Source organism: Ctenopharyngodon idella, chromosome 19 (assembly GCF_019924925.1).
Source record: "Ctenopharyngodon idella isolate HZGC_01 chromosome 19, HZGC01, whole genome shotgun sequence".
Classification (NCBI taxonomy): Eukaryota; Metazoa; Chordata; class Actinopteri; order Cypriniformes; family Xenocyprididae; genus Ctenopharyngodon; species Ctenopharyngodon idella.
The window spans coordinates 10,094,552-10,342,939 of NC_067238.1; the positions used below are offsets into that span (position 1 = coordinate 10,094,552).

General features: G+C 37.1%; 6 protein-coding genes across 27 annotated transcripts; 2 read left to right on the forward strand and 4 right to left on the reverse strand.

The window, feature by feature from the left end:
* Nucleotides 1–9,375: 9,375 nt before the first annotated feature.
* pleca (plectin a) lies at nt 9,376–126,844 on the reverse strand. Of its 20 annotated transcripts, XM_051872920.1 has the most exons (37): nt 126,529–126,844; nt 125,653–125,690; nt 122,734–123,021; nt 117,722–117,914; nt 51,818–51,879; nt 48,135–48,149; nt 45,336–45,425; nt 44,704–44,739; nt 41,904–41,981; nt 41,518–41,610; nt 39,108–39,274; nt 37,179–37,294; nt 36,032–36,138; nt 35,821–35,940; nt 35,483–35,578; nt 35,198–35,325; nt 33,736–33,829; nt 33,468–33,622; nt 32,735–33,086; nt 32,251–32,328; nt 31,929–32,090; nt 31,674–31,778; nt 30,853–30,948; nt 30,613–30,738; nt 29,821–29,973; nt 29,319–29,473; nt 28,918–29,044; nt 27,817–28,000; nt 26,928–27,085; nt 25,800–25,978; nt 25,047–25,185; nt 24,576–24,929; nt 24,330–24,413; nt 24,148–24,252; nt 23,892–23,990; nt 19,066–22,410; nt 9,376–17,991 (listed from the first exon to the last, which is right to left on the reverse strand). In XM_051872920.1, exons 1-37 carry the CDS (start codon nt 126,683–126,685, stop codon nt 11,683–11,685), a joined length of 14,343 nt encoding a protein of 4,780 aa, XP_051728880.1. In that variant the 5' UTR covers nt 126,686–126,844; the 3' UTR covers nt 9,376–11,682. The 20 variants fall into 20 exon arrangements, with proteins under 20 accessions (XP_051728880.1, XP_051728881.1, XP_051728882.1 ...); XM_051872921.1 differs by lacking the exon at nt 48,135–48,149 and having other exon boundaries at nt 126,529–126,843; XM_051872922.1 differs by lacking the exon at nt 44,704–44,739 and having other exon boundaries at nt 126,529–126,843.
* A 3,880-nt stretch (nt 126,845–130,724) lies between these two features.
* Nucleotides 130,725–151,761, reverse strand: eif3eb (eukaryotic translation initiation factor 3, subunit E, b). Its single transcript, XM_051873396.1, has 13 exons — nt 151,624–151,761; nt 150,892–151,009; nt 149,119–149,236; nt 148,964–149,006; nt 148,732–148,836; nt 143,632–143,757; nt 143,093–143,217; nt 142,105–142,231; nt 138,899–139,000; nt 137,726–137,835; nt 136,288–136,390; nt 131,570–131,704; nt 130,725–131,114 (listed from the first exon to the last, which is right to left on the reverse strand). The coding sequence occupies exons 1-13, from the start codon at nt 151,711–151,713 to the stop codon at nt 131,076–131,078; spliced, it is 1,341 nt and encodes a 446-aa protein (XP_051729356.1). The 5' UTR covers nt 151,714–151,761; the 3' UTR covers nt 130,725–131,075.
* Nucleotides 151,762–163,422: 11,661 nt separating this feature from the next.
* Nucleotides 163,423–166,427, reverse strand: LOC127501199 (transmembrane protein 74). 2 transcript variants are annotated; one of them, XM_051873092.1, is made up of 2 exons: nt 166,221–166,427; nt 163,423–165,307 (listed from the first exon to the last, which is right to left on the reverse strand). In XM_051873092.1, exon 2 carries the CDS (start codon nt 165,288–165,290, stop codon nt 164,412–164,414), a length of 879 nt encoding a protein of 292 aa, XP_051729052.1. In that variant the 5' UTR covers nt 165,291–165,307; nt 166,221–166,427; the 3' UTR covers nt 163,423–164,411. The 2 variants fall into 2 exon arrangements, with proteins under 2 accessions (XP_051729052.1, XP_051729053.1); XM_051873093.1 differs by lacking the exon at nt 166,221–166,427 and adding an exon at nt 165,905–166,195.
* A 16,106-nt stretch (nt 166,428–182,533) lies between these two features.
* On the forward strand, nt 182,534–186,734 carry trhrb (thyrotropin-releasing hormone receptor b). Its single transcript, XM_051872820.1, has 2 exons — nt 182,534–183,595; nt 184,296–186,734. The coding sequence occupies exons 1-2, from the start codon at nt 182,672–182,674 to the stop codon at nt 184,719–184,721; spliced, it is 1,350 nt and encodes a 449-aa protein (XP_051728780.1). The 5' UTR covers nt 182,534–182,671; the 3' UTR covers nt 184,722–186,734.
* Nucleotides 186,735–201,594: 14,860 nt separating this feature from the next.
* On the reverse strand, nt 201,595–230,100 carry nudcd1 (NudC domain containing 1). 2 transcript variants are annotated; one of them, XM_051873338.1, is made up of 10 exons: nt 229,834–230,100; nt 229,345–229,499; nt 224,381–224,569; nt 222,933–223,116; nt 221,869–222,057; nt 215,504–215,711; nt 213,418–213,562; nt 210,903–211,028; nt 202,336–202,495; nt 201,595–202,168 (listed from the first exon to the last, which is right to left on the reverse strand). In XM_051873338.1, the coding sequence occupies exons 1-10, from the start codon at nt 229,946–229,948 to the stop codon at nt 201,882–201,884; spliced, it is 1,758 nt and encodes a 585-aa protein (XP_051729298.1). In that variant the 5' UTR covers nt 229,949–230,100; the 3' UTR covers nt 201,595–201,881. The 2 variants fall into 2 exon arrangements, with proteins under 2 accessions (XP_051729298.1, XP_051729297.1); XM_051873337.1 differs by having other exon boundaries at nt 222,927–223,116.
* Nucleotides 230,101–230,912: 812 nt separating this feature from the next.
* LOC127501312 (fibrocystin-L-like) lies at nt 230,913–235,665 on the forward strand. Its single transcript, XM_051873261.1, has 4 exons — nt 230,913–230,922; nt 233,908–234,276; nt 234,358–234,512; nt 235,459–235,665. The coding sequence occupies exons 1-4, from the start codon at nt 230,913–230,915 to the stop codon at nt 235,618–235,620; spliced, it is 696 nt and encodes a 231-aa protein (XP_051729221.1). The 3' UTR covers nt 235,621–235,665.
* Nucleotides 235,666–248,388: the final 12,723 nt, after the last annotated feature.

Below are 248,388 nucleotides of genomic sequence, written 5' to 3' on the forward strand. Positions count from 1 at the left end.
TTACCCTTAGCATGTCTATGGGACTATATCTTAGTGGATTTAAATTAATAAATTCTCATGTTTTAATGTATGCTCGATATTTTATTAACATTTTAATGTACCATTTTAATGTTTTTTTTATTTTATTTATAGAAAACATATACGCAATAAGGTGTATGAAGCTACACTGTATTATGAATACAGTGAAAGGGTTAACAACATCCTAACCCATTTAATCCCACTTGTAACAAGATGTCAACATAAGTTCAGGGCAGTTCTAACATGATTGGGTAGTTTGGTCATGTGACCACACACATTTATTTCCTGGTACTGCCATCTTAACACAATGATGACATCAAAGCTCAGAAATGTCAGAAATCTGTCTCTCTGTCCAAAACAAGAGAGTCACTCCTGCTAAAAAAACATAATTATCATACCATGCAACACGTTCTCACTCCCACCTCTTCACATATTGTTGCTTGGTCAGGACCCTTTGGTGTCACTTTTGTAACACGCAAGTTAACATTATAATCGTGCCTGTATTCGTTTCTCTTGTTATATCTGTTACATTCTCAGTCACTTAACCGGTCACCTCTGCGCATCTCCCACAATCCTCCTGGGTAATCACCTGCACTCATTTCTCAATCACCACACCTGTCTACGATTACCCTCAACAGCACCTCTCATCTCAGCCTTCATCAGAGCCCGCTCGTACCTATGAGATACCTCTACATTAACCTCCAATCCTTGAGTATGAAAATTCCCCCCAGACCAAGAGTCCACTCCAGCCCCTAACCAGAGTCCAGTGATGGCTCCAGCCCCTTACCAGAGTCCAGTGATGGCTCCGGTCCCTGACCAGAGTCCAGTGATGGCTCTGGTCCCTGACCAGAGGCCAGTGACGGCTCCGGTCCCTGACCAGAGGCTAGTGATTGCTCCAGCCCCTGACCAGAGTCCAGTGATGGCTCCAGTCCCTGACCAGAGTCCAGTGGCTCCAGTAGCCCAGAGCTCAGCCCAGTGCCTGCTTTCATCCCAGAGCTCAGCTCAGTGCCTGCTTTTGTCCCAGAGCTCAGCCCAGTGCATGCTCTCGTCCCAGAGCTCAGCCCAGCGCATGCTCTCCTCCCAGAGCTCAGCCCAGGCTAGTACATGCTCTCGTCCCAGAGCTCAGCCCAGTGCATGCTCTCGTGCCAGAGCTCAGCCCAGTGCATGCTCTCGTTCCAGAGCTCAGCCCAGTGCATGCTCTCGTGCCAGAGCTCAGCCCAGTGCATGCTCTCGTTCCAGAGCTCAGCCCAGTGCATGCTCTCGTGCCAGAGCTCAGCCCAGTGCATGCTCTCGTGCCAGAGCTCAGCCCAGTGCATGCTCTCCTCCCAGAGCTCAGCCCAGTGCATGCTCTCATCCCAGAGCTCAGCCCAGTGCCCGCTCTCGTCCCATAGCTCAGGGACGGCGGTGACCATGTTTGGGCTGCACACTGCTCTCCCACAATTATTGAAGTGGAGGTATTCATCCCTGAATTTGTTTGCCCAGATGTGACCATGAAGGTCATTTCCCAGTCTTCTGTCTGTCTAGATGCAACCATGGAGGTCATTCCTAAGTTTCCTGTTTGCCCAGAGATGACCAGGGAAGTCGTTCTCGAGTTTTCAGTCTGTCCAGGTGTGACCATGAAGGTTGTTTCCCAGTCTACTGTCTGTCTAGATGCGAGACCACGGAGGTCGTTCCTAAGTTTCCTGTTTGCCCAGAGATGACCAGGGAGATCGTTCCCAAGTCTCCAGTCTGTTCAGATGCGAACATGGAGGTCGTTACCCAGTCTTCTATCTGTTTAGATGCGACCATGCAGGTCGTTCCAGAGTTCCCTTTTTTCACAAATACAACCAAGAGGGTCATCCCCAAATTTTCTGTTTGCCCTTATATGACTGAGCTACCTGCCCCGCCATGGCTCCCTGGATGGATCCAATTAGGCATGAGGTCACGTCTTCTGGGAGGGGGGAGTACTGTTACATCCTCAGTCACCAGTCCAGTCACTTCACCATCACCGGTCACCTCTGTGTGCTATATCTCCCACAATCCTCCTGGGTAATCACCTGCACTCACTTCTCAATCATCACACTTGTCTGCGATTACCATCATCAGAACCTCTCATCTCACCCTTCATAAGCAGTCACCTTCCACACCAGAATTGTCTGGTTTCATCCGACCTGAAACCTGATCTGCATGACATTTAACTGTGTGATCCTCTTTGTCACTCAACCTTCATCAGTCTTCTGTTATCTGCTACCAGCTTCAGTCATCTGGTCCACCATCTCAAGTGTTCATCAACTAAAACAGATAAGAACTGTTATCCACTGACAGCATCACAACAATTACCAGAATTTCAGTTACTCACCTGCTCTCATCACTTGTGTGTTGACTTCTGTGATAATAATCCACTTGGATATTGGATATTCCCTGCCAATTACATTTTTCTGTTCCGTGTACAATATCCTGTGTTTTGTAATATATGACAGGCAATACAAATGGGTAGGAGTAGGGCTGGGTTACATGCTCAAACATGTCTAAATAGTATAAATAAAACAAATGTTTTCTAGCATAAAAGCAATGAAAACCATAGTTTCTTACCAAGTTTCTGTTTGGCACTGCTTAATCTTAGCTGTGATTAAAATAACTCAATAAAGCTATAATCCAGCAAAATGACATATTCCCACAGTGCTTGTTTATTGAGTCTCATGTGGACATGTAATCTCTGTATTATTTCTGTTGAAGATAATTTGGTTAAATTATCAACATTTCTATTTTCCTAATTAGTCTCATTTACTTACTGCCGTTCCCAGCTGGACAATGCATCACATTTTCTGTTCTTTGTTCTCGTCTTGACACCCACAATGTCCTGAATAGCAGGAAGTCAGGAGCATGAGAAAGAGCACCTAATGTGATGTGATTCATATTAGTAGGAGGAAAACATTTCGGGTAAATGATGCCAAATTCAGCCTTAAATTAAATGTTGAGTAACATTACATTGTAAAATTTGCTGGGTTAAAAACAACCCAGTGGTTGGGTTAAATGTTTGCCCAACCTGCTGTGTTTGCACTCTTAAAAATAAAGGTCCCAAAACAGGGTTTTTGCAGCAATGAATAGAAGAACCATTTTTGGTTCCCCAAAATACTTTTCAATGATCAGTTCTTAAAAGAACATTTTAATAATCTAAAGAATCTTGTTCCACTGTAAAGAACCTTTTGTGCAATGGAAACGTTTCATTGATGTTAACGATTCTTCATGGAACCCTCAATTACAATAAAGAACCTATATTTTTAAAAGTGTGGCAATGAAATCTCCATAAAAAAAGACAAACATTTTAACCAGAACAAGACCTTTTCTTTTCCAGCATGGCATAAAGCAAGGTACATATATAAATACTTACTATTAAAATATTAATACTATACTTAATGTTTACAGATGGCTGCAAACCAAACCTCATCTCCCAGCATCAGTGCCTGGCCTCACTGGAAGCAAATCAATGTATTAGCTGTTGAAGCAGCAACGAAAGGGATTAATTCCCATTGTTTTGAAATTAAATGTTCTAGCACACAGGGGTGTGGTGTTCAGGTGGCCACATGCTTTAGTTCATTTAAATGTAATGTTCAAGATACACTGCCCGGCCCCCCAAAAAAGTTGCTGTTTAGATTTTAATAGGCAAATACTTAAGAGTCTATGGATGGATCATTATTACATTTTTCTAGCATGTTATATGTTTGGCAACTGTTCTTTTAACCCTAAAAGATGGAGTGTGTAGCTTTTCATTTCTTAAACAACCATGTATTAAGATGTATCATGGCCATATTCCAGGATGACAATGCCAACGTCAAGGCCGGGCAGTGTAGTTTTGTACTCTGTAACTGATACTATGTATTTCAGTAAAGATAAAGAACAGAATGGGAGCTGAAGTTGTTTGGGTGTGCTAATTGCTAATAATTTTTGTGACTAAGTTGTTATGTGATAACATTGTATTTTAATGCATCCAAACCTGTTAAAATCAAACTTTAATATTTGCTAATGTAAACAAAACTTTGACAGTATACACTTATCTTCACATAATAACCTAGAATACTGTCTAACACTTGATGGCTGCTCTGTTAAGTCTTCGTCATCAGTTAGGAACCTGGGTGTGCTCTTTGATACCAATCTTTCATTTGAAGGCCATGTTACTAGCATCTGTAAAACCGCATTCTTCCATCTTAAAAATATATCTAAACTACGACATATGCTCTCAATGAAAAATGCAGAACAGTTAGTTCATGCGTTCATGACCTCAAGGCTAGATTGCTGTAACGCTTTACTGGGTGGTTGTTCTGCTTGCCAGATAAATAAACTACAGCTTGTACAAAATGCAGCAGCTAGAGTTCTTACTAGAACTAGGAAGTATGACCATATTAGCCCAGTTCTGTCAACACTGCATTGGCTTCCTGTTAAACATCGTATAGATTTTAAAATCTTGCTAATTACTTACAAAGCACTAAATGGTTTAGCTCCCCAGTACCTGAGTGAGCTCTTAAAGCATTATAGTCCTTCGCGTCTATTGCAATCTCAGAATTCAGGCCAGCTGATAATACCTAGAATATCAAAATCAACTGCAGGCGGTAGATTCTTCTCCTATTTGGCACCTAAACTCTGGAACAATCTTCCTAGCATTGTTCAGGAAGCAGACACACTCTGTCAGTTTAAATCTAGACTAAAAACGCATCTCTTTAACCTGGCATACACATAACACACTATCAATTTATATTTTCAAATCTGTTAAAGGATTATTAGGCTGCATAAATTAGGTCAGCCAGAACCAGGAGCACTTCCTATAACACCTGATGTACTTGTTACATCAGAAGAAGAATGGTATCTACACTAATATTAGTCTTTCTGTTTATCCCGAGGTTTACCGTAGTCAATCGGATCCGGGCCATATTCAGGTGAGACCAAGGTCCTGCGCCTTGACACGACCACAACGCAGCCCTGAAGTATCAGCAGAGATTGAGTCAACTAGATCATCCACTGTGAAGGCCTCATCGACACGACAGCCATGACACAGTTCCTCAACAAGCATCCATACCGGCGTGATGAATACGATCCTCAACTGGATGGAACTGAAATAAATACTTTGAATGTTGCGATCCTATCGGACTTATGATAGCAACCTGAATCATAACAAAGCGCTGTTGGCCAGAGGAGAACTGGCACCCCGACTAACCTTGATTTACCTGTTTCTTTTGGCTCGGCCAGGTATGTTTGTTTCTTGATTATGCAAATATTGTGGGGTTTTTGTCTCAGGGCTTTTTATTTACAAGTGAGAGTAAGCATTTTTCGATCATGCTGTCCCAGGTGAAAAAAAAGTACATTTCTATAATGTACTTAAAGTGCTCTATTTTCGCGCACTAATTTTGTACTTAATATACTAAAAATTCTTCTTTAGTACTTCTTAAGATAATCTTAAGAACATCTAAGTGTACTCAACAGTGCTATTTTGAGACACCATGATATATGAACTATCTCTGTATTTAAAAAATATAATTAGTTACCACTTGTAGTACACTATGGGTTCAAATGTACTATAAGTGGTATCTAAATACATTTTTTAAATACAGAGATAGTATATTAAGAGCACATTTTAGTTCAAATTTCATGGTGTCTCAAAATAGCACAGTTGAGTACACTTAGATGTTCTTAAGATTATCTTAAGAAGTACTAAAGAAGAATTTTTAGTATATTAAGCACAAAATTAGTGCACGAAAATAGATCACTTTAAGTACAATATAGAAATGTACTTTTTTTTTTTTTTCACCTGAGGTGAAACACCTCAGTGCTACGTCTGGTACATTTACAGTGATTAAAAATGGTAAATTTGTTTTTTTCTAAATATTCTGTCCCTTGATTCTTAATACTGTGTGTGGTTACCTGGATGATCCACAGCTGTTTTTTTGTTTTGTGATGGTTGTTCATGAGTCCCTTGTTTGTCCTGAGCAGTTAAACTGAGTTCTGTTCTTCAGAAAAATCGTCCATGTCCTGCAAATTCTTTGAATTTCCAGCATCTTCTGCATTTTTGAACCCTTTCCAACAATGACTGTATGATTTTGAGATCCATCTTTTCACACTGAGGACAACTGAGGGACTCAAACACAACTATTAAAAAAGCTGCAAACATTCTCTAGAAGGAAACACGATGGGGTTGATGATAATGCAAGTTTTTCTTGTTTTGATTAAAGATCATATTTTTGACCTTCAGAAGCTACAGAAGCTCTTCAGAAGCTTTTAATGCATCGTGTTTCCTTCTGGAACAGGGTCATTTTTATAAATTCAGCTTTTTTTTTTTTTTTTGTCTTGTGGACTTTATGTAAACATCTTTTAGGTGAAATAGTTTATTCAGGACAGTACTAAATAAAAAATAACATATAAACTTTTGAGCTCAACTGTATGTAATGTAGTTTGTAACCATCTTTGACTGAAAGCCCAGACTTTTGTATTCTTTCTAGCATTTTCTTGTGATTATGGAAATTGAGTGTGTGTGAATAGCTTGAGGGTGTTTCTAACACATAACCAACCCAAAACAAAACCTGTCATAGCATGACAAATCTCTTTCTTACCCTAAGGAGAATGTGCCAAATAAAGTTGATGGATTTAAAACATTAAATTAGGGATGCACCGATACCGATACCAGTATCGGCCCGATACCAAGCTCGTGTACTTGTACTCGTACTTGTAAAAATACCCCCCATACTAAAGACCGATACCTCACGTGACGTAACTGACAGAATTTTCCGTGCACAAAGACACCGGCGGAAGCAGCAGAAACAAGGGAGTGGAAATACAGGTGCTGGTCATATAATTAGAATATCATCAAAAAGTTAATTTATTTCACTAATTCCATTCAAAAAGTGAAACTTGTATATTATATTCATTCATTACACACAGACTGATATATTTCAAATGTTTATTTCTTTTAATTTTGATGATTATAACTGACAACTAAGGAAAATCCCAAATTCAGTATCTCAGAAAATTAGAATATTGTGAAAAGGTTCAATATTGAAGACACCTGGTGCCACACTCTAATCAGCTAATTAACTCAAAACACCTGCAAAGGCCTTTAAATGGTCTCTCAGTCTAGTTCTGTAGGCTACACAATCATGGGGAAGACTGCTGACTTGACAGTTGTCCAAAAGACGACCACTGACATCTTGCACAAGGAGGGCAAGACACAAAAGGTCATTGCAAAAGAGGCTGGCTGTTCACAGAGCTCTGTGTCCAAGCACATTAATAGAGAGGCGAAGGGAAGGTAAAGATGTGGTAGAAAAAAGTGTACAAGCAATAGGGATAACCACACCCTGGAGAGGATTGTGAAAATGTGGAGAGGACATTCAAAAATGTGGGGGAGATTCACAAAGAGTGGACTGCAGCTGGAGTCAGTGCTTCAAGAACCACTACTCACAGACGTATGCAAGACATGGGTTTCAGCTGTCGCATTCCTTGTGTCAAGCCACTCTTGAACAACAGACAGCGTCAGAAGCGTCTGGCCTGGGCTAAAGACAAAAAAGACTGGACTGCTGCTGAGTGGTCCAAAGTTATGTTCTCTGATGAAAGTAAATTTTGCATTTCCTTTGGAAATCAGGGTCCCAGAGTCTGGAGGAAGAGAGGAGAGGCACACAATCCATGTTGCTTGAGGTCCAGTGTAAAGTTTCCACAGTCAGTGATGGTTTGGGGTGCCATGTCATCTGCTGGTGTTGGTCCACTGTGTTTTCTGAGGTCCAAGGTCAACGCAGTCGTATACCAGGAAGTTTTAGAGCACTTCATGCTTCCTGCTGCTGACCAACTTTATGGAGATGCAGATTTCATTTTCCAACAGGACTTGGCACCTGCACACAGTGCCAAAGCTACCAGTACCTGGTTTAAGGACCATGGTATCCCTGTTCTTAATTGGCCAGCAAACTCGCCTGACCTTATTGTGAAGAGGAAGATGCGATATGCCAGACCCAACAATGCAGAAGAGCTGAAGGCCACTATCAGAGCAACCTAGGCTCTTATAACACCTGAGCAGTGCCACAGACTGATCGACTCCATGCCACGCCGCATTGCTTCAGTAATTCAGGCAAAAGGAGCCCCAACTAAGTATTGAGTGCTGTACATGCTCATACTTTTCATGTTCATACTTTTCAGTTGGCCAAGATTTATAAAAATCCTTTCTTTGTATTGGTCTTAAGTAATATTCAAATTTTCTGAGATACTGAATTTGGGATTTTCCTTAGTTGTCAGTTATAATCATCAAAATTAAAAGAAATAAACATTTGAAATATATCAATCTGTGTGTAATGAATGAATATAATATACAAGTTTCACTTTTTGAATGGAATTGGTGAAATAAATCAACTTTTTGATGATATTCTAATTATATGCCCAGCACCTGTACTTCACATTAATGATGACAACACACACATTGCGAACTGCATGCTTTCAATCACAATTCGTTATTGATTAGTGAAGGCGGGATAGGCGGAATCACGCTGAATGACACAGACCAGAAGTGCTCCCTTTCACGCGCTCTCTCTCTTTCTTGCGCGGGATCCCAGTTTGATCAGTTCTCCTCGCGCCTGAATGATCAAATGCACACATAGTTGTCAAAATGTCCATCGTGTGGAGTATCTCATGTATATACAGTCGGTTATGGCTTAAGTGGACGTAAACATTTGGGTGAAAACGGGATGTGTGTCAGAATACATAGATTCGGTCTTAAAGGGACCGTAGCCTATATTTGTCATTAATGTTAATAAAACAACAAAATATGTTAAATAAATGGTAAATAAATGTACTATGTATGAAATCTACTGTATTTGAAAAACAAGTTTATTTAATTTGAGGTCCAGTATTTGTTGTATTGTTTGTAAATTTCTTTTTATATAACAACAATTATATATATTGGTAATTATGCCCTTTGAAGGTTATTGGACACTGTGAATGATTTTTGTTCTTTAAGTTTGTGACAAGAGCACAAAAATTATTACTTTTTTCATTAGAGTAATAATAAAGAGCTGTCCTACATTCATTAGTCTCACTGTGTTGTGCTTGGAAAACTGCAACATCACCAAAAAAAAAAAAAAAGAGAGAGAGAGAGAGAGAGAGAGAGAAATTAATAATTGTACTGGCATCAATATCGGCAAGTACTAGAAAAAAATCGGTACTCGTACTAGGTCCTTAAAAAATGGTATTGGTGCATCCCTACATTACATAAATAAATTATGCATACACTGATTTAAACCATTATATAGGTAAGATATAACCAATTTTAATACCTTGAATCCTTGTTTTTTTTTTTCCATAAGAATGTGACTTACTACCAAGGAGTTGACAAATGGGTAAACTGAGACTGTACAGCAGATATTTAATGTTTATTTACAATAGAATATTAACATTTCATCCTGTAAATACCATACTCAGGTCATGCATTTAATATCAGAACAGTTTCAAATATACCTTTTAGTGCCTCAAAAAGCTTACTTTTAAAAAAAAGGCTTTGCTGATATAACTGCTCATATTGCATCATTTTAATCATGTTAGTAAAACATAAAAAGCAGAATATATAATGTAGGAAAATATAACTAAAATTGAAGTATTATGATTTACAGTACAGTGAAACAAAAGTCTAAAAAAACCCCAAACAAAATACATTGAAGAGACTGAAACAGATTTTCTTTTTGTGCCTTTGAAATTCAGTCTTTCTTAGTTTCCAATTACATGAATTGTAATTCAGTTTTAGATATGTCATTATTTGTTAACCTACAGAGTCCTTGTTTTTGTAAACATCTACATTCAGTTCAGAGATCAATATTAAATTATTTGTAAAGCTTGTCAATAGGCCTACATTATTATACCAACACACAAGATATTATTATGCAGTATTGCGACTGATTTACAGAGAGAATGTCCTGTGATTTACGCACCAATGTTTCTAGTACACTAAACACTTCAGATTTAGGTAAAATTGGCCAATATGGGTGAATATCAGTTGACTAGACCAATTTCTTCTAGACCATTAGTGTTTTTAATTCTATTCAATCAAATAAATTCATAAGCTGTAAATGGAGCATAAATAAAGGTAGTGGAACATGTATGTTGGTTGAAAGATCACAATGTGATTCTTTTGAAAGGAGCAATCCATTTCTTATTCTCTAAACACACAGGTGGAGCTTAAGTGGCAGTGCAAGATACGGAGCCATCTGATGATTCAAATCAAAGCTAGTTTGCATAACAATCGGGGACTTGAATTTAAAGAAGAGGTAGACTGGGCATATTCAAGGTTCCAGGTTTTTTTCTACTAATTGCTTTATTGTATTCTAAAAATCTTAAGTATTTTATGGCATATGACATAAATCATTAACCATGTCTTCAAGTCTACATTAAACATTAATACCTCGGTTTCTGTAAAATCTGTTGACAGGTGTCAGTAAATATGCAATTCTGTAGACACAGTGCCCTCTCAGAAAGGGACATCTACTGACAAAAAAAGAAAAAGAAAAAAAGACATTTATAATATTCATTTCATTTGATAACTACACAGTGCATGAGCTTTTCTGCAAAAAAAGAAACAATAGCAGGTGTTTGAATTGAAATTGGCCAGGTTAGTTAATATTTAAACTGACATTGTAACATAGAAGGGAGTGTCCCAAACAATATAACACTTTTATGCTACAATTAACATTAAAAATTCTACATCTGTATAATAATATAATCTGCAGTGAAACATAATTATTGTCTTTAGGCTTTATATTTTAAGCCTATTGAGGGTGTACATTACATTTACAAGAAAGTTAATGCAGATGTCACAAGGTTAAGGCGCAAGTGAGGTCCCCTTTTAATCAGATTATTCTGGGATTATGGTTGGGATGTAAGTTATGCTTTTAAATATGTCATATTTAGTGTGATTTGTGGTAAATTTAGTAATGATCTTCAGTTTTTAAGATGGCTGTAGGATAGGTAAATCCATTTCACTTTATCTAGTAAGACTGCATAGTACAAAGTTTATTATTTCCTAGTTTTCAATAACGAGAAGAGAATGAATTTCTACAGAAAAATGGCCATGGCAGTGCTGCCAAGATGTGTAATGTTTTGTTTACTGACATGCTCCCAATCATAACGAGTGTCCAAATGGACTTTATTCCGCTCTGCAGATAGTCAACAGCTCCCCCCTTTTTTACCATGCTGGCTTACAATGTTCAGTGTTTAAATATGACCAAAGGTGTATTGATATAATAGGGATCTTTACACAAACATACACAAAAATATATAACAAATAACTTTTACATCTTATCTGAAGCATTACCATATCCTCTCAAAGAAACTTTTCAGTATTATTCATGTGCCAATTTACAAGGTACATGAAAAAAACAAGACAATACAAAAAAAGAGGCTATAAGTAACACTGCTAATAGTTGAAAGGATTGAATATAAAAAAATATATGAATAAGATTCTGCCATGAATGTTGTGCAGAAAAACTGTATATGATTGTTTCATATTGTCATGTGAAAATGAAAAGAGAAAACATCTGTATATTAAACTAAATATATAAAAATGAAATAAAATTAAAGCCAGTCTTATATAGCAATATTATTCCCATCAGTAAAAAAAGCCCATTAGCAATATCATGCAGAGCAGGATAAATGTCCTTTTGTGTACATAAATTAAGCAACTAAAGAGAACTGAGTTTGTGATGATGTGAATATTCTCTTTTCATCATAGCAACAGTTCCTGCCTGATGCTAAAGCTGTAAGGGCTTGCTTTAGCTCATCCATCTGAAGTCCACCATGTACCCCTGAATCATAACGGCGGCCATAACTAGTGGGGCTGTAGGATGAGGAAAAACCCATGGAGAAACCTGAGCCTGTAGCATCAAAACTTCCCCTTCTAGAGCCTGATCTTGAACCAGTTCTGGATCCAGACCTAGACCCCGAAGTTGATCCAGAACCACTGATGCTGTATGGGCTGTAAAGACCTTTACTTGATTGAGAGGACGCCTCTAGCAACCTCAGGCCAGATCCTTCTTCTATCATACTTCTGTCCATGGCATCCTTGTATGAGATCTTGAGTTTTGTTTTGGGGCAGGTGAGGTATTTGGAATATCCACTGACATCTCTTAGTTTCTGTGCAGTGCGTGCATCTAGAGCGCCCTTCTTAACAGCATCATCCAGTGATACTCTTCCTGTAACATCTGGTTCAATTAAACCGCCTGTTAGGTACTGGACTTCAAGGAAACGTTGGCCAGCTTCGTAGTAGAGCCAACCCTTCTTTAAGGCTTGAGCGGCAGACATTTTGGTTTTGGTTCTTGGATCTTCAAATCCCTGAAAAGCTTTCTGTGCTAGGTTGATACGATCAACCATGATCTTGTCCACCAGCCCTTTGCTCATTGCATCAGCAACAGAGAATTTCTCACCAGTGTTTGGGTCAATAATTCCTCCTGTGCATGCTTGTGCTTCAAGTAGTCTTTGACCAGTGATGTTGTCAACTAGATTCCGATGCATAGCCTCTGTAACTGACACCTTTTCCAAAGTATCTGTATCTAAGATTCCAGCCACTGGTCCGGTTTCCTCGGTTGGATCAGTCCAGGTTGTAGCCGGAGTCTTTATGGAGGGAACTGGACTCATGGGATAGGATGAGCTGGACCCAAAAGAAGATGAACGAGATCTGAAACCACTCATATTGCCAGAGAGCATGTCTGCAAATTCAGTGATAGAAAGGGTGCCAGCACGGTACTGGTCCAAAGCAGATTGGTCTATGAGGCCCTTGGAGATTGCATCATCAATGTCATACTGCCGTCCAGACCTTCTGTCAATGATCATAGACTTGACAACTCCATCTGATGATGAGGTGGTAATTTCTTCCCATTCACACTCTTGCTCTGCAAGTTCAATATATGTTTGATGGTCAATGAGTCCCTTGCGGTATGCCTCATACACAGACATTTCTTTTCCTGTTTCTGGATCTACGATAACAACTCTACGTTTGCGGACTGAGGACTTAGAGGATGTCTTTCTTTCACGTTTCTTTTCTTTCAGCAGTAAAAGAGAAAGTCCAGTTTCAGAATCTGTTATACAACGCTCCATCAGCTGGAGGTAAGTTAAATTCTCCTCTGTGTTTGGATCGAAGAATCCCTTAGTGTCATCAGAGGGATCAGTGAGAATATCGTTCATCTCCTCATCAAATAGACCCCGTTTGTAAGCCATTTCAACAGGAAGTCGATGACTCTCTTCAGGATCAATGATTCCACCGGTGGCTATTTGAGCCTCAAGCAAACGGATACCATGGTCTTTCAGAATAAGACCTTTCTTCATAGCCTGGAACAGGGAGATCACCTTGCCAGAGTATGGATCTTTGTAGCCAGTCACAGCTCGTTCAGCAGAGAGAAGCTTGTCTTTAAATTCTGGTCCTACGACTCCCGTTTTTACAGCTTCAATAACATTCATTTTGAGATTTTTGATTGGATCAATCACATACCCAGTAGCTGCTTGAGCCTCCAGAAGTTCAAAGGCAGTACCTGGTCTGATCATGTTCTTCTTCATGGCTTGGTAGACTGAAAGTCGATCTTTTGTAGCCTCTACAAACACGCCTGCAATACAGCTGATGCCTTCAAGATATTTCTTCAGGTCCTTACTGAGGTCCTCAACAGAAATGGTACCCTCCATCAGTGCTGTGTAGGTCTTCTGATCAATAATTTGAGAGCGCAACAACTCATCTGGAGTAATTTGTTTTCTAAGGCCCTTAAATAGAAGTCTCTTGTCTGCCAGAGACAATAATCGTAAGCCACTCTCTTTATCAACTTTGCATCTTTTGAGAAGTAGAGCATAAGACAGCTTTTCATCTGTTGTTGGATCTGTAAACTGTTTGACATCTCCACTTGGATCAGATATCCTCTCACTGGTTTCTTTGTTCATGTAACCACGTTGCATGGCAACATCAATTGGGAGGCGGAAGTAGTACTCTGGATCCATGAGACCACCTGTTGCTACCTGGGCCTCCAAGAGCTTCATGGCATAATCCTCAGGAACAAGGTCCTTTTTCATGGCTTGGAATAGAGAAATGACCTTACCACTGTAGGGATCCTTATAACCTGTGACTGCTCTCTCAGCAGACAAGAGTTTGTCATGGATCTCTGGGCCAACAAGACCCTTCCGGACAGCCTCATCAACTGTCAACAATTCATCTTTCACAGGGTCAGTGATGAATCCTGTGGCTGCTTGTGCCTCCAACAGATCAATGGCAATGTCAGGTTTAATGAGACCTCTCTTCATGGCTTGGTAGATGCTAACCTTAGCATAGTTATCTGAGAGTACTCCAGCAATGCTGCCTGTTCCAAAGAGATACTGCTTCACACTTGGCATCTCCATAACTTCTCGGATTGTTTTCTTGCCTTGTTTGAGCAGATTGTAAGTTTCAAGGTCTATAATACGTGCTCTGTAAAGTTCATCAATAGTAACCCGGCGTCTGATTACATCACATGACATACTCTGCTCAGTCTTGATGATCTCTCTTTGTTCAATTATTTCAATTATAATAATGATCATTCTCTCTTTTGTGATTCTGCCTGAGCGATACTGTTCAAGGAGCCTTTGTTTTTCCTCTTCAGGAAGCAAATCTGATTTCATGACTTCCCATAATGTCACTTGTTTTCCTGCATAACTCTCATGTGGTATGGCTATTTGGGTGTTAGCTAAATCTGTTTCTGCTTGTTCCTCAGTGTAAACATAGGATTTCTCAGCTTGCTCAGGAGTCTGGGCTTTAGAAAGTGGTAACAGGGCAATTCCAAATTCTGGATCGGTCATACATCTCTCTTTCAGCTGTTTGTATGTGACATTTTCATCTTTGTTGGGGTCAGTGAAACATTTGATGTCATCTGTGGGGTCTTTAAAAGATTTGGCTAATTGCTTGCTGAAGTAGCCACGCTGAATGGCTATATCATTAGGAAGTCGATGGCTATTTACTGGATCAATTATCCCTCCAGTGGCCTCCTGGGCATCTAGAAGAGGTATGGCATGTTCTCTTAGAACAAGCTGTTTTTGCATTGCTTGAAGAAGAGAGATCTTATTACCAGTGTATGGATCTTTGTAACCAGTAACAGCTTTCTCTGCTGAAAGCAGTTTTTCATGAAGCTCTGGACCAACAATGCCAGCCTTAACAGCATCATCCACTACAAACTTCTCATTTCTGATGGGATCAACTATGTAGCCAGTAGCTGCCTGAGCTTCCAGCAGGGACAGACCTGTGTTTGGTGTCAGCAGTTTCTGCTTCATTGCTTGGTAAATGCTGAGCTTTTCCTTTGTTTTTTCCAAAAATACCCCAGTAATACAATCAGAACCTTGCAAGTAGCGTTTGATGGAGTCACTAACTTCTGCAGGTTTCTTTTTGCCTTGTTGGATTTTGTCATAGGTGTCTTTGTCAATGATTTTAGATTCAAGCAAGGAACTGGCTGGTACAGGTCCTCTGAAGCCATCAAAGTTGTCCTGTCCCTTCTTTTCTTTGTCATCCACTGTAGTGATCACAATCTTGATCAGTTTTTCAATAGTGATTTTACCTGATCTATATTGCCGAATAAATTCAATCCTTTGTTCCTCTGTGAAATATTCAGAGTTGATAATCTCCCAAATGGTGATTATTCTTCCTTTAAATAGTCCACTGTGCAACTCAACCGTAGCCTGGCTCAAGGTCTCTTTAGTTTGTGCATCAGAAACTGGTTCTATTTCTTTTGACTTGATTGCCTTTTCAGATAATGGAAGCAATGGAAGACCAGTCTGCTTATCAGTGACGCATCTTTTCAGAAGTTCAGCATAAGTGACATTTTCTTGTGTGTTGGGGTCAATGAATACTGTATTGGAGTCTGATGGGCTGCTTAAGTCTTGATTCATTTCCTCATTTAGGTAACCACGTTTATATGCAATATCTGGAGTGATGCGGTAACTTTTCTCAGGATCAATAATTCCTCCAGTTGCAAGTTGAGCTTCCAACAGACGGACACCTTGGTCTTTCTTAATGAGATCTTTTTGCATTGCTTCAAACAGGGATACAGTTTTTCCAGTATATGGATCTTTGTAACCACAAACAGCTCTTTCTGCAGACAACAATTTCTCATGCAGCTCTGGGCCAACAACACCACTTTTGACTGCTTCATCAACTGTGAGCTTTTGGTTTTTCACTGGATCAATTATGAAGCCTGTTCCAGCCTGGGCCTCCAGAAGGTTTAGTGCAGACTCTGTTCCAAGTAAGTCCTTCTTCATGGCTTCGTAGAAAGACATCTTTTCAGAAGTTGACTCAATCTGCACTCCAGCAATACTGTGTGTCCCCTTTAGGGCTTTCTTGACGGGTTCAAGCTCAGAAACCTCTTTAAGAGTAGCTTTTCCATTGTGCAATTTGTTGAACAAGTCTTTATTAATAACCTTTGCTTCCAGAAGTTCAGACGCTGGCACTGATGATCTCAAACCATCAAATGCAGGTTCCTTCTTGTTTTCCTTGTCCTCTACAACAGTTATTACAATTCTAATAACTTTTTCAACTGTAATTTTGCCTGTTTTGTATTGACGGATAAGATCCTTTCTCTGATCTTCAGTGAAGTACTCAGAGTTTATGACCTCCCAAATGGTGACAGCCTTTCCTTTGAATCTTCCAAATGGAACTGTTAGGTTTGCCTTACTAAATACATCTTTAGTCTCCTCATCAGTATAAGTTCTTTCAATTTGGGCTGCATGTTCTGTGATTGGTAGTAATGGAATGCCTGTCTCAGGATCTGGTTTGCATCGCTCCAGTAACTCACGATAAGTGAGGCTATCCTGAGTGTTGGGATCAATGAATGCTTTTTTGTCAGCAGGAGGGCTGGACAGAATTTTGCTTAGATCATCATCAAGTTGACCTTGGGTGCAAGCCATTTGAACTGGTACACGGTGGCTATTGACAGGATCAATTATCCCACCAGTTGCATATTGAGAATCAAGAAGTTTTGTGGCCTGGTCCTCTGCGATCAAACCTTTTTTCATTGCTTCAAACAGTGAGATTGTATTTCCAGTGAATGGATCTTTGAATCCTGTGGCGGCCCTTTCGGCCGATAACAACTTGGTGTGCAACTCAGGTCCAATCAAGGTATCCTTCACAGCTTCGCTTACAGAGAGTCTTCTGTTCTTAATGGGGTCAATTATGTAACCAGATGCAGCTTGGGCTTCAAGAAGCATCATAGCTGTGCTTTGTGTAATCTTCTTGTCCTTCAAAGCTTGATAAATGCTAATTTTCTGGTTGGGTTCAACTATTACACCGCCAATACAATCTTTACCTTTTAGGCACATCTTGACCTTGTCATGCTTAGAAAGCTCTTGCAAAGTTGTTTTGCCTTTCTTAAGCTTGTCAAATTCTTTTTTGCTGAGCACACCAATCGCATGAAGTCTGCTTGCAGGCACCTTCTCTCTGATTCCATCAAACGCCAGGGGTACATCTTTTTTCACACCATCCACTTCTGTAGAGCCATTTAGGACCTTCTTTGTTGTTTCAACCATGGTCATTTGAACTAACTCTTCTTCAGGGACTTTGTCAGTTTGAATTTCAATCTCCTTGGTGTGGGATGGCTTTTGTGAACTCTGAAGCTGCTGGAGTTTTTCTCGCAAGTTCTTGTTTTCCTCTGCCAGAAGTTTCTCTTGTTCAATTCTTTTCTTTTCAAGCTCTTGCATTTCTTTTTGCCTGGCATTCATCTCTTCCTCAGCATCCTTTTGCTTTTTGATAGCAGCATCCATGGCAGACTGCAGTTTCTTTCTCTCCTCCTCCATTTGCTTTTTCTGACGCTCCTGTTCATCTTTAAGTGCTTCAGCCTTCTTCACTTCATCTTCAAATTGCTTCTCCAGCTTCTTTTTCTCTGCCTCAATGGCTTTCTCCTTCTTCAGCAGTGTCTCTTTTTCTGCAAAGAAAGTCTGCTGGAGGATAGTCTTTTCCTGCTGTAACTGTTCTTGTTGTACATTGGCCATCTGTGGTAAAACAGCATAAAACAATAATTAATTCAATGCATGACATGGAAATCACTGTATAAAGAAAAATATAACTGTACAACTCAATACAATATATTTATGGAACAGATAATTTAGCATTTTAAGATGCAGTTATATTCTTTCTTATATAATTCTTTCTTATATAATTACATAACTTGCACCTGTCAGTGTACTTTTTAATTAATCTCTCTTACATGCTTTGGTGTCATATTTATATAGTGTATTGTGTTTATTTGATTCTGTGGTTACAGTGATTTCATTGAAATGACAATTAAGTAAATACATAAGTTAAAGTTATAGTTTACCCACAAATGAAAACTGTCATCATTTGCTCACACTCAGGTTGTCACAAACCTAACCTCACTTTCTTCTGCGGAAAGTTTGTTTCAACTGTTTATGTCCATACAATGAAAGTCAAAGGGGGTGAAAATAAGATTGGAACCCACTGACTTCCATTGCATGGGAAAAACAGATACATTCTTCATATTAACGTTGGCAGTTTTTTTTATTAATTTATTTTTTATTTTAGGTGAACTTTATCTTTAAGATACATTTACTTTCCGTAAATGTCTTTTCAATGGAAATCACTGTAATGACAGAATCAAGTGAATACAATATACTATATAAATGATAATTTCACAACATATTAGAATAGAGATTAATTAAAAGGTACACACACACACACACACACACACACATATATATATATATATATATATATATATATATATATATAACATCTGGAATTAGTTTAGATTGTTGTTGAATAAATTATGGAAATATTAGGAAAATTACAACACATTATAATGCCCAAGTTACAGACATTAGAAAGTAATAAAAAGTAAATAGTGATACTAACAATGTGCAAATATGGACACTGTTAAAGGGGACCAGAACATCTTTGTTCATGATAATTGCAGGCTTTGTTATCACTGTGGCTGGCAACATACAATTTACATGAACAAAGGTTCAGAAGTGGTATAAAAACTGTTAATTGTTAATTAAGGTGTTTAAGGGTAATATTTTAAACACTAGACTGCAGTAACACAATACCTCTTTTGATTGTTTTTGTAAGTCAGCAGCCTCTTTTTTCAGTTTTTCCTTTTCTTTCTCAAGCTCTGCGATTGCTTTATGCAGATCATCAGCCTCTTTTTTGCTCTGCAGTCTCTGTACTTCCAGTTTCTCAACAACAGTGTGTTTTTCTGAAGTCTGTTTTTCAGTCTCTAGCAGACGGTTTTTGATTTCATCTGCTTGTTTCTTGAATTTTTTGGCTTCCTCCTCCGCTTTTGACTGAGCATCACTTAGCTGCGTCACCTTGATCTTTAGTTTCTCAGCCTCTGCAGTAATCTCTAATTGCCGCTTGCGTTCAGCCTCTAAAGATTTCTGGAAGCCTTCGGTCTCCTGCTCCAGACGCTGCTGCATCTCCTTTTTGGCCTCTAACAGCTTTTGAGCTTCTACCTGTGCCTGATCTTTCTGTTTCTGGAGCTTTTCAGCTTCAGCCTTCAGTTTTGTTGCCTCCAGAACGGCCTGTTTTTTCTCTTCCAGCATCTTATCAGCCAGTTCCCTCTGTTTGGCGAGATCAGTCTCTGCAATTTGTCGTAATCTTGCAGCTTCTTGAGCCTCAATATTGAGCCGTGCTGCCTCCTCTGCCAATTTTTTCATGTTCTCAGCCTCCTCCTCAAGGAGTTTCTTTGTGTTGTCTTTATCTTTCTTCATAAGCTCTTGGTTTTCCTTTTCAATTTTAAGTTTCAGTTTTAGTAATTCCTCCATCTGAATCTTGACTTTAGAGAGCTCATCCTCTACTTGAGCCTTCTGCTTCATAGCATCACTGACCTCTTGTTTGAGTCTCTTAAGTTCATCATCAAGGATAGATTTCTGTTTGTCTGTCTCATCAAGCTGCACTTTAACCTTCACTAACTCCTCCTCAACGGAAGACTTCTGCTTCAGGGTCTTTTCTGCAAGCTTTTTGTACTTGGCCATTTCCGCATCAGCCTCTTGCTTTTGTTTTAAAGCAGCAGCCTCTGCCTCAGCCCGTCTGGAAGCTTCCTTTTCAGCTTCCTTCCTCAGTTTTTCAGCATCTTCCTGGGCTTTGGACTGTTTGGCAGCTTCAGCCTCAGCTGCCTGCTTTTGACGTTCAGCTTCCTCTGCTTTCTTCTGCAACAGGGCAGCCTCTTTCTCAGCCTTGTCTTTAGCCTTTTCTGCATCTTGCGCCAGTTTCTTTGCTTTTTCAAACTCTTCCTTGAGTTTATCCTGCGCCATGCTGTCTTTATTTTGCTGGAGAAGAACATCTTGAGCTTTCTGCTCAGCAGCAGAGCACTTCTGTGCAGCCTCTTTGACTAAAATGATCTGTCTCTCAGCTTCTTTCTCTGCAATCTCTTTCTGCTTTTTGGCATCTTCTGCTTTTTTTATAAGACGGTCAACCTCCTCTTGAGCAGCTTTGTGTTGCCTTGCTGCCTCTTCTTCTGCAGCCTGGATTTTTTTCACCTTGGCCTCTGCCTCTTTCCTTTTTTTCTCCTCTTCCAAAGCAAGTTTTCGGAATTTCTCTGCCTCTTCCTCTGCCTTCGCTTTGCTCTTCTGTGTCTCCTCTGCGATGCCCTTCAGTTTGTTAAGCTCAAGTTCAAGGTCCTGTTTGCCAGTTGAAGCTTTTTCGAAATTGAGTTTGAGAATGTGGATCTCCTCCTCCACCACTTTGCTCTGCTTCAAGGTTTCTTCTACAATTTTCTTTTGCCTGTCGAGCTCAGTGTCTGAAGTCTTCTTGAGCTGATCAATCTTTTCTGCAATCGCTTGCTTATGCTGAGCTGCTTGATCTTCTAGAACTTTCCTCTGGTAGGCCTCTTCTTCGGCTTTTCTCTTTAAACGGTCATTTTCAGCCTCCTTCTCTTTCAAAGCGATCTCAGCCTCAGTTTTTAGACGGGTTGCTTCGTTGATAGCTGCTAACTTTTCTTTGAGGATCTTCTCAGCTTCTGCTCTCTGACGGGCAGCTTCTTCTTCTGCGATCTGCCTCTGTTTCTTTGCTTCTTCTACAACTGACCTCAGTTTAGTTGCCTCCTCAGCCAGTTCCCTCATCTTTGCAGCCTCAGATTCAAGTAGTTGTTTGCTCTTTTCAGTGTTTGACATAGACTCTTTCTCAGCTTTGGATTTCATCTGCAGTAGAACCTCCATCTCCTTCCTAACTTTGACCAGTTCATCCTCAAGCTCCTTCTTCTGGTTGACAGCAGCATTGACATCATTTTTGAGACGCTGGAGCTCATCATCCAAGACAGTTCTCTGTTGTTCAGCATGCTCAAAATCTGCTCTTAACCTAATAAGTTCTTGCTCTGCTGCAAGCTTCTGTTTAGCAGTTTCTTCAGCCATCTTCCTTTGGTTCTCCAGTTCCTTTTCGGCAAACTCTTTCTGTTTAAGGGCAGCCTCCTCAGCTTTTCCTCTCTTCTTTGCCTCCCGTTTGGCTTCCTCCTTCTGTTTCTCCGCTTCCTCCTGAGCTGCAGTTTTCTTATTGGCCTCTTCTTCTGCCTGGAGCCGGAGCCGGAGCGCTTCATTAGCCTTCTGTCTCCATGTTTCTAGTTCCTTTTCTGCCTGCTCTCTTGCCTTATCTGCTTCAGCTTGCTGCTTTTTGAGATGTTCTGCCTCTTCCTGCAGTTGAATGACCATCACCTGCTCATGTTTGAGTGATTCTTCCAGTTTTGCTGTCAATGACAATTGTTTACTCTCAAGCTGAGTGGCTGCAGTTTTCTTAGCCACCTCCTCTACCACTTGAATCTGTCTCTGCTTTTCCAGCTCTGCTTGCTTCATGTGCCTCTCAGCTTCTTCAGCTTGAAGCTTGAACTTCTCAAGATCCTCAAGGGCCCTCTTTTTCTCTTTGGCAGCCTCCTTTTCTGCCTCTGATTTCAGTTTAAGCTCCTCTTCTGCCTTGCGTTTCTTCTGAGTCTCTTCTGCAACTTGCTTCCGAAGCTTCTCTGCCTCATCCTGTGCTGCCTTTCGAAGTTTTTCGGCATCTGCAGCTTTTTCCCTCAGCTGTTGAAGCTCTGTTTCAGCAGTGCTTTTTTGTGTCATTGTTGTCTCTAACTGAAGACGGATTATACGGATTTCTTCTTCAATTCTGGTGCGGCTTTGGAGGGCTTCCTCTACCTGTTGAGTCTTAGACTTGATTTCCTGCTCAGAAAGGCTTTTGAGCTCCTGAAGCTCTCGCTGGATATTGTGCTTCTGTTTCTCAGCATCAACAGCGACGTCCTGTCGCTTACTGACTTCGTCTTTCATCTTTGTCTTCAGCTCATTCGCCTCTTGTTCTGCTTTAGCAATAGCCTTTGCGTGAGATTCAGCTAACTGCCTTTGCTTTTCTAGCTCGGCCTGCATCTCGGCCAGCTTTTTTCTATCTTCTTCCTTAAGTTTTTCGGCAGCTTTCTGTATTAGTGGGGGTAAATAGTAGGGGAAATAGAAACAAAGTTAAGCATTTAAGAGTTAGATATTATAAGTGCATGTACGTACATGCAAATGTAAGTACATGGACAAAGTTACAGGGTGTTATGCTAAATAGTTATGCTAAATAGAAAAACAACTTATGTAGTTACAGAATATGTATTAAGGATAATATAAAGTCACAATGTATGGTACACAAAATGAGACACAATCACTTCACAAAACATCACTACAGCTGGAATATCAAATGGCTTCATGCTAATGAGGTGTTATCACTGGATATGGCTATTTTTTTTTTAAATAAATAATTTTTTTTAACTGAATACAAATTTTAAAACTCCACCCTCTAATTTTGAAGAGTGAAAAGGGTTACAGGTATTTTGGATTGCCTTTTGAACAAAATATGGAAATTTATCTTTTTAATAAATTAACCTTTACATAAATTATTATTGTAAAGGATCTATGAAGAAAAAAGTATTTGAAAATTTATATTCATGATATTATCATGCCTACAACAAAACAGCTTAGTGATGCAGCAAAGAAACAATGAGAATTATTAAATAGTGCTAGACTATAAGGGGGGAAAAGAAGAAAAACTGGTCTGATGAATGCCAAAGTGTAGATTTTGACAAATCCAATAATATATATGAATGCATATATTATTTTATATTTCTTAATAATGGCAAAAATGCAAATGTAATTAACAAGGGACTGGAAAAGGATGAACATGCATTTTTGTGGACAATTTACCTCTTTAGCGCCCAAACATGACAAACATTCATCATGATAAAGTACTGGCAAGCAGTTTAGAGAAGCAAACAAGAAAATAAAGGTTAGAAAGGAAAATGGAAACCAAAATTGTGCAGAAAACAACTACAGAAGAAGGGGTGACAGTCAGGCTGAAGCATACTCAGCAAAATCAACAACTACAGCACAAAGGAATGATGGGTAATAATGTAATCTTTTTACAAAAGCAGCAGACCGAATCCAAACGGAAAATTAAACTAGAGAAACAATGTGGCATTACTGGTACACTGCACCATGCACTAACTTTTATTTTTAGGAAAAGAGAATATTTTAAGTTGGCTTCAGGCTGAAGGGTTCCTATACTAACTGAGAGCTCACTATAATGGAAGAGATATTAAAAGACCTCCATAGTAGTAAACACATAATGAAAGACATACATTGTGAAAGAAATGGAATGTGCTGCACCACTAGCATTAATAATACTGAAGATCTAGGTGAGCAGATCAATCTGTTACATTTTTAATTTCCAGAACTTGTCTTCACTATTGTGTCACTCTTTGATAACTTAAGAAAAATATGTAACTGTGTCTCATATGGTTTGTACAGTGAAATACATATTTCATATGTCCATACATACGCAAATTAAACTACAAAAGGTTCAAGTTTGTGAGTTAAAGTTAGTGCTAGAGTAATAATAGACTTTAGATTTTGACACTTACCACCTCATCCTCTAGACGGCGATGTGTCTCAAAGATGAATTTAATATACTGTGTCGAAAGAGTCATCAGCTCACTGTAGCGTGTTCTCAGAGTCACATACTGAAAGATATTTTTAAAGTTACTTGACATGTCTAATATGATATAAGATCAAGAAATAAAAGCCCAAGTGTAACTGTATAAGTTATGCATATAGTATTTTTTTATAGCAGATTAAAAGTCAAAAACAGGTGGATATCAGACATCAAGGGTAATGTACCTCTTGGATGATGTCATCAGATGCAGACTCCATTTTGGTCTTCTTCAGAGGGGAAGCAATGGGCTCCACAAGAGCTTTATAAGTCACCAGCTGTAGCTCATAATCCTGGATGAGAACATTCAGTCAGATTGCTACTCATTTGAATTTGAGTAAAATATGTATGCGGCAGCATTCATACACACCTTTATGGCATCGATGTATGCTTTAGCATATTTCTGGCACTCATCCACCTTGTCCTTGTTCTTCTCAATCTCCTCAAGCAGTTTCTGTACAAAGGATGGACATGACGTAAATAAAAAAAATAAATTGCATGATTTTATAACAAAATATTATATGAAATTCATTATATAAAGCATTGAGAAGAGAAAATTAATGAAAATCCTGCATTTCAGATTGACCAACAGATATATAGACAGACAGATAGATACCTTCTCCTGGGTCAGCTGCTCTTGAAGGGCTTTGCTGTCAATGGGCACAGCATGGAGCTTGTCCTGCCTCTGTTTGGCATCTGCTATCCAGCGGATGAGCCAGTCATAGCTCTGTCTGTAGGCCTGCATCTGCCTGCTCAGAAGGTCAAGTTCTTGTTGCCTCAGTTCAATCTGAGCGAACACAGCCTGCCAGCGGTCCTTCAGGTTGCCCACCAGCTGCCTGTAGTGCTCCAGCTCTATGTCACGTTCACTGTGCAGCTGAGACATACGGTCGTTCACTGCCGTAGCCCTCTGAAGCTCCTCTTCCAGGCGGTCAAACGTGGCTTGCTTGCCCTCCGCTTCTGAGCGCAGTTTCTAGTGGCAAGAAAGAAGGAAAGAACATGAACATGTTTGTGAGGTCATGTATGAGTTCAGCTCATAGTTGTAAACAATTTCATGCATAACTGGGTAATTATGGGAAAGACAATGTACCTGGAGCTGTGTTTGAGTGGCTTCAGTCTCTTTCTCATTAACAGGAACTTTGTTCACATCACGCAACTGGTTCTCATATTTGTTGAGAATGTCTTCTGCTCCCTGTGTGCTGCGGATTACCATGTCAATGGTCTTCAGCCTTTATAAACAAAAAGAATAGAATTAGCAACATTTTATATGGAAAGGACAAAAAGATGATTTAGTGTGAAAAAGTAAAAAGTAATTCTATTGAATACTATCTAAATAAGTTCAAAAATTTTGCGTCAGTATTTTTTTTTTTAATTCAACAAGGATGCATTCAATTGAAAGTAACAGAAAAGACTTACATAGTTACAAAAATATTATTTCTATTTACTTTCTTTTGAACTTTCTACTCATCAAATAATCCTGTAAAAAGTGTCACAGTTTCCACCAAAAAATTAAACAGCACAACTGTTTTCAACATTGACGATTAGCATATTAGAATGATTTCTGAAGGATCATGTGATGCTGAACACTGGAATAATGGCTACTGAAAATTCAGCTTTGCAATCACAGGAATAAATTAGATTTTAAAATATATTAAAATAGAAAACAGTTATTTCAAAATGTAATAATATTCCACATTATTACTGTTTTACTATACTGTTGATCAAATAAAAACAGAGCATAAGAGACTCCTTTCAAAAACATTTTACAGCTTACCTAACCCAAACTTTAGAATGGTAGTGTAAATATGTATAAAAAATGGACAGGGTACAACTTGAAACTCACTTGTCGAGATACACAGAGGAAAGACTGTAGACGTGCTGCATCTTCTTCTGGGTGATGTCTATTTCTGAGCGTAGGACAGGGGCTGAACTGGACTGCTGAGATGTGGCCAGCACTGCTTCACTCTTCTCCACCATCTTATCCAGGTCTTTCTTTATACCCTCCAACTCAGTCTGCACTTTCTGTAGGACGAAGTAAGAATATACAAGTATACAGTCATTAAATAATATATATTAAGATTTCAATCAATTAAAATAATGATTTTAATGATTGCAGTTAGGGTTGGGAAAATAAATCGATGCATCGCGAATCGAGAAATGATTCTGGATCGATTCTGAGATTCGCGATTCTCTCTCGAATAGATTCCGAGCTTAGTTCTGCGAGCTTTAGAAACAGCCGTACTCCGCTTGCTTCCAATTCCTTACACACACCACTTGAACCTTCTATAAAATAATCATTCATAAAGTTCGAAAAGGTTGAAGTGAATTACAAGGGTGTTTGCAGTGGGCTGTTTACATTAATCTCGCGTCATAAAAGCATTCTGAGGTGCAAGTACATTCAGTAGCTGCATCTCATTTTGAAGGCTGCGTCCTCTGGAGGTCACATTTAAAGCCTGCATACGTCATTGAGGCGGTCTCATTTCAGAAAATTAACCGTTAGATTGCAAAGTAAGAAAGAAATTACAGTATTTCACACCTCACGAGGAATAACAGCCAATTTTATTATGGTTACTTTTCTTAATAAGACATCCTTGATGACGTATGCAGCCTACAAATGCGACCTCCGGAGGACGCAGCCTCCGAAATGAGACGCAGCTTCAGCTGAATGCACGAGTGCTCTTCTTTGTGAGCATTTGAGCGTGCGATTAAAAACTTGCCTAGAGCGCCATCTGCTGTTAAAAACTAAGCTCAAAATCGTGATGCATTTGGAAAATCTCAGAATCGATCCATGAATCAAGAAAAATTTATTTATTGTCACAGCCGTAATTGCAGTAGACATGCACAGGTTCTTCATGTGATATATATACATTTGAAAGAATTTCTTCATATATATTTCTTCAGTGGTAAATTCAATGGCACCATGTACAAACAGGTATAATGTATATTAATGCAGTATAATGTTTCTGCAGACCTTCTGTTCAGTGGCTCTCTGTGCACAGGCTTTGAGAGGCTCCTTGTCTACTAGCTGTCTGAGGCGGTTCACTGTGCGGTTCTCACAGCCTTCCAGTCTCAATCTCAGGTCCTTTATCTGGGTGATGTAACTCTTGCAAACTGACTCATCCTGTTCCCCTAAATAATTGACATACTTTGTGTTAAAAAAGCTAAAGAAATCCTCCTAAATATTGGAAAAACACAAAGAAAAAAGCACAGACTTCTAGGAATGTTTCTTCATTACTGAAATAACATTAAATCTATGCAGTATCCATACAATATTTATAGACACATGAAATCGAGCTTGCATAGCTATAGAAGCATTTGCATTCAAGTACTTTTAAAGAGAATGTTTCAGGCCTTAAAGATCAAGTAAGTCAGTTAATTTGAACACTTTTAAGTGAGTACACTGCATGTCAAACTGTCAAATGGTGAGAAAATCTGTGGAGATGACCTCACACAAGAGAAAAAAAATAATTAAAAACATGCTTAAAATCCCTGGAGTCAAAGTGGATTAGAGCAAAATGCACATGAAAGTATTAAACAAACAATGGCATTGACAAATCATTTACAGTTTGTTAAAAAAAAATCCACTCTCTTAACTTTACCCAGTGCGCTGCCCTTTTGGGTGAGAACAGGTTCTGAAAAATAAGTCTTACAGTCATAATGGGAGTTGAATGGAATGCCCTACAAGTCATTGCCTTTGTGTTGCATCAAGCATGCAGAAAAATCTGCAGCTGTGCAGTCTTAAAACAGGGTTGTTGCTGGGGCCAAGATGGCTTTGTCTGTGTGCAATTTCATTGAACAGTGAAAGTGATGAATGATTTCTATACATCTGAACAAACCAGCAGACCTAACCTGACACCCACCTTGTTCAACAGAGCGTAGCAGGTTATCATAGTGTTGAGTGGCTTTGCTGTAACTGTTCTCAGCTTGCAAGCGATCATCAGCTCCGAATAGCTCAGAATCCTGACTGTCGCGCATGAAGTCCTGATAGTGCTGCTCCAGGTTCTTCAGGGTCAGTCGATACTCCTCGACTCTCAGAGTCTTGAACTACACAAAATTAGAGAACAGAATACTATTCATGAGTAAGTTTATAAGATTTATAATGTAACTTGCCTCTGCATGCAATTAAATAATACCTAATAATGAGTTCTTTAAAGTGATGTATGATATATCAGATTCATATCAGTTATCGGCAAATATTAGAGATTACATTTATCGTAGCAATTGATATTAGACATATACTGGCCGATACTGAATATTTAATTGTGCATGTTCAAATGTTTTTACATTTAGACTTTTGTGGAATCTAATGCTCACATAAAGGTAAAGTTTAAAATGTAATGTAAATGTAAGCTTCAGCAAATCTCAAAATTAATTTAAAGATTTTTTTTCATGTTTTTGAAAGAAGTCTCTTATGCTCACCAAGGCTAAATTTATTACATCAAAAATACAACAAAAACAGTAATATTGTTAAATATTATTACAATTCAAAATGACAGTTTTCTATTTTAATTTCAGCAGCCATTATCCTTCAGTGATACTGATCCTTCATAAATTATTCTAATATGCTGATTTGATGCTTAAGAAACTTTTATTATGATTATCAATGCTAAAAACTGCAGTGTAATATCGTTGCTGAAATGTGATACATTTTTCTCTCTTTCTGATTATTAGTAAGTTCAAAATTATAGCATTTATTTGAAAAATAACAAAGTTTTGTAAAAATGTAAAAGTCTCATCATTTTTCAATTTTGAACGGTAGTGTAATAACTTTTCATACTGTATTTTTTAAAAGGATTGATTTTAGTTTTTTTTTGTCATTTATTTAGTGTTGTAACGGCCATTTATTTATTATTAATTATTTGCACCAGCCTTTTAATATAGGTGCATCCTAGGTTCTACTATTCTACTATTTTATGCCAAGTCTTTGAAAGTTTCTAAAAAGGGATGTCTGTGCTAGTTACCATGATAAAATTCCAGGAGTTGATAAGCAGGATATCTCTCATGTAGTACTGCCAAGACAGCAGGCTCTTCATATCAACATGCAGCTTTTGCCAGAGAACCATCAGCCTCTGTAGACTCGCATCCAAACTGAAGTTAAAAAAAAAAAATATCAAAAGGCGGCAAAGCCAAACACAGATGAGAAAGATCTGGCTTATATTGCAACATTTGCTGATATCAATCACAACAAAACCACACATCTCGTCTCCCAGATGTCAGTTTGAAAACACTGATAATAATTTAATAACACTGTTAAATGTAAGTTTCAAAGACAGAGATAAAAGTATGTGGAATTTGAATGTGCTGCCAACTAAAGGAATGGAAGTCAAATGAGGTTATAGTCTTGTGCACTAGTATGTGTTACCCAGAGCTGACATCCACAGCTTCTTTGTTGGTGGGAGGGACAATAAAACAGATGGACGGTACTGTGGCTTCATTTCCACTGGAGTTTCGCACTTTCCAATTGTACGGTTGGGAGTTGTTCAACAGGACACACTCATCTCCTTTGTGTACCGTGATCTGGGCCAAAAAAAAGAGAAGGATGTTAATTACGAAGTTTGAAGAGATTAATATGTATTACATTTTGTATTAGATTACAAGTGCAGTGGCTAAGAGCAAGAACAAGTTAACAGGTGAGGCTGATTGCTGAGCCTGTGTAATGGCATGATATTCATGCTAGATCACAAATTACACCCGTGGTGAGCATTTTATATAATAGCCTTTATTTTTTAAAGGATGGACTGGGATATAGGAAAGCAAATAAACATAGTTCAAATGTTGCTTGTGTGTTTTAAATTGTGCCCCTAGGAATAATTCAGTTTATTTTATTACCCATGTACACAAGAAAACAAGTGATTCTGCTTTACCTCCATTTGTTTGAAGTCACAGACAGCCTGAATGGGTAATTTGCCCTTGACGGGGTGAGCGGTGTTCCTCGGCTTCAGCTGGATAATGGTCTTGGCTCTTCGGTTGAGACCCTCCAGGTGTGTCTTGAATTCATTTAGCTGTTCTTTTTCCTCCTGATGAACAGAGAGACAAATTTACATATGTATGTTTATTGCATACATATTTTAATTTAAGAAAAAAGGAACACGTTTTAGTGATGATTCAAACGAAGCACTGAATTGAGAGTTAATCAATTAATTGAAATAGTATGAATTGATTCATGGAAATGATTCAAAGACAAATGCACTGTGACAAGGAAGGATGACATGTGATGTGTCCAAAATCGCATTCTGTATAGTAAGTACTACATTTGGTTTGAAACTTACTTTGTGTTAAAAAAGTATGTTCTATATAGCTTGAATGTGTGTAGTATGTAAATTTACTTGGCTGTCACTTGGATGTGAACTACAAACCCAGTGTTCATGTCAACTGTGTCACTTTACGCCATTCACAACTCTTCTGTGGCCTCATGGAATAGTAAAGTGTCCCTCAAATACACACTTCGGAATCTGACCAGAAGTAGTAGGTAATCTGGGTAATTTCCACCTACTTTTTTTTCTGAATACTATGTATTTGGACATACTATTCTGTTGGCATAATGTTTTTATAGGGAAGTATTCCTTTTTAGACGCAGATCCAATAAAAATCTCACTAAAATCATGTATATTTTGGTGTATACTGGGTTGTAAAATCCCACTCATAGTAATACCCACCACAGCATCTTGTAGCAGATCCTCTAGCCGTGTAACCGTGATTGAGCGGTCACACACATATTTCTTCTTCATTGTGTCCTCCATCTTCTTCATCCTTTCTTCAGCCTCTTTAACATCTGAAAAGAACTGTAGAACAGAAGGTTTAGAAATCAAAATAATTGTGATAAAGTAAATCTATTTGACTGTCTACTTTGAACTGCAAACCCACAGTTTACAAACATAAATGTTTGTTGTATGTACCTGGAAGTAGGCGGTGTTTTCTTTCAGATGAGTCTCAATGCAACAGCACAGCTGAAGAATCCAGCTCCACTGAGTCTGAAGAGCCGCAGTGAAAGCCTACAGAGGAACAGATTATAAACAGCTGGAGTTGCATACAAAATGTTCCACTAATATATATATATATATATATATATATATATAGTGGTGTTCAAAAGTCTAAGGCCACATTAAAAATCTGGAATTCAAAATGCAATTGGGGACTGGAAAAAAAAAATAAATAATGTAAGCAAAGAAATTTGTACATTTTGTAAAATAGAAAATATTAAAGATTTCTTGGTCAAATCAAATAAATAAAATACTATAATTTGTATTAAATTAGACATTTATTATTTTTTAATTTTATTACTCACATTAAGTTTCTTTTTCCAGCTCTCATTTACTATAGTGTTTTGCATTGCACAAACAATTCATCTTTATTTTTATAGCGCTTTATAGAATAGACATGTTTCAAAGCAGATTCACAATAATAAACAGGAAAGTAACAATTTTTGCTGTAAAGCAGCTATAGCAAGAAAAATAGGCTCATTATTCAGCTGAATTCAGTTCAGTAAATATTTAGTTCCATTCAATAACTGTGTAAAATTCATTTATTATGAAACAAGTTCATTTCAGCTACAAGCAGCTCTACAGAAGACAACATTGACGTTGTTCAGCTCAAGTTTTGTTTTCATCTGATAGTGTCAGTGGAGTTAAATCAGTAATATTGTTGGATATTAAGTGTCCCCAACTAAGCAAGCCAAAGGCAAACACATAAATAAATTACTAAATATAAAATGTTGTACCTCAATAGTCTTTCTGGCAGGATGGCCATCTTTCAACAGTTTGTCACCAGTCACCTGGACATTGTTCACTCTCTTCTCTCTCTGTTCAAGATCTCGCATCAAACCCTATAAGACAGCACAGCAGCATCCACGGTCATTGTCAAATGCAATAAAATGACTTCAGAGAATTCTCTACAATTAAAATGACATCAAGGCATTAAAAAAGCAGAAATTTAGTGCAGGTGGAGTCATGTTTAAAAGTGTTGGTGGCCTTACAGAATAGTTGTCCTTCTTGGCAGTCATGTTGGAGTTTCGATCGCTCCAATCATAGTTCACTTCTTCCTCTTCTTTTTCATTCAACCACATCAGCTCTTTTGTGGCGGCCACAACAAAAGCGTGCAGCTGATCTAGACTCCGCAAGCGTGACTTGGATGAGTTCTAAAGAGGAACGACAACAAAAATGAACCAACTACTAAATTCGCTAATTCTATTTCATCAAGCTTTGTATGTTATTGGGATTGCAACAAAGATATTTTAAGATCCATTATTAGGATTCAACAAAGTGATCAGTGTATTATTTCTAGATTTAAAAGCGTACCAGCAGTTTGGCATATTGAAGGTCCAGTTTGCCCAAGTATTCTCGATAGGCTCCCTTACTGACTGGAGTCAACTGATTCTGAGAGGAGAGAAAATTATGTTGGTTTTTCATATAAAATTCATTGCAGTCTTAGCCATTTTTAACTCATACATAGAGTTTAATAAACAATTTGAATTATTAATACTGCTTAAAATTAAGCATGTAAGATTTATATCTAGTATCCAGTACGTATTACTCAATGTTACTGTTATTCAGTTCACAATCAAATAAGTTAGCCATTCAGAACAGAGGTCATTTATATTTAAAAATCTTAAAGATAGTTTCAAAAACATCACAACCACAATATTACGGTGCAAGACATTTTGACTTCTTGACAAGTTGACCTCAGGGAAAACAATAAATGCTACAAAGTGTACAATAGCTAATGTTAAGACTAACAGCATAAAGTACTACAGAAATATTTGTCAATTACGCTTTAAATTACCTCATCAGCCCGTGCACGGTCAATCTTGGATTTGAATTCCTCAATGGACTGATGAAGGCCACGATGGCTACCGAGTTGAGACTCCACAGAGGGTAGATCTTCGCCCCACTCAGCCCCATCAATGCGCCTCTGGTTCTCCTCCACCCAGGACAGGAGGTCCTGAATGTACTTGAGAGTGACTTCGTCGAGCTCAGGTCTTACGCGCTGGGGAGACTGCTGTAGGGTTTGGACGTGGGAGATCTGGGTCATAGCCACCTGGGTCATGGGCACCTGTGACACCGTCACACCAGACTTCAGACGCAGATTAAACTCACTGCGCAGGTTAACCAGACGCTCATGGAGACGGTACACACTGAAAGAGTCAAAAGAGGACAGTTACAGATGCGGTTACAAATCTGCTATGAGAATAAATGAGAAATTATTTATTATAGATATTATTATAATTAATTGTTAATAATTATTGTTAATAAACCATTATAAATGGTTATTTAATACATATTTTCTGTAAAGCATTATTACAGAAAATAGACTCTTATAAAAGAAAGTAAGACTTTTTTTTTTTTGGTCTGTAAACAATTTAACTTTCTTTAAAAATGTAAACATTTCCCAGTATGTTTATCCTATATAAATAAATAAAGTATAGCATTCATAATTTTGGTGGATGAACACTGAATTCAAGCTTCTAGTTGTCACTGTATTACTTTAGGTTATGACAGTAGAATATCATACTAACCGCCTGTACATCTGTTCTGCCTGTAGGTGGCGCCCATCTTTAAGTAATTGCACATCATTAAAAAGGTATCGAATCATGTTTTCAGCCTTGTTCAGATCTGTCTCTATCTCAGACGCATGCTGGATAGGCTTTCCTGCACCCAGCAGACGTATGTCCTGCAAAAAAAAAAAAGAGAGCAAAGTTAAAGCAATTGGCTGTTGGTTTATCTTCTCAAAAGCTATTGGGTCTTTGGAATCAAGTAAAGGAATAAAATGGCTTTCAATCTCACCGTTTGTAACAGTGTTTCCACCTGGTTGAGCTGTTCCTCGCACAAACCTGACTCCATTTGCACCTTACTGACTATTCTCTGCAGACGCTCCAGCCTGTACATGTAACATACACACAAAAACTCTTTACATAATTCACTACAAACAAAATATTAAGAATAAAAAGACTGGACAAAGGCTACACTAAACAATATTCAGACTTTACAGGCATTCAACATTCAATCAATCAGAAAAACGTCAGCTGAATCACTCACACCCTCCTCTCACGGAGCAGGTACTCCAGTCCATGGCTGTCATTCATAAAGGCCATTGCTAATAATCCTGATAATGCTAAATCCCAGTCCAGAGAGGTTTATTTCAGAGCGAAGGCACACAGAATCGGCTATTGATGTTAAAAGTGCTGCTGTAACTGATGAGACTCATAAACATTCTGCAGAGCAGCAGCGAGTCTGTCTTGTGACAAATATTTTTAAAAGTGACGCCCCATGTTTCTTTTGCTAAATGCTATTTACTAACAAAAGCAATGCATTTATTTTGATGAAAAAAAAAAAAATCTTAAAAGAATTTCTTTCTTCTGCTGAACACAAAAGAAGACATTTTAAAGAATGTCAGTAACCAAACGGTTTATGGGCCCCATTGACTTCCATAATATATTTTTTCCATACTATGGAAATCAATTGGTTACCCATATTCATTAAAATATCTTTTTTGTGTGTGTTCAGCAAAAGAAAGAGGGTGAGTAAATGGTGACAGAATTTTCATTTTTGGGTAAACTATCCCTTTAATGACTGTAATAAAAGGTTAATGCTTTTAGAACTGAAAACAGAGGGTGAAAATAATTCAAATAAAACAAAACAAATTACATTAAAAGTAAAGGCGAGTCTTTCAACATTTGCTAATTCAGTAAAAGATTATTATTGTTCAAGATCTGATAATTATCAATTAGTATAGTTGAAGTTTCTTGTTAGGGCAAGTCAACTGATTCTGGAGATCTTTTTTTTCTTGCAAGGTAGCTTGAATGAGGTAACTAAAACTGTTTATATTATCTACAAAACATCTGAACATGACGGCATCATACATTTTACTTCTTTAGTTCAATACTTTTTGAACCATGGTATTATTGCAAAATACCCCTTTAAATAGTCAGGATTATTCAAATGAATCATTGTATATACTGTACAAACAAAGAATAATGGTTACACTTTACAATAAGGTTCATTAGTTAACTACATTAGTTAGTTATGAATGAAATAATAATGATAAGAGTCGTATTTATTAACATTAGTTAATGCACTGTGAAATAACATGAACTGCTGTATTTTTATTAACTAATGTTAACAAAGCTTAAAAATACAGTAACAAATGTATTGCTCATGGTTAATACATAAACTATTGTTAACAAATTAACCTTACTGTAAAGTGTTACCAAAATAACCAAGAGAAGTTATTATAAAGAATTCTCACCGTTCAAACTCTGAGCGTAACAGTTTCTCTCGTTCCAGAATGGCCACGTGCAGGCGGCCCCATTCCTTCTCTACATCAATTGGGTGGTAGCTGGGGGGAACCTTGACCTGACCTGCCTGCACAGCACCCTGGTGCCAAACAAACCCCATGCATAAAGTCAAATCTTGGTAAAAACACGTTAAGAAAACTCAGAGTGTCATGTAAAAGCCCAACAGGACTTTACAGTTACAGTTTAGTTTCATGCTTTTTTAAAAGGGGATTACTACTGTGGAAAATTTCATTTACCTCGAATGACTTGTAAATGAGCTTGGAGCGATTTTTGTCAGTCTCCTTGGCTGGTAGTTCAGTCTCTTTGAACCTCAGAAACTGACGCCAAAGAACCTACAACAGAAGGGAAAACGGTCTTATCATAATTTACCAGCTACTATCTATTTTTTTATTGTTTAGGATGCTTTTCTATAGTACAAAAGCATGCATTTATGGTCACAAAATAATACTTGATTAAGGTTATGACATAATAGCTATTTTATACATTTTACAACACTTCTAGCTGGTAAAGAATAGTGAATTACTGCACCATTTCATAATTACATATATGCACATACATGGATCATGGGACTAACCTCAATCTCCTCATAGCTGGAAGGGAACTTGCGTTCCTCAAACACGATAATGTGATGCCTGATCCACTGGAGTAACATGGTCACCAGCTCGTAGTACTCCTGCCAGCGCAACTCCAACTCCTGTACATGTCAATAAAAATATTTTACATCAATGATAACAATATCAGTGGCCCATTATATTTATAAATATTTATATTTTCAAAACACCCACATTGGCCTTGACTCCATCACGAACGTCAGGAACTCTTGGCATGACATCATACAAAGAAGACACATACGTGATGATGGACTTCTCGTCTGGATGTGGCACGTCCACATCTGCAGAAAGGGAAAATAAACTACCATCATTATGTACGCTAGTGTTCGGAAGTTTGGGGTCTGTAAACACTTTTTAAAGGGATAGTTCACCCAAAAATGAAAATGTTGTCATTACTAAGTCACCCTAAAGTGGTTCCAAATCTGTATAAGTTTCTTTCTTCTGTTGAACACAAAAGAAGATATTTTAAAAAATGTGGGTAACCAGACAGTTGACGGCACCCATTGACTTCCAGGGTAGGAAAAAAGTACTATGGAAGTCAATGGGTGCCATCAATTGTCTGGTTACCCACATTTTTAAAAATATCTTCTTTTGTGTTCAACATGAGGGTGAGTAAATTATGACAAATTTTTCATTTTTGTGTGAACTACCCCTTTAATGTTTTTGAAAGAAGTTTGTTATGCACACCATGGCTGCATTTATTTGATCATACAGAATTATTGTGAAACAATTTTAAATAACTGATTTTCATTTTAATATAATTTAAATGTAATTTATTCCTGTGTTGCCAAAACTGAATTTTTTAGCATCATTACTCCAGTCTTCAGTGTCACATGATCCTTCAAAAATCATTCTAATATACTGATTTGCTGCTCAAGAAACATTTCTTAATATTATCAATGTTGAAGACAGTTGAGCTGCACAATATATTTGTGGAAACCATTAAACATTTTCTTTTTCATGGTTCTTTGATAATTAGAAAGTTCAAAGGAACAGCATTTATTTAAAATAGAAATCTTTTAGAATATTATAAATGTCTTTAATGCCACTTTTGATCAATTTAAAGCATGATTTCTGAATAAAAATATTAAGTTCTTTCAAAAACAATCCTTTTGAATGGCAGTGTACATTACTCAACATCAGCAAAAATAAAATAAAAATAACTTAACTATTAGAACTGTTAAACAGGCATAAAAATATTTTACAAGCCCATTAAATCCACTAAGATTCCCTAAAGATCTACTATATATATCAGTGAAAGAGAAAAATGAAGGGAAATTCTTTGAATGAGAATCTAGAGGGATCTTCTCCCTTTGTTTACCTTCAGGATCCAGCAGGCGTGTGACACCCATGTCTCTCTCTGCTATGCTGAAGGCCTGCTCCAGATTCTCCAGGTTGGTCTGTCTGTACACCTTATTCATGTCAATCAAATTCGGCCTAGAATGAAAGACAGAAGACACAAAATGCAATACTTTCCATTTTAGCAAACAAAAAATCAACAGGTATGAATTGTGAACCGTTAAAATGGAAATTTCCCCCAGATCTCATTTGGATGCATACTTGCAGATCATATATTTAACTGCACACTACTTGGCCAAACCTGGAGGCTATGTAAATATTTGTGCCAGTGCCTGGGCAGGAGAAGGCAAGATAGATTTTTCTTCACAGGATTTGAAAAAAGCCTCTGTCTTATGTGACTAAGTACTCACTCAACAGCAATCAAGGCGCCAAAAACAATTACAGTAAAATACTACATGCACACACAAGCTCTGCAGCCTCTTAAGGACATGAAAACCTGAAAGTCTAGCAAAACAAAATAATCTTATAGTGTACTCTTGCTAATTTTCTAAAATTACACTCAAAAAATTGACAAGTGTTTGAACTGACAATGTAAAAAGCTACAATGACAAAGGCAGAATTGCTTTGCTCCCTCATTTCAATATAATTTTTTTTAACCAAAAAAACAAAGCATTCATACGACTGATTGACTGTCTGGCTGAGCAGGTAGCACGGCTGGCCCCAGGGAAGCTCGGCATCTGAGAGGAACACCTTTCTGTAAGAAAACCCGTCTCTACTTAGGGTGGAGAGCCTTTGCTCCATGCCATGTTCAAGATCTCCGCTTTGGGATCCACCACTTGAGCAGGCACCAGGGCTGATGGACCACTGGCCCGAATCGAATGAAGCCTCTGACGGCACATCTTCACACAGCATGACCACTCGGTCCTCCAGGTCACTGACGGATCCGTGGCTGGACGACCTGCTGCGAATTTTCATGGAGCGGAACTTCTTCTTGAGACTAGACATTGTGTTTGATTCAACAAATCAATCTTCCATTCTTTGAAACGTGTGCATTCACGCAGGGTGCAGATGGGTATTTTTTCTCCAATGAAAATCACTATCCAGTCAATGGTTAGCAGTGTCGTTCCTTAGAGAAAACACCCTCCATCTTATGTCACGCATCAAGCTTTGAGAGCTTCAACTGCACTCCATTGCAGTCTGTTTACTGTCCCAATGGCGTTCAAATACTAATCTGTATACGTTGTTTAAGTTGCAAGCGAGAGTGAAGACAAACTGCTCCTTATTTGCTCAAATCTCAAGAGTCATCTGTGTGTGGTAGTGTAGGGTGAACCTGAGCTATGCAGGTAGACGCTGAATGATAAAAACACACCCTCTGGGGATCCTTTCAGATTTAACACGCCCTCATTACAGGATTTTGGCTTCAAACTTTTTTTTCACATGAGCCAATTCAAGTATACTTGAACTAAATCCTGCAAAATTTGACACAAACCCAAGTGAATTTGTTGTGATTGAGAGGTTTTTGTATCAAGGCTGTAACAGGTCAGCAATTGTTAAAATGTTGCATGACGGTTTCTTGAGACCCATGTATGACGGCTAAGTGTGCACATGAAGATGCAAACAGGTGAATACCTTTAAGTATGGCATGACAGATCTTGTTTCTTGTCAAACATCACTTGGTATATCAGTGCATAAATTATAGCCCCAACAAGGAGCAGAAAGGGTCTGTGATTGACACGGCAAATACAGCTAACAAGTCTGGAGATGAACTTCATAAACAGCCCAGAGATACAAGCATATTTGTTATTTCTCAGGTGCTAAGATCACTTTAAAAACTATTTTTTGTTTTTCCTCAAAATTCTGCCTCTTTCACATGAGCACCATGGCTTAATGTGTCTGGGGAATGTGTTCTAAATGCTAAGCCACAGTTTCCCTTTTTACAAGGAGTTTCTACCTGTGTTTATGGATGATGGCATTGAAGAGCTTGCCATCTCTCCAGCTGGTGGTGAAGTTATCACACCGCAGGCCATGGTAGCCCTCCACCATCCGCTGAGACCACAAGAGCAGCTTCTCCTTGGCGGTCATATCATCTGACTGACCGTTCACCTGGATATCGGAGATCTGACGGAGCAAAGGAAGACAGTGTAAAACAATGTAAATATGTTGCATGATGTATAATGTGTTATTTATATTTATATATATACAGTACACACACACACACACACACACACACATATGCATATATATTATGTAAACAAACTACAACTGTCATGGTAAACTAAAGTAAAAAAAAAAGTTGAATCAATGTAAATATGGTTTCAATAAAGAAATTATGTATTAATATATAAAATATAGATATATTTACAAAAAAAATGAACCATAACTACTAATAGTAAAATAAAATATGTAAAAAATGAAACCAGAATCAATGTAAATATGGTTTCAATATACAGCATAAAAAATATGTTTACTCTATTTTTTGTAATAATACATCATATCTTTATTGAAACAATATTTATATTGATTCTACTTTATTGCTTTACATTTACTTTAGTTTACCATGACTAGTAAGACTAAATTATAGTTTCTAAATATATTTAGGCTATTTTTTTAAATACATTGTTTTACTGAAACCATATTTAAATTGATTCTACTTTATTGTGTTACATATAGTACTTTAGTTTAATATGACAGTTATAGTTATAGTTTGTAAATATACTTAGCATAACTACAAATATCATATTAAAATAAAAGCAGAATCAGTGTAAATATGGCTTCAATAAAACAAATTATGTATTATTACATAAAAATTATCATATAACATTTGTAACTAAATGCAATTAATGTTACTATATTAAAACAAAGTTTGCACTCTTTTCAGTAAATGTGTTTCATAGTTTTTTGCTTTTCCAATAATAAAAAACTACCCTATAATGCTCAGAGAAAATATGGCATTTCTTAATTTCAGCTAGAGAAAAAAGTATACTTTAATTACCCTCAGTGTTGCCAAGATACTAGGGACAAACATTGTGGTTAGCAGTGATCATAAGATTCGTTTATAATAAGAGGCTTGTTCAGCTTTTAGTCTGTGATTTTGCATGTGTTTGTTCCTCTGGTGACTCATCGTCAGGATTCCCCTTTGGGTAATTACTGCTCAACGGCTAAAATCAAATTTCCTCCAATTATAAGAGTTTTGCAGGGAAGTCTGGTTGGTCTAAAACTCTGGGTCCTTATATTGAGGATGTACACAATGACTCAGACACGGAAACACATCCTCCACCCTCACAGCCTAGCTTTACGAGAGCCAAGAGGGGCATTTAAGGTTCCTTTCAATGCAGGATTCCTTTCAATGCCTCTCGTTATAAAACATTTTTCACAAACGTTAGTGGTGACAATAAGATTTTTAAAAATATGGTATTTAGTACAGAGTGCATAATTTAAGCTAATTGCTGTGACCAGTTCTGGTGTATTTGTATTGTATTAGGACCTTTACTCTAGGAATTCATTACTATTTATTTGATTTAATGTTTATTTAAAATGTCTGACCAGAAAACCGACTCAACTTATAACTTGTTGAAAATAACAAAAATGTGACCTTTTCCAAAAGTTCTGCACAGCAAGCTTTTGTGAAATGACAAATGCACAAGCTTAAAAGCTTTTGTGGCAAGATAAGCACTTTTTTAAAAATTGAAGGAAAAGAAAACAATTAAGATGCATTCCCACAACCAAAAACAGAACGGTTGGTCTCATGAGTCACCAAACCACCAATGCCAGCGTGCCTGCTTCCACTTCCTTAAGGGAACGTGTGAGTCACCAACCGAAATGGACACCGTCCCAGCCCATAATCCCCCACAGGCTTACTGTGACATCAAAGACGGATCCCAGAAAAAAAGCACAACAAATGCGCTCCAGTCTCCTCATAATGAGAGAAAACAATAAGCAGCAATCCAAAGACAATAGTGCATTGGCCTAGAAAACCAACCATCTGTACCTGGCACAAAACTCCTGTTGGTTCTCTTCATTGTTTTGTCTGACATTTTTCTTATGAATGAAAATCAAATTCATGCTCAACTTCACATGAGGTCACTTTGCTGTGTTTTGCGGGTGGCCTGAGTTTTATAATTGGTACATTAATGAAAGGAGATCTCTATATCACTGTTGCCAGATGATTCATTAAACCCTGTCACGAGTCTGCACAGATGTCTGTGTTACAGCAATAGTAACATAAGTCGAGAGTCTAAAACATGTAGAAACAGTGAAAAGGGAAATGAAAATCTGTGAAGCAAAACTAAAGACAGCATATAAAAACTAATAAGAATGTATCTGCTCTGTGTAAGTAGCGCACAACCAGTGCTACACCAGACCTGGAAGTGAAGAATGATGGTCCATATTAGCCCAAGGGTCAGTTTTGGATTTCCATCCGCGATGTCGTCATTTCTTATGTTTACCAGTTTCACCTGTCAAACAATGAGGTCTGTGTTAACCAGTGAAATTGTATAAGGACAGAGTTTTCAATCAGGAGTTCATAGACCCCTGTGGGTCTGTAAAGGTACTGCAGGAGGCCCATGGAGAAGAAATTAAAAAATAAACATTAACTCATGATTTGTAATGAGAATGCTAGATAATGGTTTTAATAAAAAGTTATTATAACATCTAACTAATAAAATCTAGCTTTATATATTTGTATTATATCCCTGATCCCAGATAAATATATAAAATAATGGCTTATGAAGTGTTTGGTTCACTGTACCTGTCTATGTTTGAGGAAGTCCAGTGCGATCTGTACATTCTGTAGTTTGTGAAAGCGCATGCGACCCTTCTCTCTGGGCTGGAAAAAAAAAATAAAAGAAGAGATTAAAAAAGGGAAGATGAGTTCTCAAAGAATTATGCGATTATGAGAAGACAGAGATTATAGATGTACTGAAATGAATGATAAAAATCACATTAACTAAACAAACAAAACAAAACAATAACTAGGGTAGGGATGCACCAGCACCGATATAGGAATATTACAATAACATCTTGCCTGTTTTAAACACAAAAATACACTAAATGAGACCAGATGAAACTAAACATCCAAATATTTTATTGAACAGCAAAAATGGATAACTGCATAGAACTTTTGAACTGCATAAACACTATTTAAACTGGAAAAAATCCAATATTTCTTATATATAACTGATATAACCTATACAGATTTCAAAAATGGTAGTTATGTTTGATTACAGATTAATTGTGCATCCCTAAGATAAAGTAAACCTTAACTAGGCAAATTCACAATTTCTTTCTAATATCTTACACATCTCGTCAAAGAAACAATACATTATATTTAAAAACAAAACAAACAAAAAAAAAACTACACTCTAATATTTCAAAAACAACTGCATTGTACTAGATCATAACCAAATTATTCTGAAAACCAAGGACCAGAAATATTCCAGCTTAATTATCTATGAATCTATGAACCTGAATGTAAATACACCCACTATGCCAAAATGTGGACAAAATGCACCAGCATACAACAAGAACATGCAGTGACACTTGTCAACCAGTCATCACAATAAATAGCCAATCAAAAGCTAAGCTGTCCCATGAGCCAGGCTCTTATTGGCTTGCAGTGCATGATGTCACTAAGGTTTTCAGTGGATCCCATGTCTGCAAACATGAGAAGACATGAATCGATGCATAACTAAAACGAATTTAAATTCGTGAAACCCTGTAGTTAATGGTTCCCTGAAAGTGAATGCAATGCATTCCAAAACATTCCATCACAAAAACAAGAAACGCAAACAACCTGACTTTTTAAGTCTTATAGAGTGCAACAGTTGGGTTCCGGAAGTAAAAACTCCAATCATTTTTTCCATAAGGAAATTGATTTTGAATGATAACTTGAAAAACCTTTAAAGAGCTACTGTGAGCTATGAAATTGTTAATCCATGATATTTGCTTCTGCTGAAGCCATCAGCCTGCATTATTTTAGCTTTTGTTTTTTTAAATAATCATGTTTAAGTAGAATTCCTAGCGAAAAACTACATTACCCATAATGCTGTACTGAAAATTACACAAATCAGAGAGTTGAAAAAAGCAACAAGCTCCAAAATAGATCTTTAGCTCCACCCACACCCATGAAGCACTGCGAATGACGTAATCGATTCGATCTCCCTACACTCTCAAAATATTGAAATGTTTGTGGATATATATATGCATATTTTGCAATAAACTTAATACATATTGTTTTTTATACACATAATCAACATTTGTAAATGAGTAGTTCTAAATTTCTCCATCGGTTTTAATTTGATTATGCTGTTCGCAATGCTTAATGGGATTGTAGTTCTTTCCCCTCACTAAAACCATTAAAGGGGTGGTTGATTATGATTTCACCTTTTTAACTTTAGTTAGTGTGTAATGTTGCTGTTAGAGCATAAACAGCATCTTCAAAGTTATGACGCGCAAAGTTCAATGCAAAGGGAGATATTTTCTTTTAAAGAATTCGCTGTTTAAGGACTAAAACAAACGGCTGGTAGGGACAACAACAAGCTTCTTCCCGGGTTGGTGACATCACTAGCCCTAAAATTTACATAAACCCTGCCCCCGAGAGCACGCAACAAAGGGGCGAGGCCATGTTGGGCTGCTTTAGAGAAAAGGAAGAATTGTTTTAGTAGAGTTTTGTTGCCATGCCGTCATTTTACGCCAGACTGCTTAACACACGAGGGTCAATTCAACGCTGGATTTGCACAAAAGATTAACATGACGGCACATGCTAGTCAATGAGTTGAATCAACTCCACATCAACTACATATATTTATCCACTAACCACTCAGAAACGTCCAGTTGCATTCTAAAAGTTATAACTTCTTCCTGAGTCTCTCCATCAGTGTCCGACTCCGGTTTGAACAATGTAAGGCTGAACACCGTTAGTGACAATCGTCGTTTTGGCTGCGTGAGATTCTCCAGCTTTGTTGTTGTTGAGCAACTGAAGCGCGAGCTGTTAAAGCTCCACCCTCTTTTGGAAAGTGGGCCGGGAGCAGCAGTTCATTTGCATTTAAAGGGGCACACACAAAATCGGCATGTTTTTGCTCACACCCAAATAGGGGCAAATTTGACAAGCTATAATAAATGATCTGTGGGGTATTTTGAGCTGAAACTTCAGACACATTATGGGGACACCACAGACTTATATTACATCTTGTAAAAGGGTCATTATAGGTCCCCTTTAAGTACACAGTCTTGTACCTTTGTCTTTTTGTCCAAATTTCTCTTTAACAAAGACTATTTTAAAAACTCTACGGGAAAAATTAAAAAAAAAAAACTTCCGGAACCAACACCGCTGAAAAAGGGGGTGGTCACTGTTGCACTCTATACAAATAGTAGCGTGATTTATTTTACTTTTTACCTGAATACTTTCTTGAACATGGGGGGAGGACAGCACTGTCAACAAGCGACATGATAAAGGAAGTGACATCATGCACAACACATTTCCCCTGGCAGTGACACATGCCACACCCCTTTCCGGGGAGGCGAGCCGGAAATTTTCAGACCCAACTCACCAACCGTGAATTCCTGACAACGTCTCGCTCCCTCGGCTACCACAGCAAGAGCATCGCAAGAGAGGAGGCAAAGGCAAAGGGGTCAAGGTCAGGGCAGAGGTGAGCAAACAGGAAGTTGAAAAAGGAATGGTCAAGGGGGTCAAACCGGTGCAGAGTTGAAACTGAGGCAGAAAATGTCAGATTGTTAATGTGTTAAAGGAGTGAGACGCAATGCAAAAGAGACACAGTCACAGTAGAAGTGCTTATCAGGACGGGGAGATGTGAGGAGACATTCATTCCTACCGACACATTTCTGTATGCATGGTTACGCCCACCGGTCATACAGATCTGAATGCCACATGTCAACCATTGATGCATGCAAAACAAATTTGAGGAACACAACTTTGAGGGTGTTAAAACTATAGGACTATCCAATCAGATGCAGACTTCAAGGGTAACTTCACTTAAACACAAACTATAAGATCTATAAAGCAAGAGGAAACAGGTAGAGGAGGGGCTTATGTTAAGGGAGCAGATCCAGGTAGTGAGAGTTAGCCTTGCAAAAGCGGAATTTTTAGACTGATGTTTGGAACTGTTTGGTTTTGAATAGGGTTGTGGAAGGGAAATCTGATCCCACATCAGCATTAACTTACCAGAGTCTCTCCAGACAGCACCTCCAGCAGCGAGATGAGGTTGTGTCCATCTCTGAGATCCTCGTACAGGTCCGTGATGTGTCGCTGGGCCTGAAAAAGACAGGAAATCATTACAAATTATGGAAATTGTGAGAAGTGGAACACTACATGTTCAAGACAATACTATTCTATTTAATAACAACAGTTCTCCAGAACACTTGATTATAACTGATTGACTGTTTATTAGTGGTTAAACGGATCGTTGTTGATCCGTGATCCGTATGGACCAAGCCCCACGGTTCGGGACGCATGTGATTCGCGGATCAATTGCAAGTTTAACCGCAATAGAGTGAAAGGTTATCATTTGCACATGTTTTGTCTAGCTAGTTTACACATTAAATAGATATAAAACCATTCCAGCGCTAGAAGAGGCAAAAGAGGATTTAATTCGGTATCGCACGCCACGCTGTTATCGGTGCACACAGACGCACATACTTACAAGGCTCGCGCGTACACAGAGAAAGAGAGGCGCGTTTCAGATAGCTCGCAAACTCCAAAATGATTTCTCTTTCGCGTCCTCAATGCACTTGGATGGACACATACAAGCATAATGTCAGTCAAAATACCCCTCTCGGCAAGTATTCTCGTAAACACATTCGGTTATGTCTTAATTGAACGAGGTGAGAATTCGGATGTGTGAGTGCATGGGGTCTTACTCTTAAAGTGACAGCAACCTATAAATACCTGCTGTTGTCTGTCATGTAAATCAAACAACAAAACATAGCTTTAACAAAGATTAATCTATATTAAATTTATACAGTGAACAGTGTCATTTTACATTTAATTATTACATTTCTGTACACGAAAATAAATACTACAGTTAGACCTTACACTTTATTTGTAACTTTATGTTGTATTTATCTATGCTTGTAATTGGTGTACAGTATTTGTTCTTTTTACAGACTTTTTACACTTGCCTTTAATAAGGAATTAGTTAGGCTAGTAGTTTCTGCTGTGGTATTGGAGTAGTTAAAGTGGGCTAAGTAATAAATGCAAAGTTACCCCCCCCCCCCCCTTTTTTTTTGTTTGTTTGGTTTTTTTTTTTTTTTTTTTGTGCTGATCCGAAAAATGATCCGATCCGTGACTTAATAACCGTGATATGATCTGAACCGTGAGTTTTGTGATCCGTTGAACCACTACTGTTTAGCATCATGAAATCAAATACTTTTTACGAGATATAAAGTCAGAATTGCGAGTTATAAAGCCAGAATTGTGTGATATAAAGCCCGAATTGTGTGATATAAAGTCAGAATTGCGTGTTATAATGTCCAGTTGTGAAGGAAAAAAGACTGACGTTTTTTCTCAGAATTGCATTTATATTTCACAATTCTGACTTTATAAGACGCAATTGCGAGTTTATATCTCACAAATCTGAGAAAAAAGGTCAGAATTGTGAGATAAAAAGTCGCAATTACCTTTTTTAATTTTTTTATTTAGTGGTGGAAACAAGCTTCCATAGCAATCACTAGTCTTTTGTAGTACTTTACATTAAGATGAAAAAAATATACATAATACACTATCATTCAAATATTTTGAGCCAGTAAGATTTTTTTTTTTTTTTTTTTTTACTTTTTGTAAAATGTATTATTTTATTTAACAATTAAACAGATCAAAAGTGACAGTTAATAATGTTACAAAATATTTATATTTTAAATAAAAGCTGTTGTTTTGAACTTTCTATTAATTTAAGAATCCTGAAAAAAAATCTTGTTTTGAACAAAAATATTAAGTAGCACATTGATTTCAACATTGATAATAATAAGAAATGTTTCTTGAGCAGCAAATCAGTATATTAGAATGATTTCTGAAGAATCATATGACACTGAAGACTGGAGTAATGATGCTTTGCCATCACAGAAATAAATTACATTTTAAAATATATTCAAATAGAAAATAATTATTTTAAACTGAAATAATATTTCATAGTATTCTTTACTGTATTTTTGATCAAATAAATGCAATAACTTCTTTCAAAAAACATTAAAAATTCTCACTGACCCAACACTTTTGAATTGTATTGTATTTAAAATAATTTTACAGTATGTCAACTACTAAATTACTTTTATTTTTTGATAATGACCATTTGACTATACATTACTATTTGTTTTATTATCATCCCATATTTCTTGCATTCTTTCACATTCTTTTTTTAAAAGAAAGTTTTAAGTTAAAGATAAATTTACCATAAAAATCCATTTTGTAAGCATTAAGACTACAAACAAAAAATACAAACCACAAATATTATGATGCTTCCATTGTCTGGAGAAAATATGGGCAAAGGTCATTTGAAATAACCTTTCTCACACACACACAAAAAAAAACTTCACATTGTGAGCTCTTCTATGTGACTCATTTTACAACGTGGGAACCAACATCAGACATCCATTAAAAATTACCTTGGGATTTTAATAATTACAAAAACTGGCTCAGTGGCTAAGTGAAGTTAGATGGTTCTGTACTATCTATCCACACATTTGTAGTCCACTGTATCTAATGAAACTGTATTTACTATTGACTATTTACTAGGAAAATATCTAGAGGCTGAAGCAGTTAGCACAGAAAGTACTAAAGGAGACAGAATACACAAGGGGGAGACATCTTAAGTGTTAAAAAGCTTAGAAAATGGCATTTCATGCAAGGAAGGTAGGGAGGATGAGTGTTAGCTGTAGGTACAGATGTAGGAAACTACGGTGCATGTGAAACCCATGCAGGTAATAACAGAAGTCACTCTGCAAAGGTGTGATCACAGACACCACCTACCTCTGCCTTCCAGTGCTGACATAGACAGATGGAGGAAAGGATGGAAAATGGAGAGATAAAAAAGAGAAAGATTGGAACAGATGGGAAATACAATGAGAACTGTAAGATAGACACTGAGAGACAAAAAGATACAACAGTGAAATGAATGACACAGATGACACTCTAATAAAGTGTTGTATGATGGTGTGAATATAACATTTAAATATTTAATTTATTGATTGGAATCTTTTAATGGACATTTAAATGTGTAAACAAATCTGCTGATGACTGAAACTGTCATATATTTGTGTAGTTTTTCAAATGTAGCATCAAATTAAATATGACAGAGCACTGCACATACAGTATGTAACATAACATCCATATTAAATGGTGTTTTGAATCTAATTCAAAGCTACTATTAAGCCTGAAATAGCAATGAAACATCACTAACACATCTGCTGAAACCATCATTTTGGCAACTCATTTATAATAAATCTTTTTTTAATCTTTAAGGCTGGCATTCTTTGTGCCCAGATTGAAATGAGAGACAGAAAGGTTTTGCCGCCGTCCAGGTTTCCATCCCAAACGGCTGCATCCAGATGAGAAGGATTTCCTTACAGCACATGAACAGCCCACAGCAAAGCCTCTGAGTCACTGGATCTGAACTGCAGACCACCACATAAACCCTAAGCCTCCTCTGAGGAAGAAAAATCTGTCTAACACAATCCAAAAACTAACACAGCTTCAGTTAAAATGAAAAGCAGTGCTTAAAAAATTTATTTTAATAATTAAAGGTAATAATTACGTTTTTAATTAAACAGCGCCTAAAGAACATGAAGGCAAAGGTAAAGATCCACTAGATGGTTAAACTGAAAATTATTGTTAAATATATTCAGCTTGTGCAAGAAAAATATACTTTCTACCCATATCCTTGCCAAGTTACATTTTTTTTAAACCATTTTTGTTGTTGTTTCATATTGCTTTAAATCAGAAAACGGAAAACAAAGGCAGGACTTTTCTTTTTAAAGTCCCCCTGAGGTGAAAATCAAGTTTTTAATGTTGTTTATACATCTATGTGGTATTTTTATTATGCTTTAAGACAAACCATGTGCAAATTCATAAGTCAACACCATTGCTGAGTATTTTTTATTTAAAACTGCAGTGAAAAAAAGACCTGCGGTTTGAAATCGCTGGTGTTTCTGACGTCACAAACTACCTTCCTATTAATGTGCCGGTGAGCTTTAGCATATCATTAACCATGACCGCTCTGAAGCAGGAGAGTCTCAAGAGAATTTATCCCGGTATATTTTTCTGTTGATATAAAAAATCGGGTAGATTTCGCAAGTATGATGTATCGGGTAGATCGGGTAGATTTGGGTGTATGATGTATATAACGATGTTATGACGAACTATATGCTTTTCTCTACTGACGTTAAGGTGTTCAAAGCATTTCTAAGGATACTGATTGTTAGAAGACAACTGTCTGATTCACGAACGGGAACATGGTTTGTGTAACATTAGAAACACATAGCTGATTGATAATGTAGTCAAGCAAAATCCTAAACATATTAATTACCGTTATGTGTCCGACGTTGTAAAAAGCAATACCATTGTGCGGCGTTTACCTCAGTAAGTTCACCGAGTGGATCTCTTGAGCTCGTTCAAGTGAGTGGAGGCGGGGCTAATTAGCATATTCATAGATCCGCGTATAATAAATGAGGCAAGGGTGTAGAGTTACATTCAAGCTATTTTAAGGCATGAAGATTTTTTTTTTCCCACAGGATTTTATTTTTTAAATGTGTCATTTTGGTGATCAAAAATGAGTTTTAAGGGATAAAACTACAGATGATTACAGGGGACTTTTTTAAACTTATTCCCACAATGGCAGTAAAAAATTCATAATTCACTAATTCTCCCCACTACTTCTTTTTTTTTATCTTTTACATTTTCTAAAAAAGTGCTTATATACGTTTTTTTATTTTAATTTTTTTTATTTAATTACATAATAGCTTTTCATTAAACTCACAAACCCCTGCAGTTCCTTCACGAACCCGTGTGTGAAACCCTGACTTAATGTAATATTTAATGCAGTATAAAGTAAAGTATAAAGCATAAAGTATGCAATATATTTTCTTTTTCTTTGTATTTGTATATCAATATGGTACAAGATTATCCTATTCAAATCAATGTGATAATTAAGTTTGGTCAAAAAGTAATCTAAAAGTAATCAAAAAGTAGTCAGATTACATTACCATAAATGTGTAATGTAATGGATTATGTTACTAATTACAATTTTTGCATTGTAATTTGGAGTCAGTAACTGATTACAATTTGTAAGTAATCTACCTGTCGTGTCTCAATTAATATGATGTCACAAAAGCTGAGAAAAAGCTTAGAAAATGCTGTTTGAAATATTTTTTAATGGAGTTCAGCATACCTAGTTGTCACAGTACAGTACAATGCAGCATCACTCTTGTTGCTTTTGTTTGTTCTAGGGCCTAAACAGTTGTTTCTCATTTCCAGATTCTTTTGCAAGTTTATCTTGTAGATTTTGGAGTGGAATTTTGAAACACACTTTGAAACACTTTCTTTTTAAATTGGCGCAACTGCTCATGGAAGCAGCCCAGGACAGGGGGCGCCTGTGGGCCAGACTGTTGGATGAAATCCAAGCGGTATCAAGAAAACAATCTGTTTCTTTGGGGATATAAAATGAGACCAGATGTTGATGACTCATCCTCATACACTCGTAAATAAGTAAACAGCACCTTTCAGCAGTGCAGTGTACTGGGTGTGTACTGGATGATTATTCAACCATCATGATCTCCGCAGCAGTAGCACTCGCCATATGTTTTCACATACAGGTTAGAAAAACAAAGACTGTATATCCGTTGAATTGATGGCTTTTCTCCCCATTCTCTCTCTCACATGCTATCATTTTCACTCTTGCACTTCGTCATACACTTTTATTTTTTGCATGTAATGACAGACAAATAACAATGTTCTCTGTGTAGTTTTAGTATGTGCTAAGTGTTTCCAATCAAGCAGCTGTTACTACTTATTTGTAGTTATTAACTTCAAAACAAGTCCTTGAGATATTCCTTTAGTTCTTCAGGGAATTGATAAAGTGGCCGTTGGTCAAGGGCAAAACTAGATATTGAGCTACAGCACTACTAATGTAAGTGTATATTTGAAAAAAATCTCACACTTTCTAACAATATGTTAATATCCTGAAATCCAATAAATAAATTACCAGCAAAATTTGATATTAGTGAATTTCAGGTGCATGGGTTTATTATGAAGGCAAAAACTCTGTTCATACACTCTTAAATATAAAGGTTCTAAAAGAGATTTTTTGCAGTGATGCCATGAAAGAACTATATTTGGTTACCCAAAGAACCTTTCAGTGAACAGTTTTTAAAATAACCATTTTTTGTCTTAGTGTGAAGAACATCTAAAGAACCTTTTGTTCCATGGATGTTCTTCATGAAACTGTCGATGCCAATAAAGAATTTTTATTTTTAAGAGTGTAGAATCGAGCCATTGAGCAAAAGGAACATGCATAATGCATATGATTCACAATGCGATTCAAATGACTCTCTGTGACTGTATGATTCATAAGCACCTAGAGTAATTGTATACAGCTGTATACTTTGATTGCATTGATTTTTATAATTGATTACGATTTCCTATCTGGATGGCAATACCTTCATGAGATGCTTGTTCACCCATTTTGTGAAGGTCTTTTTCTGTACTCGATCCCGTTCATCTGCAAGATACAAAAAGACACAATTTTTTAGTCAAACGGAGTCAAATCAGAGAGGAACACTGGAAACCACTAAATGTTATACAACATACTAATGGAAACTTCTGAATTGATAAGTAGTTCCCTTTTATTCTTGGATTATAGTGCTCTACAGCACTTTATGTGGTTTCAAACTGAAAGGATTTTAGAGAAGCAAAGGCTTAGAGGAATTGTCATAAACTTTTTTTTTTAAATGTTATCATACTTGCATGTGATATGCCATTATAGTTTTTCATACACTTTTTATACTTTAAAAACTGAATGTTCAAAATGCACTGCCATTCAAAAGTTTGTGGTAAGATTTTTTTTTTGATAGAAATTATTAAAGGGATAGTTCACCCAAAAATGAAAATTCTGTCATCATTTACTCACCCTCAAGTTGTTCCAAACCTGTATACATTTCTTTGTTCTGCTGAACACAAAGGAAGATATTTTGAAGAATGTATGAAACTGAACAGTTCTGGGGCACCCTTGACTCCCATAGTATTTTTTTCCTACTATGGAAGTCGTTGGTGCCCCAAAGCAGCCTGGTTACAAACTTTCTTTAAAATATCTTCCTTTGTGTTCAGCAGAACAAAGAAATTTATACAGGTTTGGAACAACCTGAGGGGGAGTATATGATGACAGAATTTTTATTTTTGGGTGAACTATCCCTTTAATTCAGAAAGGACACATTAAAGTTGATCAAAAGTGACAGCAAAGACATATAATGTTATAAAATAATGTTATAAAATATTTTTATTTCTAATATTTGTTGTTATTCTGAACTTTCTATTTATCAAAGAATCCTAAAAAAAAAAAAAAAAAAAGTATCACAGTTTGAACACCTAATCAGCAAATTAGAATGATTTCTGAAGGATCATGTGACACTGAAGACTGGAGTAATGGCTGCTGAAAATTCAGCTTTGCCACCACAGGAATACATTACTTTTTAAAATATATTAAAATAGAAAAAATACAATTATTTTAAATTGTAATCATACCCCAAACTTTTTGAATGGCCATGTATGTTATGAAGCAGAATTAAATGCTAAATCTAAAACAGTGTTTCTCAGTGGTATTTCATCACCCAAAATTGTGAACTCTGATTGGGTGGGTCCACATTATGAACATGCTGAGCATATCTTAGAGACCACAGTGTAAATTAGCGGTCTATTTGCTCGTTTGAGCGCTTCAAAATTTGCACTGGTGAAACTGAACTGAGTGGATGATTTTCGCTCTTTTTATTGTAGCTGACTGACTTTATTTTCTTCACTTGAGATCAAACATTTGCAGGTCTTAGTGACTAGTGATTAGTAGCACAAAAAAAAAAAAAAAAAGTCTTGAACTAAGATGCTTCTGACTGACTTACAAAGTTTTACCATTTTTTTTTTATTTTTTTTATTTGTACTATTTTATTTGCTCGTCAGTTTGTTAAGAAGCTTTCAAATGTTCCACATTTACCTTCATCTTAAATTACCATCACCAATGTCATCAAATATTTATGTGGAAACTTGCTTCAAGGCGTTCTAGAGAAGTGAGATGTTCCCGAAGTACCACCAACCTTAGTGGGTTTCACAATGATCTTGTGAAATGCTTCATGACTATAAGTGAGTGATACAATAAAATCAGTATAAAAACACCACTTTCAGGTTCCTTTCTGACTATCTGATTATGTTACACTTGAGCTAGCATGAAAGCAATAAGAGAATACAGGAGAATGTGAGTGGAGCAGACATACAGGAAGCACATCTCTGTCACAAGATAAAGCACTAGACTGATGATATTTCTGATGACCAGCAAACATGACTGAACTTCAATAAAGAAAAATTCTTGAACTTGTGATACGACCTCCCCAAGTTCAGTTTATCACCATTTTATCAAAACATTACGAGATAACACAATGCAGGACAACTAGCTGTTCCAAAACAACTGCGGGGCATTGGATGCATGTTGTTGTTCTGTCATTCTGTTGCCATGGTCACCATGCCAGGTGGCATCACTATGTCACTTCCTGTTTCTCAAATCTCGTGCGGTCATGAAAACCAATTCCTGTGAAAGCATAATGACTCATTGTATTAAGTCCTTTATGAAACAATACACATCTATCTAGTCAACCACAACTGAGGAATCCTATGTTACATTTTTACATATTACACTGCATAAACACACTTGTTATCATGTTGATAACCCCGAAAAAATTCAGAAGCATGTGGAGACATGACACAAATGGTGCGTTTTACCGCAATCTTGAGCATCTGTAAGTCAAAGTGATAATTTCCATCAGTGAGCTGGTCTGAGAACAGCTCTAAGACACGTGCGACCACCTGAATGGTTGCACAGGTCAAAGGCCAGATCAGGGAGGCACTTAAAATTCCAAGCAAAATGGTCTGACAGGGAGAGACACAAGATCTGAGGGAAGATGCATACTTCTGCAAAGCAGCTTGAATTTGACACTCGTAAAACTGAAAGCGTAGCTTGAGGGAATGGAGTTTTACTGTATGAAGTAATAAGTCAATGTGAAATATAGTTAAAAATAAGTGAAGAACATTTACAACGTTTGAGCTGGGCTGTACCCAAACTGTGACCTCTTTTCCAACATGCCATGCGTGTGCACACAGGACCACAGCCCAGATTTGGGATCCGCCTTTGCAATGGCCCCTCCCTTTGGAGCCCCAAAATATCCATTTGACATCTTACCCATCTTATCATTGGTTGGAAAGATTACAAGTATATTACACCTGTCCAGGGAGGGCCAATTATGATGCAGAATGATTGCATAATGTTAAAATAGCTAAAGAAACCTCAAATATGTGTCAATCAAAATAAAGCAACATGGATAAAAATAAAAAGTGTGTTTAGGCCAAATTACACATTAAGAATGCAAATTCTAACATCATACTGAAGAATGTATCAAGCAAATATTGTAGAAAGATTAAATAGGACATTAAAACAGATTTTTAGTGTCTAATAGCAAGCATGGAAGAATGAAGAATCAAACGAAGAATTTCTGTTGTACCTTTTCTTTCATCCATGGCCCTGAGCATCCCCTGGTAATGATTTTCCTCTGTGAAGACCACATCACTGCCGACACTGTCGGTGGAGTACGTTCTGTACCCTTGATATGCAGCCATTCCTGCACTTCTGTTCTTGCTGTAAAACCACAGTTTCACACTTTCTACCGATGTGTTTAAACCACTTGAGCTGTTTCTTTTCACCCGGTCTGGCGCTTCAAAAAGCAAAAGAGAAGATCCATGCAGGCGAGTGGGTGTGTTCCAAGCCTGCTCGTTTCGCCCTCCCTTTTCTCATTTTCTTCCCCTCCAGTTCTGTTCCTCTCTCTACCTCTTCCTTCCTCTACACTTCTTGCTAAATACCTGTCTATAGGCTACAAATACAAAAGCCACCCTCTTTTTGGTTGGGGGCCTCTAATTGTGTGGTTGACAAAGTGTAAAAACACATACACACACACACACACACAAAAAAAAAAAAAAACATTGTGGCTGACCACGTTGATGGATGACGACATAACGAATAGCAACAGGTAAGTGAAAAAAGAAAACCACAGCAGAAAATCTCATAATTTATTGTTCTTTTTTAAATACTATACGTAAACTTCTGCTCAGAAGCACAAAAGCCACACATTTCTTGCATACTTCGAAAATAGTTAACAGTTACAGCAGCTCACATCTGCAAATACAAGAGAAGCAACTGCTCTGGGAATGTGACCACTGAAAAGTTTGAAGACGGCACATGAACACGTCCTAAGTAAATTATCTGTACACTAAAAGCAAAATCTCACCGCAAAGTGTCAAACCAATCAGAACATATTTGATGTTTAACATACAGCATTTTGGACTAATCAGATTTCACTGTGGGCGGAGCTACTCAGAGCGACAGCACAGAAATAGAATCCAAGCTACTTTTTGACTTTGTCATGGTCGTGGCTGGTTAGGACAAACACTTTAATTGGTATGAGCAAGTTATTTTACTGTACAAGCTACTTTAGTAGCAAGCCATGGAAATAAGTCACCATCTAATGTACCAAGGAAAAATCAAGGCGAGGGTCTGTTTCCATCTGGGTATTCCATCTGTTTGGGGTGGGGAGGAGGGGTTGGTGTTCCACCAACCGGGAAATCCCACTCATGAGGGAAAATGTGACTAATTTCAGGAGTCACACAGAAAGGCTCTTGTAGTCTCAAGTAGGAGGTTCAGATTTTCAGTCAGGAGTCGCTGATGCTCTTTGATTGATATAGATAGACACAACAAAGACATTATTTCATGCAGTCCTGCCAAAGTCATCCTAGACAGGCAAAAATGTGTCTGAACACAAGAGAACCCCTGTGCATGTGTGGTTGCAATAAACGCATCTCCTAAAGGCAGCATTTGAAACGAGCGTGCATGAATACAAACAGATGATGCAAAGATTCAAAGAGTCTCTCTGTCTCTCTTGCCATGAACAAAAGACCCCTTCTATCAGCTGGACAAAAAATGACAAGCAAGATGCGTATAAGATGTCTCTTTGAAGTGTGTGCGTGTGCATATGTTCGAGACCACTGGAATGAGTGAGAGGAGGCATTTTCCTGAGTGCACAGGTGAGACCCCCTAACCTCACAGACAATCCATCTCTCTCTATGTTGGAAAGGATGGCAGGCGGATTGCAGGTAGGAATGGAGGATTCTTTGCATTGCAGCTTGGGGCCTGTTTAGGCTTGAGCTGGAAGACCTGCTGCTATTACCCATCTACCTTGACTGGAGACAGTGTTAACAAGAGCCACTAACAGTGTTTTCTATGTTTAGAGCAAAACAACAAATGTAATGAGATGAGCTAAAATATGAAATGCAACTTAATCGGATTACAAGTGGACGACGCTAAATACATGAGTAAATGGGGTCTAAAACATTTTGAGCTTGTCCACTTTCGACCACTTTCAGAGGTAGTCAAAAACGCATTCAACCAGATTGCTTTAATAGTGTAAACGCTCATGTGGTCAAATGCATTCGAACAGCCACAAAGGACCAAAAAAGAAAACAGTATGGGAAGGGCGTAAGCCAGACAGGTTTAAACTTTGTCGACTGACGAATCAAGTTTGGTTTGAAGACAAAAAAATGTACCAAGCACAATGTTCTCTCACCATTCCTGGTTTCTAACACGCACTCACAACGTTTGGCTTGGTCTTGCGGCTTTCAGAGCAGAAACAAAAACTGATGCTCTCTGTGTGTTTTTCCGTCATCTCCAGTCGCGTCCATATGTAAATTGTGTGAGCTTATTTCACCCATTAGATTGGAAGATCTGAAAAAAACCCATACATTTACCTGCCCATAGACTCTCCCCTCAAAGAAATCAGGACAGAAGTGGTTAAAAGTAGACAAAAGAGATGGATTAAAACACCAGGTGTAAACGGGAATGTGTCTCCCTCATCTACTTGTGATCCGATCAACCAAAAATGCATCGGGGTAAACAGAGCAAATAAATAACACATCTGCACACAGAAATGAATGATGTGATCAGTGTAGTCTAGTCTGACTGAAATCTTGATCGCCAGCTCTTTTTTTTTTTTAAATGAATCATTCACAAGCTTCCAAGTTATCATTCTAAATCAGTCTGATGAATCCGCTAAATGAACTCAGAGTCTGTCAGAGCTTTTTACTGAATTACTGACATCTGACTCATCTAACACATTTTTAACCATTTCCCAATGGAAATTAACCAAAATTATTGATGTATATTTAAGGTTTGTGAGAACTGTATCAGTGTAATGAACATATTATGTAATCAAGTTAAAATAATTAATTCAAATTTTAGTTAATAAAGAAAGAAATTAGATTTCTGCAGTTATAAATCCTTTAGTGTCAGAATCACTAGTAATCATCAAAGAAACTGTTATACATACAGTAAAACAACCTATCTGTGTAATATAACTATCTACTGTGAACTGCTTTAAGAATAATCAAACAATTTTGAAGATGCTCAACAGACTAAATTTTATAAAAAATATTTTAGAGCCATTTGAAAGGAATTTGTCCTCGGGTTAATTCCTTAGTCCTTATGTAAGTCACATAGTACCTCTGAGCAGTAAGAAAGTAAAAACGTGTATGCACAGGTACCAAATGTGTTTGACTTCAGGCGTCGCAAGTTCAGCACTATTTGAGAGCACCATAACAAAACACACAGACCATACACATTTAATCCTTTATAAAAACATACCCATAATACAGATAATACAACTCATTCAGGTTATATGTGTGATGTGATGTGAAGATGTAAACAGGAAAAGGGCAAAGAGTGTGAAAATTTGACAGTTTTACGGACAGTGCCAGATTCTGCAGACATTGGAATCTGATTTTCTCTGAAGTGTCCTTAGGGCAGACAGGACAATGATTGTTGTGCTAATTTAAGTTAATAATAGAAAAACATTTTCTAAAGCAAAATCTCCTAACAGATCAAAGGTCATTTGTTTAGTTGAAAAAAAAGCATGCAGAGATGTGATGTGACAGATGGAGCTCCGTAACCCCAAACTGTCAATCGCTCATTCCTGACCTGCACGCACCTACTACAAACATACACTCAAGCAGTAACTCATCCTACATCAGGTACATAATGCCGCTGCTCCTTACAATGACTTACAATAACTCTTAAGACAGGTTCACACCAATGACCACTCCTCCAACAACCAGTCAGACTTGTGAAAACATGTGCTAGTTAATTCATAAACAAGGCTGGAACGCTAGCAAAAGATGTTCTGGTCTGCCTTCTTTTATATATTCATATTCCCTCAAGCATTCACTTGCATAAAAGGCCCTGATTTATGATGCAAAAATAGAGTCTGGAAAACTTACTGAAACAAGCCTATATTTACGTTTTAGATGAAAACAGAATAGTTGTCAAATTATTCTATAAATCATTTTATTGGACAGACTTTAAAGGGTGAGGAGAAAATGAAAATAAAATTGAGAAAAAGACAGTGCTATGGTTACTGGAAGAGCATGAAAAGAAATGCTTTAAGAAAGAGGTTTGATACGCCTAACAAAATGTCTCCCTCTAGTGGCCACTGTTCCAGTTAGATAGCGCAAAGCATTTAAAACACTTTATCACTTAATTAATAAAGTAAGGACAAGGAACATAATTCTTGTATCATTTTCGCACATTTATCTTTGTACAATTGTGTTCCTCACAGCTGGTATGTCTAAACTTTTTTTCAGGCAGTCACTTAGTTTCTGTGGAAAATGAAAGATGACCGGTTACTGAGGCAACAGACCCAAACATACAGAAGCTGTGAGTTAGGAACAACCCGCCAATATTTTTAGAGTCATTGCGGTTTTGGTCCAGTGAGGCGCACTTTTCCAAAGTGAGGAGATGCTGAGATGGAATTTTTCCTCTAACAATACGCACATATGTTTATAGTTAGTGAAACAACTTATTTACAGAGCCCATAAAGACAAAAAAAAAAAAAAAAAAGGCGCGCGCGCGCGCGCGCACACACACACACACACACACACACACACACACACACGCACAACTACTCAAACGTTTGGAATAACTACGATTTGTAGTTTTTTTTTTTTTTTTTTTTTTTTTTTTTTTAAAGAAGTCTCTTATGCTCACCAAGGCTGTATCGTGTCACACGATCCTTCTGAAATCATTCTAATATGCTGATTTGCTTCGCAGTTATTATCAATTTCTATTTAAAGCATAGTTTAATGCATAGGCCTACTTGCTGAATAAAAGTAGGCCTATTTTTTTTTTTTTTAATCTTCCTCAGCCCAAAGTTTCCCATGGTTTCCACAAAAAAACAGCAAAAACCCATTTCAACATTGATAACAGATGTATCTTGAGAAGCAGTATATTAGATTGATTTCTGAAGGATCATGTGACACTAAAGACTGGACTAATGATGCTGAAAACTCAGTTTTGCCATCACAGGAATAAATAACATTTTAAAATATATTTAAATAGAAGCAGTTCTTTTAAATTGTAACAATATTTCACAATATTACTGTTTTTACTGTATTTTTGATCAATTAAATAGACTACAGCCTAGGTGAGCATAAGAGACTTTTTTCAAAAACATTTAAAAATCTTTATTGTATATACACAGTTGTAATTTGTATATTTTGCAAATTTTGTCTTTTTAATTGTATATACATTGTTATATTCATTCATTTATTAAATTTATCATAATAATTAATATAATATTAATAATTTATCACTTATACACTGTATTATAAATGGACATTTACTTTTTCAGCACTAAGGTTTTTAATTTAAAGTTTTCATCATTTATAATATATATATATATATATATATATATATATATATATATATATATATATATATATATATATAAGCACATATACATTAAACTAGCCTATATATATTTTATCTTTTCTTAATTTGTCTGTTATCATTTTAATCATCTTTTAGCCGTTCAATTAAATAGTTCTGTGGTGTGGGAAATTAATTTCAATCATACAATAGCTTAGTTGGGAATAACATACTAGCGCTGCTGAAGCCCAGTGGTTATAGAACACTCGTATATGCAGCAATATTGCTCGTGTGATATCGCTGTAATATTCCATGTACGCCTATATTATGATTCCATGTATATTATATTAATAATTAGGCCTATACAAGGAAATGCTATTAGAAAATGTTTAAAATTGTAATGCAAATATTTTAGACTGCAGGACACTCATTACCATATCACATAATGACATGTCAACTAGGCTACCTATAATGGAAATGTTTTCACTATAAACATGCTTGAGGGTAATGTCATCGAACCACACACATAGCTACACACACACACACACACACACACACACACACACAAATAAATTAACATACTGAGTTCCCTAACATGCAGGACAGTATATTAAGAATGTTTATAACACTGGCACAAAACAGGTTAACTACACAACACCCCTTTCCCTCCCCCCTTAACTAAACAACACATGCGCGCGCGCACCCACACAGACAGTTACCCCCCTCGATCGAACTCCTCCTATTCGCCTGATGCATTCGGCAAAAAATCGGTGCCTCAGTAGCTACATCACCTACCTGCGCAGCACATGCGGCTGTACAAATGCGGTCCGACTTCACCGCAGCTCATCTCGTGAATATAGTTCCCGCGTCCGTAAATCACATCCAGGCTGAATATAGCGAGACACGGCGCAGCTGCCGCGGACATGTCACCCGCGCCAGCCATGTTCACAGAGGATAAACTGTTGCGCTCCCTCTGTGGTTTAGTTTAGTTCCCCAAACTCTGTATCAGCCGCACACGTTTGGATTCATTTGTTTTGGGACTGAAAAACGAAGGGGCGTCTCACTGGGAAAGCAGTGAAAGCTTCACCTCAATACTAGCCCAACCCATCGCAATGTGTTTGAAGCTGCGCTCATTCTGCTCGAGCTCCGGGACAAACTCTTCTCCCGGACTGCCATTGAAATGTGATTCCTCCCATATGGGCTATTCGCCGCTGTTACTGATTAAGGGAAAGTTTTTTCATTTTCTTTCTTTTTTCTAAAACATACATGCGTCTTTTCCCAGATATTTCTTAACACATCCTGAAACAACGTGTGAAAGGAGAAAAAGATTGTTTATCTAATTAGAAACACATTCAAGAAGTTTAACCTTCGAAAGCAGTTATTGCCTTATGGGCTAAGATAAGAATATCATATAACGTAGGCTATCGATTATATTACTAGGTTACTAATTATAGCTAAGGTAAATTAATTTGACTGCTTTTAACCTATAAGCAATCTCTATGTCTTCAAACAACGTTTTAGTAACCAGTCACATTAAACTTCGCCAGAGCTTAGCCAACTAATAATCGCTCACGAACCAAAGTCACGTTCGTAGAAGAGGTAACTATAGCAACAGTACGCCTCTCGAGCGATTTCCATTCAGTGTCGGACTGAAAGCTATAAATTATCACTTTGTTACACATTTCACTGTTTAAAAAGTCTTTAACATAGTTGACGGTTAGGTATAGTGTGACAGAGGCGCCAAAATAGTCTTTTGGTAGCGCGAAAAGAACCTGAGCGCTCCGGAAATACAGAAAGTCCTCATAAAAGTCTGTGTAATTCCAACACTGCTGATATACGGATGTTAGGCAACAGGTGTCAAGTCATAAATTCATCAGGAAAATGTCCTGATATGTAGAGGCAGGATATGTTGCACAATTTAAGATTGCACGCAAATAGTTGAACCCTATCAATTTTATCATAAATCGCTAAAAACAACAAAGTTGAACCAAAGTGCCTTGAGCAGAGATAAACAGCAATACAATTTAAGAAGCAATACATAATGAAAAAATATGGCAGAAAACTAAAAATGACTTGGAAAATGTACAATAAAAAGGGGTAGTTATTTCGAATAAACTTCAACTAACTAAAAATAAAAACAATGGCAAAGCATCAAGAAAAAAGGGGAGCCTTTAAACTGGATTTAAAAGCAGCAATGGAGATCTTTTTAATGCTGCTATATTTTGTTTTTCGTTCACTGAGGATTTTCAAAATGAAATGTGTTTTACTCTGTGAGGTAGTGTGACTGATGTTCAAAGACTCTGTTGGAGTGCAGGTAATTCAATATTTGAATAGGGATGCAAACAAAGGCGGTGTCAGTACAGGTGGGACACGTTGAGCTGGCGATATAGTTGTGAGATGAGCTCATGCTCAATAGAAACATGAATTCAGATTTCCCCCCAACTACACTTCCAATTCACAGCATTCAAACTGCTCACAAAAGAACAATCTCACCTTAGGGAACTTCTTTCCTCTCTAGCATCCTCACTCTAGATATATACCATTATTTTCTTTAAATCTGCATTGAAATATGTGTTGTGATGTGATGAGCTATGTTTTACAATGAGACTTGACTTATAAAAGCCAGTAAGAATGAATTATAATTCATGCATTTAATGCAAACAGATGAATGGGGTGGGTAACAAAACAGACTATGACTCAAACCAAAAGCTTTCAGAATCATGAAGACGATTTGTGATGTTTGTGAGTCATTCAACATAAGAACTTCATTTGAGGGAATTCTTCATAGTTGACGCATTCAGAAAATCTGACTCACTATACCACAATGCATCTGCAACAGGACTATGAGCATCTCTGGTTTTGTGTCCAAAAAGTCTTTTACCTCAGGAATTCACACAGTACTATCTTACAGTGATGAAGTTACTTTTAAAATACATCATGTTTTGTTTTCACATCCCAGACTTGTTATTCCACCTAAAACATTTGGACTACAAAACTGCATATGGCCTACTAAATGTCCTATAAAGGTAAATCTCCAATCTATCTTGCACTGGGATGAACATGCAACATAAGGTAGGCAGATGATCACCCAGATGTGCCAGATTTTTCCACCAATACAAGACTTTTATCCAAAAAAAACCCTGTTTTATACAGATCTATTGAACGTTAATGTTCCTGCATGTTTTTCTGCCTGCTTCATGGCTGTTTAACTGTAAGCAAAACATGGTGCTTCAGAAGAGTGTGTTATCTAATCATCAGAGTATATGGGTAACTGACAAATATCTGAAAGATATTTGACTATTTTGATATTTCTGAAGCTCAGGGAAACTTTCTTCATACTAACTAACTATATTATCTAGGTGTGGATTCATGAAAACATCAAGTCCCTCCTAAAGGCTTCCTTGGTATGATAAAAAGCACAGAAACACTGTATGTATAATAAAATAAGCTTCTGCAATCTCTTCTTTATGAGGTTTAATTAGGTCTAATCTCTTCCTTATACTGTACATTATGGAGCACCCTTGACAACTTGAAATCTTGAAATCACCTTTCATAAGATGTTTCAGCCACATTAACCCAATTATCTTAACCTGATCTAAAGGGCAAACATAACTATGCTACGAGGTGGTGATTTCATTTGAATTTGTATGATGTGATGTGAACCATACAAATTCGATTGAAATCACATTACTATTACTACTATTACTATTACTCGCAGTTGAAAACACTTTACTATTAGTCTTTATATTGATTAAAGGGGCAGGGGCTCAAATGTTTCCTAATAAAAATATGCAAAGTTTCCTCTCTTTTTTCAAAGGTTTCAAAAATTGTCATGATTTTAGCACTCTGCATTTAAATTAAGTTAAAGGATTACTTCATCGCTGGCAAAATGGTCTTTCAGTAAGACTTGGTTGCCTATGCAGTAGAAAGGTGAAAAAAAAAACTGTTGTCTTCCCTTTTGCTAAATAGAAAGGGAATGTCAACACCTATAATGCACTGGTCATGTTGCAATCCAGGGCCACTCCCAACAGTCTGCTATGGATACACTTGACCAGAGTCAAATGCCTCATTGCTTTAGTAGAAAATACTTCTTAGCAAACTTATAATGGTGTCAACTTGTATTGTTCCCAAGTGCAAGAATTCAAAGAGTAAACATTTAGCAGGACTGAGTTACTTTCGGTTTCCAGTGAAGGATCCAGCACGTTGTGTTAGGCAGTGGCTAAAGGCTGATAAAGAATCATAAATATGGAGAGAACCCCCCCCAACGTAAAATCTGAAAAACCGTGTTTGTAGTCAACATTTCAAACTGGATTACCACGAACACAATGTTTTATGCCAAACGGAGACGGAAAAACTGCATTCTTACCATAATGCTGTTTAAAGAGTAGACAAAGTAAGATACAATTGAGTGATAAACCTTTTCAGTGATAAAAATATAATTTTAAATTAAATCTTAAATCATTCAAGGAGACAGAAAAGTTAGTCTAAATGATGAATCACCCATAACTAGAATAATCTAAAAAATATATATATATATTTTTAATTATTTTACAGAGTACTATATTAACTGGACATGAAGGTTAAAGTATTATTACACCATCATGCTAAGGATATGCGGTGTGATATTTGCTCATGGATCAAATGAGCACACATCTAATGGCTGACGTGTTTTAAAGCCTCAAGTCAAGAACGTCGTGTTGCTCGCGGGTATGATGACGGGTGTTTTGGTTGTATCCAGGATACACACATCACAAGTAAACTGTCGTGGCACTGCGTTCTCTGTAGAGGAAGAGGGTTCTTAATTTAAACTAGCTATGGTGAATTCCTAACATAACCTTCCTTAAACTTGCCACAAGCTGACATTCAAACTCAACCTTACACAACTACCCTTTACTATGGCCAGTGCTCTCTACTCACCTCAGCTGAATGACCTTCAGTGATCAAACAGTCCGCAGCCGGCCCCGTTTCAACTGGCATACGACCGAGTCTCTTAAAACTGACATAACCTTTTGTGTAATCCTTATCACCTGCTTCTGTAGTGAAGAGAAACCGCTAGCACTGTCACCAGAATTCACCTCATGAAACCCCAAATGAGTCAGTATACCCAGAAAAGGGAAGGCATACTGGGGTTTGAACAATAGCTCGAGCACAATTGCATTATACCATTCAAAAGTTTAGGGTCCTTAAGATTTATTATTATTATTTTAAAAGCTGCATTTATTTAATCAAAAAGTAATAATGTGCAATACTTAAATTTAAATTTAAAATAAATGTTCTATTTGTGATGTCATTGCTGAATTTTACTCCATTACTCTCCAGTCTTTAATGTCTCACGATCCTTTCAAAATTATTTTAATACGCTAGTTTGGTGCTTAGGAAACATTTCTAATTATTATTAATGTTGAAAAGAGTTGCAGCTAAATATATTTTAGAGGAAATTGTGATAATTTTTTTTTAGGATTCTATGGGGCTTTTCACTCTTGACATGGTTAAAGGGTTAGTTCACCCAAAAATGAAAATTCTGTCATTTATTACTCACCCTCATGCCGTTCCACACCCGTAAGACCTTTGTTAATCTTCGGAACGCAAATTGAGATATTTTTGTTGAAATCCGATGGCTCCGTGAGGCCTGCATAGAGAGCAATGACATTTCCTCTCTCAAGATCCATAAAGGTACTAAAACATATTTCATTGCTCCCTATGCAGGCCTCACGGAGCCATTGGATTTCAACAAAAATATCTCAATTTGCGTTCCGAAGATTAACGAAGGTCTTACGGGTGTGGAACAGCATGAGGGTGAGTAATAAATGACAGAATTTTTATTTTTGGGTGAACTAATCCTTTAACCCTGGGCCATTCTAAACCCAGGGTAAATGGAATCCTGGGTTATCTTGCTTCACGTTTCACATGGCTCATAATTTACCCGCGGTTAACAATTAATCCTGGGTATTCATAAGCTGACGTTTCACATTGTACATTCCTAAACCCTGGGTTAACATTCTTAATTTGCTTATTTGCGGTGTCAGTGTCATTGATTGGATAAACGCAGCACGCGAACTGTTTACATAAGCTAGCTCCAGCATTGCGCATCCTCATATTGCCGACTGTACTATCGAGTTTATATTGAATGGACATTTCAGACTATAAAGGAAAGAATGAAACAGTTACTTCTTCGCTCAAATTGTTGCGTTTTCTGTCAGCATTTGACATTTTTCCTCTCAAACATTGAATTTACTGTTTATATACAATGTGCAGTGTTTTCATGACTGTCCAAAGCAGGCAAATATGAGTATGCGACTGGTTGTTTGTTGCTAGGCGTCTAGCTGTATCATTCTAAGACCACATCATTTCACACTGTACAAGTTTGGCACCGCAATGTGGGGTCAAACACCACAAAAGCAGTACTAACCCTGCTCCGGTGCAGGGTTTCATAACCCCGGGTAAAAAGCGGTGCAAACCCTGCTTCTAAATTACAAGTGTGAAATGTTTCTTTAACCCGGGGTTAAAAGCGGTGTTTAAAATGACGATAACCCGGGGTTAAGCGCAGTGTGAAAAGCCCTTATGATGAATAGAAAGGGTAAAAGAACAGCATTCATTTGAAATAGAAATGTCTATAAATGTCTACTAAAAAATTTGCTGCACAACACAAACTGGAGTTTCAGGTTTGTCTATAAGACGAGACCACAGGAAAATGCAAAGCTAGTGAACGCTGGCCAGGTGTCTCAATGCAACGTAACCTGTCCTCCAGCGCAACAGCCTTCATTTACCAGTCAAACAAGCCCTGAGTACATATCTAACACCCAAGGGCCACACCCAGTCCCGATGGACAAAGTAACAACAGAACGATAGTGGATTATGCTGAAAATGCATCAACGAACAAGTCATCTGTTTTATGATGTATATATGCTAGAGTCACTAAGTCTGCAAAAAAAATAACATGCATTTGTCATTTACTAGTATCCATACTATTTTTTTTTAAATTCTATTTTAAACACATTGAATTAAATTCATTTCCTTTGCTGAACAAAACAGGGAGGTACTTCACAAACGGAGCCAATGAAAACAACACACCAAAGCAAGGTCATCCGAGAAAAATGTTTTGTTCTTGATAACGTGAGACAAAGACGTTTTATTAGTACTTTTCATTATTATGCAAATAATAGCCATTCAACAGCACAAATAAACACACATTATGTAAATTATGGCTTTCAAGTCAGTATTTACTGTTGGTAGAAAATGATCCAAGCACTACTGTCTGAAGTGACAGTAACCGATGACACGCCTATGGACACTGGTCACCTTTCCACACCTATATCTATTTAAATAGACTGACAGATAAAAGGCAGGTTTGAAGGTTAGGTTTAGGGTGTGGGCTTTAACTTCATACCTACAGAAAAATGTCCCTTCAGCCCTCACAGGATGACTAGCTGATAACAGCTTTTTTCAGAATGTCTTACAGTAAAACACCTTAGGCTTAGGCTAACCCTGTCGGGACAACTGAAACCAGGTGGCTCCTTCTAGACACTAAGAATAACAATTTGCATTCTCGACATACCAGTAAGACACTTCTGAACATACAGGAAAAAAACACTGTACATGTTTTTCAACTTGTAGTAGGACACTGACATTCATAAAAATAAAATGATGATGCATTATGTCAAGTAAAAGGCTCTTAAACCAAAGAACAAAATACAGGTTGTACTACAAACGCCTGCCAGAATTGTGAATCAGACCCAAACAAAGTGCTTCAAATGAATGAGCTTTTCGCCACAGGCAACGGCACGCATCTGCAACACATCAAACACTGCAACGTCATCTTGCACTGTCCAGACCTTAAAGGGTTAACCCCACAGTTTCAACACACCAGAGAAAAAAAAAAAGAGAGAGAGGGAGGTGTAGAGGGAAATTGAGCTGCACATGTGTACAGAGAGAGCAACAGCACGCAGGACAAGCGCTGTCCGATACTATCAAGAACATTGATACGAGACTTTTTCTAGCTTTTAGCGTGTCAAATTGTTTTCATCTTACCTTCGCTGACTCGCTTTCTTCGCTGCATCCATCTCCACACGGCTATCAAGGTGGCCACATGCCCCAAAACCACCAGGGTTGGGAACACAGTTCCAGAAGGGTTTGCCGGCATCGGGCCTGGGATCGAGTTTGTGAGCTCCGTGCACCGGAGCAAGGCTGGAGGTGAAAGGTGAGGGAGGCTAGATAGGAGGGGGGAGGAAGCAGGGGGGCTTTAAATGTACCCAGGAACAAAGTTTCTCCAACTACGAGAGCTCTAAACGACAGCTGCCCCCCCTCCTTCTGTCCTTTTTTATTTTTTCTCCCTGTCTCTCTCTCTCTCAGTCCGTGACTCAGTTCACTGGCAAAAGCATTTGAGCTTCCTCCACCTCCCGCCCTCTTTTCACAACCACTTTCGCCATGACCAATAGCTCAATCCTTGCATGTTTTTTGTTTTTGTGCTCCGTTTAAGCAGGCTCGCTCACTCCAGTTTGTTCTCTGCAGTCTTATGATTCAGAAAAGATCATGTTTCTGCATGGCAACTACAGTTGTTCTCTTATAATCCATTGAAGGAGCTTTTTTCCTCCAGTCAGGCTTGAGTCTCCGGCTCAAGTTAATAATACATGAGTGAGGTTTGTTTTTAGGAGTGCATACGCACACACTCACTTGCCCTCAGCAGCCGATAAGAGTCTGCATCTACCACACTATTACATAACATCTTGTGCCAAGGTTTTTTGGTCTGCAATATGAAAAGAATTTGCACCGGATTAACACAGATCAACTATTTTGTCTTCTTTCGTGTTAGTGGAAATTTATAACTGTATATATCATAATAAAGTGAATTTTTTTCTCAGTTTCTCTCATTCATTATGTAACTGCACCGTACTTCCAGCAGTAAATGACTTCCATATGTTTTCCAGCTTTAGCCATGTGCTGTAACTTTCCAGACGCCCCCGCAATTAAAAGGCCCCTGTGAATAGGTTCTCATTTCTAAACAGCGGGAACTCAACAAAATTTCAAGCAGACTAGACAGATGTCTTAGACTTCCTACAGCAAAGAAAAATCAACATATTATTTTATCCTCTGCAGGAGAGAGCTATTGCTCTTGCTGAAAATACTGAAAACATTAGAACATGCAGAACATGCTGTGGTGAAGGATATTATCGTGAATGTTTGTTTCCAAACAAATATGGCACACCCAAAGTCATAAAACACTAACACACACCCGCATTATGCATTTATTATCACATTAAAGTACTGGAGTAATGTACAAAGCAATGACATTAAAATGAAACTGGCACAAGCACCACTGTTTTAAAACAGTGACAATGACCATCTTTGTGATCTATGGCCATGTGACCAAGCAGCAGGGAGGGGCACAGGCGTTACAGTTCTACACTACCGAATAAAGACGCCGCAAATAGAGCTGGCGACACATTAAACGGGACTCATGCTATGCATAGATGAGACGGGGGAAGAGTTTAAAAGTAGAAGAGAATCCAGGTCGGGTATGTAGGTATGCAACAACCCCAAGATACCCGTCACTCACGGCTGTGGTTGTAAAAACTTACACGCCAACACACGCAACCTACTAGGAATAATCTTCCAGGTTACTGAGAATAAAACACAAAAAGAGAAAGAGAGAGACACAGACAGACAGACATACTGTAGATAGACAGACAGACAGATAGACAGACAGACAGACAGATAGACAGAGACATTAACTATAAATAGAAAAACATTAACCTGATAGCTGCAACTTGCAAAACCACACCCATGTGCAGTCTGCACCTATATCTAGGCTAGTTTACAGGGCTAAACTGGAAACTGCTGATGGATAGAACCAAAATGGCGTCCTCTACAGGCCACACTCTGACCTCACTTCCTTTTAAGTGTGGTACAATTTCACCTGCCATCCATTCATCGAGCATGAGATGGATGGCAGGTGAGATACTCAGTATCAATGGAGCAGGACACAAGCAGAACTGAAAAAGCTCTGAATAATGGATAATAAAATTAAACACTATACACTTAACTTAAACTTTTAAAAATTTGCAGTCACATTAAATTGCTATGAACACACTAAAAAAAATATATTATTAGGAATAGCAGTTATGCAATATAAATTATATATCAGACAAAAACTTCCCCATTTGCTTAAGACAGACCCCCTGAACAAGGGTCCAATTCAATGCCCAGCTTCAAATATTGCCCAAAAAAATAATGAGAAAAGTTCTTCAGTTCCAACCTACCATCGGGTCGAGATCGGCAGCAACAGCAGCAGAGGTTCATGTTGAACAAAATTGGCCCTTCTATCGTTCTCAAGCAAAATACTGACACCAACTGCTAATGTAGCACATCTGACCTCAAGACATTGTATGCTGATCAAATCCAGAGGGGCGTACAAGAGTCAGAAGAGGGGGGGGAAAAAGAGAAAAACAGGGAAGGAAACAGGGAGGGAGAATAAGTGAAAGAGCGAGAGAGAAAAAAAGGGCCATGGGTTTTATTCAATCCAAATGTTTTCCGTTGTGGAAACTGCATCCCTGCAACGGTGGTAAAGTTCATTATACACTTAACTGTATAAAAATATCAAATGGATTTATTTTCCTACTTTTTCAAGAGGTATGGAAAAAAGACTATGGTGCAAACCAGCCTATATAACAAAGATCTCATTGTGTAACGCCTCTGAAGTCATAAAGCAGTGGGACGTCCCTAAATTTGCTAGAATTAGAAATTAAATGGGAACCTCAACTACTGGGTTTGCAAATCTGGACTGCCAGACAACTGCGATTCAAGTCTGCTGGGGTTTGTCAAATAGATTTTTGCAGTAAAACCTCAAGAGTTTCAAATTCTGCAGGGATCTATAAAGTGGACTTACCAAAATATTAAAGCCTTGCAGGAAAGAAATACAGCTGGTGCTAACAACCTAGAATACAACTGGATTTGGGTAGCTTTTAAACATATAACTGATATCAGATAACAACCAATTAGGAAACTCCACATCTACTTTTTAAGAAATGCCCTTCACACATCTAACAAAGAAAAAAATTTTTGCATGCAGATGTGTGCCAATGTAAACTGCAATAAATCGAATAATGTGTGTTTAGCTTATAAGATAAGTAGTCAGAATCAAATGTCAACATAAGAAACGGAAGGACATTAGAGCAAGTTTCAGAATGAGAATCCTGTATTTAATAAAAAAAAAAAAAAAAAAATAGGCTTTTTATATTTTCATTTATTTGAGTGTTCCTTTAAATATGCAAATCAAATGTTGCCTACCTTGGCCCTTCTGGATCAGATCCTCCATGAAGGAACTACTATCATCAATCTCCATTACAGCTTGTTTAAAGCAATTAGTCTGATTTACTAAACTAAAATGACTTGAAGGACGACAGCGTTTCCTTTTCGTCTCTCTGACCCCGTTTGTCTTTATTTCACTCTGCAGTCTGCGCTAAAGCTGGAAATACGTTTTTCGGTAAGATTGAGTTGGCAACATCTTAATATGATCGTCAAGACTACAGAAGCAAGCATGTTTCTTGCCCATTTCAAAAGGAGAGAGAGGGGAAAAAATGAATGGATGTTAATTGGTCTCAGATCTCCTACTTTTTCTGTCATTTATCTGCCTGGGAAAAGGAAACTTCTGGAGCAAAAGATAAATGGTTTGTTTTAAAATAGTGCACTGCCTCTGACTGTAAATGCATCTCAGCCCCATGATAATTTATGAATTAAAGGTCTGTCTTTGCTTTAAATATAAAGTTTCAGTAGATACATAAACAGGAGGTGGCAGTATAGAGTCGAGCAGCTGCCCTTATCCTGTGAGGGGGTGTAGGCTCCATCCTGTGCCATGACCTATGGCCTCTTTGTGCTGTTTAAAACTGAGCCAAGATGCCAAGACCTTTACGGTTCTTAAAAAAAAAAAAAAAACATTCAAAGACATTAAAAGCACATATAAAAGAAACTATAGTTCTATGATGGAATGAAGTCTATAATGGGCCAAATATGAGGAATGGATGGATGGATGGATGGATGAATAGATAGATAGATCTGTCCTCTTAAAGGCAAAAGCTTCTCTAACACACCCTTTAGACTTTATGAAACCCACAGAACACATCATTTTCATATTTCTCTGTGGGCGCCTGTCCTTCTGGGCTCATAAATTGCCTGTCTGTCTGAGAGTGGCATGAGGATTCCAGCACTCATTTTGCCTCAATTAGAGTGTTATCGATTTGCCACGGGCTCTTTTGTGTTTTTCAAAAATGCAACAGAGCAGCTTTTGTCCTTGATTCCTGGAAAACTATTTCCTTTCACAAAAAGTTAAAGCCAAAACAATTTCAAAAAACAAAACTCTTATGCAAAGACTAAGTCACTATAATGTAAGAAAGCAGTCAACCTTTGCTAACTTCAAAGTGCATTAGGAAAGTGAAGCAAGAACAAGCATGCTAAGCACCTCCACGTGGGGGTCTTTGCTCTAAAAAGGGCATCGTAGACCCCTTTTCTATAGAGCTCAGAAGGTCAGAGCTCTGGCATATGAACACTGAATTTCTGAGACACTCTTTCCCCTCTGAGTCACTGCAGGCATTCCAGATGAACAAAGTCCTGACCCTATCCATATTAGGGCCATCTAATTTGTTCCATTGCTTACACTAAATAATGACTAGGATGGGATTTTCATAGTAATACTGTCATCTCAACCTACGCAGTCTGATATATTTGAGTTCCTGCCATGATAAGCCAACACAGAGACGTTTTTTTTTTATGTAACTTTACAAACTGGCTACACAGCATTCAGTTCCTCAGAACAGTAAAGCCTGAGGCACATACAGTATACTAAAAGAATGAATGAAAGGGAGGGATCTTCATTTATAGTAACAGTGCAGCTGAACCTGTTTATCATATCATTTCTTAAATAAGAAACTACAGTCAATGTGTAGTAGTACACATGGCACATGTTCACTTTATCAGAGTAAAAAAGGGATATAGGGATGGTGCATGTCCTTTACACATATTTGATTTTGTAGTCATTTCTGTATACTGTATATATAAATTGAAAAAATATTTAATTTCCTTGTAACAGCCAATGCAACAGAGATTTTACTTGTTAGTAACTTAAAGGGTTAGTTCACCCAAAAATGAAATTTTGCTAATTAATTATTCACCCTCATGCCGTTCCACATCCGTAAGACCTTCGTTAATCTTCGGAACACAAATTAAGATATTTTTGTTAAAATCCGATGGCTCAGTGAGGCCTCCATAGCCAGCAATGACATTTCCTCTCTCAAGATGTACTAAAAACATATTTAAATCATTAAATCATGTGAGTACCGTGGTCCAATATTAATATTATAAAGCGACGAGAATATTTTTGGTGCGCCAAAAAAACAAAATAACGACTTATTACAGTGATGGCCGATTTCAAAACACTGCGTCAGGAAGCTTCGAAGCATTATGAATCAGAGTATTGAATCATGATTCGGATCGCGTGTCAAACCGCCAAGCTGCTGAAATCATATGACTTTGGCGCTCCGAACCGCTGATTCATAATGCTCCGAAGCTTCCTGAAGCAGTGTTTTAAAATCGGCCATCACTATATAAGTCGTTATTTTGTTTTTTTTGGCGCACCAAAAATATTCTCGTCGCTTTATAATATTAATATTGAACCACTGTACTCACATGAACTGATTTAAATATGTTTTTAGTACATTAATGGATCTTGAGAGAAGAAATGTCATTGCTGGTTATGGAGGCCTCACTGAGCCATCGGATTTCAACAAAAATATCTTAATTTGTGTTCCGAAGATTAATGAAGGTCTTACGGGTGTGGAACGACATGAGGGTGAGTAATAAATGACAGAATTTCCATTTTTGGGTGAACTAACCCTTTAAGATATTTTTGATGAAATCCGAGAGGTCTATGACTCATATACAGCAATATAATCAACACTTTCAAGGTCCAGAAAGGTACTAAAGAAATCATTAAAACAGTCGACGTGACTGCAGTGGTTCAACCTTAATTTTATGAAGCAACGAGAATACTTTTTGTTCACAAAAACAAAACGAAAATAACAACTTTATTCAACAATCTCTTCCCTGTCATTATCCATACGCAGGTGACGCAGTAAGCACAGTGAAGGCTTCAGTGTTTACGTCCAAAATGGCGGCTCAGTATTGGCCAATAATGAGACGGCTTTCTGACGTAGAACCTAGAGGCGCTGGACATAAACAACGTATGAGAATGACACAGAAGAAAAGATAATGTTGAATAAAGTTGTTATTTTTGTTTTGTTTTTGTGCACAAAAAGTATTCTCATCGCTTCATAACATTAAGGTTGAACCACTTTTTTAACAATGTCTTTAGTACCTTGCTGGACTTAATGACAGAATTTTCATTTTTGGGTAAACTAACCCTTTAAATAACCAAAACGTAGCACAGCTGAAATGACTAAAGTAACAAAAATACAGTAAAAGTGTATCCATTGGGCTAAATCCAATGATGTTATCATTTCAACTTCCTGATAAAATGTTGATCTAAAGAACTAGAAGCACTTCAGGCCCTATTACATTGTAGACTCAGACACACAATAAAATAAAATATAAAATAAAATAAAAAACACGATGTCATTGTTGTGTTCACTACCTCTTAAAATTAGACACTAATATTTACTGCAAAAGCACAATACCTAAAAGTATAATAAGAAATTCATCTCTCCAGGGCTGTCTACAAAATCAGACTTAAACGGGTGCACACTGTGCGATTTATAATAGTTCTTTACGATTGTTGCTTGTCAGACTGTACGAACATGATCCTCATGTCACACTGTGGGATCTCAGCTGTCATTTATGTCAGACTGTACAACAGTCAAGAACACGCGTTAAAAACAGACGCGTTAAATGTTAAAAAAAAGACGCGCACATGAAAAGAGTTTTACATCATCAACCCATACACGTTTGGTGACTGTGAGCTGCATTACACGAGGGACTGAAATGGTGGCTAACAAAGAAATCTATAGCGTTCATTTAGCATTAATCACAGCTTGTCTTGAAAAACGAAGACAATTTGACATTCGTCGTGGGAGAAGTCACACTGCAGGACTGTGCGGCAAATCTTCTGACACTGCCAGAATTCCGTCAGAGGTTAAATTTGATGGCAACGGTCATTAATTGGCTGTCGGTGAGCATGTCAAACTAGCAATCAAAGACAACAGATTTTAACTTAGGATTATAGGAATCTTTTAGGATTCTCAAAATTTGTCTCAGACTACCAAATCGTGGCCAAAATCGCACAACTTCCTTTAGGAAGTTGAGTTTGGTGGATGGTGACGCACTGTGAGTGGAAACTTCCAACAGGGGTTTTTCCACTGCCAGAACCAAACAATCAGCACTACTGGACAGTATGTTTAGGCCCAAGGGGTTTCAAAGTCAATAAAGAAAAAGACAAGAGGGTTAGTTGGTACGGAATCAAGAACAAATCCTCACAAGACTATGAAATGTATAAGGAGGTGTTTTGTAAGAAGAATGCCACAAAACAATGCTTAAAAAAAAAAAACAAGTGGGTGTTGTAAAATTACCTACAGTAGCTGTTTTACACTGTGTGGAAAATGCTATTTGTTCCATCCATTTCTGTGGTGCCAAATCATGTTTAATAGAAAGGAAAATGTACTTAGGATACAAATGCCACACGTGAAAGAAAAAAAAAAAAAAGAAAAAAAATCATGTTACCAAAAACAGCTTTGCACCAGAAGCATCACCTTGTCTCGCCAAAACATAGCTGGAGGCATAATCATGTTGAAATAAAACAACTAATTGCAACTCTGTGCTTGAAAATTTTCACTTTGTTTATCAGAAAACAGTTATTTAATAAAATAAAATGGATAATATAATAGTTAAATAAAAATAATTTATTACAAATTAAATATAAATGATAAATAATAGCATTTATTTTAGTGAGATAGATGGATATGAATGCTGAAAATTAGAGAAATGGATTTAAAGGAAACTCTATGCACCCTCAATGTAAGAACCACTGATTTAGAATGTGGTGTTTGGAAGGCCAAATTCATAAATGGTTCATTTACAGTAATAGGTCAGTCAAATACAGGCATGCACCAGGAATAGAGGATGCTAATTACGACTCCTTGTATTTCATAATGGATAATTAAACCTAATGAAAGGTAAATGGCATGAGTGCTGAAAAGGACAAGTTTCCGTTTCTCGCTTCATCTCTCTTTTGCCGTCGCTATGATACGTACATACACAATCATATGTGCTAATGGATGCTGATGGAAAATACAGCTACAATACTAGTCTCTCAAAGGGAGATATAGACAATGGTGCCTATGTTTGCAGTGTCTGGCAATATATATGAGGCCTAACTCCAAATGTGTGGAAAGAAACATGGCTTACAGATCACCCATTGAAAAAAATGTTCATGGAAAAACAACTTGGACTTAGATTGGGGTGTCTGTTTCACGTCATAACTTTTACATTTACATTTAATACTAATAATAATACATCTAGAATATGTATCTCAGAAACTGATATATATTATATATATTGGGCATGAGGGATAATTAGAGCTGACTTTTACCAAACCACACACTGCCCTCTGGAGCTTAATGCTGGTTATATTTCCAAAAATTTAACATGCAGAATGAATCCGTGACACATCCATCAACAGAGTATGACAGTAATAAATTCAATAGACATTCTTTTGTGATTTCAAACACAATTTTGAAATTTTCAGAGACATCTCATCTGCAACTCATGAAGAGATTATCTGTACTCTGGTTGCTCAAAAACGTCTCTACTTATTAGTTGCAGCTTCATTGAAAGAGAATGAATTATCACTCAACCCTGAAATCTCACACAAGGTTTAAATATGCAGTCTTTCTCCCATTTAAATCAGTGTTTCAAGACCTCAAGTTTCACAATCTGTTCAGATTTCAGATATTTGGCTAAAAACTAGTACACTCCCTGCTGGAAAATTACCAGCATGTGTCTTTTTGATGATAGTGTGCTGGTATGTCTCTACCAGATAAATGTTCAAACCATCAAAACCACAGTAGTTGGCCGCAAAAGCTTGCTACTACAATAACTAAACTAGCAAGACCTCCTTTGTTAGCTTCAGTAGAAAGACAATGCTTCAAATCTGCAGTATATAGCCTGACACTAACATAAAAAATTCAGAAAACGACGGTAATACCATGTTTTTGGACATTTACCATAACAACTATATAATTTTCTTTAAAGTACACTTTAAATACTATGATATATAAATATTACAATCATGCTATAAATCAAAGAACCATGATATTAGCATCCTATATCATTATTTTACCATGGTATCATTACAGTACAAGAAAAACCAGCATGCAAGTTCATGCTGGATGGAAAACGTGAGATATTTGTTGAGAAAATCTACCATTTCAGTGACTTTTAAAATGTTATTTTTGTTTAAAACTGGTTAAAATAAGATTCAGTAAAATGGTGTATCAATTCCTTTTGAGAAAGAGATACAAAATGAACATTTACCAAGTGAAAACAGTCAAAGCTTTTCTCAGAAGCCAAGCCACAAGTAGTGCACAAGTCCATCTGTAAGTCATTGTCTGACGCTGAAACTGATTTAGGGTGAGACTGGGTAAACAAAAACCTTGTGTAGTCTGAACCCCCTGAAGAAAGACAGCTTAAATCACGCTGATCTGCAAAGCCTCAACCAGGCGTATCTCATCAGTCAATGACAGCATAAAACCATTAGAAGCACTTCATACAAATAAACCAAAACATTTATAGCATTGTGTATGCTGCTGTGCACACTTACAGTATATTCATATTCACTGAGAGCTGCTGCGCTTCATTTTAGACCTCACACTCATTTGAGTATCTTTCAGACAGTAGCTTTATCAAATAGAAAGAGCATTGAAGAGGGTAGTTTATAAAACAAACTGTATGAAAGGAACTCATTGAAAGCCTCTGGCAGATAAAGTGTTCCTAAAACTCCCGTTTCCCTTCACAACTGGCGCTTCTCACGCATTCCAGCGCTTAGTTTATGGGGTGGAATTTATTGCACATGGTTGTTCTCTAAACTATTCAACACGCCCCTGCACTCTGACATTATGGTGCAGTGGGAAAGAGCTCAAAAATAGGACAATGGGCATGTGAACACACAGAAACACACATTCGCATATGCTAAATTTTGATGTAACATACTACAGTGTAAACTGCAAATAAAAACCCACTGGACAGTCAACTATGCACATATATTAGCACACACCGTTAGCTAGCGAACACTGAAGGCCCACAGGTGATTCACAAGGGAATGAAAATGAAGTCTATATTTTCAAACAAGTCACTGAACACATTGAGCAATGTGAAAAACCGATTTATGCTTTTGGGAGTTTTCAGATGCAATCTACCTATTTTGTAACTCACTCTTACTTACGCAACACAAATTTCATAAATTATGTGCTACTTTATACAACCCCAATTATCCAGCAATTATCCAATGATAGATCAGAACAGATGTGCCTGTTTCCAACGTTTCTTGCATCCCAAAGCATTGCAGCCATATTATATAATGAAATAGTAACGGCTATGACACAAAACACCTGTTCATCATATCAATATGCAGCTGCTATTGCAGATTGATACATTTTTTTTTTTTCATAGCAACATTCTAAATTCAGTACTTGCCATGCATTCTGGGAAATTAATCTTGGTTAAAGAACACTTTAGAATATTATCTGTCTGTCTATCAAACAAAAGCTTATTAAATGTTTTTCAAAATATTCAAACAAGGTTTTTTCTTGACAAAATTTCCTTTTCTGTTTAAAAAATGACAGTTATAGCAATATATTTTAATTTCCCATAATTTATTTATTTTAGTTTTCCCTAATTCAAATAAAAGGCATTCTTAAATAATTTCCGAAAGTATCACTACTCTGGTGTCTAACAACGCCATTCAGAACTATTTTCACAATATAGCATAGCTTCTTATACCTTATTGATTAATTAAACCTGCTAAAATTAGTTAAGGCTTCCAGCTAAACAGCAACCCATTAGTTTAAAATTAACTTATCTAGAAGAGTGTGATGTTGGTGATGGGACCCTAATATAAGCTAATCAGGAGCAGGAAGAGATCCATGGCAACAGGAGAGGATGCAGGAAGGTACAGCGAATGACTAATCAGCCCAATACTCTCATGAGATGGGTGCAATTTGGCCTTGAATGTGAGCGAGTGAGTCAGCACTCTGAGCGCCTGCTGGGTGTGGTCCATAACGATCAACTGTTGCCACAGCAACATAAAATGACCCGTGCAGACAATGAGTAATGACTAGAGGTGTCCAAAACAGCAGTCATAGCCAAATGTGGCATAGTCACTAGCAACACTGGAAAACAAAGAAGAAAAAGAAACAAAACGGCACATTAAGCTAGACTTTTTCTTGGAACAGGCATTTCCTGTCTTAAGAAACAGCCTAACACTTTTTTTTATTTTTAGTTCATCTAAATAGAAAACACTAAAAAAGATTTGCTAGATCTACATAATGCCATATGATACAATCATCAGCTTCAAATCTTATTATGAAAAATACTTTTCTATTAGCGACTAATTTATGTTTGGAAAAAAAATCTTTCTTATTGCCTAAGTTATGAATTTTTTAGATTTCCAAGTAATCTAATTTAAATATTATTGAATTTACAGAGTGACATCTGAGTCATACAATTTAATATACTTTTAGCTATTACTGGATATAAGCATGAGCATTTTCAGTGTCTAAAATTGGTACGCATCAATTTTGATTTGATTTTGGCACAACCAAAAATACCAATTTTATGCAAACCCATAATTCGTCCTGCACCATTTATGCTACAGACATGAACAATACCTCAAATCATACAGCTACTGAAAAGTTTTACTCTTCTGAAAATTTTACTCTTCAAAAATCAGACTTATGATTTTTGCCTAGCAAACCATAAAACATGCCAAAAAATAATCCCATAGACTTATAGGGTTAGTTCACCCAAAAATGAAAATAATGTCATTTATTACTCACCCTCATGTCGTTTTACACCCGTAAGATCTTCGTTCATCTTCGGAACACAAATTAAGATATTGTTGATGAAATCCGATGGTTCAGCGAGGCCTCTATTGAGAGCAAAGCCATTGAAACTCTCAAGATCCATAAAGGTACTAAAAACATATTTGAAAAAGTTCATGTGAGTTCAGTGGTTTTATCTTAATATTATAAAGCGACAAGAATACTTTTTGTGTGCCAAAAAAAAACAAAATAACGACTTTTCAACAATATCTATATGGGTGATTTCAAAACACTGCTTCAGAGCTTTACGAATCGAATCAGTGAATCGGAGCGCCAAAGTCACGTGACTTCAGCAGTTTAGCCGTTTGATAGGAGATCCGAATCACTAATTCGAAACAAAAGATTCATAAAGCTCAGAAGCTTCATGAAGCAGTGTCTTGAAATCGGCCCATATAGATATTGTTGAAAAGTTTTTTTTTTGTTTTTTTTTGGCACACAAAAAGTATTCTTATCGCTTTATAATATTAAGATAGAACCACTGAACTCACATGAACTGTTTCAAATGTTTTTAGTACCTTTATGGATCTTGAGAGTTTCAATGGCTTTGCTCTCAATAGAGGCCTCACTGAGCCATCGGATTTCATCAACAATATCTTAATTTGTGTTCCGATGATGAACGAAGGTCTTACAGGTGTAAAACGACATGAGGGTGAGTAATAAATTATATACATTTTTGGGTCAACTAACCCTTTAACATTAGAGGACTTGGGGATGGTCTTGTCTACCCAGTAAGAAACCACCAAGCAACCATTCACAACACCCTACCAACCATCAAACTTTGACCTAGCAACCACCCAAAACATCCTACCAACCACCTAGCAACCACCCACACTGTGAGTTTTTTCACAGGCCTAAATTTTTCTCTTATATTTTCTTCAGAAAATGCAAAAATGTGATTGTGAAAACAATGTTTCCTGAACTAATGATTTCTAACCAGTATTCTAGTCAAGTACTGCAGTTAACTTTTGGTGCTTAAAAAGTACATAGAAACTTCATCCTTGATTTAAATGAGGGGAAAGTTCAGTCAGCAGCTCAACAGCATTACAGGTGCCACGCCAATGTGAATAACTGTATTACGTTACCTCATTACTCAGACTGGAGCCTTAGAGATATCTTTAAGAAAATCCGATACCCCTGACACCAGGAACTTCAAGTAGCTCTAAATGAAATGATGCAAAATCCATAGAAGCCCAATATGTGCCCTCTGGCGGTAACAGGACTCTAGAAACATTAATAATGCACAGACCATTTGGTAACTTGGGTGTGGTTTTAGGGGGAAATGAATCACCAAAAGGTCAATTTTTCCCTAAAATTTGCCATCCTAACACCCTGGCAAACAGGAAACTTGCAGCATGCAATCAGATTTCACAGCAGCATGTAAAATCATGCAATGTGCTGTCCTGCCAATCAGAATTCCAACATATGTGACATTTGTGACTTCACTTTACACTCACAACACACAAAACACTTAGTAATCATCAAGATTATAAGAAAGCATTTAAAGACTGCCCAAATGCATTTTGCATACGTGCACAAGTGCATAAATTAGGCACAGGCATAATAGTTAAAATTATGCTTGTTGGTTCACAAAGAGCTGGCTGAGTCAGATCCTGGACTCCAGCGATGTGGTGAAGTCCTCAGCCACACAGTCTCATGAAGACTTCTATGAACTATTATGTGGTACCACGCTACCTTCCAGACCAGACTTGGCACTGTCACAGAGCCCTCGGCTTAGTAATTTAACTGCCAATTGAGCTGAATGTCAGTTATATAACAGAATGATGAGGAATTAAAAGCATATGTCCAAGAAGATTTTTTTTTATTTCCAGAAGAAGCGTGCTTAGTGTGCAAAGGCGCCGCAGGAGATGTTTCTGAAAGAGATGTTTACTTATTTTCATTTTCTATTATGAAAAGCAGGCTTCAGACAGACATTTAAACTACTTTGTTTGGTTGTCTTGCAAATGTGATATCTTTCATTTATAGTCATATCCTCCTGTCATACGTTTACATGATACACTACTATTCAAAAGTTTGGGGTCAGTAAGATTTATTTTGAGAGAGAGAAATTCTAACTTTTTTTTATTCAGCAAGGCCTTAAACTGATCAAAAATGACCATAAAGACATTTTTAATGTTACAAAAGATTTCTCTTTCAAATAAATGGTGTTCTTAAAAAATCCTAAAAAATGTATCATGGTTTACACAAAAATATTAGGCAGCACAACTGTTTTCATACTATTAGAATGACTCATTAAAATGATTTCTGAAGGATCATGTGACACTGAAGACTGGAGTAATGACTGCTGATAATTCAGCTTTGCCATCACAGGAATAAATTACATTTTAAAATAGGTTATAATAGAAAAGTTACTTTAAGTTTTAATTATATGTTTCAATATTCCAGATTTTACTGTATTCTTTATTTAATAAATGCAGCTTTTGTGAGCATAAACATTTGACCAACTTTTGAACAGTAGTATTTTTTATGTTTTTATTTAAGAATAATCATCCACTCCTGGCCTTCAAAAAAGGTACTCCAAGGTACTTCAAAGAATACCATGGTGCTTTTTAATCAGTACTTAATGTTGTTAAGTCATGTGACCTTAAAAGGTTAAAGTTACCCATGTTTTTCCTCATAACACTCTCTTTTGAACCAACATCATACCAGATGAGCAGATGTTTGACATTTGATGCCAAACGTCTTCTTGTCAAATGTCTTGGCTCCTGTTAAACATTCTCTTCCTTACCAGACACAGACAAGCTTCCCACACCTACAGCTTGAAGAGAAACAGCAACTTACCTGAAAAACAAGAAAAAGGAGAAAACATTAGCAACATTCATGGTTTACACATTTACAGCCTCAAAGGCTAAATGCTCCCCACCATCAAAATAGTTGTTATAGGTGTTAGCTTGAGTGCTGACGTATTAACTGACGTCTGTTTTTATGGGAAAAGTTGTTAAAGACATCAGACAGGACCTGGCTCCTCCAATGTGCTAACTATTAAAAACAGGCAGTGAAGAGAATGTAGCTGAAACAAAAGAAAATAAAGCTCAGGAAACAGCAGACATGGCACGAAAGGTTCCCTTGCAGGATGGTAGTTCACTTTACAACATTAACCCTCGATTACACACAATAAACCCCCTACTGGGCCACAGCTGCACCCTAGTAGTAGACATTAGATGCAGGAGCTCCATGTTATTATCTTTGTGAGTGCACCACCTAATGGACACTGCAGGTATTTGTAATACCAGTTACCTTCATTGAAAACAACTTCTGAAGCGAGCTGACAATATACTGCCAGACTATATGGACCAGGATCAGCAAAATCATACTTTACAGCCTAAAAACACTTTAATACTGAGGAGAATGCTGACAAAGGCCTCCATCACGAAGGCTGACTCTCCAAACACTCCTCTCGTCAGTAACAGTGCTTATAATTTAGTTTTATTGTAACTGGCTGGGGATGAATTAGAGGAAGAGTTAAAGTCACAATTATTTGGTATGAGTGGAGCGTAAAGAAAAGATTCGATTCAACAACGACATCAGTTATTGAGGTGTAAATGAAAGCTTGGTACCGTCTGTGGAAACATACATGCAGTGTTGGATCAGAAGACTTCAAAGGGAACATTCCTCCAAATATAAAAATGAAAATCATTTATTTAACTTTGTGCGTTTTACTCCAAAGTTACAAAATTCACTTTCTTCTGTGGTACATGAAAGATATTTTCAATACATTTACAATGAATGGGAATTTGAAGTATTCTGAAGTTAGTTCTGATAGCTGTGTCTTAAATTTTAAAAAATTTAAGTTGGGATTTACTGAAAAGCTTCTCCTCCATTAGGCTGTTAAACGCTGTGATTGATCACTGATTTAGTGAGTTAAAATCGAGAACCGAATCAATCATCAAGATTAACAAATTATTCAAAATTATTCAAACTAAATCGAATGATTCATCAAACAGATTCTGATTCACAGAAGAAATAATGTAATTTGAGTTTGAAACAAGGTGATGGTCAGACAAAATTTTCATTTTTGAGTTAACTATTCTTTCAATAAAAACCCACAATCTCAAGCATAATTAAAAAACAATTTTCATGCATTAAGCAGGTGAATCGATAGAAATAAGGCCTGAGTATAAAGAGAAGGTAACATGATTTGCTTTTTTTTTTTTTTTGCGTGCAGACAACGTTGTCAAAATGATCCCTATTCACACGGATCCACTAAAAACACTGTATTTTGCATGCCAGGCCAGTAGTTATTGATGTCATAGTTGTTTTTTGATTGTCAAGTACTCGCAGCCCCTTAAAGGGTTAGTTCACCCAAAAATGAAATTTATTTATTTCATTAATTACTCACCCTCATGACGTTCCACACCCGTAAGTTCATCTTCGGAACACAAGAGGTTTTTTATCTCCCATAGAAAGCAACTTAATTAAAGTCATTCAATTTCCAGAAAAGTAGTAAAACATTGTTAAAATAGTCAACGTGACTACAGTGGTTCAACCTGAATGTTATGAAGCGACGAGAATACTTTTTCTGCACAAAAACAAAACAAAAATACAGACTTTATTCAACAATATCTTCTCTCCCCTGCCTTTCTGCTACACTGTTTACGTCCAGCACTTCCAGGTTCTACATCAGAACGTAGGCTCAGTATTGGTCGATGCTGTACACGTGAGCAGCATGATGCATGCGCACGAGCCGGCCAATAAAGAGCCGGTGTTCTGACGTAGAACCTGGAAGCGCTGGACGTAAACAGCGATGGAACGACATGAGGGTGAGTAATTAACGAAAGAAATTTAATTTTTGGTTGAACTAACCCTTTGAACTAACTGGTCTGGCATGCATATTACAGCGTTTTTAGTCATTTTAGTGGATCTGTGTGAACGGGAATCGTTTTGACAACGTTGTCGTCTGTACGTGAAAAAAGCAAAGAACATTTTTTTAGTACATCGTTGTTGTGTAAACGTATACCCTAAGTCATGCCACAACACAAACAATAAGCACAGTTTAAAAAAACGTATCTGATGTTATAATCTCAAAAGGTACTAATCATCAGATGTTTTGAGTTTCACAGTGCCTGAAATGTGGCACAGCAGGGTGGGGTCTCAAAGAATAGAATAGACTGGAATGGCTGATGACATCATTATTAATCAACACAATGATGTGAGTCCTTTACTTCAGCCTCTAGTTTCTCTTATTTCTGTGTAGTATAAAGCTATAAGCTCTCTATGGTGTTTCTCCTTCCTAAAGCAGAATAAGCTGCAGACTAAGGCCAGCTGCAGAATAAATCAATATTTGCATCACCTGATCAGGATCAGATCTTTCCACATTAAATTACACACCCATTAGGCAGGAAATTATCGGTACCAATAGCATTTAACTCCTCGTCTCAGTTTTTTGATCTGAGATTTGTTGGGGGCAATGTTATTTACAATGGTTGTGTACTCATTTTATGTTATTTTTCTATTAATCGATGAAAAAAGGAAATATGCTGATAGTGCATTTGCATATTTCACACTTGCATGTATATGTGTAAGACACAGCGGACTACATTATATCCATTTACGAATAAAACATTTAGTAAGAAATAATATGTAAAAGTGAAACAACAAAATAGCAAAGTAAGAAGAGTGAAAGAGCAACATATAAAACAGCACATTCTGCTTGAGCAGACACTGTGTTCATTGTGTAGTAAAAATAGTGGGAAAAATTGAGAAAATTCCTGAATGCCTAGCAGTTCTGATTGTCCTTGCATGGCCTGTACACACATACACTCAGACAACATGCTGAAACTATTATTTCCACACACATGCGACTACAAAAATGCATCTACTTCCAGAAAAGAAAGCATTATTGTGTCTGACAGATTAAAGCAAAAGTGCTTTGACGAAGACATCATCATCATATGTTTGTATGCATGTAAAAATGTAAAAAAGAAAAAAAAAGGCCAGACAGCCAAAACACAATATATAAAATGCTATCCTCTCTACACAACCTTTCTACGAAGAGGCCTAGAAGAAGCCATCATTTACCATCTAAACTCGTTCCCTGAAGCACATCAATTCAACCTGTTAACTCTTTGCATAACTAACAATAGATCATTTGATCTCCAGGTTCAACAAGATTCCTGCATCAGACATGTTGTCTCTATGGTGCAGTAGTAAAAGAAAACCGCTTAACAGACATAAAAAGCTTTTCTGAAACAAAAGAGAAGGTAGAAAGGCCAAAAGCTCATTAAAAGGGAACTGGGTCTGAATCTAGCACAGTATTAATCTGAGGCAATCAGGGGGAAAACAGCAGCATTTGGCAGGTCACTGGACACAGCGAAAACAGCAATACCTGCTAATGCCTTCAATATAAATATAAATAAAAATCTCATTAGTCCAAACTCCTGCTCCCCATGGATATTAAACATCAAATATCTTACAGCTCACTGTGATTGTGCCACATTGGACCAATAAGCTGCTTTCGACAAAAGCAGTTTCAGATTTATAATTTAAATGTATAATTTTAACTACATGATTTTTTTTATATTAGTTAATATTTATACATACATTACTGTTCAAAAGTTTGTGGTCGACAAGGAAGAAGCTCACCAGGGCTTCATTTATTTGATATGTAAAAATATAGTAAAGAATAAAAACATTAAAAAAAAGGAATGATTACAATTTTAAATAACTTTCCTTTTTAATATATTTCAAAATATAATTTATTCCTGTGATGGCAAAGCTGAATTTTCAGCATCATTATTGCAGTCTTCAGTGTCACATGATCCTTCAGAAATCATTCTAATATGCTGATTTGCTGCTCAAGAAACATTCATTATTAATATCACTGTGAAAAACAGTTGTGCTGCTTATGTTTTGTGGAAACTGTGATACATTTTGAATCATTGATGAATAGAATGTTCAACGGCATTCAGAAATCTTTTGTAACATTATATATGTCTTTATGTCACTTATGTCACTGTCACTTATGATCAATTTAATATATCCATGCTGAATAAAAATATTAATTGCATTCCAAAATATTCCCAAACTTTTTAAACAGTACTGTGTGTGTACTTTAACCATAAATATTATCTTATAAAGCCATTATTTCTATGATCAAAAAAGTACAAGCATTCCCTCCTCCAGCAGGCAGCAGCTTTCACCACTGATATTCCTGAAGTAACACACCCAGCTCTGCTTTAAGTCTGCCAAGAGTGTGTCCAGCAGAAAGTGACCCCTCAATGAAGTGGGTAAGTAGGGGTAGAGGCCTGTCAGGCATATTAACTAAGACTCTCTGGAGTGTTTGATGGGAGAGAAGCCTTTGTCTGCTTTGACAATTGGGAAAAACATTCACTCTGGTCACAACAGCTAAAGGCTTTCTGGATACTTAGCAGCTCCCTTGAAACAGCTACAGTCAGTGATTCAACAGGATAGACACATTTAGATCACAAATTACTCAGCTTTGGATAGAATAACCTTTTCAGACAGAGAAATGTAGGAGGAGACGACAAACTAAATGAAAAGGAATGTGAACTATACAGCCACAAATAATAATAACTGGAAAAAGGGTAGTTTGATGTTTCCATAGTAAATACTTAAACATTCAGATCTCAAAACCTCCTACACAGTCCATTTTTTCACAGTTGATTTTTAAGTAAGCTCCAGAAAAGTTTGTTATGAACTCCCTTAATGGCTAGATGAATATATTAACACATAACAACCCACATTTACATGTCAACAATGCCTATATAATAACCAGAAATGTAGATGGTCACAGTGACGTAATGAAGAGGATGTAGGTGACATACATTTCTAAACACTTCTAAGAACTACTAATATAAATAAAATGTGGTTAAGCCTACAACTTATATGTGTAGAATGCAGAAGAGTAAGTCATGTAGTTGCACTGTAGTTAGAATAAAATAAAATAAAATAATAAAAAATAACCTGAGGGAACAAAATAATACATGCAAAGAAAAGCAGTCAACATACAAATAATTATAAAATAAAATAACCTGGGAGGAAAAAAAATCTCTTAAATCGGCAGTACAAATAATAATGTGGACGTAATAATTGTGTGTAACAATTGGGCTGAGAAAAAAACTAAAAGTAGATAATATTATATTCAAGTTTTTGCCATCTAGTTGAGAGGTTTAGCATGGCTCTGGTATTGAGTTATGACTCAGCACATTTGCATTTTGAGTCAATATCTGCTCTAATCCATCAACTGAAGTTTTGCTAACCAAATGACAAACCACACAAGGTTACGCTAATGTTTTGACTCAAGTAGCATCCAAATTTAACAAGGGACACATATCCTAGTGACAGAGCAACAGAAAACATTCAGTTCCTTTTAGCACCAAGGCACGGAAACAATCACTAAAATCTGTTGCATGCTCAAAAGCACCTTAGCCAAAAACCTAAAGCTACAAGAGGCCCAATCAATATCCAGGCATTGTCTATTTTCGTGCTCCGATGGACAGACTTTTAAATATCTACTCTCAGATATTCATTTTTCAGCCCAAGCCCAACCTGAGGAAGACCCGGGATGCTTTAGCTACAAAACTGTCATCCCAACCACACATAAATCAGTTTATACAGGGTCATGTAAGAAATGTGAATATTTCTATTGAATTATAGACATCTATCCAATGAAAACACTCAGAGCTGTGTGCTATGACATCAAACTTCCTGGTCTGCTTGCCATTACACACGCCGTACACTACAGGCAGCTCTATAACGGGAATGGGGGAACCCAGGCCATTGCTGTTACCGTGGTGATGCGGCAGTCAGCGCACCGAACATGCCGCATGGCTGGCGCAGAATCCTGCTGCTTCCCAGCACAGTTAAAAGAAAACATGCAGCCAAGCTCACAAACACAGCCAGAGTTCAAGCATGAGGGATCCCACACAAAAGACCCGGCCCTTCCCTTCATAAATAACACCGCAAAGTTGAGCCAGAGAGGACACAATGGAATTCAAAACTTTGCATGCCATTCACGCCCTCCTTAAAATCTATTCCCATCCTGTTAAACGGCTCAATTTGCGGCGCATTCCTCTAACGATTGATCCGTATTGATCAGAGAGGTGAGTACCTTTGAGAGAGGTGATCTCGTGTTGGATGGAGCGGGCTGTGTCCATGTCACTGGATTCTGTCACGTTGGTTTCCTGGGAGCGTGTGTGTGTGTGCGCGTGTGCTGCGCAAGGTGAGTCCAGTAAGATTTGACCAGCTGCAAGACTTCAGGAATTAGTTCTGTTCTCCTCTCGGCTAAGTCTGCAGTGCTGCTTGCTGACCGTGTGGTTTCTCTGTTTTGATCCTCTCTCTCTCGCTCACCCACTCACTCCTTCTCTCACACTTGCTCATTCCCTGTTCGCAGGGAAACTGCGATGTATAAAGTACCCCTCCCTCACTTCTTCCTCCTTCTGTCTTTCCTCCAGCCCATCCCATCCCCCGTAAGTCCCACGGGGTGCCTGAGCCAATCAAAATGCGGGATAAGTACAAATTGTGCCCACTTATGGGATGTTTGAAGGTAGGAGACAGATGCAGACAGTATAAACTAAGAGAGAAAGATGTAAAGAAGTGAAATGCAAAAGAACGTGTAAAAGACAAGGGCAGAAATGGCACGAGAAAGCTAAATTGAGAGAAATGCTCTCTGGGACCTTGGTCGCCTCACTCTTTCTCTGTAATTTATCTAACCACTGTATTTTTTTTTAGCTAAGTGTCTTAACATGATGACTCCAAATGCTATCCATAAAAACAATTTACAACCTGTCAGTTTTTAACTAAATGCACCCACAGATTCCCATTTATGACTCCATATTTTCTATCTGAATCTCTAATTCATCATGCTAAAACTGCACAAAATACCACAAACCTGCTCTTGCGGTCTGGACTTGGCTTATATTTTTAGCACTTTCCAGTGAAAATAATAATTATTCATCATATAAAAATATCCCTTAGACATATATAAAAAATTAAAAGTGTTAAAAAAAAAAATAAAAAGAAAAAAAAAAAAATGACAAAACACAAGACAAAAATATTGTAGGTGGTGCTATTGACTTACGAAAACCATATCAGATGTAAATTTCCACAATTTCTGACAAATGTGCAAAGTTTCATGAGTTTCAGCATATTTAGTCCTTCAAAAATATGATTCATTTCAGACAATAATAATAATAATAATAATAAAAAATGGAGCAATTCCTTTGCACCATCAATGCTCGGGCCCTAACAAGACAAAACAAAAAAAAACAAACCAAAGCAAAACAAAAAAGAAATATAAAGTGTGATAATGTAATGTATTGTAATGTAAATAATGTATTGTTATTGGCTCATGAAAGCCTGTGAAAACGAGATTAGGTGAATGATTAAATCATTGGTTAGTCTACCTGATCAGTCACTATCTATTACCCATTTCTATAGATGGGTTTCCGTGCAACGTCAACACAGAGATGCGCGCGCAACTAGGGGGCAGAAAGCAATTGTCGCACCATTATCGAGAGTTAATTTCTTAATATAAACGACGGAGTCTGCACAACCTAGGCTTCTAAAGTAATTGATGCTAGCCATTTCCTCACTGTCACACACCTAGCTAGCTGTCACACGTCTCATGTATTGTTCAGTATGTTTACAGTATCAAATTTCTTTCAAATGTGGAGGGTCGTGACGTAGCCTTGTCATAAACATTTAGGATAGAAAGGCTCAACAACCAACAAAACCAGGTAAGTTCATAAATTCAGAGGTTATGTCAGGTTTTTATGATTAGCAAACTTAGTTGGACAATTTCATTCGAGACCTGATGACTAAGGTTTTACATCATGTTATATTAATATGCAAATGAAACAAATGATCCAACTCTGAAATGGCAGTTTATTATTGAGTCAACAAAAATTTACAAACAATGCGAAATCTACTTTAATTACAATGGTTGATTAACGTTACAATCTTCTACAGGTGTTATTCCGAGTTCTGCATAACGTTACATGCCAAGAATTGCATGCGCCTCCAAGTACTGTTTAAAAACGATATAATATTCTTTGTAGGGTTCCTTAATGGTAATAAATAATTCGGCAGAACAGATGTTGTAGGCTACCTGCAGAGAGTTGTATCCAGCTCTTTTCTCAGCATAAATGACTGTTACCGCCCGTGAGGTGCATGCAGAACTCTGCAAAACGTTTAACGTGGCTTAATTTACTAAGACAGTTATTAACAAACCAAACTTAGTAAACACCATAATAATAAAGCATACTGTGTACAGAAAAGCAAATAAGCCCATAATATGAACGCAACACCTTTAAGCATTTTCCTCATAAAGAAAACGCTTAACATGGCTTAATGTACAAAGACAGTGACATTAAAAAACCAAACTTAGTAAACACTATACTAATAAAGCATACTATACAGAAACATTGGTTTGTGCAGAATTTGATCTTTTAATATCACTATCTTTTAATATTAGTATGCTACATTAAGCGGCGTTAAGCTTTTTCTTTATAACAGTTTTCTATGGGAGGAAAACACAACATGTAATTAAACGAATTGCCTTCATATTCTGGGCTCAATTGCTTTTCTGTACATAGTATGGTTTATTAGTATGATGTTTACTGAGTTTGGTCTGTTAATATCACTGTCTTAGTACATTAAGCCACGTTAAGCGTTTTTCCGGCATAAGACTCCTTAGCGGTTTTGCCCCCTGAATGCGCGTGCATCCTTTATTGTTCGTATACAAGAAACCCATCTATGATGCATGAAAAAGCTATTTAAATGTGAGAATAACAGCTCATTAATATCTGACAGAATTGTGGCAGACATTTTATAGCTTCAAATGTTTATGTAAGTGTGTAAGCTCAAAAATAAGGTGTGATATTAAAAACAATGTTGACATGTAAACAGATGAGCTAAGATCTAAAGCTGAGAGTGCATAAGCTTTTCAAACATTAGATGACATGGTAATGATAATCAACAACAACAAAACATCTCATTACATACCCTATTCTTTCATAATGAATAAAGTAATGGAAAAGCATCACAAACATAATTTAGCACATCTACAGTACAGTGACTCAGCAAAGGATGGCACTGTACTTGCTGCAATTAATGCTTCTGCAAGGAAAAGTCTATGCAGCAAAAAAACTCACACTAAACAATTATTGACATCATCAGTGCACCTAATCTTCTTCTTTTCCAAAGCATTATTTGATTTTGTCATCAGACTCTGTTGTTGTAATAACTGATGTGTGTGCACAATCAAAGCCAGGACACAAGCTCTTCTCGTGGCTAAAACACACAAACAGAGAAAAGCCCCATACAGACTAGATGACACAGCATTTTGAGAGCAGCCAGGCTGGCCTACTGCTGAAGCTCCTGAGATTAGAAGCTCTCCCCCTCCCTCTCAGACACACTCCGTTATTCTATCTCTGCCTCTTTTTTGTTCTACCTCTACAAGCCTGTCATAGCCACAAGGCAGAGCACAAAGTAAAGTTCAAGAGGTTCAAGCTTGAAATATTTAAATATTTCTTATTGGATATGGTGTAATGGAGGCCAGCTAGTAAGAGCTGTGTGAGTAAACCTCACTCCCCGTCCTCAAGAGGCGCACTAGCGATGGACGCTAGAGGCTGAGGTCTTTAGCATCCTTGTTAGCACACCCGCCTCTCATGCCGGATACGTCAGTTCAAATCCCGCTCTGAGTGGGTCGAATAGGACCAGTTACATTTGGTGCCGTGACCCGGATGGGAGTGAGGTTTAAGGGGGTGACTGTAACGGAGGCCAGCTAGTAAGAGCTGTGTGAGTAAACCTCACTCCCCGTCCTCAAGAGGCACACTAGCGATGGACGCTAGAGGCTGAGGTCTTTAGCATCCTTGTTAGCGCACCCACCTCTCATGCCGGATACGTCAGTTCAAATCCCGCTCTGAGTGGGTCGAATAGGACCAGTTACATTTGGTGCCATGACCCAGATGGGAGTGAGGTTTAAGGGAGTGAGTGTAATGGAGGCCAGCTAGTAAGAGCTGTGCGAGTAAACCTCACTCTCCTGTCCTCAAGAGGTGCACTAGCGACAGACGCTAGAGGCTGAAGTCTTTAGCATCCTTGTTAGCATGCCCACCTTTAATGCCGGAGATGCCGGTTCGAATCCCGCTCTGAGCGGATCAAGTAGGACCGTTACAATGGCATTAAAGGAAAAGTTTACCCAAAAATAAAGACTGTTGTTATTTACTTTATTTACCCTCAAATTGTTTCAAACATAATTGACTTTATTTCTTTCTTATTTTAAAAAGATTCTGACTGCTCTGTTCAGTATAATGAAAGTGAATGAGAACTGGAACTGTCAAGCTCCAAAATTACACACAAAAAAGAAAAAAAAAATATAAAAGTGAAGTCTTCTGAAGCCATATGGTTGCTTGTAAAATAAGTTGTTATTTACTGAAAATTTAAAAAATATGAAACCTCCAGTCAACATTCATCATAACTACTTTGTAAAAATACATTACTCATAAGGGCTTTTCACAATGCGCTTAACCCTGGGTTATAGTTGTTCGAAATCCCGTTTTTAACACTGGATAAAGGAACATTTCACATTTTAATTTAAAAGCAGGGTTAGCACTGCTTTTTCTGTGTACAACTTGTACATTTTGAAATGATGCGGTGTTAGGGCCGGTTCACACAGAATGTGTTTTTGTTTTGAAAAACTGATTTTAACTTAAGCGCCACATTTTTAGAATGCACATGCCTTATATTCACTTGCTTTGTACAGTCATGGAAACACAGTCCGTTGTATAAAAATCATTTGGAATTTAGTAATGGAATCATGGTAACGGAAAACAATTGGAGTCAATTGGAGTGAATAAGAAACCTTTCACTTTTTCACTTTCACCTTTATAGTCTGAAAAGTCCATTCACAACAAAATTGATAGCAGTCAGCAATATATAATATGATGATGCGCAATGCTAGAGCCTTTATGCAAACAGGTTGTGTACTGCGTTCGCCCAATCAATAACAATGTCACCGCAAATATGCAAATAAGAACGTTAACCCTGGGTTTAGGAATGTACAGTAGGAAACTTCAGTGTATGAATACCCAGGATTATTTGATAACCCTAGGTAAATTATACTCAGGGTTTAGAATAACCCAGGGTTAAATACAGTAGCCAACATTTGAAGTGGATCAAAAACTTTCATCAAAGTTGTCCTAAAACCTTCTTCTAGGACAACTTAGTTCTTAGGACAACTTTGATATACTTCAAATGTTGACTACTGTATTTCAAGTGTGAAAAGCCCTAGATTTTTCTTTCAAAGATATTTATATGCTAATGATTTATGTTTTGGCCAACTTTTGTAAACTAAGTAGCTCCCCGTTGCTGTTTTTGTTGACATGCTCATGTTTCTGACGTCAACAGCAAAGATCCTTTCTGAATGACCCATTTTTGCAGCTGAATAGTCTGGATGAATTTTATTAAAGCCTATCTAGGAACTATGAATGTTTTCAGGAAATGTATAATGTCAAATAAAGTATAAATGACACTTCAACTCAATTATGCCAAAAAATAATAGTTTCCCTTTGAATTTCTGTCACTATCTAGAGCCATGGCCAGCTGCACTGCATTTGATCTGCTTTGATAGCTTAGTTTACAGGAAGTGGAAAAAAACGTATTTGCCAAATCTGTGTTGAACTGCTGGGAAAGAAGCCATTGCTTTGTTCTGATCAATACTGCATTAGAGCAGGTTGTAAATAACTATTACACGACTCTCTGAAATACGTCTTTTGAGTGGTCAGTCAACACTGAGCAGTCACATATTTTTTTTATGACTGCAATCCATGGCAACATACTGGAGCTTCTTCCAGTGTCATTGATTGCAGGAATGACTACATTTCTTAGTGGAAGTCTAAAAGTAAGATATTAAAATAATTTCAGCTGAAATTTCATGTCCATGTTCAAGTCGAAATTTTGGGGTCTGTAAGATTTTTTTAAAATGTTTTTTTAAAGAAGTCTCTTATGTTCACCAAGGCTGCATTTATAAAACATGATAAAACAGTAAAATTGTGAAATATCAGTAAAATTTAAAATAACTGTTTTCTATTTAAAAACATTTTTTAACATATTTTAGTGATGGCAAAGATGAATTTTCAGCAGCCATTACCGCAGTGTCACATGATCCTTCAGAAATCATTCTAATATGCTGAGAATATACAACCTGAATTCCGGAAATGTTGGGACATTTTTTAAAATTTGAATAAAATGAAAACTAAAAGGCTTTCAGATCACATGAGCCCATATTTTATTCACAATAGAACATAGATAACATAAATGTTTAAAAGGAGAAATTTTACACTTTTATCCACTAAATGAGCTCATTCAAATTTGATGCCTGCTATAGGTCTCAAAAAAGTTGGCACGGGGGCAACAAACGGCTGAAAAAGCAAGAAATTTCGAAAAGATTCAGCTGGGAGAACATCTAGCAACTAATTAAGTTAATTGATATCATGTCTGTAACATGATTAGCTATAAAAGGGATGTCTTAGAGAGGCAGAGTCTCTCAGAAGTAAAGATGGGCAGATGCTCTCCAATCTGTGAAAGAGTGCGTAAAAAGATTGTGGAATACTTTAAAAACAATGTTCCTCAACGTCAAATTGCAAAGGCTTTGCAAATCTCATCTACAGTGCATAACATCATCAAAAGATTTAGAGAAACTGGAGAAATCTCTGTGCATAAGGGACAAGGCCGAAGAACTTTATTGGATGCCCGTGGTCTTCGGGCCCTCAGACGACACTGCATCACTCATCGGCATGATTGTGTCAATGACATTACTAAATGGGACCAGGAATACTTCCAGAAACCGCTGTCAGTAAACACAATCCGCCGTGCCATCTGCAGATGCCAACTAAAGCTCTATCATGCAAAAAGGAAGCCATAAGTGAACATGGTCCAGAACTGCCATCATGTCCTGTGGGCCAAGGCTCATTTAAAATGGACTGTTTGACATTCTTGTTGGAAGTCACGGATGCCCAGACATCTTCAAACTGTTTTGAAAAGAAGAGGACATGCTACACCATGGTAAACATGCCCCCGTCCCAACTATTTTGAGACCTGTAAGCAGGCATCAAATTTGAAATGAGCTCATTTTGTGCATAAAATTGTAACATTTCTCAGTTTAAACATTTGTTATGTTATCTATGTTCTATTGTGAATAAAATATTGGCTCATGTGATTTGAAAGTCTTTTAGTTTTCATTTTATTCGAATTTAAAAAATGTCCCAACATTTCCGGAATTCGGGTTGTATTGTGTAATACTGCATTACCAAATACTGGACAGGTAGATTACATATTTTTTTCCTACCAAGTGTGTTGGCTCTGATCACAAAAACACTCTGACCTGGGTCTTACTTTCTGTCACCTCACAAAAGCTTGTAGAATTCGGCAACTTGCATGGACCTGTTTACTCTTTCACATGTAGATTACTCATCCTGTCTCTCTGTGACCCATCAGCCCACCTCACACAGTGCAATGGCATTGCAGGAGACTGTTTAGATGGTCCCCATAGATACATGTCAGATAGCAAATGGTCAACAAACACAAGTTTTACATCTTTTCAACTCGCTCCACTCTCCTTGTACAGTAGCCAGTATCTATCCTCTTCGAAACCCATTGAAACCCCTGTAGAGAGTAAAACAAAATAAAAGGACACTTGAGAGACCTTGATTTTGAGCTTCTCTTCTGACGCAGAGAATCAAGGTCGACAGTGTTTAATGAGGGACCTTTTTTTGTTATATTATAACAATATAATTTCTGAGGATGTTGACCTTAGTGCATGTGATGATAATGATGTTTCATTGAGTAACATTTATAAGTTATTGAGCAATCAGTCAAGACAGATAAACACATAAGCCAAACACTCAATTAAACCTCATATGTCAACTTTCACTGGTTAATTATGTGCTGACAGATGACAAATACCAGCACAACGCCTTCCAAGACTCCCATCAAACTCCTGTTTAACCTTTCATGAAACTCACCACAAGATTTTGTCTAATTTGTGAGTCAAGTTTTAGTCCAGACAAAACTGTGAGGTCTTTTGCGATTTGTATATCTTGTGTAATAGATATACTGTACAATCTATCATACTAGATACTACTGAGTGGGTCATCAGTGACTGTTTTGTAGCTTTCTTGGTGATGCTTTCCAGACAATCAAAGTAATCTCTGCAAATTATCCTTTAAAAAAAAAAAAAAAAAAATTAAGGACAGATGGATGGATAGATGGGATGGATCAATCAATGTAAAACAAACAGCAAATCTTATGTTTTTCTACTTTTCTAAAAGTTACGTGTCAGTAGCGGATTTGTGTGCAGTCTCCAAAAATCCTGAACAATAACCCTAACCCCAGTACCCTGCCAATGCACATGGCATTCATGGCAAACTGATACAGCACTCCTGGCATCAGACTGGCCTAGCGTGCCACTGATCAAAGCAAAAAACGCTGTTCCACAATACAGTCTGAGTCACAAAAAAAAAAAAAAAAAAAATTGAATAGTTTTTTTTTTTCTCACTATACACATTGTTTCAACAAATTTCATGATGTTAGTGTTTGTAATACCTTAATACCTATTTTTATAGTTTAGAGATGGACGATATGATGTTTTATTGAGAGGGTCAGTAAATACTTTCTGACACACTCACATATTAGCATACAAACAGTCTTTACCATATCTTACATACAGATTATCTTAGTCATCTTCCTTGTCTGGATAACAAACAGGAAAACTACAATCTTTACTAAATTCCAACAATGACTAAACATTCCATGACTCAACATAATGAAGTGACTAAGATGTTTCAAGAGCTCCCATGTTTCCTGGTTCAAATGTACAGTGCTCAGCGTAAAAGTAACATTTTAAACAATATCTCAATGAACACAAAAACAATTTCCAAAATGTTGACAAGACTAAGTTTAATATAACATCTGTTTAATTTATAACATGAAATTAAGGTTAGTAACATAACTTAGAGAACAAAATTTTCAGTTTTACTCAGATTAGGGTGATGCAAAAATGAGTACAACACACTGAAAGTCTCTGGAGCAAAGCTAAATTTTAGACTACAAATGTCTAATTTAACAAGAATTCAACCACAGGTGAGTCAAATTAATCATTACAGAGGTGTCTAGCAGACAGTTGACTATAAAAGGGTGTTAAAACCCCTTCCCCATTTCATGCTGTCTGCAATGGCACCACATGGAAGAGAAATGTCACAAGACCTGAGAAAGAAAATAATTTCTTTACACCAGAAAGGTGAAGGCTACAAGAAGATCAGCAAAGCTTTACTTATCAGTCAGAATACTGTAGCAAAAGTGATACAAAAATTTAAAAAAGATGGAACTGCAACCATCTCACAGAGACGTCTAGGTCGTCCACGGAAGTTAACACCTCGACAGGAGCGTCTTCTGATGAGAAGGGTTGACAAAAATAGGCATGCAAGTTTACTGCAGTTATCTAAAGAAGTAGAACGCCAAACTGGGGTGACTATTTCCCGTGACACAATACGGCGTACACTGCAGAGGAATGGCATGCATGGGTGCCGTCCATGAAAGAAGCCTCTCCTAAAGCCCAGGCACAAAAAAGCCCGCCTAGAGTTTGCCAGGGCCCATGCTGACAAAGATGAAGACTATTGGGACTCTATACTCTGGAGTGATGAGACCAAGATAAATGTTTTTGGAACTGATGGAAACTATATGGCGTCACAAAGGTGAGGAATACAAAGAAAAATGCATGGTGTCTACAGTGAAGCATGGTGGTGGCAGTGTCCTTATGTGGGGCTGCATGAGTGCTGCTGGTGTCGGGGAGCTGCATTTCATTGATGGCATCAGATGAATTCACAGATGTACTGCTCTATATTGAAAGAGAAGATGCTACCATCACTCCATGCCCTTGGTTGTCGTGCACTTTTTCAACATGACAATGATCCTAAACACACATCTAAGGTCACTGTTGGATTTCTGAAGAAGAACAGGGTCAAAGTGATTCATTGGCTCCTGATCTGAACCCAATCGAACACCTATGGGGAAATCTGAAGAGACTAGTTGAGCATCACTCTCCATCCAGCATCCAGTCTATAAAAGATGTCATTCTTGAAGATTGGAAAAAGATGGATGTTGCAAAATGTCGCCAACCTGTTCATTCCATGTCTAGAAGACTTGGTGCTGTCATTAAAAATCATGGAGGCCATACAAAGTACTAGATGTAGTAGTTTTTGTTGTGGGGTGTACTCATTTTTGCATCACCCTAATGTGAGTAAAACTGAAAAATGTGTAATCTAAGTTATATTATTAACCTTACTTTCATGTTATAAGTTAAACAGATGTTATATTAAACTTAGTCTTGTCAACATTTTGGAAATTGTTTTTGTGTTTATTGAGATATTGTTTACAATGTTACTTTTCAAAGGGGGTGTACTCATTTACGCTGAGCACTGTATGTGCAGCATTACCAGATGGATGGGGAGTTTATAGCAGACATCCCTGGTCTCCAAGTGACAGAAATTCCACACCAACTGAGCAAATTTTTAACTTACTGACAACCAAGTCACAGACAGATAGCACATTCATTCAACCTTAAGTGCGAGTAATCAATCATGATCATAAATCATTAGCTGAAATGATCAAAAACTGTGTTCCCCGTTTGGCTGGAAAAGGTGGAGAAAAGAGCTGGTATGCAGAACAAACAATCTCAAGTTTCCAAAACATGCAGATTAGAGCAAGACATGGCCATTAGCACCACAGACATCAAGTATAAAATGCTGTCTGCAGATGTGTGGGAAATCCTAAAGAGGTAAAGAAAAGAGCAGTAAACAATCTCTGGTTACCAATATCGGCTAGAAAGTATCCCATGTGTTAAAGGTATTAAGAACATTTGCACATTTATATTTTTGTTCTTTCCAGGTGTTCCTATTGAACTAGAAAACTAATGAAACATTTACGAAACAAATAATGTGTTGGTAAATTTGTGTTATAAAACAGTTAGTTCCAGTCCTTGATTCTGATTGGTCAATAGCTGTGTTTTATTCACGATAAAACACGGCTATGACTGCTTCACCCAACGGTTTTATGTATCACTGCACAAGACCTTTAGCAACCACCCTTAGCAACGTAAACATTTGCTCTCTTTGATACTGTTCAATGAAGCTTGTATTACATGCACCTATATAGCATTTTCCTTCAGGTCAATCCTATGTTCATAAAAAAAAAAAAAAAAAAAATCAGTATGAATGTCAGCTGCGATATCTTGTCCTTTTAACAGTTAAGGGGTTTTCCTGTGCCCTGACACTGACAGCGCTAGTGTTCACAACAGTATCAGTCCTTTCAAAATAAAAGTCTTCGCTACTGACTGACTCAGTCAGTCAGTCTTTGCCACCATCTGACATTTCCTAGTTGATCTCCATGAGATGACGCATTCTGTTGCTGTTCACGGTCAGGGACTATTTTTTCCAGCATAAGGAAGGCTTTTAGTGATTTTACTTCATGAAAGTTGCATCGATATATACATATATTTGCTTTAATATTTGTATATATGGAATAACCTTTTTATAAAAGCAATAAGCCAGTGAATTTACAGTGAATTTATAACAGCTAAGGGGGTTTTAGGCATTCCGCTCCACATCGTGCCTAACAACGCCCCTTAGCTGTTATAAATTCACAGTAAACCATGGCTTCTTGGGGCTTATTGCTTTAGTAAATAGAAGGGGAGAAATTAACTTAAGAATGAACTATACCTGCTGACATTTTATTTGTACATTCTGTCTGCATTGTTTTAGCACCTCATTCAGTATATAAATTATGCTAATCAAAGAACATGACCAAAAATGCAATTTAAACGTTGCAATCCTCCATCATGCACCTACACTACATGAAACTCACCACATAAAACATCTCTCTCAGCCTCTTTCTTTCCAGCCTTCCTCTCCAAGAAACACGTTTTCACAGTGTATTTATAACATTCCCATTCTATTCCAGTTCGGAAAACCATAACTTCCATTACCCAAACTTTCCCTCTTTAAGACGTGGATGCAGGCCTCGGATAGGAAAACAGCTTTCACTGTACTCCGCTTTTTTTTTTTCCAGTTTTTCCTTTTCATTTTCCACTTTCAGTTGACAGTCAATGTCATGCAAAAGTATGTTAATCATGGCATATAACTGGTTTTATAGGACTTTAGTTTACCCAAAAAAGGAAAATTCTGTTATCATTTACTCATGAGATTATGTTCATGTTGTTCCCAACCTGTATGAATTTCTTTCTTCCACAGAGCACAAAAGAACATGATTTTGAGAATGTTTCAACTGCTTGTCTTCCGGTGTTCATCCCAGATAGCAGAGTCCAAGGTAATGTTGTGTTCAATAAAGTGAGTGTACACAACTCTATCTGCGTTAACCGTCCATTCTGTTAGTACAGGGCAGAATGAAACCCATACAATGAAAGTCAGTGAGGTCCAAACCAAGACTTGACCCCCTTGACATTCATTGCATAGACATAAATCAAACTATCTTTTTTTGGTGTTTTGCAGATAAACTAATGTATTGTAGGTTTGGAATGACATTAGGGTGAGTAAAAATTAACTGAATTTTAATTCCCCTTTCATTCACATTCATCCCTTTAAGTTAAAAAGCTTTGTTGTAAAACTATGGATTCTAGAACAAAACTAGTTAACAATACAATAGGAAATTTCAATAAAGAATGTATGATATGCTGTTATTCTTTGTAAACAGTCAGCAATGTTATCATTCACATTCAAAGAGGGTGACTCTGTATCCCAGTCTGGGTTTTCTAAATATAAGGAGCTGACTTTCCCAAGATGATCCACGTATTTCACATGGGAATGCTTAATGACATGAATCATTATCACATTACAAAAAGTAATCCCTCAATTCCCATTGGCCACACCATCATTAGGAACTTCATTTGAGTCATGAGCTTTACTCATGGGTTTATTTTCTGTGCAAGTGGGTGTGTCTCAAGGAGTTCCAGGAAATCGTGTGTAACATAAATACTGTATGGATACACATCAAATACTTCTAAACGTGTGACCAGCATTAGTTCAAATCCAAATCTGTGTTATGAATAAGTGAACGTACACTTGTGCATACTCACGGATGCCTGTATGTTCATGACTATGTGTAGGCTTTTTAGAGGCACTATTTTAGAATGTAAGATCATGTTGCATAAACCTGATCCTGGCTAAGGGAGGGTTAGAGCTGCTCCATATGTGGACGATCTAAAGGTAGCTCAAGATTAAAGCAAGGAAGTTATTCAGATCAAAAACACATGTTTGGCCAGTTACAAACACAGACAGGCTTTGTCAAAGCCACACTGCATACTGTTTATCTCGTTTCACGATTATCTGACGTGATCGTCTTTAATACACTGAAATCTCACATTATAAACTGAAATTTTTGCTATACTGATCCTCTTCCCATACTAATATAAAGAGTATAGAGTTGATACTAAAGTCGCCCTAAAAAGCATTTGGAATCTCAGTGACTCACTTTATCAGTGATAAAATAAGAAATCAAGTGGCATTTCATTTTTTTGGTCATGATTTTTTGTCAGTCAGTTGGTTACCAATGTGATTTGAAAAGTGTCCATTTAAAAAAAACATCTTAATTTGGAACAGTATACAGTACCGTTCAAAAGGTTGGAGGTCAGTAATGTTTTTTTCTCTTATTTAGCAAGGATGCATGAAATTGATCAAAAGTGACAGTAAAGACTTTCAAATTATTACAAAAAAAATATTTCATATATTTTATATTTTGAACCATCTATTCAAAGAATCCTAAAAAAATGGATCACAGTTTCCACAAAAATATTAAACAGCAATAAATGTTTTCAACATTGACAACAATAAGACATGTTTGGGTCATTGACGAATAAGGTTTTTAAAAATGTAAAAAAAAAAACAACAACAAAAAAACATAATGGAGATATAATTAATTTGGAAGTTTTATTAAGTGTTAACAATGAGATTATGTGGTTTTTATAATCAATTAACACTGCTTTTGTCGTTTTTTACAAGATGGACAAAATTTGTCAACCATAAAGTCATTCGGTTTAACCAAAATTTTGGTTTTACAAATGACACTTTTGGTTATACCAAATGACAATATTTTCAAACAACAGGCTGATATCTACTCAGCTAGCTAGCAAAAGGACAATCAAACATTTTATATTTAGTACAAGTTTTTAAAATATTACAACATTTTCCATCTTTTATAGCGGTTGTACCGAATGACCTGATGTTTTGGGACATGCATAGTAAAAACATAAATTTTTCAAATAGTCAAGAGAGAGTAAGTTACTTTGCTTCACAACCATGTGGTCCTTTGCAGGTATTTGAATGATGTCACAATCTGTCACATGATACTGACCACATGACTTGATCCAAAATGGTCCCTTAATATTGGTTACTCCGAATGACATCAATGAAATACATTTTTCCGGACATTCTTTCTCATTACAAAGCAACAACTTCTACACATAATTTTAATACCATTTTGCATGTTGTTTATATATGATGTTATAAAATCATGCCATAATAAAAAAATGTATACATTTATTACATTTTAAGATATTTTAATCACAAATGAAATGGCTGTATTGGCCTTTGGACGGTTAAACCGAATGACCTTTTGACTTCAAAATCTTTAAAATACCTTTATGTAGCAAAATATAATTAAAACATTTTGGATTCAATAAAAGAAGTCTAGTTGTACTGCCTTACATACTTTGGAGATCATATCTTTTTTTTTTATTATTATTAAAGCCTTTGAAACAAACAAACAAAAAAAATGAACCGTCACATCATTGACCCGTTTCTTACGCACCAAATCAGCATATAAGAATGATTTCTGATGGATCATTAGACACTGAAGACTGGATTAACGAATGCTGAAAATTCATGTTAAATTCAAATAATATTTCAAAATATTACTGTTTTACTGCATTTTTGAACAAATAAATGCAGCCTTGGTGAGCATAAAAGACTTCTTTTAAATAAATTTTTAAAAATCTTACTAACATTACATTAACAAACTCCCTAAATGAAATGTTTTGGTTGAAGAAAAATGCCACTTGGTTCCACTTTATTATTAATACAATGACATTCATATATTGTAGGTGTGGCTTAAGTGTCCAAATACTTTTGGGGCCACTGTATCTAATTGGTTGAATGTACATAAGGCAAATATTTGGGTTTATAAGTCACTACCTTTTTTTTGTACTTCGCTAATGTACTTCAGGAATTCCAAGAGGACAGAGTCATGGCTTTGCCATGGTGATACCAGGAAAATACTCTTTGGGTCAAAGGTTAAATCATTCAGTGTGAGTGTGCATACCATTTCAAGATGTGGCCAACCCAAGGTTTAACAGCACATTGCATCTTTAAAAGCTACTCAGTACTCCTCCCTGAACACAGGGTCATCTCGGGCCAACAGCAGCCATAAGACAGTCATCTATAGGACCTTGTGTTTGGTTAAGGTCAGAGGACGCACTCCGCTGATCAAACACAGGCTCCCTTACCTGGTTACCATTCAACCTCACAATCAGGCAGCTCAATAAGCATTCCCTAGGGTCAAAGGTCAGTTTATAGTTCGGAGACAGATGTGGTTAAAGGGGGAAGAAGGTGTGGACTGAATGTGATGTCATAGCCACAAAATCTAATCCTGCATCTGAAGAGAGCTGTGAATGCTTTATTTAAAATAAATCTAAACATAGCACAGATTTCACTCCATTTAAAATTAGTTCATCCATTCTATTTAAGAGACAATATCATGTTCGGAAGTTAAAAACAGAAATGATACCAAAATATCCACTCCGATGCATTTCAATCCATCAGTACTAAACTGGTGCCACTGTGGGGAGAAACTAAACTTTAAAACACGCACATGAAGAACAAAAATCTTGGTACGAGTCAATCTGCTTTCTGCACATTTATGATCCTAAAATGGACAAATAATTAACGTTACAGATTTAGCTCACTATAATTAGATTGAATTAGACTGGATAATTTATGTATTTCTTAATCTTCTCTAAATCTGCCTCGTATCAGCAGGTGTCGCAAAAATGAAAGGCGACACTAAAGAGGAAACTGGTCAGTCTCAGTGGGTCATGGAACACTCACACTGGTGCCAAAGGAAGAGATTTTGGAATTTGCCACCATGTGACCCACTTCAAAAGCGAATAGGTCCACAGGAAGACACAAAACATTTTACACATTCAGATCATGAAGAGTTGTGTTTAAATAGGCTTGATATTATTAGATAGGCCTTGTGTAATCCAGCAAACATTTGGGATTCATACAAAGGGTGCAACCTGACCTCATGGCAATAAATACAGGCAACCTGTGTAAAGTGTGCTGCCACTTGAATCAATATCAGTTCTAAACCAAATGAGTTATCTGTACTAACACACAACCTGTTAGTGTACATAAACTTTTTGTTTGGGGGAAATAGGTTAATTTTGTGTAAAATAAAATGTATTATGTCCAACATTAAGTTTTGCATAAAACCCCTCTAGAGGATTCGTTCAGACTCATATTCAAACTTATGCTGGCTGTCTGGGTCCAGTTCTCCTCTATAATAATAAACTGGGGCGATATTTATAGATCTCTCCTCAGGACCCAGTCCTGCAGACATGGGGCAGAAGTGGGATTATGGGAGAGGATGGTTGGTTACACACTTAAGAACACAAAACAGCCTGATGAGCCTTATAATTTAAAACAACTGCCAGGACGTGTCATTGTAAATCTAATTATCTGCTGTAAGATATATTTTAGCTGACATAGCACTATAACAACAATGGCATTGCATTTATACAATGGTACTGAATTACCATATTCATATCCCAAGGTATTCTTAGGTATTTAAGAGCATGTGGTGGAGGTGGTTATTCAAGAGGTGCATCAATTTTTGGTCAAGATCTTGTATTGACAATGCAAGAGGTGAGCACTCTGTAATGTCTACTCCAGCACATCCCAAAGACTTCCAATTAATTTAAAGTCTGGACTTAGAGGTACCAATTCATGTGTGAAAATTATTCTTCATGCTCCCTTCCAACCATTTTTTCACAATTTGAGCTTGATGAATCTTGACATTGTCATCCTGGAATATGGCCATGATGTGTCTGTTGCCAAACATATAACAGTCTACAAACATAATTAATAATCACTGCAATAATGATCCAATCATAGACTCTTAAGCATTTGCCTATTTAAATCCAAACATCATGTTTTTTTGACAGTGTATATAACTGTTGTGGTACTTAATGTTTTTTGTGGAAACTGATATTTTTATAATGAAGAACACCATTTATTTAAAATAGAAATCTGTAACATTACAAATTACTGTCTCTTTTCATCAATTTAACGCATCCTTGCTAAATAAAAGTAAGGAAACTTTTGAACAGTAATGTATAACACCACAATGCTTTTCAGAGTCTGTATAAATGGCATTCCTGTTCACAAGTTCAAATTGCAGGCCTTATATGTAAATAAAGGTAAATATATTATAGTAATATAGTAATATATTATTATAAGGAAAATATAAAACTGCCATTAATTAGTCTTTATAGCTGCAAAAGATGCACAGACGCAATCTCCAAGAATAAATAATTAACACTTAGTAAACTTGTCTCATATAGCATGTTGTTTATAGACAGTCCTTTACTGGATGATTGAAGACCATGATACACCAGGTGGGTTGAAGACATCTGAATGACATCTGAATGACATCTGAATGACATCTGAATTACATCTGAATTACATCTGAATTACATCTGAATTAAACAGACTCGTCAGCATGTGTTTTAACAGAAACAGCTGTAGAACTCATGACGATCCAAAGTTTCAGAGCTACTACTGCCTCTAGGTTTAGTCTTTTGCAACTCTGCAGTCGCACACATCTGTGCCAATCAATATGGAACTACTTATAAACCGACGGCAATAGCTGAGCTACAGCCCCCTCTTCTTCAGATGTGAACGCATGCACACAATCACAGTCGCACATATGGTGCATTCACACATGGACAGTGACAGCCGCGGCTCGTGTACCTTTATACTTCTCCCTGACGTTCTCGTAGGCTTGAACAAACTCCTGCTCGTCTACGTGAGCAGTCACGCTGGCTGGATCGTACATGGACATAACCCTGGAGTGAGGTCAGGTCAATCTCTCGTCTGTTTTCCCTTCTTCTCTTACTTTCAGCCCCTCTTCGGACTTGCTTTCCTGACGACTGGTCTGTCAGAACACACTGGTGTGTTTGTACAGTCCCACTCTCTCCAGGCTCTGTGTGTGAGTATGTGTGTGTGTGTGTGTATATGAGTAAGTGTGTGAGTGAGTATTCCCCCACAGTTCTGGCTCTCGTTCCAGACCACCAGTACCACTCCCCTCCTTAAGCTTGAGAAATACCAACACACACACACAGATCACGGTCCCACCTCTTAAAGGCATACATGCAACACACATGAACACACAGGAGCAACAGGCTGCTTTCTAAGGACATCATATCTAGTACAATGTGTACGTTATGAAGCTGGCAAATTAGCAGAAGTATTTAATGTGGCATATTGGCTTTGACGTGAGAGCTAAATCCCAGCAGGACTTTGACACGCTTACATACATACAGACCCACTAACAACAATGTGTGAACAAATCCCTGGCATCCAGGTTGCACATGGGCATAAAACAACATAACATACCAGTCATTAAAGAACATGCACAAGAGGAAAAGATCAGATAGAACCGAACAGATAAAGAAAAATACAAAACTTTTAACAATGACCACATAAAAAAAAAAAATAAATAAGATCCTAACCAAGGTTTAGGAATTCAGAGCTACCAAAAATCCATTAATAATGGTGCTTGCTACAGCAAGCATCAATATTTCTCATCATTCTGCACCATTTGTACAACAGACATGAAAAATACTTCAAATATCATGCGGTTGCAACTTTTATAAATGTTCAGACTTAGTTTACACCTGCCAGAAGATAAAACTGTTGAAAAAAAAGCTCTTCAGATTTGGACGGACCAGTAAGCAACAACCCAAAACACCCTAAAAGCCACCTAGCAACACCACAGAAACCACCCAGAATGCTCTAGAAAGCACTTGGCAACAGACCAGAACACCCTAGAAACCATGTAACAACCACTTAGAACACCCTAGAAACCAACTACTGGCCACCCAAAACACCCTGGAAAGCACCTAGCAACAACCCAGGATACCCAAGCAACTTCTGCTGTCACAATGCCAAAATTTCAGTATTTGGCACCAATACTAGTAAAACAATCACATTTGTCTGTACCAATTTTGATACCATAACTAAAACAGTAAGAACTATTTAATGACTTTAATATTAAAAAATAAATTAAATGAGTTAATTATGTTAATTTTTTAATCACAATAATAAAAATCATTAGTAAATAATATATTAATATGGCATGTAGCTTTCAAATATAAAAAAAAATATAAAAGTAAAGATGAAAAGATAAAACAGAAAAAAGAAACACATTACCTGGTACAAGTGACAGGTCTATTATTTTGAATTTACACTCCAAGACTGAAAGCACAGATCTATTTTGACATATAGTATCAGATTTATTTGTCTCTTGTGTTGCTATTGTTATCACAGTATGTCAGTCATCACAGTTTCTGATTAAATCTCGCATTTCAATGTGATTGTCAGTCCAGAAAATTGGAGTGCGTATTCAGCAGCATGAAAAATACAACTTAAAATTGTGAATGGGTAATATACAGAAAGTAAGCAAAACATGTTCCCTGTATTATCTCTGAAGCAGTCAATCACTTCCGTCCAGTGCAAGCTCAGAGAAAAATCCAGTAATAATGACAAAAAGCTGTCTATACGGCTCAATAAATCTCTTATTTACATTGTCTACAACTTTTATAATGAAAGAATTTACAAAGTTACAGAACTCTGAGCTCGCGCTGAACAAAACACCTCTGATTGGCCACTCTGGTCAAAAGCTCAACAGACATGTCTGTGATTGGTTCCAATGCTCAATGCTTCAGAAATCATGTTGAAAACAAACATTTCAATCAATAAATTTATAAATCACAATTTAAGAACAACAAAAGTTGACCAAAGTGCTGTACAAGACAGTAGAAATAACATACAACATAAAACAACACACAGCATAGAACCACTAATGACTGAAAGCTAAATCAAAACAAGTTTTCAGCTTCGACTTAAAAGCGTGTACAGTTGAGGCAGTTCTAATATCAATAGGCAGACTATTCCATACCTTAGGTGCAGCCACTGACAAGGCATGACCACCTCTAGATTTCAGACGAGTTCTAGGGGCTGTTAATATCATTTGATCAGTAGATCTTAGTGATCTTCCGGGTTGGTGAGAAAGGTATGTGGTGTCACATTTTTAAAATTTAAGTATTGACTTGATACCAAAGTACCAGTACTTTTGACGAAACTACTAGCATCTGCACAGTATACCCTAGAAAGCATCTGGAATCAATCTAGAACTCCTTGGAACCATTTGGCAATGCCCTAGTAACCAAGTAAACACCCTAGAAACTACCTAGATACAACTCAGAACACCCTCGAATCAACCTAGCAACCACCCATTACACTCTAGCATTGTGGCAACAAATTTAGTTTAGGCAAGCAAAAGGGCTCCAGACTGCAACCAAATGGTCACATTTTGCAACCTTTTTTCTTGCTGGTATGAGTAAATTTTGTTAGAGTTCGCACTGGTGAGACCACCACGTTGCCCAACTGATAAGAGCAGCCAGTTCTGTTGCATATGAAAAACATCAAACTGCAAACGAAAAGAAAGCGGAACGAAACCGCGCTTCTTGTTTGAGCTGTGCAGCGCAGAAAGTTTATCACCTCGGATGAATATTAGACAGTGCAGCACAAGCTTAGAACAGGACAGGTTTACTCGTGGGCCGATCTTGTTCAAGTTACACTACTACACCGCCTTGGGAGATCCAGTGAGAAAGCATTTGAATTTGCCGCAGTATTAATAACATTGCTGTGAGATCTAGTGAGAAACATCCGAATTCGGCACAGAATTCTTTTGTTATAAACCATAGATATCAGAACGCTACTGTAACCATGGTATTGTGGCAGAAACAGTCGAAGGTTTTTACATAATTCATGTCAGCGTTCGTACAACTTTTTGAGAGTGAAAATCAAGTACTTTTCAAGGACTTTCAAGTGCTTCACACTTTTCCAGCACTTCAAAGCTCTAAATATTATCCATTTTAAACATTATTTTTAATGTGTGTGTACATGTTACTGTTGTTAATTAAAGTTCATTTTATCTGCATCTCAACTCAAGCTCAGTGATTTACTGCGAAATGTGCATTTCTAAAAAAAATAAAGTAATATTATTAGTTACTGTAATTATTAATGCAAAATAATAGTCATTTTATGATTAAATTACCTTTATGATTAAAAATCCAAGCGCTACCAAATTAGGAGCTGGTGCAGAACTTAGTGGAACCGGTGCTACTGCTCTCAAATTATAGTCTGGAGTCCTGAGCTCTAAAACCTAAATTAAACCTAGATAAAATTGTTAGACAGACTAAATTGTTGCAGCAGTAATAACTCTTACTACAGAACCTGCCGATAACAGCACATTATACAGAGACTTCCTGATAGAAGACCATTAAAATTGTGTGTGTGTGTGTTTGTGTTTGTGTGTGTTTTGAGAGAGTGTCAGTGATTAAATGAAGTGAAGAGAGAGTGAGAGGGAAGGAAAGAAGGAAATAAAGCCCTTTTGTTTGAAGTATGTCCTGCAGTCTATCTCAGGAGGAAATGGAAAAGCTTCCTGAAATAAGGATGGGGCAGAGGAACTGAACTTTTATCACTTTAAAAAGCAATTAGCTTTTAAAGAATGAAGTGGGTGTGAGATGCAGTTTTCCTGTCTCCCTCTCCTTAGTCCCTTTCTAAAAAAAAAAAAAAAAAAAAAAAAAAAAACGAAATCAAGTTGGTAGCAGCTCTACGTTTGATGCTTCACAGCCATCAATCTTAAAAAACCCGAAAGGTCTCAAGGGGGCAAACCCCACCCCTTACCATAAGAAATCCCCTACACCAGATGTGCCTCGTTACGAGCATTCCCAAGGTGGCCACAATGCATCAACCCGTCAGCTCTTTTCCAGTACCCTGGATAATGCTTGTCAGTATTTGACATTTTTAATGTCACCGAGAAACTCTTTCTCAAACTACTGCAAACATTTTGGCTTCAGGAGCCATAAAAAGTCAAAATAAATACTTCTGATTTTGCGCAACCTCATAAAAGAGAATAAAGTATATTTCTGGAAAATTACATTTATTTTGATTGCTTTTCTGGAGATGCCATGTAATAAAATCTTGGGAAATAATTTAATCATGTCTGATATATGTGCTCTGAACACCTTTGCCAAATGTGGAATGAAAATAAAGTATGTGATTAATCTGTCAAGTTAAGGGAACTGGAAATGCCTTAAAAATGCAAAACATGGTCCAATATATTTATGGATTATGTTCAAATCATATTTTAACAGCTGGTTTATTTATCAAACCAGCTGAAATCTTTGCAGAAACAAAAATACATTTTTACATTTTCTGAAAAAAATGTTGGTAGCGCAAAACTCACCGGCATGATGGTAGTGCTTTGTGGGTTGGCCAGGACGTTGCTGTGTTACTAAAGTGTTGAGTTGTTTTTAATGTGTTGCTATGTGATTGTTTACTGGAAGTTAAAAGAACCAATGCGCATCTATGTTCATCATGGGAACCAAAGAAGAGCAGCATTAAATTTTACACATTTACATTGACATGGCATTAGCTATTAATCTCTTCACAATCAGATAATCAATAAACGCACAACACTAATGTCTCGAGTTTCTACATTACAGCAGCAGGACAGATGTCTTTTGACCTAATGAGCTTTTAATCTTGATCTACATGATCGGTATCACTCAAACTTGGTCTAAACTACTGCACTTCAAGGGAAAAACAATGTTTGTTGGAAACCCTGTATGAGCGTAAAAATGTAACTAGACAGTTGACGATAGCCATTGATTTCCACAGTAGGAAAAAATACTATAGAAGTCAGTTGTTACCGTCAACTGTCTGATTACCAACATTCTTCAAAATATCTTCCTTTTTGTTCATCAGAAGAAAGAAACTCATACAGGTTTGGAACAACTTGAGAGTCAGTAAATGATGACAGAATTTAAATTTTGGGGTGATCTATCCCTTTAAATATAAACATTTCTCAAATATTTTGCTTGAACTACTGACACCATGTGGTTGGAGTAGGACTAACATTTGGGGGCTACATAAAATCTCAAATATATTTGGCATTAGAACGAATAAACCACCATCTTCTTTACCGTCATTGTCTAACATAAGAAAAAACATCTGGACTTTAACTCATAACACAAAATTGTTATATTGATCAAAACCACAGATTTACCTCAGATCTGCTTCTGAACTGTGGCACATTATCTGTATGTGAAATGTAAAGATAACAATGAGAAATGATAAGTTAGATGCTTGATTATCAGAACTATCAGTAAAAATTTCACTAGATTTTTGAGGTCTGAAGGTATGTGGAATTAACTTCAGTATGCTATTTATAGTTAATCATGAATAATTGATTCATCATGGTGTGTTCTCAAAAGGTTAAAGATTTTCTCAAGAAATTTCTGGAGACAACCATCTGAAATAATTCAGCAGCAAAAAAAAAAAAAAAGTACAAGCTTCTTATAGCAGATACATCATGTTGCAATACACCTGCATGGGTTGGTTGAATTCTTAATTAATGACATAAATGCCGAATGCAATCCTCTGGAGATCTTGCCAGTAGTTCCTGTGAGGAGTAACTGATAATCAGTTTGTGCTGTGCAGTGATGGTACGAAGGAAAGATTGGATGTGCTAAAGTTCAGATCCTGAATTCCTTCCCTCAACACCATTATTAAACAGGAGAGAAAAGGCATTATTAAAACAGGAGAGAAAGCATAAGTTTGCATTTTAAAAGACTACACACACTAACACACTATAATACTACTGAACATAAAAGTTGTATACATGAAAGATATTAATATAATATAATATAATAAATATAATAAATATAAAGCAGGCCTTGGCTTGGATTTATTATGTGTCTGGTAACCAGGCTATAACTCCCTGTCTGAGTATGTTATGCTTGCCTTTCCATGAAACCGATAAAATTCACCCCTCTCACCTTTCTTTGGTGTCTACACAAGTAAAAATTCCAAACATTCTAGAGCATTCTGCAGGGCTCACACTAGCCAGAGGCAACCATGTGAAACCTGGCCCCAGCAATGGGACGGCAGGGAAGAAAGTTCAGATGTGGCTTTAAAGATATAAGGAGTTAAAGGGTTAGTTCACCCAAAAATGAAAATTCTGTCAATAATTACTCACCCTCATGTCGTTCCACACCCGTAAGACCTTCATTCATCTTCGGAACACAAATTAAGATATTTTTGATAAAATCTGATGGCTCAGTGAGGCCTCCATTGACAGCAAGTTAATTTACACTTTCAAATGCCCAGAAAGGTGACTACAGTGGTTCTACCTTAATGTTATGAAGTGACGAGAATATTTTGTTTTTTTTGGTGCACAAAAAGTAAACGACTTTATTCAACAATATCTAGTGATGGGCAATTTCAAAACACTGCTTCATGAAGCTTCGAAGCTTTACAAATCTTGTTTCGAATCAGCGTTTCGAAGCGTGTATCGAACTGCCAAAGTCACAATTTCAGTAAACGAGGCTTTGTTACGTCATAAGTGTTTCGAAATTTCAATGGTTCACGTGAATTTGGCAGTTTGATACATGACTGATGACCCACTGATTCGAAACAAAAGATTTGTAAAGCTTCGAAGCTTCATGAAGCAGTAGATATTGTTGAATAAAGTTATTTTGTTTTTTGGATGAACTAACCCTTTAAGAGTCACAAATTAGATTTGTGTATTCAGACTCAGACACAATGTATCATGCATAAATCTAATATTTATCATGTAATGTAATTTAGGTATTCTCAGTCCCTAAAAAATGGATGCATGTATTGACATGCATAATCTGAAGGAAAAAACAAACAAACAAAAAAAAAACCAAACAGACAACAATTGAGGTTAGAATGAAAGCTACTATGATTAATTTAATCAATATTAAAATTCCAAGGAAAATATTTTGTCAAATTGTGCAGCTCTACAATGAATTTAAATGAAGCATTTAGCAGAGCAAAGTGAACAAGCAGAGCTGCTGACTCACTAATTTCCACAGCACCAATTTACTGCCACAGGATGGCAGCCAAGTGCAGATCAAACTTGGAATATTACCAAAACATCCTGTGGTAATCTAGTATGTGGATAAATGGGATTATTAATAGAAATACAGTCATGTCTGCAAGAAAATCTGGTAAAGCAAGGCACTAGGAACACCAAAGTCATGGAAAAATGAAATGCCAACCCTGAATGCGCTGAAAGTCACTTTGGAAAAACGTGAGGCAAATGCATTAACATTAAACGCTTTAAAGTTTCCTGAAACAGTCTCAAAACACTAAAGGTTGTACATATGAAACAATGGATATGGTTCATCCAGGCTATACATCAGTATCCTGCTTTCCACTGTGAGTTAAAGATGTCAGTGAACCAGTGGAAACTCTCCACTAATATAAGACCTTTATGGCACAGAGGATTATAAAAATCTGCTCAATAAAGGCAGAATCTTTCCTAAGCGTGCATGATGCAGATCAGAGGAACTATATGAGAAAGGAGCACTGCAGTCCTCTGACCACACCCTTGCCTAATATTGTGCAAGTGTGTATGGTGTGCTATGCACTCACACACAGAATAACTGCTGCATCAGACCTATTGCAGCATGGCAGGGTCACACAGGGAACAGACTTACTGCAGGTTACCAGATATAAATATCCACACAAGCAGCTTTTTAATAAATAATAATAAAAAAAAAAAAACAGTAGCCTGTAACATATTGTGCTTTTCTGCAATAAATTGAATATAAAACCTGCAAGTACATCCCTGGCATCCAGAATGCCAGGGGTTGTTTTTTTCCCCCTCCCAAACCAGTAGTTAACAATATCCTGAAATGTTTTGGTACTTCTTAATATAAATGGCACACACACACACACACACAGAAAAAAAAAAAAAAAAAAAAAAAAACATTTTTAAGCAAACAAAAAGAAACCAGAAGCAAGTGTTTTATACGGAACTTCAACGACACATTAGATACCTGCCAAGCAAGTAATACTCCTTGTGCATATAGTGGACTCACTCTAGGTTTGTGTGTATGATACAAAACACTATATTTGCCTATGCTAACACATTTAAGCCCACAGGCAAATACAGTCAGCGAAGCCTCTGCCACTTTTTATCCATCTATAAATATTTTGAGTAACTATACAGTATGTTTGTATGCAAAAGTTAGATATAGATGTTTAGATGTAAAAGCAGCCGGCAGAATTATAGACAAACTTAAAAAGACTTGCTGGATAAAGTGTTGTGATGTTTAAATTATGCTGTCATTTCTGTGTGATTTAAAAAGGTATCAAGGCACACTGCATCATCTTGCTGCAAAGAACATCTTTCTCCATAGACTACGATTCAAAAAGTTGCCATGTACTCTGACTAAGGTGCATTCACATTTACCACAGTTCTGCGAATATTCACTTGTGAAATTCAGTAATTGGGAATGAATTTTGTGTGGATTCCATAACGAGTTTAAGTTGGTCATAACAGAAAGATGCTTGATTTGAACGTGAATTCTGTGTAAGTTGTGCTTCATACATTGCTACATAACTTGACAAGTACAACTATTGACTATTCAACTTTTTTTGCCCCCTTAAATTCTGCAAATATAACAGCAATTTACAAAAAATATTTTGGAAACAGCACAATTTATAAATATTAAAGTCTTAAAGCCCCTGTAGTCAATAATTTTATCCCTTAAAACTCATCTCAGCTTGAATGTAAGCAAAGTCCCTTTAAGACAAGTCATTTCACTCAGCGGCCATCTTTGAAACGCCTCTTGGGCATGCAAGTGCAGCTCCTATCTCTTTGAATGGGGAAACATCAAATTCTCCAAAGCTGTTTGCACAGCTTTCGATTAAATTACATATTTGAAATCATCAATGAAATCTGACAACAACTGTCTCATACATTTTGTTTCTAAACGCTCGAATCCTGACAAAAAAAAACAACTGTATTTTGTGTCTCATTTCAGAGGTGCGCGTCTGATTGTTTCTATAGGAACTGGAGCTTCTAACGGCCGCTGCAGTGACGCGATGACTTTACCAATCGGCGATTGGCTCTTATTTAGAAGGCGGGACTTATTCCGCCATATTGCGCGTTGCACTTTCTCCCATTCATAATAATACGAGTGACGCGTCTTATGTTATTCTATAGTCTTTGATGTAACTCTACACCCTTGCTTCATTTAGTATACGCGGATCTATGAATATGCTAATTAGCCCCGCCTCCACTCACACGAGTTCAGAGATCCACTCGGTCAACTTACTGAGGTAAGCGCTACACAATGCAATGGTATCGCTTTTTACAACATCAGACACATAACGGTAATTAATATGATTAGCCTTTTGCTTGACTAAGTTATCAAACAGCTGCTAATAATATGTTGCTAATGTTACACAAACCATGTTCCGTTTGCCAACTCAGTCTGCCTTCTAACAATCAGTATCCTTATAAACGCTTTGAACATCTCAGAATGTCAGTGGAGAAAGGCATATAGTTCATCATAATATCATAATATACATCATACACCCACTATATTGCTAAATCTACCCGATTTTTCATATCAACAGAAAAATATACCAGGATAACCTGGCTTCTCTTGATCTGCTTCAGATTGGTCATAGTTAATGATATGCTAAAGCCCACCGGCACGTTGATGTGATTGGTTACAAGGTAGTTTGTGACGTAAGAAACAACAGTTATTACTAGCGTGTTGAAACACACAGTTATGGTAAGGGGCATGACATTTCTCGAAACACGCTCGAGGAGGTTGACCAATCACAACACACTGGTGCAGCTGACCAATCAGAGCACATTGCGCTTTTCAGAAGGAGGGGCTTCATAGAGACAGGAACTAAACAGAGTGTTACTGACATACTGGGAGGAGAGGTGCTGAAATAATGTAAAATATGTGAAAAACAATGTGTTTTTTTTTTTTAACATTCAAGCATGAAAACATGTTCTAGTACAGTGGTTCCCAAAACTGTCCTGAAGGACCCCCAGCACTGCACATTTTGCATGTCGCCCTTATCTGACACACCTACTTCAAGTCTTGCACTCTCTACGAATGAGCTGATGAGTAGAATCAGGTGTGTTAGGTTCTAGTAGACCCCAAAAACAAAATCAAGACTCAAAAACAAATTCTCATGTTGTTTCAAGTTTCTTGGCTTAAAATGTCAAAAGCAGACCTGCAATGCGGATGACCGCTCTTTCTGCGGGGTCCAGGACATCTCCGGAGGCAGATTTGGAGCGTTTGACGCGCTGGTGTTTAGCGAGGTTCCATGGTAAGGTATCTCCGGGAAAAGTTGAGGAGCTCAGGTCACTCGCACTCTCCTCTGATGCAGACCGCTCCAGTATCCGTCGGCGACCCCCTGACATGACCTGGGAACAGTGAGTGACACAGTAAACGTGAGTGTTAGAGATGATACAACTTGTGTACACAATGCAGCAGCAGATAGCTGACACTCCTCGGAAGAATGTGGAGGTTTCAGTTCCACTGGTTCACTTTGGAGCACGACTTTGGACTGCTGCATGCTGTTTAGGGTCACTATAAGACAGTACAAAACTCTCTGTCACAACATATCAATTTTAGACTCAAAACAGTTTTTAATGATATCACAAAATGTTTAATATTTAATAATATTTAGTCTCTTAAGATATTTAATATCTTAAGAGACTACACCACAACAGTGCAATAAATAAATAAATTTGTATATTGCTCTTTAAAGTGTGGAACAGCATTTAAACCTGTGAAAGTATCTTGTCGTCTGTGCTATGCATATGTGCATATTAAGAATTCGAGAAGTTTCTTCTTGATGTTATGCTGTCTTTCCTGAAGTGGGCGGAAAACCTTGTCTGAGATTGATTTGAGGGTAATTGATTACTCACAAGTTACTAAGGCAACATGAAGGTGTTGTAAAAAGCATGTTTCAGTGGCCCCACAGGAAGAAAATGAATGTCATTATTGTTAGTGGATCTGAAGAGACTTCAGACAGGAGTAAAATGCAGGGCAGTGATTTAGAGAGGCTACAAAGTCAACCAACACAACTTCTGTGACCTTTGTTGTCCTGTAATGAATGTGAAAAGACTGGACATTTTTTCTGTTGCTAAATATTTTGCAATAACACTTTCCATCACACTCTATATTTGCAAGCACAGAGTAATATGACCCTTACAAAAATACAAAGGCAGTACCATGTTACAGTGATTGTTTTAGATGGTAATGCATGGTATTTTAATATACACTACCAGTCAAAAGATCTGAACACATTTTAATGAATTTATGTTCTTAATGATCTTAAAAACATTTGCTTAAATGCTTTTTTTGTAGGCAAATATAGCTTCTGTCTATGTAATTTATTTACAAAAATAATGTAAAAATAATTAAATGTAATTATTTTATAAATAATTTTATTATACACAATAGCCTACCCTTTAAAAATTTAGGGTAAGATTATTTTTTCAAGAAATTAATATTTTTTTTATTCAACAAACTTTTTATTATAGAAACTAAATGCATTTTAACATTAAATTATTAACAAATGTTACAAAAGCTCTATACTTCAAATAAATGCTGTTCTTTTGAACACAGGTTTTAAGAAAAACTTAACGACCCCAAACTTTTGAATGGTAGTGCAGGCCTATAAATAAAATAGTCTACACACACACTCCATTTGTTTTATTTCATGGTTTGGATGACTATTTCTCTAGAAAATAATGAGTTGTTGTATCCACACGTTTGGTAGTGTTTACCGTAGTAGTAGTACCTAGTCTTTGGTTGTGCTGAATGATCCTATTCGCATGATATTTACATTATACTTCAAAGAATACTGTCATTTACCATAGTAACACTGTCCTGTTCGACATAAGACTGGAATAAACGCACTACTAACGACTTCCAAACCATCACTCCTGCCGTTGTTTACTTTTCACGTGCTCTGTAAATGTAGCTAACCGTAGTTATAAAAAAATCTCAGGGCGCCGCAGCGGCGCATATCCTCGCGCGCAGAAATATTCTCGTCATCATTGCTCAGCAGATTCAACGATGCGGCAAACACACAGAGCATCATTTAAATAACTGTTTTATATCGGTACCGCTACTCTATTTACATCCTACCTGCAGCATCCAGCTGTTTACCCTCCCCTGATCTGTCAACACGCCAATGTCACTGTCGCCACCCCGCAAATAACGCTCCGGTTAAAAAAAAAGATGCCAAACTTATAGCGTCCCGCCGGCGAATAACGCATATTCAGTGAAGCAGTCTGACTGCAAGATGCAGCGATAAGGAGAAATGTACCTGCAGCGGAACTTACCGGTGAGGAATCCAGCACGAACGCGCCCTAGTTATGAATGTCAAGTGATTATATCGCTGGATGCTCTGGTGTTGTTTGTCCGTGGAGATGACGGTGCAAAATGCTGTGGATGATCACTGCTGGAGAGGGGAAAGGTGACCTAATCTGATCTGATCTAACTCCGTGTTGCCCCTGTAGTGCTTCAGTTCCACACAATGGTGGAATGTCACTGGGTGTTTTGCACAATGCAACGATAGATTTGATCTATTATGTGGGGGAGAGTTTATTGCCTCCCCATGAACAAATGCTCCTCTGTTTGATCAACTATACAGTTGTTATCCAAAGTAACTACCCCCTCAACAATGACTGAAACATGTGAATCAAAAATTAGTAATAGGAATTTTGTTATATTGCTTCAATAGACAAGTTAAACAAAAAGTGGTAACACTTTACAATAAGGTCTCGTTTGTTAACATTAGTTAATGCATTAACTAACATGAACTAACAATGAGCAAGAGATTTAGAGAGTCTGACTTAGAGAGTAAGACTGGTAACCTGAAGGTTGCGGGTTCGAGTCTCAATACTGGCAGGAAATGACCGAGGTGCCCTTGAGCAAGGCACCTAACCAGTCACATCTCGGGCGCCACAGCAAAAATGGCTGCCCACTGCTCTGGGTGTGTGTGTCCACAGTGTGTGTTCACTACTCCTGTGTGTGCACTAACTGGATGGGTTAAATGCAGAGGACAAATTCTGAGTATGGGTTACCATACTTGGCCTTCACCTGTCACTTTCATATGATGATGGATATGACGCCATTGACAGGCAACTCCCGTACACGTCCCGTATCCTTGGTTAAAATTGCGATTTAAATAAGATTTACAAATAGTTGGAAACATTTAGGATATTGGAAGTACTCAAATCAACAAAATATATAACACTGGCCTAGTGGTTTTTGGATATTTTACTGCAAAAATCTTACATATTGTAGCTTTAATCAGGGTCAGGTATAGTTTCATTATCAAATATATCCTTGGAATATATGGGTCCTTAAATGTTTATGTCACATTACATTAAAAGACCAATTATTTGTTGATCAAACTACATGTCTTTGTATCCTGAATCATTCTTTCACATGCATGTTTATGCAGCAGCATTAAAGGCAATGAATTTACAGTTTCTAGCAGAGTCACTGCATTTTGCAAGCAAACGTAGTTTACAGAACTCAGGCTTGACAACATCTTACGTAACAGAAGCTTTTATACCGCTCAATGGCTTGTAAGAAAAAAATGGATAGTTGTTGCCACTGGCATGGGCCAGTTGAGGGAGGGGCTGCTATTTAACACAGCACCAGTCTCAGTGCCAGCTTCAGTCTATTGTGCACAATGAACACTAAAAATTAACCCTTTAGTGCACTTCATTAGGGGTACATCTGGATATTTTACAATGTTTGAAGCTGTTGGGCGGTCAAGACAACACAATGAGAATAAGCTACTAAACATTTTATGAATTTTACTTAATGCATTTATTAATTTAGCAGATGTTTTTATCAAAAACTAACAAGACTGTTTTTACATGACTTATCTTAAATGCAGCACCTTTAAATCTTTGTCTAATTAAAGGCTCTATAGAATGAGAATGCCCCTCCCCCTAATGCCAGTTGCTACCAATCAACAATATCAAGTAGCAAATTCATAAATGTAACGTAAATAAACGACTATTACGTATCATAAAGGATGAGCCATTAAATGCCCAAACCTTCTGTTGCAATAGGAAATACAAGACAAAAACTGCATTTCATTGGGTTTCAAGAACCATAATAACAAGAAAAAAAGTCAGCGGCTATTTTCACTAAGTGCAAATAGCAATAGATGGTATTTACACCAAGTGTAAAAAGTAATTAGATGCTATTTACTCTAAGTGAAAATAACATATTTTCTTAGTGATAGATGCTATTTACACTAGGTGAAAATAGTGATAGAGTCTATTTACACCATGTAAAAGTATCAGTTCTTTGCAATAAGAGTAAATAGTAATTAGATGCTATCTATACTTTATATTGGCAGATCTCGTTCACCTCAGTATTTTTGTACATTAACAGGATGCAATAATATCAGAGTGTAAATGATTATATTTATTAAAATTATTAAATGGATGCTGCCTTATTGGGAGAATAAAAACCCTCCTACACCTTTATATAGAATAAAAACCCTAACCCTACCCACTAAACACTTTTAATATTATTAAACACTCGTTCACAGTTTATTTCCACTTTTAGAACATTATTTTCATTTTTATTGAAAATAAATGCGAGCTTGGCAAAAGGTGGATTCGAACGCGCGTTAAAAGCCCAGTCTGCAAACCTTACTCGCTGCTGCTGCACCACCAAAGAGGTTGAATTCCATGCGTTTTTTTTTGTTTTTTTAAACTTGAGTGGCCCAACCAGACAATGGTGGGTGGAGCTAGTGTAAATAGCATTTGCCAACAAGGGACGCTATTTGCACTTAGTTCAAATAGACACTCTGTTAAAGGCAACTTATTTGCATAACATAACATGAAAATAAAGTAATTTAAATTTTATTAACAGTTAGTTATTTTTAATTAATTCATCTTTTCATGGTTTCCATGTTAATATAAAATATAAACATTTTAATTAAAATATTTGTTTTGAGCAGACACCAAAATAAAGTTAAAACCACTCTCTGTTTCTCTCAAAATGCTGAAATGTCAAAATCAATCAGTGTGGAAAGTTTATACATTTCTTTTGCACTATTAGTAGCACTTATTTCTGTATAATGAGCTAAAGATCAGCACAATTAGCAGTATCAGAAAATGGTTTTGCAAATGATACTACAATATAAGCCTAAAGGAATATTCCTGGCTTTCCTAGATGACTTAAGCCTGATCTCACCTGATCAGTTGATGCTGAAATCACGGTACCAGGTGCGATGGTGACTTTCAGGTGCCGTTTGTTTCTTTTCCTCACTGTTGTAGAGGGCTTCTCTTCTTTCCTTTCCTCCTCCTTCTCATCCTTTCCTTCCTTCTTTTCTTCCTCTTCCTCAGTCTTTTTCCTGTGTCTTTCCTTCTCCTTCTTCTTCTGTTTCTCTTGAGACAGAGGGGTTGCCAGTTTGATCACCCCGACGATCCCCTCGTTTAGCAGAGCCGCAGACATACTCTTGTCCTTTGGCTTCTTCTTCCGCTGAAAAAACAGTGAAATCAGTGTATTCATTTGCACACTGTAATAAAACCTGCAACAAAAACCACCTTCCAAACTTATGCAGGTAAAAGGGACTTTAGATGGATCCAAGTGGTCATGTAAGACAATTCTGAAACGGCCACAAAGGGGTTATCGGTGAGTTTAGAGTTCGTTCGGCTACTTCAGACGCCCATTGCCTGGATCACACAAAGGAGTCCTTATTCGACAGCCTGTGAGTGTGATTGAATCTGTCAGGTACACAATTAGAAGGCCATTTCTATCAGTCAAATCAGTTTTTACATAGAAAGCAGGTACAAGAACATCATTCAAGCCCTGAATCAAGGGTTTTTAATTACCCAATGTCCATTACCAAATGAGATTTTAGTGTTTGTACATAGCACTTACATCTTGCAATGATTTAACATCCACCCTCACATGACTAAGAAAAGCTACAAAGCACAACCTAAATAGACTAGACCTACTGGGACTTGTCACAGCAATTATATATTGTTGCCCTATTGTTGGTTTGATTGCTTCTATTGTTCTCATTTGTAAGTCGCTTTGGATAAAGGCGCCTGCTAAATGATTAAATGTACTTAAATATCCAGACACAGTGGACTCACCTCTTCAAACTAAACTAAATAAAGCACTAAATAAACTCCATTTTAAGACTAAAGGAGGAGAATGTTAAATTTGTTTGCCTTGACGTCATAGACACAAATGCAAAAACCAAAGTGGCGGTTATATTATGGGGCAAAATATTTTTTTTCTCCAACACATGAGTTACAGCCCCCAAAAAGTATTTGGAAACTTAAAGGATTACATCACTTCAGAATAAAAATTTCCTGATAATTTACTCACGCCCATGTCATCCAAGATGTTTATGTCTTTCTTTCTTTAGTTGAAAAGAAATTAAGGTTTTTGAGGGAAACATTGCAAGAAAATGTATTGGAAAATAATTAAAAAGTTTAAACATTTCTGCAATTTTTTTTAAACTTTAAATCCAGGTGATATTGCAGTAACCAGAATAAATGATTATGACCATCTGCTCTGTAAATTGCACAAATAAATCTAATTGATAAACTTAATCTGCCTTTTCTCTCAGGCTGCAAGATAATGACATTTGGATCTGTTTTTCTCTCTGTCCATTTGGAGAACAGGGGAGGAAACAGCCTTTTGTTGTCCTATAACAGTGAGCAGAGACAAAGTGTCTCCATTCATGCAGACAGAGCTATCACAGACCATCTCTGTCCGGCAGTCTATCAAACCAGCATAAACACAACAAACCTGCACTGACGACTGACCCATGGACTCAATCTATGCAATATGAAGCGATACTCATTATTTGTAAACCATAAGGAAAAATGCTCAGCTGTGTTTTACTGCGTGCATCCATATACTAAGTAAAGACTGAGGTTCTGAGAAGTTTTTACTTGCATATCAAATCATTTACCAGCATATTTAACCACAAACAATTCTACAAAGTATTTTGCCACATAATAGATTTTGGATCACTGAAAAGTTGCTGAAAATACCCTATAAAAAGTCATCAAATGGCTTGTTTTACAACACTGGCCTCTAGAGGCTGCTGGGTAAAAAGTAGAACCACTAGAGATGTTTGGAACGGCATACTAGCATGCTAATATTGCTATTTAAGCAGTACAGTGGTGTATAGCATTTGAGTAAATGTAATTATTTACTGTACTTAAGTATCTTTTTGGCTACATTGTATTTTGAGTGTTAAATATATCAGCAACTTTTACTCTCTACTTGACTACATTTGTGAATAAGTATATGTACTCTTTACTCCAATACATTAGTAATGAGTAATGCAAATACACATTACAGCTACATCCATCCAAACAAAATGCTGCCTTCGGAGGACACATTCCAAGGTAGGAAGGCATCAAGGCACATCCAAATCCAATGTTAGCTCCTAAGATACCTTCATCTGATGGATTTTTGAAGGCAGCATAGATGTATCCTTCACTGCCTTTGTATATCCCACAATCCTATGCTTTCCATTCTGTGACAGTTGAGCTAAAAAATAAAGATGGCGTCTGAAAGTTGCGGTTGGCGATTAGTTTGTATGTATGTTTTTGACTAACATTTTCCACTTCTGATGTAATTTCCAGCAAGAAATTACTATTGTAGTAATTAAATATTTGCTTAGTTATCACCAAAGCTCTTTCTATTTTGCTGTAGATCAATAAGCAGTTACGCTGCATCAGAAGTCTGTCCGAAATCAGTTTTGTGAGGTACCTTCATGCGTAAACACTGCCTGAATGACACCTAACTTTTTCTGCAGTGGTTTATTTCTGTTACAAAAGCAGCAATATCGCCATCTACAGGGCATTGAAGGTAGTATATCTTGTGTTTTTTGCCCTTACTCACCCAAACTTGTCAAGAGGGCTACTTTACATGAATGAGTCTGCATTAGCAGGTAGTTGCTGAATCACTGGTGTTTCACTTATGAGATGAGGACATGGCTGCAGCCAGTGATGAAGCCGAAACCAGGATGTCCTTTGCAAGTATGCTTGACTCTTACCAATAAGTAAACCAATATTCTTCCTTGAAAACTAATGACAAACATCATATCGGCATCGTTAATGTGATAATAGATTGATGACGTACCTGGCTCTGGTGTTTTGTCTTTGACTGTTTCTCTATGGCTGAAACAGAAACACAGTATTAAATTAGATTAATTAGGAAGCCCATGGGGAGAATATTAAACTATGAGCTCTGGCCAACTGAAATACTGATTATAAATGAATAATGACAAAAAGCTTATCAACCATGCGGCATGATATTGATTGAAACATTTCAGTACATACACATATTAACTGTATATGAACACTGTCACGTATGTAGGTTAGGTTTGTGTCCAGTGTCTCAGTAATCACTCAAACAGCAAGTTAGAGCCTGTTTTGAACCTTGAACCCAAACCTTGTTGTCCTTATGTGAACTGATTCTTCACTATTTCAAGCTCAAATGAATGTCAGACCCTCAATGTTTCTTGGCTGCTACATTTGTGGAAATCTACAGGAATGTGTTTCATTTATTCAAAGAATACATTGCTGACAGACTGAAGGCTACAATTACTATGTCTGATTTAAGAACAATTGCTTTGTGGTCTTGAAATAACTTTCCCAAGTGGGTCTTTTTAAAGCAATTCAGGTCTTGGTTTTGGAAATAGCCAAAATCTACAAAGGCTGCCATTGCGTAACATCCCGAGGAACGTTTAATTTAGGGATACTGCTTGAAAAATTGTAAACCATGATTTGAGGATTCAGAACGCCCCTTCAGATGACGTCAAGTACACACAACCACTTTACCATCCTTTGCCCACTGAAAGCAGTCAGTCATGAAAAACCGGCATACTGTTTCCACTGTAAAAACTTTTTTCTTCCTCAAACACTCTAGAATTTCTACTAATCTGGAAACAGCTGAAAAACATCAGTAAGAACTGTTTCCAGATCAGTTGAGTGAGAATAAAAGCAGCTGTATTACCTGAGAGATATCTTTCCAGAGGGGAGGTGGAGCTTTGGTTACCCCAGCAACAGAAGAACAAGCTCCAGACCAGGAGGGTGGCCAATACCAGCAAAATCACCCAGAGCAGCCGGGCCAGAGCCGGGTACGCTAGGGCCCAGTCCTGCAGCACGTCCATACTTAGCCACTTTTCCTTTTCCCCTCTCTGTCTACTCCCTCTTTCCTCTCGTCTAGCTCCTGTAGCTGCTTCTCAGTGGCAGATGGGCAGCAGCTGTTCAAGGCCACAGCCCACGTCAGCTCTGGAGGAGTGCGTATACAAGTGTGTGCAGCACTCGCAACCCTGCCTGTAATATCCAGCAGCCACTCCCAGGGCAAAACATCTCTCACTCACACACACCCTCATTTCACTCAGGCTCCGAGACCTGTTGGTTAATGGTAGGTAGGAGCGAGAAATGCACCCGAGGCGGTTTAAAGTGACAACGTAGTTCACTTACTTGGTGTGTGTGTACAAACACAGAGATCATAGAATTAATGTAAACTGTGGTTTCAAAATGTATTTGGACACTTGAGTCACACTATTAAAAAGATCTTGAGGGGAAATGATCACATACATCCACTAAAAAAAAAGACTTGAGTTGAGTCATTGCTAAAATGGCTGAGAAGAGTGAAGTTAGTTCTGAGAAAAGGTCTCTAGAATCATTTGCTCATTTTTTTAAGTGTGACTTCAGTAGCCAAACATTTTTTAGTCTCACTATATAATGAAACAGCCTGTCTTTAACTACTTTGTACTTACTTAAAAAAATTTGTTAGGTACAATGTACTTATTGTGTACATGTATTGCAAAACACTTTTGCTGCTATTGAGGTGGGATACGGTTCAGGTTAGGGACAGGTTTGGTGGTATGGGTAGGTTAAAGGGTAAGGAAAGGGTCAACAGTGTAATTATGTAATTACAGAAAATTACATCCAGGTATTTTTTAAGTACAATGCAAAAACATGTATGTACACAATAAGTGCTTTGTATCAAAGTATTAATTTAAATGTTAATACATAGTAGTTAAAGATACTTAAAGTGGGTCCACAATTTATGACAAAATATTGTTCTCTTTCCCATTCAAAACTATATTTGATGATTTTACTGAAAGTTACGCATTTACAGTCTCCATTTTACCAAACAGATCAGCTTCCAGGAAACATGCATTCATTAAGTACTAAGCAGCACACTTTCCACAAGCATTTTGTCTGGACTTTGGAAGAAATATAAAAATAACCGAAGGAAAAATCTGTTATTTAGAGGAAGCTGGTCGTTTATGAGTCACAACAGGATCTTTCCATCTCAGTTTGCTTCTTTGACAACACACAATCTGTGTTTTCAAACTCTGGCTCAAAATTACCTGGTCGCCCCCAAAATCAAACACAGATGCCCAACATTCCTAGGTTTCAGCTTGTAAACACACTGCAAATTTAAGAAGGCTTTAAAAGAGAAGATGATCAGTCAGGCAGCTGGTAATGACTGGTTTGTGGCCATCTATTGGTGACTAGCCAGAGAGAGGTGGAAAAGTTAGTCACTACTGCCACCTTGTGGATAAAACATGAGCTGAGACATTGCTGCTGAGAACTCCTGAGAACTCCCCATTACTAAAAGATTTCATTAGAGCTGATGCAGGGTTCCCACAATTTATGACCAACAAATTTGTGATTTTAAATTACTTTTCCATTTGTTTGGGATGATTGTATACATTTTTAAAAATAATTTTATAGAAGATTACATCTAAAAGGTCTTATATCTAGCCTAAGAAATGCTTTAGAACTGTTACTAAAAATTATACTATTAATCAAAGTTTTTGTTTTAAAAGTAATTTATCATTTTATTCAGAAAATGTGCATTACATTGATCAAAATTGACAGTAAAGTTGTGTAACAAAAGCATTCAAATAATGCTTAATAACTTTCCAATTATCAAATAATCCTAAGAATATTAAATATTAAAGGGTTAGTTCACCCAAAAATGAAAATAATGTCATTTATTACTCACCCTCATGTCGTTCTACACCCGTAAGACCTTCGTTCATCTTCGGAACACAAAATCAAGATATTTTAATGAAATCCGATGGCTCAGTGAGACCACTATTGAGAGCAAAGCCATTCAAACTCTCAAGATCCATAAAGGTACTAAAAACATTAAAACAGTTCATGTTAGTACAGTGGTTCTGCCTTAATATTATAAAGCGACGAGAATACTTTTTGTCCATTAAAAAAACAAAATAACGACTTTTCAACAATATCTAGTGATGGCCGATTTCAAAACAATCAAAAGCTTTATGAATCTTTTGTTTCGAATTAGTGATTCGGATCTCCTATCAAACGGCTAAACTACTGAAATCACGTGACTTTGGCGCTCCGAACCACTGATTCGATTCGTAAAGCTCTGAAGCAGTGTTTTGAAATCGTCCATCACTAGATATTGTTGAAAAGTCATTATTTAGTTTTTTGGTGCACAAAAAGTATTCTCGTCGCTTTATAATATTAAGGTAGAACCACTGTACTCGCATGAACTGTTTTAAATATGTTTTTAGTACCTTTATGGCTCTTGAGAGGTTCAGTGGCTTTGCTCTCAATAGAGGCCTCAATGAGCCATTGGATTTCATCAAAAATATCTTAATTTGTGTTCCGAAGATGAACGAAGGTCTTACGGGTGTGGAACGACATGAGGGTGAGTAATTAACGACAGAATTTTCATTTTTGGGTGAACTAACCCTTTAAGCAACACAACAGTTTTAACATTGATAATAGTAAGCAATTATTCTTGAGCAGCAAATTAGAATGATTTCTGAAGGATCGTGTGACACTAAAGACTGGGAATAATGATGCTGAAAATTCAGCTTTGCCATCACAGGAATAAATTACACTACTATATATTAAAATAGAAAAGTAATTTTAAATTGTAATTGTGTTTATTACTGTATTTGAAGAATAAATTCAGCTCTGGTGAGCATAAATGACTTCTTTTAAAAATGTTACAAAATCTTACTGACCCCAAACTTTTGTACAGTAGTGTATAAATGTTACAGAAATTTCCAAGACTTTTTAAGATGATTCATTTCCATAACTTTTCTAGGCCTGAAAGTCACACTTTTTAAATTCTCTAATATTGCAGGACTGTAGGAACCCTGTTGATATTGTGAAAAATAAAAAAGCATGAATATTAATAGTGAAGAGTGTAGTTTTTCGGAAGTTAAAGGATTAGTTCACCCAAAAATTTAAATTCTGTCGTTAATTACTCACCCTCATGTCGTTCCACACCCGTAAGACCTTCGTTCATCTTCAGAACACAAATTAACATATTTTTGATGAAATCCAAGAGGTATATGACTCAACACTTTCAAGGCCCAGAAAGGTACTAAAGACATTGTTAAAAAGTCGACGTGACTGCAGTGGTTTAACCTTAATTTTATGAAGCGATGAGAATACTTTTTGTGCGCAAAAACAAAATTAAGCGCTCCCAGATTCTATGTCAGAAAGCCGACTCCTTATTGGCCGGCTCCTGCGTCAGCATCACACGCATGCATCGTGCTGCTCATGTGATCAGCCAAATTGATTGGCCAATACTGAGCTGGCATTCGAACGTAAACATGGAAGCCTGTGCTTCCTGCGGCAACTACGTAAGGATAATGACAGGGAAGAGAAGAGATTGTATAATAAAGTCGTTATTTTCGTTTTGTTTTTGCGCACAAAAATTATTCTCGTTGCATCATAAAATGAAGGTTGAATCACTGCAGTCATGTCGACAGTTTTAATGATGTCTTTAGTACCTTTCTGGACCTTGAAATTGTTGGTTAAATTGCTGTCTATGGATGAGTCATATACCTCTCGGATTTCATCAAAAATATCTTAATTTGGTTTCTGAAGATGAATGAAGGTCTTACGGGTGTGGAACGACATGAGGGTGAGTAATTAATGACAGAATTTATATTTTTGTGTGAACTAATCCTTTAAAATACTTTCGCCCATCCCAATTTTACTGTGCACAGAAAACTATTAGCCATTAAAAATGCTGTGAGTTTAAAGTTTCTCACAAGATAAACGTTGGCTTAAACGACTAGAGATTGGACCAGGGCCTTTTTGACCAAACAATAATAGAAATAGGGAGCGTTTGGAAAGCCCAATGACGACACAAATTATACAGTTCACCTTTGAACATTAACGATTCCAGAAGTATGTTGTAGGATCCTTGAAAATGTGTTCAGAAACACACTTTCATTGTTTATTGTGGTGTTATAATGTTCAAAACAATCACTTGCATATGGAAAAAGAAAAATGTCATTTGAGATTACACAGAACTGGAATAATTTATAAAAACTTGCCTGGTAAAATCCTTCCTTCATACAGAATACATAATTTACGGGAACATCCCAAAACTCCATAGCTTTGTCATGCTGGAAACGTCGGCAACAGTCTTTTGTAAAGTGATCCTAATATAAAACATGGCTAGATAAAAGATGTTAGTTAAATACTAAGATGAGGTTGAGGAGTGTAACAGTTGATCCACTGTTCGCCTTTGCTTCCATTCTAATAGAAGCCAGTTTCTTGACCGGCCCAGTTCGGTGTCTAGAAAGGAAATGGAGGATCATTAGTGGCATAAAAGATGCAGCATATACAGCAGAAGTTTACTCAAAACAATTTCTATTAAATGAGTTTGACATAAATATTTTAAATGCTCTGACTCAAGCAATGTCTTCAGAGTGAACATCAAGCAAAATACAGGACAGCAATAGATACATGACGTGAATTATTTCGCTGACATAAAATCTGATTATTCAGACATTAGGCTGAGTCTGGGCTTTGATTTGGGAATGTGCAAGATATTTAGGGGAACTGTATGCCAGCTAATGCTGGCTAATGTTCAGTTAAGGGAAAAATGCTTCAACGCTTAAAAGTAAAAGTTTCCCAGCACTCTCATTTAATGACGGTAATGATTCCAATGAGGCCCGGCTGAAGGAAAAACTCATTACTTCGGTCTGCTCCCCCTGAACACCCCGTTTTGTTTGCTTTGAGTCTGGTACCTCGTTCCTGCTGCTGTGACTGATCTTCTTCTCGATGTTCATGGCCAGCATCTGACTGCGGAATGACAGGCTCTTGGTCTTCTCGATCACTTGTTGATACGGCGACACAGCGTTGTTCCCCATCACCACGTGACCCTGAGTAGAAAACATCCATTAGGCAGGAACAGTGAACCGTGTAAAACTACAAGAACACCTATATGAATTATCAAACAACTTTAAAGTATTATAATGAAAAAGTAAAGGCTTAAGGGGATTTGGGGCTTCAAAGTCACCTTGGTTTTAAAGTGACTTGCAAAACTTCAGACAATTCTTTTACTAAATTACAGTTCCTATTAGGGGTGTACGATATATATCGTCTACGATTATATAATTGTTTTAACAATGTGCAATCTGACATTATCGAGTATGTCCATCACTTTGCAAAAACCAAACAAAAACACACCTAGAGAGTGCATACACTGCGTGATGTAGCCTTTTCGGTTTAGGTTAGACTACTGCGTGTGCGCATTTAGAGTGAACACTCTCACTGCGTGATTTACGCTATCGTCCCTGTGTGAGTATTTATCTTTTAGGCTATATTTATATCTTTTTTCCCCCCCAAATATCAGCACGAATGCAAATGTGATATTGATTTTATACAACAGTTAAATAAACAATTAAGTGACTTACATTTTTGACAATACTGCCTGTTTTGCCCTATTTCAAAGACAAAAATAGTTCCAAACGAAGCCACAGCAGAACTGTTTTGAGTCTCTGAACAACACAGCAGTGTTTCGTTACCGAACGAATCAGTTGAATTAATGACTCAATGATTTGCTCATTAACAGTGACTTGCCACCACCTACTGGCGGTTTTAGTTTCATATTTAAAGTATCTTTTCAATTTTAAAATCATTTCATATACACAGATCGGGCATAACATTATGACCACCTTCCTAATATTGTGTTGGTCCCCCTTTTGCTGCCAAAACAGCCCTGAACCGTCGAGGCATGGACTCCACTAGACCCCTGAAGGTGTGCTGTGGTATCTGGCACCAAGATGTTAGCAGCAGATCCTATAAATCCTCTAAGTTGTGAGGTGGAGCCTCCATGGATCGGACATGTTTGTTCAGCACATCCTACAGATGCTTGATTGGATTGAGATCTGGGGAATCTGGAGGCCAAGTCAACACCTCAAACTTGTTGTTGTGCTCCTCAAACCATTCCTGAACCATTTTTGCTTAGTGGCATGGCGCATTATCCTGCTGAAAGAGGCCACAGCCACCAGGGAATTGGCAGGACCCAAGGTTTCCCAGCAGAACATTGCCCAAAGCATCACACTGCCTCCGCCGGCTTGCCTTCTTCCCATAGTGCATCCTGGTGCCGTATGCTCCCCAAGTGAGCGACGCACACGCACCCGGCCATCCACGTGATGTAAAAGAAAACATGATTCATCAGACCAGGCCACCTTCTTCCATTGCTCCGTGGTCCAGTTCTGATGCTCACATACCCACTGTTGGCACTTTCGGTGGTGGACAGGGGTCAGCACGGGCACCCTGACAGGTCTGCGGCTATGCAGCCCCATACGCAACGAACTGCGATGCACTGTGTATTCTCACACCTTTCTATCAGAACCAGCTTTAACTTCTTGAGCAATTTGAGCTACAGTAGCTTGTCTGTTGGATCGGACCACACCGGCCAGCCTTTGCTCCCCACGTGCATCAATGAGCCTTGGCCGCCCATGACCCTGTCGTCGGTTCACCACTGTTCCTTCCTTGGACCACTTTTGATAGATACTGACCACTGCAGACCGGGAGAACTGTAGTTTTGGAGATGCTCTGACTCAGTCGTCTAGCCATCACAATTTGGCCTAGGGATTCACCGATACGAAAACTTTGGCCAATACCGATAACTCTTTATATTTGAAAGCCAATAACCGATATATTGGCTGATAAATCTTAATCAAAATTTTTATATAATTTTTGAGAGCCTGATTACAAAAACAAAAGTCTCACCATTAAAGCACACACAATTATAATGTTCTCATAATTTTATGCAGTCTATATGACAGACTTGCGCTGTACTTAACTGTATTTTCCTTTTTGAAGTGAATTCAATCATATTTCAAGCAATTCAAAACCATAATGGCGGACAGTGTGCATCTAAAGTCTCAGCTTAAGGAAATAATACTGATATGGTGGCCGATATATCGTGCATCCCTAATTTGGCCCTTGTCAAACTCGCCCAAATCCTTACACGTGCCCATTTTTCCTGCTTCTTTCTAACACATCAACTTTGAGGACAAAATGTTCACTTGCTGCCTAATATATCCCACCCACTAACAGGTGATTAAGAGATAACAGTGTTATCCACTCACCTGTCAGTGGCCATAATGTAATGCCTGTTCGGTATATCATCACTGTTCTATTTTTAAAACATCAAAACATTTGTTATGCATTTGTAACTGCAGGTTAAAATCATTTATGTCACCTTTGAGCTGCATTAAACAGTCTGTGTAAAAATCTCAATGTCACTTCAGATGTAGCTTCTACGTTTCATCAGCATTGATGAAACGTAGAATATGAAGAATAACAAAAACTTTAGGAGTCAGCTGTCAACAGCAGTCCTAAACCTGCCAAGAAACACACTCAGCAAAATATCGTCTATTTATTGTTATCGACAAAATCCCAGAAAATTTTGCAATATTATTTTTTATCAATATCGCACACCCCTAGTTCCTATATCAGCTTAGCTTACAATAAAATCTTAGGCACTATTCATAACAAACACACACAAGAAAGTAAACTAAAGTTGGCTTTTCCCTTTCAACCCCACAGTTAAAGAAAAGCTCAACCAATACAAAAAAAGTCACCCTCATGTTTCCATCATACTCTGTAGCTCTAAAATCTTTTTCGCATTTGTACGTTCAAACTTTGCTCACTGCACACAATGGTCAAAGACATCAAACCAGCCATGACGCATTGTGAAGGCAAGTTAGATATGCACAGCCACAAAAGAATAGATTTATGAGAGGTGCAGCTAATATGAAGAAAACTTCTGAAGAATATAATATATATTTAATATAGAATATAAGAATATAACGTATAATATAGAGTATAATAGAGAGTTTTTTGGAAAGACTTGACATTCTGTATGTTAACATTACTTCATGCAATTGCTTACGTGAAACGCAATTTTTACAGGGTTTATTAATCTTAATGGTAATTTCTACAAATACAATTTTATCACTTCAGTATAAATTAACATTCATGTTTGTTCATAATACAATAATTATCACTGAATAATATAATATTTATAAATTAACAGTAACCTAGGTTAATAGTTAAAGTGATATATGGGTCAATGACGTGACGGGTCATTTTTTTTGTCCAAAGGCCTTAATAATAATAATAATAAACAAAGATATGACATCCAAAGTATGTAAGGTTGTACAACTCAATCTTATTGAATTCAAAAGGTTTTAGTTATATTTTGCTATATATAATGGTATTTTTAAGATTTTGAAGTGTCAAAAGGTAATTTGGTTTAACCATTCAAAGGCCAATACAGCCATTTCATTACAATATATTAAAATTTAATAAATGTGTATTTTTTTTATTCTGGCATAACATCATATATCAGCAATAACATAGTGCAAAATGGTATTAAAATTATGTGTAGAAGTCGTTGCTTTGTTATGAGAAAGAATGTCCAGAAAATTAATTTCACTGCTGTCATTCGGAGTAACCAATATAAAGGGGCGATTTTGGATAAAGTCATGATGTCAATATCATGTGACAGGATGTGACATCATTCAGACACCTGCAAAGGACCACATGGTAATGAAGCAAAGTAACTAACTCTCTCTTAACTATTTGAAATTATATTTGAAGAATATTTATGTTTTCACTTGCTCATACACGTCATTCGGTACAACAGCTATAAAACATGGAAAATGTTGTAATATTTTAAAAACTTGTACTAAATATAAATGTTTGATTATGCTTTTGCTAGCTAGCTAGCTAGATATCAGCCTGTTTACATTGTTTGAAAATATCGTCATTCGGTAAAACTGAAATTTTGTTCTCTAAGTTATATTATTAACCTTACTTTCATTTTATAAGTTAAACTGATGCTATATAAAACGTAGTCTTGTCAACATTTTGGAAATTGTTTTTGTGTTCATAGAGATATTGTTTAAAATGTTACTTTTCAAAGGGGGTGTACTCATTTACGCTGAGCACTTTAACTTTTGTGCCTGGTTTCACAGACAAGGCTTAAGCTAGTCCCAGACTAAAATGCATGTTTGAGCTGTCTTAACCGAAAGCAACTTGCACTGACATATTGTAAAATATAAAATCTAATAGTACATATTGAGATTTATATTAACTAAGATTAATAAATGATGTAGAAGTATTGTTCATTGTTAGCTCTTGTTAACTAAAGCTATTAAATGAAACCCAATTGTAAACTGCTACCAAAAAAATTATAAGTTTGAAGGGTGCGTAACTGATTTTTTGGGTGAATTATCCCTTTAAAAAGGTCGTATTCAGCTAAAACAACAAAAATAAAATGAAAATTCAATGTAAGACTAACTGTAAAATAACAAAATTGCTCTAGGCTATGCGTACCTTATTTAAACAATGTACAAACAAAAGGCCCTCTTTCACTGTCAGAGAGAGTCTTAAAATAATGGTCTTTGTGTTTGAACATGTGTTCTGCACCCCAGAGCTCACTCACCAGTTTGGAGTCGATTTTGGCATCCAGTCTGGCATTGCGGATCAAGTTTACGATCCATCTCTCAGCTTCCTCTGGGGTCATATTCAGCTTATCTGCCAACATGCTGCCCAGAGACAGGAAGAGCGATGGAAGAGAGAGAGAAAATGAGAAATACAGAGATTGCCTAAGGTCAACAACGAGCTGTAGCCCTCATCTTCAAACAAGAGTTCAAACAGTCTCAGTGAAAATCAATGAGTGTGATAAACAAAAGCTGATGACATGAATTAAGATGCACCACCATGTCTGCGATTAAATGTGAACACAACAGGGTTTCTAAGTAGTGGTGTTCAAAGAAACTGTTAAAGGGGTACTATTGCATTGCATTTTCAACTAACATTAAAGGGATAGTTCACCCAAAAATGAAATGTCGCATGTAATGTCGCATGTAATGTACACAAGAAAAACTGGCGAGGCCGAGTTGAGTTGCGTTAGTAGTGTGTTGAGACTCGTGGATATGGTAAGGAGTGTGACATTTCCGAAACACGCTCAAAGCGGTTGACCAATCACAACACACTGGTCCAGCTGACCAATCAGAGCACATTGTGCTTTTTGGAAGGAGGGGCTTCATAGAGACAGGAACTAAACAGGGCTGCATTTTCCAAAAGCGTTGTAAGCCTGAGTAAATCACAGACAAGTTGTTACCAATGGTCTCTAAGATCAACTTAGCTCAAGATGCTTTTGAGAAATGCAGCTCAGAGAGTTACTGACAGACTGGAAAGAGAGGTGCTGCAATAATATTAAAAATGTGAGAAAAGTGTGTTTTTTTAAGCATTTCAAGCATGAAAACCTATTATAGTAGACCCCAAAAACAAAATCAAGACTATGAAAATGGTCATAATAGCAAGCATCAATGTAACACCTGTAAAAGTTAATAGAGTTAACTTAAACAAAATCCATAACAAACATTTGTTACTTCATTTCATTTAACTTGGGGTTAGTTCACCCAAAAATGAAAATTACCCCATAATTTACTCGTATTCGTCTGAAAGAAGAAAGTCATATACACCAAGGATGGCTTGAGGGTGAATAAATCATGGGGTAATTTTCATTTTTGGGTGAACTATCCCTTTAATGTTAAACAGACACACAACAAAATCTTTAAAATTAAAATGGGGGGAAAAAAATAAAAAATAAAATCAAACTATAAATAACTAATAGTATCTCAATGATACTAAAATAACACTGTTGTAACAAACTGTTGTACTCTCCATCTAGCTATCCTTAGCTCGTTCTTCAGAAGGTACACAATTGTAATGTCTCTCAGCTTTTGTCAGATTTGGCTGGGGTCCATTGATCCTGGCAGCGCAGTGAATCCTCGCAGCACGCTACGCTCCTTTTACAGCGCTAAGAGGATTAGCGCACACTAGTCTATCAGGATTCATCCTGGGAGGGGGGCTACCTGATGCTGATGCACTGATGGATCCGGCAGAACGTCTCAAAGATGAACAGCCGTGCGTTTTCAATAAAATCCTCCAAGCAGGCCACCAAAAAGAAGTCGTTCACCAGTACCTTGAAAACAAATAGAGTCCATTCAAATTATGTGCTTTGGAAGTTGTGTAAATATTGTTGAGGTCTACTAAATGGCTCTGAGACTGCACTATGTATTTTTAAAACAGTCTGTTTAAAATTAACTTAATTTTCCATTTAAAAAAAAAAATTAATTATTATAGGAAAATACTTTTTCTCCAATAAACCTTGAGAGTAAAGTGTGTAACATGTCTGCACACAAGTAGCACAAACAGAATTACAAAAATAATGGTCTAAAATATATTTTAAAATGTAATTTATTCCTGTTATGGCAAAACTGAATTTTCAGCATCATTTTTTCAGTCTTCAGTGTCACATGATCCTTCAGAAATCATTCTAATATGCTGATTTGGACAAGAAACATTTCTTATTATCATCAATGTTGAGATCAGTTGTCCTGCTTAATATTTTTGTTGAAACAGTGATAAAAAAAAAATTCAGGAATATTTAATGAATAGAGAGTTCAAAAAGAACTAAAAATTAGATGTATTTAGTTACAGTGTAAAAGTATTTACTGTCACTTCTGATCAATTTAATATTTTAGTGTATTAATTTCATATATACATTATATATATATATATATATATATATATACACACACACCCAACACTAGATATTTAAAATAACTAAAAATAAATAAATAAAAGAACCCTTTACTACAGCTGAACCTAGATCAGCTTTTATAGACACAAATCCCAAAGGCGTAAACTGAAATGGTGGTAAAAAGGCAGCTGAGATTACGTTCTCACAGGTCTGAATGCTAAACGCTCCCTCTGGCCCAACTAGGCCACATCTGAGAGAAGCTGCCTCATAGCTGTAGGTCTGAGAACTGACAGCAGAAAAGCTTTGAAAAGCCCAGTGGGAAACAGTATTAAATTACAGTAGACGGGGATTTGCAGTGGATGAATGGACCTATGGCTAAATGCAAAAGGATGAGCGTTCCTCTCAATATATGTCTCCAACAGATTCAAACTGAGGGAAACAGTGTACAGTGGGAATGACAGGGATGACAGCCCTGTTAGCACACAGCAGGTGGTGGTCTTACCGACTCGCACTCCCTCAGTTTTTTCTGGGCGCTGTCAAAATCAAAGTTAACGTAGAGGCACTCCACAAACTCTGTGATGGGATCCTTGTATGTGTATGACTCCTGTTGAGAGAGTGAAAGCAGAGCGAAACATTAATCTCGTGCTAATTTGACAGCTAGTGCCAAAGTCAGGGGTATAAATGTGGCGTCGCCCCAAGAAGCACTCTGACTACTACATTTAAAAAGAGACGCTAATTCACAAACTCTGAATCAATACTTAAAAGGAAGCACATCTAGTATGAGCGTAATGGAATGCGATGATGCTTGTCGAGCTAGAAACCTCAAAGGAGAATCTGTGAGCTCATTCATCTGAACCACAAAGAGGACAACCTTCACAACGATCTGAACTCAAATAAACTCTGTTGGCTCGGATGCGCTTTTCATAAAAACATAGTGCTGTTTTATGCATATTATGCGTGATCAAGGGATGGTCAACTAATTTTTTTCTTGAGTGTTTATTTCAGCTTTAATATTTAAAGCAATGTTGATAATGATATAGATAATTGCTGTTAGAATTACCATAACAGGGCTCGACATCCTGGAAGCTTTAATCATGCTGAATTGTCCACAGTGAAGTTTAGCCAATAGTTATATCCGCAAGTCGCGCAGTTCAAGTAATAAAAATAACATTCCAGTTAATTGCGGGTGGGTCGTGGGAGGATATGAGAGAAATTGTTAATGTGTTGATTTTAATAAAGACAGAACTCTCAAAGACATTGTTAAAATAGTCCATGCGCTGCACTGTGTTTACTATGTCAACTGTGTAGGAGACCGACATGGAAGAGATGAGATTGTTGAATAAAGTCGTTATTTTTGTTTTGTTTTTGCACACAAAAAGTATTCTCGTCGCTTCATAACATTAAGGTTGAACCACTGTAGTCATGTAGACTATTTTAACAATGTCTTCAGTACCTTTCTGGGCCTTGACAGTGATTGTTAAATTGCTGTCTATGGAGGAGTCAGATACCTCTCGGATTTCATCAAAAATATCTTAATTTGTGTTCCGAAGATGAACGAAGGTCTTACGGGTGTGGAACGACATGAGGGTGAGTAATTAATGACAGAATTTTCATTTTTGGGTGAACTAACCCTTTAATGACTTTGAAATGAAATGAAATTTAAGTCATAAATTCACCCTGGTGTTATTCTAATGCTGTATGCTCTTTCTTTTATGGACAACAAAAGGAGATTTAAAAAAAAAAAAAAAAAAAAAAAAAAAAAAAATGTCCAGCTCACACTTCATATAATGCCAGTGGATATCAACCAGCATCAAGCTTTTTTTTAAAAAAAAAAAAAGATGTAAAAATGATCCCATGTGACACATGTATTATATTCCAAGTGTTCTGGGGGTATACGATAGGAAATTTATTGTGTTATTTAATGAAAATCCTGAACTTGGCCGTTGATCTTCTGTGCACAGCGCGCATTGGTGTGACTATTAGCGCCGCAGTTCACTCCGACTTTTTATGAGAAATCTAAATTAATAAATACGTATTTCAGTTTTACTCAGTCAAAAAAGACAAGTCAGGATGGAAGATGGTAATACATTGAAATTTCAGTTTAGTTAGAACCAAATGCGTATTTGTATTGATTGTAATTTGACTATTTTGTTTTGAAAATGTTCATATATTTCAATTAGTTTATTAATGTAATGTAACTGATTACGTTTGATTACTTTTTGAGAAAAACAGGCAGGGTTAACCTTACAGTAGTACTCAACACTGATTACTGTCAGACTTTCAAAATCCTTCAATCACTTGAATTCAGATTATAATAATTCAATTTTAAAGCACAGCCACCACAAAAATCAGACTTTAGCACCTCTTTTTACTTAGAGATAATTCTGAGGTTAATACAGATTTCTGGATTAAATGATTTTTAAATTTCCAGCCCTGGAGGGCATTTTTAATCACTCGCCATTGTGGCAACTCTCAGACAGGTTGCAGCCTAAAGCTTTCAGCAGCAATGTGGATTGATGTATGCTAGAACTTTTCAGTTTCTAAGCTATTTTATTGATAAATCACAGAACAGTGTTGACAATATATTTCTGCGCTACTGAATGTTTCTGTGTGCGTGCGATCTGCACATGATGTAAAATCTACTTTCTGTATGTGTGTGCATGTTACAATTCAGCAGCGTGCATTAGTTTAGAACACCGATTAACTTACGTGTACAATAAGCTGTTTAAAACATGCATTCACCCGATCAATATTGCGCATCCAGATGGTATAAACAAACATATCTTGTGAAGCACTCTTGAAGTATGCATTTTTTTGTCATTTACTGTTGGATATGGAGCGTAAATGTGGACTTCAGAGATTTCTTATCCTGTTGCATCCTCTGTAGGCCATGTACAGTGACGAGTTGACGTCTAGCTTAAAGGGTTAGTTCACCCAAAAATAAAAATTATGTAATTTATTACTCACCCTCATGGCGTTCCACACCCGTAAGACCTTCGTTAATCTTCGGAACACAAATTAAAAACATATTTAAATCAGTTCATGTGAGTACAGTGGCTCATTATTAATATTATAAAGCGACAAGAATATTTTTGGTGCGCCAAAAAAAACAAAATAACGACTTATATAGTGATGGCTGATTTCAAAACACTGCGTCAGGAAGCTTCGGAGCATTATGAGTCAGCGTGTCAAACCGCCAAACTGCTGAAATCACGTGACTTTGGCGCTCCGAACCGCTGATTCGACACGCTGATTCATAATGCTCCGAAGCTTCCTGACGCAGCGTTTTGAAATCGGCCATCACTATGTAAGTCGTTATTTTGTTTTTTTTTGGTGCACCAAAAATATTCTCGTCGCTTTATAATATTAATATTGAGCCACTGTACTCACATGAACTGATTTAAATATGTTTTTAGCACATTAATGGATCTTGAGAGAGGAAATGTCGTTGCTGGCTATGCAGGCCTCACTGAGCCATCGGATTTCAACAAAAATATCTTAATTTGTGTTCCGAAGATTAACGAAGGTCTTACGGGTTTGGAACAGCATGAGGGTGAGTAATAAATGACATTATTTTCATTTTTGGGTGAACTAACCCTTTAAAGCGTCATGGCAGAGCATTAAAGTCGACTATTCGATTAGTCGGTGCAATTCCTAATACCCAGTAGCCACTTATAAAAATCCACCGCGTAGGTAAATCATGCTAACCTGTTGGATGACCTTGACCAGGTCTTTCAGGACCTGTCGCCGTTTTCTCACATCCTTGTTGGTAATGACAGCCGTGGTCAAGTAGCGCAGAATGTGGGGGCACATGGTCTGAATTGCATTCAGGTACCTGAGAAACAGACAATACAAGAGTTTGAGGTCAGTAAGGTTTTTTTTTTAATAAAATAAGTTAATTAATATTTTTATTCAGCAAGGATGCATTTAAACTGATTAAAAGTGGCATTTGTAATGTTAAAAAAGATTTCTATTTCAAATAAATGCTGTTCTTTTCAACTTTCTATTTATCAAAGAATCCTTAAAAACAATATCATTAAAAAAATGTATCATGGTTTCCACAAAAATATTAAGCAGCACAAATGTTTTAATGACAATAATAAGAAACATTTTTTGAGCACCAAATCAGGATAAAAAATGATTTCTGAAGGATCATGTGACACTGAAGACTGGAGTAACAACTGCTGAGAATTCAGCTTTGCCATCACAGGATTCCTTTTTGCCATTATTGTTTTCAAGAAATCAGTATGGATATTCAGCCCTAAAAATGTATTAAAACAAACCTATCGCAATTACAAAACATGAGAAAAAAAGTGGACATTTCGTTAACAAAATCTGCTTTGATTGGTTCCTGTTTTAGTATTACTCACTGTGGTCTTTCAAACACTCAACACAGAGCGTGTCATCTTCAAAGTGCTCAAACTGAGCGGCGCTCATTATATGGTCACGCAAACAAGCACTGTTCCTCCTAAAAAATTTAACGCTCTCAATAGCAATTCTCATTAACAGTGAATTTTCCAGATGCCCTCTCCGAAAGTAATTGTTGCAAACATAACACGCACTTCCTGGCAAGTCCCTTTGGCAAATGACAACAAAAATGTTATGCAAATGTGGTTTGTTGCACTTCTACATTCTCTAATGAGCAATTTGAGCGCTTGTTATAGCCAAAGAGGGAATTTTGTGTTGTTGTACTCACTGGGGCTGATAGAGGAACAGCTCGATGATGTTGTCTCTGCCTTTGGGGTGGTTAAAGAAGACAAACAGAGACCAGTGTATGAGCCACGTCCTCTGCTGAAGAGACTGAAGAGGGGAACTCACCGACTGAACCGTGGCAGAAAAAAAAAAACATGGTTTAATTAAAAATGTGTCAACATTGCCTCAGCCTTATGTCATATCGTTGACGTTACATTACTAGCAGGGACTAGCAAAGCAAACGAGGCTGCAGTAAATCCACACACATCCATCATTTAACTGCACCGCAAATAAAAATGCCAAGCATTTACTTCTCAAAGCTGATGCAATGTAAATGTCATCGTGGTCAATTTTTGTGTGTATAGTTGATCTAATGCCTGATGTCTGCTAAAGGACTGTTATATCTGAGCTCAAAGGAACATGGGTGATACAGCAAATTAACCAGTGGGAAGGATATTGGATTTCACCAGCTGATGAAATGCAGCTGCAAAGCTTCTATTATACAGGGGAGACAGAGACTTGAAGGATGCCGGACAGACATACGTTGTTGTCGATGGTCTCTCGTAAGCGGGTCAGGTCCTCCATGGCCGCCTCCCAGTTCTGCATGAGGATCTCAGATGCCAGTTTTCCCCAGAGAGAGCTCAAAGCATTCCTGTCCGTGGAGGGAACCTGAGTCGTGACAACAAAACATTTTGTTGGTATCAATTCTCTGCCAATTTCCACAATGAAATTTCATTGATTCTGCTCACATAGCTTTACATTTTTCAGCGTTGATAAAAAAAATGGTCACATCTCGATTGGTTAAGACACAATTTTGAACCCACAAGTCTCTTATTTTGTTAGAAAATAATTGAGAAGATTTACAATTTAAAATAACTTTTCTATTTTAACATATTTTTTAAAGCTGACTTTTTGAATTATCAGCAACATTACTCCAGTCCTCACTGTCCACATGATTCATTCATATTCATTTAAGATGCTGATTTGGTGCTCAAGAAACATTTTTTATTATTATTAATGTTGAAAACAGTTGTGCTGTGTAATATTTTTGTTGAAACCGTTATACATTTCTTTCAGGAAAAGAAATGTTTTCTTTAAAAAAAAAAAATTAAAAAAGAACAGCATTAAAATGAAATCTTTTGTAACATTATAAATGTCTTTACTGTCACTTTTGATCCATTTAACGCATCCTTGCTGAACAAAAGTATTAATTTTTGCAAATAAATAAATTAAAAATCTTAATTGTCCTAAACTTTTGAATGGTGTGTGTTAGTGTTGTCAAAAGTACCGGTACTTCGGTACCAAGTCGGTACTGAAATGTTGAAAATGTGATGATACCAGCATTTCTGTAGTACCGGTAGTACCGAGAATCCGGGTATATTCGGTACCGAAGCACAAAGCTTTGTTTACAAAATAAATAATAGGTTAGCAATTAAATGTGACATCGCAGCCATGGAAACATTTTGGTTCATGCCAATGAGAGAGGTACGCGAGTCCATAAATTTAAGCTTTGTATTCTGTTTTGCGAATCGCGATCTGGTCACCCAAAATCTTCACTCACGAAGGGGATTATAAACATTTCTTCCTTTCGTTCACTTTTAGGCCTATTATAGGCTATTCGCATTCTTTACTGTGGTAAAGTAGAAAAACACCGTAGGACAGATACGTTTTTGCTTGCGCGTCAATTTCTTTTTAACACAATTTATGCTTGTTATTAGACTTTATAAGGCACGTCAAGTTTATTTGTATAACGCGTTTCACACACGCTGGTGATTTTTACTTTCACTTTCTCTGGCAGCGCAAAATCAAACATAGCCTGAATGTCTTGCCCCTGCGGAGGATAAAACTCGCTCTTCAGACCTTTTACAACAAGTGCCAGTTGCTTGTAACATCAGGAGATAACATGAAGATATTATTAAAGAGAAATGGTCTCTTTCCTGCTCGTGTCCCACATCCCTCTCAAAGCGCAGAGCAGCAGGCTATATGACGCATCTTTGTGTGGAAATAAAAAATGAATGTTTTTTTTTTTTTTTTAAATAATATTTAACTTTCTTATTATTTAGGTTACCATTAGGGATGCACCGATCCGATATTCAGATCGTGTATCGGCTCCGATACTGCCATTTTTGCCGGATCGGGTATCGGCCGGACGGGCTCAATCCAAATCCGATACTGTGCGTGTACTATTCTGTGTTATTGTTAAGCGCCACAAAAGGCACAAACACATTAAAAAGCACCATAAAGTTTCTGTGCACTATATTCCAAGTGTTCTGAAGCCATAGTTTAATTTGAGGTACAGATAAATATTTAAGTCGTTAAATTAAAGTTCACGTAAATGCCTCCCTCCGCGAGGCTGTCAGTCATTCTCAATTCAGCATTCAAACTGTGTGTCGCGGTCGGTTACGACAGTCAACACACTGAAACTCTCCAAGATGAATCAATGTTTCTATTATTATACTTAATCAAGATACCGGTAATACAGTACGCATCAATATATCTTCACTTTGTGCTTTTAACTTTTCAATACGGAGCGCGGCCGCTGCGCGATGTGACTCCATGGTGCTTCAAGCACATCATTCTGCACACGGGATGCGCATAGCGCTTTGTGCCGCTCTGTATGGGAGCCGTTCATATTATAATACTTTTGCACAATGAAAGATTGTTAATAGCATTTTTTTTGTTCTGTCCTATCTATCATATGTTGTTGCATCATTTTAATTTTTATATTTTAATTATAAGACATTTAATAGCTTCTGCTTTCGTCCACATTTTCATGTTTATTCACAAACTTATAGGATAAACAAATAGGCCTAGGCTATGCATTTATTTATATTATGAAAAGAAAGTATTATAATATAATATATAATAAAATGGACAAACTGGGTGTGTGTAATCAAACGCATCGTTTTCATTTTATTCTGCAGACTGAACTCGCGCTCTGCTCTGCTCTGCTGCCACACTGGAGCGCACTAGCCACCTACTGGACAGGGGTGGGAATTACAGTTACAAGTTACATAATCTGTCAAAACGACGGACAGGCTGCAGATTTTTTCCGTCACTGCTAAAAAAAAAAATTCCATCAATGACGGAAATTTTTCAGTTAACGCGACCTTTGAGATTATATATTATATACACGCCACACTACCGCCGGTGACACTCCACGACCGCGGTGGCGCGGTTGTCATGCCGATCGTCACAGCCCTAAGTGAGGCATACAGTTTATTAGGTAATTTAGCACTTTTCTTATTACTTGAATATCGGATCGGATCGGTATCGGCCGATACTGAATCCCAGGTATCGGAATCGGTATCGGAAGCGAAAAAGGCGGATCGGTGCATCCCTAGTTACCATTATTTACCGATATTTATTTCATAGTTTTACAGGCTGAAGTGTGTCATTTCACTGATGGAATAGCTAAAATAAATACGCACGTCTGTTACAAAATGGATGTTTTTTTTTTTTGTTTTTTTTTTTATATTTCAAAATTTATTTGTATATATATATATATATATATATATATATATATAAGGTGCTGGTCATATAATTAGAATATCATCAAAAAGTTGATTTATTTCACTAATTCCATTCAAAAAGTGAAACTTGTATATTATATTCATTCATTACACACAGACTGATATATTTCAAATGTTTATTTCTTTTAATTTTGACGATTATAACTGACAACTAAGGAAAATCCCAAATTCAGTATCTCAGAAAATTAGAACATTACTTAAGACCAATACAAAGAAAGGATTTTTAGAAATCTTGGCCAACTGAAAAGTATGAACATGAAAAGTATGAGCATGTACAGCACTCAATACTTAGTTGGGGCTCCTTTTGCCTGAATTACTGCAGCAATGCGGCGTGGCATGGAGTCGATCAGTCTGTGGCACTGCTCAGGTGTCATAAGAGCCCAGGTTGCTCTGATAGTGGCCTTCAGCTCTTCTGCATTGTTGGGTCTGGCATATCGCATCTTCCTCTTCACAATACCCCATAGATTTTCTATGGGGTTAAGGTCAGGCGAGTTTGCTGGCTAATTAAGAACAGGGATACCATGGTCCTTAAACCAGGTACTGGTAGCTTTGGCACTGTGTGCAGGTGCCAAGTCCTGTTGGAAAATGAAATCTGCATCTCCATAAAGTTGGTCAGCAGCGGGAAGCATGAAGTGCTCTAAAACTTCCTGGTATACGACTGCGTTGACCTTGGACCTCAGAAAACACAGTGGACCAACACCAGCAGATGACATGGCACCCCAAACCATCACTGACTGTGGAAACTTTACACTGGACCTCAAGCAACATGGATTGTGTGCCTCTCCTCTCTTCCTCCAGACTCTGGGACCCTGATTTCCAAAGGAAATGCAAAATTTACTTTCATCAGAGAACATAACTTTGGACCACTCAGCAGCAGTCCAGTCCTTTTTGTCTTTAGCCCAGGCGAGACGCTTCTGACGCTGTCTGTTGTTCAAGAGTGGCTTGACACAAGGAATGCGACAGCTGAAACCCATGTCTTGCATACGTCTGTGCGTAGTGGTTCTTGAAGCACTGACTCCAGCTGCAGTCCACTCTTTGTGAATCTCCCCCACATTTTTGAATGGGTTTTGTTTCACAATCCTCTCCAGGGTGCGATTATCCCTATTGCTTGTACACTTTTTTTCTACCACATCTTTTCCTTCCCTTCGCCTCTCTATTAATGTGCTTGGACACAGAGCTCTGTGAACAGCCAGCCTCTTTTGCAATGACCTTTTGTGTCTTGCCCTCCTTGTGCAAGGTGTCAATGGTCGTCTTTTGGACAACTGTCAAGTCAGCAGTCTTCCCCATGATTGTGTAGCTTACAGAACTAGACTGAGAGACCATTTAAAGGCCTTTGCAGGTGTTTTGAGTTAATTAGCTGATTAGAGTGTGGCACCAGGTGTCTTCAATATTGAACCTTTTCACAATATTCTAATTTTCTGAGATACTGAATTTGGGATTTTCCTTAGTTGTCAGTTATAATCATCAACATTAAAAGAAATAAACATTTGAAATATATATATATATATATATATATATATATACACACACACAAACATACACACACTCCAAATATTTATATGTATGATTACCATCATATTTATGTTTTCAAAAATAGGCTATATAAAATAGTAAAATAGTTCCAACAGATTTTGCTGTGGTACCGAGAACCGTAAAGTTTTTATGGTATTGGTACCGACTACTGGAATTTTGGTACCGTGACAACACTAGTGTGTGTATACATATGTTTTAAATATTACAAAAATAGCTTTGCATATGATACCAAGATGTCCACTAATAATTTTAAAAATAAATAAATATAAATTTAAAAAAAATGATCAAACATATCCAGGTATAAGCAAAGTTATTTTTGAGATATTTAAAACAGTTACAAACAATGCATAAAACTTTTATGTTCCTTTAACAACCTTTCTAAACCTCTCAAGGTACTGTTGCTGGATGTTTGTTCCAAGTAAATTATTAAAAACAAAACACTTTAATGCCGCTAACACTCAGGGAAGAAAAAAATTAATTTGTTTCTACTATCTGCCAAAGGAAGTATTTCAGAGTCCATTTCACACTTCACAAATCAGGATAAAACACTAGCAGTCCTGTTTACAAGAACACTTACTAGCACACGGAAAAAGTAGAGATACTCCGCAGCCCCCGAGTAGTTGCCACATTCATACTGGAACTTGGCATAACGGTACAGCGTATCCAAATATTCCTGACGAAACTGAGAGAGAAGAATACAGAGACAACGCAAAACGTTGGTGAAATGAAATATTCAACGATGCAATAAGCTTTTAATTAACTTCTTTGAGAATAATTGTTTATAGTTTGAGGTATGTTGCAAAACTTACACCATGTTTGTCTGCTAAATATTCAAACAGCATCCTCCCATCTCTAAGAAAAAAAAAGAAGTGCGCGGTTGTAGTTACTTTGCATATGTTAACCGCCAAACACACCAGATATTATATTTCAAGGTGCAGTAAACAGTTATATGATGACAGCAGACCTGGTGGACTGCATTTGTCTCTGAGTCTCTGGATCTTCAAACATCTTTACTATGGGTTCAGTCTCAGACTGTAGCTGCTTCAGCTGGGCCACCACTGTGGTTCTTTTCTCCCTTAAGGCTACACAGAGAGAAATTGTTACATGTAGTAATACACATAAAATATATAGTAACACACGTTATTTGATGTGAAAATCTTCATTACATGTAATCACTCAATCAGTGTTTCAAGTGCAGAAAAATATCAATAAAAGTGCTTGTAAACATGTGTCAGGTAACATCACATTTACCTCAGGAAAGCCATTCAATGGCCATAAACTCATTAGTTAACTAGAAAAATGAACTCTGTAGAGGAGAATTTTGCTATATATACACACACATATATATATATATATCAGTGGCGAGCGGTGACTTTTTTAACCGGGTATGCTGGGTGGTGCATCATGTAAATAATGTGGCCGATGCACATGCAGTTACATTGAATGGGTTTACAGCTAATAAGCGAGACGCTCACGTTCTCATAGACAAGTGTTAGTTTACTCAGTTGCTTACTCATGACACATAGCAACACAGCGAAAAGTATTTCTAATATGTTGGACCTTTTATTGAGAATAGCCTACATTTACCTTTTGAGACGTGCCTTCACAAGCAAAGAGCTTTTGTGATGTTTGAGTCGAGGGAGGCGCGACATGCGAAAGGTACGTTTGCAAAATATGCTGTATTTTTGTAAGGCTGCTAGGTGCCGCTAGTGTCACAGAAACGACATACTTCACTTTTAAATCAGACATGACAAATAAGAAACACCATGGCGTCAATTTAAATGTATGCCAGAAGTACTTTTTAATTAATAATTAAAAATAAGTATAATATAATTAGTAAAATGTTATTATAATAAATATAAGTAGCCTAGGATATAATAAATAAAAATATCAGTATTCTAAAAAAAAAAAAAAGTTGAAATGATGCAAACTGATGGTTTTAACAAACGCACAGACTATCGATTAACATCCTCTGAAGTTTTCATAAAAGAATAAATTTCCCTATGGAGAAAATGAAATGCTATGAAAATAGATTTAGTTTTATAGATGATTTTTTCCCCATTTGATTTAGTCTAGTTAGTTTTGTATCAAATACAAAGTGATTTTCAGTAATCGAGATCTCATTTTTTCCTCTTGGGCGAACAGTCCGCTCACAGCTTATCCTGCCCATGAAATCCGCCATAGACCAGCAAAACAATGAGAATGCGGGACAACGATGACGTTCCGTAACAATAGCGTGAAGGTGCAAAAGCTGCTGTATATCAGCTTACCCAGAAGTCTCCTTAGCTGGCAGATTTAAAGAAAATGACCATCGTTTGTCAAATAAATAAATTACGGACAGTTACGTATTACCAACATTTTATCATGTAGGCTTTATGGTACACCTCAAACAAGGGATTTAATAGTAATTTATAGTGTTAATATTACTAATTGCAGAGTCCACGAATAGCTTGGGTATGCAGAGCATTCACAGCTTATATGGACCGCATGCCACTGATATATATTTATTTATTTATATATATATATATGTATATGTATATATATATATATATATATATTTTTTTTTTTTTTTTTAATAAATCGGTATCAAAATGAAATTGGAATTGAATAAAATCGCAAGCTTGTGAATTTAAATCTAATCAAATTGTGAAATTAGTGTCAATGCTCAGCCCTTTTACAGATATATTACATATGTTTTTTAATTTAACTCTATTTTAAGTGAGAGGGAAACACTTACAATGTGGAATGTCTTTGTCAGGATAGAGGTTCTTATATACATCCATGGCAAAGTCCACCATGTTTGTGTCGCTGAGAAGATCCAGCTTCCCTTGGAGAAGTTCCTTCTCATTGTAGATCTGACGTGACAATAAACATAAGATTTAACAGCACTATATAAGGATTTCTGAATATATGACTGACTGTAAACTGAAGAGGAATTATACATCATAATAATACGATTTTAACAGACATGTATCCAAGTCAACGCACTGAAATATTACATGTATATTTTAATTTATCTTACACACAACAAACAATAAAGTACTTTTGTTGTACCAAGTGATGGTATCCCATAGTAACAGTATTTTAACATATACCACAATAATTAATGGTATTTATGGTATACGTGTTACTTTGAAGAATATCATGGTGTTACTACAACATAACAACACCATGTCCAAGTACCATGGTGCTAATTGGGTTAGAGTAGAATTAGAGAAGTCAGAGCTACGGAATAAGAATTCATGCTTTAAATATAGCTGATCTGTCAAAAATATAAAAATACGTGTTTAATGAAATTATCACTATAAAGAGGACATTTCTGCTTCAATATCAGAAAAGAAAACCAAATCATTTATTCAGACCAGCTGATCCGCCACACGTGGCGCTGCCCGTTTAGTGACTACCTATCAATTAAAATATAAAAGATCAACGAAGTATTTACTTTACACTGCTGTGTTTTATACATTACCTCCTTGACAGAGAGAAATTCCAGCAGCGGAAAGACCAAATGCCGATCTAGAAAATGCGCGATCTTGGTGGTCAGATCGTACTCCGCCATTTTGGAAATGGAAATGAGCTTTTAAAAAACTTTATTCAAACACTGAAGAAACAACAGTGACCTGAGTAGTCAGCTGGGTAGTTAATTTTATGCAGAAAATTAGTTTGTTTATTAATTTAAAAAAGTATTTTTTACATAAAACGGTATACCAAATTGAAAGTAATTATCAAGCTCTGGCACATACATTTTATTAATTATAACCTGATTAGCATGTTTAGCAGGATGAAAATAAAGCTATAAAGTTGAGATTAATCTTAAATGAGAGTGAGTATTGTGAGATCATGCACGTAAAACAAGCAACCTGGTCTGGAAAAAAAGCCCAAAAAACAACTTCCCCCAAAAAAATAGTGTAAGCAAAATTAGGTGACCTGTTTTTTTTTCTTTCCCAAAGGAATGTGGTGGTGTTATACTTGCAGTGTGGGCATAAGATTTTGTCCTCCAACACTTTCTGTGTGATTGTAGAAATATCTGTAGGGTTCATATGCACTAACATGGCAAAATTTGCAACCTCTAATTAATTAACTCATGTCATTTCCATCTGAAGATTATGAGTGATTTAATATTTTGGTAACACTTTGGTATGGAGTGTAAATAAACTCTTCATTTACTGCTTATTAATAGTTAGTAAAGTAGTTGTTGTATAATTTAAGTTTAGGTATTGTGTAGGATTTAGGGATGTAGAATATGGTCATGCAGAATAAGGCATTAATATGTGCTTTATAATTACTAATAAACAGCCAATATGCAAGCTAATAAGCAACTATAGTTAAAAGTGAGAATTGTTCCGCATACTAAAGTGTTACCAATATTTTATCTTATATACAATGGTAAGTTTAATTCCAATATATAATGAAATGCATTGCAGGAAGGAATTATGGACTTTTGTCAGAAAGTATGGTTTCCATGGTAATTTTGAAAAGGTCATGCATTATCTCGATGTAGAAGGATACCTAAATTAATAAAGGAAGAAACAGAAAAGTTAGTAATCTGACTCTCAAGAAGAGAGTGACTCTCTTTATGATAGATAGACATATCATCATTCTCAGTTAATTGCTAAATTTGTCATGCCGCTCACTCTGTTAAATGCCACAGTACATCTTTTGATGTTTTATCTAGCATTAAATTAAAATATGGCAAAACTTTAAAGAGCTGATTTCAAAGTAAATGTGTCTGAAGAAACAAAAGGTCTTGTAACACTCAAGTCTAGTGTGGCACATTAAAATGAATTTCAAACAGGAGATGATCTAACCAACTTTAAAGTGGGCTAATGAAAGATACTCAAGATAAGAGCATATCAATTATAGACAGATATAATCTGTGGTTTATGTCCTATAAAATATCATTAGCCCAGAGTGATAGCATTGGACAGTTTTTGTACTGGTGGATCTTGACTGGAAAATGGTATTTTCTGTAGATTAAAGGCTAATAACAGACAAATTAAAACACATTATTTGAACATTTTAATTTGTTCTTCTAGCCTTTCAGTGTAAACATGTCCTCTATGAGATTACACTTTAGCTTATTAGTCATCACAATGAATATTTCAACCCATGCTGAGTGATCTCATGATAGTCTTCAGAACTATCATGCAGAGAGACAAATTTATTGCAATACTCCTACATGCTGTGTGTGTACAATATATCAAAATTACATGGATAAATCTTCATGGTGCCAGTTAGTTTTTTATTCATATTAATTTGATTTAATGAAAGACGTTATTTTTAGACCACTTTTTTCTCAATTAGTTTTGCTTTGGTACTCAGCACTAATAATAATAATAATAATTATTATTATTATTATTACACTGTAAAAATGATTTTTTGAAACTGTAAATAAAACAAAGATTATTGGAGTACTTTCTTCAAGAAAATACAAAAAATAAAATAGTCTTTCTACTTCAAAATTTCATGTTTAATACAATGTGTTACTTGCAGATTCTTTGTAATTATTTATGAAATTTATTAGCAAAATGAAAATTGTTTCTACACCAATTTTTTCAGTATACTATTAGTAAGATGATTAATTGGATGGTATTTGCCCATTTTGAGATCATCAGCATCATCCAATAAATGTATTTTATTGAATTAAAAATGTATTATTATTATTATTTTTTTTAAAACTGCATACTTTAATAATGCATATTTTTAGGGAATAATTAAATAATAAATTAAAATTATAAAGTAAAATAAATAAATAATAAACAATAAATTGTTGTTATATTAGTAGTAGAAGTAGTAATCCTACCAATAATTTAATATTACATATGTACTTAGATACATAAAATATTATTAATCTCAACATAGTTTTATATATAGCTCAGCATCTGTTTTTTCTATGCCTATAACCATTCCAGTTGTGATTTTTGGAGTAGTTTTTCGCTCTTTGAATGGATGAATTATGGTGCACTGCGGACATCAAATTCAAGATATAATGAAACATTGTGATGTGGAACAGAAAAAAAAATCTCCATGGTAACTCTTGGTAACTCATGGTAACTCAGTTATTTCAATAAATGTGACAGATATCATCCATAGACTTGATAACAGCAAAACAGCAGAGCCACTTTTAATCGTACAGCAGGATGAGGGGGGCGGGTAATTCAGTATTCACAAATTATACAGCTATAAAGGGCTCATTTAGCAGAGGGAGCACAAGAGAGAATGGAGAGGAGACAGTGTAATCTGCATTACAAAAGAGGTCGGGTTTAACTAACCTGTAACTGAGCCATACTAGATAGTGTCAGTGCTGTTCCGCCTCATTAATCTCACTTCTGTTTCAGCTCCATTGTGGGTATTTTTACACTGGTGATTTTATCACTGCTTTTCCCATAGCATTTTCCACTACACCTCATAAAAGCAGAAGTTTGACGGATGGCTTCATTTATTCTGGACAGCTTCATGAGCAGGTTGAAGATGCTCCATGGAAACCAAACAATGGTGCTGCTTGCCTGGAAGGTGCATGTGGGCATAAGATTTTGTCCTCCGGCACTTTCCGTGTGCTTGATGGGTATCACTGACAGAAGATCATCCTTAAGGGACAAATAAATAATCCATCCATGCATTTGGTTGCTAGAGTGAACTGACTCCTTGGGGGAAAATGGTTTGTCTGCCTTGCTTGCAGATCTCAAAAGCCTAGCAGGTCATGTGAGTCATCAGCCAAAACAGAACAGATATAGAGGTCTTTCAAAAGCGCTGACTCTGTAGCAGTGCAGTCTTTTATCTAAATCAAAGGATACTGGGTGACGTTTTTGATCGAGCATATTTCTATAAAAAGTGATATTATACATCACAGGATGCTGAATTTTATCTTATCTTGCTCTGGAGAAAAGGAGATCTCTGTAACTAAAAATGTTCATTGACTCGTTGCATCTAAAGTGTTAAAGAATGAATCTGAGTTGTGTTAGTTATGTGGACTCAAAATATTTAACTGTATTTCTACATTTTAAAAGAGCCAATCAGTCATTTCCCCCTTATTAACGTTTCACATGTAAAAAATTAACAGTAGGCCTAGATTTAAAGAGGACCTATTATGCCCCTTTTCAAAGTTTTGATTTAATTTTTAGGGTCTAGAATAGGTTTTCACTCTTGAAAAAAACTCATGTCAAATGTCAAAAAACTCAATGTCAAAAAACTCATTATTTTTCACATAATTTACATTGTTGCAGCACCTCTCTTCCCAGTCTGTCAAAAACGCTCTGTTTAGTCTCTATGAAGCCCCTCCTTCAGAAAAGCACAATGTGCTCTGATTGGCCGGCTGAACCAGTGTGTTGTGATTGGTCAACCGTTTTGAGGATGTTTTGTAAATGTCACGCCCATTACCATTTAAATGAGCTTATACATTCACAAAAGAAAACTCAAGATTACAATCGAGGCATTTCAGAGAGTTCGGAAACAGCTTAGTGATATAGAAAATAACTTTATAACTGCATACATTTTTGATGCTCAAACAGCAGATGTGGTGTCAGATTTATGAACAAATGACTCCAGTTCTTTTCACAAAAGAATGCAAACTTTAAATCTGCAGTGTTGCAGTAAAGTGGAGTAGATTGAATTGATTTTATATTTTAGATGTATATTATATGTTGAATTATGTTTTTAAAACAGAACCCGCAAAATATCATATTGTGACCGTTGCAGTTGTCTGTTGAAATTTTGCGTGCTTAAAGTAGTGACCATGGCATTTGGAAAACAGCGAAATTCGCATGAGCTTGTGTTTCCTGTCTCCCGCATTCTATTATGTATAAATGGAAGTCAATGGAACGAACAGTGTGGTGTGAATGCCCTTTTAGCAGTTTGAATCAGATTCACTCAGGCCACGTTTACACTAGTGCGTTTTTGTTTTAAAACAAAACACAGCGTTTCAGAAACGATCTCCGTCTACACTACATGGCCGAAAACGCATGTCACATGGCACACTTGGCATGCATGCGCGTACAAATGTAAACAGTTGCCTCTTGCACATGTAGGTAGCTGCAGTACTAAAAAAAATGCAGAGTTTAACTGCACAATGGCTGCTAAAAACGACAACAAAGCCAGCAAAGATTGCAGGTCAGTCTCCATTTTATTGTTTACACGGTCATCAAGGATATGCAGAGCGAACGTGGGCAACCATGCCATCGTTTTCAAAAGTCTCCATTTTGGTCTGTTTACACTGAAATGCAACCCTGGGGTTTTCAAACTAAAACGGGGTCTGCAGCATTTTCAAAAGTCTTCTTTTCGATGTTCGAAAACGCCGGCATAGTGTAAATGTCAGGCGTAACCGTAGCAAAACGCATGCGCTTTTAAAACAAAAACGCACAAGTGTAAACGGGGCCTCAGTCAGTGAATCATTTAGAGCCAGTGGCTGCACTCAAAAGCTGAAAAATGGCAAGTGTGGGTATCTGCAGGTTGGAGTAATAGGCGTGATGAAAGGTTGGGGCATGCCGAAGTATAGGGGCATGGAGAAAGGTCTTTATTATTGGTCATGAAAGCTGTCTGTCAGGGTGTAGGGTAGGGTTAGGGGTTAGTTTCTGTTGAAGCAAATCACCTTTTGGCACACCTCCTTTCGGCACGCATATTACTCCAACCTGCAGCTACCCCTGTCTCAAAAATTCTGCCTCCGCAGGCAGAGTACGGAGGTAGGAAGGCAACAAGGCATGTCTGAATCCAATGATAGTGTCACATCCTGTCTCCTGAGATACCTTCATCTGATCAATTTTTGGAAGGCAGCATATACAATCCGAATTCCGGAAATGTTGGGTCGTTTTTTAAATTTGAATAAAATGAAAACTAAAAGACTTTCCAATCACATGAGCCAATATATTATTCAAAATAGAACAAAGATAATGTAACAAATGTGTAAACTGAGAAATTTTTACAATTTTATGCACAAAATGAGCTCATTTCACATTTGATGCCTGCTACAGGTCTCAAAATAGTTGGGACGGGGGCATGTTTACCATGGTGTAGCATCTTCTCTTCTTTTCAAAACCGTGTGAAGATGTCTGGGCATCGAGGTTATGAGTTTCTGGAGTTTTGGTGTTGAAATGTGGTCCTATTCTTGCCTGATATAAGTTTCTAGCTGCTGAAGAGTTAGTGGTCGTCTTTGACATATTTTTCCCTATAGGTGAATTGCAGGCAGGCCTATTCACCTTTATATACCTTTCAGCATTCATAGTGCCTTCCAAAACATGCAAGCTGCCCATACCGTATGCACTTATGCACCCCTATACCATCAGAGATGCTGGCTTTTGAACTGAATGCTGATAACACGTTGGAAGGTCTCCCTCCTCTTTAGCCCGGAGAACATGGCGTCCGTGATTTCCAACAAGAATGTCAAATTTGGACTCGTCTGACCATAGAACACTTTTCCCCTTTTTTTAAACAGTCCATTTTAAATGGGCCTTGGCCCACAGGACACGACGGCGCTTCTGGACCATGTTCACATATGGCTTCCTTTTTGCATGATAGAGCTTTAGTTGGCATCTGCAGATGGCACGGCGGATTGTGTTTACCGGCAGTGGTTTCTGGAAGTATTCCTGGGCCCATTTAGTAATGTCATTGACACAATCATGCCGATGAGTGATGCAGTGTCGTCTGAGGGCCCAAAGACCACGGGCATCCAATAAAGTTCTTCGGCCTTGTCCCTTACGCACAGAGATTTCTCCAGTTTCTCTGAATCTTTTGATGATGTTATGCACTGTAGATGATGAGATTTGCAAAGCCTTTGCAATTTGACATTGAGGAATATTGTTTTTAAAGTATTCCACAATCTTTTTATGCACTCTTTCACAGCTCTGCCCATCTTTAATTCTGAGAGACTCTGCCTCTCTAAGACATCGCTTTTATAGCTAATCATGTTACAGACCTGATATCAGTTAACTTAATTAGTTGCTAGATGTTCTCCCAGCTGAATCTCTTCAAAATTTCTTGCGTTTTCAGCCATTTGTTGCCCCTGTGCCAAAAAAGTCTTTTAGTTTTCATTTTATTCAAATTTAAAAAACGTCCCAAAATTTCCGGAATTCGGGTTGTAGATGTATCTTTCGCTACCTTTGATATCCCACAATCCTTTGCATTCCATTCTGTGACAGTTTGCGGTGTTTTGACCAACGTATTCCACTTTCGATATTTTTACCGAAAAATTTGTATTATGGTAAGTCGCTTATTTAATAGTTGCTTTGTTATCACCGCTATGTTGTAAATCATTAAACCGTTATGCTGCCTATTCTGTCCGAAATCAGTTTTTAGAAGGTACCTTCCTGTGCAAACGAAAAAATGCGCTTGGATGCACTACGGCGCGAGTCACCAGCAATAAACGATAATAAAAGATGATCCATTCTATCCATGTACTTGTGCTGTTCTGACAACAGGACAAATGGATTTGGAACGTCCACGTCTGCAAAGTTGAATTATTATTGAGAACATTTACATTCTCATAAAACATTTATTTCTTATTTTTCCTGAATATTATTTTTATTAAGCATTGTGCATTGTGTCAGGGAAAACAGGTCATAAACACTCTGGTGTTTAAGACTTTCAGTAAGTGTTCAGAGCACTTAAAAAACTAGATCAATACAGAATGGAAACTTCTCATCTTCTAGCCTCAAGCCCTATTGACAAAGCCTGAGAGGAACCTAGCATGAAGTATAATAGCAGCATAAATCAAAAGAAAGTAAGTAAAGCTTTCCCACAGCGAGATTAATCTCACTTTGCTCTCAGTATTAAATTATGCATCTCACAGAATTATGGGGTGTAGGTTATGAAGTTCCCCGTTCGATGCAAATCTACACCCTGCGCTTTTGAATCTCCCTACATGATGATGTCATGAGTCAGCGCTTTTCATTCGCCGCATAAAAGAGAATGATTTACACATATTGTCTGACAGTTCACCTGGCCTGTTCATAAAAACCCAAAACGGCATCACTGTCTCCAATATTGTATGCTATCCATCACTGTCTTAGAGTCCATATGCACATTAATGAGTTCTCTGAAGCAATTCCCCACTTTAATTCAGTCTCTGGTAAACCGTAGAAGCAGTTTCAGGGGGAAAACATCATTTATGCCACTAGGTCTTTTTGTAATGGATGGAAAACAACAACCAGAACATGTTTTCTTTGAAGCTTACAATTAGAAGCACAAAGTTAGAGTATGTTAACTCAGCAGCAAACCTCAGCAGTATCGACTTCACAATTGATGTTACACATATTCAAACCTCAGCAGGGTTCTTTCCTTAGCAACAAGGGAAACTTGGTTTCTATGGATATGTGCCCTTAACAGGACAGGAGAGAGAGAAGGGACACTGCTGTGTGGGCGATGCAAACACGATCCCAGCTGGCTCTCATTAACTAACCAACCAATCACTGTAGATCTATACGTATACTGTGTAACAACAGGCACAGGAAGTCAACAAGGTGAGGTGTGAGGCACACAAATACTTGCAGGATTTTTACTATGACTGATACTACTTTCAACATGAATTTTAATGGTTGAAAAGTACTTGCTCTGACAGACTTTTTTTCTTTTCACAGAAAGAAAGTGATGTGGCTTCCCTTTTTGCATTGTTGATGTCTTTAGGAAGGTACGTTTCTTTTGTTTAAGCATCACCTGACACTCCCAACTCGTCTTTTTCTCTGCTGGCATGTGAAAGGTGCCACAACTCTCAAGGGACTCATTACCCGAAGAATACGTGTAAAGAAATGATTCTGGAAATCCATGAAAAGGTGGCTGCTCCGCACCCCTAACATCTTAACCATCTCAGTATAAAAATAGCATTGACAGAACTGAAAGGAAAAGCTCAATTTTTATTGACTCATGACCCACAGTTACGGCAGAGTTCTAACATCAATAGTAGAGAATCGTTACTATTAAAGCACCTCACATATCATGCTTCCAGTTGCAATTTATACTATACTGTCTTAGACATAGTATTGATCATAATTATTCAGGATTATTGAATATTATTTGCTCATACTTATAAATGAATTATTATGAATTATTTATTTATACTTAATATTATTACCTGTACTTTATCAACACTGCTATAATAAATTGGCGGTTTTCACCTGTTGGAAAGTTAAAAAAAATATCATAAAAACTGGTTTCTTTGACTTGGGAAAATACGCATAGCAATGTGCTAACAGACACTCAAAACAAATAGAATCTCGTGGCAATTTGTAACTATTTTCTCTCTCTCTTTATTCCTTTTACGACATTCTAAGTCATAGGGCATGGAGCCTAGTAACTATTTTACATTTGGTGAATTAGTAACTAATCAATACGAATTTGTACAATCATATATTTTCATACGATCTGTTGAGTGTTAGTTATGTTTAGAGGTGGGGTTAGGGGAGAACTTACATGCTTACTTTTTTTTAAGTATGCTTTCATACGACTCGCATCATACAAATTCATACGAATTCATCGCCAGTTATGTTCTCCCATGAGATTGGGTTGCACAAAACACCTTTGAAATCTTGCTTTGGCTTTTGTTATGAGTGCTCTATTCTGTATCTAATTAGAAATGATAGAAAATCAGTTTATGGTGTAGTTATAATGAAAATATGGAAATTAATGTGTTTTAAATGACATATCACATTATATTAATGAAACTAAAAGTGGTCAAATTAAACATTTCCCATTTTTAGTGTTTTCAGTTAAGCTTCAGTTGGCAAACAGCCTACAAGCTCAGCATAGTGTAATTTGGTTAAAGGATTAGTCCACTTTCAAATAAAAATTTCCTGATAATTTACTCACCCCCATGTCATCCAAGATGTCCATGTCCTTCTTTCTTCAGTCGAAAAGAAATTAGGGTCGTACCTAGTGAAACGATCGGTCATTTTCTAAAAAAAAAAATAAAAAATTATATATGTTTTAACCATAGACACTTGTCTTGAACTAGCTCTCTTCTTCTTCTTCTCTATTAGAATTCCGGCAATGTAGACGCTGCTAACTGTATGCTAGTGCAAGTATATAACAATTAGTTCAAACTTTGACCTGTGGAGGGCAGTAATACACTCAGCAGCGTCTACACTGCCGGAATTCTAATAGAGAAGAAGAAGAAGAGAACTAGTTCAAGACGAGTGTCTATGGTTAAAACGTATATAATTTTTTATTTTTTTTAGAAAATTACTGTTCATTTCGCTAGATAAGACCCTTATTCCTCATCTGGTATCGTTTAAAGCCCCTTGAAGCTGCACTGAAACTGTAATTTTGACCTTTAACCGTTTGGGGCCAATTGAAGTCCACTATAAGAAGAATAATCCTGGAATGCTTTCATCAAAAACCTTAATTTCTTTTCGACTGAAGAAAGAAGGACATGAACATCTTGGATGACATGGGGGAGAGTAAATTATCAGGAAATTTTTATTTGAAAGTGGACTAATCCTTTAAGAAAAGCTGTTTTGGTTAGCTTGAAAAAGGTAAGCTGCGCTTTTGATGTTCCGAATATGTACAAAAATAACCTTTTGAAATCATGTAAATTTAATCAAAATGATGACTGACTCTGCTCTTTTTAGGCTTACTAAAGAGTTTTGTTCTTATATTTTGGACTCTGTTGTTAAAGCAGAATGTGTGCAAAACTCTCCTCCACAGTATAGGTCACAGTAATACATCATCAACGAGGCACAATGAGGGTCCCAGAAATTATCTATAGAGCACTGTGTTTTTCCCCAAGGTGCCTTTATTTCCACCACCTAATTTGAGAAACTGCCGCTTATGTCGTGGTGTCATAAATTCAGATCCTATTGAAGTAAATGCGGCTGCCACATTACTATGCAGCTCCCTGACTATCTGTTTCCTGTAGCCTTGTGACTAAGGCTGCTGACTTCATTCTTTGGTCTCCATGATGTACAACGAGATCCCGAATCAAAGCAATGAATGATGAACTAGTGCCTTTTCACTGGAGATACTTTGCTTCATGGTCGCTGACTTTTTGTATAACATTTTTTACTGTTGCTATGCAACAAACTCTAGGTAACAAGAATCAATTTGTCGAACAGGCCATTAAACAGCACAGGAATGTCCAAATGACTCGTCTTGCCGAATAATTACACCAAATAGAAAAGAAAACAGCAGAACGGATGAACAGGCTAATGGGTCACTCACGTGACATACAGTATAACTGACAACTCCATCTGTGTCTCACAGACAGTCTGGACTGGACTTCATTTTACTGACATCTTTTCACTCGGACCGGCTTGGGCCGGTTCTTTATCTAAAGAATAGAGCGAGATGATATGTTAAGATGTCACTGCGCCACAGGCAATTTATGATATGGCTCAGCTATGTGTTGTATTGCGTGTATGTGCACACAATGACCGTAACTCTGTCCCTTGAGACGATGTCCACACCCACTCCCTGACCCATACTGACCCTTTAATCAATTTAGCCCCATTTCCTGATGCCAGCGGCCCTAAGTGATTGAGTTATTATACTGAGTGCTGGTTAGAGAGAATGAGAGAGGTAGACAGGGAAACAAAAAGAGAGATGGCGACAGCCAGAGAAGGAGAAATGGCATATAAATCAGTTCGTATTTCACTAGACTTGGTCATGCATTGTTGACATTTCATTTATTGCTATCCACACCGCTGTGTGCGACCTAAAAATACATTATAAGAATATGCCCCCCCCCCCCCTTATCTTCACCCATATTAAGGGCACTGAGTTTGGTTTTTACGGCAAACCATTAAGCTTTATTAAATCCACAAGTGATATTAGTAACCTGCAGATTTAATAGCTGCAATTTTCTACAAGCATTTGTTTAAACGTCTAACAATAAGTGATTTCACGCAAACAGACACTCGAGGGGGCTGTTAAAACACTCATGTGTGTGCTGTCACGTAAAAATGGGATGAAAAGAACACTGGTGTCAGGAATCTTGGCTGCAGTGCTGGTGTATAGCGAGGGATAATCTGATCCGGCCCTCAGTAAGCGTTTCTTATAGGGACCGCACTCCTCAGCAGAAGCACCAATAGAGCCTATTGCTTGTTCAAAGCCTTATGGGCACTTTTTTTTTTTATACCTTGACCCACAGCCTGAGGCTTATATGTCTAGATTCCGCTATGTTAGGTGTTCTTAAATCCTGTCATTATTACTCACCCTTATGTCATTCCAAACCTGTACGACTTTATTCTTCTGCTGAACATAAAAGAAGATATTTTGAGAGCACTTGAACACTGTTTCAGGTTAATTTTCTTTACTTGTTTCTGACAGCTTATGCTTTGGGGGATGAGAATCTACACAATGGTTTTATGTGCCTTTTGCTGCGGTCTGCATTCTGGATTCGGTTCTTTCAGGTCATTACGTGTTATGATGTGCGACTCTAATGGGGTTAGTTGCTATTGGGAAGGAGAAACAGAGCAGTCATTTCCCATGAGACTCCTCCAGTACACTGGCACACTGATGAGAGGTAGAGAGAAAAAGAGAGAGAGACATCTGCTCATATGTTTCCCGCATCCCATGTGCATTAAAACCACAGATATTCTCTAAATAAACTAAGCTCACAAAAAATTAGTTCAAACCTCCCTGGTGTGCATTCACGTTACCTCTATTGCTAAGCTGTTTATCGTGTGCATTTTTATGTAAATGTGAATGCAAATGTATAGATTTGACTGGCTTCGGAGGCATTGGAATATATCTCCGTCCTTCCTGTTTGGAGAGAGGTTTTCAAACAATGACTGACGATTAAGTCAGCTGTCAGACATAGTCTGCCAAGCCAGGCCAAAAAAAAAAAAAGGAAAAATGTAAAAGCCTTTTTTCTTTTCCAAAGTGACAACTGACTAAATATGACACAAATACGCATTTGGCAAGGTAGTAAAAAGTTGCATATACCCAAAGAAACTGATCACACCAACTGAGAGGCTTATTTAACTGCACGTGTAAAGCATGCTGTATATTTACAAGAACATACGCTTTGGAAAAATGCACAAACTCTCACAGGGACATTGTTCACATAAACAGGACTCAAATTCATGTTGGTATGTTACATTTTCATAGATGTAACATTTAATTGTCCATTACATACAGTGTAAAAAGTGTAGAATTTCAACCTGCTTGGACCCTTAAAATGACTTTTGTTGATATGACCCAATGTAGTCAAGTTTATTCAGTCATATAAATATTTTCGACTCAAATTTAGTAGTAATTTAGGAGTCTAGAAGTAGATCACAGTATCACAAAGCTGTTTTGATCATTTGAAGAACTGACAAGATATGTTTTTTGGCTTCAACTCAAGACTTCAACAGGACCTTCATCTTCATCAAGAGACAAAAGCGAAGGAGCAGCGGTCGGGCTCGCGCCACTTCTGAAATTTATAGAGCCATACAGTCTGGCTTGGTGCTTGGAGTAAGCAAATGCTTGTCTCCTGATCATCTCTCCTTTATACATGGAGATCATCAACAGGGTTGACAGTACCACACCTCCGAGTGTGAGGAGACACAGCCCTGCAATCACACACCTGTCCAAGTGAGCACCCACTCGGGCGTTCTCTCTCTCCAAGCGCTCCATCTCCCGGGCGGAAACACTGTCGGGATTCACTTTGACATCACGTGGGACTGTGTAGGAGATGACAACCAATGAGATCCCTGTAACTAAAAAGGTAACAGCGCCTATAAATCCATAATCCACTGACTTTTCCGATGAATCCACCATGAAATCGTCAACTGACAGAAGGGAGCATTCCGGGGCGCCATCTTGGAGATCTTTGGATGAATTCCAACTGAAGTTGTCATAGTTGGTCTCCTCCTCTAACAACTGACCGTCTTTATGGTCAGTAATGTCAGCCACACCTGGAAAAGCTGTTTCAAACTGCTCATCGTAACATACCTCAACTTCTTCATCGAATCCCCATTCATTGAGTTTGCAGAGTCGTCCAATTGGCAGAGTCGCTGTCCATGGTTCTGAAAGCCTGTTCACCTCATTAACATTCTCCTCCAGATACGCCTGGCAGCACTCTTCGTTGGAAAGGGCCCTTTCATCTGCGCACACTGAGTGATGACTTTGCTGGTGTTTTAGGGACCAGTCAAGGTGATCGGTCTGGACAGCGTCTTGACCACAAAAGAGGACTTTAAGATCAGCCATTTGAACTTCTATTCGTATGTTCATCTCATAGCATGCTGGCCCTGCAGGATGAAGACAAAAACAACAATTTAAAACAGCAATTAAACCCTTTCAGTTTTAGATAACACAAAATAGTGTAGAAATATTTAATATGACACAAAATAGTAACAGCTATTTTGAAGGAGGAAAGTATAATTTCACATATATAATGTAATTTGTAAGCATGGTAAATGTAATTAATGACAGAAATAGAAGGTTATATTGTTTACCTTAATATATAACATTTATACAAGATTTGCATCTAAATGTTAAATGTTATACACGTATATTTCTATAATATATTTATACACAACATTTAAAACGTCCACATCAAAAGATGTTACAGTCCATCCAACCTATACTGTTACAACTCACCCTGGTAACGGGGTTGATTGTAACCACAGCACAACTTACTTGACATTTACAGTTTAAAAATAAATTACTACTTTAATTTAAAGCAGGCAAATAATGTATATTACAATATTATATCAAAGTTTGATGAGAAAAAAACGATAAGATGTTTAAGACTTTCGGGTCTCTCATACACGTCTCATCGTTATCTTCAACATTCTCAATTCAAGTAATAAAAATATATTTTCAAAAAAAGGTTGAATACTTACATTTGATTTTTCTAATTAGTATTTAGGTTCATAAATCCTTAGTATTTAGGTTCATAAATCCTTTTCACGACCGAAATGTTCCTAAAAGTGCGTTTTATCCGGTCAACAATACTTGTAATATTTAATCTGAAGAGCTTTAAACGGCGCGTGAACATCAGCACTGAACAGAATAGTGAAGCGTTTCCTGGTTTTCAGTCTCAGAAAAAGTAGTCAGGATGACAAGCATTGGGAAAAATAGGTTGCCTGCCTTGTGCCTCATCTTTTACGCCGTCTTTGGTGTCACCGTAAACTCATAGAAAATAAAGGCATCGCCTACCTTCTCCAAGCAGCGTCTCGCAGGCATTCCTGCAGGGCTCGCGCTCCGTTAATTAAGGGAAGCTCAGCCTGTTCCACCCGCGCGCCACGCTCAGGTCGCCTCAATGCTCCGCGAGCCTCTACAAGCGGCACAGACGAGGAGAGGAGGAGAAAAGAGAGGGAGGTTATAGTGTCGTGGGAAAAATGAAGCCTGATCAAACACTTTCATGCTGTTCTCCTTGTGAGATTCATATGTATGACGCAGCCTATACAGATTGCATGCCCAAGCTGTGTCCTAAATTAATTATCCTAGAAATGAACATCATTAAAACGTTCTTGAAAATACATTTTAGAAAACATCCGATGACGCCAATCCACTGAAATGAATCGTTGATTGCTTTGTCAACCCATAATACAATGTCACAATACACTATGAAATCTGTAAAGTTAGTTGCACATCATGAATACAGATGTAAATCTGATTTTCATAAGTGTAAACATATAACAATCAATCCTAGATATTTATTTGTAAATACCTGTGTATAGAGGAGATCAGGACTAGGCCTACTTGTCACAGGGGTAAGTTGTCACAAGGTAATATCTTAAGGTTTTGAGTCAATATATGCAACACAGGCTATGTATAAGGGAGAAGGTGGCTAGTTGTCACATTTTGTAAACAAAAATTGTTTATAATGTTATTGCATAGAGGAAAAAAGATACAGTTCATTTAACCCATATTAACTAACAGCGGGGAATGTTGTCACACTATATGGAACACTAAACCCGAAGCTGGCAAAACTCAAAAAAATTGAGGCAATCAGTTGCCTCATTTTTTTTAGGTTCAGAAATTCACTGGCAGATTTTTATTTTGTACTCATACATTTTAATTGTTCTTAACTTGAAATGTTTGAGTACACTAATTCATACATTTAACTTAAGATTATTATGTAACCTCAATGTGAACATTTTTATTAATGTAAACTATAACAAGCTAATTCAGAAAATGCTAACTTGCTAATTTGCTAATGTTAACAATAGCATGGTATAACACTTGCTGAATGAGTACAGCTATATAAAACATTTATCATACCTGCTCTCAAACCAAGCTACATGCACCGCTTGTCACCATGATGGTAACTCTCCAAAAACCCACATTAACAGAAACTCTTCTAAATTAGCATAACAAAACATTAATCACTACTAAATCTCCCACTTAACATTAATCTTGCACACAAAAACATTATATAACAATTTTAGCATTTTCTCTCCCTTTCGAGTGCCATGGGCAAAGCATGCTAGGAAATAGAAATCCTAGCCCAGCTTGCAGTTAAACTTAAGTTTGTCTAAATTAAAAGAAATAAGTTAATAAAACTCAAAACAATGAAACAGTTCAGTTTACTTAAAATATATCAGTTCTGTGAACTCGAAAGAAAAAGAAGCTAAAAAAGAAAAAGTGCTAAATACTCATAAAAATTAATTTGACTTAACTAATTTGTTTAATATAAGTTTGTCCTACTCAAACCAATTAATTATTTTGAGCGTTAGGGTTTACAGTGAATAATTTGTCACAATGGAACCTGTTTATTAATATTTTTTTCAGCTACATTTAAACAATAAAACTGTAACAAAACAATTCATGGTAGAGCAAAAATGTAACATATAATGGTAACATAAAAAGTAGGCTAACATATAAAACACTGCTTTGTTCAATAAACATCTGGTTAATTCACTTCTACATATTATTAATAATGTAATCTATGTTCATATGTCTATAAATATGTCTATTCCGACTCATCTTAACTGTCTTTATACTTTTTCATATATAGTGAGTCTACACTCTAAAAACATACTTTCTGCCTTAAATTTTTGAATCAACTTGGCTGTATAACTCCTTTCAACTTAAATTATACTGAGTTGAATCTTGTATAACTTTAAAAAAAGTTAAAAATTGCTTAACTTATTTTGATGAGTTAAAGTAATGTAAAAACATGTTGTCATGATGACTTATTGATCATATCATTTTTTACAGTATAAAATTTATATGCTGAATTATACATTTATTTAACAACTAGCCTTGACCTGCATGAAATATGCTTTGTTTTGTATATGCATACCTACAGATTTCATACATATACATAAGTCATAAGTCATGTATTTTTCTGAAACGGCACATGACTTAACATACCCCATGACGACCCCCTTGCAGTTTGCTGGCATGATGCCAGTCAGTGTAGCGTATGTTTAGGTGGCCCTAGGTCAATATTAGAGTGCGCCTCACTGATTTTTCAGTGAAAGCTCAACATATACTAATGCAACATTCCACTGGCACACTGAATTAAATGAGACTGGTGACATCAGCTGGTTAAAACACATGAAAGACGTTGCTATGCTCCAGAGGCTGGAACATTATTAGAGCGTAAACTGTGAAATTGACATTTATGAGAATTTGCCCCCTGTGTGTTCAGATCTTACTCTCTCTCTCTACCATGGGCTACACATTGTATTAAGATAACTTGAGAAAGGAGCAGCAGCACACATAGATGACTCCATAAATAACAGCTGAGATAGCTTCTATTCAAGATCAGCCATGAGAGATGCAATGCTCACAGTTTAGTCAACAAAGCGTGAACATCATAAAACACTTTTAACAGTCGGTTCACACATGTTATTTTGCACACACAAGCAAGTGAGCACTACATGTCATGTTTTCCATGAGAAACGTGTGAAAGAGCAAAGTGTTTGCCTTAACTTTCTGAAAACATCACATAAACTTTGGGACGGCAAAAAAACAAAAAAAACAAACATAAACTACCTTAATATGTTACACATGGACTTCAAGATATTGGTATATAAAACAAGACAAGGGTCACAATCAACTAACCAATCATTTTAAGTAAAGGAAGAAACATCCTGACATTAAAAGAGAATAAGTTATGGAAGATTGTTCCTGCCACTAAATAAAAAATAGTGACTTTTTATCCCCAATTATATCTCACAATTCAGACTTTATATCTCGCAATTCTGAGTTTATATCTCATAATTCTGAGAAAAAAATTAAGAATTGTGAGTTCTGATTTTTTTTTTCTCAGAATTGTGAGCTATAAACTCAGAATTGCAAGAAAAAAGTCAGTAAACTCACAATTGTGAGTTATGAAGTTGGAATTGCGATGAAAAAAAAAGTCAGAATTTTGAGATAAAAAGTAGCAATTGCCTTATATTTTTCTATTCAGTGGTGGAAACAAGCTTCCACTGAACATAATCAACAACAACAGTGTAAATAAAATTGGTAAACAATGCAACCATATTAATTATTAATGCCCCAATGCACGGTGGGAAGATGGCCAAAACCTTTTTATAACTACTATGATTGTTCATAATAGAAAAGCAGCATCGAGATGCATTACTTGTGTTCCTGAAAGTTTATAAGGAAACCAAGAAAACTTTTTTTGGGTTATGTTTTCAGATTATTTATTTCATCTAAGAATAACCATTTTACAGAACATTGACAAAAACATGTTTGCCATCTGCGCACAGTATGAAATGTGGGATTGTCTTTCAGAATATGAAACTTATCATATGCTTGACACTTTTTAACCAGACAGAGAATTTTATATCCAGCAGCAGCTGTCAGTTACATCCTATTTACAAACCTAAAGATTGCTTGAAACTTGTAAGAGTTAGATGTGACACTTTATTTCCCACTGCGTTATGTGTTTTGTTTATCTGTTGGTGTCTTATGTGGCATTTCTGCTGATGGATCTTTTCTGTAATAGGGGCTGTAACAGAGCACAGCTAAGAATAGCTATGAAGGAGATAGCATGAGACATTTAAGACTCCAGCCCCTCTGTTCACAGACACACAAAAGCGACCTTTGGTCTCTGGAAAGTTTTGACAACCAGATTCAGTCTCTCTCTCTGTGTCTCTCACTAAAGAAAGATACACACTAGAGGTTTTTAGAAAGATATTATGGGAATTTCCAGAACGTTTTGGTTCTGGAAAATATTTGGTGTAGTGTTATAACCCTAAATACCCCCCAAAATTGCCATGAATACTACCTTGAATAATACGGTACATGTGTTATGTACTGCTCCGAGACACGAAGGTTGAGGATCCAAATGCAGTATTTATTGAAAGGGTAATCCACAATTGTAATCCAAAAACAGGCAAATCATCAAAAGCACAAAGTAGACAGTCCAAACAATAATAAAGTCCAGAGCAACCAACAAACAGAGAAAACCAAGGAACAAACAGAATCCAAAAACCAAGACACAGGAGTACATGATAGAATGGCTCAGAAATGCAGTACTAACACATGCAAGACTTACCAATGAGTGACAGAATTGACCAGGCTTTTATAGGGTGAGCTAACAAGGTTAATGAGACACAGTTGGATGTAATCAGGGATGATGAGTCCAGGCAGTAAGTTATGGGAAATGTAGTCCATACAAGAATAACAATACTCTGGGGTGGAGTGCCCTCTGGTGGCAATCACGGGGACTCTAAATGGTGACGGTGACATAGCCCCCTCCTAAGGAGTGGCTTCCAGACTAACAAGATCAGAAAAGTCCAGGAGGGAGGTGGAGCAGATGCGGAACAGGGGACAGGATGGAGGGCCAGGTCCATGGAATGTGAGTAGACCTGAAAACAATGGCAGAGCAGGAAACTAAGGTGAAAGCAAGGTGAAGCAAGCTGAGCAGATGACCAGGGCGATGCAGGCTGGGCAGGTGACCAGAGCAGTGCAGGCTGGGCAGTAAGGGCCCCTCGGCAGAGCAGAAGACCACCACAGCAGAGTAGACAGGCTTGAAGACCCCCACGGTGGAGCAGAAGACCACCACAGCTGAGTAGATGGGCTTGAAGACCTCTGCGGCAGAGCAGAAGACCAGCACAGCAGCGCAGATGGGACTGAAGACCCCCATGGTGAAGCAGAAGACCACCACAGTTGAGCAAATAAGACAAAGGGTCTCCACGACCACAATAGCATAGACCTCCATGGCGGAGCTGATGGAACTGGAGACCACCACGGCTGATCAGGTGAAACTGAAACAGAGCACAGAGAGGTTAGCGTTGGCCAAAGGGGCCATGTAAAAAAAAGGCAGGGAGCTTGAGGGCGTCCTCCATGGACATAACGGGTCCAGCAAGGTGTCTCAGGTTGACCAAAAGTTCAAGTATGACCTCTGCGGTCATGTTGAGGCAGACAGGAAGTTCATGTACAACCTCTGCGGTTGTGTCAATGCAGACAGGAAGTTCAGATATGACCTCTGCGGTCGCATCAAGGCAGATAGGAAACTCAGGGGCAAAAGTGGGCTCAGGAGTGGACTCTTGGACTGGAGTGGGCTCTGGAGCTAACTCATGGGCTGAAGCGGAATCTGGAGCGGACACTTGGAATGGAGTGGGTTCTGGAGTGGACTCTTGGACTGGAGCGGGCTCTTGAGCAAAGTCATGGGCTGAAGCGGACTCTGGAGTGGACTCATGGGCTGGAACAGATTGGTGGACTAAAGAGCAGTATGTGACCCAAACACACACAGTAGCCATCGCCATAACAGAGAGTACAGTTGACAGCGGGACCACCTCTGAGACCTCCAGACTTGACATTACCGCAGAGATGCCAGCTGCTCACACCAACGTAAGTGGAGTGTCCTTCAAACTGGAAGCCAGTCTCAAACACTTAGGAATTGCCTTGATAGCTTCAGATGTGATGTTCATGATGACCGGAAACACTGGCATCCATGATGGCTGAAGACTCTAGCATGGCATCCATGATGGCTGGAGGCTCTGGCGTGGCTGGACCTTAAAGTTAAAAGAAAAGAAAAGAATAGAAAAACTTGAGCTAGAGGAACAAGCTACATAATAAATCATCAAATGCATTTCTTGTTGCTTTAGTTTGCTGTGCAAAGGATTCGTAATGAGGCAGCAGAACAGTTCTTATTTTACTTTACAAGCCCTCAGGGCTTCCCTTGGAAAGGAAAAGGGTTGAACCAGCGACTGCTGTTAATGTCTGGCCTTGAGTCATGACCATACAGCCACTGGGTCTCTGCTTTTGGCTTCACTTATTTCTCCTGGAAATGGCCTTTAAAAGAGCCTTTAACTCCAAGACCCACTTTATACACTCGGACCAGTTTTACAACCCAGCTGACAGCTGCTGAATTATAGGAACAGTAACATATTCAGCTATGGATGTGAAGCAACAGTGTAATGAGGATAACATTGGAATAAGTACTCTCCATTCTAATGATATCATCATGCAAGTTTATGTTAAATTAATAGTTTGTATTACAGCAAGAATGTTTTTTTAAGTAATTCATTTTTAAAACAAAAATAGTCATTTAGTTTTCTGGTTGGAGCTTAAACATCAGCAAGGATATAAAAATTGGGCATAAAGGTAAGGGAATAGAGACTGGAACAGAAAAAAATACTGTCTGTAATTAAGGACAAAACAAAATGTGAGGATCTAAGACTGGGATGGACCAGCTGGGGGCATGTATTAGATATGACAGTGACAAGTCACTGTAGTGCCTGTATTGAGCATGGATGGCATACAGTCACTGTCCGAGAACTGTTCTATAAAAGACAAAGTGATTGACATGGGGAAATTTACCAGTGCCATATTCCCGTGTTCTACACCATAGTGAATGCTACTCAGATAGGCAATGTCAGCAAACACCTGTGATGGGGGGCTGAACATGAGTAAACATATTTCAAGTACACTAATATAATTCAGTACCTTGGCCAATATGCGCTATATGGTCGGTTTCAGTGCGCTCGTTTGAATGAACACTTGGACAGTACTCGATTCAGCGGTCCCAGATCCAAGAACTATCAAACCACTTAAAGAAACAGGCACTCAGGATCAAATAAGGCAAGGCTATTGATCAAATTAATTCAGATCATAAATCTATACTTAAAGTGTGTAAGTACAGACACAGTTATGTAATATTTATTATTAAAAATTGTAAAAGTTCTCTCTCTCCTTTTTTTCTGCATTGCACTAATTTACCTACTTAGGCCTGTAACTTGGCACCGTGTCTACTGTTGACTCATATTGCTTATGTAATATTTCTCATTTGTATATCACTTTGGATAAAACCATTTGCTAAATGAATAAATGTAAATGTAAATATGCTGAGCAAAATAACACAGAAAGTAATTGCTTTAGTAAGCAATTTGAATTATGATTAGCTTTGCACTTATGGTTTAAGGTAGCTGCTGAACAGGGCTATCAGAGATTTCTGTAATTTTATCAAATATAATTTTTACAAAATGATGTGCACGGATAAATAATTTATAATAAATACTGCAATATTCCATTTCAAACTAAGAATTGTTCATTTTGATTTCATGGTGACTTTAAAGGGATAATGTAAAAATGGAAAGTGATATTGAGGCCATCTATACATTTATTAAAACAGTATTCCCAAGAAATCATCTTTAATGTCAAACATGTTAATTAGGGAAATAAATTGCCATTTTGTCATGTTCGAGTGTCACGTATGAAGGTAACACTCACAAGGATGATTCAAAAAATAGGCTTTATTGATGATCCAAAAGACTCAGAAGATCACAGGAAAAAGGATAAATGCAAACCCTACATTAACAAGAAACTACAGAGAACTGAACTGAACCAGAGGCATAAATACATGGGAGGTAACAAGAGAACTCAATTAGACATAGGTGGCGATAACCAGTAACTAAGGGAAAAAATTGGCACACACTAGGAAACTAGAGCTGTGTCCGAAATCACCCCTATACCCTCATTCTCTATTCCCTACATTAGTGCACTTGAAGGAGTGAATGAAAATGAGTGTGAAAGTCTGCCACTTTTGCTTACTTTGTGCTTGCTGTTTCATTTGAAACTTAGCTTGATTTGAAACTTAGCAAACTGGCAGTTCCAGTAGGAAGATGAAAAGATTTATCTTGAACTTATGGAACTATGTATAAACCTTAATTAAACTTAAATTTAATAATCATTTAAAAACGAATTTTATACCTGTATGATATTACGCTGTAGCCATTGGACCATCGGTTTGGAAAATGGATGGATGGATGATACAGCTGCAGGCACCATCTTCTGGTCAGACGCAGGAATTAATTTAGGGTGACCCTCACAGTGCATTATGGGTATTCTCTAGCCACTGAGCATACTTCAGTTGCACACTCATTATTGCGGTGCATTGTGGGATTGAATGAGTGTGCTCGATGTCCACCATGGCTTCGGACACCACTACAAATGGCTGTTTCCTTCAAATAGTGCCCTATTTAAGGATAAATGGGTGATTTCGGATACAGCCTAGGTCAATGACAGGGCACACAGGCAAACAAGAACAGGGAAAACCTGGGGAACTGGGGAAACTAAACCAAAACAGAGCGTACGTGTTACATCGATGTTATTTGTTAGATGTGCATGATGCCCAGGGGCATGACAGAAATTGCAATAATCAAAGTTTTAAAATTATTTAAAAATGACTTCCGTGTTCACCTTATTTTGATATTGTGATAAAAGAAAACTCGAATGAGTTAAAAATGATAAGTTTATGAATATTCTATTAAACGTATTATTATTTAAGACATAAATTATAGGAATGTGAAAATGTACTGCATAGAAATGTAAACTATAAATTGCCTTGGAATGAAGACAGAAATGTCAAAGTAAAGCTTTGAAAAAAAACTTACATTTACATTGTTGCAGCATCTGTTAAAAGTTCCCCTGTAGTCAATAATTTTATCCCTTAAAACTCATTTTTGATCACCAAAATTACATATTTAAACGTTTTTTTCCTGTGAAAAAAATTCTTAATGCCTTAAAATAGCTTAAATGTAACTCTACACCCTTGCCTCATTTAATATACACGGATCTATGAATATGATAATTAGCCCCGCCTCGACTCATTCACAAGAGCTCAGACAAGATCCACTCGGTCAACTTACTGAGGTAAACTCTGCACAATGGTATCTCTTTTTACAACGTCGGACGCATAATGGTAATTAATATGATTAGCGTTTTGCTTGACTGTGTTATCAAACAGCTTATAATGTGTTGCTAGTGTTACACAAACCATGTTCCCCTTCACGAGTCAGACAGCTGCCTTCTAACAATCAGTATCCAAACGCTTTGAACAACTCAGAACGTCAGTGGAGAAAGGCATATAGTTCATCATAACATAGTAATATGCATCATACACCCGCCATATTGCTAAATCTACACGATTTTTTATATCAACAGAAAAATATACCGGGATAACCTTCTTTTGAGACTCCCTTGCGCGGTCAGTTAATGATATGCTAAATCCGCCGGCACGTTGACGTGATTGGTTACAAGGTAGTTTGTGACGTCTGAAACACCAGCGATTTCAAACCACGGGTTTGAGACTGTCTTTAGATCGCTGCAGTTTTAAAGAGAAAATACTCAGCAATGGTGTTGACTTATGAATTTGAACATGGTTTGTCTTAAAGCATGTTAAAATCACCGGATAGACATATGACAACATTAAAAACTTGATTTTCACCACAGGGGGACTTTAAGTTCCTGTCTCTATGAAGCACCTCCTTCTGAAAAGCACAATTTGCTCTGATTGGTCGGCTGGGCTGGACCAGGGTGTTGTGATTGGTCAACTGCTTCGAGTGTGTTTCGGAAATGTCACGTTCCTTACCATAATTGCATTTCAACACACTACTAACTCAACCCTTTTTTGTGTATGCCTTGGAAATTATTTAAATGAGGAATATTGTGATGTATGTTCCTGGAAGAAAACTCAAAGACTAAAATCGAGGTGTTTCAGAGAGTTCAGAAAAAGTGCTTACTGATATAGAGAATAACTCTCTCTGGAGTGGACTTTATAACTTTGCATACGTTTTTCATGCTCAAACAGCAACATTACACTATCAAGAAAGTTGAACATAAACATAAGCATAATAGGTCAATTTACAATGCATGTCAGTCTCATCATGCGCAGTTCCTTTCTTTGACACAAGGTGGCAGCAAAGCACAAAACTGGAGTCGAATTTCCACATGCATTAGGCTCTGCTTTGCCAGACACTAAACATCACTTGCATTTTAAGTAGTCATTTCACGCATTCTACAAAAATAGTTTTAAACAGCATAGCATTTGTCAGTCTATGATGGTAAAGACCATTTAAAAATGTCATGCATCTGAAGGTGTTCTTGTTTTAAATTAAAGATCTAAAAATGTGGATCAATCAGTTTTGATATAATCGTGCATTGTCCCAGTGGTGCCACTCCACCAGCTAATTAGGTTGTGAACTCCTTTCTCTGTTTCCCTTGGAAACAGACCCCTAAATAAATGCTGAAGTGGCTTGGCACAATAAGGTCTCTTCTGTCTGTATGCCATAACCACAGTTGGTGAGGAGGAGAGCTTTTCTCATGTTCATAATGGAGCAACTGTGCAGTCCCACATGAGTCAATTACTCTTACAAGGAATTAAAGAAACCTTACATGGCTGTTAAAATAGCTGCCAAATCTTACTGAGTAAAAAATAAATAAAAAAGAGAAGAAAAGAATTGTCACAGGCATGTCACGACATGTTACATAAGCTAAAACTGTTTGTATCTTTGAGAGATAATGCAATGTGGGACCAAAACAACAATGCTGAAAGACTAAAAGAATGTATTATGCACAACCTCTGAATTTATACATTATTTGACACATTTGCCACACAGCCTTGCCCTCACATGCCCCTGGTAATAATTCAAAGAAGTGATGTGATTACATTTCGTGAGCCAAATGGGAGCCATCGCTGAAAGCAGTTTCAAACATTAACACTGTCATTCATGTGTCACCTGGACACACTTCCTGTCTGTGCCAGATTAAATTTTATTTTATTTTTTTATTTAAATATCCCTCATAATCTTCAATCAAAAGAACTTTCCCTCCCTCTTGCAGCGATATCTTTTCTCTTCTCTGATGACGTGTTTACTGGCATGAGGGCGGGACAACCTGTCACTCACATGAGATCAAAGCAATAGTAAACCACAAGAGCCATTCTACTAAATAACAAATAGCATTTGTTAACTATCCCCACTCTCTAACATTACATTTTAACATTAAATGTACTGATTAAAAATGTAATCATTAAATGTACTTTGTTCTTTTGCTAATCTGTGCTTTAATTTAAATACTTTTTTTTTTTTCAAAAGAAATCTATATTTTAGATAAAGTACACATTTTAGACGTGTCCCCAGGTTTTCTCTCAGACCTTTTATCCTAACAAACACATTCCCCCCACTAAAAAACTGGGAAAATTCCACAAGACACCTTTTCAACAGGATATTGCATCATCTGGATCTTCTGAAGGCCATTTGAAGACCTAAAGTATGTGATCTCATTTTCTTTTCTGTATATTTGATTATATCATAACCACAACTGGGAAGGTCAATCTTAACGTACTGTCATGTTACCCAAATTATTTCTTAGATGTTGTTTGTTTATTTTAAAAATAAAATTTTTTGGTAAATCACTAGAATTTGCTCAGTGTCCTCATGCTATTAGCATTTACGCCATGTGGCTATATTATATGTATTTGCTAATTCTATCCTGAAAACTCAGTCCTGTTACTTTCAGCCCTGTTACTCATCAAAAAAGCAACAGGACTGATTAACAGTAACAGGAGTGAGTAGTGTCTTCTGGTGTATTGATTTATTAGTGTAAATATTAGGCTACATCCACATAAATCTTGATAAATTTGAAAACACATCTTTTTATCTTTTTTTGTCACACTTATGTTGTGTTAGTTTCATTTTCATGGACTTTTAGTTTGTATTTCCTCAGTTACCTGTTTCCTGTGTTTCCTTTGTTCTAGGGGCACGTTCAAGCTCAAACCAGTGCGCAACGTTTTGCTACGGTTTCTGGGTTGAACAACGTTTCCTGGAAACGGTGTGCAACGGTGTTTGAGATACGTTTTCTCTTGTTTGGTGGGTGTGTCAAAAATGTTAGCTCAATCAGCAACAACATGTATAAAAACCACGAGGTATTAAAGTGACAGCTCGCACAATAGGTATGAATGTAACATAAAAATACAATATATATTTATATATTTTGCTATTGTATTTTGGAGCGACACTTTCATAAACTTTTCTATTCTCCTCTGATTATATAATGTTAAATATTACAATATCATAGCACAACAACAGTGATCAGCAATAATGATAAGCCTAATACTCACAATAAAAATAATGAGGTCATATAGATCATAACACAGTCTTGGAGGTAAGAAGTAGATTATCTTTCATCTGAAATGTTTGTCTTTTCATCCCGAAATGCGAGGCAAATGTTGGATCACAATAATTAGGAACCACAGTTTCCACAAATCCCTTCACTCGACTGGGATGTTCTCTTTTATTCAGGACGGCAAGGGCAGTGACTGTAACACTGAGCGTATTTTGCAGTATTAAACATGTATTTATACTGATTTCATCAGACTCTGAAAATTCTTCAAAAAGAACACAAAAAATGGCCTTCTCAGCTGCCATAGTTGCAACGCTTGCGTCATCAGAACAGGGTGTTCAACGCACCACCATTTCCGTTTTAAAAACGTTTGCAACGTTTTGTCGGGGCTGAACGCAGCCCAGATTTCGGCTATTATCTGTTGCCGTGGTGATTCATTTAACGAGTACAGCTGTCTGCATTTCATTACCTCTTGGTATTTAAGTCCCTCAGTTTTCTTCAGTCGTTGTGCCGTATTGTTCATGTTAAGTTTGATGCACACTGTCTCTTTCTGTTTGGAAGCTACCTGCGTTTTGTTTAATAATTATCTACTTTTTCTTGTGAATCTAAACTTCTTCATCTTCAATGGACAAAAGCATGACTTAGTACTGGACCAAGAAACAAAAATAGATTATGCTGCTGCTTTTAATGCCCTCGCCAGAGAAGGACTTTCTTTCATGGAGTATTCCATTTATTTTTGTCACCTTGTCCAGTGAATGGCCTTCAATAATGGGACCCTGAAATCGCTGTTCTGGATTGGGGTGAACTACTACCAACCAAGAGACCTTCCAGGCATGTTGACAGAGTCTCAACCCGCTGTCCACACCAGAATCTGCGTCATCAGACCCCGAGCCCAGCCAACCATCACACCGCACTATGGAGACAATGCCAGAGCCCACCGCAGACAGGGAGCTTCCACCCGCTGTGACAAAGGAGCCTGTGAGAATTACAGCATTGACCATTGCCCTGGAGCTGAAGCCCAGCAGTGAGTCTGACCAGGTGTGTGAGCTAGCAACATCCTGTGCCATTGGGAGTTTTGGTGGAGCTGGACAATGAGGACTGGCTGATCTATTGGGACACTGAGGTACTACTGCCCACCCTACCCAGCTTCGCCAAGGTATGTAGATCCCCCAGCTCGCCTCCGGCAGCTGATTCCATCACTCCACCTCGGCCCGCCGACCTGTCAGCTCCGCCTTGGCTTCTCCCTCCCTTGGCTCCACCACGCTCCCTCATCTCTCTGGCTTAATCTTGGTCAGCCGTCACTCTGCCTGCGCCATGGACTTACAAGTCATCCCCTGCGCTCCGTCTCTCCACCTCTCCAGCAGGCTCCGCCTTGGTCCTTGGTTGCACCAGCTCTACCTCAGGCCACAGGCACTCTGGCTACACCTTGGAATCTCATTGCTGCGGCTCTAGCTCAGCCTTTTGGACTATCGATGTCGGCCGGTCCCATCTGCCCTCCATTTGCGCTCTGACCTCCAGCCTCCATCGGCTGTTTCTCCATCTGTCGTCTCCCGGATGTCGTTAGCCAAGACTCCATAATGGCTCCTCCCTCCATCAACTCTGCTGTGGGCTTTCATCCTGGCTGTGCTCTGGGTCACCACCACATGGCCTCTCCTCCCATCATCTCATGCATGGCTGCTACCTCCATCACCACCCTGGTCTCTCCTGCCTGCATGTCTACCTTCATCCAGCCCTTCGCCTGCTCCTTATCCACCTCCTAAGCCCCCACCCTACCTCCCTCACTTCATCTTTTACGGTGCGAGGTCGCACTTGTTATATTATGTCACAATTATTTTGTGTTAGTTTAATTTTCATGGACTTTTAGTTTATTTCCTCAGTTACCTGTTTCCTGTGTTTTCTTTGTTATAGATTCCTGCCATTAATCTGTTGTCATGGTGATTCATTTAATGAGTACATCTGTCTTGATTTAGTTCAATATCTCTTTGTATTTAAGTCCCTCAGTTTTCTTCAGTCATTGTCCAGTATTGTTTGTGTTAAGTTTTATGCACGCTATCTCGTTCTGTTTGGAAGCTACCTGAGTTTTGTTTAATAAACATACTTTTTCTTCTGAATCTAGCCTTCATCTTCATTGGACAAAAGCGTGACGGTTTTAAGCCCAGGACACACCAAGCCGACGAGTGCCAAGCCACACCAGTCTGCAGTGCCGGTCTCTCTTTCTGAATTACAAATATATGAAAAAAAAAAAGACAGTGGTCTCCTTACATGCAGGTGTAGAACGTGCGTGCTGGCTGAGAGTCGGCTGTAGTTATCTCAATATGTTCACTTGCAGTTTTTTTCCCCGACGCAGGCAACGTGAGGCGACAACACAGTCGGCTTTTATCAGTTTATCAGATAGTTCTTTGGCGTTGGTTTGGTGTGTCCCTACCCTTAGCCTTTCATCCACACAGAGACAATGTTTTTGTCCAGCCAAAACTGAGCATTTTAAAGACTCTCTCCCATGTGGATAAATTTGAAATTACTTTATCGCGTTGTGGTGTGGACTTTGAAAATGGAGGTGCTCAAAAACTATGAGTCATGTGACGCATTTAACTGTCACAGAGTCAGCCACACCCTCAGCACCAGATTCCTACACATTCTCCTAATCACCTGACTACTGATCAGCACCACCTGCACTCAATCATCATCACAATCTCCATATGAACCCACGCACCTCAGTCAACATTGTGTGGTCTCGTCGTTCTATACGGAACACTTACCCGACTACCTACCTGTGGATACTTACCTGCTACGATCCCATCTGTCTACAGCATCAGAGCATCTCAAGGCCATCCCATTCACCAAACTTCTCTTCACAACGTCTGCAACAGATAAGAACCGTCACTTCACTGCCAGTATTACCATACTGATCTACCACACAGTTACTCACCTTGTGTTCAGTAAACTGTTTTGATATTACCTGTGTTTGCATTCTTCTGTTCCGTGACAGTACCTATGGATATTTATGGTTGTTCCTGCATTGTTGTGCCTGCTACTCACTTTCATAGTATTGATAAAGCTGTTATTTTATATTACATTCCTGCAAATATGACAGAAAATGTACACACAATTGCTGTCCTGCGGCAATTACGTATTAGACCATACATGGAATGGCGTTTGCGTGCCATTCCATGTATGGTCTAATACAGGTGAACGAAGTTCAACACTTTTATTTCTAAATCTAATCTAAAGTAATTTTTGCTTATTGGTATAATTGAATTAGATCATTGAAGGTCAGCAGTAAAGACATTGGTTAATAAAGTGAGATAAAATACATAAAGTATATTTCTGTAATTTAATATAGTTAATTATTACAGGTTTGCATAAAATTCTGAGATTGCATTTCACTGTTTTTATTCATTTTGAGGAATACAGAATGATTTCGCGCAAGTGAGATGAGTAAATGCATGTTCACATTTAGTCTAGAACTATAATAACCATCATGTTTACACAACGCACAACACCTCTGCACTTTATTTCTCTCAACATGGGGAGAGGAGAGCTCTCAGTCAATAAATGTGAAAAAGTAACCTGCAAAAAGTAACTTAGATATTTTGTTGTAAATTGAAAAATGCGTTACTTTACTATTTACTTGAACAAGTAATCTGATTACATAACTCAAGTTACTTGTAATGTGTTACTTCTCATTGATATTATCTGCCATTTTGATTTGCCATTTTCATTTAAATGAAGAAAAAAGTATACACTGTTAATAAAACAAAATCACATAATTGTACTAGACGTGTGAAATGAATGTGGGGAAAAATAAATAGGCTACTCTGAACCCCAAGTGGATTTACGTAAACTGAGAAAATCCAAAAGTGTTAGGTTGTGACCCGCTCTCTCCTATGGTATCATAAATCAAGTCACAAATGAACATGAATGAGAGGCATATTGATTCATTGGTTGGTTTAATTTAATTATTTCATATTCTTAAATCATCAAATGTTGTGTCGCATTTCAATGACACAGAATAAGACCATAAAATCCTAAAAATTAACCAAGGAGTCTTAAGATAATTTATAAGACTCGAAAAATTATGCTAGGTTTCATATGACTGAATTGTATGTGTGCGTAAAACGCCCCTTTTTCTGATCACGCAGCCAAAGGCGAGACTTGTAAATTCAGCACCAGGCACAGGAGATCCATCATCTGATCTACTGCAACAGTAGAGAGCACATCTGTTTTTAGTCTATTCCACTACATTTAGAGGAGAATAAAAAAAAAATGTGACTTACGTTATGATTAAACATTTTAAATAAATGTTGTTGTTTTTCCCGGATGAACAAAAACTAATCAAAAACGGAACAGACAAATCAAGCAAGCAAAGTTCTAAGAGGGATGAACCGCATTTATGCCAACTCAACGGAATTAAAATTCATTTTAATCTGATCTGGGAGATTTTTTTGAGAATGGAGAACTTCACAGTATTCAACGAGACTCTGGAAACTTGGACTGACCGCAGTGTCGAATACAAAGTGATCAGCGTCCTCATAGTTTTCCTCATATGCGCTTTCGGGATAGTTGGAAACGTGATGGTCATCCTGGTGGTCCTCACAACCAAACATATGCGGACTCCGACTAATGGCTATCTGGTTAGTTTGGCTGTCGCAGACCTGATGGTGTTGATCGCAGCCGGTCTGCCAAGTATAGCGGACAGTTTGTTCGGTTCATGGATTTTTGGGCACGCGGGGTGCCTGTGCATCACATACTTCCAATATCTAGGAATCAACGCATCCTCGTGCTCCATAACAGCCTTCACTATAGAGCGATACATCGCTATATGTCACCCAATCAAAGCGCAGTTTTTATGCACGCTCTCGCGCGCGAAGAAGATCATTTTTGGAGTTTGGGTTTTCACGTCTCTTTACTGCGTAATGTGGTTTTACCTGTCCGATATCCAACAGGTTCTCTACAAGGATGTGACTATAATAACGTGCGCTTACAAAGTGTCCAGAAACCTTTACCTACCCATATATTTTGTCGATTTTGGCATCTTTTTTGTTCTGCCACTCACTCTTGCCACTGTCCTATACGGCCTCATCGCGAGAATCTTGTTTCTTAATCCTCTTCCGTCGGACCACAAGGAAGACAAAAACGGGCATGAAAACTTCTCCAAAGCCAAAAAGAACAAAATGAAGAATTCCAGCCGCTGTTCCAGTACAACCGCAGCATCCAGAAGACAGGTGAGAGGATTTCCTTAAGTTTAAAAACTTGAACATTTGGACACAACGAAATATGCTATAAATGTATCATATAGTGTGTCATACAAATCATAGAGCAAAACAAAAGTTGTTTCAGGTGCAGTACTAACACACATTTGAATTGTTCTTCACACTGTAAAAAAGAATCGTTGGTTTAACTTAAAAAAGTAAGTTACCTAGTTGCCTTAAAATTTTGAGTTCATTGAAATAAAAAAATTGAGTCAATCAACAGAAACTCAAAATATTATGTTATCTGAACCACATTAATTATTTAAGTTGATTTGACAAAAGAAATGTTGTGATAACAAATCATATAATTTTTTTTTTTTTTTTTTTTACAGTGCATTTATTGAATTAATGAATTTAAATAAACAATTATTAGATAAATTAGCATTTTATTTGTTATGCAAGCCATAGTATTTTTATGTCTGTTTTCTGGTTGGATGAAATGATAGACTACAGAACATCCACCCATACAGATAAATAGACTGCTATCTATCTATCTATCTATCTATCTATCTATCTGACCTATCTACCTGTCTGTCTGTCTGTCTGTCTCTCTATCTATATAGACAGACAGACAGGTAGATAGATAGACAGATAGATGTCTTAACAAACATTATGTATTACACTGAATTGCAATACATTTCATAACATGGTTATTGTGATTTCTTCATTAAAGGTTACAAAAATGCTGGCAGTGGTGGTTGTTCTGTTTGCTGTGCTTTGGATGCCGTACCGCACTCTGGTGGTGGTTAACTCTTTCCTGCAAGATGCCTACCTGGACACCTGGTTTCTGCTGTTCTGCCGCACATGTGTCTACCTCAACAGTGCCATTAACCCTCTTATCTACAACGCTATGTCTCAAAAGTTCCGCGCTGCCTTCAGAAGGCTTTGCCGCTGTGGGCGCACCGCTCTGGTGAATAAGGCAGCCTATAGTGTGGCACTAACCTACAGTGTTGCCAAGGAAACGTCAACGGTGGAAAGCACAGGGCATTTTTCAACTGAGATAGACGATTTGACACCGACAGATGAGTTGTTCCCTGATAAGAAGCTTCTGTATCCGGGGAACTGCGACTTTAGCAAGGAGACTTTCAGTCAGGCCTGATAAACTCACAATAGCTACACACACCATAAATCTCTTGAGTACTAGCGATCTATAACACTACACATTGAACTGCAGGGACAGCACTCAAACAGTTTCTCTTTATCGTTATTTTTAAAAAAGTCATGCTCAACACAGTCAAATTTATCTTCCCGTCTCATATACTTGCCAAACAGCTCCCTGGAAACTGTTCAGCTGAAATTAAACCACGTTACATAAGTTGCATGGTTGCATTATTTGCTAAAGTCATTATTCTTAATTAAACTTGCAGTGTATTGCATATGTGATGCAGAATTGAATACATATTATTGATCTGCAAACATCTTTGGGGTTGTCATTGTTATTAATGAGTGGCCTTCTCTTCCCCTGCAGACCCCTGGGAAAAAAAATGCTGAAACTGCTTTTTTCTGCAGTTGCAGTTGTTTCAAGAATGTTCAATGAGAGTTAACTTAGTTTAGGTCCCACTGTATATATATATGTATAATACACAATTTTTTCGATCTAAACTTAAAATGGAAGTATAGCTAATTTTTTGTTTAATTTGATTGGCCATCTGACATAATGTCGCACTGAAATATATTTAGACTAAAGTTGTATGTGCGCCTTTGATACAAGTTTATTGTAAATAAGCAAAATTCGGATGAACAAATGAAGGAATGCATGAATAAAAAGATAAAGGAGACATTGTTACATCTATTTATTTATGTAAAATATTTTTAGTTAGGCATTCTTAAAGCTGAATTGTAACATGTGCCATTAGCGCAACCAAATGGAAATGCAAAAATAATCATTGTTTTCACACGTTTCCCAAACACTCCCCTTGATTGCCACTGGTCGCTTAAAACACATAGTCCCGCCCAAAAACTCACACTATTGGTTGAGCCAATGTCCGACAGCTCAAACTTATAGAGAAATGGTAAAAAGCTACGGATCCCCAGACATGACATGCAGGAAAAAAATAGTAGGCTAAATCGTGCGCATGATTTAATTTTTTTCTTGCATGTCATGTGCGGGGCTCCGTAAAAAGCACCACTCTGTGTAGACTTTTAGGTGAAATGAACCTATGAATACCTTGCTTATATTTAGGGACTTTACTCTTCATATTAAACTAAGATGGAACAAAGTAAGACATCAAATATAATATCTTTAAATATAATAAAAGACTCTTTTGACTATAACTGATTTAGATTACTAAATAAATGAATGTATGAAAATTATATCTGACAAATGAATATTTCACCTTTTTTAATTCACTCTCTTGTATCATAAATGGGTAGACAGCATATGATTGTATTTGTGAGCTGATAACCTAAATCTCATCACATGGGTTTGTATATGGTTTCTCAACAAATGTGGCAAAAGAAGTTGCATATTTTCTTTATCACAATTGACTGTGTATTCAATTACTTTAAATTAATATGTTGTGTTTTAGGTTTTTAATATAATATCTTGGTGGTGTTCATGTGGAAAATAGTCACTTTATGTCTGTTTCAATGGCTAGTCAGGTTTGTAGTCCAGTGTTAATGAATAGGCTATTCTAGTGATATTTTAGTGAATGGGCTTGTTCAGTTTAAACAGATGTTTGCAGAAAAATAGTAAAATAGCATCTAGTTTCAGATGCAGAGGATTTATTTTTTCAAAGTCTTATAAAAGGCAGATTTATGATATGTTACAGTTACACAAATGGGTTTGAATCTTGTCTCTACACACTTGGTTTCAGAGGAGTGTTCTGAAGTGTTCAAGCATACGTAATTTTAAAAAAGTATAAAGTGTTAAGTATGTTTAATTGTGCTGTAATTGTTCTCTTAGTTTGGTAAATGATATACTTCGGTATCTTGATATACTTGAGTGTGTACTATTGCTGAATCATTCAAACATGTTAGTATCCATATTATAACTATAGCCTATGTGTATTTGCTATTTTGCATTTGTGTTATTATTCAGGGTTTAACAAAACACAAAATTATATCTAAAATGTCTATTTTAAAGCCTCTTTCTGAATAAAATAAACTTGCAGGCTCACCAAAGACTCATTATTTAGTTTAAATCATTAATGGATTGTTTTATGATAGTGGTGATTTCTGAAAATCTTTTCTACTGATTTACATGAACGGTACTGAATCATGCTCTGCGTATTGTTGTACCGATGTCTAATTGGTTTAAACTGTAATTATTCTCTGCATATAACACTTTTTTTTTCTGCCACAGAAGTTAAAATTCAAAAACCGCTGCAGCCTAGCGAACATTCATGCAAAATTCTCAGCTAAAATCAATCAATCATTGTGGGAAACGAATGGAAGGACAAAACTATTTTTTAAAGAGTGACCACTATGTTAGCATACTGGTGTATCGGATGTAGGCCAGTAAGAGTTGTGCGTGTAAACCTCACTCCCCCTCTCTCAAGAGGCGCTCTAGCAACTGACGCTAGAGACTGTGATCTTTAGCCTCCTTGTTAGAGTACCCGACTCCCATGCCAGCAGACCCGGGTTTGAGTCCCGCTTAGAGCAGGCGGTTCGAACAGGAGGGGTTACATTGGTGCTGTGACCTGGATGGGAGTGAGGTTTAGGGGGGTGAGTGTAACGGACGTAGACCGGTAAGAGTTGTGCATGTAAACCTCACTCCCTTGATCTCAAGAGGTGCTCTAGCGACTGCGGTCTTTAGCCTCCTTGTTAGAGTGCCCGACTCCCATGCCGGCGGACCTGGGTTTGAGTCCCGCCAGTGGGTGTTTCGAACTGGAGGGACTACAGTGGTGCCGTGACCTGGATGGGAGTGAGGTTTAGGGGGGTGAGTGTAATGGACGTAGGCCGGTAAGAGTTGTGCATGTAAACCTCACTCCCCCTCTCTCAAGAGGCACTCTAGCAACTGACACTAGAGACTGCGGTCTTTAGCCTCCTTGTTAGAGCGCTTGACTCCTATGCAGACGGGCCCCGGTTCGAGTCCTGCTTAGAGCGGGCAGTTCGAACTGGAGGGGCTACACTAGCAAGCTCAGCTGAAGAACACATATAAAATATTAAATATAATACATTCTGTGCAATGTCACCTTGAACCTAGGAAAAACACAGCAAGTGCATTATCAAATTACATTTTAGTCAACACCCTAGAGATATTCATGTGCTCAAAGGCTCCAGACGGATTGAAAGAAGGGCACTGTCAGCAATATAGGCCTGGGTATGGTTTTCTTTCTTTGTTTTGGTCAAGTCAAACTGAAAAAAAAAAAAAAGTGACAGTTTACCCAAAATTGAAAAGTCTTTCATAATTTACTCATGGTCTTAAACCTGAAGCTATTGTTTGGACCCCATTGTTCTTCAAAATATCTTATTTTGTGTTTTGAAGAGAAAGAAAGCCATTCAGGTTTGGAATGACATGAGGGTAAGCAAATGATGACAACACTAACTAACCCTTTAAATATATGAAATTGAAAAAAAAAGATAAGTAATGATCTTAAATATTGAATTCTGAGTCAAACCTACACTTAATTTTTTTTTTTGTAAAATATTCCAGAATAACAGATTTTGTCATTGTACTGTAGCTCTTCTAAACATTGCTTTTTTCAATAGATCAAGGCTATTTTATCTCATGTAAGGATACACTTTCTGTTTGTCCCTCTAATTACCTCTGCTTTTACCTTTTCTTCTTCCTCTTTGAATAATATCATCCACATATTATGTTGCCTGTTACGTAATTCAAGATGATTTTAAAATTTGGTTCTGCTTGTAAAGAAAATAATGGCCCTATCATCAATTAAACGTCAAATTATCTCACAGACTGAGTATCGTGAAGTTGAAGTAAATTCATTGTCAGATTATATAACTCCACTGAATAAAATCTGACCAAAATTACCATCATTACACAGCATTATGGTGATTATGTAACCATGACTACAACACAGCCACCAAATATCATGCATATTGATCATTTGATGTCTAGACTTTACCTAACAGAAACCCAGTGGTAATTAAAATTGAAATATCTATTGCAAACACTGACATGCATTTAATCCAGCAAAACAACATCAAAAGATCTTCAAAGAATAAATTCTACATCAATTTCTCTGAAGTTCAGCCACTCAAAAGCAATGTACCCAAATAAATCCAAAATATCGGAGAAATTGAAAAGGCCTGAAATTAAACTGTCATGCTGTCTTCATCTCCTAAAACGGAGAAATGAAAAAGTCCAAAAATATAAAAGTTACTTATAAGTTACTCAAAAATATAATATCAATGATCCAAAATACAGCAAAACAGTAATATAAACACTGCCTGGACCAAAAAAAAGAAAAAAAAAAAAAAAGCTGTTTGGATTTAAATAGGCAAATGATTAAGAGTCTGTGATTGGATCATTATTGGAGTGTTTATTATGTTTCTAGCATGTTATATGTTTGGCAACAGTTATTCTAACCCTAACTGATGGAGTGTGTAGCTTTTCGTTTTTTTTTTTTTTTTTTAAACCATGTAGGAAGACAAATCATGGCCGTATTCCAGGAAGACAATCTCAAGATTAATCAGGCTATAAAGCTGTGAAAGAAAGGTTGGGAGGGAGCATGAAGAATAATTTCCACACATAAATTAGCACCTCTGAGTCCAGACCTTAAATTCATTGAAAGTCTTTGGGATGTGCTGGAGTAGACATTACAGAGTGCTTGACTTTTGCATTGTCAATACAAGATCTTGACCAAAAACTGATGCATCTCTTGATGGAAATAACATCACAACATTTATTTTAAAAAAATTTCATTGAAGTAAAATAATTGAAATTGAGGGGGAAATCTCTTTGTTAAATAAATGTTTTTCCTCCAAAACACATTGGCCACAATTAATGGCACCCTTTTATTCAGTACTTTTTGCATCCTCCTTTTGCCAAGATAACAGCTTTGACTCTTCTCCTGTAATGCGTGATGAGTTTGGACAACACCTGACAAGAAATCCTCTATATAGAATCTCTCCAGATCCTTCAAATTCCCAGGTCCATGTTGATACACTGTTCTCTTCAGTTTTCTATAGGGTTCAGGTCAGAGGACTGGAATGGCCATGGCAGAACCTTCAGTGCTCAGTGACCCATTGTGTTGATTTTGGATCATTGTCCTGATGGAAGATCCAACCACGTCCTATTATAAGATTTCTAGCAGAGGCTGTCAAGTTTTGATTTTTTATCTGTTGGTATTTAATAGAATCCATGATGCCATGTATATGAACAAGATGTCCAGAACCTCCAGCGGAAAAATAGGCCCACAACATTAAAGATCCAGCAGTATATTTAATTGTACACAGGGGGTACTTTTTATCCGTGTGCACCAGACCCATCTGGTGGGTTTGCTGCCAAAAAGACTTTGTTTTTGGATGAGAGCAGAGGATTTTTCCTGAAACCCTCCCAAACAACATGTGGTGATGTAGGTGCTGTTTTTTTTAATTTTTTTTATTTTTTTTTGGAGGCTTTCTGACCCCAAGACTCGAGTGATTTCTGCAATTCTCCAGCTGTGATCCTTGGGGAGTCTTTGGCCACGAACTATCGAACTATCCTCCTCGCCATGCATTAAGAAAATATAGACACATATCCTCTTCCAGGCAGATTTGTAACATTTCCTGTTGATTGGAACTTCTTAATTATTGCCCTAATGTTGGAAATGAGAATTTTTTGATGCTTTAGCTATTTTCTTACAGCCACTTTCTATTTTGTGAAGCTTAACGATCTTTTGCTGCACATCAGAGCTATATACTTTGGTTCTACCTATTGTGATGGATGATTTTGCCTTTGTGTTTCCTCATATTTATACTCCTGTGGAACAGGAAGTCATGGCTGGACAATTTCATGTTCCTAATCACCTTGGTGTGCTAAAAAATGCAAATATGAATTGGAATATACTTCAGAGATTTTTTTACTCATAATAATTTCTAGAGGTGCCAATAATAGTGGCCAAAGTGTTTAGGAGAAAAACAGTTATTTCATAGTGTGATTTTCCCCTCACTTTCAATTGTTTTACTTTAAATGAAAGATTCGATGTTAGCAAAGTTTTTGAATAAAAGATCAAAAGGAGAAACAATACAAATTTATTTTCACAGCCATCTTTGATCATATGTTCTTTTATTTATTTCTCTACAAGTTGCTCCATCTCCCCCTGTACTGAAATTAGAGCTTTTTGTCCATCAGTTACATGTGACACGATAGATCCCTGTTGCGCAGCTTTAGTCTTCAGAACAGCATGAATAGGAGAGATTTTATTGAGCAGCATGGTCACTCTCAGCATCGTGCAAAAAGTAGGGTCCCATAATGGTGACCCACTCTGACGTCATCTCACTTCCTGTCCACTTTAATTTCTCGTTTGTGACATGACACAACAGAAAAAGGATTGTAATAGATATAACTAAAAACAGCTTCATGCTGTGGGTAGGTTATACTAAAGTAAAATCAAACACAAAAGAAATCTACACACACTTCAATACAGCATATATAAGATAAAAAATATACTGAAAATTACACTAATTAAAGAGTCAATCTAAATATAAACTTACAACCAGCAATTGTACAAATTGCTCACTATAGTCTCTATAACAGCTTTCAGGCTTGTTGAGAAAGCCGTAATTTAAAACGTTCAGTTTGATATGATTATCACTGTGCTACAATCTATCTGCCCTGTGCACTAGATACTTCCAATCACGGTGCTTCATTGATTATAATGGTCTAAATTAGTCATGCACTCACTTGCATACATATAGTAGGTACGTTGTGTTTGACAATGACAATGGAAGGACACATTTCACCTATATATAATATATTTACAGTCATGTGAAAAAGTTAGGACACTCTATTGAATTCCATGATTTTCCGTATCAGGACATAATAAAAAATCATCTGGTCCTTGGCAGGTCTTAAAATTTGGAAATAAAACCTCAGATGAACAAGAACGCATGACATATTACACCATATCATTATTTATTTAACAAAAATAAAGCCAAGATGGAAAAGCCATGGGTGACAAACTAAGGACACCCTATGATTTAATCGCTTATAGATCCACTTTTAGCAGCAATAACTTGAAGTAATCATTTTCTGTATGACTTTATCAGTCTCTCACATCAGTCTGGAGGACTTTTGGCCGACTCTTCTTTACAGCATTGCTCCAGTTTATTGAGGCTTGTGTGAACTTGACTGGGCCACTGCAACATCTTTATTCTTTTCTTTTTCAGCCATTCTGTTGTAGATTTGATGGCGATCTTCAGATCATTGTCCTGTTGCGTGACCCAATTTTGGCCTGTCAGACAGATGGCCTTACATTTGATGCTAGAATACTTTGGTATATTCATTGTCGACTCAATGATTGTGAGATGCCCAGGTCCTGTGGCTGCAAAAACAAGCCCAAAGTCATCACCCCTCCACCAGCATGTTCGACAAAACTTGGTGCTGTGCATTATGGCCAAACATCTTCACTTTGGTCTTGTCTGTCAAAAGGACTTTGTTCCAGAATCTTGTGGTTTGTTCAGATGCAACTTTGCAAACCTAAGCCTTGCTGCCTTGTTCTTTTTAGAGAGACAAAGCTTTTTCCTGGCAACCCTTCCAAACATGCCATACTTGTCCTGTATTTTTCTAATTGTACTGTCTTGAACTTTATCATTTAACATGTTAACTGAGGCCTGTAGAGTCTGAGGTAGTTATTGGGTTGTCTGCAATTTCTCTGAGAATTACACGGTCTGACCTTGGGGTGAATTTGCTGGGACGGCCACTCCTGGGAAGATTGGCAACTGTCTTGAATGTTTTCCACTTGTGAATAATCTTCCTCACTGTAGAATGATGGACTTCAAATTGTTTGGAAATGGCCGTATAATCCTTCCCAGATTGATGGCAGCAACACTTGCTTCTTTAAGATCATTGCTAATGTATTTCCTCTTTGGCATTGTGTTAACACACACCTGAATGCTCCAGACCAGCAAACTGCCAAAACTTCAGCTTTTATAGAGGTGATCACACTTGCTGATGATCAATTTATCAAAGGCATTTGATTAGCAGTGCCTGACCGTTACTTAACCTCTTAATTCCTATGTTAACAATAAGTTTGTCACCCATGGCTTTTCCATTTTGGCCTAGTTTTTGTTAAATAAATAATGACACGGTGTAATATGCCATGTGTTGTTCATCTGAGATTTTATTTTCCAAATTTTAGGATCTGCCAAGGACCAGATGATTTTTTATTATGTCCTGATATGGAAAACCATTGAAAATTCAATACGGTGTCCTAACTTTTTTTCACATGACTACATAATACATATTGAAATAATCATTACATATACATTATTAATTATTATGTTAAGTTAAAGGCCCTAAAACAGACTTCTTTTTCTTTAAGCAAAATATAATCCCCAAGAATGTTGAATCTCAAATTGAACCTATTTCATGTTTCAGACTATATCCAGCAAGATGCTATTAAAACACAAAATCAATTCATCATACAGAGAACACTCTCCAAAGGTCACAGTTTTATTCAATGTTATTGTTCCTCTGTCCACACTCTTTCTCCCCAGACGTAATTATTCACAAAAGATGGACATGATCTACTGCAGGAAAAAAGGACTGTAATTATACTAACTTGGTTTTGGTGTCACCTATAAAACCTGTGATAAAGTTGCAGCCTCTCTTTTTTTATCACAGAACAAGAGCTTATTTTATTACACAGAATATTCAGTCTGAAATTAATAGGCAGGAAAATAAGTTGTTCTTGAGATTAATACATCTATAATGGCTCCTTTTCATACCTCATTTATCCCCGCTTCTCCCTTTTCATCTTTCTCATCAATTCACAGTTTTTCTTGCTCTTTCCTGAAGCATCTCACATCTAAAATAACAGTTTATCAAGATATGCAGTTTTATAACCCAGAGCTAATCAGCTCATTTTCAATCACAGCCAAAAGAACAAAATAACAGTGTTTATTTTATGTGCTAAGCCACCAAATATCTCAAAGGTCTGCTGGACTAGAAGATTCTTGTATATGATTTGCTTGGATTTCTGAGTAAATTGGTTATAAATATCACAAGACAAGCACAGTCTGCTTAAACCAATAAGCTGCCCTAAAAACACTCACAAATTTCTACAAGCATTGCTTGATATAAACCATGGCTCAAACAAAAGATCTCAAAACACATAAGATTGAAAATTGCCACTTGTAAAATTGCAATTCAAGTGGGCGTTCCTGCTAATATTTACACAATGCACTCAGTACTTTGACAAAAATCCAATTAAAATTCTAAAGCGTTCACATATTTTTTCCTACAACTGTACTGTATATGTTTATCCAGTAATATAATTATTACAATGTTGTTCTGTCACACCAACGCGAGTGAAAGATGGCTTTTAATAATATTCCAAAGTCTTTACTGCTGCTCTGGTGTTTATAGCGAGTCCATGAAGTTGACAGTGCCATAAAGTTAAACGTCTACCGAGGTTATTATTTTATTAACATCTCCAATATCTCCCTTTGAAACATCACACTTAAAGCCAAGCAGCCATTCCACATCCAAATCACCTGTCTTTCTGTGAAAACAATAAACACAGAAATGCCTTGCAAAAGAGCATGTTTGCGCCCAAGGGTAAGCTAATGCATCCCAGAAATCCCCATAATGCAATCCAGAGCATCTTATTGACTGGCCCTTAGGCTCTGTTTGGACACTTGCAGAGTTTAACAGATAATTAATATAGAAGCTTAAAGTTATATGGCTTATCTGTATTTCTCTTTATAACCTTGTTGTTGTTGTTCTAGAATACTAGCACACCTTCTACATGAGACACTCCACCTCATGCGACTCTCCAGACAAGAGTTTAATCCTTAAGGATTGTTCAGTAATAATAAATGAAGAGAGGTGCGCATTCAAAGCGAATACTACAGGTGCCGAATTCAAAGCAGGAAAACACGGGTGCGCAAGCTGATGCGGTGTTGCAGGATGTATAAATATATCAACACTAGAGAAAAGCGCGCTTGCTGCCTTTGATGTTAATAAATTCAGTCAACACCATTCGCGGTGTGCAGAACGCAGATGCTTTTTGGTAAGATACCGACCTCCAAAACAGGTCCTGGAGAATAGTTTATTCATTAAGGAATCATATTCCCTGTTCTGTGGGCAGATAGTGGCTGCTTTTCTGTTTTCTAATGTCTTGTGATGTAATACAGCTTCAAAATGACCATAGTTGTTTTTTTGTTTTAAATTAAAATCATATAAGGACAGAAAGATGGTAAATAAACCTTCCAAAATAAAAAAAAAACTATGGTCTTCAAGTTGCAATTCCAGCCTAAAGTGAGAATTTTAGTTGTATATAATTGAGTGTGCATATATATATATATATATATATATATATATATATATATATATATATATATATATATATATATATATATGTGTGTGTGTGTGTGTGTGTGTGTGTGTGTGTGCGTGCCCCTGGCTCTTAATGCACCGTGTTGCCTTCTGAAGCATTAGTGAACATTTTAACCTTATGTAAAAGTTGTGTAAGAGTCCCTTGTCAGGGATATTTACAACAACAAAAAAAAATCTATTTATGCCATATTAAAGACTAATTACTTTTACCCCAAATGCTAATTACTTGTAATTTTACATTTTTAAACTTTGCCACTATCCTAGGTTTTGCCCATTTGTCAGGAAGATTTTTTTTATCATTTAAAATGCAAGAAAATTTAGTATGCTCACTTATTCTTTTAAATATTTTAATACATACAGGTCAACTTTTACTAAGTTGTTTCAATTTTTACATAAATTTTTCACTCACATTGTAACATTTTATTCTCCCAAAACTTATTTGAAACCTTAAAAGTAGACATTTTACTTGCATTTAATGTGCGTGTATATAGCCATGCAAATAGCAATCCGCCATGGTGCAAGCGTACCTGGCTTTTAAAGGGAATGGGAGATGACACTCTGATTGGTTTATTGCACGTTACGCCCAAAACACAGCCCTGACTCATTAAGAGACTAGGTACAACACTTTTGGACCATGGTGGGATGACCATTTTTTATTAGACTTCCATAACATGACATTTCTGAATGAAACAGGATATTCAATAAGAAAAATTGTAGGGCAAGACTTGATTTTAATCATTAGGAATCAATTGGATTATGAAAACTGATATTACTAGAATGAAGCCATTTAATGCTAATTAATGGTTAAATAGCTAAATACATAATAAATGCATGCACAAAACAATTGCTGCAAATTTTCAGAAATTAAATAATTCGTTAATTATTCCTTGCTAAAGTCTTGTTTGCTATCAGCCTTCACTGATCTAGGAGCATCACCTGATATTGACGGCCCATTTACACCACAGTCAGAAACCAACATCTCTACATGCTTTAGAAGAACTGGGGCCATATTCTCAAAACATTTTATCTTATCACTAAGAGTTCTCCTAAATAGCAGTAAAAGTTCTTAGCTAAAAGTTTTCTCTTAACCTATTCACAAAGCTGCTGAGACAAACTTTTACTAAGGAATAGACAGAAGTCTTAAGCTAAGAGTAAGGGCGGGGCTGACTTTGTTGCTATGGATGATGTCAACACGCTTACTAACTATGCACACAGTGATTGGCTGATGGGGGAGGAGTCTCTGTCAGCGATTTAATCATAGAAATATTGTAGAATGAAGTATCATGTAAAGGTTTTAAAATACAAATGTTGCCCTATTCAAAAAGATTTTTATTTAATAAAAATGTTGCTATATTCAAATAAAGGTTTTGAAATGTAGGCTAAGTGTCACTATAATTAAACTAGTATATGTTCAGTTAATTGTCAGCCTCTTACATGTCTGCATCTCGAGAGATTCAGAATTCAAGCAACAAATTATGTTTTATAAAAAAAAGTTAGGAGCGCATTCTAATGGTCTATCTAATCAGCTCGAGTGGAGGTATATATACACAGATGAGAGTCAACTCACCTATAGTTACCTCAACAGTTTTCTGCATCCCTTCGCAACCCCGTTCCTTCCTTACTCTCGGCTGTGATACGAGGCAGAACTCTGGGTTTGGGCTAAATTCCAAGCTTGAAGCCCTCCACTCCCTTGGACAGCACGGCAAATACGCTTAATATTTTTTTTTTACTCTATTCAATCATTTGTAAGTATGAATTGATGAAAACAACTGCCACAGGTAATCTTTTTTTTATTTTTTATTAAATATTTATTTTTGGTGTTTTGATCATAAATTCAAATTTATAAATCAAAATATGTATTGCATTTATGAAGAAAAGGTTCAGCACCTAAGGCTCTATCGCTATTGCCTAATGGTGTACAGTGTCTTTGGGTGGATTAGGATTGTTTGTGATTTGGTCTTAGTGACTCAGGAGTCCTCTTGACTACTCCTAACGTTTCACAGATTTAGGAGCTAGTTTTAGTGCTAAAATGCTTTGTGAAATACTCTTAGAACAAAAATGTAGGAGTCCTAAAATTAGGACTGACACGGCCATTATTTTTAAGAGTTTTTCCTAAATTGGCAAGTTAGGAGCTACTTTTAGCCTTAAGATGTTTTGTGATCTTTTTCTCAGCTGTCCAGTGATTCTGGTGCAGGTGCAGATAATGAATCCAAACATCACAGCCTAATTTAATAACAAACACATTATTTAATCTCAGGCCTGAACAAATAAGGTTCACCCCACTAAACAAAACAGCTGAGACAGATCTATCTCCCAGGCACATCTCTTATACTGACAAATTATATTTGAAAGGCCCCACTAGGTGAAGAACAAGAACACAATAGCCTGCACAGACGAGAGATTAATTGCAAAACCAAAGAAAAACGAGAGACTATAAGAATATATTGCTTAGTGGTTCAATTTACATCTTCCCTTCAATTTTACCTTTCCTATTATTACAGCTAAAAAATCAGTTTTCTAACTGTAACAATTAATGTTCAAATAAAATCAATGTACAGCAGTCTCTCTCCATGTCTTGGGCGATCTGAGGGCAACAATGGGAGCATTTCCGCCGGGTAAATCCCCACGAACCTCCCATTCCTCGTCTTACACATAGTGCCCGGTGGAGTTCTCGGATGAGTTCGATGTTGCATCACATGATGCAGCTGAGTTCTCATTTGGGGCTCCAGATGAGGATGAATTATTAATCACAGCATTGGGGAATGGGCTAATGCTTTTCAACGCTGAGGACTCAGCTAGACTCCCACATTCGTGTGCTGTAGCCCAGCCCGAGTTCCGCCATCTCTGGGTGAACCTTTCTAAGATGAAGGACGCAGACAAAGTTCGCTTTCTCGATGCCCCCATCCACAGAGTGGCCTCTTTGTTGACACAGTCAAGGACTTTGTCCAGCAGTTCTAAGCAGTAAAGAAGCAGACGGAGGCCCCGTACCCCATCTGCTCATCGCCAAGTGTGTTCACCTGTGGCTGCCACACCTACTCCGCCGCAGACCGAGCCTACAGCCCGGCCGCAGCATCGTGCCATAGTAAGGCGACTCCACCTTTTTATCAGGAGAGCACCAAGAACCCGAAAAAGGCTTCGAAGTGTTCCTGAGATTGGCAACTCAGAGATGAGAGGGGCTGCTCTTTCCCAGTAGGTGGTGAATGCACTGCTCTTTTCCCGGCGGAGGGGAAAGCCTGGACATGATGGATGCGAACTGGCCACCTCCTCATGTCCAGACATGACTCACACAAAGCCCCGCACAGGTCAGTGTGGCAGATTTCCATCACATTCCTCTCATCTATCACAGACCTGTTCCAGTTGGGGCTTATGGAGCAAGGTAAGTGTTTCAATATACTCACAGCCACAGGATCAGGATGCGTGGCTTCCCGACATGGTGGCCAAAGCTCCACTTTGCCACTCCGCCACAGGTATGTCAAAAATGATCGTTTCTCTAGTGCCACTCGGGCGGAGTTTGGAGGCACGGTTAGCACTTCCCAACCTTTCGCGCTGGCTCAGCAGGACAGTCAGACTCGCCTATGCGATTTAGTTTGTCAGGGGCCCGCCAAGGTTCAGCAGTGTTCTCTTTACTTGGTGGCAGGCAAAGACACCCTGTCCTGCATGTTGAAATTGCAGTCCTATTGGCAAAGGACGCAATAGAGTCTGTCCCTCCAGCCAAGATGAAGACAGGTTTCTACAGCCCTTACTTGTGTGCCAAAGAAAGGAAATGGGTTATGACCAACATTGTGGCAGTAGCATATACAGTGGGTACGGAAAATATTCAGACCAACTTAAATTTTTCACTCTTTGTTATATTGCAGCCATTTGCTAAAATCATTTAAGTTCATTTTTTTCCTCATTAATGTACACACAGCACCCCATATTGACAGAAAAACACAGAATTGAACACAGAATTTGCAGATTTATTAAAAAAGAAAAACTGAAATATCACATGGTCCTAAGTATTCAGACCCTTTGCTGTGACACTCATATATTTAACTCAGGTGCTGTCCATTTCTTCTGATCATCCTTGAGATGGTTCTACACCTTCATTTGAGTCCAGCTTACAGCTCACAGTGCATGTCAGAGCAAATGAGAATCATGAGGTCAAAGGAACTGCCTGAAGAGCTCAGAGACAGAATTGGCACAGAAAAGGCACAGATCTGGCCAAGGTTACAAAAAAAAATTCTGCTGCACTTAAGGTTCCTAAGAGCACAGTGGCCTCCATAATCCTTAAATGGAAGACGTTTGGGATGACCAGAACCCTTCCTAGAGCTGGCCGTCCGGCCAAACTGAGCTATCGGTGGAGAAGAGTCTTTGTGAGAGAGGTAAAGAAGAACCCAAAGATCACTGTGGCTGAGCTCCAGAGATGCAGTCAGGAGATGGGAGAAAGTTGTAGAAAGTCAACCATCACTGCAGCCCTCAACCAGTCGGGGCTTTATGGCAGAGTGGCCCGACGGAAGCCTCTCCTCAGTGCAAGACACATGAAAGCCCGCCTGAAGGACTCCAAGATGGTGAGAAATAAGATTCTCTGGTCTGATGAGACCAAGACAGAACTTTTTGGCCTTAATTCTAAGCGGTATGAGTGGAGGAAACCAGGCACTGCTCATCACCTGTCCAATACAGTCCCAACAGTGAAGCGTGGTGGTGGCAGCATCATGCTGTGGGGGTGTTTTTCAGCTGCAGGGACAGGACAACTGGTTGCAATCGAGGGAAAGATGAATGCGGCCAAGTACAGGGATATTCTGGACGAAAATCTTCTCCAGAGTGCTCAGGACCTCAGACTGGGCCGAAGGTTTACCTTCCAACAAGACAATGACCCTAAGCACACAGCTAAAATAACGAAGGAGTGGCTTCACAACAAATCCGTGACTGTTCTTGAATGGCCCAGCCAGAGCCCTGACTTAAACCCAATTGAGCATCTCTGGAGAGACCTAAAAATGGCTGTCCACCAACGTTTACCATCCAACCTGACAGAACTGGAGAGGATCTGCAAGGAGGAATGGCAGAGGATCCCCAAATCCAGGTGTGAAAAACTTGTTGCATCTTTCCCAAAAAGACTCATGGCTGTATTAGATCAAAAGGGTGCTTCTACTAAATACTGAGCAAAGGGTCTGAATACTTAGGACCATGTGATATTTCAGTTTTTCTTTTTTAATAAATCTGCAAAAATGTCAACAATTCTGTGTTTTTCTGTCAATATGGGGTGCTGTGTGTACATTAATGAGGAAAAAAATGAACTTAAATGATTTTAGCAAATGGCTGCAATATAACAAAGAGTGAAAAATTTAAGGGGGTCTGAATACTTTCCGTACCCACTGTATAAACCACCAAGGCGGTTCCATGTCTCAACTCACCCGCCATCTCCTCTGGAGTCAGCCGTGCCTGAAGTCGTTGCAGGCCACTCACATGCCAGGCAAACTCAATTGCAGCGGACATGCTTTCGCAACGAGTGATGCTTCGGGGGAGTGGAGACTCCATCCCAAGGTGGTGCAGCTGATTTGAAGTCAATTCGGTGAAATGAACAGCTGGCCCAGTGAGCCTGATTGCACAGACGTTGTGCAATGTCAGGGAGGACGAAGAACAGGTCTTATTGGTTGCACTGTACTGACCCAGCCAGAGTTCTCAGAGCCCCTCCCTGGCCAATTCCCCTATGGAAGGACCTTTTTTAGGGACAGGGCTCAATTTGGCACCTGTGCCCAGACCTCTGGAACCTCCACGTTTGGCCCCTGGACGGGACGTGATAGACACTATAGCTCAAGCCAGAGCCCCCTCTAAGTGGCTGTAAGCTTTGAAGTGGAGTCTGTTCGTGAACTGGTGTTCTTCCCAAAGGGAAAGACCCACAGAGATGCGCAGTCAGGTCAGTGCTTTCCTTCTTGCAGGAGAGGTTAGAGTGCCAGATGTCCCCTTCAACCTTGTAAGTGTATATGGCCGCCATAGTGACACATCACGACGCAGTGGATGGTAAGTCTCTAGGCAAGCATGACCTGATCATCAGGTACCTCAGAGTCACCAAGAGGTTGAATCCTCCTAGGCCGTGCCTTATTCCCTCATGGGATCTCTCTGTGGTCTTGCTGGGCCTACAGAGAGCTCCTTTTGAGCCACTGGAGTAAGTCGAGCTTAGGGCCCTCTCACTAAATTATTATTTTTTTAAATTAAGTTATTTTAAATGATTGAAAATAATTTATGATTATTTTAAATGTATGATGAAGTATTTTAAATGTATGATGAAGTCTTTTCTTCTGAAATATGCTAAACCCATCTGTACAATTTTTATGAATTCACATGGCATTTAGTATATGTTGATATTTGACTGCTGACTCATGTCTGGTGAAATAATTGCTTTGTCAAAAAGGGTCACAGGTTTGTTCTGATGGGGTCGTGGTCTGCAGGGAACAAAACAATGATAAATGTAAATACTTCTCAACTTTTGCACTGATTGTGGTCAAAATGTTTAAAAAACATTACAAGTGGAAAACAGACAAGATCCTACAGATGCTTATTTATTTTATGTATCAGTACATTCTAATGGAATGCAATGTAACATTCATGCTCTAGATTGTGTCTCTGGAGGAGCATGTGAGCATAATATTTTACATATAAAGACAAGTACTAACACACACAAACACTCTGATACATTAGAGAAGTTCAACTCAGTCCTGAAATATGACAGTCTTGTACTGGATAAGTTGAATGTACACAATGAAATCAAATGATCAGCGACCAACCCTGGAGCAGAAGTGTCAATTCATCTAGCAGAAATACTGGAGAATCTTAATTGTTCACTTTCAGCACAAACAGGTTGTTGGCAGTCAGGACAAACAGTCTCTCATTAGTGGCCCTGAATCCAAGTACGGGGTCATTGGTATCCAGGTTGGCTACCTGTTGTTTGGCAACCTGCCCGATCTGCCGACCCTGTTTCCGGTTGAAGAGCACCGTGTCGACCGGCAAAGGCTGACGGTAAATGAAGACACGTCTGAGGCACTCACAAAGAGCTGCGTAGGAGAAGTTGGGGGCACAGGTCGCAAACTTTTTATCACGTTTTGAAGCCTGAACATAACCTAAATGCAAGAAAAGATGAAAGAATGAAGATTTATAAGAAGAATTTATCTCAATGTCTTATTAGACATAAAAAATATGGTTGCCTCAGCTAATAAAATTACTATCTGAAGGAAGTTTAAGAGTTTTAAAGTAATGTTTTACATTATTCACAAACAACTGGTCTTACCGAGTGCATTAAAAGTAGAAATGTGCTCCCATATATTGTTGTCCTGGTTTGGACGGGGCTGCCAGAGCAGTGCATCGACATCGTGCCGTAAGCAGAAAGCGGGCATCTCAGAGGGGTCAATATGCACAGAGAAAAGGAACTGGTGGCTTCCAAGGCTCACCTGAAGGTCAAGAAAAAGCATGTAAATAATTCAAAATTATCTGTGTATCTTAAAAAAAACAAAACAAAAACAACAACAACAACAACAAAAACGCTACCATTTAAATGTTTAGGGTTGGTAAGATGTATTTGAAAGAAGTCGCTTATGCTCACCAAGGCTGCATTTATTTGATCAAAAATACAGTAAAACAGTAATATTGTGAAATATAATTACAATTAAAAGTAACCGTTTTCTTTTTTTTTTTAAATATATTTTAAAATGTAATTTATTCCTGTGATGGCAAATCTGAATATTCAGCATCATTACTCCAGTCTTCAATGTCACATGATCCTTCAGAAATCATTCTAATATGCTGATTTGGTGCTAAAGAAACATTTCTAATTATTATCAATGTTGAAAACATTTGTGATTAACTTTTTTTTTTTTTTTAGGATTCTTTGTTGAACACAAAGTTCAAAAGAACAGCTTTAATTTGTCTTTGTCTTTACGGGCCATTTTGATCCATTTAATGCATCCTTGCTGAACAAACATTTTTCAAAAAAATCCTATTGACCACAAACTTTTTAACAGTAATGTATCAGATATGTTCCAATTAATTCTATATATTTAGACTTTCTTAAATTAGTCTAAATAATTTTTGCATTATTTATAGGTTATATTATTTTAAGTGATCTAAATCATTGTCTAAAGCATTTTCTGTCTATACCTTGTTGATAAAAATAAAACCATATTTTCTGTACAGTTGCCTCTTTAAGATTGTATCTTCTCAGTAGAGATAGATGCTGGCAAGCAGAATGGATATGAATGGATATTGAATTCTTTTGAGTCAATTTTTCATTGTACTGTCTATTATGCCATCACTCTAGCAGAAAATGAAATGAGAAAGAAAAAGATCTCCATACGTATTCTCATAAAAAGATCCAATTATGAGGCGCCCATCTGAAACGACAGCAGGATTGAACTGTCAAGAGTAAACAACAGCAATGGAAGATGGTGGCAGCTGTAAGTCAACCACCATTATCGTCACATACATGATGTAAAATGTCTCTCTATATGAATCACAACCGTTTTCATGTTGTACTGAAAATGATGAGCGTTACGACTTCAATTCTCAAGTGATGTTTTGTACCGCTGCTTTTACACTTGTCCTAAAATCCATTTGGTGAATGCTGGCTGCCAACATCTCCATAAAAATACCATTTTTGAAACCTAATCTTGATCTGCTCACTATTCTAACTGCACATTAAATTCAAAGCAATATGTGACAGTCGCTATTCACAAGGGGTGACAGCTTCACATGCCTCTTAAAATTGCCAACACTTTAATTCGGACATAAAATGCTGCTAAATTACCTCTAGAAACCTGTCCCTACAGATTTAGTCTGGAAATAGTTTAACTGTTGATATTTATCAATGTAGAAAGGGAATGAGTGATGCTACACTACAGGAAATCTTTGGATGTTAAAAGTATTAATTATTTGGTTTTGGCATGCAGAGATAAGAGCTGAAATGACAAATGTTATGTCCTTATATTTTTATAATGAAATTCTAAACCAAAGTAAGCTGCCTTTAGCTCTACCTCATTCACAGAAAACTGCCTTCTAAGACAGCATCTTAACTGAAGCATCATACTGTATGTATGTGACTGATTTGAAACCCTCTAAGTAAGCAGCAATTCTGTGCAATGTGTGCCACACAAAGTAGCACTACAACTTCCAAAGTTTTGGAAGATTTGATTTTACTTTGGACACTTATGTAGCAATTTCAACTTAAAGAAATATTTCACCCCAAAATGAAAATGATCCCATAATTTATTTACCCTCAAGCCATTCTAGGTGTATATGACTTTCTTCTTGTAGTTGAACACAATCAGAGTTATATTAAATAATATCCTAGCTCTTCCCAGCTTTGTAATGGCATTGAATAGAGCCTGAGTTTTTGAAGATTCAAAAAGCACATCCATCCATCAGAAAATTAATCCATACGACTCCAGCGACTTCACGATGGGTTTTTGTTAGAAAAATAACCATATTAAAAACATTTAAATATGAATATTTTTCTTCCAAAAGCCCATCGCTTTGCTTTTGAAGGCATTTATTAACCCACTGGAGTTGTATGGATTACTTTTATGATGGATGGATGTGCTTTTTGGAGCTTCAAATCTCAGGTACTCTTCATTCAATGCCAGTACAAAGCTGGAAAGAGCCAGGATATTATTTAATATAACTCCAATTGTTTGGATGAAAGAAGAAATATACACCTAGGATGGCTTGAGGGAGAGTAGATTATGGGATCATTTTCATTTTTGGGTGAACTATTACTTTAAGTTTTTACATTATATTTATACAATTTATAAATCATTTATAAATATATAAATAATACAAAATATATTAATATAAAAACATTAAATATATAATATAATCATTTTTCATAATATACTACTGTTGAAAAGCTGGGAGTCAGTATTTTTTTTTTTTTTTAAGAAAATAAATATATGGGTCCTTGCTGAATATAAGTGTTATTTAGAAAACGTTAAAAAATGAATTTCATATTGTGATGCTGTGGTGGAGTGTAAGGAGAGTAGAGAGAAACTATTTGCATGCTGTCTTTTTTTATTTTTTAATACAAGGATCATCACCAGAAAACTATGAAAATAAGGAAAATAAACCGCTATGAAGAATGAACGAGAACAGAAATCTGAGAAATCAAAACATGGGTTTTTAAATACTAGGAGTGAAGGAGGAACGGAACGAAGAACAGGTAATAAATGAATCAATAACCATGGAAAACAAACAAGGGCATAATTGAATACCCAGGCAAGGCTGGAAACAGGAATGAAACAAGAAATTAAAACTGAGAACACAAAAATATGATATATATCAACCGAGAACCGAAATATACTTAGACAAGCAAACCGAGGAAATATGTATTTTCATTGAGCATGTGCAAAACATCCTAAAATTGCTTTATTCAGGAAGGATAAAGCAGCAAGAATTTGACCAAAATGAAGTCTCTTCAAATCATAATGTTGCTGCCTACTTTTAGAAACAACTTTTGCAAAGAGAGCTTAAAAGTCACTTATGGTCTAGTTATCTGCTGTCTCCACTCATTTGATAAAAAGTCACGCACAAAGTCAACCACTCTAGACACTGGAATTATGAGGATATTCTGAAATGTTTCCCTGTATTGTTTATGAGTGCAAATGTAACTGACCCCATGATGTACTGCAGCCCACAAAGAGAACAGGAAGCCCGATAATGAAACGCATCTTAAAATAAAGGCCCTTAAAACCTCTGTTTCATTATGTTCAGAATCACACTTGCTACTGTTTGGTCTCTCTGTGAGAGGTCGAAATGTTTATGGCTCTCCACAAATGGGCACCTGGCTGTGCCAGAACTGCTTCACAAGAACATCGCACAGTCTCACGTTTAATTCATGAACACAGTTGGTTGTGAAGAGCTCAACAATAAAGGTTTTGTTTTTCCTGGCCTGTAGTTCAGATTTTTACTTGGCATGCCAATATTTACACTGACCCCACCATGAAAGAAAAAAAAAAAAAAAAGCATGTCAGCCAGCTAATTAACTTCACCTTGGCGTAAAAATTTTAATCAGCAGAATTAGCATTTAACAGTAAATGATAGGGCTGGGTAAAAATGATCTTTCTCGATTTTAATTGATTCTCATTTTGAAGTACCAATATCGATTCTTAAATCCCAAGAATATTTGTAGTGCACCTCACATCTAATAAATCTAAATAAGCTTTGTGCTTTGTTACTTCTGAAACAATGTCTCAACTTTCAAATTCTATCAATTTTATTACGAAATTCAATCAATGAACATGAATGAACATCAGAAGGTATGTTGAAAGATATAGTACAGCTAACCAAAATCCAAGTAATCGCTCAATTAGTGTTTCAAACACTGAAAGACATCAATAAAACAGCTTATAAACAATGTCATGTAATGTTACATTTGCCTCAGAAAAGTCATTCAATGTCCAAAAACTAATTAGCCAGCTAGAAAAATGAACTTAGGAGCATTTTGATAAATATATGCACTATATTGCATATTCGTTGTATTAACCTGTTCTTCAATATTTAATGTAGGCCTATGTTTGAATAAATCTGTCATGTTTTTATGACAGCCACCATTTAAATGTTTATATTTGTTTAAAAAAAAAAAAAAAAAAAGTAGCCATTGAAAATTAATAACATATCACTGAAAAAAACCTAAGATTTCAAAAATGAGTTTTTAAAATAATAAATCAATAGGAATAGGTCACCCCAAAATTTTTAATTATTATCATTCCAATTTTATTTTATTTTTTTTCTGTGGAACACAAAAAGAAGATATTTTGAAAGTCTCTGGGGTCCAAAACTACATCGGACTATACAAACCCTATTGTATTGAAAGAAAACTGTAAAACAAACAAACAAACAAACAAAACAAACAAAACAAACAAAAACACTATTTTTAAAGAACATTCTTTTTTTGTTCCACAAAAGAAAGTCATGTAGGTTTAAAAAAAAAAATATTTAAGTGATAGCTGAAGGGTTAATCATTCATTTACTACAGATCAAATCTCAACTCATCTCAAATATTAAAATAACCATCCATCACTGCATCTCCAGCATTATTCTGTCTATGTTTAATAGAAAAGCTTATCTCAAATGGTGGTGAGGAGCTCTTGAGATACACATTATTCAGATATACAGTAAATGTCAAACCCTCTCCTTTGCTTGTTGCCATCATGGCTTGAGTTGAAAGATGAGTGTGTGTCTCAAAGGAGAGAGGAGAGGTGTCACTCTTCAGGAACACAACAAGTTCTTTCAGGTCTTCTCCAGCACCCACTGAGGGACACAAACATGCAATCTGAAATCTCTGAAGAGGTCGACATGGGAACGGCTCTCCTCAGAACCTGGAGCTTTGCAATCGGTGAGCGAGTGCACTCAGAAAAGGTCAGTGTGTTTCGCTGCATCAATGTAAGTGATTTAGAAGTGAGAGGAAGAGAGGAAATGGGGGGAGGGGGTCTACAGGGAATTTTATTCTATGGCAAAAGAAAAAAACATTTTGAAAGCCTTTACAAAATGTACAGACAAAAGACCTATGTTGAGTTAAAATACAAAGGCAGGAGATGATGATGATTATAATGATGATTATTATTATTATATTAATAATACTTTTATTTTATTTTACAATTAATTTATTATTTTAATAATAATAATAATAATAATAATAATAATAATAGTTGAGTAAAATGCTTTGGATAAAAGTGTCTGCCAAATTAATATATGTAAATACCTAACAATCAGTTGCCCTGTGTATTTTAAAGGATTAGTTGAAAATTGAAAATTGAAATGAAAATTAGCCCAAGCTTTACTCACCCTCAAGCCATCCTAGATGTATATGACTTTCTTCTTTTTGATAAACATAATCGCAGAAATATTAATAAATATCCTGACGCATCCGAGCTTTATAATTGCAGTGATAGGGATTAATGAGTATGAGCTGAAGAAAGTGCTTCCATCCACATCCATCCATCATAAATATGTGCTCCACACGGATTCGGGGGGTTAATAAAGGCCTTCTGAAACGAAGCGATGCGTTTGTGTAAAAAAAAAAAAAAAAAATCCATATTTAACAAGTTATGAAGTCAAATATCGAGCTTCTGCACGAGCCGCCTTCCGTATTCAACGTACGTAGAAAGTGTAAAACTCTTGCAGGGTGAGTAAAGCTTGGGCTAATTTTCATTTCAAAGTGAACTAATCCTTTAAGTGTCAAGTGGATTTGCAACTATTTATTTTAAATGGAATACAGAAGATGTACATATAACAAAGCAGGGCTGGACTAGCCATCAGGAGCATTCCCAGGAGAATTCCCAATGGCCTGGTGACTGATTTGGCCTGCTACCCTATTTTCATTTATTTTTTTCAAACCTGTATGACTTTCTTTCTTTTGCAGAACATAAGATATTTTGAAGAATGTTGATAATCATGTAACTTTCGGTTTTGGTTACCATTGACTTCCATTGTATGAACAAAAATTTTTCTTTTTTTGTCCCACAGAAGAAGTAAGTCATACAGGTTTGAAACTACATGAAAGAGAGTAAATGATGACAGAAATTTGATTTTTGGGTGAACTATCCCTTTAATGGCCATTTAAAACCTATTAATCATAAATTATTTATGCGATTGTAATTGAAGTGTAAATGCACCTCTGAGCTGCAATGAACGGTCTGTAAATATATCTTAAAACCAATTCAGATGCAGCTTCTGAAAAAATAAAATAAAATTATATATATATATAACATAAAAGTTTGTGTTTCCATGTTGAATTAAATACAATATTTCCATCCAAAGCTACTTTTTGTAATGTCTATTTGATGCTTTTCTCATTTAACACAATAATGACTTTAAATTATTTTTGGGGGGTAATTTTTCAGCCAATCTTGATGTGCCATTGATTTGTGATTAATCAATCAATACATAATGTAATTAATAAGGTGAAGAAATAATATATATAATTTGAATTAATTAAAATATATAATTAATGTATTTAAATTAATGTATGTTTATTTAAATTATGCAAAATACAGTTAATTTTGGATCCAGCATCCAGGTTTCTCAAAATAATTTATGCTGTCAGCTCTCATACTGTTATTTTATGTACTAAAGACTAAAGAACTCCTGCGTCTCAAAAGCTATCATTTACTAACTATTCATAATCAGGTGTAATTAGGCTTTCATTCTGTCTTAATCATATACTAAACGACTAGAGTGACTTAACTTGATTATCACAGCTGTTCCTAGAATAAAAACATTATTTGTGGAGTTTAGAAGGGAAAATTATTTCTTGTGATTAAATGAGATTTCTGCCATGAAAGACCTATTGAAATCTACAAGTAAGCCATCATAATATTACTGACTTTGCTTTCAGCCACTTCACTTTTAGATGACTGATCCCTTGATTACATGTCAAAGAGACAGTTAGCGCTAGATTGTGCCAAACCATCAAGTGCAGAAATGTTTCTTGCAGCACAAGATGCCAGGAGAGGAAAATCAATAATGCGCTTTTGTACTCACACTCTCTTAAAGCACAGCTTATTTCATCTCAACATGATAGCACAGATCATGAGCCTCTTATGGGAACTTAAACAAAATAACAGCTGCGTTAGGTCAGTAGCAATTTAAACATTGATCTGAAAGCAATGAAATCTTTAAGATCACACCAGATGAAGGTTTTTTTTTTTTTTTTTTTTTAAACTACTGCCGCAATTTTCTAAAGCAGAGCCGACTGGTCGTGTAGGTGATATAGGTGGTCGCTCAGGGAACCAACATGCTGGGGGTTCATAATAAATTGATAAATAAGAAGCTTAATGCTCAATTTAAGCTAATAATGAAATGTGTTAATAAAATGAAATAATTGTAGTTTTCCCCACACTGTGCCATGCTTTTCAAATTAAGGTTTGGAAGCAAAAATCTAAACATACATGGACCTCAACATGTAGACAAAGTTGTCACATGGTACATGTTGCTTTTACTTGATACTGATTAAGATGGATCAAATCACAGTAGTTCCAACCATGGGCAATAGTTTACACCTAAAATATTGATGTGAAATATACCTGACAAATTATAGACAACATCTGTACTTTGAAGCGCCGTTTCATACTAATTGCCATTCTACCAGCCTATAGAGTTCAACTGTGCCTACCCACTTTTTTAGCTGTGTTGGTTCTGGAAGTATTTTTTCCATTTATTTCTCCATAGAGATATTTTAAAGCCTTTGTTAAAGTGTTATAAGCAATAAACAAAACCAACCAGCTACTACGAGGTAAAGCACAACATTACAAACTTTTATTTGAAGCAAAAAATGGACAAAAAGACAAGGTACAAGACTGTACTTAACGGCTTTATTGAGGGAAAGAACTCCAATCCCATAAAGCACTGCAAACAAATAAAAAAAAATTATGAAACTTCTCATTTAAAGTTGTATGTTATATCTGTATAAGCAATATATTTTACATTTATTGCAAAATATAAATATATACACATATTTAAGTGTTTTTAGAGTGTAGTTAGACCAACTCGATTATGTAATTTACATTGCTTTATGGTAGTGGGCAAGCTCTGTGTTTTGCTTGTCAAGACTCTCTGATTAGTGGAATTTTCTGTACAGCATCATGGGTAATGTAGTTTTTAGCCACAAATTCACCTGTTAAACATGGTTATTTTAAAAATAAGTTGAACTCAACATCTAAACTCACAGCAGGTCTGTCTTTAAAAGTGTACAAGTTATAATTAAAAAAAATAATAAATCACCTAAAAATTTTACCTATGGAGAAAATGAATGGAAGTTTTACGTCCAGAACCAGACTGTTGCACTCTATTGAATTTCTATGGCCTTACCACATGGGTGGGCTTCAGAGTAGCACCATCAAAGCGCATCAGTGTAGAGCTGTCCTCCGGAAACATGTCACAGTCCTCCAGTTCCTGGGCATTGCAAGGGGGCTTGTCCTTCTCTGGGTTTGCATTCTATGAAGTCAAATCAGAAACAAATACTAACTTTTTGGAAACTTTTCCCAATGCCTTCATGATTTATTTTTGCTACTTTTCAAATATCTTACACATACATTTTATTGTCATTAAATTCTAAAGGGGTCATGACATGGGAAATCAAATTTGCCTTGATCTTTTGACATATAAGAGGTCTTTGTACCATTAAAACATCCTGCAAGTTATATAGTTTAAAATGTCCTCCTCATTATAAACAAAGCATTTATTTAATCAAGCTCAAGAAATGGCTCGTTTTGATATTGGGTGACCTGAGACGTCACACGAGCAAATACATTTACATAGGACTGCCTCCAGAGCAAAACATTGACATCAATGCACCATAGACCCCGCCCACTGGCATTCAGTCTCTTAATGGCGGACATTTGCCAACAGTGGATGTGAGCGTTGTATCGCATCAAAAGCAAATAGAACCTATTATAATCATTGACGCGCTGTCTACACTGGATACAGTATACAGATGCGCGTTCAATTTCTGACATACTCCATGCACTTGAGTCTGTTGACAGGCTCATGAAATGGAAGAGTGAAAGAACGGAAGAGAGAAAGAACGTTCGCTTTGACACGTACAGTTTAAACAGCTCGGTTACGTCTCTATACAGACTTCAGGGGATCCCAGCATTGGAAACAAGTGGATGGTTTATTTTTATGGCTTCCCGGATCAGGTTGAAGGCTTATACGTTTGTTTGGAGCATTTTGTTTTGTCAGCGAGGCACAGTGTAACGGAGAGTTCGCAAAGAAACTTTAGTTGAGAGATGAAGCAGCCAACTGTATTGGATCTGACAGCAGCTGCACTTATAACATTATAAGTGAACCTCAAGGAACATATTAAAATAATAAAAAATCCATGTCATGTCCCACGATGAAAATCCATCATAAAACTATGAATATTTATACATTATTAAACATTTAAAGCTATGATAAACCTAAACAGGAAGTGAAATAAACAAACTATTTAACAGGGCTCAACACTAAGGATTTTTTCTACTGGCCTGGTCGAGCCAGTGGTTCAAATTTTTACTTGCCCTGCCAAAATTTTCACTGGCCCCACAACAAAAAATTAATATAGTAGAAGAAAAGAAAATGGACCTATAAAAAAAGCCTAATTATTGTTTTTGTTGTTTTTGATACATGTAACCTTAATAAATAAGATTATGACACCCAAAGCTACTAGATTAACTAACTTAAATTTTAAATATTGTTAGACAAATAAACTGTAAGTAATAAAATAGTAACAAATAACCAAATTATGAGTAATAGCAAAAATAAATACAACAGAACAAACTAAATGAAATAAACTGTGCTTTTCAAGTTTTTCATGTAGGCTTAAACAGGAGATTTTCAGGTACAGAAATTGTAATTAATGTATAACTATATAACTATAGATTAAACTTTATTAAGGTTAATCAGTCAAGAGCAGTTACAGATGCATAAATAATGTTTTGAAATGTTGAAAATATAAAACATTAAATACTGTTATTTGAAATAATTTTAAAAATGAAAAGACACTTTAAACTTGAAATTAAACCCTCCAGCAAGTGGTAGCAAGTCCCTGTTAATGAGCGAGTCATTGAGATTCAGCCGATTCATTCAAACGGCTGATTAATTCAGGAAGCGTTGCTCAGAGACGCAAAACAATTCTGTGGACTTTGGAACTATTTTCGTAGACGAAATAGAGTGAAACAGGCGATTTGGTGTCTAAAATGTAAGTCACTTGATATTAAGTTCTTGTTCATTAAATTGTACGCTGTATAAAATCAATATCACATTCGTAATCATGCTGATATTTGGAGAAAAAAACGGCACTCTTTGTTTAATATTGGTTAACTATATTAAATTATATAAATATAAAATATATAAAGGGATATTTTTGCCCCTTATCTTAAATTCTGAGGCATTCTAAATGCATTTTAATAGACTAAATTTCACATTGAATGCTTACACTCTAAATATGCTCGTGCATTAGTCTAACCTACTAGACTACGTCACGTAGTGCATGCTTGCACTCAATGGGTGTGTTTTTGTAAAGTGAGGGACATACTCGACAATTTCAGATCGTTGAATCAACAATTACAATATCATAGACGATATATATCGCACACCCTAAAGCACTGGCCCGATCCGGCAAGTGACAGTTCTGCCTACTGTCCCGAGCGTCATTTACACTGGCCCCGGGCCATCGGGCAGTCCTTATTGTTGAGCCCTGTTTAATTTTTATTGTGTTAAAATTATTTATATAAATCTTCCAAAAATGAACATCCATAGTCCCACAGCTGTGGCATCACTCCCACCAAACTAAGCAATTTTGCCCCAATAAAATGTGTTTCAAAAGTTAGTGAAAGAAACTGACCAGGTCCTCAGCAGTGAGATATGAGAGTTTCTGTTGGAGCTGTGATTTTTGTTCATCGTTCACTAGATACTCTCCTCTCCGGTCCCCCAGAACCACCTCGGACCAGAGCGGGCCATCACTTCGCTTCTGTAGACTGATCTCCAAACTATACACACAAAAATCCAACTCCAAATGATTCCAGATAAACAAGATTAAACATCTTTTCATAGTGTATCAAGAGAGAAAAAAAAAAAAAAAAAAAAGAGCAAAATGAATAATTTAAACTTCATCTTCATTACTTCTGGATGAAGTTTAAATGACTTCCTATTACACAGATGACTGAATAAAAACACATTTTGGTGTTGATAGTTCGGTCATTCATAAAGTACTTAATCAAAATTCATTCCGTTTTTCCCTTTGAACTCTGTGTACAAGTACTATTAAGAATGGAATATTTCCAATCTGTTTAATTGCATCTGTTAAAAACAATTCCTTTCATATATTCCATTATATTGTATATGCCACATAAACAAAGGCCACTTTGGGTTCTCATTCAAATGCAAATGACTGTTACATTGACTGTAAAAACAACAGAGAAAACATAAATGCACGTATAAACACTCAAAACAAACCCCAGACGGAGTCCGACACTCAAGAGCACAAGAGGGGCCATCGGGGGCCTCTTATTAAAATCAAGGATCTGGAAACATAGACGAGAGGACAGAGAACAATGTGGAGGGAGGGGTTGTTTGCGTCTCCGGAGGAGGTGGTGAGTGAGCAAGACCTGAGATGATGTTTATTAGAAAGAGGAAGGGACAGCGGATGAAGGGACGGATGTGGAAATTCAAAGATGAACAACTAACGCTCTAATCATGTTTTTAAGGAATGACTAATTCGTAAAACCTTTCGAATCTTGATACATGTGATGAATGTGTGCAGAGGCACAGTGACAACTCACACCTCTCATAAACATACAACAATGTGGGCGGTTGTTCTCCATATGCGTTGCTTCAGCTCAACATTTGCCAAAATCCTCTTGTGCATATCCACAATATATTTAGCTTTTACCAAGACATAATGTAGAACTTCATAAGTTTTAGTAATGTTTTTGGGCACATGAGAAAACTGTTCTTTCAAGAAAATTCTGCCATCATTTATCAACCCTCATGTCGTTCTGAACACTTTCTTTCTTCAGTGGAAGACAAAGGAAGATGTTTAGCAGAATGTCCAGGCTGCTCTTTTCCATATAGTGACCAAGGACTGTCCAGCTTCAAATAAGGACATAAAAGTAGTCCATATGACATTAAGAATATTATCCAGTTGGGTCAGTAGTTCTGAGTTTTATTTGCCCTGACAACTAGTCTCCATCACAAAAGAATGTGGTTTTTAGTTTTTTAAAGGCTTTCATTTATAGCAATGTATTTTTATACATTATGAATTATGTTTGGTGTTTATTATGGAATTCTGCAGATGACATGCAGGGACAAATTAAGAATTCGTTTCCACTACTTTTTAAACTAATTTGTAACAAATCAGTACAGCGTGGCTTTGATTGAACTAAAACAAGGGAACAAATTAATAAAATTTGCCAACGGTTTAATTAAAACAAGGAAACGAAATAAATAACGTGATATTAACTACCACAATATAACTAAAACGAGGTAACAAATGAATAAAATGTGGCCACAATTTAACTAAAACGAGGCAACTAATTAATAAAACATGGTCACAAATGAATAAATCATGGGAACTAATTCGTAATTTGTGGCAACAATTTCTCGCTCTGTAAATTATATTAAGTGTTTTCGACAAAAACTCATCTATGTTAGTCAGCTACGTAACATTATTGCAGATATGAGATTTGAAAGCTATGACTATGAGTTATTTCGGTCTAAAGTTATTCCTGTCTGTTCCTCACGTAAAACTTTTGTATGGCTTTAGAATACTTGGATTTCGGCGCATGACTCATAAAGTCTACTTTTTGGACTTTCAGACATTATTATGTACGTTCAGGCTTGGTAAAGGGTTATTTATGAAGAAGGTTTGGAACAACATGAGTGTAAAATAAATCAGTAAACTCAATTTGTTGCTCCAACTTCCTTTTTACCTCTTATCATCTTGAATGGTCCAAGTGCTGGCCTCAGGATCTACAGGAGCGAACAGTTGCCCATCCAGAAGTGGTGCATAATCTCCTACTCTGACACGTAGACAATCAACGGTGAGCTTGAATCGGATGTCATCTTTGGTGGTGCCTTCAGGTAAACGCACACAAACGGTCACGTCCTCTTCCGTTTGCTGCCAGAAATAGATGGGATCTGTGATAGAAACAATGGAAGAAGTGACACCTGATACAAAGCAGATGTTTACAGATGAATGCATAATTAAATTACACATATCTGGTAGACCTTCACATGATTTCATGCTAAAACAGGTAAGAAACACTACAGGCAAAGTATATCTTGAAAACAACTGTAAGTAATAAAATAATGAGACTAAGCTGTATTTCATTATGCAGCCTTGTCTGTTCAATTCCATTGTCTATTCCTTCCATAACATCATTAAACAATGGTGAACTATGTGCGTAATACAAAGTATGATGAGTTCTGAGGCTTCTAGGTCACTGTGACACTACAGCAAAAGATGACAAATTAAACCTGTATATGCATGACAACCGGTGTTAATGTTGTGCCTTTATTTTAGCAATGGAAATCAGAAATACATGTGCCCTTACTGAAATTCATTTGTTGAGAAAATTAAACATTAGTGGAAGAAATAGCCTTTTCTACATGCTGCTGAGTTTTGATGGTGTAGTGACTATATAGCAACAAAATCTGAAATAATAAAGAACATAAAAAGTCATTTTTGGATCAGATTTGGATCTGTAAGAGTAGGTCAAATGAGGTGGTGAAGGCTATTAGTTAAAGCTCAACCCCCCATCATGGACCTCAGGTTGCTCCCGAGTGGATTGTAGTAATTGTGTACCAAAGGTCACTTCAGATAAAAGTATGAGCTAAATGACAAATTAGTTATTAAACAGACTGGACAACCAAATCAATTCTAGACAATTACATTTTCTGCTTTCCCAGAGTTATAGCTATAAGCAGAAATTACAGGAGTCAAACACACCTGTGCACACAAACTGAAAGGTTGATTAGATCTGTTTGGTTATTATAGCAGTCATGTTTTGAGTTTATACATTCATGTCTTAGTTTCTTTGTTAATCTTCTAGGTTAATTAGTTCTGTCACCCTCTGTCCCTGCTTGTTTGTCACCATGGTTTCTGATTGATTTGAGTATTCTGTTCAGGTGTGTCTTGTTAATTTGCTCCCTTGTTTTCCCATGTATATAATGCTGCCTTCACGGGCTCTTGAAATTATCATAACTATGAGTTTCCTAGGTAAAAATTGCACATTAACGCCTTCCCATTTCGAATGCGCCTTGAATGCGATGAGCTCGTAATCACAACTTCAGAAGTGGATATTATCAAATTTTTGATTAAGCAGCATAAGCCCTCAGTTTCAGTTTGCTCCTTGTCCGGTATTAATCTTGCTTAAGCTGTTTAGTTATGTTATTTTCTCCTGCATTTCCCTAGTCTTTTGTTTATGGATTGAAATAAAACTTCTGTGGATCTGAAGTCCTGCTTCCAGCTAGTGTTTCTACTATACAGAGTGACAATGGCACCTCTGGTGGTGGTTTATTATAAGAAAAAGAAAATTTAGGAGGAAAATTTAGGCAGTATCAGGGGAATGTGGCAAAACTTTGTGTCAATATATAGTACATTACAGTACAAAAGTTTGGGGTCAGTAAGTGTTTTTTTTTTTTTTTTTTTTTTTTTAAAGAAAGAAATTAATACTTTAACTTAGCAAGGAAGCATTGAATTGATCAAAACTGACAATAAAGACAATAATAATGCTGCAAAAGATTTCCATTTCAAATAAATGCTCTTCTTTTAAGCTTTCTATTCGTCAAAGAATCCTGAAAAAATATATCACCGTTTCCACAAAAATATTAAGCAGCACAACTGTTTTCAACATGGATAATAATAAGAAAGGTCTCTTGTGCAGCAAATCAGCATACTAGAATGATTTCTGAAGGATCATTTGACACTAATGGCTATTGAAATTTCAGCTTTGCCATAACAGGAATAATAATTATACTTCACAATATTAAAGGTTTAGTCTACCCAAAAAATGAAATTTCTGTCATCAATTACTCACCCTCATGTCATTCCAAACCCGAAAGACCTTCGTTCATCTTCGGAACACAAATATTTTAACAATGTCTGTACTACTTCTCTGGACCTTGAATGTGGTAATTTCATTGCTTTCTATGGGAGATAATAAAACCTCTTGGATTTCATCAGAAATATCTTTAAAAATCAAGGAACTTTGCTGCCGTACCATGGGTGCAGCAGGCACATGGTTGCAAGGCACACTCCCTGTGCAAGCAGGGGGTCACAGGCGCTGTGTAATATCATTGCGCCTGCTGCACCCATGGTATGGCAGCAAAGTTCCTTGATTATTACGCCGGAATGAGAGTATAGTTCCTAGCCATATCAGCCTAGAAAATCGCAACTTCTCATTTTCTGTCGGGCTTAGTACACGATGTAATTACATAAGAGTCAAGTTTTAAATAGGAAAAATATCGAAACTCTTTGGTCATTTTTGAGCGAGATGCTAACGGTCTAATCAGATTCAATGAACTATGCTAAGCTATGCTAAAAGTGGTTCCGCCAGACCCAGAGATCGGCTGAATGGATTCGAAAACGGTAAAACTCAACTGTTTAACTCTAGGGGAGTTGGAAAATGAGCCTATTTTCAAAAAAAGTGGAGTGTTCCTTTAAGAACCTCACAGATGTTACAAAGCAAAGGGCGAATTCACTAACAATTTGTAGTAATTAGAGTTAAGAGTTTAAAAGAATTTTAATAGAAGACATGGTTGTGTACATTCCTATTGATCACACTGGCATCCAGATGATGTAGCTGAGCACACTTAGCATTTTAAAGCGCCGATTCAGGTATCTGGATCACAGTGATGGATTGATGCTGTACAATCCCAGTAAAGTTTGCCAGATCATGTTAATCTGCAGCATCCTCCACAGTTTACAGTAGCACTCAGAACAGACCTGCAACATGGGGAAATCGCACAAAGCAAATTGCATTCGGCACAGATTTTTGGCCGTGTTTCGCATTTTAACTGGTGATAAAGCAATGCATACAGCAAGTGCTAATATATAACACCATAAGTGGGCTCAAATTCATTCTTACTGAATTCCTCAAAAAAGTTTGTGCCAGTTGATCTCTTAATCAGAAACCGAAGGTAAAAACAGAGGTGGATGAGGAAATAAAAGGTCAGAGTCTCACCCATGCACAGCCTTAGCTCTGCTGGCAAAACCTTATTACTGAAATTGGAACAATTTTCTCAAGCCATGATGCTGCTTTAGAGAGCAATGAGGACTGAGAGCAGTATGCTCATTGTCTTCTTTTGTTGCAGGTCTAGTCAACTTGCGCCTCAACCAGAATCTTGCTGAGCAAAACAGGATAATGAAGAGAAGGGCAAAGATGTTCCGTGACACTACTAAATCACTCCGACTCTGTGTATAAAGGGGACATATCATGGAAAAAAGGATTTTGCTCTTTTGAAATAAGAGCTTGACTAAATGTACCATATGTAGACATGATGCAAAACTCTCTCCCAAATCCAGACAGCAAAAATGGCTTGTTTGTAAATATTGGCTGTGACGTCACATCCACGAGCACATGTGTCTGTCCACATACATATGAGTATTCACATATGAGTAAGTTCTTTTAGACTGATGATCTACAGTGTAACCACCAATGTTAGTAGATATTTAAAGAGGTTTTTCACTCACCCCTACAACATTTCAAGTTTTTTAGAATAAAAAAAAGGGGACTGGCATTGTTTTCATTTGTGTTCCATGGATAAAATGGAAACATTTACAGGTTTGAAATAACGAATAATTGATGACAGAATTTCATTTTTAGGTAAACTATCCCTTTAAGTGCTGCATGTTTACGGCTCTGAAAAAAAGCTGTGTCTGTGTGTGTGTGTGCGATTTACATAATTATTGATATTTGCCAAAATCGTATCGATTTTGTATTGTCCAGAAAGACTTCTAATGCACACTACATTGATTCCCCCACCCTCTGATGACAGTGTTCACCGTATAAGCTTTGGTTTGTTCATTTACCCTTAAATCAACACGCCATCAACAGAATATCAATGTCTGGTGTGCGTGGTGTAATAGTCTTTTGTGGCTAAGGAAGGTCGACCTCTCTTTCTGAAACAAGCTAATGCACCTCCATTTTATCCACCTACCAATGGAGTCTCTCAGGACTCTCAGCCTCTTAAAATGAGAGAGAGAAAGAGGATGAGGCGAGATCACTCCTTTATGTCACAGAAAAAAGCTCAAAAGGGTGTACAGGAAACAAATGGCCTTTTAAAAGATCCCTCTCTCAGGTTTTCAGATGATTAATATGGGTGTTAGAGGGAAAAACAGGAAATGAGCGAAAGAGAACATTAAGATGAATTTTAATATAAATAATTTCCTGTTGATATGTTTGGAACATTTTTGTTGTATAAGCTTTAGGTGATTTTAATCATTGACTAATTATGTTTGCTAGAAAGGAAGAACTCAAACACACAAAAACTCATTTAAATGAGGAAATAAACAAATATTTGACCAAAAGGGACTCTAGCGTCCAAGTCTGAGCACCACTAATGAAGCAATATTTGCAATTAGCACTCTCTGACATAAAGAAAATGTCAAATGCTAATGAAAACGAGGTACTAGTTAATTTAATGTGCCAGACCAATTTCATCACAGAGTATATAAATAAACATGAACTGCTTATCATGATAGGATTCAACATACAGTAAGATATTGTAGCATAAAACTTGCTGTTAATTAAATCTCGTTCTGTCATATTGAAAAGAATTGAAATGTATTTCATTTCAACGTGTCATGCAGCTGCCCTATATTTACATAAAACAACTTTACATAAACTTTCTTTCCAAAATAGAAAAATGAACCCAACTGATGACCACTGCAGTACAGAAGCACATGGTCCTCTCCAGTCCTCATCATAGTGTATTTGAGGAATTCTGTTTGAATGATTCTTTCTGATGTTTCTATGGATACAGCAAGCCTCTGATTCATTCCAGGAAAGTGTGCTTCCTCAAGACTGCAGCACTTGAGAGTTTCTAGTTTGATTGGTGACTACTTCAGATGTCTTTTCTTGCAGGCTTTCAGAATTCTGTCAAAGTGCACCTAGAGCGGTGGTGAAATTTTACTTTCTAGAATTTCCTGGAACTATTTCAGCAACAAAACCAAAAACATAGCTGCGAGCAGCAATTATCAGGGTTTAAGCGCATTAAGGCCTTTAAGCACATGCCTAAAAAGATCAGCAAGCCTGTAACCATCTTGATCATACAGTAGATGGAAAAGACCATTTACAGCTAATACAGGCAATTTACCATAGGAAATATATGATTTTTAAAGGTTTTTAACAGTTATCGAGGTTAAGCCATGCGCAAAAGTAATAACCTCCAATATTTAACAAATGATTCCATTGACAGCAGCAGTCCTGGAGGCAAAGTTGCTCAGAATGAGAAGTTTTACCATGTGGCATAAATGTGGGTGTGTGCAAAAAATCGTGTGATATACAATCATTTACGCACATGAAAAACGCAAAAGCGCCCCCCGGTGGCTGGCTTTTTTCGAATTTCTCACAGGCCCAGCAAGGTTTGTTCCGATTAGCCTTCATAAACCTTGTCTGATAGCTGCTCAAAATTCATTGGCCGCCGCCTGCCGCGTTTTTCAAGATACACGAATGTCCTCAAAGGCAGTCTTGGCACCTTGAACAAAGACATTGCATGCCAATTTTCAAGTCAATCAGACTTCAGGTTGCATAGTTATAGCCATTTTTACGTTTTTTCCATGTTATAGCACCACAGAGTAGCCAGTTGCCGTATCTTTTTTCACGCGACCACACAATGAGCTCTTACATACAGTATGTGTGCCGTGTTTGATGAAAATATCTTATACCGTTCACGAGTTACAGCCATTTCGAAATACCCCAAAATTTTGCCAAGAACGAAGATCCGTCTTGAGCCAAGGATTCCAACGATATAAAGACACTTGAGCCTACGCCTAATGGTTTAGGAGTTTTGAGCGATTTCGTACTTTTCAACACTGTAGCGCCCCCGTCAGATGGATTGGGGCAAGTCTCAGTGACATTGTAGACGGTTTGAGTACTACCAGCCCTCAAATTTTCAAGTCTCTGGGTCGCTTTAGTCTGCCCGATCACTTTTAGTGGAGAATGCTGATGCCTGGAAATTTTAACAATTACAATAGGATTTCAGCGCTAAGCCAAGAGAGAATGTTTTTTTATATCCAAGTGTAATGTTTATTCCAATACGACCTTCTGTTTTCCTGGCAGTTGGTTCTCACCTGAGTTTTCCACCTCCATTTTCTCAGCAGGTGGTTCTTCAAGCGGAAGTCCGTCCACCTCAGTAAAAGTAAATGGTTTCTCTGAGGCTACTATGACTCCTTTACCCTGAGGCTCCACTGCAGCATAGTGCGGGACAGATTTGCCCTTCATCATCCTCCTCTTCCTCACACCATACTTCCTCTCCTCACCTGTGTAAAAGAAAGCACTTTTCTAGCTGTATTTTTCTACATTCCACATTTTTCCCCATCTTTATTGGTCCTGCACCTCTAACCCAAAACTATCTTTAATAACTTTAAATATTAATTTATACACCTAAATATAGTTGAGTAAATATATACATTGTTATTATATGTTCCCAATAATGCTACACTACATTTCAAGTTTGAGGTTGGTATGATTTTTTTGAAAGAAACAAATACTTTTATTTAGCAAGGATGCATTAAACTGATCAAAAATAACAGTAAAGACATTTATAATGTTCCAAAAGATTTCTGTTTCAAGTAAATGCTGTTCTTTTTAACTTTCTATTAAAATATCTATGACAAACTTTCTTTTAAAAATGTGTGTCATGGTTTCCACAAAAAAATATGTTTTCAATTTTGATAATTATAAAAATGTCTCTTGAAATATCAGCATATAAGAATGACTTCTGAAGGATCATGTGACACTGAAGACTGTCATGGAAATGAATTACAAAATAATAGTAAAAAATATATTAAAAAGACAATATTTATTTTAAATTGTAATATTTTACAATATTACTGTGTTTGTGATTATATAAATACAGCCATGGTGAGCATCGGAGAATTACCAACCCCAAACCTTTGAACAGTAGTGTATATTTCTGTACATACTGTCATTATATACAGTGATGTCCAAAAAGGTCCTCAAAACTGCTTTAAATTTAAATTAACATATTTAATGGTTGGTAATGTATTGCTGTAAAAAGCATACATTTTTAAAACTTCATTAAAATGATTTTTTTTTTAAATAGTGCAGTTCCTCGTTATAAGTAAGAGCTGAAATCATTTGATCTGAACAGCAGGGAGACACTCACTCTCACCCTGCCCAATAGAGTTGTCCACAGTGATCCACTCCAGTGAGATCGAGAAACCGCTGCCTTTGGTATCAGATGGATCCTTCTGGACTCTCAAAAGCAGCACTTCAATGGTATGAACATGAGAGTGCACGTGAGCCAGGCTGTGAATGATGATGAATGGCTCCCCTAGACGCTCACTGAACATCGACTGAGAGTAAAACAAAACAATAAGTTATCAAGCAAAATATGTGGTGCACCTCATATGAATATGCTGAGAAATACAATGTATCTTCCAAAAAAAAGCAGATGAATTAATCTGTCTCAATCAATCAATCTCAAACCAACAATTAGTCAAATAATTTGATGAGTAGGAACAGTTAGAGGCCATATAATGCTTTTTGAACGTTTTCCTTTTCCTTTAGTGTGCAATGTCTCTGTTTATGCATGTATACGATCTGCAAAGTTACAAAGTCTAAATTCACCCACAAAATTGATTTATTCTATCTAACAGAGAACACTGCTCCAGACCTGCCTAAAATGGCTCGATTGTAGTCCAGAAATTACTAAACGTCTACATCACAATGTGAAATATTAGCAATAATTCCCACCCGAAGGCATTCGCAAAGAAAGAAGATGAGGCTTCAGTGAACTGTAGTGTTGTCACTATGTGGCTATTATGGTAAGGGGCGTTACACTTCTGACACACGCTTGAGGTGTTTGGCCAATCACACCATACTGGGTCAGCTGGCCAATCAGAGCACCCTGGGCTTTTCGGAAGGTGGGGCTTTGTAGAAACTGGAACTCAATGACTACATCCGAAAACTGACTTGTTGCCTGTCTCACTGCACTGTCAGGCAATGACTGCAGGCAGCATTTGCACACGAAGGCAACTCACAAAACTGATTTCGGACAGACTTCGGAGGCAGCGTAATGGTTTAATGATCTACATCAAAATAGCGTAAGCTTTGGTGATGATTAAGCGAATATTTAATTACTACAGTAGTAATTTTTCGCTAGAAATGACATCAAAAGTGGAAAACAATGGTCAAACACATACATTTACACGCAAATTAACCACCAACTGCAACTTTCAGATGCTATCTTTATTTTTAAGCTCAACTGTCACAGAATGGAAAGCACAGGATTGTGGGATATCAAAGCCAGTGAAGGATACATCTATGCTGCCTTCAAAAATCGATCAGATGAAGACAGGAAGTGAAGCCAACTTTGAATTCGGACGTGCCTTGATGCTTTCCTACCTTGGAATGCGTCCCCGAATGGCAGCATTTTTCAGTTTTCGGATGCAGCCAATTAGTTCATTTCAGACAGACTGGGAATAGAATTACTACAGTATGTTTTTTGAACATTAAATCATGTTAACAATTTCAAGTACACCCAATAAACAAAATAATGATCTTTTAAAATAACATCATATGGCCTCTAAGTACAAATTGTGGTCGATTTTTCCCCACCTCCCATTTAAGAAGTGAACTCTCTCCCCTCTTGCTGGTGCGCAAAAGAGTCAACTTTCCGGTTCCATCAGAAAGTGCGGCCCAAGTCGCGGAAGTCAGGCTCAGAGAAGCACACAACTGCTCCCCCTCACACAAGCTTGGGTCTGATTCATAACTGAACATCTCACGAGGTTTGCCCAAAGCGGTGTCCTGGGGAAAAAACAGATGGACACCTGTCAATTATTCTGTCTCTTAAAACCACACCATTAGGAAAGGGCATTTTCAGATCTACAGATCAATTGCTTTGTTCCGAAACAGGGATTTAAATGGTTACAATTTCTTCTTTGTTTGTTTCACTTTCACAAGGCAACATTTCTAAACTGACCAAAATTTGTTAAAGGATTAATTCACTTTAAAATGAAAATCACCCCATGATTTACTTACCCTCAAGCCATCTTAGGTGTACATGACTTTCTTTCAGATGAATACAATTGGAGTTATATAAATAAACACACTGATGCTCCCAAGCTTTATGTTGGCAGTGAACGGAAATCACCTGTTTGAAGCTCAATTAAGTGCATCCATCCATCATAAACATACTCCACACGGCTCTGGGGGGTTAATAAAGGCTTTTGGCCAAACGGCCATATGGATTGTACTTACGTCTAAAGCGTAACATACGCGACATACTACTGGTATTAAGCTACACCATGGCGTACTATACTACATCCTACGTTATACGCTGCGTAAGTTATGCTTTAGACGTACAGTAAGTAGAATCTGTATGACCATTTGGCCGGAAGCTAGTTATTTTACTTTATAAACATGTTAAATATGGATATTTTTCTGACACAAATGCATCGCTTCGCTTCAGAAGGCCTTTATTAACCCCCCAGAGCCATGTGGAGTATGTTTATAGATGGATGGATGCACTTTTTTGAGCTTCAAACAGGTGGTTTCCATGCACTGCCATTATAAAGCTTGGGAGCATCAGGGTGATTATTAATATAACTCCGATTGTATTCGTCTGAAAGAAGAAAGTCATATACACCTAGGATGGCTTGAGGGTGAGTAAATCATGGGGTAATTTTCATTTTAAAGTGAACTAATCCTTTAAGTCACATGCAAGTAAACTGTCCTCTTTTTGATCAGAGTGCACCTATTTATGTTCACAGGTTTATTGTTATTGTTAAAGCCCATCTCTTTGAGAAGCTCGCTAAACACCTTGTAAACTTCTATATTTTTGTGTGTTTTGGAAAGTTGTTCTGAAATATGTTTGTTCGACCAAATTTAAATTAGGCATTTCACTTTGTCTTTGCTCCAGGTTCACCCATGATTCATTTTGAGAGGTATTAGCAAAACAAACACTGCTGCTTTTCACGCAACGTACGTAATTACCCATCATACATTGTGATCATCATACAGCCTGTTTCATTAGTCTGTTGGGTAGGGTTGCTTTCTCAACAAACAAACCGCTCCAGAATTCAGACAAAGACCACCTCGTTCAGGCGATCTTGGACCTTTTCTTTCTTTCTTTCTTTTTTTTTTTTTGGCGTGGATCAGAGCACAATTGCCTTGTTCATATATGCCTAAATGAACCAAACTAAGTGAGAAAAATGCACAAGGTTCTAAAACAAATGCTTCAAACAAGCCAGGTCTGAAAATGCCCTAAAAGCTGTGCACTAAAGTATTATTGTTTGTAGACATGATTAATCTGTGTATGTATTTTAGAGGGCCAAAGTGGTGCACACTGCATAAGGAAATACACTGATGAGCCAAAGCATTATGACCAGACAAAGGCGAAGCAAACATCGTTGATAATCTCCTAAAAAGGCCACATATTAAGGTTTAGGTATATTAGATGGTAAGCAATCACTGTTCTCGTAATCAACAGGTTGGATGCAGGAGAAAGGGGCAAGAATAAAGATCTGAACAACTTTGAAAAGACATTGTTATGGTAATGCGACAGGGTCAGAGTATCTCTGAAACAGTAAGGCTTGAGGGTTACTCCCAGTCAGCAGTGCTACAAATTTACCAACAGTGGTCTGAGGAGGGACAAACCACAAACTTGCGACAGGGTGTTGGGTGCCCAAGGCTCATCAATGCAAAAGGGCAATGAAGGCTTTCCCATCTTGTCCTAGCCAACAGAAGGTCTACTGTGGCACAAGTCACACAAAATTATAATGATGGTTATGGGAGGAATGTGTCAACACACAGTGAATCGTACTTTGCTGACCATGGGGCTGTATGGGTATGATTATGGGGCCCCTACTATGGGCACGCAAGCTTCGGAATTGAACCTTGGAGCAGTGGAAAAAGGTCGCCTGGTCCAATGAGCCCTGTTTACTTTTACATCACATGGACAGCCATGTACGTGTGGGCTGTTTACCTGGGGAAGTGATGGCACCAAGATGTACTGTGGGATGATGACAAGCCGGTGGAAGGAGTGTGATGCTCTGGACAATGTTCTCCTGGGAAAACCTGGGTCTGGCCATTCATGTGGACATAAATTTGACACGTGCCACCTACCTAAACATTGTTGCAGACCAGGTACATCCCTTCATGACAATGGTGTTGAAGTGGCCTCTTTCAGCAGGATAATGCACCCTGCCACACTGCACACATTGTTCAGGAATGGTTTGAGGAACATGATGCAGAGTTCAAGGTGTTGCCCTGGCCTCTAAATTCCCCAGATCTCAATCCAATTAAGAATCTGTGGGATGTGCTGGACCAACAAGTTTGATCTCCACCTTGCAACCTACAGGACTTGAAGGATCTGCTGCTAATGCCAGATACCGCAGGACACCTTCGGGGGTCTTGTAGAGTCTATGCCTCTGCGGGTCGGTGGTGTTTTAGCAGCACAGAACCAACAGCATATTAGACAGGTGGTCATAAGGTTTTGGCTCATCTGTGTACATGCAATTACAGTAAGGAACATTCACGGATCAATCTATAAAGGGTATGAATGTCAACTTTCTGGTTACCAGTTCCGGTGATAAAAACTGAACTATTATAGCTTTAAGCAAGCCAACAATGCAACAATGTGAAATAACGTATGTGTACCACGACAATCCACTATCTCACGATGATCATTTTCATTTCAAGGGCATAAAGAGTCAACGTCTTGCCAAAGATCTTTGAAACAAATGAGATATCATCAGCCAACAAAACTATTAAGAAATCAAACTAATATGTGCCACACATCTAAATCTGCATGTTCCTGAACTTCAAAGGGCAGCAATTTGAAAAGGATTACAATGAACTTAATAATCATCAATTACACTTTCTATAAGGTAGCAATTTTTCCAAGAATTGTGCAGCAGTTGGAACATTGGTTTCCATGGAGTTTCACACAAGCATTAACAGAGATTCATCTCAGTTTTCACTTCTTTCCCAGAGGTAAAATGCCCCCTGTCTAGTACCTTTGAGAGAATACAAACAGTCCCCAAGGAGAAATAATTGCAGTATGTTAACTGTAATTATAGCCGAACTGACACATTTCATAACGAGTAATTTCTTAACCCAGCATGTCAGCAGCAAGAATGGCATAAATTACAATCAAATCATCAGCATTTGATTTAAACTAGCTCAGAACAAAAAGGTATGGTAGAGTATTTCTTTTCAGAAAGTAATGCATCTAGAATCAAACTCCTAAAAAAAAAAAAAAAAAAAAAAAAAAAATCATCTTAAACAACTGAAATTAATTATATTACGAAAATTATCATTTTGTGCCAGACAGATTTATGTAGGGATGCAGTGATATTTAAACACTGTGCCATTCTGTATAAGTAAATTAAAGTTTAAACACTAAAAACAAAAAATAATTTTAAATAATATAAGTAAATTTAGGCATCACAACATGTACAGTATGCACTGCACATTTAACAGTTTTAATAAACGATAAGCATTTTTAAATTTAATTTTTAGGAGATGGTAATCTAAAATAGACTGAAATGAGCATGCACAATTAAATATCCAAAAACAAACAAACAAACAAGAAAAAAAAAATGAGCAAGATAATAAGCAAATAAAGTACATTTTATTATTATTATTATTATTATTATTAATAAGATAAACTCAAGAATTGATCAAAATCTTTCCAAATCAAAAGGAAAACTTCTATCCTGACACAAATATAAACCATGAATGCCCTCTGCTGGTAGAGAAAAACCAGAAATAGTCTAAAACTACACACTGTATCTCCTGGTTCAAAACATACATGTACAGTAAGACAGTGTTTCTCCACCTTTTAGACTCAAAAGTCACCCATTGTCCAACACAATAATCAAAGCCCCTCCATATATAAGATATTTCCTCTTGTACTTCTGCTGTAATTATGACAGCATTGCCTGATTTCAAACTTTTTTTATTAACAGAACCTGGGAGTGTTGATATTAAATTAACATGATTTATTTTGTGATACTATAAGATTCAAGATTCTGATGCTTTTCAATAAACATAATAGTTATGGAGAGGAAAATAGAAATAAGTTTTCAGTTTACATCTTGATTTTTTTTCTTGTGTTTTTAGTTTTTGTAATTAACTTTTCACATATATATATCTCATCCTGTGGTCTCCTTGGAAGTTTGCTTGGTAGTGCTTTTCTAGTATATTTATTAAGAATTCATAATCATTTCTGGCCCACACTTGCATTCCAGGGGAGAGAACAAAGCTGTGTGCTTTAGGGAGGAAATATACATTCATTAAATGTGTGGCCATGTTTCAAAAATTACATTAAAGTTGGCCTGAAACAGAAGCTGCAACAGTATTTTCTTCCCTATTGTGACATATATCTGAGAGAAACGGCTTCTCGAACAAGAAATGTAGGGCCATCCAGCCCTCGTGCCGAAAAATACGTCACATGAGGGCACATGAAATAAAATTAAAATGATGGGCACAGAAAAATCATTTATAAACAATGCAATATTTCAGAAAAAAAATATGAATTGTCAATTTTGATTTCATGGTGACTTTAAGAGACTCACCAATGTGACTGTTAGATTGAGAACCCGGCACTTGCTGTCCACAAAGTATACGCTGTCTTCATACCAGGGGTCGATATGGAGGTAGTTGTACATACCAAATGCTCTCACATGGTCCAGGGTGTACTGACTGTCTTTCAGTTTAACCTCAGCCACAGCTGAAAGAATGACACACACAACTCATGCAGCAGACTTGGAGAAGGCATCCCACACCATGGATTATATGATGTACGGTGCGCAAAACAAAGCTTTAGAGTTTGGACTAACTTTAAGATCATAACGAATCTGTTAGTTTATAAAGAGAAATGCACGTTGTAGAGCTAACGTACATCTTTATGTGGTTTATAAGGACTGCTATAATGTCAATACAGTTCACAGTGTAGTTAACAAAAGCCTTTTGGTTTATAAATTTGTCACGCTGCATTGAAGCATTAAATAAACAGTTATACAATAAATAAAATCAGACTATAACAGGTCAAAGCTTTTTCTCACCTGCATCCAGTTCTACATTGTAAGTAGGAATAGAGTCCAGTGAAAGCCTGTAACTTTCGAAACTGGGATCCAGCAGCTCTCTGTTTACCTTCAATGAGCAATTCGGTAAAGCCATATTTCATTAAAATTATATTTCAGAGAAACAGTATATTCAGTTAGAGGACAACGGGCTCTAATAAAAACAAAATTTAACGTCACTAGTAACAGGAAATAAGCTTTAACTGTAATGCACGCGCTAAAACCCGGACTAATTTCCAGACGGACCCACCGCTCGGGATTCTGGGAAATTGAGTCTCTGTGGGTTTTGTTTTAATAGCATAGGCCTATATAAATAATTAATTTAGTTTTAAGGACTGAAGCTGTAAGAAAATAAAATCTGCATTATAATGTCTACAGAACAGAAACATGGCTTTTCTTTTAATATCATCTCTTAAGCCCTGCATTTTAAAGATACAATGTTCAACTGTTTTTTAAATTTATTTTTATTTTTTTTATCCCCCAACCGTTGGGTTTGTCCATATTTGACACATATTTGGATTGAAACAACCCAGCATTTTTTAGAGTGTACTATTTTTATAGTCAACAAGTAGAACTCAAATACAGTTCATTGTATTGTAGGCCTACATTTAATCATAACAGGTCAACAGAGGATTCAATAAAAATAGTAGTACGTAAATATTTAACAAATTAAATCATTTTATTTGCAAATTGCTCATTGTTACATTTGCGCTGTAGGCAAAATTTGTGTTTGGAAATTCTGCCCTTACAGCACAAGTTAGCAGAAACAAACTAGACGATTCAGTTCATACCTCACTTTTTCTTTGGTTTGCACAAAAACAAAGTCTCGCCTAAAAAATTACATAGCATTATCTTAAAATAATTAAATCATTTTCAGATTTGAAATAAATGGTCAGACTTGTGTCTAGACTCTAAAGGTTTCCTTCTGAGAAATCTGTAACATAGATTCCCAGATTCAGTGTGCACTCAAGTTTGGTTGTTTAGCAAAAGTACAGCAAAACTGATTGTTGATGAATTGATTAAAATCACATTATTACTACTTCAGACACTTTTAAGGGGCGATGGAACAAAGTTAGTTTATATTATATATACAGTGGGTGGGTATATATTATATAGACTTAGCCAGTGTGCTTTCTTAAAGATGAATATATATTTCATCCTTCCACAATTTCATTTGTAAAAGGTATACTGCATTAAAAATTAGCCTAATTAAGTTTGTGCTTGATGCAAGCATGAAATAACTACATTTACAGTGTATTTTCAGTGTGTACATAGACATATCAATGTATTTTTAGTATGCTTATCATGAAATAAATGTATTTTAAATACAATTAAGTATATTTATTTTTCACTAGGGAATGTTATAAGGTGCATTATGTCTTTCCCTGAGTTTTCCTGACTGTTCAGTTGGGATGGCAAAATGAGGCTTCCTGAACCACTGAGACTTTGCAGCCCAATTGCTTCACGAAAAGGTTCAATACACGAAGCTTCATTCAGCATTGCTCACCAGTGACACCTAGCTACTGTGCAAAGAAATAGCAGACAAATCAATTAATCCTGAGCCAATGAGCTGAGCAGACATCTGTCCATTGTCTGTGTATAAAATAAGATATGTATCTTTCTCTGTCTGACTTTACTTGTGCAGAGACAATGGTCACACACACAGTTAATTAATTAATTATTCATTAATTGTTTGAATAGTGACAGTATAAACAACAAAAGTGAGACTGTGTTGAGTGCAGTGATTATGCACTGTAAAAAGTAATATGCTCTATCTACTCAACAAAATTGTAGTAACAGATTACAAGCAATATTATTAATTAAATTCAACATAGAAAAATTGAGTTAGAATTAAATCAAATTAATTCCTTAAAAATTAACCATTTAAAATGTGTAAAATTATGTCACAAACTGACATAAAAAGCAGAGTCAAATTGCCTGAATGAAACAACTAAATGAAACACTGATCACCATTATAATGACCAAACATTTTCAATCAAATCAACATCAACATCTAAACCTCTGTTTATTCTTGTGTTTCTCTTTGCTTCAGTGATTGAGCTTGTTATCATCAGGTTTCTTCAATGTTGGCAATAAAAAATAAAGAGTTCTTAAATCATCTTTGATGTCTGTCTGTTATTTTTGTTTAAATTTTACTTAAATTTTACTCATTTTAAATGGTTGACATCTAAGGAATTCATTTGATTAATTCCAACTTAATTCTGTTTGTTGAATTTAATTAATAATATTGCTTGTAATCTGATGCCAAAATTTTAAGGAGTAGATATAGCGTATTACTTTTTACAGTGTGGGGGAGGGAGTGTAATACAGCAACAGAGCAGTCTGGGGTGGGAAAAGTTAAGAATTATTACTGTTTTTTTGTGCAGTGAACTATTACTAGTTTTAGTGCAATGTAGTGCTTATGGGACTGGGGATATAGAGGAGCAAACTGCAACACAACAGTTTGGGGTGGGTGAAGGAAGGATTATTATTGATTTTTATTGAGGAACAGAATTTTTCAAAGTGTGTTGGGGTTTAGACAAATTCTCTTCTTGGACAAAACCTCTCCAGCCTTGCCACCAGCCCTGCACATTTGTCTCCCTATATCTGACACACCCATTTCAGGTTTTGCAGTCTCTACTAATGAGTTGAATCAAGTGTGATAGATGATGGAGACATACAAAATGTGCATGCCTGGTGGTACTCCAGGACAAGTTTGAGAACCACTGTAACAGTGTATCCTCAGATCTTGTGAGTTTCACTTCCGATCCACTTCAACACTAGCATCTGCTGTTGCACTTGAGCTCCTTCTACTGTGATCAACCATGCTTTCCAGTAGATGCCAAAGGTCACCTAATAATAGTGGTACATAGTACAAAGAAAAAAAAAACACCATTAACAATGGTTCACAGTACTAATCAAATGAGGTCTTATATACAAGGCAAACAAAGGAGCAAACAAGATAATTAACGAGGTGATTGACAAGGCACAGGTGAATGGAATTAGTAAATGAAACACATGGGGAAAACTAAACATGGGGACAAAATAAAAATTTATTTTTCACTAACCATGCATAAACATAATTTTCTCAAAAATACAAACTCATACACACAATACTTAGATGTTACCGTATATATAAAGCCATGAAAATATTTAAGTTATTGAAAAAAGCACAAATCTCAGGGCATGTCAAAATGTCTCCAGGGCCTCAAAAAAACCTCAGACCCCAGAGGGTTAAGCCCTGTGTTCTGTTCAGTTCTTTGTCCTGTCTCCATCAATGTTAAGGTGCATTATGTCTGTTTCCCTTAGTTTTCCTGCCTGTTCAGTGAGTTATTGAATTAAAGTCTGTTTCCTGATTCCTTCGTCTTTGTGAGCTACCCATGACACCAGTGGGAAGGTAGTATAAAAAGAGTGAGCTGTTCTCAACAAATGAGCCACTGGTGTTTGGGTTACACAGGAGTGCTTTAACAGGTATGTGAGTCTTAATTGGTCAGTGTGAAATTTGAAGAATTTCTATAAATTTCTTATTTAGCAATCTCTGATGTTCTGTAACTGACATTATTTACATAAAAATACACAAAAACATCACACAAATATCATTATGGATTACTTTTTACCTAGCACTGTTTTTTTGTCACCTTCAAGAATAATCTTTTTTTTTTTTTTTTTTTTTTGCAATTTCTGTATGTCTGTCTGTCTTGAATTATATATAGCCTTTATTTATAAATTCAGGGTTTATAGTCTAGGCTTATTTATTTATTAAATGTATAGTCTGAATACTGCGGATTCTGTTCTGTTTAACATTGCAAGAGGTTTGCGCTAGACAGGCTATTATTTTTATTTAAATTGTTAAAATGTTTTATAATGTGTTATATGTGTTTATTGTTTGTGCAGAAAGTATACAGAAACTGCAGGCGCCTTTGTTTTGAAGCGCGCGCACTGTGAGTCTATCAGGATGAGGCACGTGGGACTTATACAGGTAGAGTACAGCACAATAATGCTGAAGTTAATACAGCGCCCCCTGCAGGACAGAAGACCATTTTTCAACCTAAACAGCACATCACAATTCTTACTTTGATTCCTCTCAGTGCAATACATGTTTCAACTCCAGTCATGGCTCCAACTTCTTTGACCAGGACTACAAAATGCTGAACATACTACTTCGTGGATCAGAGCCGGTCCAAATCCGCACCTCCCCGGTTTTGTTCCTGGCCTTCAATCTCCCAGCCATGACTGAGGCGGAGTCCTTCGGTGCAAAACTGATCACCAATCTGGCTTTATTTCTGAAAATACCGGCGAACAAGATTCGAATCACCAACATTGTCCGTGAGGGTACTAATGCAAGGAGGAGGCGCTCGGCAGGACTGACGGTGCAGGTAGAGATCAGGGAGCCCCCTGTTCAGACATCCACCAACACCACCGCTGGTGAGAGCAAGAACAAAATAAATGACAAATACAGCATTTAGATCACGATATAATGTCTTAATATTTATATACCATCTGCAGAAGGAGATCAACAGTTTGAGGTCCTGAAGAACATTGCTGATGATCTGGGCCGTGCTGCTGTCTCGGGCAATCTGAGTCAGTCCATCGGCTTCAATGTGTCATCCCTGGGGATCATCCCTTCTCCACCCTCTTCCAGTGACCCATCCTGGAACAATGTAAGATGCTAATCAGATCACATGACCAAACTCACTAACATTTTAAAATGTTATGATGACTTCAGTTTGGGAATTTTAATTGAAACATATATGACAAAGTTGATATTTAAAGGAATATTTTGGGTTCAATATAAAGTTAAACTCAATCGACCAAGCATAAATCTGGGTTACAGTGAGGCACTTACAATGGAAGTGAATGGGGCCAATCCATAAATATTAAAATACTCACCTTTTCAATACGCTTGTTAAGTCTAGCATTACAAGTCTACGTTTTGGGGTCTAAATGCTCTATATATATGCTGTAATATTACCAAAAATCATGATCCTAACATTTGTCTCTATAACGAAATCCCAGATGGCCAGACAGTGATTCATCTTTTATGAATTGTTAAAATATTGGTGTCTGGGACTGGTGAGCCCAGAGACTTTGGTGTACACTGTTTTTAAAAGCATAGTTTAAATGTGTGAATAAACCTGGACCCAGAAACAGTATTTCATACATCATGATAATCTCAAGATGTGAACAGTATGAGTGTTAACATGATTTTAGTGTGAAAAAAATCACTTACTAACATTATCTGTGTGAAATTATATCTAATTTTACAACTTTGTCACCATGACAACAACATAACTCTTAAAACTACTGTAATAATTATACTTTACAACTTCATGTTGTTTATTACTATTGTAATAAACAGCTTTACAACTCAAATAATACACAAGAACACATAATACAAAAGACCTCATTCACTTCTATTGTAAATGCCTCACTGTAACCTCCATTTTTACTTTTTTAAAGAAAATGAGGGATAAAATAAAGTTTTTTGGTAATCAACACTGTCACTGCCAACACTGTTTTTATCAGATTAAGATCCAATAATAGATGCTGCACAGTAAAGCACACAACTTGCTTTTCGTATTTGCACTGTAATGGTTTCTCTCTCAGGTGGCCACTCAGGAGGTGACCCGTGAAGACCAGCAGGTGGAGACAGTCAAGACTGTATCATCCCTGATGGTGGCGGTCCAGCCAGTGGCTGGATCGTCACCCGGACCCCTCAGCGTGCAGCCCAGCATCATGGCTCTGGATGCAGCGATGAGATTTCATTAAGAATATCTGATGCAAGTTTTCAGATAGTTTTCAGGGGCCGGTTGCACCAGCTGTGTGTAAGGAGCACAGTTTTGACATAAAGTGGCACTAAGTTACAACTTACGCACTACTAAATATTGTACTTAGTTAAACACCATTAAACTTAGTTGAAACACAACTCTACGTATATAAACTAAATGGAAACTAAACTAAATTAATGGAAGCCTCCGACTAGGAGTAACAGTTGGAATAAAATAGCAGATTAAAGTGAATAGACTGAATTGCCACTTGTCTGTTGCCTGGCTGCCGGTTTCTCCGTAGCTTGCTAAACATATCTGAGCAACGTGAACACAAATTAATCATACAATTAAAAGAAATAACTGATCTTCCTACATAACACGGTCACTATTTACATCGCATATTGTGTATAAACTCTTGCGTTACTAAGGCAACGACTGAAGAGCTCCGTTATCAGCCCCACAGTGGAAAACAAAACCATATTCGTACCGGCCGGCTCGGATCAGATCGGCACGGAATGGAACAGTAAAGCAAAGAGAACGGTTTGGCCCGACGGTGGAAAAGCGGCTAATGAGAAGTATGAAAGATACACGTGACACAGAGTTGCACTTGTCTTAGATTTCAAAGGTAAAATGCATAGTCAACAAAACCATTTTTTGCCAAATGAATAACAGAAATGTATGCACTTATTATTTTCTTATACATTTTTAAAAAATAGTATTTTTCATGGTAATATGTGGATGTGGATTATGGTAATGCCATATGGAAGAACTATTTTTTAAATAAGCACTTTTTAACGAGGCTGAGTTGAAAATGTTCTCTAGGCTTGTAATCAAAAATAGGACTTCTGTACATTTGTTTGTTGCAAATTTACAGATAAAAGTAAATTGAGTAAGACGGTGTAAAAGGTGCGAGTGTGGATTAGTAATCTGGCCCCCTGGTATTAAGGAGAAAAAATGTTGGCCTTCGTCACTATTGAAGTTGCCCATCCCTGATCTAGATCATTTAAGAGACAATTTATTGCAGACAGGGATTTAGAACTAAATATGTATTGTGATACAAATCACAATTGATACGAATTAAACTTCTTAGAAAAGAAACTAACTGGCCTATCAACCTCATCGTCATCCTTTTGTAATAGTACAGCTCCGGCACCTACTGAACTTGTATCGACTTGGATCTGGAACACTGAGGCGCAGTCAACACAGGAGCAGTGCTCAACAGAAGTTTTGTATTTTCAAATGCACACTGACAGTTTGAAGACCATTCAAACTTACTTTTAGCTTTTAAAAGCTCAATAAGCACGGCAACTACAGTTGAGATGTTTGCGCAAAAACTTCAATAATATCCAGTCATCCCCAAAAATCTCATCAGCTCCTTTTTTGTAGTAGGAGTGGGGAAGCTATGTATGTATGAGATATGTACATACAGGTTGTACATCAATGAAAAAAACGATAGCACTCATGTCTGTTATCAAGGGAAAAGTCATCAGTTTCTGAGCTTTTTCTTGTATTATTCACAAGAATGAACTCTTTTAATCCAATCACTGTGCGGAGAATTTAAATGTCACAAAAGACCACTTCTGCACTGTTCAGACAGTGTCATAAGTGTATGTTTCCTCAGTACAGTAACACAAAAGTGTTGTTTGCATTTTCCCCACAATGTGGTCAGAGCTGGAGTTTGACTGCCCACACATGGAAAATATAACTGTAACAATATTTAACAACACATGTATGAGAGTGGTTTATGTGTGGAACGCTGCGATAAGTTAAACAACACTTGCAACACGGATCACAATTCATATCTGGACCGGATACTCTAGCGCTCCAAACATGAACCAGCTCTGTGTATGCACACATATTTCATCATGTCTTCTTCAAAGGTAATATATATGTGCAAACAAGGACACTGATACAGCGGTACGTCTGATCATCAACGTAATGACACGGTGAATTATTCTGATACACAGAAAACAATGTAGATGAAAATTCAAAGATGAATGGACAAAGTAACTATGCCTTTATTCTTTTTGTGTTAAACTGATGTTTGTCATTTGTTCAGAGATTGCAGTTCTCCTAAATGTAATGAAAATATTATTAGACCTTTTAAATGCTCTTACTCGTTTGATTTGTTCATGATAGTTGTTAGTAGTTTCTAATGATAAGATTTTTGTCATAGGGTTTTGTCATGTTTAAAATACATCAAGTGCCCCCAACTCTGTTGTTTGTTCTCCACTCATATTTTACTATTTATTTATCTGTACAATGAGTGTGTTGTAGGTCTGTGTTTTATTGGTTGTTGCCTCCCCTCTTCCCACCCTCTACACTCCCACTTTTCCACAGCTTTACATGGACAGACATTTGCAAGAAAAAGTATGTGAACCACTTGCAGAATCTGTGAAAATGTGAATAATTTTAACAAAATAAAGGAGATAATACAAAATGCATGTTATTTTTTATTTAGTACTCTCCTGAGTAAGATATTTTACATAAAAGATGTTTACATATAATCCACAAGACAAAAAAATAGCTGAATTGATCAAAATAACCCCATTCATAAGTATGTGAACCACTGATTCTTAATACTGTGTGTGGTTACCTGGATGATCTACGACTGTTTGTTTGTTTTGTGATGGTTCTTCATGAGTCTCTTGTTTGTTCTGAGCAGTTAAACTGAGCTCTGTTCTTCAGAAAAATCCTCCAGGTCCTGCAGATTCTTCAGTTTTCCACCATCTTTTGCATATTTGAACCCTTTCCAGCAGTGACTGAATGATTTTGAGATCCGTCTTTTCACACTGAGGACAATTGAGGGACTCAAACACAACTATTAAAAAAGGTTCGAACATTCACTGATGCTCCAGAAGAAAACACGATGCATTGAGAGTCGGGGGGTGAAAACTTTTGAACAGGATGAAGATGTCCAAATTTTTCTTATTTTGTTTAAATATACATTTTTTTTCTTTTAGTACTGCCCTTCGGAAGCAACAGAAAATACTTTCATGTTTCCCAGAAGACAAATTAAATACAATTTACCTTGATCTTCAAATTCCAAATGTTTTCACCCCCGTCTATTAATGCATCATGTTTCCTTCTGGAGCATCAGTGAATGTTTGAACCTTTTTTAATAGTTGTGTTTGAGTCCCTCAATTGTCCTCAGTGTGAAAAGATGGATCTCAAAATCATTCAGTCACTGCTGGAAAGGGTTCAAATATGCAAAAGATGGTGGAAAACTGAAGAATCTGCAGGACCTGGAGGATTTTTCTGAAGAACAGAGCTCAGTTTAACTGCTCAGAGCAAACAAGAGACTCATGAAGAACCATCACAAAACAAACAAACAGTCGTAGATCATCCAGGTAACCACACACAGTATTAAGAATCAGTGGTTCACATACTTATGAATGTGGTTATTTTAATAAATTCAGCTATTTTTTTGTCTTGTGGATTATATGTAAACATCTTTTATGTAAAATATCTTACTCAGGAGAGTACTAAATAAAAAATAACATGCATTTTGTATTATCTCCTTTATTTTGTTAAAATTATTCACATTTTCACAGATTCTGCAAGCGGTTCACATACTTTTTGTTGCAACTGTATCTTGAGTCTTTTTCAAATCTGAGGTGTGAAAGACCAGTGCTAAAACAGGGGGGTTTCATGACCCTTTAAGTAAGAACTTATGAATGGCTGGTGCAACCCTACCCAGGTGATTACAAACCACACTTGGTATCGAGTAAGGAGAGCATCTTTTTTTTGTGCGTCTGTTTCCAGGGTGACTGTGTGTCCGTGGGTGTGACGACTCTAACCATCTCAGCTGTGCTCAAAGATGCTAATGGGAATCCAACAGAGGGGCTTTACGGAAACACCACCATCCCGTTCAGTGGCTGCTGGGCAAATTACACTGACTTAGCCATCTTTACAAGTGGTTAGTTATCTCCATAATATTTTTTTATTTTTTTGGTCACTGGCACTTATTATTTCAAGCATTTATGATAATTTCTTTCTCTGTACCTATTCTACAGGTGATAATTTGACGTTGGCCTTTACTCTGAATGAATGGAAAGCTGAGTCCAGATCTTTTACGCTCAGATCACCTACAACGCCCATATCACCTACAACGCCGTCTTCTGTGGTCGTCACTACGGACTATGACTTTCCCAGCATCTTCGACTCCAGTCCAGCTGTCTCATCACCACCTGTGTATCTGCTTGTGATTTTGAGTGGTCTATTCCTCCTGCTCAGGGGACTCTAGAAGCAATTACAACCAATGAAGAAGTCCACTCTTATGCTTATAATATATACATCATCTTCTAATGATTTGCATTGGTCTATATATTTCTGTTGTTTTCTCATATTATCATGATCCGTAAGCTACAACTATATTCTGAGACTGTAGAACAAAAACAACTGTTTTTGACAAGTTTTTTTTATTTAAATCTATTCCTATCATTTACTTTGGAATATTATACATTTATACACTTTCTTATATGCTAAATAAAAACACGTTCTAGCATACTTCTGCATTAAATTCTTAAACGCATCAAAGCATGGAATCAAAGTTGTGATCTTTTCTTCCTTATTCTGTCATATATCCGTGTGAAACGAATGTTGGGCGGGACTTGATTTTGTCCATCGGGAATCAACTGGATCATTGTGGTTTGTTACTGTGATCTCACAGTTTGTCCCGCCCTCGGTCCAGTAAACAAGGTAAGAATGTTGCTGCAAGAGGGAGGGGAAGTTATCTTGATTAAAGTTTGAAGAACAGCTCGAGAGGTCTCTCAAGTGGTTAGGAGTTGCCAGTAGGGGCTTGTGATGGCACTGAGGAGACAGAGACATGCACAAACCTTTCAGGGGAGCAAGAATGTTTTTGAAATGTTTGATGACGAGCAGTTAATCAAACGGTATTGTTTGGACAGAGCAGGAATAGAAAGTGTGAAAATGGTGATAGGAAATTGAATTATAATGGCTTTGGGTGTTAAAAAAACAAAACAAAAAAAAAACCTGATATTATAAGTGAACATTGAGGTAAATATAAAATACTGAAAAATATGGTCCATTTATAGGGTTACGATGTTTTCATATCACCATGTGACGTGAAGAGGTTATTTGTTCACAATAAAGGTCATGTACAAAATAAAAGTATTACGTGGTTAATTCTAAGGGGTAAAGAGTGTGAAAATTAAACTAAATCATGTGCAATGAGTTTTTGTGCAAAAAAAAAAAAAAGATTAGAACATTATAAAAGATTAACATTAATAAAAATGCTACAAAAGTGTAATATATGGCCATTTATATAAATAATTCAATCTAAAAAATTCTGTCATTTACTCACCCCTACAACATTCCAAGTTTTTTTTTTAGAATTAAAAAAAAAAAAAAAAAAAAAAAATGATGGGGGCTGGCATTGTTTTCACTTGTGTTCCATGGATAAAATGGAAACATTTACAGGCTTGAAATAACATGAGGATGAATAATTGATGACAGTGTGTGTGATTTACATAATTATTGATATTTGCCAAAATCGTATCGATTTTGTATTGTTCAGAAAAACTTCTAATTCACACTACATTGATTCCTCCACCCTCTGATGACAGTGTTCACCGTATAAGCTTTGGTTTGTTCATTTACCCTTAAATCAACACGCCATCAACAGAATATCAATGTCTGGTGTGCGTGGTTGACCATTAATAGTGTTTTGTGGCTAAGGAAGGTCGACCTCTCTTTCTGAAACAAGCTAATGCACCTCCATTTTATCCTACCAATGGAGTCTCTCAGGACTCTCAGCCTCTTAAAATGAGAGAGAAAAAGAGGATGAGGCGAGATCACTCCTTTATGTCACAGAAAAAAGCAGGAAACAAATGCCTTTTAAAAAATCCCTCACAGGTTTTCAGACGATTATTACAGGTGTTAGAGGGAAAAACAGGAAATGAGTGAAAGGGCATTAAGATGAATTTGAATATAAATAATTTCCTGTCGATATGTTTGGAATTTTTGTTGTATAAGCTTTTGGTGATTTCAAACATTGACTATTTTAGGTTTGCTAGAAAGGAAGAACTCGCAAAAACTCATTTAAATGAGAAAATAAACAAATATTTGACCAAAAGGGACTCTAGCGTCCAAGTCTGAGCACCACTAATGAAGCAATATTTGCAACTAGCACTCTCTGACATACAGAAAATGTCAAATGCTAATGAAAACGAGGCACTAGCTAATTCAATGTGCCAGACCAATTTCATCACAGAATATATAAATAAACGTGAACTACTTGTCATGACAGGATTCAACATACAGTAAGATATTGTAGCATGAAAACTTGCTGTTAATTAAATCTCGTTCTGTCATATTGAAAAGAATTGAAATGTATTTTGTTTCAACATGTCATGCAGCTGCCCTATATTTACATAAAACAAGTTTACATAAACTTTCTTTCCAAAATAGAAAACCACTACAGTACAGAAGTGCATGGTCCTCTCCTGTCCTTATCATAGTGTATTTAAGGAAGTCTATTCGAATGATTCTTTCTGATGTTTCTATGGATACAGCAAGCCTCTGATTCATTCCAGGAAAGTGTGCTTCCTCAAGACTGCAGCACTTGAGAGTTTCTAGTTTGATTGGTGACTACTTCAGATGTCGTTTCTTGCAGGCTTTCAGAATTCTGTCAAAGTGCACCTAGAGCGGTGGTGAAATTATACTTTCTAGAATTTCCTGCAATTATTTCAGCAACAAAACCAAAAATATAGCTGCGAGCAGCAATTATCAGGGTTTAAGCGCATTGAGGCCTGTAAGCAAGCAAGCCTGTAACCATCTTGATCATACAGTAGATGGAAAAGACCATTTACAGCCAATACAGGCAATTTACCATAGGAAATATATGATTTTTAAAGGTTTTTAACAGTTATCGAGGTTAAGCCAAGCGCAAAAGTTGGTTTTTGAAATAATCTCCAATATTTAACAAAAGATTCCATTGACAGCGGCAGTCCTAGAGGCAAAGTTGCTCAGAATGAGAAGTTTTACCATGTGATATAAATGTCATGGGTGTGTGCAAAAAATCGTGTGATATACAATAATTTACACACATGAAAAATGCGAAGGCGCCCCCCGGTGGCTGATTTCTTTCAAATTTCTCACAGGCTTCTAGGGCCATGAGTCAAACAGGCCCAACAAGTTTTGTTCAGATTGGCCTCCATTAACCTTGTCTGATAGCTGCTCAAAATGCATTGGCTGCTGCCAGCCGCATTTCTCAAGATACACGAATGTCCTCAAAGGCAGTCTTGGCACCTTGGACAAAGACATTGCATGCCAATTTTCAAGTCAATCAGACTTCAGGTTGCATAGTTATAGCCATTTTTAAGTTTTTCCATGTTATAGCACCACAGAGTAGCCAGTTGCCACGTCCTTTTTCACGCTACCACACAATAAGCTCTTACATACAGTATGTGTGCCGTGTTTGGTAAAAATATCTTAAACCGTTCACGAGTTATAGCCATTTCAAAATACCCCAAAATTTTGCCAAGATCGAATCCGTCTTGAGCCAAGGATTCCAATGATATAAGACGCTTGAGCCTAATGGTTTAGGAGTTATGAGCGATTTCGTACTTTTCACCGCTGTAGCGCCTCCGTCAGACAGACTGACAGTCTTGGTGACGTTGTAGACCGTGTGAGTACTACCAGCCCTCAAAATTTTAAGTCTCTTGGTTCTCCTTGGTCCGCCCAATCACTTTTAGGGGAGAATGCTGATGCTTGGAAATTTTAACAATTACAATAGAGTTTCAGCGCTATGCGCTGGAACCCCTAAATAGCCAAGAGAGAACTTTTTTTTTTTTTTTTTTTTCTATCTGAATGTAATGTTTATTCCAATACGGCCTTCTGTTTTCCTGGCAGTTGGTTCTCACCTGAGTTTTCCACCTCCATTTTCTCAGCAGGTGGTTCTTCAAGCGGAAGTCCGTCCACCTCAGTAAAAGTAAATGGCTAAAAGTTACCAAGCAAAATATGTGGTGGTGCACCTCATATTAATATGCTGAGAAATACAATGTATCTTTCAAAAGAGCAGATGAACTAATCTGTCTCAATCAATTAATCAATCTCAAACCAACAATTAAAGACAAATAATTTGATGAATAGGAACAGTTAGAGGCCATATAATGTTTTTTTTAATGTTTTCCTTTAGTGTGTAATGTATCTGTTTGTGCATGTATAAAATCGTCAAATTACAAAGCCCATATTCACCCACAAAATTACAAAAAAATTAAAAAAAAAAATTTAACGCTGCTCCAGAGTCCAGACCTGCCTAAAATTTGAAGTCCAGAAATTACTTCTGCACACGTCTACATCACAATGTGAAATATTAGCAATAATGCCCGCCCAAAGGCATTCGCAAAGAAAGAAGATGAAGCTTCAGTAAATTGTAGTGTTGTCACTATGTGGGTATTATGGTAAGGGGCGTTACACTTCTGACACATGCTTGAGGTGTTTGGCCAATCACAACGCACTGGGTCAGCTGGCCAATCAGAGCACTCTGGGCTTTTTGGAAGGTGGGGCTTTGTAGAAACTGGAACTCAATTAGTGCATTTCAGACAGACTGGGAATAGAGGTACTACAATAATGTGCAGTGTGTTTTTTTTTTTAACATTAAAGCATGTTAACCCATTTTAGTACACCCAATAAACAAAATAATGACCTTTTAAAATAGCATCATATGGCCTCTAAGTAAAAATTCTGGTTGATTTTTCCCCACCTCCCATTTAAGAAGTGAACTCTCTCCACTCTTGCTGGTGCGCAAAAGAGTCAACTTTCCGGTTCCATCAGAAAGTGCGGCCCAAGTCGCAGAAGTCAGGCTCAGAGAAGCACACAACCGCTCCAGAATTCATTTTCAAGCAGACCAAGACAACCTTGTTCGGGCAATCTTGGACCTTTTTTTTGTGTGTGTGTGGATCAGAGCACAATTGCCTTGTTCACATATGCCTAAATGAACCAAACTAAGTGAGAAAAATGCACCAGGTTCCAAAACAAATGCTTCAAACAAGCCAGGTCTGAAAATGCCCTAATTGCTGTGCACTAAAGGGTTATTTTTTGTAGACATAATTCATCTGTGTATGTATTTTAGAGGGCCAAAGTGGTGCACACTGCAAAAGGAAATACACTGATGAGCCAAAACATTATGACCAGACACAGGCGAAGGAAACATCGTTGATAATCTCCTAAAAAGGCCACATATTAAGGTTTGGGTAGAGTCGATGGTAAGCAATCACTGTTCTCATAATCAACATGTTAGATGCAGGAGAAAGGGACAAGAATAAAGATCTGAACAATTTTGTCAAGGGCCATCTTGTTATGGCAATGCGACTCGTCAGGGTATCTCTGAAGCGGTAAGGCTTGCGGGTTGCTCCCAGTCAGCAGTGGTACAAATTTACCAACAGTGGTCTGAGGAGGGACAAACCACAAACCCGCGACAGGGTGTTGGGTGCCCAAGGCTCATCAATGCAAAAGGGCAATGAAGGCTTTCCCGTCTTGTCCTAGCCAACAGAAGGTCTACTGTGGCACAAATCACACAAAATTATAATGATGGTTATGGGAGGAATGTGTCAACACACAGTGAATCGCACTTTGCTGACTATGGGGCTGTATGGGTATGAGTATGGGGCCCCTACTATGGGCACGCAAGCTTCGGAATTGAACCTTGGAGCAGTGGAAAAAGGTTGCCTGTTCCAATGAGCCCTGTTTACTTTTACATCACATGGACAGCCATGTACGTGTGGGCTGTTTACCTGGGGAAGTGATGGCACCAAGATGTACTGTGGGATGATGACAAGCCGGTGGAAGGAATGTGATGCTCTGGACAATGTTCTCCTGGGAAAACCTGGGTCCGGACATTCATGTGGACATAAATTTGACACCTACCACCTACCTAAACATTGTTGCAGACCAGGTACATCTCTTCATGACAATGGTGTTCCCTGGTGGAAGTGGCCTCTTTCAGCAGGATAATGCACCCTGCCACACTGCACACATTGTTCAGGAATGGTTTGAGGAACATGATGAAGAGTTCAAGGTGTTGCCCTGGCCTCTAAATTCCCCAGATCTCAATCCAATTGAGCATCTGTGGGATGTGCTGGACCAACAAGTTTGATCTCCACCTTGCAACCTACAGGACTTGAAGAATCTGCTGCTAATGCCAGATACCATGAGTCCATGCCTCTGCAGGTTGGCAGTGTTTTGGCAGCACGCAGAGAACCAACAGCATATTAGACAGGTGGTCATAAGGTTTTGGCTCATCTGTGTACATGCAATTACAGTAAGGAACATTCACGGATCAATCTATAAAGGGTATGTATGTCAACTTTCTGGTTACCAGTTCCGGTGATAAAAACTGAACTATTATAGCTTTAAGCAAACCAATAATGCAACAATGTGAAATAACTTCTTATGTGCACCACGACGATCCACTATCTCATGATGATCATTTTCATTTCAAGGGCATAAAGAGTCAACGTCTTGCCAAAGATCTTTGAAACAAATGAGATATCATCAGCCAACAAAACTATTAAGAAATCAAACTAATATGTGCCACACATCTAAATCTGCATGTTCCTGAACTTCAAAGGCAGCAATTTGAAAAGGATTACAATGAACTTAATAATCATCAATTACACTTTCTATAAGGTAGCAATTTTTCCAAGAATTGTGCAGCAATTGGAACATTGGTTTCCATGGAGTTTCACACAAGCATTAAAAGAGATCCATCTCAGTTTTCACTTCTTTCCCAGAGGTAAAATGCCCCCTGTCTAGTACCTTTGAGAGAATACAAACAGTCCCCAAGGAGAAATAATTGCAGTATGTTAACTGTAATTATAGCCGAACTGGCACATTTCATAACGAGTAATTTCTTAACCCAGCATGTCAGCAGCAAGAATGGCATAAATTACCATATCAAATCACCAGCATTAGATTTAAACTAGCTCAGAACAAAAAACAAAAACAAAAAATATAGGCCTATTTATTTATCTGACTTCAATTTTAGTTTAGTTGATATGATTTTCCTTTTGTTCAAAAAAAAAAAAAAAAAAAAAAACTGTTGCATGCTACACCATTCAAATTTGGCCTGTTATGCAAAAGTAAGTGCACGTATACAATACTACAAAGATGAATAGAGATCACTCTAAGTAGCCTACTAGCACAACTCGCTGCTGTTAAATTACAAATCTTGCTCATTTGGACCTGATCATCTTAATAATTTCAAATCATCATTATTGTTTTATATAGTGGGCCTATGTAGGCTAATTGTTTTGTAGTACTGACAAAAATCTCTGAATATTACAAGAATTCTCCTTGCAAATGTTCTTCAGTCCATCTTGTTTTAGGTCATCAAATAGCCTAATATTCAGGTTTAGTCACCATCTGAATATCAAAGTAATGTTGACATTACAGCGCAAAGATCACTGACTGAGGTTTACAAAAGCCTAAACCAGTGTTTCCCAACCTCTTTTTTCAGTAAATGCACCCTTTGAAATTTTTCAAAAATTTGTGGCACCCCACATTAGTGTTGTCACGATACTACTTTGATATGATACCTTGAAAAGTATAAATTTTCAATACCACGGGGAAGAACTGTCGTATATAGGCCTACTGTCAAATAATTAATATTATCTAATTTTTTTGTATTGAAAGTCTAGGAAATCAGTAATTTCTTCTAAAAAGATCACTTTGATGACAGATTTTAATTAAGGCTTTTATTCATATAAACATTGCACAATTACCATTAACTATCTCACCTAGCCTAAAGGTTTGCCCACTCAGTGTATTTGTGTTTAATATATTTTATAATGTAATAATTTCAGTTAATCTCCAAATTAATGTAGAAACAACATAATGACAGTATATTTAAAATACTTGTTTAATAACATCTTTTTATGAATGAAGGCCAGTATCACCGATACTAATACTGCTACTGATGTCTCAATGATTTTTTTTTTTTTTCAATTTTAAACATTAATTATTGCCATTTAACATTACAGTGTAATTGAAAGCTATCAATTTTAGCATTTATTAGGCTCCAGAAAAAATAAAACAACTTTTAATTTAAGTGAACTTAAAACAATCTTCACATAAACCTATAATAAATGTCATATTTACCTGGAAATTGTATACTGAATAAATCTAAATCTATACAGAAATTGAATAAAGTTATCTTCACTAGATAAATTATAAATTATATACATATTAATTCTTATTAAAGCTACTTTGATCAGTGTTGCCAAGTCTGCAGTTTTCCCGCAGAATTAGGCTACTTTAACAATGTTGCCACGGGTTGTTTTTCATGTCTGCAGGTTGAAGCGACCACAAATAACATGATATTTTTTTTACCAGGGGACCCCCTGAAATGCAATTGGGCTAGTTTTGAGTAGCAATTGGGCAGGTTTAGTTGTAAAAACCTGGCAACCCTGTCTTTGATTAACATTAATGACAGACGACATTAGTGGCTGCTGTCACTTTAAGATCTGCCGCTGCTGCACATGACGCCTATTTCACACGCGTCCCATTTTTACATTTTTTACTTTTATTTAAGGCTTATTTAACTGCTCTTATGCATACTCGACAAAACGGACATTTTGTATAATTGTGCATGTTATTATTCGTTCAAGCCGAAAGAGAACTCTATTCTGGTGCGAATCTTTCTGTGCGTCGTGTGTGAAGACCATAGACTGTAAAAAAAAAAAGACATTCACAGACAGCGCCTTCTCCTTTGTCAAGCATTTGCATGAAGAAGCGCTGATTATAA

What these genes read in the sequence shown, in the direction of transcription:
- pleca (XM_051872920.1), bottom strand. Translation starts at nt 126,685, where the DNA reads ATGGACGTGCTGCAGGACTGGGCCCTAGCGTACCCGGCTCTGGCCCGG. An exon ending in TCTGGAAAGATATCTCTCAG is followed by an intron (nt 125,691 to 126,528) that starts GTAATACAGCTG and finishes TTTCTGTTTCAG; the next exon opens with CCATAGAGAAACAGTCAAAG. An exon ending in GCTACGCTCTGTTGAACAAG is followed by an intron (nt 27,086 to 27,816) that starts GTGGGTGTCAGG and finishes TCAATTATTTAG; the next exon opens with GGGAACAGGATGAGTCAGTT.
- eif3eb (XM_051873396.1), bottom strand. Translation starts at nt 151,713, where the DNA reads ATGGCGGAGTACGATCTGACCACCAAGATCGCGCATTTTCTAGATCGG. An exon ending in AATTTCTCTCTGTCAAGGAG is followed by an intron (nt 151,010 to 151,623) that starts GTAATGTATAAA and finishes TTGTCACGTCAG; the next exon opens with ATCTACAATGAGAAGGAACT. An exon ending in GTCACAGCAGCAGGAACGAG is followed by an intron (nt 131,115 to 131,569) that starts GTACCAGACTCA and finishes TTTCCTTTCTAG; the next exon opens with ACACCGAACTGGGCCGGTCA.
- LOC127501199 (XM_051873092.1), bottom strand. Translation starts at nt 165,290, where the DNA reads ATGAACATACGAATAGAAGTTCAAATGGCTGATCTTAAAGTCCTCTTT.
- trhrb (XM_051872820.1), top strand. Translation starts at nt 182,672, where the DNA reads ATGTTGTTGTTTTTCCCGGATGAACAAAAACTAATCAAAAACGGAACA. An exon ending in CCGCAGCATCCAGAAGACAG is followed by an intron (nt 183,596 to 184,295) that starts GTGAGAGGATTT and finishes TCTTCATTAAAG; the next exon opens with GTTACAAAAATGCTGGCAGT.
- nudcd1 (XM_051873337.1), bottom strand. Translation starts at nt 229,948, where the DNA reads ATGGCTTTACCGAATTGCTCATTGAAGGTAAACAGAGAGCTGCTGGAT. An exon ending in CAATGTAGAACTGGATGCAG is followed by an intron (nt 229,500 to 229,833) that starts GTGAGAAAAAGC and finishes TCATTCTTTCAG; the next exon opens with CTGTGGCTGAGGTTAAACTG. An exon ending in TTCTACTTTTAATGCACTCG is followed by an intron (nt 202,169 to 202,335) that starts GTAAGACCAGTT and finishes TCTTGCATTTAG; the next exon opens with GTTATGTTCAGGCTTCAAAA.
- LOC127501312 (XM_051873261.1), top strand. An exon ending in ATCCACCAACACCACCGCTG is followed by an intron (nt 234,277 to 234,357) that starts GTGAGAGCAAGA and finishes TACCATCTGCAG; the next exon opens with AAGGAGATCAACAGTTTGAG. An exon ending in GTGACCCATCCTGGAACAAT is followed by an intron (nt 234,513 to 235,458) that starts GTAAGATGCTAA and finishes TTTCTCTCTCAG; the next exon opens with GTGGCCACTCAGGAGGTGAC.